This window comes from Quercus robur, chromosome 1 (genome assembly GCF_932294415.1).
Source record: "Quercus robur chromosome 1, dhQueRobu3.1, whole genome shotgun sequence".
NCBI lineage: Eukaryota > Viridiplantae > Streptophyta > Magnoliopsida > Fagales > Fagaceae > Quercus > Quercus robur.
In genome coordinates, this window is record NC_065534.1 from 6989015 (window position 1) to 7224013 (window position 234999).

The 234999-nt window shown below is 34.0% G+C and overlaps 5 protein-coding genes and 1 pseudogene across 15 annotated transcripts; 2 read left to right on the plus strand and 4 right to left on the minus strand.

Moving 5' to 3' along the window:
• Positions 1 to 11954: 11954 nt before the first annotated feature.
• LOC126718352 (FT-interacting protein 3-like) lies at positions 11955 to 15673 on the minus strand. 2 transcript variants are annotated; one of them, XM_050420506.1, is made up of 3 exons: positions 15474 to 15673; positions 15159 to 15221; positions 11955 to 14884 (listed from the first exon to the last, which is right to left on the minus strand). In XM_050420506.1, the coding sequence occupies exon 3, from the start codon at positions 14550 to 14552 to the stop codon at positions 12240 to 12242; it is 2313 nt and encodes a 770-aa protein (XP_050276463.1). In that variant the 5' UTR covers positions 14553 to 14884; positions 15159 to 15221; positions 15474 to 15673; the 3' UTR covers positions 11955 to 12239. The 2 variants fall into 2 exon arrangements, with proteins under 2 accessions (XP_050276463.1, XP_050276455.1); XM_050420498.1 differs by lacking the exon at positions 15159 to 15221.
• Positions 15674 to 24636: 8963 nt separating this feature from the next.
• Positions 24637 to 33125, minus strand: LOC126718367 (uncharacterized protein YMR315W). Its single transcript, XM_050420515.1, has 12 exons — positions 32747 to 33125; positions 31870 to 32010; positions 31003 to 31051; positions 30764 to 30781; positions 28538 to 28653; positions 28351 to 28464; positions 27501 to 27551; positions 26000 to 26088; positions 25816 to 25876; positions 25660 to 25737; positions 25368 to 25478; positions 24637 to 24988 (listed from the first exon to the last, which is right to left on the minus strand). The coding sequence occupies exons 1-12, from the start codon at positions 32888 to 32890 to the stop codon at positions 24860 to 24862; spliced, it is 1101 nt and encodes a 366-aa protein (XP_050276472.1). The 5' UTR covers positions 32891 to 33125; the 3' UTR covers positions 24637 to 24859.
• Positions 33126 to 41909: 8784 nt separating this feature from the next.
• Positions 41910 to 44744, minus strand: LOC126718377 (pentatricopeptide repeat-containing protein At3g62890-like). Its single transcript, XM_050420527.1, has one exon. The coding sequence runs from the start codon at positions 44384 to 44386 to the stop codon at positions 42512 to 42514; it is 1875 nt and encodes a 624-aa protein (XP_050276484.1). The 5' UTR covers positions 44387 to 44744; the 3' UTR covers positions 41910 to 42511.
• A 1459-nt stretch (positions 44745 to 46203) lies between these two features.
• On the minus strand, positions 46204 to 55573 carry LOC126718383 (DNA topoisomerase 6 subunit B). The gene is made up of 19 exons (XM_050420535.1): positions 55151 to 55573; positions 54989 to 55041; positions 54773 to 54870; positions 54567 to 54672; positions 54337 to 54474; positions 54156 to 54207; positions 53956 to 54020; positions 53238 to 53344; positions 52951 to 53053; positions 52706 to 52791; positions 52408 to 52604; positions 50572 to 50687; positions 50154 to 50239; positions 49813 to 49885; positions 48270 to 48361; positions 48006 to 48144; positions 47838 to 47932; positions 47393 to 47567; positions 46204 to 46705 (listed from the first exon to the last, which is right to left on the minus strand). Exons 1-19 carry the CDS (start codon positions 55248 to 55250, stop codon positions 46559 to 46561), a joined length of 2028 nt encoding a protein of 675 aa, XP_050276492.1. The 5' UTR covers positions 55251 to 55573; the 3' UTR covers positions 46204 to 46558.
• A 7592-nt stretch (positions 55574 to 63165) lies between these two features.
• Positions 63166 to 229811, plus strand: LOC126718393 (linoleate 13S-lipoxygenase 2-1, chloroplastic-like). 10 transcript variants are annotated; one of them, XM_050420557.1, is made up of 10 exons: positions 63244 to 63628; positions 142612 to 142883; positions 149379 to 149616; positions 152148 to 152474; positions 152562 to 152647; positions 153076 to 153186; positions 153303 to 153604; positions 154049 to 154315; positions 154802 to 155060; positions 193761 to 194387. In XM_050420557.1, exons 1-10 carry the CDS (start codon positions 63259 to 63261, stop codon positions 194259 to 194261), a joined length of 2733 nt encoding a protein of 910 aa, XP_050276514.1. In that variant the 5' UTR covers positions 63244 to 63258; the 3' UTR covers positions 194262 to 194387. The 10 variants fall into 10 exon arrangements, with proteins under 10 accessions (XP_050276522.1, XP_050276532.1, XP_050276514.1 ...); XM_050420565.1 differs by lacking the exons at positions 142612 to 142883; positions 149379 to 149616; positions 152148 to 152474; ... (4 more) ...; positions 154802 to 155060; positions 193761 to 194387 and adding exons at positions 64511 to 64779; positions 66552 to 66792; positions 67737 to 68063; ... (3 more) ...; positions 69733 to 69999; positions 70406 to 71455 and having other exon boundaries at positions 63166 to 63628; XM_050420575.1 differs by lacking the exons at positions 142612 to 142883; positions 149379 to 149616; positions 152148 to 152474; ... (4 more) ...; positions 154802 to 155060; positions 193761 to 194387 and adding exons at positions 64511 to 64779; positions 66555 to 66792; positions 67737 to 68063; ... (3 more) ...; positions 69733 to 69999; positions 70406 to 71455 and having other exon boundaries at positions 63166 to 63628.
• LOC126718557 (linoleate 13S-lipoxygenase 2-1, chloroplastic-like) lies at positions 113897 to 122865 on the plus strand (annotated as a pseudogene).
• Positions 229812 to 234999: the final 5188 nt, after the last annotated feature.

The window sequence follows — 234999 nt, forward strand, 5'->3', positions numbered from 1 at the left end:
AATTCCAAATTAGAATTCCCAATTTTGTGCCATGTGTCTAGATTTATTTGGGGACCACACTATAATTAATTTTCCACTTAAGTTTGTGCCATATGTCCACTTAAGTTTTTTAATCTTTGTGTCAAGTGAGTTAATGAGTGCAAAATACTAAGAATCTAATATTAATGAACTATAAAATTAAAATAAAAAAAAAACTAATCACATATACTCACTAAAAATTATTACATATTCTATCTTATTAAAAATTAGAAAAAAAAAATTATCATAAGTAATATTAAATTTGGGTAAGAATTATAATATGTGCATAATTACGTTTACTTTTAAAAAATATATATATAATTTGACTAATTACTTATATTTTTTATGATAAAAATTGTGTTTAATTTAAATGTATCCATACATATGCATGTTACATGCTATTTTTAAAAAATAATTTGACTAACTATTTATATTTTTATAAAAGTTGGGTTTAAGTTACACCTGGTGTAACTCTAAGCGATATTATACCACTTAATAACTTATTATTAGATGCGAATTTTGACAAATCTACCGTTCGATTACATTATATTCATATACTATCCATGCTTGCAAAATTTCACGGTGATCAAAGATTAATAGTCATATTATCAATCAATTGTTTAAATTCAAGTTTTTGTGTTTAAAATAATTCATAAAAGTTGAGTTTATGGACCACAAGGTAAATAACATCCAATTAGCATGAAAATTAACATGCATGTTAAGCACATATAGAACATATAATTCAACGGTGGGATTCTTAAAATATGAATTTTTTTTTGTTGAGTGTAACATTGTTTAGAGTTACACCAAGTGTAACTTGAACCTAACTCTTTTTATAATAAAAATTGTGTCTAAATTTATATGGGGACCACAATATAATTATCCACTTAAGTTTGTGTCATGTGTCCACCTAAGTTTTTTCATCTTTGTGCCAAATGAGTTAATGAGTGCAAAACACTGTTAATGGTTGTCTAATTCATAATGTAGGCCTAAAACAGAATTCTTATAGCAAGAATTAATATTATAGTAATTTTCTAGGAACAAAATGAGTTACCATGATTTTTGCGTGATCTGTATGGTTCAGACATCAAGTGGTAAAAGCTCAATGAAAGTAAACCAAGTATCTGTTATATATAGTCTTCATTTTACAGCAAGCGAGTCCCACACATCAATGGACCCAACCAATATGAAAGGGAGGCTACATTTAATAGATTTATCGTATAATTTTCCCACTAGTACTCCCATGCGCATAATGTGCATTGAATGGGTCTACATCTTGTACTTGTGAAATTATTTTCTCATCTTGAAGGAGTGAGTAATTACTCCTTGAATTTGATCCATTTGGGGTGTGACAGTATTCTAAAATTTTTCAAATTGATGTGGAACTGAATTAGTGGCCAAGAATCGAGTCCAAATGAGGACTAACACAAAGTCGCATGATCGGGCATGTATGCATATGTGTGTATATATTATATAACATTTTTTTTGTTGCATATTAGTTACAAACCAATTAAAACATAGTGTTTATTCAACCAAAAAAAAAAAAAATGGAGAAAGTCAATTATAACTCAATTTTTTATTATTATTGTATATCGAGTTGCGTATTTTACATTTGTTCTCTAAGTTCTCGCATTTGAGTTATTATTTATTGATAAATATTTAAGTATATAACATTTAGTAAAACTTTTCGATAAATTTTTATATGCATTACACAAGTTAGTATCTAATATTATAATATCCAAGGGTATTGAGGGGGGTGGGAGTTAATTGGGGTGGGGTATATTAAGTATATATTTCTAAACTAGTTTTTTAAAAAAAGTGATGAAGCTATTTATTATCTTTATGTTTAAAAGAAATTTTAAATCGTCAACTTAACTATTGTAAACTTTATAATATTTATTAATAAATATTTAAATATATAACATTTAGTAATTAATATTATAATATCCAAGGGTATTGAGGGGGGTGGGCCGGTGGGGGTGATTGGGGTGGGGTATATTAAGTATATATTTCTAAACTGGTTAAAAAGAAGAAGAAGAAGTGATGAATAGCTATTTATTTTCTTTATGTTTAAAAGAAATTTTAAATCATCAAGAGTTTTGTTTCTTAACTACTGTAAACTTTTTAATATTTTCAATCAAAATGTTCCAAGTTTAAATCTCCGCTCAAAAAAAGAAATGTTAAATCAATATATAAACATAATCTTCATAGACAAGCTTGCAAGAAGACGTAAGTCCAAATATATAAGTTAGTCTACCTATATCTATCCTAAAGAAAGAAATTTATGGTATAATCTATACTATATATAAGAGGATTCCCCTCTTTTAATTGGACTTTTATGTTGTCGAAAAACACACTCATTAATGAAGGGTAACTTCATTTAGAAATAGAGTCATAAATATCAAATAAAAAATTTCATCTTAAATTTAAAAGGAGAATTTCTAAAATTTAAGATTTTTTTTCCCTTCACGTTAAAAAAAAAAAAAAAAAAAATTACAGTTACTACTTATGTCTAAAGTTTATTATTTTTATTTGTTTGAAAAAAAAAATTCTAAATTATAATAGATGCAAAAAAAAAAAAAAAAAATAGAAGAGCCTCATGCGCATGCTCAAAGGCTAGTGTAAGGACGCAATTTGGTTTCCTAGCCCAAATGATGAATGAACTTAGGCCCAAAAAGCCCCCAATACAATGAATTTGTAGAGAGTGAGTTGGAAAACTGGACTTTAATGAATCAGACAACAAGTAAAGTGAATTCAGATGATAAGAAAGTGAAGATAGACTAGTTTAATCTAAAGAAAATCGTCCTCGACATAGTCCGAGGAGCTCAGTTCTTATATATTTCTCTCAAGTTTGATTAAAAATTCAATTCCTGATTGCTAGAGTGTTTTTCTCTTAATTTCCTGATCCCTCTCTTCAGGATCTTCTTTTTATTTTATACTATCTTCCTTCTTCATCCCTACCCTCCACGTGTAGACTAGGTTGTTAGTGTTGATCTTTATCCTATCAGCACATTCTTTAAGTCTTTGGGAAATAGTTGTAAGGCTGAAAGATACTGTTCAAGTATCACCTCTTCATTAATGTGGCCAAAGAGTTAGCTGCAGAGCATTTAATGTGGTGGTAGCAACTTTCCCTTGAGATATTTCATGATCTCCTTTTGTCGTGGTCCTTCTGGATACTTATCCTCATCAATGGAATCATCTGGAACGTAGCTCTTGGTGTCAGACCACACCTTCTGACCTCGGTTTTGCTCAGCTGAGGAAGTATTCCTCCTCGAACCGCCTTCTTAGTTGATCGTGATCAGACTTCACCTCTTTACTTACCAACACGAATTCTTAGGAAGGTGTTTACCCATCCTCAAACTACCTAATGTCCTCGGATTAAGCCCCTGGCCCAATATATTCATAGATATGTACTCCTAGACCTATCACCCTTACAGCTAGTTTATTGTATTAATATGTACTGTCCACATTATTCCAAGAAAAAGTGATTATTTTACTTAGCAAGACAAGTTGCCAGCCCCCAATTGAATAGAGATGGAACGTTGGCATGTTAATTAGCATGGAAACCAACAGATTCCTAAATCATAATTGATTTGTATATTTGGTTTTTTTGTCACAATATGTGTGACACTATACCAACCTAGATCTAGATGAATGCCATAAATGGATTTGATAATGGTTGATAGGCCAAAAATGTATTGACCCCTTTGGTAATTTAATCAATTAATTTAGTCAAGTGAAATTAATTAGATTCAATTACATGCAATAAACGTGGTAGCACAAACAAATCACCAATAAAACTAAATGTAGTGGAAAATAAATTTGACACGGGTAATTTGTTTAGGAATGGGGAAAACCATCGAAACAAAACCCCACTGGATGAATTTAAGGTTACCACTCCCGAGAATCAACTATTATCAAAACAAATGGTTACAAGTAAAAGGAATCCTAGTACCTAATACCAACCTATAGTTGAACCCAATACCAACCTATAGTTGAACCCTTATCCCAATACCCAATTGGACTTGTAATGTAGTGACAATCTCTCCTTTCAATGCATAGCTCCAAGTACGTGACTAACCAATCGATGCACAGATCCAAGTACGTTACTAACACACCAACTTGAGAAAAATGTTGGCTACAAAGTTCTTTAGTTTATTTAAACGATGAAGATGAAGAAGCTCCTTGGTTACAAAACCCTTGGCGCAAAGACGCAGCATCTTCTACAAGAATATGATGAACTAGAGCAATTGTCTTCAATCAGAATTTTCATGCACAATGACTTTGCATCAAGTTGCATAACCTTGCATCACCTTTGACGGCTCTTAAAATAATCTTTATATATGTTTAGGGTTATGAGAAAAGAAACCCTACACAAATACACTTGGATATGCGTGAAAACAGATCTGGAAATCTGAATTTTGTAATTCTCGATAAATACTGTTTTTGTCAAGCAGCTGTCAAGATTCCTTATCAAACCTCGATAGATATCTATCTGTCGAGATATTTGTCAAGCTTTAATGAATAGCACTTTTTCACTTGCTTCTTGGACAGACTTGCATGATTTTAATACTAAACTTGAACTCTTGTTCCTTGAAATACTAAAATCCATCCTAAATCTACCCAATTACAAGTAAAGTGTGTTTTGTCAAGGGATTAGCCAATTTACAATAACATATGTTCTAACAAGTTCTACATATATCCTAACAATGGTAATTGAGATATGAACTAAACAAGTTACATATATACCTGCATGAACATTATGATACACTAATTATTTTGCAAATGATGAGATAGCCATTGGTTGGGGAGGATAGGAAGGAAGAAGAGGCAGGTCAAAACAGTGATATAGAAATTGGAGTCAAGGATAGGTGTAAAACAATTCATTTTATTATTAAAATAATAATTATTTTTTGAGATAAGATGGGCAATTTATTAAACTTAAACAAAAACTAGTCTCATTGCACGCGTTTCGTACCTGTTCTGAGGTTCTTTTATTTCTTTTGTGAATTTAGCGTCATAATTTTTCATTCATCCTACTCATTTGTCTAAAAATTGATTCACTAATGCTAGGTTGTTGGGTCTTCTAATCATTGAAAAACTTAGGGGTGTGATAAGATTTATATGTGGGTGTGTTAAGTATTTTGTGCTACATCTTATCACATCCCGATTCAATCAAAGCTATTTTCAAATTCATTTATTTATTTATTTTTATGCTTGTTAATTTGAGAATATTTACATATCAAATTAAAAAAAAAAAAAAAAAAGATTTAATTGATAGGGAGCTATATAGAATTGTAAGCAATATCATGAGATTAATTACTTAGCTTCAATTTTTTTTTGAATGACATTAGCCTTATAATTTCATTGATAAACTAAAGTAAATATTTACTTATTATTATAAATAAAGAAAAAGGATGTTCTTGGTTCAAAACCAAGGCTAAGAGATAAGATATCCTTGGTTTTTGAACCAAGTTTTCTTTTGGTTACCTGTAATTTCCTTATTTACATCATTTTTATTAAAAGATATAGCTTTTAGTAATTTTTATGTTAAATATGAGACAAAAAAAAAAACTAAAAGTTAATTTATTTCAAAAAATGATAAAATTAAGATTATTTTTTTAAAAAAAAATCTAAGACATAAAAAAAAAATTAAAAAAAAAAAAAAAAAAAAAAAAAACAAACAAACAAACATTCTCCCAAATACTCTCTAAGAAACATGTTGATCATGTGATTTTATTTGCAATTTACTTTTTGACACATTTTTATATTTCCAATGAAAGTGGTATCAAAACTTTCCTAAAATGGTCTATTACCAAATACCCTAAAAACACCCGTTAACAAGACTCATCTATATATATACTATAAAACCGAAGCTTGTTGACCAGTAGTTGACCTCACAAGAGTTAGCCACCTCAGCTTTGCAACCTTTACAAATTTACACATCATTATTAATTTATTAAATTAGTTAATTTTATAATATTTTTAGACTTCAAAAAACCCGATTACTCTGAAAAGTGAAAACTTCAAGCGCTGCCTTGATTTCTTCTTCCATGTTATACTTGATACCCCACCCAAATCTTTGATTCAAAGACTCAAATTGGCTTGGACCCTTAACCCCTTGACCACTCTCGAACTCATCTATAATTTCTGAGGAGTACATGGCACTGGAAAGTTTGCTAAAGAAGGGTTTTACATGGCGGCGTTTTGACTATTCAACAGTGGCGACGCCACGTTGAGGCCATGGTGTTCCCAGGAACACCTTGACTCAAAAATAAATTTTTTTTATATATAATAATTTAAATTTTCTTATTTGTTTACCCTAAAAAAAAATAGGAACACCCTCAAGCGCAAAATCAGGAACACCCTCAAATAATAATAAAAAAATTATCTGTTCTACTTTCAAGCAAAAAAAAAAAGCCCAAAAAATATTTTTGAACTAAAATCTGAAAAAAAAAAAAAATGGTAACAGAGCAAGCCCACTGCCCAAAACCCAATATCAATCCTAAACAACAGATGAGAAACCAAACCCAATCTAAAGAAGAAAAAAAAAATCATAAGGCAAACCCAACAGATGGTAGCAAACCCACAGATTCTCAAAAAAAAAAAAAAAAAAAAAAAAAAAAAAAAAAAAAAAAACCCAAACCCAACCTAAAGACAGATGGTAGCAAAAACTGAAATCATAAACAAAGAAACCTAACCTAAAGAAAAAAACCTCATCAGTCATCAACAACCAACAGACAGTGCCTCCACCTCAAACTTGAGCAATAGAGCTCATCGCCATTGGTCATCGTCATTCGGATCGGAGATCAGTCATCGCCTCGGCCTCGCCAGTCGAATCGGAGATCGGAATAGCATAGATCAAATCGAAGATTCCTTCCTCGCCAGTCACCTCGACAGCGCCGCCCCTCAGCCTCAAGCCTCCTTGCTCCCTCAACCTCAAGGTATTTCATCTTTACTTTACACTTTTCTTCTCTCTGACTCTATCTTTTTTTCTAATGGGTTCTCTCTACTCTCTTACTTCTCTCTGTCTCTCTCTCTCTCTTTTATCTGAAGACTAAAAGTATGAAAGTGAAATGAGAGTCTCTCTCTCTTTAAAACTAAAGACTTAATCTGATTGGTGATTCTTTTTTTTCTTTTTTTTTTGTGAAATTACTTAGCTTTATTGAGCTGTAATTGCTTAGCTTTATTGTAACTTTATTAATATTTGTGATTGGCTAATTCTCTTTTTGGTCTTTTAGTGTATTGTCTATTGTGAATTTCTGATTGGCTCTTGTGATTGGGGTTTGTCTATTGAGTGGGGGGAGGAGTGAATGGGGCATGGGGCATGGGGCCGGGTGGGAAGCAAAGGCAGGCAGGTAGTGGGTTGGCAGTGGATAATGCATATGGGGTGTGTGCTAATAGTTAGTAAAGAAAAATAATGAAGCAACTAATAATTAATAATTTAATTAACCAATACATTATAAAAGATAAACAAATTAAATTATGTTAGGCTAAACAACAATTAATAATTTTATAATTAATGAAACAACAATATAACAAATTATAGTTTATAAAAGACAAACAAATTAATGAAATAACTAAACAACAATAATTAATCATTTTATTAATATTTCAAATGAACTTATAGTTTATTGGTTTTTTTTTTTTTTTTTTTTGCTAGAATTATGGATAAATATTTGATAAGAAAACCACATACCCAAGATTCATCTCCTATGCAAGATTCATCTTCATCTTCTAGGCGAATTCGTGTTGACTTTATTTGTGTGTTTTTTGATTGTTGTATATAAATTTTTTTTTTATTAGATTGTGTAATTTATGCTTGTTGAGGAACACCCTGGAAAAAATTCCTGAAGTCGCCACTACTATTCAAAGACCACCCTAAGACATTAGCGTGTAATATTGGGTCCCTTTTTGATTTTGGTTACATGAAAGACTTGCCTGAGATTTTGTATAGGCTTTTAGATGGTTCTGATCTGTGGAATAAGAGAAAAACTGTGAAAAAGAGTAGTAGTATTTTAAGTAGAGGAGTACAAGATGAGTGGAATCAGCGAAAAATTGGGAAAAGGAGTAGGAGTAGTTTAAGTGTGGAATGCGTTTAAGGCCTGGAAGTTTTAAGTTTTCAATTCTGGCAGATTATTATTTTATGAATTCTATGTTTTTTTTTTCCTTTGGTTTCTTAATTCTATCTAATTGGTTACTTTCTTTCTCTCAAAAGGCTGAATACTTTGTTATGTTGAGTTATTTGGAGTTCTATTTGAATGGTTTTCGCCTTTTTTGTAGGTAAACTTTGGATTTGGGAATTATTATTATTATTTTTTAATTTTTTGTTAATAAAGTATATTTACATTCGAAAGTTGTTGGCTTAGTAAGTGAAGGGTTCCAATGTTGATTAGCTTCTTATTTCTATTTTTTTAATGGTGCATATACTTTATAGGAATTTCTGTTCAGGTGAATTTCTTGTAAGATGTAGTTGAGATTTGAAATAGAAATTGGATGTGCAGTTGACCACAAGCACTTGCATGCCTTAAAATGAAATTCACCATCTGGTATGACTGTGCATATTCTATCTCAATTTCTTAGAGTACAAGTAATATCCTCTTTAGACTTATCAATCTTTGAAGCATATTTAGTTACATGATAAATTATTTCATCTTGGATCTTTCACATTTTAATTCCCTGGAACCATTATAGCCCATAAATGGGATGAGAGATTTGACTGCAGGGTTTGCCAACTTACATTGCTGGCATTAATTCACTTGCAGGAACCATATGCTTGAAGGAGATTTCGAATGTGTTAGAACATATTCATACTTTTCTAATGGTATAATAAGTTAGACAATGCTTTGGCTAATCATGCCAAGGAGTTAAAGGAACCATTAACTTGAATTGAAGAATATCCATATTTTCTCCTCCCTATTGTACACTTGGATTATTTTCAATAAAATTCTATAGCATTTGATTTTTTTTTTTTTTTTAAAAAAAAAACCATGTAGGCTTGGTCTATTTTATGATGAAAAAGTAACAAAAAGCTAAACTAATTGTAGAGAGGGGAAATTCCTGACCTATCACAAGCTGACACGTCACATTACCAAGTCCACAAAATACAGCAAATTACAAAACACCACGTATTGCTGCTAGGTTTTGCTATCATTATTCAGAAACCAACAGAAATTTGCCAAGTGTCATGCAAAAACCAATCACACATCAGCGCGTGTAAGCAATGACATGAGCAGTCCAGCACGTGTAAGCAATGACATAAGCGGACCAATTAGGCTGTGACATGTGTCACCAATCAGACTCCGCCACGTGTTGCTCACCCACCTCCAAACTCCTATAAATAGAAACCTTCCTAAGACATTTAAGGGGACCAAGATTCAGAAGTGAAAAAGTTTTGCAAGAATCAAGCCTCAAAGCCTTCAAGAACTTCAACCCCAAAATCGGAGAACATTCGAAGCAGAATCATCCAAACTATCTGCCTAGATCCTAAAGTTTGCGGGAATCAAGCTCAAAATGTCCGAAAACATCAACAAATCACAAATTAGTGAAGCTCTATGGATCCAAGCTTCTAAAGCCCCGAAGAACTTCCACCACAAACCTTCGAAGACAAAGAACACGAAGAACGTGAAGAACAAAGGATTTCTAACAAGCTCATAGCCAAAGATTCATTGTAATTCTGTTTCAGCAATCTTCGATCCATCCCTCAACCAAATTGAAGGATATTTTGTGTTCAAGTCAAAATCACATTGCCACAAATCCAATCAATAAGTCTTGCAAGGAGATCGAATCAGAGGATCACTCTTTTGTAATTTCAGAGAATTGTACCACACAATCATCTATACAAATTCGCATTTGTGAAACTATTTTACCTGTTTGATTTATTTCAAACTAGAAATTTAGTCGCTTACACTAATCTTTGTTTTTAATAATCTTTAATAACAAAAATTATATTCTCTTCTTTCAAATATACTCATTCGATATATATATATATATATATATATATAGTCAAAGAATATATCAAACTTTCTAAAAGTAAAAAAGTTTAATTTCCTATATTCTCTTTAAATTTCATTTATAAAACAAATAAAATCATCTATATATCAATGTCTATATTTATATTCTATGTATTACATAAAATGATTATTATTATTATTTTTTACTTTTATTGACTTTCAGTTAATAATTGTCTCATGCATCATATATATCTCACACAATGCGTGGACCTTATAGGAGAGAGAAGATGCACATATCTTATGAATGTAATAAGACAATTATTTTCTTTTCTATAAATTCTTAAATTTGACTTTTATTTATTGATTAAATATGTATCATACATTTTTTTTTTAACTTTCTCGTACATCACACTGGTTAGCGACTAGTGTTTTATTATAACTAGTCATTATCCCATGCGTTGCACTGGATAGTTAAATAAAAACAATTAAGTAACTGCTCTAAAGATTATATTTGTATATTCATAGCCTTCATATTTAGAAAGTCTTTCATTTAAATTTAGTTGGATCGAAATGCTACATCAATGTGACTCAACAGGAGCGTAGCAATAATAAATGTTATGCTTAAGATTTTAGATATTAAAAATTTTGAGATCTTTTTTTTTTTAATAAATTTGAATTTAGAATAGATGCACTCAACCTAAACCGCTTTTTCCTATTATGTAATTGCACAAAAATGGACCAAATGAACCAAATAGACCAAATTAGACAGAATAAAACTAAAATGGACCAGAATAGACCGAATAGGACCGAAGTGGACAAAATTAGGCCAAATAGGACCGAATAAGACCAAAGTAGACATAATAGACCAAAGTGGACCGAATAGGCCAAATAGGACCGAATAAGACCAAAGTAGACATAATAGACCAAAGTGGACCGAATAAAACTAAAGTTGACATAATGGACGGAATAGGACTGAAATGAACTGAAGAGAAGTAAATGGGACCGAATAGAACCAAAGTGGACAAAATAGAGCAAATGGAACAAAATGAACCGAATAGGACCGAATAAGACCAACGTAGATAGAATGGACCAAATATGATAAAAGTGGACTGAATAGAACCAAAGTGGATCGAATAGAACTGAATGAACTAAAGTGGACCGAATAAGACCGAATGGGCTGAATAGACCGAAATGCTAGGTTGATATGGCTCAACAAGAGCTTAGTAATAATAAACACTACAATTAAGATTTTAGATATTCTAGTTATTGCCCCGTGTTGTATGGATTTAAAAAAAAAAATTATAAATATTAGTCTTTAGATACCTAAAGTATTTATATATATATATATATATGTATTTCCTAAGAAATATAAAAAGTATTATCAAAGGGTTTGAATTTTATTGCATTTTTTTTCACCTTTGCTTCTCCTTCCTTTTTTTATTTTTTTTAACATATATGTTGTGTATAGGTCAAAGCTAGTTCCCAAATGACACTGGCAGCCTTGATTTCCAATCTACAAAGGATACTTGCAGTGAAGCTGGATGTGTGGCGTCTATTGCACCTTGCTGCAAATGATTTTTTTTTTTTTTTTTTGGTGGCTTAAAAGTGAGGAGGGAGGATTCAATTAGATAGACCAAACAAATCTCTGAGACACAGAGTTCTTGGTTTGCAAATAATAACCTTGGTGTTCCTATCTATAGTCTTGAACTCAAGTTTGTGAGATACTCTTGCCGCAGACCTAGCTCTTTAATTTAAGCCCATTTATATGCAATGTGTATTAAGTCTTTAAAATTTCAAAACCCTTATTAGGGATTTTAGCATATGATGTCAGTAAAAATCACCTTCATTTGTAAATATAACACCAATTCCATTTCTAAACAATGTTGGAAATTAGAATGTCATGGAAGCAGAAAGAACAATTTCATTCATGAGCCCTGGAGTTAAATCAGACCTTATTCTAGAGTCCCAAAAAACTGAGAACTATTGGGAAGCAACGTGCATATATTAGGTGATGATTATACATCAATTATATTCAAATTGAAACTTAGAAATCAAAATTCATTAATCCCAATGGACAATTAAATAACAAACTGAGGAAAATTACAAACTATCAGGACCATGTACCCACAGCCAACTAATATTAATGAAAGAAAGATTCATTCTTTGCTGCTCTACCTGCTGCAATATATATCTTCACAAATTTTATGAGAAACATTGATAGTGGGGAGACTAGAGCTTTGGAGGCTATTCGTACTCATATATGATATATCATAACATGCTGTCCGATCTTGCAGGTAACCTTCTGAAGAAGTTGAGTGGCACGGAAGGAAGTTTATGGCGGAACCTGGGATGCCTTAAGACATACAATCCTGTGAGTAGGGCAATAACTTGGAATGGAGTAACATAGAGAACAATGGCAGCAATGAAACAAAAGGTAACGAATAAAGTGGTCGCTCTTGGATCTCTCCAGCTGAGCAGAGATTGAAACCTTTCCCCTTGAGTAGCCATGTCACCTACCACTGTCTGAACCCTCCCTGCAATACTTCTCAATCGATCATATCTCATCCTAACTGTATCTGCTGGCTTGGAAGTAGGGAATGTATCAAACTCTTCATCGAGTTCATCAGGATGAACAGCATCAGCATGTGACAGCCGTGTGTCCATGTGAGGAGGGTGTCGAGCTCTCCATCGGTAGTTCCAAATTCCAATCAAAAAAAGGTACAGAAATATAGTTGGAAGTATGAGTTCAGGATAAAGGACTAATATAATAAAAAGGATGTGAATTAGAACGGTTGTAAGAGGGTTCTTCCAATGGCAGATTGAATCAAACCATTTTCCAACAGCAATCAACCCACTTAGAACTCCCATAATTCTGAAAAAGTTAGCTTTGCTCCTCCTCATACTCCACATATGTGAATCCACATCTAGCATATATTCCACCACCTCTTTCCTCAATGGTGGTTCAGCACGGTTCAGTCTCATGGAAACAATTTGCGTAGCCTGGTGCCTCAAGCTATCAAGCTGAATAACAGACAAGGGATGAATGTAGTGCATTTTTGGCAACAATGGGTGTGAATATATATGCAACATATTAATCAAAGATGAGCATGAGAATCTCACAGCCAATTGAATTTCACCCATCTTCTTCACCCCTGAAGGATGATGTAGGACCAGAAGTGGATATGAGTGTGTGTAAACCCTATCAGTTTCAAGGGTTGATAGCCGAATCCTCACCTTCCCAATTCTTGAATCCTTACCCCCTCCATGTATATGACCATTATCAAATACACCTATTGTAAGGACAGTACATGGGTCGAAAACCTCCCAAATGTATTGTTCATTCCACTTTGGCATGAAGCTATCCACAATTGTCCTTGTCCGGACCCATTTCTGCCCATATTTAGCTACACAGAAAGCATCTGTTGTTCCACGGCCATCTTTCGTCTTCATTGGCATCAACCCATGAGCACTTATAACCCCCAGCTCCAAAATCCCAATGCTGGACTTCCACAATTGCTTTGCTGTTGGCCTGAGATCACTACTATAGTGTGTAGATTCATCCAAAACATGGTACCCACCATCCAAGCATAGCCTCAAATGAATCCTACTTGCAAATTTAGTCTCCTTCTTCTGCTCCCCTTCTACAATCATATGCTTCTCAAGGTTAAACCACCTAGTGTTCACAGGCTTATGGTCTAACCTCCTCTGTATATTATGCAAAGGAATCACACACTTCCCCAAGATTTCATCTTTGTTTGATCCCACCCTATCTTCCACAGTCAGAATCAAGTGTTCCTCAAATGGTTCAGCAACAACAAAGAGTAAGTCCTCATTCCACATGGGATTGATACCCTTAATTTGTGATGTTCTAGTCCTCAATGCCTGATTTCCAAGAATAGCCTTCACAAAAACTTCAGGGTATCTAGTTTTATCACTAGGTACCAAGTCTTGAGCTTCAATCACATTGACCCTCACATACCAAAGCTTGGGGGAAAGATACACCTTTGATCGAATTAATGCAACACCTTCAGGGCCAACAGTGGCAGCATCTGAATGCCATGCATCAGGAAATGCCTCATCCGCTTGAGTTCCCATCCAAACAGCCAGCATCAGCTCTCCTTTAACCTTATCGCCCTTCCGATCCTCCAGTCTATACCACTGTGGCGCCAATGGGCTATCTGGTGGAACACGTTTCGGGATGTCATTGAGTTCAAACATAATCCTGCCCATGAAATCATCCAGCACAACATCATGATCCTTCAGCACCACTTCCAAAACCGAAGCTTGAATTCGTTCTTTTGAGAAAGCAAAAACATGATTCCATTCAGGGTTGGACTTCTTCTCAAAATGTTTAGTAACTCCCTTGTAATTTCCAAGTTTCACTTCGACATAGGGATCACAAGTACCAGTAATATCTTTACCAGGCAAATCCTTGGCTTTGACAACACGAACATAAAGGTACTGCATTTGCTCAACAAGGTCATACGTACAAGACAGCTTATCACTAGTGACTGCACCCGCGCCAATTTTGGGCGAGGTCTCCTTAAGAGCAAATTCTATAGGTTGCTGTGGCTTCTGCATTTTTTTTTCAATTTTACACTGATAAACCAGAGGGGATGCAGAAAATTGGGATTTTCAGACCAAAATCTTGAAGCAAAATAAGGAGTTACAGAACTTATATGACTATCAATGAAAACTCAAATTTTTCAATGACCCAAATTCCCAATTTTACACATAGGATGACTTCAAAAGATACCAAAGAGACAGAGGAAGTAGGCTACTGTAATTGTTATGAACCAAGAAAGGAAGGAATTGAAGGAAAAAAGAAGCTAATCAATTCCAGCACACAACAAAGTAATAGAGTAACACTTAGCGTATCTCCTTGAAAGATTTGAATTTGAAAGTGCAACAACCTGCAAAATCAAAGCAAGAAAGCATAAGTTACTATTACCACACATCCCTCTGTTTTATTCTGTGAGAGAGGGAAAGAAAGAAAGAAAAGCTTGAAACTTTATGATTTCTTGGTTAAATTTTTGGGTTTTCAATAAGTGAAATAAAGAAACAATCACAAAAGCTTAGTAGGCACATTAAGGTCGGCTAAAACACCATGTCAAAGTTTGCATTTTTCTATATATTCTTGCATTTTCTAGGAAACCAAACAAAGCGTTAAGAGAAAAGAAATCATACATTTGTTAGAATGAACTTTGAGAAAATGGGTGAGAAGTTGATATTTGACAACTAGCAGATCTACTGTAAAAAACCCCATGAAAAGACCAAGTAGAAGAAGTTAGCTCAGAGTACAAGTAAACTTGTATATTAGTCTCAACAACCACTACTTACTCTGAAAGAAACACAGTTTTTCAACAACAACTCAAACCAACTTCAAGAATACCTATTACAAGCATTGGTGAACTTGAACTGAACATGTCAAAGAAATGGAAGGTACTTCTAGTTCACACACACACTCACACTCAAAACTCCAGTTAAACACTGATGACTGACCTGACACAGTGGGAGAGAAAGAGCTTTCTTCAATGTGCAGCAATGAAAATCTATGGTTTTATTAGAACAATAAAAAATATGGAAGGTGAAGATAAGGAAGCTGAAGTGTTGGCTAATAGAAAGTAGGTAACTGTGTATGTGGGGACTGAGATCTGTGAAAGACTGAATCTCTATAATGAACACAGAAAGAGGGCCTGTGTACAAAGTTGATGGTACCAACTTTTTAACCTTTTTATTGTAGTTTTTTTTTTTTTTCGTAGGAAAACCTGGGCACACGTACGTGCGAGGATTATGGTCGGTTTTGGCACATGCTGGGATAGTTGGAGACTGGTCTTTCTTGGAGACGAAAATTTATTTTATCTTCTTGGTTTTCTCAAGTCATATTTTGAGCATAGATGGGGCTTTAAGGATTCACTAGTGCTGTTTCCCAATCAAGGAATAAGGATGCAAAGACCTAAAGATAAAGATCAAAGTATATTTGAATTAAATACTGGTTTAATTCTGGATAATCTATTAAGATTTTTATGATTTCAAACATTTCAGTTTTTGATTGCAAATAGGTGCACTCGTTTGTCTTTTGGCATGCTTTCAACTATATTATGAGATTTTAACTTCATACAGGGTACAACATTTTGGTTATTTAGAACCCCCCCCAAAAAAAAATTGGCTATTTGTCATGACTTTTAAATGAATAAATCTTGAATTTTTTAGAGAAAATTTTTGCTGCATATAAGAGTACGTGACAGAAAAATAAAAATGATTTGTTTAAAGTTTACTTAATCATGTACATTGCACATGGCTCTTGAACGCTTGTTCCTTTCATTTTGCTCTCATATACTCCTACATGCAGCAAAACCTTTTCCAATTTTTAAATACTAGATTTGAAGCACTTACAAAGTTACAACTGATCATGTGTTATCTGGTCTATTCAGGTAATCATGCCAAACAATTTACAAGCAGCACATGCACAAAATATAATATATTTCACAACTTTTGGCATGACTTGTTTCGTTTGGTACCTAATAAAAGTTGTGTTTTAGTGATCCATTTTCATGTGAGAAGAAGAAAGAGAAGTACACAGGTGAACTCAATAATTTGACTGAATAAGGGCTTTCATCAAATGTGATCCAGCTGCACTGTAGGACCTACTTCTCTTTGAAGTAGACAAGCAGTGACGGGCTCCACTATAACCATCAATCTAAAGAAGCCAAGTGCCATCAAAATGTACAGAAACGACTCCTTTCATCCTGGAAAATATTAGGGATACAAAAAATTTCACAATTATTGTCACAACTTGTCACATGACAAGCTGTGAATGATAGAGGTCAAATGATCGGTCCACACCTCCACCACTCATAAGTTGGCACATGACGAATTGTGATAAAAGTTGTGAAATTTTTTATGTCCCTAACATTTTTCCTTTGGTCATTGGTCCTTTATATCATTGCATCTCAGTGATTGCAGTTGGAGGGAAGAGCAGAAAGGGACCATTAATGGGGTTTGCCTGTGTAAATAAATACGCACTTTTTGCAGCGCGTGGAAGAAATATATATAAGTCTGCAAGGAATGTGTTAGTTTGAGATAATAAAACATAATAACATAAGATATATTTATATATACATATAATATACCCTATCAGATTTTAAATTAAGCAAAAAAATAGTCTGTTTATAGGTATGACTTTGCTCAAATTTATCCCTTTGACAACACCGAACCAAAAATGTCAAGTAAACAGTGAAGGAAACTAATGCCAATTGAGGTCACTTGGGAAGCGAATGGCAATGGAAGTGTTGTTAATTATTTTTTAAGCTATCTTCAGTTTTGATCATCAATTTATTAATAATGAAAAAGCATCGACAAAGATGAAGGTTTATCATCCAATTGGATGACTTAAGAAGGTCGATAAAGATTGAGAGAATGGTGAAAATGTCGACACAAGGAAGAAATATCGAGTTGCTTATTGTTTAGGAAAATTGAGTTGTTTAAAACAATATTGTTTAGGTTTTGCTTATTGTTCATTTAAACAAACCATCTTTTTTAAATTTTAATTAATTTATTATTTCTTTAAATGAAACAATGTCGTTACACCCATATTACAAAAAATTATACTTATGGAATGACCATTATGTTAAGGGTGTGCGATGTTACAACATAAAATTTATATTGATAATACAATATATAAACTTTCTTAAAATGATTTATTTATAAATATTCTCAAGGCACCTGTTAACTAGATCATTTTATAAATACATGCATACATGTATATGTGCACACAAATTTCCTTATTGATTAAAAGAAAATGATTTAGAGAGAGAGTAATGTCTATCAAATTACCATGTTAGAGTTATAGAATAGAGGCGAAGGTAACTAATGGTATTAAAAATTTAAAAATAAAAAGTCAAGGAGAATTTGACAAACATATAGAAATTACCTTTGGTTAGGTAAAGGATATAAGTGATGATTAATGGAGCAAATTTTTTGTAAGGTTTCTTTACCTTTGCTTGGATGTTCAAATGTTTAGAGCCTGTCCACTAATAATGGTTAACAGCAAGGTTGTCAAAATCGGGATCCTACATAGGATCGTGGGAGGTAGGTGGGATCGTGGATCGTAGGATCGGATCGTGGATCGTAAGATCCTACATTATTTGAGAAAAAAACAAAAAATACACATTGGTATGTTAAATAATCACATAAATTACCATACATTGATATAATTACCATACATTACTACATTCATTTGTAGCATTATTTAAAGATGCCAAAAATCTCAAAATGTGACACTCTATTGGAATATTTTTTATTTGAGTCTAACTGATACTCTCTCTATATTAGAGTGGAAAAACTTGATCTATTGGGATTTATTTTTCATTTGGGTCCAACTGAGCCTTCTATCAAGTTAAAGAAGATTACAAGAAACCAAGGTTGTTTGGGATTGTCAGAATCGTACGATCCTACCAATCCTGAACGATCGCAAAGATCCTTGAAAGATTTAGATCGTTTTGGGTAGGTGAAATCGTAAAATCGTAGGATCGTAAGATCTAGATCGGGATTTTGACAACCATGGTTAACAGTCAATGGCGTGAGTTCAATGCTATCGTGTGCCGTAGGAGAGAAGAAATGCAATTGGAGAGGTTTTTTTTTTTTTTTTTTTTTTTTTTTTTTTTGGTATTGTATGCCATCAACACTACTTAGTTAGCTAAAATTTACGGTAAGATCCATCATGAACGTGAGAGATTAAAAGGAGAGAACATCACGTTATATATTATACTCTGAAAGTATCTAATAATTACTTATCATAATAATATATATATTTTTGATAGTTTAATAGTTACAACTTACAACAAAAAGAGATTTGAATTTGGGATGTTTTTATATTAAAAAAAAATGTTAATTAGTTGAGTTATAAAACTCTTAGCAAGCTATATAACTTATAACTTGGGATGTTTTTAACAAACTATATAACTTACTTTTATCTAACTAATTTTTTAAGTCAAATAAACTAAGTAATTAAGCTATCATAATATCATATACTAACAATAAATCATTGCACACATCCTTAATGTGATGGTCACTCCACAAGTATAAATGCTTGTAGGGTGTAGGGGCAAGGACTAGGACTCAAATCTTCAAGAGAAAATTTTACACACATATATTCTTAAATTAGGTTAGAGTAAAACTTCTATCTTGCATAAAAAAATATTTAAAAAAAAAAAAAAAAAACCATCGATATAACTTCTTCGCATAAATGATATGTGCTTCGAGTTTTCCAGTCATACGTGTGGCACCCACATGGAAGGTAGGCAAAGTTTTGATTTATTATGTACCTAGATTCTAGACTATGTGGCACCCACATGGAAGGTAGGCAAAGTTTTGATTTATTATGTACCTAGATTCTAGACTATATTTATCTTCAAGAATATTTCTTTTGATTTTTCTCAACAAAAAAACAGAATATTTCTTTTGATCCTATCCAAAAATATATATATATATATATTTCTTTTGAGATAAGTTAGAGTTCATGTTTAATATAAATATAATTTTTTATTCTCACTACAATTTATCAAGTACAAGCTACTTTTTTTTTTTTTTTTTGGAAGTAAATATTGAACAAGACGTTAAACACCATTAAAAAATATCATTATTACTAAAAAAAAAATAAAATACATAAACTACCTTGAAAAATAAAATACTTTTTTCTTTAGATGAGGTATAGAGGCGATCGTGTTCTTTAGGTCTGCTTCTCTCCAGTCATGCATTCTATAAATTTACATAGCAAGAATATTATTACTAAAAACTTCTAAAGTAATAATTTTGAATGTCGGATTAAGAAAATATTATGTTAAATTACCAATTCTCCTAAAAGTTTAAATTTTTGGAATACAGTTAATTTAATCATTTAACCATATATTACTAACATGTTATTGAAAAAAACTTCTCCTCATGTTAATTAAGTTGAAATTAAACACCAAATTAGTTGATGACCAGGTAGGCTTAATCCGATTCATCGATATATCGTTGCATCTTCTTCTTTCTTCTTTTTCCAATTTTTTTTCTTTTTTAGCTTAATCCAATTCATTGATATATCGTTGCATCTTCTTCTTTCTTCTTTTTCCAATTTTTTTCTTTTTTAGCTTAGAATAAATTTATTTGTTGAAGCACATAAAATTATTTCTGGCCAAGGGCTTTTTTTTTTTTTTTTTTTTCGCCCCATTCTCTTTTATTGTAGGTAAGTACTTCTGGTAAGGTCCAGGTAAGTACTCCTGGTCCATACCCAAAAATCACTATCATATGGAAGGGGGTGTTTCATGGGGGCCAATATTGAAAACAACATGTAACGTCTTGTATACAAGTACCATCAATGGTTTTCATTCATTGATGGGAAAATAGCAACACTTAGGCCCAGATATAATTAGAAAGAATTGGTGTTAGGTATGGTTGGTTTGGAACCAAGTCATCCTCTTTTTCTCCTCCAATCAAAGCCCTACTATAGTACTATCATTTAGTCTTAAGAGTAACATGGTTTTATGCAATTCAGTGGCTTTAAAGAAACCTAAAATTTTGGCTATAAGTAGTTCTACTAAAAAAAACAAAGAGAGTTTCAAGTTTTGTAAGTTCTTTGATTGAATTGTGAATAGGAACTTAAATTTTTTTTCTCCCCATTTTCTGAGGGGCAATTTGCACTTCCCACTCATAATTATAGGTTAGTAGGAATTAATCTCTCCTAAACTTCAAAATTAAGTAACGGCATTCCTTAACTATTGAGTGATAATAAGTATGTAGTCACATTCTATTATGTACACCAAGAAGATTGCTGATGTGAACCTCCAAACCAATAAGATGATGTCATCTATGCAAATGTATAAATGGGCTTCCTAATCAATACAAGAAATAAAAAATAAAAAAATTTCAAGTAATGTCACATTTACATAAATAATAACATTTTATTAGTTGGGAGATCAAAGAGAACCATATTAACTATCTTTCTTATAGACCTAATAATTTCTCGTTTTTAAAAGAAAGTTGTTTTGATTGCATATTTTTAAAGAAAAAATAAATATAAAAAATTCGCCATACTTAGTACGAAATCCAGGATATTAAGTCTGTTTTGGTAGATCAATCATTTTGACCAAAGACAGTTGCAGCATAAATTGATTGTTTTTTCTTTTTGGGTGAATTGGGATGTGATTAAAAGTTTCCCATTTCAATCGCAACTTTCTAATATTGATGTAATAGTTGGGTTGAAAGCAATGTACCAGACATGGCACATGCATATTATCCATGCGAAGTGAATGAGTCTTAAATTACATCACTGAAAATTCTTACTGCACCGAATCATTTCGTACCTGTACCCACTAACCTTGTAATCACTGGAAGAAGTATGGTCCATTTGGTACTGGCTCGACGTTTTGTTGTTGGTTTGTTTTTTTTTTTTTTTTTTTTTTTTTTTTAAGAATATTAAGTAATACACACGAAGAGAAATGAGAAAATCTTAAAAAACTGACAGTGACGTATATCTAACATGCTTTATTTATTTTGGTGTGACTTTCTTCTATTCCTGAGGAAGCCACAAACCACTTAATTCTTCTAAAAAAGAAAAGAAAATTCCACTAAAACATTGTGAAAAGAAACCTTCACTGATCTGAAGAACAATTTTACCTGAATGAAAGAGATAGAATTGACGCAAGGTTATGTTGACCAAACCAAAACACTATAAAAAGAGCTATTCGTTCTTCTTATATAGTTAGTAGAAATTAGTTGAACAAAAATACAGTTTATAGAAAATAAACAAGATTGGTTAAAAAATTAGAGATCGTTTGGGATGGGTTGAAATTTTTAGCTTATTTGCAATTTGAGCTTATTTTTGCTATTATTCACAGGTCATGTTACACTTTTCGATACTATTCATAAGTCTCATTGTACTATTCAGCTTATTTTTCAATTTTTTTTCTACACTTTTAGCAAAAAAATTTCTTCAACTAAATAAGTTATTTCCAAACGGACTATTAGTGCTTAATGCTTACACTACATGTGTAGAATGACATGTATTATAGTAAATGATGATGTAATTCATCAGCACCAAAATATATATATATATATATATATATATTTATTGTGTAATGAATTTTGATGCCATTTTGACCTAGCTCTAGCACAAGTGCACAACAATTCCACAGAGAATGGTATATACTGTATTGGAGATTGTGTTTGTTCTTAATCCTAAGCTTTGCGTAGAAATGTATGTGATTCCACATCAATCAATGTGCAGAAAAGTAGTTTTGTATAACCACGTGACCCCCTACCCTGTTCTCGTTCTGTAATTTTGTATGGTAGTTCAACTGAAACTCACCAGTCTCAAAATTATTCACTAGAATCAAGGTCAAGGTTGTGACTTGTTACCTACGTAACACGACTTTAAAATTACCACTTGTTTACAGCCAAGTGATAGGTAAGATTAACACGAGGCAAACTTTAGCCTACCTTTTGTTTTGGCTAATTGATACTTTGATAGAATACCAATTTTCTCAAAATTTTAAATAGTTAAGAAATACTTAATTTATTTGTTAAATTATTATTATAGAATTTTAGTATTAGTTATGTCAATTTCTGCCCTTCTGATTATTCTTCAGATGTGTAATTCTTCGTCTCACATATATCAAGTAATTATTAAAAACAAATTCTTATGAATAATCTCAATAATGTTGATTAGATGCTTTGAATTTATTATTAGGTCACGTTAGGGTAATTTTTACTAATAAACTATATTAGAAAAATTTTGATACAATTTTTACGAAAAATATAAAAAACTGTTAAGAAAATTAATTGTTTTATCATTTTCTCATAAAATATTTCTAAACCAATATTTCTAGAGCATTCATTAACATTTTAATGATATATCTCCTAGGATTTACATAATATTTAATTGTTATGACGTTAGGAAACCGAATACTAATTCATGTTTTGTGATTTTTGTCACTGCGCGCAAACAAAATTCGAGCAACCGACAGCAAAGTTTGATTGAAATTGCTGCAACCTGCAATCAAGTTGCGAGTTGCAATAGCTCTACTAGTGTAATGATGTATGATGCATCACTTACCTTTCTATGAGGCATCATTCAACAATTTAATGCTTGTCATTAAAATGGCCTATACACTGCAATTGGTCCTGTCAGAAAAATTTGTGGGGGTCCCCAAGTTTAGCTAAGATTCACATGCTTTTACTACTACTTGTTGTTATCATTTTTATTTTAAAAGGCAAGTAAGAATGGTCAAATTTATAAAAATGGAGTGGAATTGGGAGCAAAGTATGCTCTTTACACACCTGAGGAATCTAAGTGGGCAGATGATTATATCTTAAAATGGAACTGTAACAAGGATTTTAACTGAAATTGAACTTAGAATTTCAAGGTGTCACACCACTGAAGGGAATTGAAAAAAGGAAACAAGACTAATAACGACTAAGGAGGCCAAAAATCCAAGCAGTGGAGTTGGTTGGAGGCACTCTGAAGGCGAAATCAATGAAAGAACTAACAATAGACACTGAGAAAATTGTAGAGTAGCAATAGTAAAGTGTGCATACACTTCTCAATGGTCCAATGGGATATATTTATTGGATTATTGGTGGGGGTGCTGGTGAACATTTTCCCAAGAAGTCGGCTGAGGGGATGTGATAATAGCTATCTAGGGCACCTTCCCAACATTGAATAGAGATGACTTATATCATGCTTCATTAAATGCAAAATAACGATAGGTGAGTCATAATAAATGTGAATAGGATAAGTGATGGACTGATGGTCTACTGTAGGTATCCCTTTTTAGTAAGAGGTTGTCGGCCACTGACCGCCAACTTGATTCCACCAAACTTATGCTATGTTTGGAATGAAGGGATATGGAGGAAGAAGAAAGTAGAAGGAAAGGCCATTGGAACATACAAAAATTTAGTACATTCTAGTCATTTCTATTTTTCTCTCCCCTCATCTCCCTCCATCTCATCTCCCTCCATCTTAACATAGGGTTAGTTCAAGATGGGTTGCCTCAAGACTGTAGTTCAACCTCTTTAGGACACTGTTTAGTTATAATTGACCATCCTATCAAGAGCTTGTGCGTAGTTTGAGGAACTTGAGGTAGAACCACCTTCCCATGTGACAGAAGCAGGCCTTTTTTGCTTTAAACAAGTCCGTCACTCCCACCTTGGTTGGTCATTAGTGTCAGTGCCTCTAGCCTGACTGCTTAAACTCAAAGCACTAAGGAGATCACGTTTTCTGACCAATGCAGATATGCCCAGTAAGTTGAATGTTTGTTGTACCCTTTTAGCCATATGTGATGGCGGTTTGTCAAAAGGCCTCAAGAGTTATGACAGTGACCACAGGAGACAACAAATTGAGTATTTGGCTAAACTAAACTGAGATTCTAAAATTCAATATTCAGTGCAGAACACAACTCAAAGCCCTTTTAATTTTATTCACTTGAAATTGCTCTTTTTTTCCCCTCATGTATCCAACTTCAAATGGTTGCAAATTCATAATTTGTTTTCTTTCTCCATTCCATCAAGCAAAAGCATACAATGATTCTAAACTGACCATAAGCGAACCACACAAACCTCAAACACAAACTAAAATGTCAAATTATAAGACGCCATAGACCACCCCCAACCATTATGATGAATATAGTTTCTTAAATTTGGCACAACTTTATTGATTAATCTCAAAGTTGCAAATGATCCAACTGCTCCTTAGATCCCTTTGAGTATTGCTGACTGTTTCATTTGAACTTAATTCTGTTTTTAAGTAAAAAATGTGAAAATCATAAAGCATCTCAATTCTCAGATATATATATATATATACCAAGCTGTTACAATCATGTTGCTAAAGAATAAATCCCATCAGTAAGCTAAAATTTTTTCACTTGAACTAGGGCCCCTTGCTTTGATCCAGATTCAAGCATTGCATCTAGAATAGCAACATCTCTGGCACCTTCCAGAAAAGATAGGCGAGGCTCAACTTCATAGTCACTCCCCTTCTGCAACATAATAAATATGATCAGTGGACCATTCCTTGAATCGCAACAGATTTTATTATTTTGTTTAGTAACACAGGTTTATCAAATAAGTTAAAGATCCAAGTAATTGAAGTAAAGGATTTAGAATGAAAGAATTAGAGAGAATTATGCAAAAGAAATCCATGAAAATATTGTCAAGCTAGAATAACACAGAGATCTGCTGCTATCACCACACTCCAAGAACAAAAGTTAAAAAATTAGAAGATGTTGTAGCAAATCAAATACCACTAAAATAGAGAAGAAAAACCCACTTAGTACACTAAAAGGCAAAATATCACCATGCATATAATAGAAAATTGAAACCATGTATAAATGCATGAAAATTAACATCTTCAACTACCTTACGCGTAGCCTGTGATACATCATGTATAAAAGTTTTTAATTCCGCATCCACTCCACTAAATGGGTAGAAGGAGCTTTTCCGCTGCCCATCAGCACTAAAAAATAATACCTGTGATGCATCATGAGATATCATAAGTACTGAATTTTATTACAAGTTAATCTAAAAGACAAATACAAGTCTCGATTAGAATTGAGTATTTTAAGTCTTTAAAATTAAATATCTAAAAAAAAAGGAAACTATAGACTTCAAAATTATACATATTCCTAAATAAAAGTTGATTCTCAAATACCAGGTAACCATGTTGTCCATCAATATGTCCACGCTCAATTTGCACTGTTCCCTTCAAGCCAACAACGCGCCAGAGTATCTAAACACAGCTAATACTATGATTAAAGAATCTTTGTAAGTTCAAAATACTACAGTAAATCTATCATTTATCACGTACCTGAGGGGATCTGGATGAAACAACCATCACAAAAACTCCAGAACATCCATTCTCCAGTTGACTAAGGCAAGGAAATTCCAAATACGCACCTTCAGTCTTTCGATTGTTAGGAATGAAAGTTTAAAAAAAGAAAGAGAAGAACTTCAAATTCTTTGAAAGTAAAGTCCATGCAATTGAAACTTACAAGAGAGAGGATAAGTTATCTGGTGGGGGTAAGTCTGGATCCACATGAGTTGTCATAGCTGAGACAGAGACTACCTCACATCCTACAAGCTGTTCACATGAAAACAGGAAAATCACATTTCCACTTACAATACGGTTTAAGTTGTACCAGAAATGACTAATTTCATTTAATAAGGAATTTTTTGAGTTAAACTACAATTTTTTTTTTATCACAAATGCTCATTTTGATTGTTTGAGGGCGTTTCCCACAAAATTAAAAAGAAGGCAGCTGCTTCAATCATAAGATAGTCTGTACAGTTTAAACCAAGTTAAGCACCATCATATTTTCATCCTTATCCTTTAAGAAAAAGGACTGAGGTGAAACTTTTTGAAAGCATCAACAACTTTTAGGATGTTCAAAGTACAGCATTTAAACAATCTGTGAAAGAAATACCAGCAGATGGCATAAGGAAGAAAACAAGGAGTCTGCTAATGCAAGATTATTAGATTAGTGACTGCAGTGTCAGAAAAATGAAAACATTTTCCCTTCTAGATAACAGATGGAAAATCACTGGAAAAAATTTTTGGCAAGCTGCATCAAAAACTATTCTTGAAGAATTTCTTGAACTTCCTTATTCAAGATATGTCAACAAATAGTTATCTAGGTTGTGTAAAACACAGGCCATTAACCCCTACAACAGTTCAAAAAAAAAGATGCTCACAAAAAGGATACAAGTACTTGAGATGAATCACGCATTCATTTCTGCTTTCAGAATCAAAATTGGGCAGTGTTACAGTGATCACTAAAGAGCATTTAGGCTGCTTCCACAGTTCTGAGTTCTGACATAAGATTCTTCATGTCTATTCTCACCCATACAACCCCCCCCCCCCCCCCCTTTTCCCCCAAACTTTTTGTCCACATGCAGGAAAATAATATCACTCCTAAAATTCTGTTTTCAGAACTACCTGGTTCATAATATATAAGTAGCCAAGTCAGCACTTAGCTTATTCTGGCTTCTAGACGCTGATTTGGTAAAAGTGCTACGATATAGTGGAAGTATCTTCAAAATTTTAATCATCCTCATCATTTTTTCTAAACAAAATCTAATTGAACTTTGAGAAGCCCTAGTCCATAGTCCAAAATTTCACATAACAAAGTATTTGTCAGAGATGAAAAGGAGGTTCAAAAGGGACTCTAAAGATGAAGAGTCACTGAAATTGAAATTAGTATGACTATAAATAACATGAAATTCCTTTTGTTTTATTCTTCTTTTCTTTTGATAAGTAATAACTTATTAGAGAAGAAAACAAAGGGTGGGGTCGGAAGGGGGAGGAGGGGGGGGGGGGGGTGGAGAAAGGGGTTGTGGCCCAAGCACACAGGTAGAGGATTTAGACATATGAAATTCAAATAATCAAATTCTTTGAATTGATATAGCATACTTCACAACAAACAGTGGACTTGGTAGCAAAGCAACCAAAGCCATAACTTATCTTCCATTTGTTATTAAAAGGTTTGAGATTACCATCCTCAATCCTGCAATGAAATGTACCCCCATATCGAGAATGAATCCCCCCTGGAATAAGAAATAAACTTGTTAAAATAAGACATATAAGAAATAGTTCAGGTATGATAATATGGGAAGAAATCTGACTATGTTAACAATCAAGTAAGGCATCCCTGAAAATCCAGAATTCATGAAATGAGCACATCCTTTACACTTTCAAGAAGGAATGAGAATGTGAACAATATAGTTGCTACAATAAACTTGTGAGAAGAATGAAATCTTCATTCTATCTGCCAAAATTATGATTAAATGATTTAATTCACCATTCCTAATAGCTTAATATTTTGGGATAATCGGTAATTTAACATGGTATCAAAGCGGGAGATCCTAAGTTCAATTCCTGGCTTTAATTTACCTACCATTTAAAATGTTAAAAAATTCATGTGTTGGGCTCCACTTATTAAAGGGGAGTTTAGGTCCACACATGAGAGGAAGTGTTAGAATTATGGTTAAATGTTTAAATTCACCATTTTTCAATAACTTAAGCTTTTGAGACAATTGGTAATTAACATTATTTGATGTTGCATCATATTGTAGTCACCTGAGAATGTTCTCAAACATAACATAATGCAGTCACATTGCAATATGGACTAGATGCCTGAGAATCTTTTGATCTCAGACTCTAAAGGGTTGTGAATCTTTCTTCTTCTTTTTTTTGTTTGATAATGATGAATTTCTTTCTTTGATGACTAGTATAGTTAGAAGTAGCTTGCACTAAAAGTGATCCAAAGCATATGTTTAATGGCATATGCTCTTGCGAACAAGAGAAATTAATGTATATTATTCAGCTTTATAGTAAAACACGTACAGTATAGTTGCGCCTCCAAGTGCTTGAGAAGTATGGGTTTGAGCTATTCATTGATCCTTCAACAATAACTTGAACGCTCATCATATCCCCAATCTCAGCAATTAGTTTCTTGCTCTGTGGAAACAACAATGAGTATCTGGCAAGCCAGAGTAATAGGAACTATTTCAAATATGGCAGAAACAAGCACCTCAACAAAAGCAGGCTCAAATCGGTAGTTTTCTGCCACAGCCCAAATGGGTTGGTCAGAAAGATTTGCACAAATAGCTTTGTAGCGTGCAAGTGCAGTTTCCAACTCACTTGCAGCTGCATTATTGAACCAATATTAAATTCTTCATAATCAAAATTTCATAATTACATTGTAGATTTCAAGCTACATTGAAACTGAAATAATTGTTTCCACATGGCATTAAAGGCAAAAAAAAAAAAAAAAAAAACATAAGACCGGATTTTTCAAGTTCATAATGAGAGAGCTTAATCAACACCAAATAAATATTTAAATACAATAATTAACAAAACCTACACATAAGAAATTAATATATAAACGTGGTTGGACTGGTGGGAGATGAAGCATCAGAAAATTAAAAACAAAGGGCCAGAATATTCTTGAGAGTTAAAGAGGATAATATAGTTATAAACAACTTTATTATATGATATCAATCCAAACGAGACTCTTGATTGACAAGGTTGAGATTGGATGGAAAATCAGATACAGAGATAGAATTGTTCCCTCCAGCTGAAAGCCGACTTGATTATGCAAAATGATAATTATTACAAGTAGTTGGCATCATCAAATTTGTCTTTACCTTACAAAGATGATTCCATTTTTATTACCATTCAACCTCCATTGCAACACCATGGCTGTATTGACACCATCAATAAAGATTCAAAATCTGCCTAAAATGATCAACAAGTTTTCTGCCAGTTACACAAATTAAATTTTGGGACAAATGAGGGCCGGATGTTTTGGAGAATAATTATTTTTCATATGTTGTTGAACATTCAGAGGGAAATGAACAACATTTGCTGGAAGATGATGTAACTTGGGCAAGGTTACAGAAGAAGGGGAAAAGCTCCTTTAAGAATGCAGAAGGGATCCACTTATAGCTTCATTTCGGTGTTCTTCTATTGAGAACTTTTCTGGAGTCTGGATTTGATTTCATAAAAAGTGAGACTTATTCTTTACATGTAATATTGTCTTGGGCAATATGGCACTGACACACCTTTACTCCAGCTCCTTTCCCTACATTTAAGCTTCTTCTTCCTTATTAAATATTTCATTTAGTGAGTATAAATGTTTTCAACTGGACAGGTTTAACTCTATAAAGAATATTTGGGTTACAGACAAACCATATGGGAGGCATTCTGTTGGCAACATAAATTTAATTGTTGAGATAAAACATTTATAAAGCTTTAGAAAATCCAAACAAGCCTTTTAAAATAAATTAAGAGGGGCTGGAATAAAAACAAGAGATTTATACATAATAATTTTCGGCTTTTAGAGGGAGGCAAAAATACCCTAAAAAAATGCTTAAATTTGATCTGAATATAGGTCAAAGTGCAGGCCCATGGTTGAAGAATTTCCAGCAATAAAGTAAGCTCATTGGGGACACTATTCTTAAAGTGAAGTGGGAAGTAAACTTTAGCACTTAAAAGGTAATAGATTTGGCCCCACCACAATTAGAGTTGTAATCTGATAAGGAAAAAGTTCCATAGCTTTTGTCAATGGGCCACACATTTTTTTTTTTTTTTGCAGAAGCAGCAAGAGTTTCTGGTGGTCTGCCTAAAAGTCTTGTTGGTTCCCAAAAAGCCCGAGAACAAAAAAAAGAATTTGAAGCGTACTCAATAGAAACCTGCAGCTATTATTACTTATCAAAAAAAAAAAAGAAACCTGCAGGTGGATTTAAAGGACATGATAAAGAATTGTGGTGGCAATTTGATAAAAGAGAGAAGCTTTTCTATTTCTGTTATTCAATGGTCTTTTCATTGTATTCCTGAAAGTTGCATTTATAAATCTTATGATCAATGTTTTACAGGAATTTATCAAAATCAATAGAGAATATATTTTCAATAATGTTTTGTATTATGCTTTCATTCTTTTATGTATTGCTTTCTTTTGGAATTAGAGGCTGCCACTAACAATCAAGATTTTTTTTTAATTGCAAATAGGGTCATGTATTTATATGACATTATGGCTGAAATTTGTTTCACTACACTCACTGATGAATATATTTGAAATTAATATCAGATATTGGCATGAGTTGATTTAGGTATGATTGGTCACATATAAACATATTTAATCAAAAGAAAATACTAGTATGAAATGACCACAATATCCATTTGTACATATCATTGATAAGTTACACAGAAATATATGATAATATGCTTGATTCAATTGAAAATGCATCATACTTACAAGCTGCCGCCGGTTTCTCTTCAGATACACCAAGTTAGCCAAGCAACACATACAGCATGTCCAAAAGGGAAACTTTAGTACGTTGTCCAGAAGAATATATTTTGTAAATCATAAGATATATGGATTCTGTTAAATGAAATACAAAGCACTGGCCTCAAAAGTTCCCCTTTTTTTCTTTTTCTTTTTGTTGTCTCAAGAGAATGGTCATCCCTTTGTGGCTATTTTGAAAGATAAATTACCTTGAAGGACATGCTTCCCGGCCTTCAGCAGCCTCAGTGATATATCAACCTGAGCAAATTGATTCACACGTAGGAGTCATGTAACTAATAATTATAAATGCTAGAGCCATTAACTTTCACATCTTGCACTATAAAGAAACTGAGCAGGGGCATTCTAAAGGGTGTGCTGAAATTTTCTCTAAAAAAGGAATTACATTTAAACACTTGCATGGACTCCAATATCCATATTTGACTTAGTGATTTTTTCCCAAGTCAACTAACTTTGCTTCTTACTTTTCTGCTAAGCCATATTTTATCTACTTGATATAATTCATTGAGGATCAGCTTGAGATTTATTTTAGCAATTCAGATGACAGAGGAGAATGATAATACAAGCAATAGTTAAGAATAAAACAAAGGAAAAGTTAACAAATGCTCTAAAGGCATTAGTTTAGCAAATATTTTTAGAAAATTTTATGGGAAAAGAAAAAAAGAATTAACTATTTTGACAGCTTTTTATATTTCCAATGAAAGTAGTGTCAAAATTTAAAATGGGTTTATTATCAATTACCCTAAGGGCACCCATTAACATGACCCTAAAACAAATTTATTATTTTTTGCATGTACCAAAAATGTTGTAACACTCATAAAAGCAATTCCTCAGTACTACTTTTCTTGCATGCACACATTAACAAAAATGTCAAGCTTGAATTTCTAAAACTTCCACTTGAAAGTAACAGTTGGCTTTGAAATCATCAGGCACTGAAAATAAATCCCAAAAGAAAAAAATAAAAATCAAAGAATCTACCATGAGCAAATATTTTTCTTGAAAAACTGATGGGCAAGCCGATTTGTGGATTTAAAAGAGAGTAATAAAGAGTAAGGTACCTGTGTATGTCCAGCCAAAACCACAGCAACCCCAGGTATTGAATCATCATGGATGATTTCATCAAGACCCTTAACCCCCCACTTACATAGCACTCCAGGAAAGTATTTACTAGCATTCTCAACTGCACGTCTCGCCGATTCCTGTGCAGTAACACAGAATACACCATTATTAACTATCATTTCCCCAGAGCCTTTCTACAGGGAAACTAATTCCAGGAAATAAAAAATGAAGAGGGAAAAAAATAGACATCCCAATAGTATATAGGATGTCGTAATAGGATCTACAATTCTGAAACACACACACACAAAACAAAGATAACCCATTGTTACCTTCCTTCTACCCAATACTTTTTTTTTCAAAGAAAAGATTTTCCAGCAGAAAAAACAAAAATTTCCCAGTGCTATAAGATTATTGGTATTATCAAAATCATTGTTATTTATGTAAGCACTGAAATCAGGTTCACAGAATTGAACCCATCTGGGAAAGTTCTGATCTTCAAGAAATAATAAATCCCAGATCATTAATTTGAAAATCAACTTACAGTTGAAACAGAACCTTTTTTTTTTTTTTCTTGATTTAAATAAAGAAACACAGAAACATGGCGAAATAAAAGCTTGCATTGTCTTATAATGTTCTTACAATGACAAGACAACATAATTCAAACATTAAAATTCCAAAAATAAGAGTAATAAACTTAATCCAAAGACTTTGATTAATTTAGTACTTTCCTTATATGGAGTAGATCTTTAAGTACCATAGAATTTAAAAAAAAAAAAAAAAAAAAAAAAAAAAAACCAAAACTTTTAGTAATAACTAAACTAAGACTAATTATTGCATTGCACAAAAAAGGAAAGATTGCAACTTTTATGTATGTACCTCAGTGCGGCTCCAAATGGCTTTAAGGTTGAAGAGGTGAGAGATCTCAGCTAGTCTTGGAATGTACTGATTCCTCACAAAAATCCCAGCTCCAAGAATGGCTAACTGGGGTTTCTCCTTTGCCATTCCTGCAGTTCCTGCCATTTGGGTTCTTCTTCAAATGTTCAATCTCCTTGCACTTCTTCTTCAAGTCTTAATGCAAGTGGGTTTTTTGTTTTTGCCTTAAAAAACAAAAAATGCTCTTTGAGAGAATGAAGATGTAGAATTTGAAAAAATAGGTATTGTCTGAATGTGTTTTACATGTAGATGGAGATTGAAATGGTCAGAGAGAGAGTGAGAGTTTGATGGAGCTTTGGGATTTTTTTAGAAAATAATCAGGTACTTTTTTGGGGTAAATAAATAAATGAATATTTTTCTTTATTTAATTTAATCAATTAAGGCGACAATGGCCTCCTCTACAGCTACAATTTTGTTTTCTGTTTGAATAAACAGTTATAAATGCTTTTATTAATAACAATAGATATACTTTCCAAAAAAAATTAATAATAATAACATTAGATGTAATTTCTTTGTCAGAAGTGGCTATTAAGTATTAATTATTTAAATAAATGTCCCTGGACCATCTCATCAATTAATAAACCAGTAAAATTGTTGTAATTTGTTTGAACGTTTAAAATGATACTGTTTCGTCTATAATATTAACACAACAAATTGTTAGTAATAAATTGTTATTAGTTTTAATTTAACAACTTAAATTTTTTTTTTTTTCACTCATATAAGATAATAATAACCTTCAACTTAAAATTTGTCATTAAAAGTGGTGTGAAAATATTATTTATATAACATTTCTAGGAGACCTATCCATCACATACCCCTTGCCCATAGGTTCCCTCCCAACCTTAATAGTCACAGAGTTAGGCACATTGTTCACTTTCAACTTCCAAGTCACAAGAGCAGGTAAATATTAATTACTAGATAATGTCTTGATAGGCTAACGTTTCACATATATATATATATATACAGTTAAATTAGTCTAGAGTAAATTTTCTATCTTATATATATATAAAAAAAATTAAGACTCATATATAATACTCATTTTGTCTAGGAAGCACCAACACAACTAGGAGGGTGCTGCACCGGAGTCCAACACGAGGTGCAGCCACCGACACGGCTACCCACACGTCGGTGCCTCATCTGAGTTTTTTTTTTGGCACCAAACCGTGTAGATTCAGCCAGAATCGAGTTGTATCGACCGAATTAGATCGTATCGACCAACGGTCGAAATTGACCGAAACGGCTAAAACAGGCCGAAATTGCCCTTGAATCATGCCAAAACAGCCGAAATCGACTTTGAATGAGGCCCAAACATCCTAAATATGTCCTTCCTCAATCTTATTTTGAATATTTGTTGCTTCTTTTGTGTTGTCTTTTTTTCTTTTTCTTTTTGTATTTTGTTTTGTGTTTCTTGCCTTTGAAAATATATTTGAAATGAAAAGGATAACATATAGAAAATATATAGAAAAGGATGTTGTTTGCATGCTTTCCCAGCAGTGAATTATATTTGTTATCATTTGTTATTTGCATGCTTTCCCAGAATAAAAATGTATTTTTTTCCTTTGAAATATATAGAAAATATAAATAAAAATATTTTTAATAATTTTTTAATCGCCGCACCTGCACCCTATTTTTTCAAAAATTGTTAAGTCTCGCACTTGCACCCGCACCCGAATCCGGAAACACCATGCTTCATAGCATTTTGTTATATAGTTGTATGACACCGGGCCTCCAGAGCCATTTGGCCCTTAGACCCAAGCTATACGGTATGTCCCGCAGTTCCTAACATCCATGTCAAAAACTGGGCTTAAGGCCCACTAGGGCCATGGGCGCAAATCCTGTAGTATCGTGTCTGGCCCAAAACCTGTTGGGTCGGTTGTTGAAATATGTACTTATCAATTCGTGGCCAGGAAGTTGCCTAACGCGTCCCATCTCCTACGCGTGTGAGTGCTCGGGAAGGCCATATCCCGGATGCTCAGCGACTCCTTGACAAATTTCGCCGCCGAACATCATCTCTCCCTTGAAGTAGGAACCAGTTCCAATGCCACTCACACCACACCACACTCCCAACTAAACATCCACTTAGCGATAACAATATTGGACCTCCATTCCCACTAGCCTTGAGTGTAATCATGATTTTCCCACTAATTTTGGACTATAATATGAGGCTAAGGAAAAGGAGGGGGTTGTTGAAAGTCTGAAAGGAGAGTCTCGAATCAAGATTAATAGCTACAAAGAGTGAGAGGAAAGCAATACAAAGGTTGTAAAAATATTGCTGGGTCTGTAGGTTAGAATCACCCAAAGTAGGAAATCCAAAGCCCACATTATAAGTATATTGTGAGCCCAAGAGCGAGACTAGTCTATTAAACTTGCTTGAGGTACGCACAATAGTATTTATGATGTTTCTCATACTATTGTTGAATGTTTTGAAACTTAATGTTTTAAATTTATATTTTATAATTTTTCTTTATCTTAGAAGTTTTTTTTTTTTTTTTTTTTTTTGAGAAAGAAGTAAGCGAGTTTTATTGAATAATTTCAGAATGGAGTATATCATCCAAATCACCGGGTAGCTCTTCTACCCAAACATCAATATCTGCAGTTAGAACTGCTCTTCTTGCTAAGGCATGGGCTATTTTATTACCCTCCCTACGAGTGTGCACAAAACAACTAGTAACCAGAGTAGAGCTTAGGCAGCGAATCTCTTCTATAATGTGACCGAACAGAGTGTGGCATGCTCCAAGTGAGTTTATGGCTTCAATAACCTTCTGACAATCTCCTTCAAAAACCATCCGTGACAGACACAACTCCTTAGCCAGTGTAACGGCTCGACTTGCCGCTTGCGCTTCAGCTTGCTCTACTGAATGGGGTAGTACGATCCTTTGGCTCAAAGCTGCTATAACGTCGCCATTACAGTCCCTCACGACCACTCCAAGTCCAGCACAGTTGCAATGCTCAAACAATGCCGCATCAAAGTTCGCTTTGTAGACACCCTCTGGTGGTGGGGACCAGCCTGCCCAAGGTGAGCGTGAAATTGGACGAAGGGCCTGAGTATGGACGTCTAAATACTCCATCACCATCTCCTTCGAACGTTTGTGGACCTCATGAAGTGGCCACGTTGGTTGATGCTCACGAAGCCTGTTTCGGCGCTGCCATAGACTCCATGCAGTTGTGGCGAAGACAGCCACGTTGAGGGCAGAATACTGCTCCAACACAGCTTCAAAGAGATCCAAGAAAGATCTAAACGCCCTCTGGTACAGTTGTGCGAAACAGAGACATGACTTCCAAACTACCTTTGCATGGTCACAAAGCCACAACACGTGAAGAATCGTCTCCTGGTGGTCATCACAGAGTGAACAAGTCTCGCCTACTGGGATTTGCCTCCGTACCAGGTTGTGCTTAGTGGGCAGTGAGTCCTTAGCCGCTCTCCAAATGAAGTGCTTGATTTTTTGGGGAGTATTGATCTTCCAAATTCGTTTCCACACATTCCCAGCCACCCCACCAGAGGAAGAAGGAGAAGAATGGAGCACCTCAGATGCAAGCATATGGTAGGCTGTCTTGACCGTGTAACTCCCATCTGGCGACAAAGGCCATACAAGGCAATCCACTTGCTGCAACTTACTCACGTAAATTCTCTTTATTGTCTCCACCTCCCAAGGATAAAAGGAGGTTTCCAACAACTCAATATTCCATTCCGTGGTATTAGGATAGAAAAGATCAGAGACATTTTCAACACTTACATCCCTCCTTGGTGTAACTATCTTGCCTCCTCCAGGTTTCGGAAGCCACTGATGCTCCCAAATATTAATAGACCGCCCATCTCCCACTCTCCAAACAGCACCTTTTAAGATTACCTCTCTAGCTTGTAAAATACTTTTCCACGCATATGACCCATTGGAAGATATAGGGACCTCTAATATGCTCCCCTCTGGAAAATATTTTGCACTTAGGACTTTGTATAATAAAGTGTCCCTTTTGTGGTATAACCGCCAAACTTGTTTTGCAAGCATTGCCTTGTTAAAATTTTGAATATCCCGAAAGCCCATACCACCAACCGCTTTGGATGAACATAAGGTACTCCATTTCACCCAATGAATCTTCTTTGTCTCTCCTTGCCCCCACCAAAACTTTCGGATCATTGCCTCAATGTCTTTACATAGGCTCACCGGAAGCTTAAAAACACTCATGGAGTAGGCCGGAATTGATTGGATAACAGCCTTGATCATAATCTCCCTACCAGCTTGTGAAAGCAACTTTTCTCTCCATCCTTGCATTTTGGACCAAATGCGTTCTTTAATTTGAGTAAAGCATGCCTTCTTATTCCTTCCTACAAATGAAGGTAATCCCAAATATTTATCATAATGCTGGATTGCTGGAAGGCCAAGAGACTCCTTGATTGCTTCTTGAGTAGCTTCACCTGTGTTTTTGCTAAAGAAAAGAGTTGTCTTTTCCTTATTCACTACTTGACCTGAGACCGCTTCATAGGTAGCTAGGAGTTCTTTTATCTTCTCACATTCCTCCAAGGTGGACCTACAGAATAAAAGGCAATCATCTGCAAAAAAGAGATGGGTTAGCTTTGGTCCCCTTCTACACAGTGAGAAGCCATGAATCTCTCCATTATTTGCTGCTTTTCTTAAAATTGAGTTTAGACCTTCAGCACAAAAGAGAAATAGATAAGGAGACAAAGGGTCCCCTTGTCTAATTCCTCGAGTTGGATAAATCATTCCTTGGGGTTCCCCATTCACCAAGATGGAATAAGACACCGTGGAAATGCACTCCATAATTAGCGATACCCAAGATCTATGAAAACCCATCTTCAACATAATTTTTTCCAAGAAAACCCACTCCACCCTGTCATACGCCTTGCTCATGTCGAGCTTTAGGGCCATGAAACCTGTTTTACCTGCACAACTTGTCTTCATATGATGCAATGATTCATAAGCAATCAAAATGTTATCAGTAATCAACCTCTCCGCAACAAAAGCACTCTGAGTCTCTAAGATGATCTTATTTAGCATAGGCTTTAACCTATTTGCTATAACCTTACTGACCATTTTGTAAATCACATTGCATAAGCTAATAGGCCTAAACTCAGACACTCTTTCTGGATTTTTAACTTTAGGAATCAAAGCAATAAAAGTGTGATTTATTGATTTTAAAATAGACCCAGAATTAAGGCAAGATAACACAGCTTGAGTAATATCCATTCCCACATCTGACCAATAAGTTTGAAAAAAGAGTGGAGGCATACCATCCGGTCCAGGGGCTTTTAGGGGAGCCATATCTCTTATGGCACTTTCTACTTCTTCTCCTGTGTATGGGGCTGTGAGCTTGGCATTCATCTCCGACGTTACCACCTCTTGGACATCCTCTAAAATGCTCTCTAAATTATGCGGATTTGTTGTTGTGAATAAACCCGCATAGAAATCAACAAGCATCTTTGAGACCACTCCTTCTTCCGTTTGCCAAACTCCACAATTGTCCCTAAGTCCCTTAATGAAATTTCTCCTTTTTCTTTGAGTAGCAGTTCCATGAAAGAACTTGGTGTTTCTATCTCCACTTCTAAGCCATTGAACTCTAGACCTTTGATGCCACATCTGTTCTTCCTTGTCATAAAGTCTATTTAGCTCTGCCTTTAGTGTTTCTACCTCCTGATAATTTCCATCAATAACTGATTTAGCTTCTGCCTTCCATAGAAGTTCCTTTGTATCCTTTATCTGTTTCTTCACATTTCCAAAATGTTGCCAACTCCACTTCTTCAAATTCTTCTTGCATTTTTTGAGCTTCACAGTTGCTATGTGCATAGGAGTGCCAACCGCATGAGTTGCCCATGTTCTAGCCACTGTGTTGCTGCACCCTGCTTTATCTTAGAAGTAGTATTAGACTATTGAGTGAGTTTCCTTTACTAATCTATATATATGAGATTGGAACTGCATAGTTATTACTTATTAGACATTTCTAAGGGCCTATACCATATTATAAATCTAATGTTTAAACTAATAAAATAACATCTAGATAAAATGTAGACTTTATTTCTAAACTGAACACTTTTTCAACCACTTCATTCTCACCACTAAATCCCAAGACCCCAAACTCAAACACTTTGTTCGTAATCTAAATTTAAAAATTAAAAAAAAAAAAAAATTTGTGTAGCAACATAAAGAGAATGTAATCAAACAAAGAAAAATGGACTTAATATTCTACCATTTATCAATATTTAATTGCCTCTAATAGAGCATTTTTATCTTTTTAAAAAAAATATATGAGAATGCTAAGATTCAAGAAAAGTATAAGCTAAAATTGGAAGAACTAATATTGTATTATTAATTTTACACATGAGCTTTATCTTTCTATAGAGAAATAGCTAGAGCACACTGATTAACTTATAATCATATATCAAAACTGTAATTAAAAACAAATTAAATAATTTGAAACTAATCCTAACTAACCGCAACAACTATAATTAACAACACTAACAACTAAGTAATCACAAAGATATAGGTGGATAAATACTAGATGTGAAAGAAATATGAGAAAGAATATAAAAATTATGTGAAGAACTATTTAATTATAGCTTTGATAGAGAAAACTAACAATATGATTGTAGTTTGTACACCATTTGGTGTTTGCACACTATTCTTGAATAGCTACAACTAAACTTGAGGTTGCAATTAAAAACTAAGATAATCTTTATAAACAACAAAGAAAACTCCAAAATAATCATCATTTTTTACTTTTATGGTCGAGGCTCATACCAATACCTTACAAAGTAATAGTAAAAAAAAATTTAGAAAAAAAAAACCAATAAATTATGAGGGCTAAAATAAAATAAAAAAGCACCTAACCTATGACATGAAGATGAAAGGCTATGGATAGGTGTATATAAAGTAGGAGAAGTGCAAAATGTGAAAATGGTAAATAGAAGAAACACAAAAGGTTTTGTGCTCTGTGAGAGAGAAGAAAGCCTTGAAATAATGAACCAAGAGTTTTTATCTTTTAAATTTTAATTAGTCCTTATCTCTAATTTCGCACTTAAGGAATGTCATAATACAATGAATCTAAGCAAATAAAGAGTTCTTATCTTTTGAATTTTAATTAATCCTTATCTCTTATGTGACACTTAAGTAAAGAATTTATGTGAAAAAATTCTTTGTCGAAAGCAATACATGACAGATCCTCATACTTTCTCACACACACACACACACACACATATATATACACATATGAGATGGTTTCAAGTTACACCAGACATAATTTCACAAGAGTTATACATTTTTCTAACCTTAGATTGCCTTTAGATCTAACGGTTAAAAAAATGTACATGCCTTATCATTAATATTCTAAAAAATATTGCATTAATAAGTTATCAAAAACCTTCCTTTTCTCTCTCACAAAAAAAAAAAAAAAAAAAAAAAAAAAAAAAAAACCTTCCTTTTATTTATCCCTTTTTCTTGAAAAATTAAATGCCTTCTCACTCTAATCACAAAGTACACACCTACTCTCTCTAAACTCATCTCCTTCTTCCATGGCTTCACGCCTTCACCCTTTCCACGACAGACACGTGATATCTCATATGTTCATCTACGAACAGTTGTTATAGGCTTTCTTAAAAATTAAGTAGTTTATTCAATTCTAAGAAATCAAATGTTGAGGCAGTACTTTGCAGTTTGCACGGTATGTTTAGGAGTTTTGCACTTTCGTCATTGGGATGACATAGAAATGCCGGTAAAAAAAAAAAAAAAAAAGTGCTAATAATATGGCTATTGCAATTTCTGAGTTTGTAAGCCATCAAATTGACAACTTTTCTCTTAAATGTTCTTAACTCCAAATCCTTTAAAACAAACACTTAATTTGATAAGAATTGTTGATATCCAAAAGTTGTGGTGGAACTATGGAAGTTTTCATTAAAATCTCATAGCATTTGTTAGTAGTACCAAACTACCAATCATGTTCCAATTCAAATATTGAGGTTTTAGTAATCATTTGGGATGGGCTGAAATTTTCAGCTCATTTGCAATTTTAGCTTATTTTTGCTAGTATTCATGAGTCCCACCATACTTTTTGATATTATTTATGGGTTTCATTGTATTATTTAACTTTTTTTTCATTTTTTTTTTTTTTTTTTTTTTTTTTACATTTTCAGCAAAAAATTTTTAGTTTCAACTAAATAAACTATTGCCAAACGAACACTTAATGTCATAAGTGGTGGCAGGTTAAGATTTCATATTTACGCCTGATTGAAATTTGCTAGATCCATAGTCATAGGGGCCCAAGCAAAAAAAAGGGAGAGAGAGAGAGAGAGAGAGAGAGAGAGAGAGGTTTATCCTTTAAATACAATCCAAACGGAGTGATTTGGCTCTTGCTTAATTTCTTTTCTTTATTATCAGAGATAAATTTATGAGATATCATGTGTCTTCTGGTGGAAAGGGTGAAGCCATGGAGAAGGAGATGAGATTAGAGAGAGAAGGCATTTAATTAATAAAATAAAAGGGAGGTTTTTGGTAATTCAATAATGCAATATTTAGAATATTAATGACAAGACATAGAATGTTATTCACCAATAGATCTAATGCTAATCTATGGTAAAAAAAAGGATGTAACTCTTATGAAATTATACCAGGTATAACTTGAACCCACCTCTATTTATCTATCTATCTATCTAACTATATATATATATATATATATATAGATTTATTGTAAGTAGATATGAGAAAGAAGCGATTTCATACTCTTCACATTCAAATCGAGTCATTCATGACTAACTAGTAACTACGTAGCCTCTTATGACTAGTGGTGAAGCTAGTTTGGAAATTTCCAAGCCTCAATCCAAATTGTGTTCAAAATAATTCTCAAAATTGTTGTAATTAATGTTAGAGCGATGCCAAACCAACATATCAGTTGGTTCAATGGTAAGGAGTTTGTGACCCTGCTTGTCAGGCTTGGGATTTGAATCACCTCCATAGCCGATTGTTGGTGGGCATCCACACCTGTGCGCCCTGCCCTGGGGGATTGCATAGCCTAGCTACCCCTTTTTTTTTTTACCAAAAAAAAAAAAACTGTTACACAAATTGATAAATCCTCACGTCTAAACTCGTTGAAAAAGATCTTCATATGGTACTGAAAATATTTATTCTTTTATCCCTTTTCATGAACTTAGAACCAAATAATCAGAATACAATTGAATTGAGGAACTTTGTACATAATCAAGCACACAATTGACCCCTGTGCAGATAGTATATAATCAAAGTGATCCATGCAGTTGCTCCACAAATCCCATGTATCTGCAAGAACCTAAAGCATTAGCTTCATATCAATTGACTTCTGTTATGCATCGTTTGACCGTTGTGCAGATGGTATATAATCTAAGGGATCCTTGCAGTTGCTCCACAAATCCCATCTATCTGCTGGCTCCTAAAGCAGTAGCTTCATAACAATTTATCTCTGCTATGCCTCATTTTGCTTCTAGCGAGTCCCTGTTGAATCTTTGGATGCAACAAATGGTTGTCTCATTCTCTATAGCTCTATCAAGCTCTCAGTAGCTTCTGTTTATACACTTCCCTTAATCAACACTTTAAAAGAAAGCACCACTGTATTGACAAGCTGGCAGAATGTATCACAAGGAAAGGATCCAAATTCTTGTTGATTTGGCTGTATAGAGGGAAAAGAATTGCAATTTGAGATCAGCTTCAATCCATCACAAAGCAATCTTCATGCCTACCAATAGTCTTTGCAAGAACAGATTCCATCTTTAAAATGGTGAAACCTAATCCTGTCCCTGACAATAATCTCTCTATCATAAACCTTGGATATGAACTTTGTTGCTTGGTGGCAATCTCCACAAACTCTTAAGTTCTTTACAATGCGAATTGGGGTTCCAGGTGCTGTGTTCATCAACCCAAAAGCAATAGCTAACTTCTCACTATGCTTTGACAGAGCTGTCTCTTTATCTTCCTCGTCAACAATATCAAGTAAAACTTCTCCAAATTCTGGAACATATCCTGCAATCTTCAATTTAACTGTCATCTCTTCCAGGAATGAATACAGCTGCTTAGTTTGAGGATGGGATCTATCTCCCACAAGGAATTGATGGAACACACCATTCAATTCAATGGAGCTGCATCCAGGGGTTTTCTTTCTGCCACTTACTTCAATCTTCTCTCTTACAATATTTGCTTCATTCCATCTCCCAGATGCAGAATAAATGTTAGACAATAGAATATGACAACCAATATGGTTGGAATGCAAATCTTTTAAAACTTTTCCTACTCGCTCTCCCCTTTTCATATCTTTATGAATTCTACAAGCACCAAGTAATGCCCCCCAAATGGCAGCATCTGGAGCCATTGGCATACTAGATATGACCTCTTCAGCTTCCTTCAAGAGTCCAGTGCGGCCTAGTAGATCTACCATACACCCATAGTGCTCTATCTCTGGCTCAATTCCATAAGAACTTGCCATTGATTCAAAATAACGCCTTCCCTCATGAACCATATTTCCATGGCTGCAAGCATTTAATAAGGCAATAAATGTGACCTTGTTAGGAGAAACTCTTTCGATCTTCATTTGCTCAAAAGTATCAATTGCTTCCTTGGATTTGCCATGCATTGCAAATCCACCAATCATGGCATTCCAAGGCCAAACCTTCCGCTTCAGACTGCGTTCATAGTGGAATATCTTTGATGCAAATTCTATCTCTCCACACTTTGAGTACATGTCAATTAGGCTAGCTAGAACTTGCTCATTCATCTTGATCTCACCCTTGTCAAGATAAACATGGATCCACCTTCCTTGATCCAATGCCACTAGATTTGCACAGGCTGCAAGAACACTTACCAGTGTAAACTCATTTGGTTTAGGACCCATTTGCAGCATCTTGTGGAAGAGATCCAAAGCCTCCATGAAACAACCCACCTGGACGTAACCAGCTATGATAGTACTCCATGATACAACATCACGTTCACACATTTCATCAAACAAATCCATAGCTCGAACCATATCACCTGTCCCCACATATCCACCAAGCATAATATTCCACGAATACAAATCCCGATTCACACTCCAATCAAACACCCTTCTAGCCTCCTCAACCAAACCCCAATTTGCATACATCCCAATCAATGCATTCGTAACAAACACATTGTTCTCCAACCCAACCTTTATTGCATGAACCCGAATTTGCTCACCCTCCAAAACTCCCAACCCGTTGCCGCAAGCTTTAAACACAAACACAAAAGTGTACTGGTTAGGCAAAAGCCCCGAACCCCAGATCATTGATCGAAATAAAATAAGAGAATTATGAGAAGAAGTGGGTGAGAGTGAATGGGCATTGATCATGGTATTGTAGAGGAAGCAATCAGGAAAGGGAATTTGATCAAACACTTGGTGGGCATAAGAGATAGAAGCAGAACTTGAGAGATTGAGCGTTTTGAGGAGTTTATTTGCTGGGATAGGGTGTAGGATAAGGCCAGTGGTGATCAGCTGGGCATGGGCTTGTTTGGTTTGTTGGATTGATTTGCATGAATCAAGAAGAGCGATGGGTGTGTGATTTGAATTTGACTGTCTTTTGAAAGTGGAGTAACAACGTCTCATTTTAACGGTCGAATTTTCAAAAACTGTGTGACTGGCTTTTCATTTTATTTTTTCTTGAAGATCAATTCTTTTGCCATGAAAATCACTACTTTGAAAGCCCGACAGAGTCACCGCCTCTCCATCTTCCTTCTTTACTCTGCTTTGGTATGTGATTGGAAGAGACCACAAAGCAACACAATGAGAGAGGAGAGGAACCCTTATTTTAACCGGAAATTAAAGAGAGAGAGAGAGAGAGCAAAATCTATGTTGTTCATCCGTGTTCATCTTTCTTCTTCGCCTCGTTTTTGCACCAATAAAAGAAGCAAACTCAGATTTTCTTTGCGTTTGTTGATGTGTTTGGTTGCTAAGAAAGTGAGAGAAAAGAAAATAAGCGTTTTTATTTTGTTCATGTTATTAGGATTTAAAAAAAAAAAAATTCTGATAAAAAAGGATTTTTTTTTTTTATATTTAAATGCTGACATGGATTTTTTAATGTTTTTATGTAAAAAATTTATTATTATTTTATGAGAAATGATATGTCTACAACATTTTTACAATTTTTTTTACAACAAATCCTAAGTAACAGATTGTTACTAGTTATTATTGTTATGGCAAAAAAATAATTTTAGTGTTAGATTCAAATGTGAACCTATAACAACTAACTACTTGTAATTTGTTGTGAAAATATTGTAGACGTAGCATCTCTCTTATTTTATTATCCATCATCTTTAATGGCTCTAGTCGGACATGTCAGGTGTCACATAAGTATTTTTTGTTAACAAATTAACAGTAAGGATCAAATCAACTACAAGATAAAAATAACAGTGACAAAATTGATCACTATCAAAATATAAGTATAAAATTAACTGTAACTCCAAAATATAAGAATCAAAATAATATTTTTCTCCTTTAACAAAATGTGTACGATAAATAAACAGAAGTTATGTGCATTATTTGAAAATTTGTGTTTTATGAATATATAAAATTGTGTATATTGATTGTACAGAATTATGTACATTATTTGAAAAAATTGTGTATATTAGATATATAATTGTGTACAAGTTTAAATATTTTGCACGTTAAATATATATATATATATAATTGTGTACAATCTTTAAAAAATTATATACTCTACATATACAAAATTGTGTACTTTCTTTGAAAAATTATGTAAGTTGAATAAACATAATTGTGTACATTGTTCAAAAAATTGTATATGATGAATATACAAAATCATTTACATTTTTTGAAAATTGTGTTAAATATACAAAATTTATATATTTTTGAAAAATTGTGTTCATTGAACATAAGAATTTGTGTACATATTTTGAAGGTTTGAATATTGAATGTACAAACTTTAGTCTCTTAGTAATTTGAAATGAAAAATATCCGCACATCAAAAAATTGTGTTAGTTGAACCTACAAAATTATGCTCCTTATATTCCTATCACAACATGCCCAAATGTGCAATTTCTTTTTTTGTCACTAAGGCTTATTGTTATTCTAAGTACAAGGCTACCAGCCCAGGGCAAAGAAGGCGGTTGCAATTTTCAGAAAGGCTTAACCTATGAGGCGATGACCTTGCCCCTTAGCACTCACAATTTAATGCAGGCTTCATTTTATTAAGGAATTTTGACCTGTTTGGATTGAGGGGAGAAAGAAGGGGAGTGGAGGGGAGGGGAGTAAAGTAGAATTGGCTAAAACTAGGTTAATTTTTGGCCAAATCTACTCTATTCTACTCCTCAATCCAAATGGACCATAATATTATCTGTCAGAAGCCAGCTCGGCTCCAAACTTACACTAGCTGGGGAAAAGCTTAGTACTAAAACATCTCAAAATTCATAAATCAAAATCTGCTTTTGCTTAACATGGAAAGAATACAAACATTTTCTGAATTTGTGATACTGAGTACATTCAGCTTTGAACATTCAATTTTTATTCGTTCTTTCCTTCATTTGCTTACTTGATACAAGGAAATCCAGTAATGATAGTAACTAATGAAAACAAATTTGAATTTTCTTTGCTATGCTTTCAGCCACAAAGCATTGGCCCCAAAATTTTGGGATCCACTGTGGATACTAAAGAAACTTTGGGGTTGGTCTCATGCTCTTCTTTGCTATTCTATTCTATCCAAAACCATACTAGTCTTAAATATTTTTTTTTTAACAAACTAAAAGAATATCTAAAAAATTACTATTGGAAGAGTCTGAAAACAAAGATGGGGCTACGTAAATCAATGAACTTAGGTTCAGTTTCCAGTGACTGTATATATATGGCTTCTTTGGGTTCTTCACTCACTCCACCGTGTGTAGCATACTCCAATGCCATCTCATAGTCCACCTGCAAATATAGGTGAAAAGGTCACCATATGTATTGGAAACAACACCCCTAACCCCCCCCCCCCCCCCTCTCTCTCTCTCTCTCTCTCTTCTTTTCCCCATTTTCTTCTAAGAAATCATTACTGGGTATCAATTACCTTCCCTATATGCCGAAGATCTTACCAAAAAATAGACGCTAAGGGAACTAGGAAGCATTCAAGAACCAGTTTGGCCAACAATTCATCATGGTCATGAAACCCAAGTATTCGAATTGAATATTTCAATGAGGTTGAAACTTGCTGGTCAAATTTGCAGCTTCCCAAAATATTAATTTATCTTAAAAGACACAATCACTTAATTGTAAGGAGCCAGATATATTCTGGAGTGGTCAAAAAATTTCATTGCACATCTCTTAGCATGTGGTTTGATCCATAAAATAAGAACGTTCTGTTTCCTCCCTAAGATTTGGCATGATGATGCACGTGCCAAGTGATCTATCTATATCAGTTTTAAGCAAAAGTAATCTGCACTTACACTGAAGGAACCCTTCATGTATCAGATGTAAAATTTTAAAGTTCAATTGGATTTCCTCTTAGGCAGTACCCAACACATTCACCCAGAAAACATTGGATAGGTGTCTAAAAAGCCATTTTTTATAGTTGAACATCTTCATAAGAAAATTCAGGCCCCATACAATTTGAGTGCTTACCTTTTCAACATGCTCAGCAAGCTTTTGCCTCAGTGTGTCTTTTGTAATCAACTTAGCAGATACTTTTTTTAATATTTCTGCATCCTCATTCTCATAACGTTTCTTCTTAGATGCATGTAACTGTGCCATTTCTTTCAAAACATCATACACAGCATTCGTAGCATCAGGAATATACCTGCCAAGAGATTATAATCTGATTTCAGTTCATGCAAGCAGGAAGAATAACGTCATTTATGCCTCTTCAGTCTTGTTCCCAATTCAACAATAAAAAAGTCCAAACTAACTGAAGGTATAACTCATTTTTTTTTCAGTCTTTGGAAAATGGACTGTTTGAAAAAGCTGTATCTAGAAAAGTGACATTTAGAAAAGCTGTACTCTGAAAAAAAACACGGTTTCAAAATGGTTAGTTTACTCATTCGTGGAGGAAAAAAAGTATTGGACTTACTTGCTTAAATTTCTTTTTCTCTCCTGCTGCTCACGTGCCTGTATCTTCTTCACTATTTTGGATTTTAGCTGGATGCAACATTGCTGGACAGCAGACTGGAGAAACAATGCTGTTAGTTTATTTAATGATTTTGTGATGGAGATAAAATCAAAATTCAAAACTCCCCACCTTAACAGCAGTAGCTATCTCACTTATATCATCTCCAATATACTCTTTCCCGGTACCTTTGAAGGGGATTTTTGTGCTTACTATGCTCACAAAAACACCAATCTTATCTTGTGTCTGGTTGATCTTGTAATTATTCCAGCTGAAAAAGATGTTTCGGGGAGATTCTGTTAAAAAATCCTGTAGCTTCCCCCCCCAACAACAAAGGAGAGAGAGAGAGAGAGAGAAGGAAACAAAGAAATTATTCAACTGCGGGCTACATCTTACTTGATTCTCTTAAGGGCGGTCCTGGTGACAACATCAGCACCTTGCTCAAAAAGAAGTGGAATCCGGTTTGCAAATCGGAAGATGTTCAAACCCTGCCAATTAAAACAGATGTTATATGCTTCAAAAATGTTGAGCGACTGAAAAATGATTAACAAGTAATGATTATGACCATTTGACTAACTTCTCACTGTACCCATTAATTGTAAAGCAATAGAGCATGCTCTCAAGAAATTAGCAAGAGTTAAAAAACACTCGCAATTTTCAGTTAGTCACATCCCTATGTTATACTCAATATGTGCACGTGTGTGTGAGTAAATGCTTCTACTTTTTACAGCTACTCCTGCCACTTATATTGTCCAACTGCTAACAGTGGATTATCTTAAAATAATAATACAGTTCATAAGAAGCTTGCCAGGACTTCCAAAAAAAAGAGAGAGAAAAAAAATTATGAAAGAAGAAGCTTGCCAGGAGAACAACATTCCACGTAATTTTCTTACTTGGATAAATAGATATTCTCAAATTGTTAATTCTCATATAGGGAAATAATAAAGAATGGGTGTGAACAAGAAACCCAACTGAATTAGTATAATAAGCACCTGCCCTACTTGCTAACTATTGCAATATCAGATTAAAATAAGAGCATAGATATCGTGGATTTGCTTGCTTTTTGGCAAAGGAAGTATGGCCAGGCCACAAGTAGTGAAATCTGAAAGGCTATTCCATTAGGACAGAATTGTCATCCAAACTAGTTTGCAGAAATATTCCTTCAATCCACTATGTAAGAGATCAAATGATCATCCACATATACTTTTAATCATATGACTCATTTAATAGTCACGTGACTTGTTTAAATCACTTAATGAATCATGTGATTAAAATATGAGTGGATGGTCATCAAATCGCCACATAATGGGTTAGAAGATATTTCTCCAAAATGATATGGAGGAAATCTTTTTCCATTCTGTTATGTCTAATGGAGAGAAAGGAATAATTGAACCTTTGAATGAGTAGACCTCTTAGTGATTTCCGTACTTTATTCGTGAGAACTTCGTATGATTTGATGAAAATATTAGTCACCATTGACTTTAGTAGAATTTGGTTATCTCCTAAATTTTAGATTGTAAAATTTTTAGGAGCTGCTCTAGTACACTCCATGTACTGGAGTAATCTTCTCATATCAATAAATTGATCTTTTATTTATTAAAAAAAAAGATGCACAAAGTAACATTGTAGAGTATTCTCACAGATGTTTCAGCTCAGATTACATTCCACACTAACAATTGAACCAACCTTCTTGTCAAAGAGAAGCCAAAACTTCTACATCTATACACAACAAGTCCTTCATTGAAAAAGAAAAACTTAAGGAATTATTATAGTCACAAGAAAGAGAACAGTGCCTCCATTTCCTCTTTATTTATAAATTAATTTTTATAATAAATTAGCCCTTTTTAAAGAATTATATCTTTATCTAACAGCCTCTTTGTGTAGCATTCACAATTTATTTATTTAAACAGTTCATAAGTCTAGAGTTTATCTCACGCACTTGCTTGACATCTTTTCCTCCCACACTGACACCAGCTTCCACAATGAATGGGTGGCCTTCAAAAACTTGAGCACTGCATGTAATGGTAAAAGAGAAATGTCACATTTACAAGGAACAAAAAAAAATCAATTAGCAGAAGAAAAATCTAACTCTAAAAGCATACAATCTAGTTCATATACAAAAAATAATATTACCATACTACATACGAGTCTAACCCTTTAAGTCTTTTACACTAATTAAAAAAAAAAAAAAAAAAAAAAAAAAAAAAAAAAAAACCCATACTACGTATGAGTCAGTTTCATAGAAGAAGCAGATTTAGCATACTGAGGTTCAAATACAACCTGCCTGAATAAGTTGCAACCATATCGGGATGCAGCTCCTTTATAATTCCAAGACGAAGATTGTATTCACCTGCAGGACTAAGACACTGAAAACAGGTTCTAAGCAATGTGCCAAACTAGAAAATAATAGCAAAGAATTATGAAGAAAGAGAGAGGCAAAAAGCAAATCAAGCTATTTGAAAAGAGATTAAATTCAATAAGGATGCAGTGTAAAAGGAAATGAGCATACAAAAAGATTATGCAAATATCAAAATTCAATAAGCAAATCAACCTGCTCTCTATTCTTGTACTTAAAAAAATCTCACATGGCATTATTTGATCGAAAGGTGTAAATATAGGTTTTTACACTGCACTCTTATTGAATTTAATCTCATTTGAAAAACAATAGAATACATAGGACCACAGATCAAGAACATACATCACCACTAGGGTCATCAAACTTAGCTTGACGAAATAGCTGATTGATGCGAACTATTTGTTGAGATGTTAAAGACTTGACTGACATTTTTGGGCTAAAATCTGGGCCCATTTCTCCTACAAAAAGTCAATAGAGCATCACTACACCATGAATCAACGTCAGAATCTAAGGAGGACAAAAATGACAGAGGCCAGAAATAGTACAAATTTATTTAGAATTTTATGGAATGAACTGTTCAGACTTTTTTTTTTTTTTTTGATGAGGAACTGTTCAGACTTGAGCAACATTTCAAGTGTTTATACCATCAAATATAGCAGTAGCTGCAGTATTAAAAGGCCAGAATCCCCATCTACTAATCATATGGGTCTCATTTTTTTGGGGGGGAGGGGGGTGAGGGAGGTTTAACTGAGAGCTGAATACTGGTTCAAAATAATGTAAAAAATGAACTAATGATACATATGACACAAAAGTTTAAAGTTGTGTGTACATAAAACAACTACGTGCTCAACTTATCAATAAATAACACCACTATGTACTTAAAATGATATTCACTTCCATCAACAATTTTAGGGAAATATCCCACACATTCTTCCTTCGTTTTTTTTTTTTTTTTTTTTTTTTTTTTTTCACCTTATTTTTGTGAAATCTAGTAGGAAAGTAATAGAGTTTGCAAAATACTCTTCCAAAATTAAACTAAGTGAAGTTTTGCTTGGTAATTTCCACATAACAGTTTGTGACAGCTGGCTATGTGGTTCCCTTTTATCTAGAAGCTTCCCTTCTCAAAGGTCTATAAGGTCATTTCTTTGAACTGTTTGGAACGAATAACAACTTAAACTTGGTAGGGAAACAAAGCAGCTTATCAGCTAGGTTTAGGATTTAAAGGCTAAATTATTGTTGCCTTGTACAAAAAGAAGCGCTATACTGAATTTTATCTCAGTTTAGATAACCCCCAAAACTGCAAAATGTCAGTAACTATCATAAAGTATTGAATGCAGCATGGAAAATTTAGAAAAGCGATTCACATTCTTGTCACCCTAAATGGATAGAAGGTCATCAACATATTTCCTTCCCCATAAAGAACCATAAAAACAATTCTTTGGGATAAAGATATTCCTGAGTTATATGCTTATCCAATTTTCATGTCGATATAAGAGCTGGCATTGATGCACTCAGAGTCTAATATTGAGCCACCATAATTATTATCAATCATGTTTAGCAGAGAGGGCTGATCTTTATGCTACCCCTAAATACTATCTCTTTTCTATCTGTTTTCCCAGCAAATCACCCCATCATTTATAATTTGTATAATCAGAGGCATCATCTGTTCATTTCACCATTCATGAAGTATAAGATGAGTTTTATTTCTTTCTCCTCCCCCCAATCCAACAAGTCCTCTTCCTCCCCCGAAATTGTGGATTTTTTTCTTCTTACATGCCAGGGTAGATAAACTCTCGATTGAGGTGTTATTATTCTATAACTTCTGCAATGTGGAGGAAACAGCATAGTATACAGTACAAGTATGGGTCAATGATTATTTTTTCCCTTCTAGCATGATATCATTGCATTAACTACAACTTCATGTTACCCTGCCACTGAGCTAACTTTCCATTTCACTAGTTAAAAATACAGAATATGCTCCTCTCCACATTTATCATCAAAGTGGGCCATGATTAAGCTCTTTTATAAATGCTTTTTAGCAACATAGTTACATAAGGGAATCTTTCATAACTTGATTGTGCATTATCTAATTCAAATCACTATCATAACATAAACAGCGAAATTATATACAAACTTGTTTAATGAATTCACTGATGATATTTAGTTTCAAATTCTTACCAATTAATCGTTCAGCATAGGATTTTCCTATATTCACAAATTCATGCTGCAGAAACTGCAAAAGGTTCTGTTTTGAAGTTTCTGTAATCAGACGTTTGATTAGTAGCAAATCAACAGATGAGGGATGGTGCTTTGTCTCAAGAGGAACTGGAGGCATCACATCCGTTCTCCTAGCAAATTTTATGGTGACATTCTTCCTACCAAAAAAAAAAGGTAAAGAACTAGAACAGAGAAATGAAGATTATGTAGGTTTGTGATGGTTCTACACACACACACACAGAGAAAGAGAGAGACATACTCAGGTGCATCGGAGATGAATTTAAAGAGGAATTGGGCATAAGGGGTGATAACTGCCATTTGTCGCATGTAATGCAAGATCTTGGACTGCACATGCCCGTAGAAAACTTTTTAGTTAGCGAAAACATTCATGGCTTTGTTCTCAATCATCTTTTTGAAACAAGATGAAAATGCATTGCAGAACTTAAGAGCGCTCAGCATTTCAGGAGCTGCAGTGATATAATATGACACAGGTCAATTACATACGCGGTAAGTTGTCCAATTTCCCTCAATGACTATTTGAATTTCAGCTCCACACCACTGATCTTTGTTTTCCCTTTTTTCATGTACATGAATGTGGGGCATATTCCTGAAAATTTAAATGAAGCATCTTCATGATTATGAACAAGAGTTAAATCTGCGAGCACATTTTTTTAATGTTTTAAACCTTATAATAATTTCCAGAAACCATACACACACATGCTTAAATACACGTGAAATTAATATATATTACTTGTTAAAGATTTCTGCCTTTTATGATATTCAAGTCATACCGATGAATATCTATATCCAGCCTGCAGAATGACATATAATCTTGGTCCCTCATTGATGATGATATCTCTATAGGAAGTCCTGTACTCATCTTAGACCAAATTAAAGCCTGCATAAGTGAATATGAATCAAGTTACTAAGTATTTTGTTTCTTAATTATCATATAGAGAAACACAGCAGCTGAATTATACAGTTTAGCTTTTCCTTCAGCAGCATTGTAAGCTAGAAGGCTTCCTTTGCATTGCATTCTGTATGGTTGCATTTGGATGTCCCATAAATATTGAACGACCCCTAATATCATTTTACCTATCACTTTGTGTAGAAATTTCATATTATTAACGTTAATGGGACATTAAAGAACTGCCAGCCACCAATATAAATGATAGTAGAAATAATAAAAGGTGGAATTTTTATGTTAGACTAGAACCTGCAGCATCATTTTGGGTGTGATGAGACCTTTTTTATTCAAGGTCTCGTTCAAGTTGATTGATTCAGAACTTTAAGTTCTATGAGAAATGGAGTACAGACATTTAATTTCCATGGTACAACTTAATGCACCCTAAGTTATTCACAAGTGCAAAAAGGAAAGTTGAGACAACTAATTAGAGAGAAAAGCAGGCAACTAGAACATTTAAAATACTTATAGCGTGTGTATTAACAATTCCAGCTAGAAAAGATGCAAAATCATGCATTGTGGACAAGAAGATGTCAAAATATTACCATCTTTGCACCAAGACCAAACTTTCCACGTGTCTGCTTCAAACCGTATTTTGTCCCCGACAAAACTGCATGAATAAAAACAGTTGCAACTAGCTTCCATAAGAATAAAGAAGTGTCATATGCTCATCTATTCTAATAAAATATTAAAATAGGCAAATCTGTATCAGATGTAAACTTGAGCTAGAATGTAGTAGTGAAACCTCGTCCAAACATATTTGGGATGTCATCATGTGGCATTCCTCTTCCATTATCCTACATTTAAAATCAATAAAAGACAACTTCAGAGACAAGCTTGTAATTGGTACATAGATCAGACCAATATAACCAGAAAGCCAGACAACGCAACGCAAGAAGAAGTTCAAGATGGAATGTGGGTCAAACCTTGCATGTCACCCTGTAAAACGAAGCCTCACCTCGACCCTTCATACCCTTTGAAGCCGTAGTCTCTTTAACTTTCTTCCCTAGGGCCGCATTCTTAGCTTGTATTTCTTGAGCTTTTGCTTCCTTCGCTAATCGTCTCTACACGCCAGAAAACAAAAAAGACAACATAACAAATTTCATAAAATTTTCAAAAATATAAAAAACAAATTCACATTAGAAGCATAACACACCTCTCGAGCCTTAGCTGTCTCGTGATCATCATATAATGCCTCATCAACACGTTCGCGATCAACAAGACCAATCATAGAATTAAACTTGCTTTTCCCTATCTCTTCGCTGCAACACAACATTACATAGATTCATCACCAACCCATTATTGAAACTAACACTTGTTATAATTTATTCATAAATAAACAAAAAAAAAGGGAGGGTTTACATTGTAACTTCTACAACTGGAAGCTCGGAAATGGACTCTGCAGAATCAAGTGAGTTCTCAACGAGTTCTCTAACTGTCGTGTAAAGGCATTTCCCAGGCTGAAATCCACAACCAAAAATGATTGCTTCAGATTACATGGTTTTCAATTAGGAATTTAATTGCAAAAATTATTATTCACTACTCACATCCAATTTGCCCAAATTTCTGAATACTTACATTATCAAATCCAGCAATATTCTTGTTCTCCGCAAAGAACTCAGCTGGAGATTCTGCAAACAAAAAACCATATAAATTATTAATAAAAATACATACAAAAATCGCTTATATATATATATATATATATGCAAGAGCGAGAGAGGGAGAGAGAGAGAGACTGACTCTGCTTGAGAACGCTATCCTTAGCCTTAGGTTTTCTGGGGGTTTTCGATTTGCCTTTCTTTGGCTCCGGCGAGCCTTCGCTGCTACTTCCGGTTTCCATTACAACTTTTCAGCTGTGAGAGAGAGAGAGAGAGAGAGCTAGGGTTTTCGAATTTCGATCTCAGAAATCACGAAATGTTTTTTTTTTTTTTTTTTTTTTTTTTGTAGATAAATAATTATATATAACGGCGGAGATTCGACGAAAACAAAGAATCGCCGATCGAAGTCGAATCTGTGATTTCAAGATTTTGAGGCGAAAGAAAGAAGATTGTAGCAACGGGAAGTTTCACTAGGGCGCTCTCGTCCGCATAGCCGTTGATGTTTGTTGTTGTTTGATTTTAGCTCCTTATCTGTATCGAACGGTAAGGATTGTTCAGATGTTGATGGGTCGATGTGATTTACGGTGTTTGATTCATGATAGATTGTTGTGATTTGTAGGTCACAGTCAAACATTCCGTTTCTAAACTAAAATCATTGGCCAATTTTCCCGCCAGTTTCTGACTTTCTGTGCCACTTTTTTTTTTTTTTTTCCTTAACTAATTTAAATTTGTGGAAAATAATTAGGAGGTGTATTGGGCCGGATTGGGTTTTGGGTTTTTTTCAATACAACCTAACCCACGAAGATAAGAAATCAAGGTTTTGAAAAAATGACAATCTCCTCTAAGATTTTGTGATAAATATAAGAAATATAATAATAATGACAACTATTTTCCCCTTGAGTTACCATATTTTTATGAACTAACTTACTTTTGGTAAAAAAAAAAAACTTTTCTCTCCTTAACTCATTGTAGTTTTGGAAAGTAAAAGAAACAAACTTACGTTCTTCACATAAGATTTAAACCTCTTCGGTTTAGCTCCGTTGATCGTAGTAGAGGACTTCTTTCTATCTTTCTTACTCATGGATCTCTTATTTCGCCTTGTTGCGGTATTTTTTACATATACTATTTTATTAGACCTACAAAGGTTTTGTATTATGGATGCGGCTATGGAGGAGCTATGGAGGAAGTTCTATCTTTGGAAAGAAGAAAAAGGGGTTTTGGCGGTGAGTTCTCAAGAGGTGGCTCTTTTTAAAGATCATGCTTAGTTTAGCATCTTGTTCAAACTCTAATCAACTAAGGATTTTAACAAGGAGGCCTTTAAATCTACCATCCAAAAACTTTGGCATAGTCTGCAGGGAGTTACTATTAAAGAAGTGGGAAGTAATCTTTTTCTAGCTATCTTTGTAAGAGAGGAAAATATGATTGAGGTTCTTGATAAAAGCTTGTAGTCCTTGATAGGAAGCTTATTCTTTTGAAAGGTTTCCATGAGGACCTTAGCTCGGGTAATGTGTCTTTCCAATATTCCCCTTTCTGGATTTGGGTTTTCAACATCCCTATTAAAAGTATGAGTAAGGCTGTTGGCACTCATATTGCAAAGGAGATTGGTGTTCCACTTTTGGGTGATGCTCCAAAGAGTGGCCCTGCTTGGGGTCCTTTTCTTCAAATTCAGGTCGATATTGACATTACAAAACCTCTTATTAGGGGAAAAATGATTCATATTGAAGATATGGAAGAAGGTTGGGTCTTTTTAAGCATGAGAGGTTGCCAACCTTCTGCTATTGGTGTGGTATACTTAGTCATCAATATTGTGAATGTTAGCGGATAAATAAAAGATGCCTCCACACGGATGAGGATGAGTTTCAATATGGTCCATGGATGCACGCTATAGCTCCAAAAATCAATCAGAAAAAAGGAAGTCCCAGCCAACCAAGGTCTAATGATGATGAAAAAGAGGCCAGTCTGGCCACTAAGGGGGAAGAGAATATTGATGGACCTTTTAAACTCCATCAACAGAAACTTCATATTCTGATGGCCGGTGAATCTATTGTGAAGATATGCAGACAACAGCTGGATGACTCAGGACATTGAGGGCATAAAATTTCAATTTTTTTTTATCTTGTTGAAGTTTCAAATTTTGAACGTGATAGAGTTGCATCTGAGTCCACATCTTCAAAAAACCATATATCCACGTTAGTTCAAGTTTCAATATCTCAAGAAAATCTATCAGTTAGTAGTTTGGTGGATTGCAATGACTCTGGGCGACAACTTGATAAGCCTAATCCTATTTCTAAGAAGTGTATTTTAAACAAGACTCTTCCAGTAGTTGATAAGTCAGATAAGTACCAATTTCTAAATACTAATCAACAACTGGTACGTGGGAAGGATAAGGTAGTGGATAACATAAATTTAAATGGGGGATATTCAAAGGGGAATATGGAGATGGAGATAATTCCCAACGATAGTGAGGATTTGCCAGGCCAAAAAAAAAAAAAATCATCTCTTTGATCATGGAAATGCATCTTACGGAGCTCTAGTAATCACGCTTCGCTTGATGACTCATCTTGTCTTCAACATTTGGCTAAACGTACGTCCTCAGAGCATTTTTCTCTAGAATCTCAAGTTCATAAGAAACATATTCTTAGTACTGATAGTCTGAGTGTATCTCAGTCTTTTGTTGGGGGTACTTTTCCACTCCCTCGTCCTCCTCCATGAAGATTTTAAGTCTTAACCGCCAAGGGCTTGGGATCCCAAAGGTGGTACAGGAATCTCATTGTTTGGCGAGTGAAAAAAGGTCCCAAAGCTTTGTCTTCTAAAACCCAGCTAGACATAACTAGCTTTGTTGGATTAAAGACTCTTCCCCGTATCATATTGATACTTTTGTAAATCAAGAGGTTGTGATTTGGTGCTTTACTGGTTTTTATGTGCATCATCTATCAAATTCAATACACAAGTGAAGAAGCATTTGAACCCACTTTGTACTGCAGCTTCAATGATGAGGATAACCTTGTAATTTGAAATTTTCTAAGCTCAGTTGTTTTTCTAGTCTTGGCTAGTGTCGCAAAAGAGAAAGAAGAGATCATTGTTTGATTGGAAGAATGCCGCTCTTTTCTCTTCCCCATTGTACAACATAATTTCTGTATAAATAATAAAGTCTACTATCATTTTTGCTCAAAAACAAAAAAAAAAAAAAAAAAAAAAAAAAAAAAAAAAAACAAAAAACAAAAAACAAAAAACAAAAACAAACTTACTTTTGGTTAAACAATAACATTACTAATTTTCCTAGATTTATCGTTGAAAATCCTTACTTTGACCATTGAGTTTTATTTTATTTTAAAGAAGAGTGTTGTAGCTTTTATTAAGATAATTTAGCCAAATCGGCTAAAAGTACAGTACTAAGGTATGGAAGAACATTCTCCATCCATACCAATAAACCACTAACATGTCTAATAATATTATGAGCAATATAATTACCTTGTCTCCTAACATAGGAAAATTTACCTGAACAAAGGTATTTGCTAGAAGTTTGTCTTCATCTACAAGATGACCATATGAAGCAAACGAGATCTCCTCACTTAACGTTAATTTGATGACTACTTCAAAATCAGCCTCAAGAAAGATAGAAGAAAGGCCGAGTTCTTGGGCAAAGAGTAAGCTCTCGCTGCTGCCAATTTACCAAAAATTATGAATGCTTAATTGGGTAACTCAATGGAAAAAAATATGTATTTCAGTGTATTTATTATGTTTATTACGAACCTAATGGTAGAGATTATCATTTTTGTAAAACTTTTGGTCACTATCATTTCCTCATATCTCAAGGTAGCTTGGTGTAATTTTTCCTTAAATTTTTAATTGAACATTACAATTTACCGCCTTGTAATTTTGTCATATTACAAATTAATTCACAAGCTTTAAATTGCTACATTTGACCCTCAAGGTTTGGACTAAAATGAAATCATTAGACTTTTGACAATAATAGTTACAACATTGGTACATAATACAGTTTTGAAGATAACATTGCAATGCTGAAGACAATAATGATTGTGATATTTATAGGTGATGACAGTGGTGATTGTGAGTTGTGAATTTTGTAGGCTTACAAGATAAATAAAGGGAGAGTCAAAGTGAAAACAAATAACAATAGCTAGTATTGCAATGCCTCTATGTTCTTGTCATAAGAAAATTTTATAAAACCCCCTTACATATTTTGCTTGTTGGCTGATGCAACTTCGCAAATAATCTGCCATTGCACAATTATTCATTGCAGTGAATACATATATAGTTTAGAGTTCATGCTAAGTTTCTTAAGGCTTCTTGACTACACAATATGTCAATTCTTTAAGCAAAGTCCTTTTTTTCATCAAATAGTTTCTAGGAGATAGATATGCACAATTTGCAAGCATTAAGCCATTAGCACTTAACAATCAGCAGGATAACAAGAGATTTGGCTAAGCCCCGACAGATTAACAGGATGAATTGGGTGAGTCATGAATATCAAAACATGGAAACTGTTTGAATATAGTGTATTCTTGTGCACTAGGACCCAAACCTTGCCCTCGAAACTCATGCATCCACGTATGCAACATTATTATTAATGGGTTCACAATTCACATATATATAGTTTTATAAAAAATTAGTCATTATTAATTAGTTAGTCCTTTGACAAAATTATATGCCTCAAGATTTTCTAAATAATTCCTTTACTAGTCATCTATGAAAAGTGTTAGTTTTTCAAACCTCATTCTCACAAGGGGTTGAATTTTGAATTTTAGAGTAAAGGATTATGCTTACCGTTATGAATTTCAGAACTGATAGTGAGAATCGTTTAATTTTCACCATGAAAGGAAGAATTCACGAATGAGAATGAATGCCACAAGGATTACTAGTCAGTTTCCACTTTTCTTAAATCTTAACCATGTATTCTCTATCTTCTTAGCCATACTAATGAAACAATACAATGATGATATTATACCGAATCAGTATAGCTATCCTTCTTCTGACACAGCAACGCAATTTATACGTACCCACGTGTTTGATGTTTAGACAATTTTTGTTTGCCGTGTAACGATCGCTATAGTCCTAAACGTTTTAGTCAATACTCAATAGACAACTGCCTATTGCTACTAAATGCTAATTAAGGCCACTTCGAAATCTCAATGCCCACTGATTGATCTATTGGGTCAACATGCTAGTTATATTATTGTTATAACATATAAATCAAGATCAATACTTTAATATTCTTGTCTCTATCAAAAACTTCCAAAGAGAGAAAAGAAAAGGAAAAAAGAAGAAGTTAATGATGCAAAATTTTGCATAATTTTTTTTTTCTTAATATCTATTAATGATGTTATGCACACGTATATTTTTCCAGTATATCATATACTCTTTTTAAATAAAAAATAAAAAAATTCTTCCCATATGTTGCATGAATTTTTTACTCTAATTTTCTTTTTGGTTAACATATATAGGAGAATATATACATCTTCTATTGATATTAAAACATTATCGCTCACCTTGATTCTTTGTTACTTGACTCGCCACACCCCTTGCCGGTGTCACACATCTTTAGATTTGGCCTCATCAACATTGCTCACCACTTTGGTGCAAAAACGAGCCAAACTTGGGCCAGACTCAAAGAGGATTCTCGATTTCCCTCTTTCGATTGACAACCAACTCACAACATAGTGAAATTGAGTGATTCAACAATGAAGATGAATAGGATTCTTTGTTGTTAATTTGACCTATTTCGGTTGGTGGCAAACTAGTGCTATTTGATCTATATAAAAAAAATTGTTATTTTAGTGTTTATGAGAGGTTTAATGGGCATTTTAATATGAATGGGGTACAATCTTTTTTTGAAAAATATATCCATTAAAAAAAATCAAATTTAACGGAATTTTGTAGCCACAAGAAATAACTTGTTAATTTTCAATATTTCAAAGAGATTATTTCTTGGTTTCAAAGTTTAGAGGGGAGTAACCTACAGTTAAGAGGGGAAAGTGCCATTAACCCCTAAATCTTCTAATGAAATTTGGACGATATTTGTAAGAATTCATGAATGGTTAGGATTGGTTGCATGTGGATGATAAGATATGAAAGCACGTGGAAACTAAGAGTTTTTTTTTTTCTTTTTTCTTTTTTGTCATTCTAAATGTACGTGGCCAATGTATATTGGTGCAATCCTTGTGATATAGACTTCAAGAAAATTACAAAATCTTTTAGTTGTTTGACATGTCTAAAAAGCTGCAAGTAGAAACAAAACAAAAACAAACTCCAATTTTGGACCATTCATGTCGATCGGGTTCATTACCCCTTGTCATTTCTAGTTGCATCGATATAATATACGTACATAATTCATCGACCACCTAGAATTGTTATTTTCTTTCAACTTCAGAGAGTGTGAATATAAAATAGGCATCCAACTTTCAAACAAAGTTTATTGTTTTTTTCCTCCCCAACTAAAATATATCGATCTTCACAGCTGCATGTGTTATTCAGAAGACAAACATGGCACATAGGACAGAGTCAGAACTTTGAGTTAGGGGAGGGTTTTACTGTTAGCTGTGTACGGCAGTTTCAATCTCTGATTCTGCTACATAATTGCTAAGATTTTTTTTTTTGGGTAAAAACAAAATTATTATTTTTTTTAGAATTTTTTAAAGGGCAAGGTTATTTATTTTGGATAAAATTAGTTAATTAAGCTTATTTTTTTATTTTAGCTTTACTGGTAATTTTTGTTTTTGAGGGTTTTTTTTTTTTTTGGCTTGTATATTTTGTTTTAGATTTTAGATCTATAAATTTTTTTATGGCCACTAAAATGAGGAAAATGTTAGAGCTACAAGTTTTTTATAACTTACTAATGTGATAAGTGTTTTTTGTTTTTGTTTTTGTTTTTGTTTTGTTTTTTGTTGTTGTTGTTGTTGATGGAAATGTGATAAGTGGTTACTGAAAAGTAAAAAAATAATGTGAGTGGTATGTCGCGCCTATATGTGAGCCAATAAGAATTTGCTACCAAAACGGTTTGTAAAAATGTTATAAAAAAGTTTGTGAGTATAGCATTGCTCTTGAAAGAATCAATGATAATGTTAAAAGAAAACAAAATATAATTTTATAAAATAAAATTGCTAAAATTAATACATAATAATAATAATAATAATAATAATAATATATTTTAAAAAAAATCTAGGGGAGACGATTGTCCCCTAGTCCAAGAGTGGTTCTGTCCCCGATAACACTAGTCCAATAGTGGTCCCGTCCCTGATAACACGTATTTATTTATTTTTGTTTGTGTGATGGGCATGCGACAAACACAATACGTTAAGACAAACGTATTATAGATTGATTCTTGCAATATAAATGTATATAAGCTGACTACCAATGTTTCCAAGTTGTTCACGTCTTCACAAAGCTTAGAGTTTATCAGTACGTAAGTGCTACTTAATTTGACATAATCTAGTGCAATACTGCAATCTCTACCGACCATATTTATTTTCAATACTTATTTGAAAAATGCACGGCATCGTGTGTAACTTTCCTGTACTCATATTACATGTCTTGTCAAGCCATATTTGGTATTTTGATTTAATTTTCTTTTCAGGTATGCACTAGGGCCTTGTAGAAAAGATTATATATATATATATATATATATAGTTATCCTTCAAAAAACGAAATTTAGACTAGTGATCTAGGAGTACAAATGTTTATATGACCTAAAAAAAGAAATGAAAAGAAAAGAAGAAATAGCTACAAATATGGACGACTAAAATTACAAAGTTGCATTAAAATCCATATCATGAACCTATTAAAGGCAATCAAAGCCTGATATAGTGTGGTCCTTGTGGATTGGGAACGGTTCTTGTAAACCTCCCCAAAATAGAAAGGACCATAAAACAATAGTACGTGGCGTTTTTTGTAGTGAAGGTAAATGCCAAAATAGTCCCATTTTACATAATTTATTTTTCTCCATATTCATTCTCTCTTGGATATGGAGAAACGTCTTTTGAATTTGTTTCCTACCCCAATCATCAAGATAATGCACTCTCGAGTTCCTACTAAATGAGAACAAATTCGGTTCTCATAGTCAAACTAGTTAACAATAGCGTGTTATCATCGCCATGAGATATTTCGACGTCCCATTTCTCCCTATATATATAAGTCCTTAGCCCTTCCCAATTCTTGTGCAACAATAGTGTACTTTACTTCACCACTACTCAAATAGAGAAATACTCACACACATAAAGTTCCTAAGCAAAAATGTTCATAACACAACTACACCAGTCACATTCCACTCAAAATCCATTCCTATTGCACTCGCATAAGGCATTCATTGATGGCAATAGCAATGGGAAAGGGAATGGGAATGCTTCACGTACAATCTCAATGCACCACTCATTTCACAAAAAGGCCAAATATGTTGGAGTTCGATCCATGGCTAGTAACATAAAAGTTGTAGCAAGCACTACTGATGATGAAGAGGCCAGTTTTGTGAAAGCCATTATTACTGTGAAACCTACTATTGGTGGGTTACTTTCAAACCTTGGGATAGACCGAGGGCTAGATGATATAAAAGACTTGCTTGGTGAAACACTTGTCTTGGAGCTTGTTAGTACAGAGCTTGATCCTAGTAAGTACTGATTCGTCGATAGAATAGAAAGAACTTGTCATTCTTCCCACATAGTTCTCTCTATTTCTTTCTTGTAAAAAAAACTCTCAATTCACAAACGTAGGTATCTTTTAACCCCAAAATAACTACTGAAATAAAAACTTGAGGCAATTTTTGGCTTAAACATAGAGTACACTTAGAGTTTGTTTGGGATCAAAAGAAAAGTTTAGCTTATTTGAGTTTTTAGTTTCTTTTTGGTATTATTTATGGATTCTATTGTACTATTCAGCTAGCTTTTAACTCTTTTTTTTTTCCTTATACTTTCAGCAAAAAATTTTCAATTTTGGTTAAATTAGTTGTTCCAAACAAACTCATAGTGCAACTTTTGTTGATGTTAAACCACTTAATATATATTTTTTTATAAACATTTTGAAACTCTTATTGTCATACCATGATTAAAGTTACACATTTTATTTATTCTATAAATGCACACCAAATTGTATATAAAATATAAATAGAATGTTATTTATTATATATAATAATATGTAAATTGATAGTTTATGTATAATTTTAAAATAAAACAACTTGAAAATTAAATTTTTTATATATAATATAAATATTGATCATTGATCAACAACTTGAAAATTAGGCATTAAATATTTTGCAAACGTGGGTTATGAATAGTATAAGAAGATAAGGTAATTAATCCAACAATGAATTTATAAAAAAAGCTTACTATAAAATTATTAGAGGATCATGTAATATTAGAAAGATGTTTTGTAACTTAAACCTAACACATACTCGTATTGTGATATTTATGTAACTCATCATTTGCATAATGATATAATATGAATTTAGTGACATTTTCGAAAACTATATGTAATATATTTAACTGTTTTGAAGATACGGGATTTGAGAAGGATACAATTAAAGGATATGCACACAGGACTAGCCAAGAGGAGGCAGAGGTGAAATATGAGTCTAATTTTGAAGTTCCGATAGATTTTGGGCCGATTGGGGCTGTTTTTGTAGAGAATGAGCACCACAAGGAGATGTATCTTCACGATATTATCCTCAATGGCTGCCCTAATGGTCCCATTCGTGTGAACTGTAATTCATGGGTTCATTCAAAATATGACAATCCTCAAAAAAGGGTCTTCTTTGCACACAAGGTCCACCTCTCTCTCTCTCTCTCTCTCTCTCTCTCTCTCTCTCTCTCTCTCTCTCTCTCTCTCTCTCTCTCTCTCTCTCTCTCTCTCTCTCTCTCTCTCTCTCTCTCTCTCTCATAAGCATATTTTATATGTACATATATACAAACATATAAATAGGATATAAACTCGAACCATGGATCATATTTACAAATTTATTCACAAATATATTATTATATTTGAATTTGGTTTGTTTAATAATTGAGTCTCTCTCTCTCTCTCTCTCTCATAAGCATATTTTATACATACATATATACAAACATATAAATTGGATATAAACTCAAACAAGACATCATATTTACAATTTTATTCACAAATACACTATTATATTTGAATTTGGTTTGTTTAATAATTGAGTTTAAATTTTAGCTTGACAATATTGGTTTGTTGATTAAATAAATGAGAATAAATAATTTTATTTATAGTATTTTTATTACATTGAATACGAATGGGTTATGAATAGCCCTTTATATATAATTTGTTTTCTAAATATAATATTTAATAATAATGGTAATTATTAATAGGTATTATTATAGTTGTATTAGTATATCAACCTATCTATTTTTATTATTTAATGAAATTTTGACATGACTATTCTGGTAAAGGTTTTAAATATATATAAAATAATTTTTTTGATATATATAATTGAATTTAAAATTTGTTAAAAAAGAACATATATATATTAGAATAATTAATGATAGTGTAACCCTATAATAAAGTTTATAGGTAACCCTATAACAAAGTTTGTGGATAATCAATTTTCCATATACTAGATTCTGAAAAAAAAAAAAAAAAATCATACACTATTTAAGTGCAAGTGGTCCTTTTATTTCACACATTTTTTATATGTAAAAAAGTGGTCCTTATATTTACACAATTGTATGTGTTTTATTTTATTTTATTTTTTTTATAAATGTGGTCCATTTCTTTTCTTTGTCATCATTAATATTGAATGGCCCGTTTCGAAATTTGTCTTCATGGTTGTACTATTTTCTGAATTCAGTTTTTAAAATTAACCAAGTCATAGAATAATAAAAAGCCAATTAAACAACCACAATTGTTATTTTTTTCCTTAAATTTTGCATTCCCTATCTTTCTTATTTGTGTAATAAAGAAAAACATCACATCCAAATGTGTGTGCTTTTTCCGGGGATATGCGAGTTATAAGCATAGAGGACAAAATCTAAGATTTCCCATATCTCTTATCCAGCTAATAAGTCTAATACTCACAAATTCATGCTCCGACTTTTCAGCGCATCATCTTCAAAAATATCCACGCACTTGAAAGTTGAAACATCATGATTGAATATCATGCATAGGATCAACCAAAGAAAGAAAGATGAATGCCAAGCATCGTTCTAATCATAACCATTGCATATTCTAGCGAGATGTGGTCCAGCAGAGAGTTTGATCTGAGGCTTTTTGAGGAAAAGTAAAATAAAATTCCATACATGTCATAGCCTCATAGGTCCGTTTGGGAGTTTAAAAGAGCATTTTTAAAACTTAAAATTTTGTTTTACAACCACAACTCTTCATAACTTTTTTTTATAAGTGTGCATTTTAAACTCAAATTAAACACAGTTTTTTAACAATTTATACAAACACACCCATAACGTAACAGCGATGGTAACCTAACATATATATATATATATATATATATTCATTGTGTTCTTATATTAAGACTTTCCTGTTGATTTTTCTTTTGGATTGTGGCTTGTATATGTTTGGTTGTGAAGCAGTCATACTTGCCATCACAAACTCCAAGAGGACTGAGGAAGCTAAGGGAAGAAGAGCTTTGGATTTTACAAGGAAGTGGCGAAGGAGAGCGCAGGAGTTTTGAGAGGGTGTATGATTATGATACGTACAATGATCTTGGAGATCCTGATACTAGTGTGGATCTTAAAAGACCAGTACTTGGTGGCAAAGAGCACCCTTATCCTAGACGTTGTAGGACTGGGCGCCCTCCGTGTGACACAGGTACCAAATTACTATATATACATTCAATTTTTACTTCTTTTGGAGGATTAATGGCCATTGAATAAGAGCTAGGGAAAACAGAAACCCTAGAAGCAAAATAATTATATACTATGGTAAATATGTTGGACAGAAGTGTTGAGATATGGCACTTAGACATTGTCAATGTCAACTCCAATCCATGAAAAAATGATTAAGATCATTATCTTCTATGTTTCTTTTCAATCAATGACTTCACAAAGTATGCATGTATGGTAGGTAACCTATCATGGATCATGTTCCTCTCTGCCTCTGGCAACATATTTCTAACAAGAGTCATAAAGACAAAAATAATGAAGGCCAGTCTTCTTTGTTGCCTTGGTGGCCCCCACGTTTGAAAAACATTATAAAATGAGATATAAGTAGGATTTTGGATATTATAATACCCTAGGGTTTTGGGAACATTATATAAAAATAGCAAGATAGAATGAAATAGAATATTGTTACCTTATAAATTTAACCATTTTCACTTTTCTAGGTCAAAATTTACCGAAGTAATTGACTATGAATGATAGACAATCACTTTTATATAAACTCAACACTTACAGTAATCTATTTTAACAAATTGTGCTAAAATTTATGTAATAGACACACTCTTTATTTTTTGAAAGTCTCTATGAGATGTTTATATGATTTTTCATTTTTTTTTTTTGGAGAAATAATTACAACATATTGCTAACCCCGCAACTCGAATCCTTTTCCCCCTAGACCCCCAATCACATTATACATGGGGAGGTACCAATTCAGCTACAAGACCTTTGGCATGATTTTTCATTTGTTTAGGGTTCAAGAAACAGAAATTAAATATAACAAAACAAAATAAATTAGCATAAAAATGTAAATTTAGCCCTTTCATTCATATACTTGATCCTAACCTATATTTGAACAATTGCTTTATATATACATAGATCCATTTTCCGAGAAAAGGGGGAGCAACATTTACATTCCTAGGGATGAAGCCTTCTCGGAAGCAAAGCAAGTAGCATTCTCAGCGAAGACTGTACGCTCAGCATTGCATATAGTAATACCAACCCTAGAGACTATAATCATCGACGGAGACCTCGGATTCCCTAACTTCACAGCTGTGGATTCACTTTTCAATGAAGGAGTTAAGTTGCCTAGTCTCAAAAATGAAAATAAAGGGTTTCTCAAAACCCTTTTACCTCGACTAGTCAAGGCTATAACTAATACAACAGACGATGTGTTGCGTTTTGAGGCCCCAGAAACAATGGACAGTGAGAAAACAAACTCATATATATGTGCTATCTTTGACATTGCTATTTATTTTTCTGTTACTCTATCTCTAATTATATCGTTTTTGTGCATGTAGGAGACAAATTCTTTTGGTTTAAGGACGAGGAATTTGCTAGGCAGACTCTTGCTGGTGTCAACCCACATAGCATAAAGTTGGTCACGGTATGATAAATTGACATTTACTTCCAAAGCATTGTGCATAAGCGTCCATAATCCTATGGTATGGTATGCACATATAAACATTTTTTTCACAATACAACCAAAACAAAAAATCAAAGTATCGTTTCTCAAAAAAAAAAAAATCAAAGTATCACGTTACATTGTTAAAATGATATTTTGTGATCAATAAATAATAAAAAATGGTATTAGTGATACGTCTATATGAAAGTGATGTTTATTTTAATAATAACTTGTTACCTTAACAAATTGCATGTGAAAAAGCTGTCTTTAACATTGCTCATAAAGAAAAAAAAATTAAAGTCAAATGCCCCTAAAGAATAATATATATAAAAACAAAAATATACATGAGTCTTTGGAAGATATAATCATGAGAGTGCACGCGTGCACACACATACACATATATATATATATATATAAAGTTTAAAATTACAATTGAAAGTAGGTAAAAAAATAATATTATAATGAAGTGTTTCATGCTAGAATGATGATCAAACATATGTAAAGCAACACATGAATATCATGCAGGAATGGCCATTGAAGAGTAAACTTGATCCTAAGATCTATGGACTGCAAGATTCAGCAATCACTACAGAATTAGTTGAACGAGAAATGAGAGGCTTAATGACCGTCAAGGAGGTAGCATATATAACTTATAAACACTATGACCGTTTATATATTGATTTCTTTCTCACATAAATTTGTATACATGCTAGGCCATAAGTCAGAAGAAGTTGTTCATTATAGATTACCATGATCTATTTTTACCATATGTGAGTAAAGTAAGACAAATTGAAGGCACAACTCTGTATGGGTCACGGACACTACTCTTCCTAACCCCAGATGAAACATTATGGCCCCTAGCCATTGAATTGACTCGGCCACCAATGGATGGGAAGCCACAATGGAAACAAGTTTTCACACCTTGTTGGGATTCTACAAGTGTATGGCTTTGGAGACTTGCCAAAGCTCATGTCCTTGCTCATGAGTCTAGTTATCACCAACTAGTTAGTCACTGGTATGTTCCACTTCGAAATTTTGTTTACCATTTGTCATAACTTTTTACTTTTTCATTATTTTTTATTATGATTTTATTTGAGATAGAATTCTACTTTAACCTAATATAAATATATATGTGTGCGAAGCTTATTCTTAGAAACTTGAACTCGGGCTCTGCCCCCCCCACCCCATGCACGAGCATTTACACTTGTGGGGTAACCATTGCACTAAAAAAGCGTGTTGCATGGTTCATTATTGTTAATATGGTCTATAATGATTGGAGCAACATTATTTTAACTTGAATTCACCGCAGAACCACTTTTATAATGCATCAACCACAAAAACCATTTCAATATCTAATCTTATCTTCAAATGGAGATAATCATTTACCCAAAATTTAATTAGGACTTTGGCATCATCAGTCTTCATATTATCATGCCATCTATACTGAAAGGACTAGAAATTATTTTGCAGGCTAAGAACTCATTGTGCTACAGAACCTTATATCATAGCCACAAATAGACAACTCAGTGAGATGCACCCAATCTATAGACTGTTGCACCCACATTTCCGGTACACTATGGATATTAATGCTCTTGCTCGAGAAATACTTATCAATGGAGGGGGGATATTCGAGAAGTCATTCACCCCTGGCAAGTACTCCATGGAGCTTAGCTCCTTCGCCTATGACCAAGAGTGGCAGTTCAACTTACAGGCACTACCAGCTGACTTAATTAGCAGGTACTTTGATAACTAACTTTTCATAAACAAGCAACAATTTAAGTGATGATTTCTTATGATGTTGTCCATCTAAGGTTTCTTGTACAATTCCTAAGTCCTAACACTACCAAATTGTGAACACAAAATAATTCTTCTATTTGATTGTCTAGGACTAGTATGGCTTAATCATTTTCAACTCATTTGACTAAATTAAACACAAATTTTAAAATTTCACATTTTTCTAAATATAACTGTACTTTATCATTTTTTTTTTATTTGGTAATATGTACATACTCCCTCCTCCTCTCACATTAGGAGCGGATCCTATGGTGGGACCCACATGTGGAGCCCAATTCTAATGTGAAAAGGGTGAGCATTGCTCCCTAATTATATAATTATTTTCTTTTTTTTCATTGCTTGAATTTAGGGGAATGGCTGTTGAGGATCCAACAGCTCCACATGGCCTGAAGCTCACAATTGAGGACTACCCTTATGCCAGTGATGGCCTCCTCCTTTGGGACTCCATGAAAGAGTGGGTGAGTGACTATGTCAATCACTATTACCCTAACCCAAATCTCATAGAATCCGATCAAGAGCTCCAAGCATGGTGGACAGAGATTAGAACTGTTGGCCATGGTGACAAAAAGGATGAACCATGGTGGCCAGTCCTCAAAACCCCAAAAGACCTCATAGAGATCATCACAACAATAGTTTGGGTGACATCAGGACACCATGCAGCAGTGAACTTTGGACAGTACACTTACACAGGCTATTTCCCTAACCGACCTACTATTGCTAGAACTAACATGCCCACTGAAGACCCTTCAAAAGAAACTTGGAAAACCTTCTTGAAAAAACCCGAAGGTGCACTTTTACAATGCTTCCCTTCACAAATGCAAGCCACAAAAATTATGGCTGTTATGGACATACTATCAAGTCATTCATCGGAGGAGGAGTATATAGGGGAGAAAATAGAGCCAACATGGGCTGAGAACCCGGTTATAAAGGCGGCTTTTGAACGGTTTAATGGGAGGTTGATGGAGCTTGAGGGGACTATTGATGAGAGGAATGCAAACAAGGATTTGAAGAACAGAAATGGAGCTGGGGTTGTGCCATATGAGCTCTTGAAGCCATTCTCACCACCTGGAGTGACTGGAAAGGGAGTTCCATATAGCATTTCTGTTTGAAGTTGAAATATTGTATTGTCATAGATTACCTCAAATTCCAACACATTTCACATTGAAAATTATAAGAATAACAGGGCCAAATAATTTTTTGTGTAACTACATTAATTTCACATATGTAGGTGACAAACTAGAGCTTTACATCATAGATGCATTGGTGCTATTAGAGAATTAAGGGTTTGCCCCAAGTGAGGGTCTTCTTTCAATACGAGAAGTCTAGTGAGTCATGACAAGTGTAGATGCGACAACTTATTAATACTGAATAATAAAGTGTTGTTGATGGTAAGCTTATATAGGAATAAAATTTTCAACTCAACAAATGTGAGATTTGTTGTGAAAAACAATGTACATGTACTGAATTATACAAAAACATATTTTTGGTTCCTATATTTTAAGGCTATTTCCATTTTGGTCCTTATGTTTTTAGAACTTTCAATTTGATCCTAGAGTTTTTGAAACTTTGGAATCACTATCATTTTTTCAAATCTCAAGGGAGTTTGGTGTAATTTTTCCTTAAATTTTTTTTTAATGGAACATTACAATTTACCGCCTGGTAATTTTGTCATACTACAATTTAACTCACAAGCTTTAAATTGCTACATTTGACCCTTAAGGTTTGGACTAAAATGAAATCATTAGACTTTCAATAATGGTGTTACAATACCGATAGGTAATACAGTGGTGAAGAGAACACTGGGGTGCTGAACAAAATGGTGATTGTGACATTTATAAGTGATGGCAGTAGTGATTGTGAGTTGTGACTTTTGTAACCTTACAAGATAAATAAAGGGAGTCAAAGTGAAAACAAATAACAACAGCTTGTATTGCGATGCCTCTATGTTCTTATGATCTTGTCATAATTTTTTTTAAAAAAAAATATATATATATTGTGGGGCCCAAAAGTCTATGGGCCCGGCTCGCTCGCTTGTAGGGAGTCCACAGGTCCCAAACTAAAGGAGGCCAGGGCCCAAGCCCAAAAATAGTGAGCCCGATGTGGTTCAAAGATGTGTCCGAGGACCGCTCAGTCCTCGGAGAATCCAGAACCCCATTGACGAAAATGGGATACAGGCAAACTTGAAAGATCAGAAAATATCTCAGGGAAATAGTCCTTAATACCCTTCATTGACATGACACCGCACCTAACAGAGCTGGATTTTTAGGCTTTATGGACCATCTCCCACAATTCAGGGATTAGACTGATGGGACAGGTATCTGTCCTGGAAAGATCGACCCTACACGTGGACGAAGGACAACGAACGTAGGCTAGAATAAAAGAGAATGTTATATGACCAAGAAAGGGGCTCCCATCTAGCTTCTGGAGAAAGACTTGATGAAAGAGAATGCCTGGATAATATACGCTGGACGCCACCTAAAAACCCACCGACGGGTAACCGGAGACAGCACCATCGCTCCTCGGACATGATCCGAGGAGCCAAATCCTCCTAGATACAAGATTGAAGGGCCTGAATATCCAGCCCAAAGCTCTTTCTCATATTGGTCTACCTATAGTCCGGCCCGAAATGTCGCCCTGTGATCCAACGCTGGCCTTTCAAGCCCACTCTCTACAAATATTATTGTGAGGGACTTTCCGTGTGCGAGCCCAACATCGTTGCCGGGCCGTTAAAGATTTCGTGTCCCTACAATTGGCGCCGTCTGTGGGAAAGGCTTGCGCGTTGGCACGGATGGCGCATGAGTCAGCTCTCCAGCAAGCAGAGGTTCACGAGTTTTTCCCATCTCCGGCGGCGTACAGTTGTTGCTCCGCCATAAGCCTCTGCTAGGGGCTACGCCTTGCACTGCCAACGGAATGGACAACTCTAGGGGCTTCCGGCCTCAGACCAACTCCTCCCTCCCTGGCCTAGGGGCTGACCTTCGAAAAATAAATCAGTATAGAGAAAAGACTACTTAAAAAGATATCTTACAAGTAATGGACAGAACCAAGGCCTTGCATGGTCCTCGGACCCAAGCCTATGGGGAAACCAAGTACAAAAAAGATATCTTACAAGTAATGGACAGAACTAAGGCCTTGCATGGTCCTCGGACCCAAGCCTATGGGGAAACCAAGTACAAAAAAGATATCTTACAAGTAATGGACAGAACCAAGGCTTTGCATGGTCCTCGAACCCAAGCCTATGGGGAAACCAAGTACAAAAAAGATATCTTACAAGTAATGGACAGAACCAAGGCCTTGCATGGTCCTCGGACCCAAGCCTATGGGGAAACCAAGTACAAAAAAGATATCTTACAAGTAATGGACAGAACCAAGGCCTTGCATGGTCCTCGGACCCAAGCCTATGGGGAAACCAAGTACAAAAAAGATATCTTACAAGTAATGGACAGAACCAAGGCCTTGCATGGTCCTCGGACCCAAGCCTATGGGGAAACCAAGTACAAAAAAGATATCTTACAAGTAATGGACATAACTAAGGCCTTGCATGGTCCTCGGACCCAAGCCTATGGGGAAACCAAGTACAAAAAAAAAAAGAGATATCTTACAAGTAATGGACAGAACCAAGGCCTTGCATGGTCCTCGGACCCAAGCCTATGGGGAAACCAAGTACAAAAAAGATATCTTACAAGTAATGGACAGAACCAAGGCCTTGCATGGTCCTCGGACCCAAGCCTATGGGGAAACCAAGTACAAAAAAGATATCTTACAAGTAATGGACAGAACCAAGGCCTTGCATGGTCCTCGGACCCAAGCCTATGGGGAAACCAAGTACAAAAAAGATATCTTACAAGTAATGGACAGAACTAAGGCCTTGCATGGTCCTCGGACCCAAGCCTATGGGGAAACCAAGTACAAAAAAAAAAAAAAGATATCTTACAAGTAATGGACAGAACCAAGGCCTTGCATGGTCCTCGGACCCAAGCCTATGGGGAAACCAAGTACAAAAAAGATATCTTACAAGTAATGGACAGAACCAAGGCCTTGCATGGTCCTCGGACCCAAGCCTATGGGGAAACCAAGTACAAAAAAGATATCTTACAAGTAATGGACAGAACCAAGGCCTTGCATGGTCCTCGGACCCAAGCCTATGGGGAAACCAAGTACAAAAAAGATATCTTACAAGTAATGGACAGAACCAAGGCCTTGCATGGTCCTCGGACCCAAGCCTATGGGGAAACCAAGTACAAAAAAGATATCTTACAAGTAATGGACAGAACTAAGGCCTTGCATGGTCCTCGGACCCAAGCCTTTGGGGAAACCAAGTACAAAAAAAAAAAAAAGATATCTTACAAGTAATGGACAGAACCAAGGCCTTGCATGGTCCTCGGACCCAAGCCTATGGGGAAACCAAGTACAAAGAAGACATCTTTAAAGTAATGGACAGAACCAAGGCCTTGCATGGTTCTCGGACCCAAGCCTATGGGGAAACCAAATGCGCAAATGAAAAAACCAGATACACAAAAGCACGATCGGAGTACCCTACTTCCAGTTCGATAGATCGGATGGATTGTGAGGAGGTCATCATTCTAGGGCGACATTTGCGCGTTTATCACAAGAGTAGTCAACTGCTACCCCGGTCAGTTTGTTAAGTTTGATTTATTACAAATTATCGACATAATGCCTGATAATGTTGATAGATGGGAGTTGATTAGATTATGCTTCAAAGTAGCTTTGTTACAAATATTCTCAAAGCAACACATACATAGAGCACATTCGTTCATAAAGTTGTATTGCCCAGTAGATCAACGCTTAAAACAGGTAAATCAATTTCCATTTTTATTACCACAAAGAAATAGTACAGCGTACAATGAAAAGCTGGAATCAGCCTACGTCAAAGCCTACTACATAAGCAAGAAAAAGAAAAATACAAGAAAGCTGGAGAAAGCCGAGGAAGTATGTCGGAGGAAAGGTTGGCCACAGCTCCGAGACCTTATTCTTCCCCCGCGCTCTTACATGCCCATAACTCAGGCAGCCAAAGAAACCCAACTTGAGCCTGGCACCGTTGAAGGAAAGGTGCAGGGAGTGGGAAGTTGAGGGGCTTTCTCTAAATATACGTCTGCCGCAAAGCAGAGGTGCCGATGGTGGAAAATCTTCCTTCTGCCGTACCAAAATTCTGGCGTGGGCAGAACCTGCTTCGGATTTTGACTAAAAGAGGGAGAGACGCTGTTCCCCCTCGGTGGAGATGGAGTACTCTCCTGAACTTGTGCTTCCTGTGCCCATACCTTACTGTTATAAGCCTCATGAGGACACGGCGCTTCTGCGGCGGGGAAAGTTTTTTCTTCCCAACCTTCGCTTTCAGCATGTTATGCCAAGAAGGGAGAACTCCGGATATGGGAAGCGTGATGTGAGAGAAAAATAAAAGGATGGGTGTATATATAAAGCAACCCTCTCTCCCTCCTCTTTATTTGAAAAGACAAGATGATGGCAGTCAACTCACGCGGCGTCCCAAGGAGCACTACAGACAAAGTAGTCTTGGCTCAACTTCCAACGTCAACTGCAGCCAAGAGACTCAAGGAGCCTCGTAAAGGCGCGCCTCGATCCTTGGGGCGTCAGAGAAGTACTGCGTGGCCAGAGGTTGCAGAAATATCTCTTAATCCGCGGATTCATTGAATTCACGGCCCAGGCCCGCTTTGCGTGAAGGCCCGGGGACACCCTGTCTGGCACCTCAGGAGATGCTCAATGAAAGGGAAAATCTAAACTCAAGGTCTTGGACAGAACCTAAGGCTTGCATGGTCCTCGGACTCAAGCTAAAAGGGAAAACCAAGTACTGATGCAGACATTTGTCTTGGACAGAACCTAAGGCTTGCACGATCCTCGGACTTAAGCTAAAAGGGAAAACCAAGTACTGATGCAGACATTTGTCTTGGACAGAACCTAGGGCTTGTATGGTCCTCAGACTCAAGCTATAAGGGAAAACCAAGTACTGATGCAGACATTGGCCTTGGACAGAACCTAAGGCTTGCATGGTCCTCGGACTCAAGCTAAAAGGGAAAACCAAGTACTGATGCAGACATTGGCCTGGGACAGAACCTAAGGCTTGCACGATCCTCGGACTCAAGCTAAAAGGGAAAACCAAGTACTGATGTAGACATTTGTCTTGGACAGAACCTAGGGCTTGTATGGTCCTCGGACTCAAGCTATAAGGGAAAACCAAGTACTGATGCAGACGTGGGTCTCGGACAGAACCTAAGGCTTGTATGGTCCTCGGACTCAAGCTAAAAGGGAAAACCAAGTACCGATAAAGACACAAGTATCGGACTCAAGCCTAAGAGAAAAATCAAGTACATAAGATAAAACGTATAAGTCCTGAACAAAACCCAGGTCTTGTCAGGTCCTCGGACTCAGGCTTCTTGGGAAATCAACTGCCCGAATGAAGAAATTTCTCGGCTTAAATACTGGAAAGGGTTAAGTCTCGCGTATCATGGAGATGGCAGAACAACCTAATGATCGTCAACCTGAAGAGGCCATTCATCCGGTGGGTAACACGTCCTCGGATAGCTACTTCTTACATCTTATCGAAGCATCTAATACCCATCACGACAAACTTTAAGATAAGTCTCATTCTTCACTGGTCGGATTGTTATGTTGAATAGTAATTTTTTTAAAGTTATCGTGGCATCTTTTTATCAACGATTACTTTGGCCTTAGTTATTATTGATTCGAATGCTATACTATTATGCCGAGCAGCGCTTTCACATTTGTTAAAATATATAAACAAGACATACGAAATAGAGTAACAATAACTTTTATTAATATGAAAAATTGTTACAACGTACAAGGAAGGGCTTAAACAAGCCTATACAAAAAATGAACTGCTAAAACAGTAACAATATCCGTAATACAAATAAGTAAACCATCAGGTGTCTTCTGAATTCGCCTTCAAAGTCTTTCTGAAATCTATGCCTCAGTACTGCTCATATCAGGAGAAGATCCTTATACAAAAATAATGAAGGAGAAGGAAGAAGAATTGGAAGACATGGAAGCACTTCAGCAAGCTCTTGTCACTAAAGAATGCAAGGGAAAAAGAAGATGGAGGACATGAGCGGGAAGGAGGAGAAGAAGAGAGAAGCAATGAAAAGAAAGTAAAAGGAGCAAAAGAGGAAGAAGGGGAGCCTTATTAGGTATGCTCATGAGAGAGCAGATGGAGATGACAAGGGAGGTTTTCGACTCAGTCACACCAGAAATGGGGTGTGACGAGTCCCTGCTTCGGATTTTGGCTAAAAGAATGGGGAGGCGAATCTTAAGCCTCCGCCATCCTTGCCCCGACCGAGCCATCTCGAGTTTTGTTGGGACATGGCGTTTCTGGGAAAGGAAGGATTTGTTCATGGTGGATTACTATGAGATAAGTATTATTGAATAGGGAGTAGCCGGATGGAGGAAGTGGATTCTGGGAAGAACGTGAGGGATTCGGATATGAAAAGGTCACCCTCTGTCTTCTCTCTTTATATAGGGGACGAAGGATAGGGTATGTGACACATTCAGATCCCCAGGGAAATTCAGAGTATAACGCGCCGCTTCATTCTCCCACACCATCAGTAACCGTTATATCTGGGAGGTCTCGTAAATGGGAAGATATTAAAGACACGTTGCAGATAACCACGCGGCATAACGGCAACGTACGCAAATCCAGGAAAAACGGCTCGTAGACCGGCGCATTCCTCGTGGAGATGAAGAGTCGCCAACGTTGATCGAGGGCCGAATTAAATGAGCCGCAGTTAAGGCTCGGAATTACCAAAACCCACCTCTCCAACCAAGACGTTGGACAGCAGGGTTTCGAGGGGCTATTGTGGGGCCCAAAAGTCTATGGGCCCGGCTCGCTCGCTTGTAGGGAGTCCACAGGTCCCAAACTAAAGGAGGCCAGGGCCCAAGCCCAAAAATAGTGAGCCCGATGTGGTTCAAAGATGTGTCCGAGGACCGCTCAGTCCTCGGAGAATCCAGAACCCCATTGACGAAAATGGGATACAGGCAAACTTGAAAGATCAGAAAATATCTCAGGGAAATAGTCCTTAATACCCTTCATTGACATGACACCGCACCTAACAGAGCTGGATTTTTAGGCTTTATGGACCATCTCCCACAATTCAGGGATTAGACTGATGGGACAGGTATCTGTCCTGGAAAGATCGACCCTACACGTGGACGAAGGACAACGAACGTAGGCTAGTATAAAAGAGAATGTTATATGACCAAGAAAGGGGCTCCCATCTAGCTTCTGGAGAAAGACTTGATGAAAGAGAATGCCTGGATAATATACGCCGGACGCCACCTAAAAACCCACCGACGGGTAACCGGAGACAGCACCATCGCTCCTCGGACATGATCCGAGGAGCCAAATCCTCCTAGATACAAGATTGAAGGGCCTGAATATCCAGCCCAAAGCTCTTTCTCATATTGGTCTACCTATAGTCCGGCCCGAAATGTCGCCCTGTGATCCAACGCTGGCCTTTCAAGCCCACTCTCTACAAATATTATTGTGAGGGACTTTCCGTGTGCGAGCCCAACATCGTTGTCGGGCCGTTAAAGATTTCGTGTCCCTACATATATATATATAAACCCCTTACATAAATTGCTTTTTGGCAGATGCAACTTCTCAAATAATTTGTAATTGCATAGTTATTATTATTATTATTTTTTTGAGATAGTTTAAACCTATAACATCCGCTTTTGATGATAGTTACTTATGATCAGATCAAGACACCAATCGGTTTTTAGTGTAGGCGAGGATTGAACCCCCGGCCAGATCTTTGAATCAACCATCAGAGACTTTACTAATAATAATACCCGGGCATATTTCTTCGCATCGGACTCGGTTTCTTTGACGGTGGATATAGATTGAAAATGGAGTCATCTTTTTACAAAGGGATTGGCTATTGAAGAAGGACCCAAATCAAACCCATTACCATCTGCTGAGTCAATACCCAAACATAAGTCAAGCCCATTTGCTATATCCATTGGATGCCTTGAATCATATGTCGTTAGGGACTAGAGGAGCTTGAAGGGTCTCCTGCATCTGAGTCCGTTTGTGAACCATTTTGAGATAGTAAAGGTGCGTGCAGCACTGTGTCGTCATCAACATTTTGAGAATTGCATTGGATGATATTGGAATTCTGAGGAGGACATATGCATTCCACATGTACTCCCATCCTTGCAATCACAGGAGCGTAGTTTTCGTTTGTACTTGCCCAATGAGAGATTTTACATGAAATCTCAACATGATTCCGATCACCCTGCATCGAGTCTCCGAAATTCCTCTGTAATTGGCTGTGATGTTCACCGAAAAACCACAGATGATCACACTTGAAAGAAAAACCCCCCGAAACCATGAGACGTCGCTTACCACTATCGGTAGAAATGTGGATATCACAAACACCATCGATTATATCATCACGAACAAAACCGTACTTATCATTATTTGCGTAACTGTCCTTCAACGGAATTAGATGAAAAGCAACACAAACAGCAATTGATGGAAACTCAGGACCAACCCAGAATGATATGGAACTTTCAATGCTTTGATGAGGATGGACAAACTTCCACTCTTTTTCAAATTGAGTCACCTACTACTACTCAAGTAACCAAAATATACAAAGCAAGGGAAGAGATTGAGGAAAATCATGGTACTAATCTGGTTTTAGTGCCTATCATGTATGAAGCAACAAATGCGGAATTGAAATGTGATCCACATGTCCCTGAAACTCATCCAACAAATCTATCACTCTCATGTGAGGATGATCAAAGCCTTGCAAACGTACATAAGTGGAAAAGGGTAGGCAAAAGGGTGACAAATCCATTGAAAATAAGTATGGCAGAAGGTGACCACAAAACTGATGTAGTGGGACAGAAGCAGCGCAAGAGGGTTTCCATTACAACTTTTCAGCTGTGTGAGAGAGAGAGAGAAAGCTAGGGTTTTCGAATTTCGATCTCAGAAATCACGAAATGAGTTTTTTTTTTTTTTTTTTTTTTTTTTTTTTTTTTGTAGATAAATAATTATATATAACGGTGGAGATTCGACGAAAACAAAGAATCGCCGATCGAAGTCGAATCTATGATTTCAAGATTTTGAGGCGAAAGAAAGAAGATTGTAGCAATGGGAAGTTTCTCTAGGGCGCTCTCGTCCACATAGCCGTTGATGTTTGTTGTTGTTTGATTTTAGCTCCTTATCTGTATCGAACGGTAAGGATTGTTCAGATGTTGATGGGTCGATGTGATTTACGGTGTTTGATTCATGATAGATTGTTGTGATTTGTAGGTCACTGTCAAACATTCCGTTTCTAAACTAAAATCATTGGCCAATTTTCCCGCTAGTTTCTGACTTTCTGTGCCACTTTTTTTTTTTTTTTTTCCTTAACTAATTTAAATTTGTGGAAAATAATTAGGAGGTGTATTGGGCCGGATTGGGTTTTGGGTTTTTTTCAATACAGCTTAACCCACGAAGATAAGAAATCAAGGTTTTGAAAAAATGACGATCTCCTCTAAGATTTTGTGATAAATATAAGAAATATAATAATAATGACAACTATTTTCCCCTTGAGTTACCATATTTTTATGAACTAACTTACTTTTGGTAAAAAAAAAAAAAAAAACTTTTCTCTCCTTGACTCGTTGTAGTTTTGGAAAATAAAAGAAACAAACTTACAGTCTTCACATAAGATTTAAACCTCTTCGGTTTAGTTTCGCTGATCGTAGTAGAGGACTTCTTTCTATCTTTCATACTCATGGATCCCTTATTTCGCCTTGTTGAAGTATTTTTTACATATATTATTTTATTAGACCTACAAAGGTTTTGTATTATGGATGCAGCTATGGAGGAAGTTCTATCTTTCGAAAGAAGAAAAAGGGGTTTTGGCGGTGAGTTCTCAAGAGGTGGCTCTTTTTAAAGATCATGCTTAGTTTAGCATCTTGTTCAAACTCTAATCAACTAAGGATTTTAACAAGGAGGCCTTTAAATCTACCATCCAAAAACTTTGGCATAGTCTACAGGGAGTTACTATTAAAGAAGTGGGAAGTAATCTTTTTCTAGCTATCTTTGTAAGAGAGGAAAATATGATTGAGGTTCTTGATAAAAGCCCGTAGTCCATGATAGGAAGCTTATTCTTTTGAAAGGTTTCCATGAGGACCTTAGCTCGGGTAATGTGTCTTTCCAATATTCCCCTTTATGGATTTGGGTTTTCAACATCCCTATTAAAAGTATGAGTAAGGCTGTTGGCACTCATATTGCGAAGGAGATTGGTGTTCCACTTTTGGGTGATGCTCCGAAGAGTGGCCTTGCTTGGGGTCCTTTTCTTCAAATTCAGGTCAATATTGACATTACAAAACCTCTTATGAGGGGAAAAATGATTCATATTGAAGATATGGAAGAAGGTTGGGTCTTTTTAAATATGAGAGGTTGCCAACCTTTTGCTATTGGTGTGTTATACTCAGTCATCAATATCATGAATGTCAGCGGATAAATAAAAGATGCCTCCACACGGATGAGGATGAGTTTCAATATGATCCATGGATGCACGCTATAGCTCCAAAAATCAATCAAAAAAAGGAAGTCCCAGCCAACCAAGGTCTAATGATGATGAAAAAGAGGCCAGTCTGGCCACTAAGGGGGAAGAGAATATTGATGGACCTTTTAAACTCCATCAACAGAAACTTCATATTCTGATGGCCGGTGAATCTATTGTGAAGATATGCAGACAACAGCTGGATGACTCAGGACATTCAGGGCATAAAATTTCAAAATTTTTTTGATCTTGTTGAAATTTCAAATTTTGAACGTGATAGAGTTGCATCTGAGTCCACATCTTCAAAAAACCATATATCCACGTTAGTTCAAGTTTCAATATCTCAAGAAAATCTATCAGTTAGTAGTTTGGTGGATTGCAATGACTCTGGGCGACAACTTGATAAGCCTAATCCTATTTCTAAGAAGTGTATTCTAAATAGGACTCTTCCAGTAGCTGATAAGTCAGATAAGTACCAATTTCTAAATACTAATCAACAACTGGTACATGGGAAGGATAAGGTAGTGGATAACATAAATTTAAATGGGGGATATTCGAAGGGGAATATGGAGATGGAGATAATTCCCAATGACAGTGAGGATTTGCCAGGCCAAAAAAAATCATCTCTTTGATCATGGAAATGCATCTTACGGAGCTCTAGTAATCACGCTTCGCTTGATGACTCATCTTGTCTTCAACATTTGGCTAAACGTACGTCTTCAAAGCATTTTTCTCTAGAATCTCAAGTTCATAAGAAACATATTCTTAGTACTGATAGTCTGAGTGTATCTCAGTATTTTGTTGGGGGTACTTTTCCACTCCCTCCTCCTCCTCCATGAAGATTTTAAGTCTTAACCGCCAAGGGCTTGGGATCCCAAAGGTGGTACAGGAATCTCATTGTTTGGAGAGTGAAAAAGGTCCCAAAGCTCTATCTTCTAAAACCCAGCTAGACATAACTGGCTTTGCTGGATTAAAGACTCTTCCCCATATCATATTGATACTTTTGTAAATCAAGAGGTTGTGATTTGGCGCTTTACTGGTTTTTATGTGCATCATCTATCAAATTTAATACACAAGTGAAGAAGAATTTGAACCCACTTTGTACTGCAGCTTCAGTGATGAGGATAACCTTGTAATTTGAAATTTTCTAAGCTCAGTTTTTTTTCTAAATAATGATAGAAATTGCTCTCTTGAGGTTGCTTGGATCCTTGAAGACATTAGTGATATATATATATATATATATTATTATTATTATTATTATTAGCATTCCTTTATGATGTAATTGTGCAGCTCTAGTCTTGGCTAGTGTCGCAAAAGAGAAAGAAGAGGTCATTGTTTGATTGGAAGAATGCTGCTCTTTTCTCTTCCCCACTGTACAACATAATTTCTGTATAAATAATAAAGTCTACTATCGTTTCTGCTCAAAAAAAAAAACAAAAAAAAACTTACTTTTGGTTAAACAATAACATTACTAATTTTCCTAGATTTATCGTTGAAAATCCTTACTTTGACCATTGAGTTTTATTTTATTTTAAAGAAGAGTGTTGTAGCTTTTATTAAGATAATTTAGCCAAATCGGCTAAAAGTATAGTACTAAGATATGTAAGAACATTCTCCATCCATACCAATAAACCACTAACATGTCTAATAATATTATGAGCAATATAATTACCTTGTCTCCTAATATAGGAAAATTTACTTGAACAAAGGTATTTGCTAGAAGTTTGTCTTCATCTACAAGATGACCATATGAAGCAAACGAGATCTCCTCACTTAACGTTAATTTGATGACTACTTCAAAATCAGCCTCAAGAAAGATAGAAGAAAGGCCGAGTTCTTGGGCAAAGAGTAAGCTCTCACTGCTACCAATTTACCAAAAATTATGAATGCTTAATTGGGTAACTCAATGGAAAAAAATATGTATTTCAGTGTATTTATTATGTTTATTACAAACCTAATGGTAGAGATTATCATTTTTGTAAAACTTTTGATCACTATCATTTCCTCATATCTCAAGGTAGCTTGGTGTAATTTTTCCTTAAATTTTTAGTTGAACATTACAATTTACCGCCTTGAAATTTTGTCATATTACAAATTAATTCACAAGCTTTAAATTGCTACATTTGACCCTCAAGGTTTGGACTAAAATGAAATCATTAGACTTTTGACAATAGTAGTTACAACATTGGTAGATAATACATTTTTGAAGATAACATTGCTGTGTTGAAGACAATAATGATTGTGATATTTATAGGTGATGACAGTGGTGATTGTGAGTTGTGACTTTTGTAGGCTTACAAGATAAATAAAGGGAGAGTCAAAGTGAAAACAAATAACAACAGCTTGTATTGTGATGCCTCTATGTTCTTGTCATAAGAAAATTTTATAAAACCCCCTTACATATTTTGCTTGTTGGCTGATGCAACTTCGCAAATAATCTGCCATTGCACAATTATTCATTGCAGTGAATACATATATAGTTTAGAGTTCATGCTAAGTTTCTTAAGGCTTCTTGACTACACAATATGTCAATTCTTTAAGCAAAGTCCTTTTTTTCATCAAACAGTTTCTAGGAGATAGATACGCACAATTTGCAGGCATTAAGCCATTAGCACTTAGCAATCAGCAGGATAACAAGAGATTTGGCTAAGCCCCGACAGATTAACAGGATGAATTGGGTGAGTCATGAATATCAAAACATGGAAACTGTTTGAATATAGTGTATTCTTGTGCACTAGGACCCAAACCTTGCCCTCGAAACTCATGCATCCATGTATGCAACATTATTATTAATGGGTTCACAATTCACATATATATATATATAGTTTTATAAAAAAATTAGTCATTATTAATTAGTTAGTCCTTTGACAAAATTATATGCCTCAAGATTTTCTAAATAATCCCTTTACTAGTCATCTATGAAAAGGGTTAGTTTTTAAAACCTCATTCTCACAAGGGGTTGAATTTTGAATTTTAGAGTAAAGGATTATGCTTCACGTTATGAATTTCAGAACTGATAGTGATAATCGTTTAATTTTCACCATGAAAGGAAGAATTCACAAATGAGAATGAATGCCACAAGGATTACTAGTCAGTTTCCACTCTTCTTAAATCTTAACCATGTATTCTCTATCTTCTTAGCCATACTAATGAAACAATACAATGATGATATTATACCGAATCAGTATAGCTATCCTTCTTCTGACACAACAACGCAATTTATACGTACCCATGTGTTTGATGTTTAGACAATTTTTGTTTGCCATGTAACAAACGCTATAGTCCTAAATGTTTCAGTCAATACTCAATAGACAATTGCCTATTGCCACTAAATGCTAATTGAGGCCACTCCGAAATCTCAATGCCCACTGATTGATCTATTGGGTCAACATGCTAGTTATATTATTGTTATAACATATAAATCAAGATCAATACTTTAATATTCTTGTCTCTATCAAAAACTTCCAAAGAGAGAAAAGAAAAGGAAAAAATAAGTTAATGATGCAAAATTTTGCATAATTCTTTTTTTTTTTCTTAATATCTATTAATGATGTTATGCACACGTATATTTTTCCAGTATATCATATACTCTTTTTAAATAAAAAATAAAAAATTCTTCCCATATGTTGCATGAATTTTTACTTTAATTTTCTTTTTGGTTAACATATATAGGAGAATATATACATCTTTTATTGATATTAAAACATCATCGCTCACCTTGATTCTTTGTTACCTGACTCGCGACACCCCTTGCCGGTGTCACACATCTTTAGATTTGGCCTCATCAACATTGCTCACCACTTTGGTGCAAAAAAGGAGCCAAATTTGGGCCAGACTCAAAGAGGATTCTCGATTTCCCTCTTTCGATTGACAACCAACTCACAACATAGTGAAATTGAGTGATTCAACAATGAAGATGAATAGGATTCTTTGTTGTTAATTTGACCTATTTCGGTTGACGGCAAACTAGTGCTATTTGATCTATATAAAAAAAAAAAAAATTGTTATTTTAGTGTTTATGAGAGGTTTAATGGGCATTTTAATATAAATGGGGTACAATCTTTTTTTGAAAAATATATCCATTAAAAAAATCAAATTTAACGGAATTTTGTAGCCACAAGAAATAACTTGTTAATTTTCAATATTTCAAAGAGATTATTTCTTGGTTTCAAAGTTTAGAGGGGAGTAACCTACAGTTAAGAGGGGAAAGTGCCATTAACCCCTAAATCTTCTAATGAAATTTGGACGATGTTTGTAAGAATTCATGAATGGTTAGGATTGGTTGCATGTGGACGATAAGATATGAGAGCATGTGGAAACTATGAGTTTTTTTCTTTTTTGTCGTTCTAAATGTACGTGGCCAATGTATATTGGTGCAATCCTTGTGATATAGACTTCAAGAAAATTACAAAATCTTTTAGTTGTTTGACATGTCTAAAAAGCTGCAAGTAGAAACAAAACAAAAACAAAACTCCAATATTGGACCATTCATGTCGATCGGGTTCATTACCCCTTGTCATTTCTAGTTGCATCGATATAATATACATACATAACTCATCGACCACCCAGAATTGTTATTTTCTTTCAACTTCAGAGAGTGTGAATATAAAATAGGCATCCAACTTTCGAACAAAGTTTATTGTTTTTTTCCTCCCCGACTAAAATATATCGATCTTCACAGCTGCATGTGTTATTCAGAAGACAAACACAGCACGCAGGACAGAGTCAAAACTTTGAGTTAGGGGAGGGTTTTACTGTTAGTTGTGTACGGTAGTTTCAATCTCTGATTCTGCTACATAGTTGCTGAGATTTTTTTTTTTTTTGGGTAAAAACAAAATTATTTTTTGTTATAGAATTTTTTAAAGAGCAGGGTTATTTATTTTGGATAAAATTAGCTAATTAAGCCTTTTATTTTTATTTTTATTTTTTATTTTTAGCTTTATTGGTAATTTTTGTTGTTGAGGTTTTTTTTTGGCTTGTATATTTTGTTTTAGATTTTAGATCTATAAATTTTTTTTATAGCCACTAAATTGAGGAAAATGTTAGAGCTACAAGTTTTTTATAACTTACTAACGTGATAAGTGTTTTTTGTTTTTGTTTTTGTTTTTATTTTGTTTTGTTTTATTTTTATTTGTTGTGAAAAACAATGTACATGTACTGAATTATACAAAAACATATTTTTGGTTCCTATATTTTAAGGCTATTTCCATTTTGGTCCTTATGTTTTTAGAACTTTCAATTTGATCCTAGAGTTTTTGAAACTTTGGAATCACTATCATTTTTTCAAATCTCAAGGGAGTTTGGTGTAATTTTTCCTTAAATTTTTTTTAATGGAACATTACAATTTACCGCCTGGTAATTTTGTCATACTACAATTTAACTCACAAGCTTTAAATTGCTACATTTGACCCTTAAGGTTTGGACTAAAATGAAATCATTAGACTTTCAATAATGGTGTTACAATACCGATTGGTAATACAATGGTGAAGAGAACAATGGGGTGTTGAACAAAATGGTGATTGTGACATTTATAGGTGATGGCAGTGGTGATTGTGAGTTGTGAGTTTTGTAACCTTACAAGATAAATAAAGGGAGTCAAAGTGAAAACAAATAACAACAGCTTGTATTGCGATGCCTCTATGTTCTTATGATCTTGTCATAATTTTTATTTTTATTTTTTTAATAAAAACCCCATACATAAAATGCTTTTTGGCAGATGCAACTTCCCAAATAATCTGTAATTGCACAGTTATTATTATTATTATTTTTTAGATAATTTAAACCTATGGCATCCGCTCCTGATGATAGTTATTTATGATCAGACCAAGATACCAATCGGTTTTTAGTGTAGATGGGGATTGAACCCCAGATCTCTGAATCAACCATCAGAGACTTTACTAGTTGAGTTAACTAGAACCCACTAATTGCACAATTAATCATTGCAGTGAATACATATACAATTTAGAGTTCATGCTAAGTTTCTTAAGGCTTCTTGACTACTATATGTCAATTCTTTCAGCAAAGTCCTTTTTTCCCCCAAAAACAATTTCTAGGAGATAGATACGCACAATTAGCAAGCATTAATTAAGCAATTACACTTATCACACAACAGGATAACAAGAGATTTGGCTAAGCCCCATCATATTAACACGATGAATTGGGTGAGTCATGATGAAGATCAAAACATGGAATCGGTTTGAGCCTAGTATTTCTATGCACTGAACCCAAAACTTTCCCTCAAAACTCATGCATCAACGTATGCAACATTATATAGTTTTATTAAAAAAAAAAAAAATAGTCATTAGTTAGTCCTTTGACAAAATTAAATGCCTCAAGATTTTCTTTATAATCCATTTACTAAGTCATCTATTAAAAGTGTTAGTTTTCCAAACCTCACTCTCACAAGGGATTGAAATTTAGAGTAAAAGATTATGCTTCACGTTATGAATTTCAGAACTGATAGTGACAATCGATTAATTTTCATCATGAAAGGAAGAATTCACGGATGAGAATGCATGTCACAAGAATTTATAGTCAGTTTCCACTCTATCTTCTTAGCCATACCAAACAATACAATTATATTAATACCCACGTGTTTGATGTTTACAAAATTTTTGTTTGTCGCAGAATCGCTAAAGTCCTAAACGTTTCAGTCAATACTCAATAGACAACTGTCTATTTCCACTACATGCTAATTGAGGCCACTCTGAAATCTCAATGCCCTCTGATTGATCTATTGGGTCAACATGTTAGTTATATTTTTATTATAACATATAAATTAAGATCAATACTCTAATATTCTTGTCTCTATCAAAAAAGCTTCAAAAGAGAGAAAACAAAAAGAAAACAAAAGTTATTGATGCAAAATTTTGCATACTTCTTTTTGTTTTCTTAATATCTATTAATGATGTTATGCACACGAATATTTTTCCAGACTATCAAATACTTTTTTAAAATAAAAAAATAAAAAATTCTACTTGTATGTTGCATGAGTTTTTTTCTTTATTATTATTATTATTATTGGTTAACATAGGAGAACATATACATCTTTTATTGATATTAAAACATCATTGCTCACCTTGTTTCTTTCTTACCTCACTCACCACACCCCTTGTTGGCGTCACACATCTTTAGATTTGGCCTCATTAACATTGCTCACCACTTCGGTGCAAAAACAAGCCAAATTTGGGCCAGACTCAAAGAGAATTCTCGATCTCCCTCCTTCAATTGGCAACCAACCCACAACATAGTGAAATTAAGCTATTCAACAATGAATATGGATAGCTAGGATTCTTCGTTGTTAATTTGACCTATTTCGGTTGGTGGCAAACTAGTGCTATTTGATCTAAATAGAAAAATTAGTATTTTAGTGTTTGTGAGAGGTTTAATGGGCATTTTAATATGAATAGTGTACAATGTTTTTTTTGAAAAGTATATCCATTAAAAAAAAATCAAATTTGACGGAATTTAGTAGCTAGCCACAAGAAATAACTTGTTAATTTTCAATATTTCAAAGAGATTAATTATTTCTCGGTTTCAAAGTTTAGAGGGGGGTAACCTACAATTAAGAGGGGAAAGTGCCATTAACCCTTGCATCTTAAAATGAAATTTGGACAATAATTGTAAGAATTCATGAATGGTTAGGATTGGTTGCATGCAGACAATAAGATACGACAGCACTTGGAAACTATGATTTTTTTTTTTTCTTTTTGTTGTTCTAAACGTACATGGTCGATGTTTATTGGTGCTATCCTTGTGATATAGACTTCAAGAAAATTACAAAATCTTTTAGTTGTTTGACATGTCTAAAAAGTTGCAAGTAGAAACAAAACAAAACAAAACTCCAATTTTGGACCATTCATGTTGATCGGCGGGTTCATTACCCCTTGTCATTTTTAGTTGCATCAATATAATATACGTACATAATTCATCGACCACCCAGAATTGATATTTTCTTTCCACTTCAGAGAGTGTGCATCTAAAATAGGCACCCAACTTCCGAACAAAGTTTATTGTTTTTTACCTCCTTGAATAAAATATATCGATCTTCACAGCTGCATGTGATATTCCATAAGACAAACACAACACGCAGGACAAAGTTAGAACTTTGAGTTAAAAGGGGCGGTTTTATAGTTGGTTGTGTGCGGTGGTTTTAATCTCTGATTTTGCTACTTAGCTGTTGAGATTTTTTTTTTTTTTTTTTTTTTTGTGTGGATAAGAACAAAATTATTTTTGTTTAGAATTTTTTAAAGGGCAAAGTTATTTATTTTGGATAAAATTAGTTAATTGAGCTTAATTTTGTTTTTAGCTTTACTAGTAATTTTTGTTGTTGAGCTTTTTTTTTTTTTTTTTTTTGGGCTTATATATTTTGTTTTAGATTTTAGATCTTTAAAATTTTTTATGGTCACTAAAATGAGGAAAATGCCAGAATTATAAGTTTTTTATAAATTACTGTTGTGATGAGAGGTTTTTTTTTTTTTTTTTTTTTTTTTTTTTTTTTTAATTTTTATGGAAAGGTGATAAGTGGTTACTAGTTAGTAAAAAAATGATGTGGGTGGTATACCCATATGCGAACCAATAAGAATTTGCTATCAAAATAGTTAGTAAAAATGTTATAAAAAAGTTTGTGAATATAACATTACTCTTAAAAGAATCAATAATATTGTTAAAGAGAAACAAAATATAATTTTATAAAACAAAATTGCTAAGATTAGTACACATATATAATAATATTTAAAAAATATATATAGGGGGGCCATTGCCTCTAGTCCAAGAGTGGTTCCATCAATGACAACACTTATTTATTATTATTTTTGTTTGTGTGATGGGCATGCGACAAACACCATACATTAAGACAAACGTATTTTATATTGATTCTTGCAATATAAATGTATATAAGTTGACTACCAATGTTTCCAAGTCGTTCACATCTTCACAAAGCTTAGAGTTTATTAGTATCACTACAAAACACACAGGTCTATAGTCACGTTTGCAAAAACGCGGCTATAGGCGGGCTACAGCCGCTTTTTTTAAAAATGCGACTCAAAGTGTCAGTCAATAGCTGCATGTTTAAAATGCGGCCATAGAATACGTCTACAATCGCGTTTATTGTGTTTATAGCTGCATTTATGGGTTAGGAGCTATTGCCGCGTTTTAAATGCGTGGCTATAGGACATTCCTATTTCATTTTTTTTTTTAATTTGAACTATGGCTGCGTTTAAAAAATGCGGCTTTAGCTTGCCTTGTTTAAAATGCGGCATAAGCAAAGATGAAGCTGCGTTTTAAAAACGCGGCTTTAGGCAAAGTATAAATAAAACCCTTAAAACCTAATCAGACCCTTTGTTCCCCTAAACGCCTCACTCTCCAATCGCAGATCCTGCTGAACACACAATCTCTCTTTCCCTCTATCACTCTCGCTCTCACTCTCAATCTCTCTTAGTTTGATCTTCAGCTTTCGATTCCTTTTAATCTCAGCGGTCCATTTATAGTTCTTCTCAACCCCTCCTCTCTTCACCACCACTTCCTCCTCCTTCTTCTTTCCATCCTTGATCTCCGCCGTCCACGTGTACTTCCTGTCGACGCCCTTGACCAGCCAATTGAACCGCGACTCCAGCTGGCTCACTTTGTCGCTGAGGCTTTGCAAGTAGAGAGACTTGGCTCCGTGCCTTTCCACCTTTTGGATTCTCCTGTACGACGAAAACGACAGCGTTTCGTCGATTCGAACAAGATTGGTCATCACGTCGAAGAACTCGAAGACAAAGAACTCGAACGGACTCGGGCTTAGAAAATCGAGATCGAGATCCTCCTCTAGAAACAAAGGCAGAGTGAGGGTTTTTGGCAAGAAAATCGAGGTTTCTTAGATGGAGAGCGAAGGAGGAGAGTAGTAGCATGGCTCGATGAGCTTGAATCACCAGAATCAGGTCATAGTTTCGCTAAGTTGAAAAATTGGCGTGAAAATGAAACTCAGTGAGTCAAATTGAGAAATGAATGAGTCAGAGTTTCACGAGTTTTTGCTTAGTTAGTGACTCATCGGTGATTGATGGTGATCTAAAGGTAATTTTGCATGTTGATTTTTGTTGCAATTTTCATTGGATCTGATGGTTTTAGTTTTTGCTTTAAGCTTTATTCGCAATGTGGTTCAAATTTTCATTGAGTTGTTTTGAATGTGCGTATTTTACTAGTTTTTGATGGATTTTTTGTTCCCAAAGAGGAAGTCAAAAGGCCTGATGTTAGGCCCATTTAGATTTTTGGTTTGGAAATTAAGTTAGGTTTTGTTTTGTTATGGTCAATAATGGCTTCGCTTGTTTTCGTTAGTTTCTTGTTATGTATGTGTCGTTTTTGTGAAAATTTGTGTTTGGTTTGCGATGTAGTAGAAGAACTCTATTATATATGAATGGAATCATGGATATTATTAATTATTTACTTTGTTTCTAATTCTAATTATTGAATTCTAGTATGTGAGTAAGAATAATTATTCTGTTTTCTATTGCATAGCATTGTTGGATGTTTGGGGATACAACTAAAAGTGTTCAATTGGGTGAAAAATATTAGCAATAATTCAGGGAGATTTGATTTAATGTAAAAATTGATCCAGAATTTGTGGTTTCTCTATGAGTTTCATTGGTTCAGTGTGGTAGAGTTACTAATTTGATCGATTATGAAGTTAGGGTTTTGGATTTTTTTTTCTTTTATTGGTGGATTTGAATTTTTATTTGTATTGATTTGATAGTAGTGGCGCAAGCAAAGCCAGCGAGTACGGTGGAGAATCAGCAAGTTGAGGATCCACCGTCTATGAAATTCACGTGGACAATTGATAATTTCACTAGTTTGAATACCAAGAAGCACTATTCAGAGGTTTTTGTCGTTGGCAGTTATAAATGGTATTTGAATTTGAATTTTGTTTTAATAAACTTATGTAAACATTGGTAGCATGCTTTTTAATTCAAGTGTTATGATCGGTATTGGACGTGTTATTGTTGTGTTTTTATTAGGAGGATACTTGTTTTTCTGAAAGGGAACAATGTGGATCATTTGTCAATGTATTTGGATGTTGCTGATTCGTCCACATTGCCTTATGGCTAGAGTAGATATGCTCAATTCAACTTGGCTATGGTTAATTAGGTTCACAGCAAGAAATCGATACGAAAGGGTGTGTTCTTTACTGTTGTTATTGTCCTTTCCTTCTATTTAGGCTTGTGTGTTTTGTCATTTTGTCATTTAAGGCAAAGGGTTTTTTGTCTAATGGAACTTGTGATTTCTCCTATCAGTGTCATGTTGCATTGTCAAATAATTATCAATCATTATGAATGTATTTAATGTACAATTTCTTGTTCTATAATTGTGTTAGTATGCCATGTTGTTGATATGAATAGTTCCCGCAATTTATTGTTGGAACATATAACAGTAAAAATTTTGTTGTTTTTCTTTTAGCTTAAGCTTTTAGGGAAACTAGCAAAAATATTAATATGGTATTAAAACTAACCATATTGGGTTCAAGACCCATGTTTTTGATAATCCGGAAATACATCCATGTGTGCAATCTATGAAATGAGCAGCTATATATGTGTGCGCTCACATGGATGGCTCATGCTACAGGAGTTGCAGATGGTTTATTTATTTATTTAGGGAGGGGGGGGGGTGGTGTTATAGGAACATATAAATAAATACATGATATTGCTCTCTATCAACTTAAGCTTTTAGCTAGTTAAGACATTTGTGTCCTTTTCAATGCAAGAGATAGTGATTGGGGTTTCACATCATTCATGCCTCTCAGTGATCTTTATGACCCTGCTGGAGGGTACCTTGTCAATGACACATGCATCATTGAAGCTGAGGTTGCTGTTCGCAAGGTTTTGGATTACTGGTCTTATGACTTGAACAAGGAGACTGGTTATGTTGGACTTAAGAACCAAGGAGCAACATGTTACATGAACTCTCTTCCTCAGACTCTCTACCATATTCCTTACTTTAGAAAGGTCAAAATGTGTTTCTCAAGTCAATGTGTTTCTTAAGTCAATGTTGGTAGCTTTAATTTCTCAAGTTGGTGATTTCTTATAATTCTGTGCTTTTGGAATTACTCAGTTAAATCCATGAAAGTTTGTTGGCTATTAGCATTTGTAAGTTGCAATGAAGTGAGAACTTATCATAATTGAATCTTAGGTATGTTGAAAGCAATCCGCAATATGTAGAATCTAGTGTTTACTTGCTTAAGTTCCGACAGCTTCAGGTACACAAGTGACTCTGATGTTAACCTTTTATTCAGTGAATGATGGGTGAAAATTAGGCTGTGTTTGGTTCATGTAAAATATTTTCTGGAAAATAAATATTTTTCAAAAATGCTGTTTTCGGGAAAGGAAAATATTTTCAAGTGTTTGGTTGCATTCCAAAATATGCTTTGAAAAATATTTTCTAGTGTTTGGTTGTTTTGCTGAAAATGCTCTAGAAAACCCATTTTTATCATGTTTCTCACATTTTCTTAAGATCCAAACAAATATTATTACATAGAATCAAAATATATAAACAACACAAGAAACAAAAATCAAAACAAAAACATCATTTTCACAAACTCAGTGAGAGGGGGAAGAAAGAGCGAGAGATTGAGGGAAAGAGAGAATCGGAGTGGATGGAGGCGGCGGTGGTCAGATCGGGTGGGTTTAGGGGTGGAGTGGAGTGGACTGGTGGTCGGTAGTGGCCAGATCAGCGATCGGTGGTGGCGGCCAGTGCGTTGGAGAGCCTGGTGGAGCACGGCCTGCTGTCGGTTGTCAAGATTGGAGCTCGTCGGTGCATGGCTGGCGATCGGAGAGGTGGATCAGTGATGAGGGAGGGGTTGGCTGAGATCTGGGTGGACCGGTGTTTGTGGGTCTTGGGTGTTTGGCCGGCGCGTGATCTGGGCAATGGGCCAGCGTGATCGGAGCTTGGCTGGGCTAGCCGGAGCTTGGCTGAGGTGAGGCGTGATCTGGGTTTTGTGGGTGTGCTTGTGCTCTCTCTCTCTCTCTCTCTCTCTCTCTCTCTCTCTGTGTTTGCGCGTCTGTGCGTCTGTGAGTCCCTTCTTTCTTTGCGCGTCTCCGGAACGGAAATGGTTTGAAGTGAAAATAACGACAGAAATCATTTTCCGCCCCATTGCTCTTATTTTACGGTCAACACTGAAAACATTTTCAGTTTGACCCAATTTTTCGGACCAACCAAACAACCTATTTTACGGAAAAGCATTTTTGAAATTAGTTTGAAGCCAAAACAAACACAGCCTTAGTAATTTTATCCTCTACTATTGAGTTAGCTTCTGTGAGTGTGGTTTGTTTTGAGTTTTGACTTCAAATAATCTAGAAATTTACTTGTTGACAGTCGCGACCTTTGTGCATGATCCGTTCTCATGTACTTTTTGTGCTCAAAAGTGCTTCTTCTCAGGTGAAGTGAGCATATTCATTTGAATAGTTGTCTCACACACACACACACGCATGTAGGTAGATAGATAGGCACATGGGTAGACAGCAGAGGGCTCAGACCTTAGTGATGTACTTGTTCATTCTGTCAAGTCCAGGGAACAATCCGATCTAGTGGGAACAGCAAAGCAGCTATTTTTGAAGGTGTAGAGGCATCTGTTATACATGTTTGTTTCAAAGCAGCAAAGAATGAGGTAGCCATTTTGTATTCGGTTTAAAATAAAGATGTTATATGATTACCACTATGGCAGTGACTGGAGTCAGGGCATAAAAAAAAAAATATAAATCCTTTAAAACTCTTATTTGGATCTATCTGATGTGAGAATGGGAAGTGTGCTGTAAATTTATTTTTTCTTGTGTAGAGGCAACTAAAGATGGTTAGTTTTTGTTGCTTCAACCAGCGCTGAAGAAAATTGAAAGCAGATCATCAAGGAAAGAATATGTTCAACTTCTTGTAGAATGCCACAAATTATATTGTGAATAGCGTCTTTCCTTGGTGAGTTGATGATTAATTTTTTTGAAAATAGATTTTAGGAAAAGCTACATTTTAAACCCTATAATTTAGGGGTGCAACAAATTAATTCCTGCAGTTTCAAAAATAATAAATTAAACACTAAAAAAATATAAATTTAAAACTTATAGTTTTAAAAGTAACATATTAAACCCTCAACCTATTTTAAACCCCAAACACAAGTTGTTCCACTTAAATCTTTGATTTGTGCACTGGAGAACCTTTTAGGTTTTATTTTTTACTTATGAAATTATAGGATTTACTTTGTTACTATTTAAAACCTTGTAGTTTAATTTGTTACTTTTGAAATCGTAGGGCTTAATTTGTTACACCTTCTAAACTTTAGGGTTTAAAATGTAATTATTTTCTAATTTGCATACTTCAGGGAGTAAGAGCTATGCGAGGTTACGTGAGGAGGAGGTAACTTATATTTTTGTAAATTTTTATTGCCTCTGTGTGGTCCATATTTTTTTACATTCATCCATAATGTACTCTAACTTGTTCTCTATGTGAAGGCAGATGGAGAAGAGGCCAAATGGGGAGGAGCCAACTAGGGATGAGGTTTATATATTAACCCACACACATAAAGATTTAATGAGGAAGCAGCAGCCAAAATTGTATGTTTTTTTAACTTTTCAAGTAACTTGCATTTTACCAATCTAAGTTTTGGCATGAGATTTCCTTTTTCTATCTCTGAGTGTTATTCTGCCTACTTGTGCTTCATTATGTTTGCCTTCTGGCAAGGGAAAAAAAAAAAAAAAACTATAGCCATGTTTTAAAAATGCGGCTATAGCCAAATTCAAAAAAAAAAAAAAAAAAAAAGGGCTATAGCTGCGTTTTTCAAATGCAGCAATAGCTATCCTCTATAGCCGCTTTTTATAAACGCAGCTAGAGTATGTCCTATAGCCACGTTTCTAAAAACGTAGCCATTGATCCTGTCCTATAGCCGTATTTGTAAAAACGTGGCCATTGGTCCTTGCCTATAGCCGCGTTTGTAAATATGTGGCTATAGACCCCTCAGGTTTATAGTTATGGGTTTTAGGCCACGGCTGAAAATGTGGTTAAAAAAAATGCGCTATAGGCCAAATCGTCCTATAGCCACGTTTTTAGGAGCTATAGCCACGTTTTTAGGAGCTATAACCACGTTTTAAAAACACGGTTATAGGACCTTTTTTTTGTAGTATATGTAAGTGCTACTTTGACATAATCTAGTGCAATACTGCAATCTCTACTGACCATATTTATTTTCAATACTTATTTGAAAAATGCACGGCATCATATATAACTTTCATGTACTCATATTACATGTCTTGTCAAGCCATATTCGGTATTTTGATTTAATTTTCTTTTTAGGTATGCACTAGGGCCTTGTAGAAATTAAAGATTATGTGTTATACCATTAGTTGATATTATACTATTTTTTTTCATACATTTTAACACCCTTAATTATTATTAGAAAAAACTGCAAATTAAGTAATAAAGTCTCTAAAAGGGATTAAAGATATATATATAGTTATCCTTCAAAAAACGAAATTTAGACAAGTGATCTAGGAGTACAAATGTGTATATGACCTAAAAAAAAGAAAAGAAAAGAAAAGAAGAAACAGCTACAAAATATGGACGACTGAAATTACAAGGTTGCATTAAAATCCATATCATGAACCCATTAAAGGCAATCAAAGCCTGATATAGTGTGTTCCTTGTGGATTGGGAACTGTTCTTGTAAACCTCCCCAAAATAGAAAGGACCATTAAACAATAGTGGCATTTTTAGGACTTCTAATAGTGTTTATAACTGGGACTATGGTACAATAGTGGCGTTCATAATCGCCACTATAGAAAACACCACTATAACCCGAAGGGACTTTTAGTGGCGTTTTTAGGACTTCTAGTTGCGTTTCATGAACGCCAATATAGACCCAATTTTTTATAGTGAAGGAAAATGCCAAAAAAGTTCCATTTTACATACTTTATTTGTCACCATATTCATTCTCTCTTGAATATGGAGAAACAGTCTTTCGAATTTGTTTCTTACCCCAATCAAGATAATGCACTCTGGAGTTCCTACTAAATGAGAACAATTTTGGTTCTCATAGTCAAACTAGTTAACAATAGCGGGTTATCATGGCCATGAGATATTTCAATGTCCCATTTCTCTCTCTCTCTCTCTCTCTCTCTCTCTCTCTCTCTCTCTCTATATATATATATATATATATATAAGTCCTTAGCCCTTCCCAATTCTTGTGCAACAATAGTGTACTTTCCTTCACCACTACTCAAATAGACAATTACTTACACACACACACAAAGTTCCTTAGTAAAAATGTTCATAACACAACTTCACGAGTCACATTCCACTCAAAATCCATTCCTATTGCACTCGCACAAGGCATTCATTGATGGCAATTTTTTTTTGTAATAAAAAGAAAAAATTCCCACATATAATAATCATATTCATATAGTCCAAATAAGATTCATCTTTAATTGGTCAAAAACATGAAATAGGACACTTAAAGTCAAAAGCTTGTATATCACATCATTCAAAACAGCTTGAAGTAGCTAGTCCCTACTTAATTGATCTGATTCTGCAATATAAATTCTAGCATTTTTTTTTTTTGAAGCAAAATTCTTGCATTTCTATCCCAACAAATATGTATGGTATATCATGGCAACCAAAGTAATGCTTAGAACCAAATGCTTCAACTACTCTTTACTTTTGAAATTGGAATTTGCTATTTTCGCTCAACATTCCAATCATGATTTGGTCTTCTAATTACATATATTTGTTGAGAAAAACATTTTACAATCACATAGTGATTAATGCAGTCAAAATGTATATGACAACTTTTCTCCAATCTGCATTTACGGAATCCACATAACATATTTCTACCATATCCTAACTTTCAAGTTCATCTTTTAAGTATTAAACCAAACAAATAAAACATTTTAGTTTTCACCAAAGTGACCAAATGTTCATCACAAATTAGAACTAACTGTACACAAACTTGACACTCTCACAAAGCTACTCCCCCAATACAGCTGGTCTTTCTTGCTTCAAATTATAGACAAACTCTCCATTCACAAACGTAGGTATTATTTAACCCCAAAAGAACTATTGAAATAAAAACTTGAGGCAATTTTCGACATAAACATATAGTACACTTAGAGTTTGTTTGGGATCAGATGAAAAGCTCAGCTTATTTGAATTTTAAACTTATTTTTGATACTATTAATGGGTTTCATTGTACTATTTAACTAGCTTTTAACATTTTTTTTTTTACACTTTCAGCAAAAAAAATTTAATTTCAGTTAAATAAGCTGTTCCAAATAGACTCTTAGTGCTACTTTTGTAGATGTTAAACCACTTAATATTTTTTTTATAAACATTTTGAAACTCTTATAGTCATACCATGATTAAAGTTACACATTTTATTTATTCTAGAAATGCATACAAAATTTTATATAAATAGAATGTTATTTATTATATATAATAATATGTAAATTGATATTTTGTGTATGATTTAAAATAAAACAACTTGAAAATTAAAAATTTTATATATAATATAAATATTGATCATTGATCAACAACTTGAAAATTAGACATTAAATATTTTGCAAGTGTGGCTTATGAAGAGTATAAAAAAGATAAGGTAATTAATCCAACAATGAATTTATAAAAAAAAAAAAAAAAAGCTTACTATAAAATTATTAAAGGATCATGTAATATTAGTGTAGGGACACGAAATCTTTAACGGCCCGACAACGATGTTGGGCTCGCACACGGAAAGTCCCTCACAATAATATTTGTAGAGAGTGGGCTTGAAAGGCCAGCGTTGGATCACAGGGCGACATTTCGGGCCGGACTATAGGTAGACCAATATGAGAAAGAGCTTTGGGCTGGATATTCAGGCCCTTCAATCTTGTATCTAGGAGGATTTGGCTCCTCGGATCATGTCCGAGGAGCGATGGTGCTGTCTCCGGTTACCCGTCGGTGGGTTTTTAGGTGGCGTCCGGCGTATATTATCCAGGCATTCTCTTTCATCAAGTCTTTCTCCAGAAGCTAGATGGGAGCCCCTTTCTTGGTCATATAACATTCTCTTTTATACTAGCCTACGTTCGTTGTCCTTCGTCCACGTGTAGGGTCGATCTTTCCAGGACAGATACCTGTCCCATCAGTCTAATCCCTGAATTGTGGGAGATGGTCCATAAAGCCTAAAAATCCAGCTCTGTTAGGTGCGGTGTCATGTCAATGAAGGGTATTAAGGACTATTTCCCTGAGATATTTTCTGATCTTTCAAGTTTGCCTGTATCCCATTTTCGTCAATGGGGTTCTGGATTCTCCGAGGACTGAGCGGTCCTCGGACACATCTTTGAACCACATCGGGCTCACTATTTTTGGGCTTGGGCCCTGGCCTCCTTTAGTTTGGGACCTGTGGACTCCCTACAAGCGAGCGAGCCGGGCCCATAGACTTTTGGGCCCCACAATTAGAAAGATGTGTTGTAACTTAAACCTAACACACACTTGTATTGTGATATTTATGTAACTCATTCTTTGCATAATTTAGTGATATTTCTGTAAACTATATGTAATATGTAATATATTTAACTGTTTTGAAGATACGGGATTAGAGAAGGATACAATTAAAGGATATGCACACAAGACTAGCCAAGAGGAGGCAAAGGTGAAATATGAGTCCAGTTTGGAAATTTTGATAGATTTCGGGCCAACTGGGGCTACTTTTGTAGAGAATGAGCACCACAAGGAGATGTATCTTCAGGATATTATCCTCAATGGCTTCCCTAATGGTCCCGTTTGTGTGAAATGTAATTCATGGGTTCATTCAAAATATGACAATCCTAAAAAAAGGGTCTTCTTTGCGAACAAGGTCCACCTCTCTCTCTCTCTCTCTCTCTCTCATAGGCATATTTTATATGTACATATATACAAACATATAAATAGGATATAAACTCGAACCAAACATCATATTTACAAATTTATTCACAAATATATTATTATATTTGAATTTGTATTTGACTCTCTCTCTCTCAAGCATATTTTATACGTACATATGTACAAACATATAAATAGGATATAAACTCAAACAAGGCCTCATATTTACAATTTTATTCACAAATACACTATTATATTTGAATTTGATTCGTTTAATAATTGAGTGTAAATTTTAGTTTGACATTGGTTTGTTGATTAAATAAATGAAAATAAATAATTTTATGTGCAGAATTTTTATTACATTGAATACGAATGGGTTATGATTAGCCCTTTATATATATATATATATATATATATATTAATATATATATATTATTTGTGTAGGGACACGATTCTCAAACGGCCCAACAATGACGTTGGGCTCGCGCGTGATGGATCCCGCACAATAAAATTTGTAGAGAGTGGGCTTGAAAGGCTAGCGTTGGGTCACGGGGCGTTAGTGTAGGCCGGACCTTAGATAAACCTAGACTAGAAAAGGCTTTAGTCTGGATATCCAAGCCCAATAACTTTATAAATTGAGGGATTGGACTCCTCGGATCATGTCCGAGGAGCACTAGTGTTTTTCTCCGGTGACCCGTCGATGGGTTTTCCATGGCGGAGCGTATATATTATCCGGGCATTCTCATTCCTGGGGTTTTTCCCCGGGAAGTGAGATGGGAGCCCTCTTCCGAATTAGTTTACCTTTCCTTTTATACTAGCCTACGTTGGTTGTCCCTCGTCCACGTGCAGGGTCAGTTTTTCCAGGACTGATATTTGTCCCGTCAATCCCATCCCAGCATTGTTGGGCATGGTTAATAAAGCCTAAGAATCCGGTTCTGGTAGGTGCAATGTCATATCAATGAGGGGTATTAAGGACAATTTCCCCGAGATATTTTCTGATCTTTTAAGTTTGCTTGTATGCCACTTTCATCAATGAGACTTTGGGTCTGCCGAGGACTAAGCTGTCCTCGGCCATATCTTCGGGCCCCTTTTGGGCTTAATATTTTTGGGCTTGGGCCCTGGCCTCCTTCAGTTTGGGGTCTGTGGACTCCCCATAAGCGAGCGGGCCGAACCCACAAACTATTGGGCCCCACATTAGCCCCTCAAAACCCTGCTGTCCAACGTCTTGGTTGGAAAGGTGGGTTTTGCTAATACCAAGCCTTTACTGCGGTTCATTTAATTCAGCCCTTGACCAACGTTGGCGACTCTTCACCTCCCCGAGGAATGCGCCGGTCTACAAGACGTTTCCCTCAATTTACGCGTGATGCGTTTATGCCGTTTGGTTATTCGAAGTACGCCTTTAATGTCTTCCTTTTACGAGACCTCCCAGATCTAACGGTTACTGACAGCGTGAGGAACGAAACGGATGTACATTTATCCGCAGATTTCCTTGGGGATTAGAACGTGTTACGTACCCTTGCCTTCCTCCCCTATATGAAGAGAGAAGACAAAAGGTGATTCTCTCGTATTCGAACCCCTCAGGCTCTTCCCCAAGTTCACTTCTTTCCTCTGGTTATATCCTATCCAATAATATGTCCACCATAACTGTCAGCCATGAATAAGCCCTTCCTTCCCCAGAAACGCCATGTCCTAACAAAACTTGAAATGGCTCGGTCGGGCCAAGGGTGGCGGAGACTCAAGATTTGCCTCCCCACTCTTTTAGCCAAAATCCGAAGCAGGGACTCGTCACATCTCACTTCCGGTGTGACTGAGTCGAAAACCTCCCTTATCATCTCCATCCGCTCTCTCATGAGCATACCTAATATGGCTCCAGTGTGCTGAGAGTTAGGATTGAGGCAGGGACTAAATGCCCTTGCTTCTTCTTCTCTTTGTTCACTGGCGCCATCCTTTGATTCCCCTTCTCTCTCTTTTACTCCTTTCTATTTTCTTCATCTCTTCCCTCTTCTTCTCCTCCTTCCTGCTCATGTCCTCCATCTTCTTTTCCCTCTGCTCTCCTCAACGACAAGAGCTTGCTGAAGTGCTTCCATGTGTTCCAATTCTTCTTCCTTCTCCTTCTCCTTTTCTATATAAGGCTCTTCTTCTGATATGAGCAGTACTGAGGCAGAGATTTTAGAGAGACTTTGAAGGTGAGTTTAAAGGATACCTGACGGTTTACTTATCTGTATTACGGATGTTATTACTGCTTCGGCAGTTCATTTTTTGTATAGGCTTGCTTAAGCCCTTCCTTGTACGTTGTAATTATTTTTTATATTAATAAAAGTTACTGTTATTCTATTTCGCATATTCTGTTTATATGTTTTAATAAATTTGCAAGCTCTGCTCGGCACAGTAGTATAGCATTTGAACCAATGACAACTAAGGCCAAAATACTCGCTAATAAAAAGACGCCATAATAACTTTAACAAAATTATTATTCGACATAACAATCCGATCAGTGAAGAACGAGACTTACCTTAAAATTAGTCGAGGTGGGGACTAAGTGTTCGATAAGGTGTAAGAAGTAGTTATCCGAGGACATGTCACCTTCCCAATGAACAATTTCCTTAGGCTAACGATCATCAGTTCGTTTCACCGTCTTCTTAACACACTGGCCTTAACTTTTTCCCGTATTTGAGCCGAGAAACTTCTCCATCCGAACAGTTGATTTCCCAAAAGGCCTGAGTCCGAGGACTTCGCAAAGCCTGGGTTTTATTTAAAACTTACGGTTTTTTTTTTTTTTTTTTTTTTTTTTTTTTTTTTTTTTATGTACTTGGCTTCCCCATAGACTTGAGTCCGAGGACCATGCAAGCCCTAGGTTCTGTCCAAAACTTTTATGTCCTTGGTTTCCCCATAGGCTTGAGTCCAAGGATCATACAAGTCCCAGGTTCTGTCCAAGGCTTTTATGTCCTTGGTTTCCCCATAGGCTTGAGTCCGAGGATCATACAAGTCCTATGTTCTGTCCAAGACTTATGTTTTTTTTTTTTTTTTCTTTTATGTACTTGGTTTTCCCATAGACTTGAGTCCGAGGACCATAAAAATCCTAGGTTCTGTCCAAAACTCTTCGAGTTCAGATTCTCCCTTTCATCAGGCATTTCATAAGGCGCTGAGCAGGGGTTGTCCTCGGCAACGGCTATTTCTCGGCGTGGGCCGCAATCCCTGGGCCCTCACGCAGAGCGGGCCTGGGCCGCGAATCCACTTAGCCCCTGAATTAAGAGATATTTCTGTAACCTCTGGCCACGCGGTACTCTCTGATGTCACAATGATCGAGGTGCGCCTTTACGAGGCTTCTTTAATCTTGTGGTTGCAGTTGATGTTGGAAGTTGAGCCAGAACTGTTTTGTCTGTAGCGTACCTTGGGATGCTGCGTGAGTTGACTGCCACCACCCTATCTTTTCAAATAAACAGGAGGGAGAGAAAGTTGCCTTATATATGCACAAATCCTTCAGTTTTCTCCCAAATCATAACTCCCACATCCGGAGCTCTCCTCCCTTAGCACAACATGTTTAAGGCAGGGGTTGGGAAGAAAGAACTCTCTCCGCCATAGAAGCACCGTGTCCTCATGAGATTCAGAGTAGTAAGGTATGGGCACAGGAAGCATAAGTTCAGGAGAACGCTCCATTTCGACCGAGGGGGAAGGGGATCTCTCCCCCTTTTAGTCAAAATCCGAAGCAGGTTCTGTTCATGCCAGAATTTTGGTATGTCAGAAGAAAGATTTTCCGCCATCAGCGCCTCTGCTTTGCTGCAAGCGACTATTTAGAGAAAGCCCCTCAACTTCCAACTCCCTGCACCTTTCCTTCAGCGGTGTCAGGCTCAAGTTGGGTCTCTTTTGCTGTTTGAGTTGTGGGCGCGTGAAAGCATTTAGGAAGAACAAGGTCTTGGAGCTGTAGCCAACCTCTCCTCTGATCTACTTCCTCAGCTTTATTTTATTCTCTTGTATCTTCCTTTCTTTTTGGTTATGTAGTGAGCTTTGACACAAACTGATTCCAGCTTTTCATTGTATGCTGTACTATTTCTTTGTCTTAGTGAAAATGGAAATTTCTTTACTTGTTTTGGATACTGTTCCTTTGACAACATTACTTAGTGAATGGGTGTGCCCTATGTGTGTGTTTCTTCAGGAATATTTAGAGCAAAGTAGCTTGAAACATAATCTAACTAACTCCAATTTATCAATACTACCAGGCATTATATCGATAATTCATAGTAAATCAAACTTAGGAAACTAACCGGGATAACAGTTGAATATTCTGTGATACGCGCGTGAACACCGTCCAAGGCTGAGAATCTCTAAATAATCCATCCGAGCAATCGACTGGGAGATAGGGAACTCCGATGATGCTTTTGTGTACTTGGTTTCCCCATAGGCTTGAGTCCGAGGACCATACAAGGCCTTGGTTCCGTCCAAAACTTGTAAGATCTCTTGTTTGTACTTGGTTTCCCCATAGGCTTGGGTTCGAGGACCATACAAGGCCTTGGTTCTGTCCAAAACTTGTAAGAGTTCTTGTTTGTACTTGGTTTCCCCATAGGCTTGGGTCCGAGGACCATACAAGGCCTTGGTTCTGTCCAAAACTTGTAAGATCTCTTGTTTGTACTTGGTTTCCCCATAGGCTTGGGTCCAAGGACCATACAAGGCCTTGGTTCTGTCCAAAACTTGTAAGATTTCTTGTTTGTACTTGGTTTCCCCATAGGCTTGGGTCCGAGGACCATACAAGGCCTTGGTTCTGTCCAAAACTTGTAAGAGTTCTTTTTTGTACTTGGTTTCCCCATAGGCTTGGGTCCGAGGACCATACAAGGCCTTGGTTCTGTCCAAAACTTGTAAGATTTCTTGTTTGTACTTGGTTTCCCCATAGGCTTGGGTCCGAGGACCATACAAGGCCTTGGTTCTGTCCAAAACTTGTAAGAGTTCTTTTTTGTACTTGGTTTCCCCATAGGCTTGGGTCCGAGGACCATACAAGGCCTTGGTTCTGTCCAAAACTTGTAAGATTTCTTGTTTGTACTTGGTTTCCTCATAGGCTTGGGTCCGAGGACCATACAAGGCCTTGGTTCTGTCCAAAACTTGTAAGAGTTCTTTTTTGTACTTGGTTTCCCCATAGGCTTGGGTCCGAGGACCATACAAGGCCTTGGTTCTGTCCAAAACTTGTAAGAGTTCTTTTTTGTACTTGGTTTCCCCATAGGCTTGGGTCCGAGGACCATACAAGGCCTTGGTTCTGTCCAAAACTTGTAAGATTTCTTGTTTGTACTTGGTTTCCCCATAGGCTTGGGTCCGAGGACCATACAAGGCCTTGGTTCTGTCCAAAACTTGTAAGAGTTCTTTTTTGTACTTGGTTTCCCCATAGGCTTGGGTCCGAGGACCATACAAGGCCTTGGTTCTGTCCAAAACTTGTAAGATTTCTTGTTTGTACTTGGTTTCCCCATAGGCTTGGGTCTGAGGACCATATAAGGCCTTGGTTCTGTCCAAAACTTGTAAGAGTTCTTTTTTGTACTTGGTTTCCCCATAGGCTTGGGTCCGAGGACCATACAAGGCCTTGGTTCTGTCCAAAACTTGTAAGAGTTCTTGTTTGTACTTGGTTTCCCCATAGGCTTGGGTCCGAGGACCATACAAGGCCTTGGTTCTGTCCAAAACTTGTAAGAGTTCTTTTTTGTACTTGGTTTCCCCATAGGCTTGGGTCCGAGGACCATACAAGGCCTTGGTTCTGTCCAAAACTTGTAAGAGTTCTTTTTTGTACTTGGTTTCCCCATAGGCTTGGGTCCGAGGACCATACAAGGCCTTGGTTCTGTCCAAAACTTGTAAGAGTTCTTTTTTGTACTTGGTTTCCCCATAGGCTTGGGTCCGAGGACCATACAAGGCCTTGGTTCTGTCCAAAACTTGTAAGATTTCTTGTTTGTACTTGGTTTCCTCATAGGCTTGGGTCCGAGGACCATACAAGGCCTTGGTTCTGTCCAAAACTTGTAAGAGTTCTTTTTTGTACTTGGTTTCCCCATAGGCTTGGGTCCGAGGACCATACAAGGCCTTGGTTCTGTCCAAAACTTGTAAGAGTTCTTTTTTGTACTTGGTTTCCCCATAGGCTTGGGTCCGAGGACCATACAAGGCCTTGGTTCTGTCCAAAACTTGTAAGATTTCTTGTTTGTACTTGGTTTTCCCATAGGCTTGGGTCCGAGGACCATACAAGGCCTTGGTTCGGTCCAAAACTTGTAAGATTTCTTTTTTGTACTTTTTTCTCTATACTTATTTATTTTTCGAAGGTCAGCCTCTAGGCCAGGGAGGGGAGAGTTGGCTCGAGGGCAGAAGCCCTTAGAGCTGCCCGCGCCGTTAGCAGTGCAAGGCGTAGCCCCTAGCAGAAGCTTATGGTGGAGCAACAACTGCACGTCGCCGGAGATGGGAAAGACTCGAGAATCTCTGCTTGCTAGAGAGCTGACTCATGCGCCATCCGTGCCAACGCGTAAGCCTTCCCACAGACGGCGCCAATTGTAGGGACACGATTCTCAAACGGCCCAACAATGACGTTGGGCTCGCGCGTGATGGATCCCGCACAATAAAATTTGTAGAGAGTGGGCTTGAAAGGCTAGCGTTGGGTCACGGGGCGTTAGTGTAGGCCGGACCTTAGATAAACCTAGACTAGAAAAGGCTTTCGTCCGGATATCCAAGCCCAATAACTTTATAAATTGAGGGATTGGACTCCTCGGATCATGTCCGAGGAGCACTAGTGTTTTTCTCCGGTGACCCGTCGATGGGTTTTCCATGGCGGAGCGTATATATTATCCGGGCATTCTCATTCCTGGGGTTTTTCCCCGGGAAGTGAGATGGGAGCCCTCTTCCGAATTAGTTTACCTTTCCTTTTATACTAGCCTACGTTGGTTGTCCCTCGTCCACGTGTAGGGTCAGTTTTTCCAGGACTGATATTTGTCCCGTCAATCCCATCCCAGCATTGTTGGGCATGGTTAATAAAGCCTAAGAATCTGGTTCTGGTAGGTGCAATGTCATATCAATGAGGGGTATTAAGGACAATTTCCCCGAGATATTTTCTGATCTTTTAAGTTTGCTTGTATGCCACTTTCATCAATGAGACTTTGGGTCTGCTGAGGACTAAGCTGTCCTCGGCCATATCTTCGGGCCCCTTTTGGGCTTAATATTTTTGGGCTTGGGCTCTGGCCTCCTTCAGTTTGGGGTCTGTGGACTCCCCATAAGCGAGCGGGCCGAACCCACAAACTATTGGGCCCCACAATTTGTTTTCTAAATATAATATTTAATAATAATAGTAATTATTAATAGGTGTTATTATAGTTGTATTAGTATATCGACCTATCTATTTTTATTATTTGAAGAAATTTTGACTTGACTATTCTAGTAAAGGTTTTAAATATATATAAAATAATTTTTTTGATATATATTATAGAATTAAAAATTTTAAAAAAAGAATATATATATATATATATATATATATTAGAATAATTAATGATAATGTAACCCTAAAACAATGTTTATAGGTAATCCTGTAACAGGTAACCCTATAACAAAGTTTGTGGACTATCAATTTTCCATATACTAGATTCTAAAAAAATAAAAATAAAAATTCATACACTATGTAAGTGCAAGTGGTCCTTTTATTTTTCATCAAAAGTGGTCCTTTTATTTTACAAATTTTTTATATGTAAAAAAGTGGTCCTTATATTTACACAAGTGTTTTTTTTTTTTTTTTTTTAAGTGGTCCATTTTGAAATTTGTCTTCATGGTTGTACTATTTTCCGAATTCTTTTTTTTTTTTTTTTTTTGAAAGCTGAATTCAGTTTTTAAAATTAAACAAGTCATAGAATAATAAAAAGCTAATTAAACAACCATAATTGTTATTTTTTTCCTAAAATTTTGCATTCTATATCTTTCTTAATTTTGTAACAAGGAAAAACATCACATCCAAATGCGTGTGTTTGAGTACAAAATTTAAGATTTCCCATATCTCTTATCCAGCTAATAGTCACATATTCATGATCCGACTTTTCAGCGTATCATCGTCAAAAATATCCACGCACTTGAAACACCATGATTGAATATCCATTTGCATAGTTCTAATTATAACCATTTGCATTATTCTAGCGAGATGTGGTCCAGCATAGAATTTGAACCGAGTCTTTTTGATGAAAAGTAAGATAAAATTTCATGCGCCTGTTTGATTTGGCATTTTGAGAGTTTAAAAGTGTATTTTTAAAACTCAAAACTCTATTTTACAATCACAACTCCTCGTAACTTTTTTACAAACATTCACTTTAAACTCAAATTAAACACAGTTAATTTTTTAAACAATTCATACAAACACACCCATAACATAACAGCAATGGTAACCTAACATATATATATATATATATATATTGTGTTCTTATATTAAGACTTTCCTATTGATTTTTCTTTTGGATTGTGGCTTGTATACATTTGGTTGTGAAGCAGTCATACTTGCCATCACAAACACCAAGAGGACTGAGGAAGCTAAGAGAAGAAGAGCTTGAGATTTTACAAGGTAATGGCCAAGGAGAGCGCAAGAGTTTTGAGAGGGTGTATGATTATGATACGTACAATGATCTTGGAAATCCTGATCTCTTTCACACAAGAAGTCTAGTGAGTCATGACATATTTCACAACAAATTTTACAAGTGTAGATGCGACAACTTATTAATACTAAATAATAAAGTGTTGTCGATGGTAAACTTATAAGAGGAATAAAATTTTCAACTGAACAAATGTGAGATTTGTTGTGAAAAACAATGTACATGTACTTATTTATACAAAAACATATTTTTGGTTCCTATATTTAATATTTTAAGGCTATTTCCATTTTGGTCCTTATGTTTTTAGAACTTTCAATTTGATCCTTGAGTTTTTGAAAAACTTTGGAATCACTATCATTTTTTCATATCTCAAGGGAGTTTGGTGTAATTTTTCCTTAAAATTTTTTTAATGGAACATTACAATTTACCGCCTTGTAATTTTGTCATACTACAATTTAATTCACAAGCTTTAAATTGCTACATTTGACCCTTAAGGTTTGGACTAAAATGAAATCATTAGACTTTCAACAATGGTGTTACAATACCGATAGGTAATACAGTGGTGAGGAGAACATTGGGGTGCTAAAGAAAATGGTGATTGTGATATTTATAGGCGATGGCAATGGTGATTGTGAGTTGTGACTTTTGTAACCTTACAAGATAAATAAAGGGAGTCAAAGTGAAAACAAATAATAATAGCTTGTATTGCGATGTCTCTATGTTCTTATATATGATCTTATCATAAATTTTTTTTTATAAAACTCCCTTACATAAATTGCTTGTTGGCAAATGCAACTTCCAAAATAATTTGTAATTGCACAATTAATCATTGCAGTGAATACATATATGGTTTAGAGTTCATGCTTAGTTTATTAAGGCTTCTTGACTACTATATGTATATGTCAATTCTTTCAGCAAGGTCCTTTTTTTTCCCCAAAACAATTTCTAGGAGATAGATACGCACAATTAGCAAGCATTAATTAAGCCATTAGCACTTAGCACACTGCAGGATAACAAGAGAGTTGGCTAAGCCCCACCAGATTAACAAGATGAATTGGGTGAGCCATCAATATCAAAACACGGAAACGGTTTGAGCCTAGTATTCCTATGCACCGACACCCAAACCTTGCCCTCGAAACTCATGCATCAACGCATGCAACATTATTATTAATGGGTTCACATATATTGTATTATAAAAAATTAGTCATTAGTTAGTCCTTTGACAAAATTATATGTGCGCCTCAAGATTTTCTATATAATCCCTTTTACTAAGTCATCTATAAAAAGTGTTAGTTTTTCAAACCTCACTCTCACAAGGGATTGAATTTTGATTTTTAGAGTAAAGGATTATGCTTCACGTTATGAATTTCAGAACTAATAGTGACAATCGTTTAATTTTCACCATGAAAGGAAGAATGCACGAATGAGAATGCATGCCACAAGGATTACTAGTACTAGTCAGTTTCCACTCTTCTTAAATCTTAACCATGTATTCTCTATCTTCTTAGCCATACTAACGAAACAATACAATAATATTAATATCCACGTGTTTGATGTTTACACAATTTTTGTTTGCTGCGGAATCGCTAAAGTCCTAAACGTTTCACTCAATAGACAGCTACCTATTGCCACTACATGCTAATGAGGCCACTCCGAAATCTCAATGCCCTTTGATTGATCTATTGGGTCAACATGAGAGTTATATTATTGTTATAACATATAAACTAATTAAGATCAATACTTTAATATTCTTGTCTCTATCAAATAACTTCCAAAGAGAGAAAAAGAAAGGAAAAAAAAAAGTTATTGATGCAAAATTTTGCATACTTTTTGTTTTTTTTTTTTTTTGTTGTCTTAATATCTATTAAAGATGTTATACACAAGTCAATTTTTCCAGTATATATATTATATACTCTTTAAAAAAATTCTTCTTGTATGTTGCATGATTTTTTATTTTTTATTTTGGTTAACATAGGAAAACATATCAACATATACATCTTTTATTGATATTAAAACATCATTGCTCACCTTGTTTCTTTGTTACCTCACTCGCCACACGCCCACACCCCTTGCCAGTGTCACACATCTTTAGATTTGGCTTTATCAACATTGCTCACCACTTTGGTGCAAAAACGAGCCAAATTTGGGCTAGACTCAAAGAGGATTCTCGATCTCCCTCCTTCGATCGGCAACCAACCCACAGCATAGTAAAATTGAGCGATTCAACAACGAATATTAATAGGATTCTTTATCGTTAATTTGACCTATTTCGGTTGGTAGCAAACTAGTGCTATTTGATCTATATAAAAAAGTTGTTATTTTAGTGTTTATGAGAGGTTTAATGGGCATTTTAACATGAATAGTGTACAATCTTTTTTTGAAAAATACATCCATTAAAAAAGAGTTAAATTTAACGGAATTTTCTAGCGACAAGAAATAACTTGTTAATTTTCAATATTTCAAAGAGATTAATTATTTCTCGGTTTTAAAGTTTAGAGGGGAGTACCCTACAATTAAGAGGGGAAAGTGCCATTAACCCCTTATAAATCTTATAATGAAATTTGGACGATATTTGTAAGAATTCATGAATGGTTAGGATTGGTTGCATGTGGACAATAAGGTATGACAGCACAGGGAAACTATTGATTTTTTTTTTTTTTTTTTTTTTTTTCCTTTTTTTTTCTTTTTCTTTTTCTTTTTCTTTTTCTTTTTGTCGTTCTAAACGTACGTGGTCGATGTTTATTGGTGCAATCCTTGTGATATAGACTTCAAGAAAATTACAAAATCTTCTAGTTGTTTGACATGTCTAAAAAGCTGCAAGTAGAAACAAAACAAAACAAAACTTCAATATTGGACCATTCATGTCGACCGGGTTGATTACCCCTTGCCATTTCTAGTTGCATAAATATAATATACATCTATAATTCATCGACCACCCAGAATTTTTAATTTCTTTCAACTTCAGAGAATGTGCGTCTAAAATAGGCATCCAACACGTCAATAGGCCCACTAAAATATATCGATCTTCACAGCTGCATGTGTTATTCCATAAGACAATCACAACACGTTTTTTCTTTTTGTGTGATGGGTATGGGACAAACACATGACGTTAAGACAACGTATTCTATATTGATTCTTGCAATATAAATGTATATAAGTTGGTTATGAGTTATGACTCTAATGCATGTTTATCTTTTTAGATATCGTGAAGTACTTCTAATAATTGAAGTTGGTTATTGGTTATGATGGATAAGTAGATTTGACTTATTTAAAGGTTCATATTGCTAACCAAATGAAAGATCACCTAATAAAGAATTTTTGCACTAATCGCGATTCACTTGTTTAGTGGGAATGTTATATTGGATTTGATCTTCACATTAGCATTCTAAAACTAAAGAAGAACAACATCGACGCTAGACATTGCATTGATGTTTCCTGAATAAGCTATATGGTGCATGAGTATGATATTCTCCGGATCGTTTGAATTGGATTAAGATTGTATAAGTGTGTAGTGCAAGCGTGTGTTGGAACTTTGATTATAATTTAACTAGTCATTTTGAGATATAATGCTCATATCTTAGGTGGTGACAATCTGGTATCAAAGTTTAGGTTTTAATCTTTAAGGAGTACTCTCAAGCTAGCTTTTTAATTTTGTAAGGCTGGTTCTAAATATGCCTATAGCATCCTGTTGCTTATATGCATAATTTTACTTTTTTTTTTAGCCAAATCTGAGTAATATCTATAAACTTATAAGTATGCTTTGCCAAGGTCTTTATTTTATTTTTATAGGTGCTTTGCCAAAGTCTTAGCTATTTTTTTTTCTCCAAGAAAAAAAAAAATTGTAGCTAAGACTTTGACTTGGATCGATTCTGTATTATCTCGAATCATTCTTTGACATCCTGCCTAAAAATCAATGCTCGATAGACTACCAATATATGTTTCCAAGTCATTCACGTCATCACAAAGCTTATATAGAGTTTATCAGTATGTAAGTGCTACTTTGACATAATCTAGTGCAGTACTGCAATCTCTGCCGACCAATTCGAATTTTCAATACTTATTTGAAAAATGCACGGCATCATACAACTTTCTTGTACTCATATTACATGTCTTGTCAATTAAACCATATTTGGTATTTTGATTTGATTTTCCTTTTATACGCACTAGGGTCATGTAGGAAAAATTATGTGGATGGTGTGCTATACCATTATGCTTTGATCTTTGTTTGGTGGCAAATTGGCAATGCGTCACGCTAAGATAATAGTTGATATTATACTGGTTTTTTTTTTTTTTTTTTTTTTTTTTTTTTTCATGCATTTTCACACCCTTAATTATTATTAGAGCTGCGAATTAAGTAATAAAGTCTCTAAAAGGGATTAAGGATATATATATATACACAAAGTTATCCTTCAAAAAATGAAATTTAGGCATGTAATCTAGGACTAAAAATGTGTATGACCCAAAGAAAAGAAAAGAAAGAAGAAACAGCTACAAAATGTGGACAACTGAAAGTTCAAAGTTGCATTAAAATCCAATCAAAGTCTGATTGTGTAGTCCTTATTGTGGATTGGGAACTCCCAAAAATAGAAAGGAGTAAAGGACCATAATATTCCCATTTTTTCATACTTTATGTCTCAAAACTCTCTTGAATATGGATAAACGCCTTTTGAATTTGCTTTCTACCCCAATCAAGATAATGCACTCTCAGAGTTCCTACTAAATGAGAACAAATTTGGTTCTCATAGGCAAACTAGTTAACAATAGCGTGTTATCATGGCCATGAGATTTTTCAACGTCCCATTTCTCTATATATATAAGTCCTTAGCCCTTCCCAATTCTTGTGCAACAATTGTGTACTTTCCTTCGCCATCATATAGACAAATACTCACACACACAAAGTTCCTTAGTAAAAATGTTCATAACACAACTTCACCAGTCACATTCCTCTCAAAATCCATTCCTATTGCACTTGCACAAGACATTCATTGAGGGCAATTGCAATGGGAAAGGGAATGGGAATGCTTCACGTATAATGTCAGTGCACCACTCATTTCATAAAAAGGCTAAATATGTTGGAGTTCACTCCATGGCTAGTAACATAAAAGCTGTAGCAAGCACTGCTGGAGAAGAGGCCAGTTTTGTGAAAGCCATTGTTATTGTGAAACTTACTATTGGTGGATTCCTTTCAAACCCTGGGATAGACCGAGGGCTAGATGATATAAAAGATTTGCTTGGTGAAACACTTGTCTTGGAACTTGTTAGTATAGAGCTCGATCCTAGTAAGTGCTGATTCAACGATAGTATAGAAAGAATTTGTCGTTATTCCTGCATAGTTCTCTCTCTCTTTCTTTTTGAAAAAATATTAGCTCATGAGATTGTTTATGAAACATCTATATTTAAAAGGTATTTGGAAGCCCATGGCTCCTTCAAATATAAGACAAGTGCTACATGAAAGATGAAACCATCTTATGAGATACTTTTTCTTTTGATGAAGACCATAACTTTAATTCAAATGATATTTCTTTTTTCAATAAGAATAAGTAGAAGGTAAGGTGATTGTGAGTTAACTCACAATTTTATTGAATGAGTCATGAGTGTGTCTTACTAATAAAAAAGTCCATCTTTTTGTCCAAAAAAAAAAAATTCCCACATATAACAATCATATTCAAATATATAGTCCAAATAAGCTTCATCTTTAATTGGTCAAAAACACGAAAAAGGACAGTAAAAGTCAAAAGCTTGTATAACACATCATTCAAAAAAGCTTGAAGTGGCTAGTCCCTACTTAATTGATCTGATTCCGCAATTATAAATTCTTACATTTCTACCCCACCAAATATATATGGTATACCATGGCAGCCAAAATAAGGTTTAGAACCGAATGCTTCAACTACTCTTTACTTTTGAAATTGGAATTTGCTAATTTAGCTCAATATTCCAATCATGATTTGGTCTTCTAATTACATATATTTGTTGAGAAGAACATTTTACAATCACATAGTGATTGATGCAGTCAAAATGTATATGGCAACTTTTCTCCATTCTGCATTTACAGAATCCACATAACATATTTCTACCATATCCTAACTTTCAAGTTCATCTTTTAAGTATCGAGCCAACAGATAAACATGTTTACGCACAACTTTGGAAAACCATATTAGTTTCACTAAATGTTCACCACATACTAAACTATGTACAAACTCCGACATTCTCACAAACCTAAACCCCCCAATACAGCCGGTCTTTCTTGCTCAAATAATAGACAAACTCTCAATTCACAAACGTAGGTATTATTTAACCTCAAAAGAACTATTAAAATAAAAACTTGAGGCAATTTTCGACATAAACACAGAGTATACTTAGAGTTTGTTTGAGATCAGATGAAAAGTTCAACTTATTTGATTTTTTAGCTTCTTTTTTATACTAGTTATGAGTCTCATTGCATTTTTTGGTATTATTTATAGGTTTCATTGTACTATTCAACTAGTTTTCAATTTCAACTAAAATATGTTGTTCTCAGACAGACTCTTAATGCAACTTTTGTTGACGTTAAACCACTTAATATATATTTTATTTTATAAACATTTTGAAACTCTTATAGTCAACCATGATTAAAGTTACACATTTTATTTATTCTAGACATGCACACCAAATTGTATATAAATAGAATGTTATTTATTATATATAATAATATGTAAATTGATATTTATGTATAATTTTAAAATAAAACAACTTGAAAATTAAAAAATTTATATATAATATAAGTATTGATCATTGATCAACAACTTGAAAATTAGACATTAAATATTTTGCAAACTTGGCTTATGAAGAGTATAAGAAGATAAGGTAATTAATCCAACAATGAATTTATAAAAAAGCTTACTATAAAATTATTAAAGGATCATGTAAAATTAGAAAGACATGTTGTAACTTAAACCAAACACACACTCATATTGTGATATTTATGTAACTCATTCTTTGCATAATGATATAATATGGATTTAGTGATATTTCCGTAAACTATGAGGGCGTTTGGATTCAACTTAATCCTACCTCTACGTTTTGCAACACGTTTTCAGTCCTTTTTTTTTTTTTTCTTTTTTTTTTCTTTTCCTGGGCATGAACAATGATTTTACTGTTCAGGAGACAATTTTTACTATTCACACACTGTTCTGTCAATGTTCACGCACTGTTCATCACTGTAGCAACACTATTCATACATTAAAAAATATTAAAAATGGGTCCCACGATACTATTTACACATTTAAGAATTATTTCGCTACAGTGTTTTCAGTTTCAACAACAATAAATTCAATCCAAACGGACCCTATATGTAATATATTTGACTGTTTTGAAGATACTGGATTAGAGAAGGATACAATTAAAGGATATGCACATAGGACTAGCCAAGAGGAGGCAGAGGTGAAATATGAGTCCAGTTTTGAAGTTCCGATAGATTTCGGGCCGATTGGGGCTATTTTTGTAGAGAATGAGCACCACAAGGAGATGTATCTTCAGGATATTATCCTCAATGGCTTCCCTAATGGTCCCGTTCGTGTGAAATGTAATTCATGGGTTCATTCAAAATATGACAATCCTCAAAAAAGGGTCTTCTTTGCAAACAAGGTCCACCTTTCTCTCTCTCTCTCTCATAAGCATATTTTATATGTACATATATACAAACATATAAATAGGATATAAACTCGAACTAAGCATCATATTTACAATTTTATTCACAAATATATTATTATATTTGAATTTGGTTCATTTAATAATTGAGTTTAAATTTTAGCTTGACATTGGTTTGTTGATTAAATAAATGTGAATAAATAATTTTATTTTTATTATTTTTATTACATTAAATACGAATGGGTTATAAATAGGCCTTTATATATATATTATTTTTTTCCTAATTTAATATTTAATAATAATGGTAATTATTAATAGGAATATTTATGGTTGTATTAGTATATCGACCTAACTATTTTTATTATTTAAGAAATTTTGACATGACTATTCTAGTAAAGGTTTTAAATATAAAATAATTATTTTGATATATATATAATAGAATTTAAAATTTGTTATATATATATATATATATACATATATTATATAAATTATAGATTATAAGTAACCCTACAGCAGGTAACCCTATAACAAAGTTAGTTTAAGGATTATCAATTTCCCATATACTAAATTCTTTTTTTTTTTTAAAAAATCCGTACACTATGTAAGTGCAAGTGGTCCTTTCATTTCACACAATTTTTTTTTTTAATAAAAGAGGTGGTCCTTTTATTTCACAGAATTTTGTTTTAAAAAAAAAAGTGGTCCATTTCTTTTCTTTGCCATCATTAATATTGAATGGTCCATTTCGAAATATGTCTTCATGATTGGACTATTTTCTGAATTCAGTTTTTAAAATTAACCAAGTCATAGAAAGATAAAAAGCCAATTAAACAACCACAATTGTTATTTTTTTTCCTTAAATTTTGCATTCCATATCTTTCTTAATTATTTTTGTAATAAAGACAAAACATCACAGCCAAATGTGTATGTCTTTTCCTGGGATATGTGAGTCATAAGGATAGAGTACAAAATTTAAGATTTCCCATATCTCTTTTCCAGCTAATAGTCACAAATTTATGATCCGACTTTTCACTGTATCATCTTCAAAATTATCCACGCACTTGAAACACCATGATTGAATATCATGCATAGGATCAACCAAAGAAAAAAAGATGAACGCCAAGCATAGTTCTAATTATAACCATTTGCATTATTCTAGCGAGATGTGGTCTAGCATAGACTTTGATCCAAGGCTTTTAGAGGAAAAGTAAAATAAAATTTCATGCATGTCAATGGTAACTAAACATATATGGGCGCATTTGTATAAATTATTGGAAAAATGTGTTCTAAGTTTAAAATATTTTCCTCGCTAATATTCATTGCCAAAATAGATTTTGTTGTAGTGAATGAGCGTTTGTAAAAAAAACAATGAAAAGTTGTGGTTGCAAAATAGAATTTAGAATTTTAAAAATGCTATTTTAATCTCCCAAAATACCTAACTAAACAAACCTTATATTGTGTTCTTATATTAAGACTTTCCTATTGATTTTTCTTTTGGATTGTGGCATCGTATATGTTTGGTTGTGGAGTAGTCATACTTGCCATCACAAACACCAAGAGGACTGAGGAATCTAAGAGAAGAAGAGCTTGGGATTTTACAAGGTAATGGTCAAGGAGAGCGCAAGAGTTTTGAGAGGGTGTATGATTATGATACGTATAATGATCTTGGAGATCCTGATACTAGTGTAGATCTTAAAAGACCAGTACTTGGTGGCAAAGAGCACCCTTATCCTAGACGTTGTAGGACTGGGCGCCCTCGGTGTGATACAGGTACCAAATTACTATATATACATTCAATTTTTACTCCTTTTGCAGGATTAATGGCCATTGAATGAGCTAGGGAAAACAAAACCCTAAAGCAAAATAATTATAATTTGGTAAATATGTTGGACAGAAGTGTTGGAAATATGACACTTGGATATTGTCAATGTCACCTCCAATCAATGAAAAAATGATTAAGATCATTATCTTATCTTCTATGTTTCTTTTCAATCAATGACTTCTCAAAGTATGCATCTGACATATAGTAGGTAACCTGTCATGTAATATGTTCCTCTCTGCCTCTGGCAACATATTTCTAAAAAGATTCATAAAAACAAAAATAATGAAGGCCAGCCTTCTTTGTTGCCTGGGTGGCGCCACGTTTGAAAAACATTATAAATTTATAATGGGTCCTCCTAAGGGTATACATTAATCATTTATTTTAGAAAATTTTTTTATGGAGAATTAAAAAAATTGTCAAAATAATTAATTACTTTTTCCTTTTTTCATAAAAAATTTCTTAAAATGGTTTACTAATATATACTTTAAGGCTACACATTAGTAAATCCCATTGATAATAATGAGATATAAGTAGGATTTTGGATTTTCTTATATCCAAGGGTTTTAGAACATTATAAATTTTAAAAAAAATGGAATGAAATAAAATATTGTCACCCTATAAATTTAACCATTTTCTAGTTAACTTATCGACGTAATTGACTGGGTAATAGGTAATTACTTTTATATAAAGTCAACACTCACAATAAACTATTTACTTTAACAAGTTGTGCTAAAATTTATGTAATAGACTAACTCTTTATTTTCTAAAAGTCTCTCAGGGTTTTTTCATTTTCTTTTTTAGGGTTCAAGAAACAAAAATTAAATATAATAAAACAAAATAAATTAGCATAAAAGTGTAAATTTAGCCCTTTCATTCATATATTTGATCCTAACCTATGAACAATTGTGTTATACATACATAGATCCATTGTTTGAGAAAAGGGGGAGCAATATTTACATTCCTAGAGATGAAGCCTTCTCAGAAGCAAAGCAAATAGCATTTTCAGCAAAGACTGTACGCTCAGCGTTGCATATAGTAATACCAACCCTAGAGGCTGCAATCATCGAAAAAAGACCTCGGATTCCCCAATTTCGCGGCTGTGGATTCACTTTTCAACGAAGGAGTTAAGTTGCCTAGTCTCAAAAACGATAACAAAGGGTTTCTCAAAACTCTTTTGCCCCGACTAGTCAAGGCTATAACTAATACAGCAGACAATGTGTTGCGCTTTGAGGCCCCAGAAACAATGGACAGTAAGAAAACAAACTCATATGCTATCTTTGGCATTGCAATTTATATTTCTGTTACTCTTTCTCTAATTAATTAAATGCTTTTTGAGCATGTAGGAGACAAATTCTTTTGGTTTAAGGATGAGGGATTTGCTAGGCAAACTCTTGCTGGTCTCAACCCACATAGCATAAAGTTGGTCACGGTATGATAAATTGACATTTACTTCCAAAGCATTGAACATAAGTGTCCATACTCCTATGGTATGGTGGGCACATATAAACTTTTTTTTTAACAATATATACAACCAAAACAAAAGATTGAAGTGTCCCACTACACTATTAAAATGATATTTTGTGATTAATACATAATAAAATGGTGTTAGTGATGCGTTCATATGAAATTGATGTTTACTCTAATGATAACTTGTTATCTTAACAAATTGGATGTGAGAAAAATTGTCTTAAACATTGCTTGTAAAGAAAAAAAAAAAAATCAAAGTCAATTGCCCCTAAATGAAAAAAAAAAAAAAAAAAAATATATATATATATATAATCATGAGAGCACATATATTTGCATAAAATTTTAAATTACAATTGAGATTAGGAAAAAAAAACAAACTATTATTATAATGAAGTATTTTTATGCTAGGATGATGATCATACATATGTAAAGCAATACATGAATATCATGCAGGAATGGCCATTGAAGAGTAAACTTGATCCTAAGATCTATGGACCGCAAGATTCAGCAGTCACTACAGAATTAGTTGAACGAGAAATGAGAGGCTTAATGACCGTCAAGGAGGTAGCATATATAACTGATACACACTATGACCATTTATATATTGATTTCTTTCTCACATAAATTTGCATACATGCTAGGCCATAAGTCAGAAGAAGTTGTTCATTATAGATTACCATGATCTATTTTTACCATATGTGAGTAAAGTAAGACAAATTGAAGGCACAACTCTGTATGGGTCACGGACACTGCTCTTCCTAACCCCAGATGGCACATTATGGCCCCTAGCCATTGAGTTGACTCGGCCACCAATGGATGGGAAGCCACAATGGAAACAAGTTTTCACACCTTGTTGGGATTCTACAAGTGTATGGCTTTGGAGACTTGCCAAAGCTCATGTCCTTGCTCATGAGTCTAGTTATCACCAACTAGTTAGTCACTGGTACGTTCCACTTCTAAATTTTGTTTACTATTTGTTATAGACACAATATTTTTTACTTTTTCATCATTGTTTTTATTATTATTATTTTATACAAGATAAAAATTCTACTTTAGTCTAATTTAAGTGTATACGTGTGTGAAACTCCCTTTTAGAGACTTGAACTTCGGCCTTTTTGCTCTCCCTCTCACACCCCACAAGTACTTATTCTTATGGAATGACTACCGCACCAAGAAAGCATGGTGGTTCATTATTGTTAATATGGTCTATCATGATTGGAGTAACATTACATTCACTTGAATTCACCATTGAATAATTTTTATAACGCATCAATCACAAAAGGCCATTTCAACATCTAATCTAATCTTCAAATAGAAAGAATCTTTTTCCCTAAATTTAGGACTTTGGCGTCTTCTTTCTTCATATTATCATACCATCTATACTGAAAGGACTAGAAATTCTTTTGCAGGCTAAGAACTCATTGTGCTACAGAACCATATATCATAGCCACGAATAGGCAACTCAGTGAGATGCACCCAATCTATAGATTGTTGCACCCACATTTCCGATACACTATGGATATCAATGCTCTTGCTCGAGAAATACTTATCAATGGAGGAGGGATCTTTGAGAAGTCATTCACCCCTGGAAAATACTCCATGGAGCTTAGCTCCTTGGTCTATGACCAAGAGTGGCAGTTCAACCTACAGGCACTACCAGCTGACTTAATTAGCAGGTACTTTGATAACTAACCTTTCATAAACAAGCAACAATTTAAGTCATGATTTCTTATGATGTTGTCCATCTAAGGTTTATTGTACAATTCCTAAGTCCTAACACTACCAATTTGTCAACACATAATAATTCTTCTCTTTGATTGTTTAGCACTAGTATGACTTAATCATTTTCAACTCATTTGACTAAATTAAACACAAATTTTAAAATTTCACTTTTTTCTAAATATAATTGTACTTTATCATTTTTTTTTTTTTTTGGTAATACATACATACTCCCTCCTCCTCTCACATTAGGAGCAGGTCCTATGGTGGGACCCATATATGGAGCCCACTTCTCATGTGCAAAGAGTAGGCATTGCTCCCGAATTAACTAATAATTTTCCTTTTTTCATTGCTTGAATGCAGGGGAATGGCTGTTGAAGATCCAACAGCTCCACATGGCCTAAAGCTCACAATTGAGGACTACCCTTATGCCAATGATGGCCTCCTCCTTTGGGACTCCATGAAAGAGTGGGTGAGTGACTATATCAATCACTATTACCCTAACCCAAGTCTTATAGAATCAGATCAAGAGCTCCAAGCATGGTGGACAGAGATTAGAATAGTAGGCCACGGTGACAAAAAGGATGAACCATGGTGGCCAGTCCTCAAAACCCCAAAAGACCTCATAGAGATCATCACAACAATAGTATGGGTGACATCAGGACACCATGCAGCCGTGAACTTTGGACAATATACTTACACGGGCTATTTCCCTAACAGACCTACTATTGCTAGAACTAACATGCCCACTGAAGACCCTTCAAAAGAGGCTTGGAAAACCTTCTTGAAAAAACCCGAAGGTGTACTTTTACAATGCTTCCCTTCACAAATGCAAGCAACAAGAATGATGGCTGTTATGTACATACTATCAAGCCATTCACCAGAGGAGGAGTATATAGGGGAGAAAATAGAGCTAACATGGGCTGAGAACCCAGTTATAAAGGCGGCTTTTGAACGGTTTAGTGGGAGGTTGATGGAGCTTGAGGGGACTATTGATGAGAGGAATGCAAACAAGGATTTGAAGAACAGAAATGGAGCTGGGGTTCTGCCATATGAGCTCTTGAAGCCATTCTCACTTCCTGGAGTGACCGGAAAGGGCGTTCCGTATAGCATTTCCGTTTGAAGTTGAAATATTGTATTGTCATAGATTACCTCAAATTCCAACACATTTCAAACTGAAAATTATAAGAATAAGAGGGCCAAATAATTTTTTGTGTAACTACAATAATTTCACATATGTTGGTGACAAACTAGAGCATTACATCATAGATACATTGTTACTGTTAGAGAATTAAAGGCTTTGCTCCTAATAAGGGGCTTCTTTCAGCACGATTTTTTTTTTTTCATGCAAGAAGTCCAGTGAGTCATAACATATTTCACAACAAATTTTACTAGTGTTGATATAACAACTTATTAATACTAGATAATAAAGTATTGTCGATGATAAGCTTATATAAGAATAAAATTTCCAACTCAACAAATGTGAGATTTGTTGTTAAAAACATTGTATATGTAATTAATTATACAAAAACATATTTTTGATTCCTATATTTTGGGATTCTTTATATTTTGATCCTAGAGTTTTTGTGCTTATTATTACTTTTGTCCTTACCGTCATCTAGTAACAAAAAAAACTTATATGATTGACAGATTGCATTGTTGACACAAATAAAGATGATATGACTAATAAAATGATAATAATAATAATCATAAAAAATGTGTTTTAAAACATATGCTCTTAGGGCATACCTTACTAAATCAATTTAGGAAAATTTTTATAGAAAAATGAAAAAATTACTAATTTTTTTGACAACATTTTAAATTTTCAATAAAATATTTTTAAAAATTTTTGATTAATGTATGCCCTACCAGACTCATAAAAATTTAATTAGCATTAAAAAAAAAAGTCAAATGTCAGCAAATAAATAAATAAACAAAATCCACATAAGATATAATTGCTCTTAGTGCCTATTTGATTCCATATATAATAGAACATACTATTTTTCAGAATCCTATATTTTTATCAACATTTTTTTAAACTATTTTTATTAACACTATTTTTCAAACAAAATAAAATTAAAATAAGGTACACCAAAACCTACACATAAGATCTGTTTGGGATCAGCTTATTTTACTGAAACTAAAAACTTTTTGCTAAAAGTACTGTAGATAAAAGTAAAAGTTAGCTGAAATAATACAGTATAACTCATAAATAGTACAAAAAAGTGCAGTAGATCCCATGAATAGTAACAAAAATAAGCCGAATAGTAAAATAAGTTGGCTTTTTAAGCTGAAGCCAAACACACACATAATCACATAAACTCTTAATTATTGTTCTAAAAAAAAAAAAAATCTTCTAGGTACACCGACACCAATTGACAGTTGATATGGTGTTCTAGCTCTACACTGTACACTTTACACATGCGGTTGTACCAACCGTGTTGGTGACTTGGTGTCTAGTTTAATCGTGCGAATCAAATCGTTACATTATTATTGTGTTCAAAATTCAAATTGGTGTTCAAGTGACACAGTTCTTAATTAATTTGACATGCCTTACTTTAATTTAAAAAGTATAAATTTTACTTTAAAATATTCGAATCATCACTCACGGAGTAATTCTTAAAGATAAAACTTAGATATGGTACCTTAGGTACTGTTCTTTAAGTTTTTTTTCTTAAGATTCAGTCATGTGACTATTTAACTAAAAAATACACTTTCATCTCATAAGGAAAAATCCACATGGTAGAATCTTAAAAATGATACCTAAGGAACAGCATCTAAGTACTGTACCTAAGTCTTAATCAATTCTTAAATATTTCCGGAGTATGGAGAATGATGCTCATTCTTCTCACATTTATGGTGGGGTACCTAAGAAAGAATACACTTTCATCTCATAAGGAAGAATCCACATGATCGAATCTTAAAAATGGTACCTAAGGAACAACACCTAAATACTGTACCTAAATCTTACCCAATTCTTAAATACTTCCAGAGTATGGAGAATGATGCTCATTCTTTTCACATTTATGGTGGGGTCTACTCATTAAATTCATGATGAGGTCCACCATAAATGTAAGAGGAGGTAGCATCATTTTAACAAATTTTTTTTTTGTGTATTAGGAGTACCTAAGAATTTCCCACCTCAAGAAGCCCACTATGAGAGGGATTAAGATCCAGATGCTAGTGCACTGTGCAATTAAGTGAAAATGAAAAATGAAATGTAAAAGTGAAATTGTAAAAAGTTGAGGTTTAAAAAAATTTTATTTAAGGGTTGAGATTAAAAGTGACTTTTGCAACTTTTAATCTTAGCCATTGATTACATATTGTATGGTGCAATAGCTTATCCCTATGAGAGACAGAGAAAGAGGTAGGGTTTGTTTGGAATCTACTTATTTTGCTAAAGTTGAAAACTTTTTGCTAAAAATACTGTAGATAAAGGTAAAAGTTAGCTGAAATAGTACAGTGAAATTTATGAATAGTATCATTAAATGCAGTAGACCAAATGAATAGTAGTAAAAATAAGCTGAATAGTAAAATAAGCTGGGAAAAAATAAGCTATCCAAACGGACATGTAGTATGTGAAAATTTCGTACCTTTTTTAGTAGAGATAGACTTTATAATCCTGTTAGACATATATTAATAATCTATTTTATAAAACTTTTTATGAAAAATTGAAAAAAATTATCAAAAAAGTTAATCACTTTTTCACTTTCCCATAAAAATTTTTCTTAAAATAGTTTACTAAATATGGAATGGACATACATTAGTAAAACCCTTATAAATTTTATAGTTTAGTTTGATGAGACAAGAGCAACAATTCCTTGACGTTTCAGAGACTGATTCCTCACGAGGTAACTTTATTATGGTGATATTCAATTGCTCATGACTTTCACGTAAATTCATTATTTGTTTTTACCACTTACAATTAGTCAATTAAAACAATTGTGGCAAAGGATGTATAAATGTGTGGGTCCTAAAATTATTCAATACAAATAGGGTCTTCCATTAATCAACTTATTGTTCCTCAAGAGTGCTTTTCTATTATTCCTATGACTAGCTACATATTCTTGGGCATTGCTAATCAGTTGATCAGCTGATTTGATTTCTATAACTTAGCAAAAAGAAACTTTAAGTCTCAACCATTAAATAAAAAAATAGTAAAAAAATTTTATGAGTGGGAGGGGGGGGGGGGGGGGCGGGGGGTTTAATTGCATAGTGCAATTGCACCGAATCTCAATCCCTTTTGTGAAATTATGAGTCTTCTTTTATGATTTTGATAAAAAAAATTCCCCTTTCGTGGATTCTCATTTTTTTTTTTTTATGATATATTTTACAACATAACTAATCATTTTTAATTTCTTCTATGTGCCAAACTAATTCAATTCAATATCCAATATATGTGTCAAAATTAATTAAATAAAAAAATGTCTTTCCAACTTTGTCAATGTCTATAGTTCAAAATGTTCTTGTAGAAAAAAAAAAGTTCACAATATGTAAAAGGAAAGCATAGGTAAAAAATGAATGATGAAGAAAATAAAGAAGCTTAGGAAAAAATAGTTCTTAATTGAAAAATGCTAAAAAAATTCTTTAGGAAATAATTTATTCTGCATTAAAATTTATGTATAAATAATTAAATTTAACATACTAATTAATTTATATGTTTTGAAAGGACTGTTATTATATTGTATATTTTTATATGTGTGTGTGAGAGTATGCATGCAGAGCAAATCAAATTCAACAAGGCTCTAGGCTTCAATGAAAGGTTCTCCAACCTTATCTTTCAATGCATCTCCACAGTCCAATTCTCTCTTTTACTGAATGGTGGAATTTGTCAAAACTTTAATCCTAGCTATGGCCTAAGGCAAGGAGATCCACTATCTCCATATCTTTTCATTCTTGGAAGCAAGATTCTTATGAGACTTAGTTGATCAGAAAAATATCTCAACAATTAAAGTGGCCAGCACAGCTCCCCCCATTTCGAAACTTTGTTATGCTGATGATGTAATTATTTTCTGCAAAGCAAAGCACTCTAAACTAGTTAGCCTAAAAAAATTTTGGAAGAGTATTGCACTTGGTCTAGCCAGCTTATAAGCATAGAAAAATCTAGTGTTTTCCCATCAACAGGAGTTAGTATTAAGTTTTTGTGCCAAGTAAAATCCTGCTGGGGTCTTAATTCCCTTCTTCAAAGTACCACTTATCTCGGAGTTTCCTTGTTTTTATCCAAGAACGGGTCCTATGATCTCAAGTTGGTGAAAGAAAGACTGGAGAGCAAGCTGAGTAGCTAGAAAGGTAGGAATTTGTCATGGGCAGGGAGAGCAACTCTAATTAAATTTGTGGTGCATTCTATTTCAACATACACAATGGCCGCCTTGTAATTCCCCAAGAATTTATACGATCAACTAGATTCAATGGTCTACAAGTTCTAGTGGGACCCTATAACGAAGTCAGGCCATTTTTGGACTCCTATTGCTTGGTCTACTTTATGTAGATCTCAGAAGGAAGGTGGTTTGGGTTTTATGAACTTTGGGATTTCAATCAAGCCATTCTTTCCAAACTAGTTTGGTGGATTTTGTCAAGTAAGAATTGTTTGTGTGTCAATATTCTAAAGGCAAAATATAAGGTAAGACACAATTAGTCAATTAAAACAATTGATCGTGATTGCACTGGATCTTAATCCCTTTTGTGAAATTACGAGTCTTCTTTTATGGTTTTGATAAAAAATGAAGAACGAAGAAAACAAAGAAGCTTAGGAAAAAATTGTTCTTAATTAAAAAATGCTAAAAAAATTCTTTAGGAAATAATTTATTCTTCATTAAAATTTATCTATAAAATAATTAAATTTAACATACTAATTAATTTATATGTTTTTTAGGACTGTTATTATATTGTATATTTTATATGTGTGTGAGAGTATGCATGTAGAGCAAATCGAATTCAACAACTTAGTAAATGAATTAAGAATTTGAGTATATTTTGAAATCAAGATAAAACAGAATGTGAATTGAATTATAGGAGACCAATATAATAATAAAATGGAAGCAGTCATACATCTAAGTTAAAACATGCTATTTCTCAAAAATAAAAATAAAAAATGGTTGAAACATGCTAAAACTCACCTATCATAAATTAATTAATTTGTTTAACGTAACTCAATATCAAACAAACTCTGACTTGTATTGTTAACTTATTAAGATAATCTCAACATAATTCTAACTCTGATAGAAGTGTTTTTTTTTTTTTTTTTAATTTTAAATATATTAACATTGATTAGTTTGATGTCTATCAAATATAAATATTTTGCGCAATATTTTCTATGCATTACACAAGTAAATTGCCAGTAGTATAATAGTAAAATGGAAATATTCGACAAATTTTGACTCTAATGCTGCCATGTGGCCCATGTCAGCTTTTGAAAACTTGTATTTTCCTATATATACGCATATATGTCTGAAAACTTTGTTAACAAGAAGGGACGGAACTAGAATTCGAAGTTGGGGGCAAAGTATAAACACAAAAAAAGTTTATGAAAATCAAAACTAACATCTACTCAAATTTTGTCAAATTTCATCCCATTTATTAACATTATAATCTCATATTTTCATAATTTGGATTGATACTGATTTAATCGGTGGTAATTTTTTGGAATTTTGTTCGAAAATTTTCATGAATTAGGACATCAACACTAGAGGCAATGTTGCATTATCAACTTCAAATTATTTGTAATTTTTTCTCTTTAAAAAAAATATATTATAGATAATTTTCCTATCATCAACCATTCAAATAAGAGTTTCACTATTTCCATATTATATAGCTCTATAGTTTCAAAATTTAGTCCAAAAAATAAACCAAACAAACATACCCCAAAAGCTACAACAGCATTAATGTTAATAAATTATTTTCTAAAAATAGTTAATAATTCATAAAATAAACCAACAAACAAGCGTTATCAATTAATAATATTTATTACTAACTATTGCATACATTTGATTCATAGTTCTCACAAGCTTCACTTTTTGATTGCCAGTTTCCAGTTTTTCTATTCTTTTTATTTTTATCTTTTATCTCATTTGTCATTATTTGACCATCTCTTTCAAGACTCAATCATTATTACAAAGGATGATTTCTTAAAAAGTACACAGTAAACTCACACACACAAAACACATTGCGCTAGTAGTCTATCGTAGTGGCAAAATATCTATTGCAGTGGCAAAATAGAGACAGAGGATAGACATCATACAATACTATATTTTTTTCAAAATGGGGGGGGGTGGTGGGTCATGGCCCCCCTCTGCCCTAACGTGGGTCTGTCTCAAGAAATGATAGCTTGAATCACTTAACCATTATAACACCAGACCCGATTATAATCATAAAAGGCAAACTAAGTACTGGTCCTATAGCAACAGTTCAAATGCAACGTTAAAACATGGCGTTACGGACCAGATGGATTTATAGCGGCGTTTTTAGGATCTACAACAACGTTTTGCAAGGGCCGCTATAATTCTCGTATTTTGTAGTGTTTAAATTCATCCTCTCTAATCAGCATGAATTTTTAGGTAATGTGATGTGATAATTTCACTTAGAATGCATACAGATTGTCAACTACTTCAGGAAATTGCAGTAACATTAGCCTTCTCGCTGCAACCCTGTGGGCCTCTTGTTTTTGAAAAAGAAAGATAATATTTGATTCGTGTACTGTTGTTCTGATGAGCTTGCATAATGAACATAGCAATTTTCTCCTTAATAATTGTGGACATGCATGTGATATGACTCAGCTCCGAAAGTCATCTTTTTGATCTGTACACCTTAGTGGAAGCACGTTTATTTACTTGCAGAATAATGGACACTGATACTTACCTAATTTTTTTTTTTAATGAAAAGACCGATAATTTTATTTAAATAAAGGTAAATTCAAGATATCGTGAGTTAAAGTTGACTCAATGAGTTCGAAATTTTTCTTTACCCAAATTGTATGAGAATCTAAATACCTAATATATTGAGTCAAAATAAATGCTGATCTATTACCTAAATTTAAATGAGGGGTAAATATTATTCCACGATGTTATGTTCCATACACATAATGTTTTTATATTTGCATTTCATGTCTTCATTTAACACATGCGATAATGATATGTGCCCCTGCCGAAAGTGCACATTAGTGGGTGTACTATAATTAATTTCTTTAAAAGAAAATTAATTTTCATTTAGAAGAAGTAAACTAAGTTAGTTAATAATTATGATTTTTTGTCTATATAGTTTTACTTTATATAGTTTTACTTTTTATCAGATGGCAAAGAAAATGAAGTCCTGTAAAGAAGTTGTACCAAATTGAGCATTAAAAGTTCAACATTGGTTCATATGAGTCGAGCTCAAGTTCATACATAACTAGTCTATGTGTTTAAATTTAGTTCATTTTATTATAAAATAAATTTGAGCATAAACAATTTGATTAATTTACTATTTCCTCATATATGTAGTATATACTACAACTAAAATTTTGACCTCTTCACAAATTTATTTTAATAATTAAAGATTAAATTATAGCTAAAATTATTGTTTTTGAGTTAATTAAATAGAATAATTATCATTGATAAATATATAAAAATATATATTCACCAACCTTGTATTATTAGAAATTATATATAATCTTTTACTAAAAACTGAACTTTTTATATTATCAATATTATTTGCTAAATAAACATTAAACAAATTTTTTCTCCAATTGAATCCGAATCATTAATAATCGATTTGGCTCATTTACAACGTTGAGAAGACATCATAGATGTGTATAGAACTCAATCATTTTCCTTTTTCTAATTTTTTTTCTCCTAGTTTATTTTCCTTTTAAAATTCTTTTCAATATTTTTCAACCGTTAAACCCTTCAAGCAGACGTTTTGTGCTTTTTGATTCCAATGGGAATTAAAATGCAAGTAATATAAAATTTTACTTTATAAAATGTGAATTTGACACTCTCAAAACAGATGATAATATTTCATTTTTGCATTGTCTCAAAACATGTGAATGAAAACATAAAGGTCCGCAGTGTGTCATTTCATGCATGTTTATTGGTGTAGAATTAAAGCAGACCTAGATCTACAGAAGTTGGTCCAATAATTAATCCTTACTAATTATTGGTGCAGATTCTGCAGAGTGCCTCCCATATGTTGGACCATTCCTGTTCGGCGCCTGACACCTTCATGATTAATTAGGATTTTCATTTTTCTTTTATTTTTTCTTTTCTGAATATATATGTCCACCAATCTCATGGGTCACTCGCTTGGGAATTGTTACTTTAAGAAAAAGTGTCTTAGTCCATTAGCATTGGAGTCATATCTAAGAAAAATTTAACATTTACAGTTTTAAAATCATCTACATCAAAGAATTGTAAAGGTAAGTATTGTAAATTTTTTACTTTAATTGCTACAGTGCAATTCTAAAAATAGAATTTCACTGTAGCAGTATTGTAAAAAAAAATTAATATTTTATCTCTGACTCTCTCTCCTCTATCTCTCATCTCTCTCATTTTTTCTGTTCTCTTCTCTCTCTTCCTTCTCTGTTTCTCCATCTGCTTTCTTGTCTCTGCTCTCCATCTAGGGATGGCAATGGGGCGGGGCGGGGCCGAAGGATGGGATCTTCGTCCCTGCCCCGCATGGTTTTGTCTTGCCCCATCCCTGCCCCGCCCCGTATGACGGGGAATACTTTCTCACCCCATCCCCGCCCCTTGGGGCCCCGCGAAGCCTCGCCTCGTCCCGTAAAACTCTACTTTTTGTTAATTTGCCCTACAACTAGTACAATTTTTTTAATGAAACTTATTTCATTAATAAAAATATATTTGAAATTACAAATTTATCCCATCAAATCAAATCAATTTTTAGAAAAAATTGAATAATATATCCAAGTGTTTAACAAGACAATCATAAAAATAAAATAAAAATCTCATATTATAACACATAACAAAATAAAGACAGAGAATCACATTGAGTAGAATAAAATATGTTAATATTAATATGTTTGTTTAAATAATAGGGTTTTAGGGTATAAAAAATTTACAATCATAACTTTTAGTAATGCAGGGCGGGGCAGGGCAGGGCGGGGACAGGGAGGGGCGGGTCTAAAAATTCTAAATCCATCCCTGCCAGTGCGGGGCGAAAATCTTGCCCCGTAGTGCGGGGCTAAAATCTTGCCCCATCCCCGCCCCACTGCCTTTGCGGGGCAGGGAAAACTCGCGCGGGACAAAGCAGGGAGGGGCGGGTTAAGCGGGGCGGGGAAAAATTGACATGACTCTATCTACTCTCTCATCTCTCTCATTTTTTTTGAATGGGTTTGCTCCGGTGATGATTTTTTTTTAATGGGTTTGCTCCGGTGGCTCCGATGATGATGTTTTTTGAATGGGTTTGCTTCAATGATGATTTTTTTTGAATGAGTTTGCTCCGGTGGCTCCGGTGATGATGTTTTTTGAATGGGTTTGAATGGGTTTGCTCCGGTAGCTCCGGTGATTATGTTTTTTGAATGAGTTTGAATGGGTTTGCTTCGGTGATGATTTTTTTGATCGATGGCCTGGGTTTCAAATCGGCGGCATGGGTTTCAGATCGGTGGCTTGAGTTTGCTAATCGGTGGCTTCTGTGTGTGGCTCTGTAGATGGTTTGTGTTTGTGTGTGTGGCTTTGTTGCTGGTTTGATGTTTGTGTTTGTGTGTGTGGGTGGTGATGAGTTTGGATAGGTTGATCGGTGTATCATGGGTGTGTGTGTGTTGTGTGTTGAACCGGTGCTAGAGGTTGGGAGAGAGAGGAATAAAAATGGTTGTTGGAAAGCCCAGGAAAACGAGACTGAAAAACGGTTGGTTGGAAAGAAATAATAAAGAAGGGTTAAAAAATAATATTTTAATAAAAATAGAGTTTTGGGATATGGAAGTATTGTAAAATGGTATGGTATAATGATAAAGTGGTGTTTTAGAATGGTAAAATAGAGTAGCATTGGAATTTTCCAATGCTAATGCTCTTAGGCTGTATTTGGCAATATTTAAAATATTTTTTAAATGTAAAATATTTTCAGCTGAAAAAGAAGAATATCCAAATCTGGATCGATAATAGTTATATTGCTTCTAAAAATTTCAAGTCTCACAACTGGAGCTGTCAGAAGGTACTTTATTTTTTTACGGAAATTCATAAAGTACTTTTTTTTTTGTGTGTGGATAAATTCGGAAAGTACTTGAAACCAATGTTATTAAATCCGTTCATTTCTAGCCAAAATGGCCGGAATATTTCGTACCGGGATGCAATCTGGAACGGTAATTCCAACTGTTCCACCTCGAGTCCAATTCCGGCCAGTTTCGAGTCATTCCGGCCATTCCGGTCAATTTCAGCCAAAATTTACATTTCGGCCGGTAGCATTTTTTAGCCCCCCCCCCCCCCCCTCCCCAAAAAAAAAAAAAAAACTTAAACTAACACAGCATGTTTCCACCTAGCACTGATTGCCTGAAGAAGTTCAAATCAGATCTGCTACAAGGCTACCAAATGATTTGAAAAAAACGAAAAACAAAGGAAGAAGAAGAGAACAGAAATTTAGAGCAGTTGTGGAGGAAGCTCAAATTTTAGCTACGTTTGAAACTTTCTTCTTCAATCTTGCACTTAAACTTTTGGTCTGGGTCTCTGAAACTTTCCAAGAAGTACTTCTATAAGTGTAAAAGTAACCGATGGGAATATGAAACAAAGAAGAAAGAGTGGAGGAGAAAGTGTAAGTCATTGCACGTGGGTGATGGAGTGGGATTAGGTGAAAAGGGGGCTTCCTAGAAGCTTCCTAGTTTATAAATATTAACATGTTTATTTATAAAAATACTCAAATTTGAATTTTAAAATAATCAATCTAATCACTTTATTATTATAGTAATATTTCTTTTAAAACACTATGTTACATTCATTAAATGATGCTATTACATTTATAAAATTTGGCTTAAGAATGGCAATGAGTAATAACATTTTTTATTAATTACTAATATATATATATATATATATATAAAGTGGTAATTTTGAAACGGTCTAAAACAGTACGCCAAAATAGGCTAATACCGAAATATTTTGTTCCAATAGACAAATTGAAACGGGCACTGAAACGATATTCATAACATTGCTTGAAACACAACAAGTTAAAATTTCGTCTTGATTTTTGCACCATTCTCGATCCTAGGTTGGCTTCCATTATATAATTTTACAATTATATTAATACTACACATTTTTACGCACATTCTGTCACAATTGTCTTATGTGATTTACTGTAATTGATTGTCTGTCATTATTACATGAACTAACTATTTTTTCTCCACTAACAATCTGTCACATAAGAAAATTGTGGAAAATGTATATAATAATGTGTAATACTAGATTGTTGATAATTTTATTGTCAAAATTGGGACCTCTCTCTCTCTCTCTCTCTCTATATATATATATATATAACCAATTTACTTGATTGGACTAGATATCACTCAAGTCTATCAATTTTGAAACAAAAAGTCGAGTATAGCACAAAAACAATCATTCATACCATTTTAGAGCATCCACAGTAGTGGAGCCAAATTTTTAGCTTTTTAACACCACAAAAAGTCACTTTATCTATTTTACCTTCTTACATCCAACAGCAGTGGTTTTATTTTAACTTTTAACACAATAAAATAATATTTCATTCAACCACCAAAACACAACCACATCCACCATCAAAGCCATAGAAATCACTACACAGAGACACGGAGAGAGAAAACGTAGCGTGAACGCAAAATGAAATGCAGAAGAAAGAATAAAAAATAAGAAAAATAGTGTGAACGCAAATTTTTTTTTTTTTTTTATAATTTTTACCTTTCAACTACCGTGTATAGCCAAAAATAGCTATGCATTATAGCTGTGGAGCTAAAAAAATATTGTTTTGGCTTTACTATTGCAGGGTACATTTTGAGTTTTAGTGGTGTCAAACATAGCTATATAGCTATTTAACACCACTATTGTTAGTGCTCTTATAATTAAACTTAATTGACCTGAGAATTTGGGTATACGAAGAAAAAAAAAACTATACAGAAGAAAACCCTAATCAATGACTTTATTTTTTTGACTTACACATCACACCGGTAGCACATAAGTACTAGCTTTTTTACTTTTGATAGGGGACCAGAGGTTCATTTGATCAATTAATCATCTAATTAGCTGTTTCACCAAATTGAAGATGCAGTGCAATCTCCATTGAAAATACACTGTAGTCTCCATTGAAAATACTATAAAAACGTAACAGTACAACAGCAGTAGCGACATTAATTCCCAAAAATTGTGTTAGGTCTACTCCAAATTACTAAATAATGTTCTTCCAACCTGTAGTTCACCAATAATAATGAAATTAGTACCATTGCACACCCTTGGTGTAATAGTCATTCTACAAGTACAAAATTTTTGTGGGGTAGAGGAAGTAAGGGCTGTGTTCAAGTTTACAAGAGGGAGATTCACACATTTATACACTTAGATTATTTTAGAGTAGAATTTCTATCTTGTATAAAAAAATAAAAAATGAAATTAGTGCATTCAAAAGCTAGCACTCAATTGTTCACCTCAGAGGATGTGTTACTCTTAATTTTGGCTTATTCAAAAGCATTCAATTGTCCCCGCACACCATAAAACTCTTTTTTTTTTTTTTTTTTTTTTTTTTTAAATATTTTTGGATGCATGGTGAAATCCATTTTCAAATTAACCTTATTTGAAACACCATAAATTTTTAAGATCTATTTTGCTGCTAACTTCTATTTATTTTATAATCAGAGTGATATTTTTAGATTATTTATAATGATGTCTTCTATGAACTCATGAAGTATATTGAGAGTGGTTGTGTGTGAACCAAGAATAACAAGCCCATTCACCAAACTGTGTTGAGCCCATGTCTACTGGGATGACCTCAACCCAACATGGCCCCACATGCCCTAGCAATTAGGGAAATGCTTGGGGTGCGCCCAAAATAAGAGATAATGCCTCAGGAGAGTTTGCTTACTAAGAATAAGAGTGCTCTAGGAAAGTTCGCCGGCCAAGCAATAAAACTTGGCGTCAGGTACAAGTTACAAGGGATTCACCTCAATGGCAAACTAGATGCACGGGAATAATGGCTTAGATTGAAGAAGCCATTCACGCTCCATAAGCGAAGGGACTCACCTATGTGTCAGAGATTCCCTCATCATGACCACCCCACTCAAAGAAGGGTATAAATAGGGAATGATGGGAATGAAAAAGGGGTTGGAACAAAAAATTGGGGGAGAGATACATGAGAGAAAAGTAAGAGAACTCTGATCAAGGGTGAAGGAAGTCCTGCACGAACTTCAGAAAGGGAGCTTAGCTGTTTGAAAACCTCCATGGCCGAGTTGAATATAAGGCAATCCAGTACTGAAGCATCATCGTAGAATCACTAGTGATACCATCCATTGTTCTTTGGACCTTCCATTGTGAGATAAGCCCAACCCAAGATACAAATAAATTGGGTGGTTAGGACCCAATCAAGAACATACCACCACAGGTTGTTAGTTCATTTGTTATCATCTCCTTCATGGTCTTTTTTTTTTTTTTTTTTTTTTTTTTTTTTTTTTTAACTATAACTTTCTTTTATGATGAATAGTTTGCCAGCATTTTTACCAAGCCCCTTGTTCCTTGTCTCTCCCTCATACTTCTCTCCTAACTTAAGCTAGTGTCAAATTTACCATTTTGAGTTTGAAGAAGATGTTATTTTATATCCTTTTAGGATCCAAGCTTATTGTAAAGTCCAACATATTCCTGCACTTATTGCTCAAGAAACCTAATCCTACTAGAATTATAATAGGGTTAGGCTAAGATTTTACGATGTCCAGTTTTATTGCATGAATAGCAATTCACAGGGATAGAACTAGGATTTGAAGTTGTTGGGGGGTGGGGGGGGGGGGGCAAAGTATAAACACAAAAAAGTTTATGAAAATCAAAACTAACGTCTACTCAAGCTTTGTCGAATTTCATCCCATTTATTAACATTATAATCTCATATTTTCACAATTTGGATTGATACTGATTTAATTGGTGGTAATTTTTTGGAATTTTGTTCGAAAATTTTCATGAATTGGGACATCAACACTAGAGGCAATGTTGCATTATCAGCTTCAAATTATTTGTAATTTTTTCTCTTTAAAAAATCAAATATTATAGATAATTTTCCCATCATCAACCATTCAAATAAGAGTTTTTATTATTTCCATATTATATAGCTCTATAGTTTCAAAATTTAGTCCAAAAAATAAACAAAACAAACATACCCCAAAAGCTACAAGAACATTAATGTTAATAAATTATTTTCTAAAAATAGTTAATAATTCATAAAATAAACCAACAAACAAGCGTTATCAATTAATAATATTTATTTCTAACTATTGCACATATTTGATTCATAGTTTCCTAGACACGGCAAACGAGTTAGAATTTTCTGACTCGACCCAAAAAATACCTGATTCGAACCCGATTTTTTTAACATGAAGCAAAAACAGGTTGACCCGTGACCCGACCTGACTTTTTTGCAAATCAATCCAACCCAACCCGGATAACCCATGACCCGACTTGTTAAAAAAATTTCACTAAAAACATATTTAAACTACATCGTCATGATACTAAGGGTCCGTTTGGATTGAACTTATTGTTGCTGAAACTGAAAACTGAAAACTGAAAACACTGTAGCAAAATTATTTTTAAATGTGTGAATAGTATCGTGGGACCCATTTTTAATATTTTTTAAGCTGTGAACAGTGCCAAATAGTGTATGAACAGTGTCAAATAGTGTATGAACAATACCCTTGTCCCCCTAAAGCAGAAACGGTGCAGGCAAAAAAAAAAAAAAAAAAAAAAAAAAAGATAAAACGCAAAACGCAGACTCCACTTTCAGCTGGATCCAAACGCCTCCTAAGTATGTAAAGCACAAAGCACCATAATCAAACTAATGCAATAGTCAACAAAGCATTAAAGCTTCACGAATCACAGCCAATAAAGCATTAAAGCTTCAGCTCTCCATTGCCTCCACAGCCATGACAAATTGACAAAAGAGAATGAGACACCTAGTCTCTTGACAAGACAACACAAGTTACAGTGTTACACAACACAACCATTAAAAAAAGGAAAAAAATCTAATGAGCTTGACTAGCTTAGCTGTAGTCCAAACTTCCAAAGCCAATTACGGAATTACCAAAGGCACAATTCAGTCACAGACTCACAAACATGAAAGAGTGAAAGTGTGAAACACTGAAGTCTGAAATGTGACAGCCACATCCACAAGGGCCAAAGCGTCAAAGCCTCCTCAGTGAGTTAGTTCCTCACTTCCTCTGCTCGTCTCTTGCGCTGCGCCCCTAGCCCTCTGCCCTTCATTTATAGGGGTGTGCATGGGTTAGATTGAGTCGGGTTGAGGAGATTTTTTGACCCAATCCATCAAGGTGGGTAAAAAAAAAATTCAACCTAATTCAATCCATCACATAAGTCCAACCCAACCCAACCCACATGGGTCGGATTGGGTCGGGTTGAACCCATGGATTTAACAATTTTTTATTATTATTATTATTAAATTGAGTAGAAAAAAAATATTAATATATTAAAAAAACCTAAAGATTAGTATGAATGTAACTCCTTAAAGGCAAACAACACTAATGGCTAAACAACAATAGTAATTTATTAGGATTTGTGTGAACTAATTGACTTTTATATAGGATAGGAAGAACTGGCTATTTAAAAAAATTTATTAATTATATAATATATTATATATATATATATATATATTAAATTAGTATTAGTAGGAGGAACTAAGGAAATGCTGCTTTACCGTTGGTTTTTTTTTAAATTATTAAATATTATTTATATATATATATATATATATATAAAAGTGCCCTACAATTGATTTTTTTTTAAATTATTAAATATAAAATATATTTTAAATATATATTAAATATGGGTGGGTCAGGTCGGGTTTGGCGGGTTTGTAATTTTATAATCCAAACCCAACCCGACCAGCCATAAAATTTTTTTTGTAACCCAACCCAACCCACCAAGCCTTAAAAACCGACTCAACTCGGCGGGCCGGGTTGGGTTGGATCGGGTTTGGCGGGTCGGTGGGTTTTTTGCACACCCCTATTCATTTCACACTTCCACCCTTTTTCAGTTTCAAGCTTGCGCCTCTCTACCTCTACACTTTCAGCTCCGCCTCTGCCCTCTACTCTTTTCTCTTTGTGACTGTCTGTGCCTCTACTCTTTTCTTCTTAGTTCTTTCAATCCTTAAGAGGAGCACGAATTGTGCTTTTGATGTGTTCACATCAGCACCGTAGTGTCTTTTGGCTTTGGTGAGGCCTGAGGAGCAAGGGAATCCCAATTCTTTAATATTAGTGTACAATGCATGTGCATGTTATACATGTTGGTAAATTACTAAATTAGATGTATACATTAGTTGGTTGTACTCCATTATAATTTGTGATTCTTTATTTGTCATTTTCATTTTCTCTTCCTATTTTAAATAAATCGAAAATTATACCAAGATTAGCTTCTAGAAAGCTAGAACAAGAGTTGTACCAAATTTGGATATCAAGCGTCTAGTGGTAATTGGTAACAGTATCACTAGTGAGAATTTAATCACAATTGAGGAACTCATAAACGATTGATAAATTGCATCTATTTCCCAAAAAAAAAAAAAAAAAAACTTGATTGAAAAATACGGGTCAATCGATCCAACCTAACCCGACCCGACCCGACCCAACCCACAACACAATTGACTCGCAAACCTGCCCTTACCCGCCCCGCCTTTTTGCCATGTCTATAGTTCCCATAGGCTTCACTTTTTGACTGTCAGTTTACAGTTTTTCTATTATTTTTATCTTGTTTGTTCTTTTTTTACCATCTTTTTTTTCAAATTCAAGAGTCAAGACTCAATCATTACTATAAAGGATGGTTTCTTAAAAAATACACAATAAACTCACACACACAAAACACATTGCACTATCAGTCTATCGCATAGAGAGGATAGACATCATAGACATCATACAGTGCTATATTTTTTTCAAAATGGTCGGGGGAGGGGGCCCATGGCCCACCTCTGCGTGGGTCCTTATCTGGGCAATTCAGTTTAATCTCTCTACATAGAGGTGTTTTTTTTTTTTGGTTATTATGATTTTTCCTTCCTCTTCTTTATTTTCAGACTTTTTACATTATCAAGGATTCAAGGGTATTTGGAATTTCTCCACGTGCAATACAAATCACATTTAAATAACATTTTTTACATGACATAATAAATAAATAAATAAATAAATTGAATCACATATAATTTTACTTTTATATATATCTGATTGCATACTAGTGCGGTAGTTATTTAGAAAATTTACGAGGATAATATGCTAACGAATCTTCCTTTGTCTCTTCCACCATTTGACATTATTATATTTTTGAAGCCACCACTTGGTATTTTTAAATTAAATCACGTTTTCACACATTTTGATCCTTATTTTTCTTTTTAATTTCATAAAAGGTCGTCAAATAATTTAAACACAAGTGACGTTGGGGCTAGGACCACATATTTGGTTGAAAGATCCAAATCCTTCTGGCCTATTCAAGCCAATCAACGGATGATGTTGTGGATTGGGAATGTGATTTATTTTTGGATGGAGATTGGGAATGGAATTTTAGTTCTTTTTTGGAAGAACCCAAAATTTAGAGGAATAAAAAGAAATAATAAAGACACAAAATTTTTTCCAATAATTTATGTGTCAAGTTGAGATTAGAACAATATTATTTTTAACAAATTAAAGGTCTTGTAATTCAATCAGTTCGCACATGTGATTCTCAAAAAAAAAAAAAAAAAAAAAAAAAAAGTTCTCACATTTTGGTGTTTTTAGTGTAGATATTTAGAATTCAATTCCTTCCATTTTTTCCATTGCAATTATTGAATTATATATATGAAAAAAATATTATATAATTCTACCACTATATTAATTTTATAAACATAGAAATGAATGAGAAAAATGAAAATTGAAAATAACCTCATTTTAATTGCTTATACCTAACTATACTATTGAAAATGTTTTTTTTTTAATTTTCTTCCTACCTCGGTCCGGATAATGTAGACCGAGTCTCTTGCAATCTCACTTTGACAATTCTAACCTTAAATATTTCACGTGGAAATGAAAAACAATAGCGCGTATGAATCTCGCGGATGTATTTCTTAACATGCTATATCTAATATGTCTATATAAATAAGTGCTTAGGTACCAAACTCTTACACAAATTAAAGTTTAACCATAGATTCTCTAACTACCAAAAATGCTGAAACCACAGCTTCACCTCCCAAATTCCACCAAAGTTCCCTTCCTGTTACACAAGCCATTCATCCATGGCAATTTGAATGCTTCACTTCCCATTTCAATGCACTCATTCTGTAGAAAAAACAAACATATTGTTCGAGTTGGGTTCAATCCTAACAACATAAAGGCTCAGGCTGTGGCAAGTTCTACAGAGAAGAGTGTTTCTGTGAAAGCCATTGTAACTGTGAAACCTACTGTTGGTGGGTTCCTCACAAACCTTGGGATAGACCGAGGGCTAGATGATATACAGGACTTACTTGGTAAAACCCTTCTCTTGGAGCTCGTTCAAGCAGAGCTTGATCCTAGTAAGTATTGGTCCAAGAAAATAAAATAAGCATATATATGGCAATATTTTAGCTATTATATATAGAACGTAAATTTGAAGGAAGAGTTTGTGGTTTTTCTTCTCCATTTTGATTTTTTTTTTTTTAAAAAAAAAAAAAAATCGACTCTTAGTTTTGGTTTGATTCTTTAATTTCCTCGTTATTTATTTACTTTTTCTTCTGTTTGCATTGAGTTTCTTCCTCTCCTTCTCCTTCTTCTTTGCAATGAATTTCTTTGTTTTCTTCCTCTACTTATTTTACAAATTCTACATATTATGTGTGAAGACTAGAGTTAAGTGGGTACCAATTCGATGCCCCCATTTTAAGAATATATGCTGCAAGCAGAAAGATATCTATAACTCTTGAGCTCTAAATATTTCCTTGGATCAAATTTAAAGGAGTCCTTTATTTATTTATTTATTTATTTATTTTATAGGGAAAAAGGGTCCTTATAAACTAAAAGGAAAAACTTTTTGCTGAAGTTCCGGGTATCATTTTTTAATTTTCTTCATTTTAATAACATATAAAAAAAATAAAGTTCAAGAGTTTGTACAGCACAAGAACAAAGATTCTCTATCTTACAATCAAAAAAAAAAAATCTCTATCTTACAGTGAATGTTCTATTTTACATTCCACAGTATGTTATAATTTTTTTTAATAATTAAAAATAATAATAAATATGTGATAAGTTTTATTTGATGGACCATAGATAGAGCACCCATGTTGAGGGTTTTTATTCACAACAAACAATTTATAAAGCCGCTAAAGGTTGAAGATTTTTGTTCAAAATATGATATTCACCACCAAATAGATAGATTATTCTTCCAATATCTTTACTCTCAGAAAATTCAATATGTGTGTGTGTGTAAGTTATTGGTGCTTGTTTATATATGTAGGAGAGAGATAGCGATTAGCGAGAGAGAGAAAGATAGAAATAATCAACTTATGAATTTTCAAGTGCATTATGAGTTTATGACTTTGCCATTAAAATGAAAAAAATAATAATAACAATAATCTAGCTGTCCTTAACAAATGGTCCCATATGGTCCCAATAAACTGAGATATAGAAAATGCAAAGATGAAAACGTCGGTCCCAAATAAAAAAGGAAAAAACGTACGAAATACAGAAATTAGGTTGGGTTTTAAGTGTCAATGATAGAGGACATAAAATAAATGTACAATTAATTTATGTACGTATTAGAGTATGCTTTCAAGGCTACATCTATTGAACTGTATGTTGATGTGACTATTTATGTAAACTATCTAAATTTTTTTATTCTTGAAGAGACGGGATTAGAGAAGGACACAATCAAGGGTTACGCACACAGGACGAAGGGCGAAGAGAACGGTGTGGTGAAATATGAGTCAAGCTTTGAAGTTCCAGTAGATTTTGGAGAGATTGGGGCTGTTTATGTGGAGAATGAGCACCACAATGAGATGTATCTTCAGGATATTATCCTTGATGGCTTCTCTAATGGCCCTGTTTATGTGAACTGTAATTCATGGGTGCATTCAAAGTATGACAATCCTCAGAAGAGGGTCTTCTTTTCAAACAAGGTCAGCCTCTTTTAAGCATTTACTGGTTTTAAAAATTCTCTAAAATAGATAATTAACATATGCTCTAAGAGTTTACATTAACCAGACTCTATATATACTCCATACTTTCAAACAAATATAAATGAATTGCTTACACAAGTACATATAGACATGATCAAATTACTATGCTTGTACATCACCTTCAAACAAACATAAATGCATTGCATACAGAAGTACATATAATTATAAAAACGTGCTTGCCCACTTGCAGAAAAAAAAAAAAAAAAAAAAAAGACCTTGCTTGTAGTTGTACATCAATGTAGTAGAATATTGATATTTTAAATTAAGGATTTGATTCATATAATTATCATTTATGAGTCAACAAATTATTAGGAATAAGAATCCAATGCTGGAATTCAGCAAAAAAAAAAAAAGAATCCAATGCTGGAGGTAAAAGACAAACACCTTTTTATTCCAATGGCAGTTAGACTTGAACTTTTGAGAAGGAAACTGGATATTCCATTAAAACTGGATATTCCATTTAGACTGGAACTTAACCCGTTATAAACTATGATCATTAATTCAACTAATAGATCATTGGTTAAATTGTAAGCTCAATTAAAAGCAAAAAAAAAAAAAAAAAAAAATTGTAAGCTCAATTAAAATACAATAAAAAATTAAGAATATGTTACAAAAATCTAAAATAAATTAACAATCAATAACCAGTTTTTGAAAAATTACAAAAAAAAATTATTTAAAATATTCACCAATAAAATAGATAAGCATTTAGTGGCATACTTAAAACAATACTAATTATTGAGCACTCTTTGTATAAGATAAACATAATGTGCTCAACAATTTTTTTTTTTTTAGGATCAAACCCTTAAATTACATTTTATAAATAGATAGAGTCAATATTCAAACAATTATCTCGATGATAAATTAAAAAAAAATATTAAGTTTAACTTATCAAAAAAATATATAATCAAAGGATAAAAGGTCAAAACAAGTAAAAGTAAAAATAATTCGGTTAAAGAAAAATATTATTAAAAGAAATGAAAAGAATTTAAGCTATTATGAAATTTTATAATTTCTTCATAATAACTTTATATAAATGAAGAGATACAATTGTGGAAATAATTGCAAATAAGGAATATATTATATTCATTGATTTCTTTCCTTAACATGGTATTTTTTTTTATTCAGAAAAAAAAAAAGAAAAAGAAAAGAAAAGAAAGAGAGTAACAAGAACAGCTTTAGTCAATCACCTACAGTGTGCATTTTGTTTGTTTCTCAAGGGGAAGCAAATGTACTCTTATTTTTGACATGAGAGATAAACAGAGGTCTCTTGGTTTCAAGAGAAAGGAAAAGAAGTAAAAGTGAAAGGAAAAGTAAGAGAGGAGAAAAGGAAAAGAAAACACTTTCTTTTATATGTTTGGAAATGGGGAGAAAATGAGAAAAGAAAGAAGTAATCCTTTGTTTGACTTGAAGAGGAAAAAGAAAAGAAAAAGAAAAATTATTATTTCTACTTTTATGCCCACATAAATTAGGAAGAGAAATATTGGGAGAGAGATATAAAATATAAGAACAAAAGTGAAAATTCAAGCCATAAAAAGTCAAAAATGTGGACTCCACTTTTTTATTTGGGTTTTTCTGCTTCCTTTTCCGCCCAAATTGGCCGGATTGCAGAATGTGGACCCGGAGAATTTGTTTTCTATACATTTCTTTTCTCCTCTATAATCCAGCACAATTCTCATTAAATTTTTGGTCATAATTTTCATCAAATAAGAAATGATACAAGCAAACCCAATAATACTCAGATCAAAACAATCTCTCAAAAAATCAAAATATAGGAAGATAATGTCTACAGTTCTTTTATGGTCACTTCATCACAAGCCTTTTTTTTTATTTTTTTTTATGAGATGCTTTCTGAATAGTTAGCCTATATGATTGTGTTATTGTCACTATATCACACTTTTTTTTCCCCTTTCTTTTGGACCATGCGGAAACAGTTGCATAATTATTTTGTTTTCCACAAAAGATAGTGTAAACTTTTCTATTTTTATTTTTTCCCTTTCTCCTAAACAGACCTTGGCTCATTAAGTACTTAAAGTAATGGATTGGCATGAGATTAAGATAATTTTGCGAGTAATAAAATAAAAAATAGAGTAACAATTTCCTACTTTCTCTATTTTTTTCCCCTCAATAACTCTAAATTATTCAGCTAGATAAATGAACAACATATGCAATTATTGTTTGTTGAATAGAACTCTTTTGCAGTTTAGGGGGCCAACTCTCTATTCTCTAATTGTCCTTTCTGGCTTGCATATATTTTTTTTTATAAAAAAAAATGATAGAATTTTAATTTATAATGTTAATTTTATAACAATTTTTTTTTATCAAGTTAATACACCAATTAATTTTTGGTGTAAAACAAGATTTGAATCCCAATTTTTTTATTCTATCATAAAAAACTTTACATCGATTAATTAATTTCTCTTGCTCGGAGCAACTGAATTCTCCATAAAAAGAAAAAAGAAAATGGAATTTCATCATAAGTTCACCCCAGGACAAGAAAATGTTTCTGTTGACGGCGACATATCGTTGGTATTCAAGTTCATTGGCTATATATGCTTGTCAATTTCTTACTCCTTTGTACGTAACAAAAGTCATTAAATGAATCCCATCCAAAAAAAAAAAGTCATTAAATGAACGGTGAATCCCATTTCATGAATAGTGTTCGCATCTTTTGAGATTTATATAGTACTACCAGTACTCTGTTAAAAACTTAAAGCGCCTCTTTTTTTTTTTTTCTTTTGGGGCAAAGTACCCTGTCAAAGCTGAGATCTTTTTGGATCATGTTCTTTTAATAATATTGTTTAAATATTATAAAAATATCTGTAAATTAGAAGGTGTTATAAAAATACATATTATATTGTTTAATTTAATTAACCAAAAAAATGATGGACGCAACCAAACATGCCTTTATTTGCTCATGTTTTGCTGCCTAAGTTAAACTCATACATGTGATTATTTGTGAAGTTGGTCCTCCTTTTAGGCATATATTAATAAAATCTTGGGATATGTTAATATGTGCCTTATGACATACATTAGTAAACTATTTTAGAAACTTTTTTATAAAAAAATAAAAAAAGTAATTACCTGTTTTGATAGTTTTTTCAATTCTTCATAAAAGCTTTTCTAAAATGAACGATTGATGTGTGCTCTTAAGACATTTATTAATATTTTCTTAAAAGCCAATTAAACTGCTATGCATGGTTTATTTTTGTCATAAGCCATAGATTCAAAACCTAGTTGTTTTAAGTTTCTCAAAAAAAAAAAAAAAAAAAAAAAAAAAAAAAAAAAAAAAACCTAGTTGTTTTAAAGGAGAAAAAGTAATATTAGGAATACCATTTTTCTAACCTTTTTTTTTTTTTTCACAACTATTTATATTACATGTCATAATTGAAGTAACACTATTTTTAATTGAGTTTAGTGTTGACATCATTTAAAAAAAAATCATATATCAATTATCATAAACTATGTTTAACAATTGTTAGAAGATATTACATTCTTAGGGAATAAAAATCAATTGGACCACAAGTTTTTTTCAAAATTATGAACCAGGCATTCAACCACAAGTCACAGAATTATGATTAGATTTTTCAATGCATCACCCATCAAAATCACTGAGGTTACTGGACCACTGGGATGGCAGGAAGAAATATGAAATCTTATCTCCATCCTATCAATTAGGATAGATAGAAAAATCAAATGCCAAGGACAATCCTGATGACAGGTGCCATAATTATAGTGATAACCAGGGGTCCACCATTTGTGTTTGATTTAGTGTATGTTTAGATTTTCTGCTGCGTCTCACCTTTTTTTTAGTGGGTCCTGTGTACTGTTTATGAGACTTACAAGTACTTTTTTTAACAAAAATAATTTTAAAACTGGGTCCCACGATACTATTCATGTATTTAAAAATTATTTTGCTATAATGTTTTCAATTTTCAGTAATAAGTGGTATCCAAACACATCCTTAGTGAGTGTTTGGATTCATGTTTGTGTTTTTTGCATATTGTTATTTTTTTTTTCTTTTTGTTTCTTTTTTCTAGTGCGTATGAACAGTAACCGCACTGTTCATGCACATGGATTCACTGTGCTGGAGACAAAGTACACTGTTCATGGGTTCTACAGCACTATTCACACATTTAAAAATTATTTTACTACAGTATTTTCAATTTTTAGCAAAATAAATTGTATCCAAACGGACCCTTAGTATCCGTTTGGATACAGCGTTTTCAGCTTTTTGGGATGTTCAGCGTGTGGGACCCACGGCTACAGTACCTGGAACTAAAATACGTAGCTGTTTTTTCCTCAATACACCTTTTCAATAATTCTTTAGTTCGTGTACTAGCATGCGTGTACTGTTCCTTTTCTTTTCATTATTTTTTTTTTAAAGAACTTGTTCTTTGTGTTCTTCCTAGCAAACCCAGCAAACCTAACAAAACAATGAAACCAAAACCGTTTTGGAAGTATCCGTTTTGGAAGAACACGACTATTCATGTTCTTAAAACCTAGCAAACCCATCAAAACAGAAGATCAAAACAGTGAAACCAAAACCAAGATAGAAGCCACCAATCTGAGATTAAACCTATCAAACTCATATGAAAAAAAAATCAAAACCGATCTACCCATCAAACCCATATGAAACCAAAACCAAATCAAACCTATCAAATTCGAATGAAACCAAAACCAAATCAAACCCATCAAATGGATAGACCCATCAAACGCAAATCAAACCCATCACCAATCTCAACCACCGAGTTCCTATATCAAACCCATCAAACCCACTGCCGATCAACCCATCAAACCCACCGCGGATCAACCCATCCACCACCACCGAGTTCCCAAATCAAGAAACTAAAACATTAGATCTTCATAAGACCAAAACCCTAGCCAAACCTCAATCAATAAAACCCACAAAACCAAACCAAACAAAACCCACTTTGCCATTGTAACCAGTAAACAAAAACAAAACGAAGTGAACCAAGAAAGGTGTTAGGGTGGGAGAGGAGTGAAATTGGAAGAGGGTGAAATGGGTTTATCGAAGGAAGAGTAAACCAAAGGGAACCCAATCTTCGCCGACGTTAGATTGGGTTGTCTTCCTTGTGGATTTCTCTTTTGAGCTCTTTACCTACTTCAGACTGGGTTGTCTTCCTCATGGATTTCTCTGGTCGGCGTGGACTTCTCTTCTCAAAGACAGGCATTAGGGTGGGAGAGGAGTGAATAAAAAAAAAAGCAAAAACGCGTAGCTTAAATACTTTCAACTAAGCTATAGTAGTTGGCCCCAAAAATAATCAGCTGGCGTTTAAAATTATTTGATACAGTGTTTTCAGTTTTCAGTAAAATCAGCGATATCCAAACGAACCCTTACTTATTGTATTGTGTTTATGACCAATCTTTTTTATGATTTATTTCATTAAAGCAAATCTTTTTAATCAGATTTAAAAAAAGAAAAAAGATTTAAAATGAAAAAGATGTAAAATACTGGCATAAAAATAAAAGGATAAAAAAAATTGATCCCTAGCTAATGTTTGGACTAATGTGAGACATTATCCAAAATTTCATAAATATCCAATTTAACCCTAAGTTCAATAATTCTAAACATCGTTTCAAAGTTATTTAGTTCCTTGAAACATTCTTCTACTTCTTCATTTTTGGTTGATGCCCATCTCCGTGGGACTGTATTGTTACAATTAACTTAACCATAAATTAGCTTTATGAAAATGAACATAAATAATACTAAGTGCAGTTTGTGTTTAGGGGACAAATTGGATATTTTTGAAAACTTTGAGTAGTACATACTTGACATTAGCCTAAACATTAAGGATAATTTTTGTATTTTACCCAAATAAAAGGAGTAAAATATCACTTATTTATGTTTTTATTATTATAATACATAATTCAATTGATACTCTCTTTTTAAATTAATTTAATCACAGCCATAAGATATCTAATTATTTAAATAAATTATTTTTAACCACTTCTGTTACATCATTAATGAAAGATAGTCATATGAGAATTAGTCAAATAAATTACTTTCCATTATATAAAACCATTGATGAAAGTTAGTCATATATTTGAGAATAAGCAGGTATGATCAGATATAGAGATATGGATGAGTGAGTGCATATATGTAAATCTCATGTTTCTGATTTCCCTAATAATTTTTAACAGAGGGTGGACAGAAGCAGTCTATTAAAACAATGGGATGATGCCATAATGGATAACTCATGAGGCTTGATTATGAATATATAAAACCTAAGGGATGTCAATATAATTCCATACAAATCATTTGAGTTTTTGATACCAAATATAATAAATATTTCATGCATATTTCATAATGTAACAAAGCAATTAATGTAAATGTTGTCTCTTTTTAACACTTCTTGTTGATATATATATTTTTTGGATTGTGACACTCACACATATATCATCAATGTGGAACAGTCATACTTGCCATCACAGACACCAAGTGGGCTATGCAGGTTAAGAGAAACAGAACTTGAGATTTTGCGAGGCAATGGCCAAGGAGAACGTAAGAGCTTTGAGAGAATATACGACTACGATGTGTACAATGATATCGGAAATCCTGATAGTAGTGTGGATCTTAAAAGACCTGTACTCGGTGGCAAAGAGCACCCCTATCCTAGACGTTGCAGGACTGGGCGGCCTAGGTCTAAAACAGGTGCCAAATTACTATGCATTTTTTTCTTCTTCTTTCATTTTTAAGGTGTGGTTTAAAAAGAGATGGTACCTTCTACACCCAGCTTAGAGCTCGCATACTTACAAAAGGCGCATTTCATAAGACAAAAATACAAGATAATTTTTTTTTTTTGAAACTAAAATACAAGATAATTTTTCCTTAAAAGAGAGAGAGCAATAATAACAGTAAGGATCTAGTTAAGGTGTGGTTTAAAAAGAGATGGTATTTTCTACACCCATCTTAGAGCTCGCATACTTAAAAGTGGTGCATTTCATAAAAACAAAAATATAAAACAATTTTTTTCTTAAAAGAAAGAGAATAATAATAATAGAATTCGGATAATCTTTGTGACAGTTTAGACCTGCATGACACTTATTTTGTCCTGGTTAAAGACATGACACTTGTTCCTTAAAAAATAAAAAAATAAAATGACATGACACTTATATCACGCGGGACATGTAAACCTATCATGCTAGATTTGTCTTGTAGCTCTCTAAGTTTGTACGTTATCTGACGTAGTGTCTAATAGTAAAACCAAAATATTGGATTTTTTCTTTTACAGTCTTGACTTTTCCACATTTAGTAATGTAATTACTTTTACATTGTTACATATATTAATTAAAGACAAACCCTTTTTTTGAGAATAAAATACAAACCAATTATTCGTATGATATATATCTAGTTTTATTGGACTAAAACAACCTAATATTAAAGCATTTTTTTTATATAGTAAATTATATTTGGTATTTTTCTACAATTTCTATATATTTATTTATTAATTAAATACATATTATTTAGCGATAAGTTTAATATATGGTAAATTGAGTTTAATTTTGATTTTGATTGCTTGATAGTAAGTGTATGTTTGTATTCAGCTTATTCACGTTGCGTTTTTCTCCTTCACGTTTTCTCCTTTTTTTTTTTTTTTTTTACCTGAAGTTGGTTTCACGTGGGGGACAAACCTGTCAGTGGGTCCCGTGCACAGTGCACGGGACCCACTAGCACTTGGACGGCCACATATTGATCTGAAATGGCACTGTTTGTGGGTCCCGTGTACTGTTCATGGGACCCACAAACATCTTTTTTTACCCAAATTTTAATTAAAAATGGGTCCCATGGTACTATTCACACATTTAAAAATTATTTTGCTACAGTGTTTTCAATTTTCAGTTTCAGCAAAAATAAGTTGTATCCAAAAGACCCTAACTGAAAAATATCTCTCTTTTTTTCTTTTTATATATATATATAAGGAAAAATATCTCATTTTGTTTTTACTGGATTGATTCTTTTCTAATCTTGTCATTTAGAAGAGAATTTCAATGTGTTTCTCTGATATTTCTTTTTCAGAAAGCACCATCACCTGAACATGGAATGGCCAATCAATCTATCCTGTTAGTTTTTAAGAGAACCAGATATTTACTTCTAGGTTAGCTATCGTATAGCTTGTCATCATTTGAATTTGTTGAATGACCTAACTTTAATGAGGAGACTTATGCTTCGTAGTCTAGCTGGGTTGCTTTCATATATATCATTGTCCGGAATGTAGGTAGAAAGATAAATATGAAGTAAAAAAAGAAATAAAAAAGGACATAATTTAAGGGTTTCCTCAAAAATTCTTTCCCTTTTATGATAAAATTATTGCCCTCCTTTTACAGTGGTGGAGTCCTTTTTTCTTCAATGACTGAATTCTAACTAAATAAAATTTTTAAATAATTCCTATATTATTGTAATTCATATTCTAATTAATTCTATATTCTATTTGATAAAAATTTCCATCTTAATCAATAATTCATTACAGTGTTGTGTGTGATTGCCTCATTGATTGTCGATGATATCAAGAGTATCTCTCAATGCATGTCATCTCTCATTCAATTATACTATCTTATAAATTGTAAGTGAATCTAATTTTTGTTAAAAAAATACTATTAATCCCACAAAAATTATATAATTGGTGCAATTACAAAAAGAATTATCCCAATTGACAATACAAGGTTATCACACTGCTTACAATAATTCTATCTAACAGGACATTTTTCTTTTTCAAATGGTAAAGAGGTCTAAAGTCTGTGAGAAAATTGTTGGTCAATGTGTATTCCAAGAACTAACAGACTTCCAATGGACCAGAAAAAGATTTTTCCTTGACTGAGCTTTGAAAGTTTGAAACTGAAGCTAAAAGAGATTCTTGAAATACAGATTTACCGAACAAAAAAAAAGGGGGAAAAAATCTAACATGGGAGGGTTGAACAGGGGTCAATGGCCCCTCAGGTTTTGAAAATCAGTGAGATGCATCTAGGGTTTTCCAATATGCTAGGGCTTTAGGAGAAGAAAGAATAAATAGAGCAAAATAAAATATCATGATCATGTAAATTTAACCCATCATTCATATGTTTTAAAAAATAGGCTTTTGTTAGGGTTTCAAGAAAATATAAAATAAAATATCGATCGGTACGAGTAAATGTAGCCCTCTATTTATTTTACACTTTGTATCCTAACAACAATTACTTTGTATGTAGATCCATTGTCGGAGGAACGGAGCAGCAGTGTATATGTTCCCAGAGATGAATGCTTCGCAGAAGTAAAACAACTAACATTCTCAGCAAAGGCGGTGTACTCAGTGATCCATGCATTGGTGCCATCTTTAGAGACTGCTATCATTGATGCTGACCTTGGATTCCCCTACTTCACGGCCATTGATTCACTTTTCAATGAAGGGATTAATTTGCCACCTCTTAAAAACCAAAAAACAGGATTTTTCAGTACCCTCTTGCCTAGGCTTATCAAGGCTATCAATGATGCTGAAGATGGTTTGTTGCGGTTTGAGACACCAGAAACAATGGAGAGTGAGAAAACATACACATAAAACTTATCTTTGAATAGTCTTTCCTCTCTATTACACTTTCTCTAAATAGTGGTTTCTACACATGCAGGAGACAAATTCTTTTGGTTTAGGGATGAGGAGTTCGCTAGGCAGACTCTTGCTGGTCTCAACCCATATAGCATAAAGTTGGTCACGGTATGATTTGTGGACATATACCATGATAGCATGGAGCATATTTAAGCATCAAAGAAATTGGATGGAATATAAGTGATAATTGGAACATATAATCATAGGCAACACATGTGGTTTAGCTTTAATTAGAGGTTAACAAACACATTGAGTAGCCAAAAACCTTGTGTCTTGGTATTTTGTTGGTTTCGAATCTCCTTCTTCTACCTGTTGTAACAATTAAAGTATAGTTGAAAAAAAAACTAACACAAATGCAAAACTAAGATCGAGTATTTCCTTGAAAGGAATTGTTGGGGATTTTTGGGAGATTCTAATTGAAAGGTTAATATAATATATAAGAACACTTTATCCAAAAACTTTAGTTAATTAGTTTGGCTTAATTATGTTATATTAACCATTTAATTAATTTGGACACAACTTGTATATTCCAACAGGAATGGCCATTGAAAAGTCAACTTGACCCAAAGATCTATGGCCCAGCAGAATCAGTCATCACAACAGAATTGATTGAACGAGAGATCAAAGGTTTCATGACAGTGAATGAGGTAACACAATATCATTTTTAGAATATTAATTATATGCATCATTAATATATATATATATATATATATAATTGGTTCTATCTCTGACACAAAATTTTTTATAAATTGAATTCATGTAGGCCATAAAAAATAAGAAGTTGTTTATTCTAGATTACCATGATCTATTATTGCCATATGTGAGCAAAGTAAGAGAAATTAAAGGCACAACTCTGTATGGATCACGGACGCTCTTCTTCCTAACCCCAAATGGCACATTAAGGCCACTGGCCATTGAGTTGACTCGGCCACCAATGGATGGGAAGCCACAATGGAAAGATGTCTACCTTCCTACTTGGGATGCTACTGGTGTCTGGCTTTGGAGGCTGGCCAAAGCTCATGTGCTTGCCCACGATTCTGGTTATCACCAACTTGTTAGTCACTGGTATGTTCCACTTGTAAATTTTGATTTTGCATTTGTTCATCTTTATGTGAAAGGAGCTGCATTAGTTAGTTAAAATAATTTCTAGCATCTATACCTCAAATCTATTCTTAACTGCCTTCAGAAAAGTTTGGGGGCCATGCACATTTCTCTCTCTGAAAGTGTGATGTGAGCCTTACCATTCTACCTATGAATTTAATCATGAAATATGAATTCTCTTCATTTCAAGTTTAGACTTTAGAGAAGATTCTATTCCAAATAACCTCATGGGACTTGACCCTAATTTTGGGGTGAGAAATTCAACAAGAAGTGTAGTTAAAAAAGAGAAATATGTACACCTACAAACAAGTCCATGCATGTATTAAAATTATATATATATATATATATATATTGAGTGGCCTTGAGAAATAATCTATTAAGAAGGGATTTTCTTCGTCTCTTTTGCAGGCTAAGGACTCATTGTGCTACAGAACCTTATATAATTGCAACAAATAGGCAACTTAGTGTGATGCACCCAATTTATAGACTGTTGCACCCTCATTTTCGGTACACTATGGAGATTAATGCCCTTGCTCGAGAAGCACTTATCAATGCCGGAGGGATCATTGAGAGCTCATTCTCACCTGGCAAATACTCCTTGGAGTTTAGCTCGGTTGCCTATGACAAACAATGGCAGTTCAATTTGCAGGCATTACCAGCTGACTTAATTAGCAGGTAAATTTGAAAACAAACATTTCTTAAACAAGTAATAATTCATTGAGTCAAACCTTATGTCATTGTCTATGACACCAAGTGAATTTACGCTTATTATACGTTTCCGACCACAACTTGTTAGTTATGAATTTTCAACATACTATTCAAAGTAGACTACATGTATTGATTGCTTTCAAAAATTTATTACAAAATGATTACAAACCGACATGACAATAATTATGATAGGTACTAATTCCACGTATATTAAATATTTGAATAACTATTTTGTGATACGTGCACATTTTTTTTAAAACTTTTATTTAGTAAAATTTGTAATATCCATAATAACATTTTAAAAATTTTCATTTTTGTGAGTTTCCCTTACAAGTTCTTGGCAATCAAAAGGAGCAATATTAGCAATTTTAATTGTATTACAATTGACACCCCATTTCATAGCTTACTCTCCATTAGAGGACTAACTGATATACTAACATTGTTACTTTACAGGGGAATGGCTGTTGAGGATCCAACTGCTCCACATGGTCTAAAGCTCTCAATTGAGGACTACCCTTTTGCCAATGATGGCCTTCTCCTTTGGGATGCTATCAAAGAGTGGGTTAGTGAATATGTCAACCACTACTACCCTAACCCTAGCCTTATAACATCTGATCAAGAGCTCCAAGCATGGTGGAATGAGATTCGAACTGAAGGTCATGCTGACAAGAAGGACGAACCATGGTGGCCAGTCCTCAAAACCCCGAAAGACCTCATCGAAATCATCACAACAATCGTGTGGGTGGTATCCGGTCACCATGCAGCCGTGAACTTTGGACAGTATGCTTATGGTGCATATTTCCCTAACCGACCTACCATTGCTAGAACCAATATGCCCACTGAAGAGCCTTCTAAAGAGTTTTGGGACAACTTCTTGAAAAAGCCTGAAGGTGCACTCTTACAATGCTTCCCTTCACAAATTCAAGCAACAAGAATTATGGCTATTTTGGATGTACTATCGAACCATTCACCTGATGAGGAGTATCTAGGTGAGAAAATAGAGCCAGCATGGTCTGAGGACCAGTTTATAAAGGGAGCCTTTGAAAAGTTTAGTGGGAGGTTGAAGGAGCTTGAGGGGACTATTGATGAGAGGAATGCAAATAGGGATTTGAAGAACAGAAGTGGAGCTGGGGTTGTGCCATATGAGCTCTTGAAGCCATTCTCACCACCTGGAGTGACTGGAAAAGGAGTTCCTTATAGCATTTCTATTTGAAGTTAGAAATGTGTATTTTGCGAATGTAGATTGTTGGTTGAGAACTTTTGTGTCAGATGGCAGATTTGGACAAAAAATAAGTTGGATTTCCTCATCTTCATTGGCATGAACTAGATTAATCTTCAATGGCACGAATTAGATTATTTCATTTTCAATATATAGCAATAATCAAATTACAAAAAGTTTTAAACAAAAACAACCACTAACACGTACATTGAACAAATACAGACATGATCATTGGTCACAAATTAAAAAATAGAAGGTTGAATAGAAAAAGAAATGAAAAGGAGAGAAACCTTTTTTAGATTTTGTTGCATTAAATTCATTTTGTTGAATGAATACATATATAAAGTGTGGGAGCCAAGATTTTAGTTTTAGAGGACAAGATTAAAAAAAATGAAAGCAAAGTTAATTTAAAATTGTTAACTAATTAAAATAAGTAACAATATATATATAAGCAATTAAACAAAATTTCATATAAATATGATGTCCATATAAAATGTAATGTGATGGAAGCTAAAACAAATAAAACAAAACACTTCTTAAGCAAGGATATATTCTAGAGGAGATTTGAAAAATATCACTTGCTAAAAATTTATTTAAGATTTGTTTGAGACTAAATATAGTAGATATAATTATATATCTCCAAATTATAATTTATGCAAAAAAAAGTTTGAGAGTTTGTTTAGAGTCCTTAAACTGATTGTTTAACCTAATATATTAGCCAAGTGATTACTTAGAGTATATTTCAGATCTAGGTTAAATACAAATAATCATATCATGCAAAGTTGTGGAAAAGTAAATAATAGCACGATATGGTTACCTAGGAAAACTAAAGAAACTAACTCGTTTCAAGGTAAAAACTTGGGGAGAATTTGACCTAATTATCCTCAAGGTAAACCAAATCCACTATAAGAGAATTGAAGTTTTTACAAAAGATTTAACCCCAAATCTAATGCTACCTTATGTAGTAATTTACTAACACGACCACATATAAGTTCCGAATTTACGGACTCCTTTTCTTCTTGGATTAACAGCAACACAAGCACATCCTTACTTGTGACTATGAGACTCTACTCAAAGGTTTCAGATCACTATCAGTAGTTGATCTTGAGTGCAACAACTAGTTTTACCAATCCTTAATTGTAGTTTAAGCTTCGATAGAATCTTGTATAGTTAGAAGGTACAGAACCTCTTAAATCTCACAAAGAGTAACACACATGTCTTTAAAAAGTCTCCAAAATGTAACTAGGGTTTTCTTTTTATATGTGGAGAAGTTTAAGTGAAACCCTAAACATTTTTGTTGTGATTGGACTGAAATAACCTTTTGCAGAAAACCCTATCTGCAATTTTCGATCAGTCCGGTCTATTTTCGATCGGTCAAGAAAGGCAAATCTTGATTTCTCTTTTTTGCAATCAACTAGACTTTGAAATCTTGAAACACACTTACTTAAGCACACTAACACTTAGACTAGACATGTTTTACTCTCGGTTTGCCAACACATTACAACTATGATTCTAAACATTTAATCTAAATCTTTAGAACCTAACAAAGTTATTTTCATCCTTAATGTTTTTATAAAGTTTTTTTTTTTTTTTTTTTTTGGTTCCTAAATTAAAAAAATATATATATATATATATTTTTCCTAAATCATTAAAAACGTTACTCTTATTTCTCGGAAATATAGTCTTAGTTGAAATAATTTTTGTGTTAAATAATTTTAACATTCAAAGTGTTTGGCAAAATACAGTGATTAAGTTTTTGAAGTTGTTACCTTTGTTTGGTAACCAAATGATGGAAAACGAAATAATAAAGGCGTAAATGCATTTTTAGTCCCTATATTTTGCATAGTTTCCATTTTGGTCCCTACATTTTCATTTAACCACTTTAAGTCCTTAAATTAATTAATGTGTTCCATTTTGGTCATTACCATTACTCACTTAACAAAAATTGCTAATGTGGCAAATGGAGTGTACTGTTGGCACATTAGATGCTGACGTGGCCAATAAAATAATATTAAAAAATGTCATGTCAGCATAAAATAATGATTAAAAAAAGACACCTAAGCATCCACATCAACTTTTGATTTTGAAAATTAATTTATCTATTTTAACAAAGTAAAAAATGAAAAAAACAAAATTAGAACCTAAAATACACATGAATTCATATCTAATCTCATCTTAAACATGAACAAGAAAGAACACAAAAACAAAATATTCAATCACATGAACACAAACCCAAAAAAATAAATTTACCGACAAAAACATAAATTTCCCATCTCAAATCTATAACTAGTTGCCTTATCTCGTTTCCCTAGATCTCTCCAGCAATGCTCTCGTTGGACCGATCCTGCTGAAGATGACCCCAACATGAATTCAGATCTAATTATATCTTAAACATGAACACAACCCAGAAATTTTAATCTTAAGAATACAAACTCAAAACACAACTGGAATACAAGATCACAAATACAATAACCTCCATAACATAAGAACACACACAAACCTGAAACCTCCAGTAGATCAAATCTATAAATCCAACAAGGAAACACATAGAACATGTAAACCCAAACACACATATCCACACACATCAAAGCCTATATATTTACAATTCAAAATTCAAAACACAAACACTTCAACAATACACACATTTACACACATTCATTAGCTTCTTGCAACCAAACCTAATCAACAAACCAAACCAAAAAAAATAAAAAAAGAGTCTCGGCCATACCCAAAACAAAAAAGACAAATGAAATTAAAATAAATAGAGAAATAGAAAAGAAAACAAAAGAGGAAGGGAGAGTGATAACGATGGCCACCATTGGTGGTGGTGCTGGTATGTGCCGCCCTATTGTTGATGGTTGGGTTCGTGGGTATCGGTCATTTCGAGTTGAGTGAAAGAGAGAGATTGAACCTGCACTTCGCCTCTATTCACAGATCTGTGTCTTTGGAGAAGAAAACCAACACTTTCCCACTCACAGCCACCACTCGGCGATGACTTCTCTTCGAATCGACTTGGTCTTTCGCCATCTCTCCACACCTTTTTCTCATTAACCCATCCTCTTAGACCGAAACCCCAAGCTAATGTTCTCAATGGTTCGAACCCTCAAGGCCAAAACCCAAACAAATCCACAGCAGTGACCCAATCTCACTTTATCTCCTCTGTCTATAGCTATGTTTTTTTACAAATGCAGCTATAGCTCTAGCCTATAGATGTGTTTTTAAAAACACGGCAATAGGTCTAACACGGCTATAGACCCCACTTTTAGCTACATTGGAAGAAACTATAGCCGTGTTTTAAAAATGCGGCTATAGTTTTTTTTTTTTTTTTAAATTTTTTTTTTCTTGCTATCACAACTTAGGATTTTTTTACATCCCAACATCACAAGTTCCATAAACAAGTTCCCAACAAAAAATCACAAGTTCCCAACACAAAATTGCCAAAAGATATATACAAGATTTTGTACATCACAAAAAATATACAAAATCTTGTATATATCTTTTTTGTGCTTGGTGCCTTACCCTCAAACAGCCACAGCTAGCAAGCAGCAACATCACTAACCTTGTGTTAACAAAAATATATATACAAACGTTTGTTCATGTCTATTCACAAAAAACTTTACAACATGCTTAGAATGTCCACTAGGTTGTGAGGCCTCATGAATTTCCTAAGTTTCATTTGTTTCCATTTTGACATACTTCTTAGCATCTTTCAGTGAAAAAAATGCTTTCTTGTCCACTTCATGGTAAAATTGCACAAATTATTCTTTGTCAAGTTAAATTTGCCAAATTTTTGCTTGCAATACATGATACTCTAAACATGAATTCAAAATTGAAATTCAGCAATGCTTTTATGCACATTTGTATGAAAAGGCATGATCATGGAGCAATTTGGCAGAATAATGTTATGAGGGAAAGAGACATAATTTGGCATTATTTTTGCCTAATTATGGAGTGATTTGTCTTTTCAAATGCCAAAATGAAAGGGAAAAGTAATACAGATTATATATGATAGGTGCGAGACTACGTACCTAGATAATTAGAAATAGGGAGAGCTCATTTGGATTAAAAAAATAATACAAAGAAAATATAAGCAAGGATCAATCTTTACCATATCAGTTATGTTGTTTTCATCAACTTAGTAACTTGAGAGGAAGACTAGCTGTAGTTCAACTATTCGTTAATAATTTAACAAGAGTAGTGTAGTAACATGCTTAGTCAATTTATCAGAGTTAAAACTTAGAGAGAAGAAAAAAATCTAGTCAAAACTTCCAATTCAATCGAGTTCAGCAATACATTATTGAGATTGATAATGAGAGCTATTGTTTTTTTCCTTCACATTACGTATTTTGCATGTGTCTAGTCATGGAGATGTGCATATGCCAAGAAATTGTGTTCTTCATGTTTCAGCTGGCAAATAAGAATGTGATACTCTAGAGTAGTCACTATATCATAGACCTTTGAAATGCGTCTTGAATCAACTTATATTACAACAATAAAATTGCATTATGAGATTTTATAACATATTCACTACAGAAAGTTTTATTTCCTACTGTATTGACTATTGAGGTTCATAGTTTATCCATCATAGGATGGTATGTATATATGTAGGCTACTGTTTTTAGAGAAATTTTTAGAGAAATTTTGTTTTACCTTAGGATTCACAGTTTCATTCCCATCATTCCCATCAAGCATTGCCACCCTAAAATATATTAAAGACATCGTATTAATATCACATAACAATGCATTTCAAAAAGTAGTGTTTCACTAAATATCATTTATTTGCTACCTGAGAAGGATTTGAATCACACATAAGTGGGCTAAGTTGGTAAACATGTCTCTCATCAACATCATCACTTCGGTCATTTGTGCTTGGTGCCTTGCTTCAGATGGAGCTAATTCCTCCCTATGCCTCGCCTCAGATTGAGCTAGTTCCTCCCTATGCTTCGCTAGTTCCTCCCTAGATTGAGCTAGTTGCTCCCTAAGCTCTTCATGACTCATCTCCAACTCTGACATCCTTTGGGTCGTTCTGCTTGACGACAATGGAGTCGAGGTAAACTGTGAAAGGTTTGTGGCCTTATGATACAAATTTGAATGTATATAATTAAAAGAAAAAAACAATAAAAAAAAAGACTTACAAAGATGCAAGCATGCATCAAATTAAGAAAGATAGTAAACACAACAAAGGAGAGGCGTGGGAATTGGGGTACCAAGACAAAATGATAGAAAATGAAGGTGAATCGCTTTTGAGAGGTGTCTGGATTTTCTTGCACAGTGACCAGAAGTTTTAGTGAACTTCGTGCTTTTGCCTGCAATTTCAAATCTTTGAGAACAACATCACCTATAAAAGATATGTAAGGAACATGTTAAATGGATACAAAATTCTTTTACTTCATAGAAAGAATTAATCATCATTGATCTTTTTTTAAGTAAAAAAATTATATTCAAATAAATAAATAATAATACAGATAGCACCTTGAATACACAATAGGTGTACGCTTCTAACCCTTAACTGTGTTTTGAGTCTCCTTTAAATATTACATACGTCAACCCAACCTGCATAGTCTTTTGAACTGAAATGTTTTTTTTAAAGTCATTGGGTTATGTATAAGTTTTTGCACCTTGGTGACAAGTTTGATTAAAGAAAATTATCAGATTGAGCTAGTTTCATTGTATAACAATGTGCATGAGAAGATTAACTTCGTTCATGTTCATTATTTAACTGCATTTGTGGCCCAATCATACAATGAGAAGATTAACTTCATTCATTCAAAATTATTAAAAACACAACATTCAAGGTTAACTTAGAGACAATCTATTGCCCTCAAAAGGTCCATTATTTAGTACTCTTAGGTCTTGTCTTTTTAATTGGGTCAAGAGAGCTTGTAATATAGTCACTCATGTCACTGCAAAGCTCTTCATTAATATTATTCAGTCCTTTTGTTTCAATAAACACAGCCTACCAATTGTCCTCATTAATAGTGTTCTTTCTTCTTGATTATATAACATTGACGTTTATAAAAAAAAAAAGGTCAATTATTTAAAGGCATATGTCGGCCTAATCATATGCACAGAAGATTAACTTCTTTCATACGTAATTATATATGTATAAATTGTGAATCTAACTTTGTCTGACTCAACAAACTTTGGATGTTGTGGTTGTTTTTTAATTGAATACACGCATAGAAGATTAACTTCTTTCATACATAATTATATATATAGAAATTGTGGATCTAATTAACTTTGTATGAATCACCAAACATTAGATGTTGTGGTTGTTTTTTAATTGAATACGATATTGTTAAAACATTTGAAATAGTGACAGTGTATACGGGCACTTAATAATGTCTGTTAAATATTAATCATCCTAAGGTTTCTATTTTGTTATCTTATCATCATTTTGTTTCCCTTTTTTTTTGGAAGGAAGCTGGCAGCAGGGCTTACTTAACCGGTTATAAAGAATTGGGGTCACTCCAGCTTGTATTGTGGATGCTAAAATCTTAGCATGTCTCAAATGATGGATCTCTAAATTCAAGAAGGTGAATAATGGATTAATTTAAAGAAGAATGTTAATTGTGATAATTTTATGTATATCTAGGATAAGTGTAGTGAAGATTGTGTTAAAAAAAGAAAAAAAAAAAAGAGAAGCCTTCTTGTGTTACTAAAAAGATGATATTATGCTCCTCAGATGATGGAATCTCTAATTCTACATGCCTTGATTTTTGTTTGAACTAATATTTGACTTAATTAATCATGTAATGCAAATATTGTGCAATGTTGTTTTTTGGTGCATACCAATAAAAAGGAGAAAGAAAATTGTTTTTAATCAACGAATAAAAGTGGCTAACTAGGATTTTTGCCATAACACACCAAAAGCTTTTTGTAAAGACACAGGCACATACAGATCTTAAGGGTGCAAAGTTATTGTATCAATTAGAATTTTCCACACATGATTAATGTTACACTTGGACATGTTTTGAAACTTAAAATATATTACAATTAGCTAGCCTATTATAAATAGAGTCTGTGTTTATATCAATTGTTGGATATTTGACAGCATGAAGTTCAAAATTGAAAGCCCAGTGGAAGAGCAACTATGCAAACTTTCACAATCACAAGTCAACTTTCTCATTATGTTTCAAAAAAAGAAAAAAAAATAGAAACCCTTAAAATCATTAATGTTCAATGTGCAAGGTATGGTAGTAAGAAGCAACCATGTGTAACCCAAAAGCAAGGTGTCCTGGGACACCTTACTTTTGGGTTACACATGGTTGCTTCTTACTAAGAGAACCAATAATGCAATAAAAAAGAGAAAAGGGGATTTATCAGAATTTTACCAACTAAAAATTGGGTAGATACAAAAGACATACAAAAGAATAGTGTGCATTATCATTTCTGTACTAATGCTACTATGTTTTGCTTCTGTTCAGATTTTCCCACAGATACTTGAGAAACATAGATGTTTTGATGCCATATTACTATGTGGGATGGCCAGAAAATGAAGATGCCATTATGTTTGGTGAATAAGAAAATTGAGTGTCTTAAATTCCCATATGCATGAGAAGACCTTCCCCTGCCTAATATTTCAATAAGCTACTCTTACAATTAAAATTTATATAAGAAATTAAAAAAAAAAAAAAAAAAACTAAACTAAACTAAACTAAACTAAACTTTTTTAAGTTTTAAGACTTTTAGCTCATTTTATGGTCACATCATGAATTACTTCAATAAGGATAGGATATCCTACTTTGTCTAATTGAATATGCTAAGTCCAGCAGATCTGATGCAACTTAGTCTTTGTTCATAAATTATATAGAAATAGATAGGAGCTTGATGTTAGTCAGGTTTGTGAAATGTTAGAAATAGATAAAATTTGCCAACAACCTTGTAACTCATGAAATGGCACTTTCTAATGTTTCCCCACCACTAACCCTTTTTTACTTCCAATTCATCCTAGAAAATTAAACTGCGGTTAATGGACATTTTCTTATAACCAAAAACAAACAAAAATCTATGCATTCAGTATGGGAGCTACAAGATTTTTGACAGCAACGTTACAGATTGAATGTGATAGGAAAAAATAATAGGGGTAGAGTTTGGACTTTACACTTAGTGCCATCCAACTCTTAGATATAGTGCTCGTTTGGATAGCACTTATGCTGCGTCTGCGTTTCCTCCGTTTTTCTTTTTTCTTTTTTTTTTGCCTTTTCAGCTGCAATGGTTGACCGGTTCTTCAGTGAAGGTGCACTATTTACGGGTCCCACAAACTCCACTTTTTATCAATTTTTTCATTAAAAATGGGTTCTACCACACTATTCACACATTTAAAAATTATTTTGCTACAGTGTTTTCAGTTTTCAGTTTTCAGTTTCAGCAAAATAAGTTCTATCCAAATAGACCCATAGTCACAGATGGACAACATGACAACCAAGAATTGTTGCTTTCCCATATAACTTATATATTAACAGATGAAGATAGAAAGCCAATGATACAAATTATGATTGCCCTAGTAATAACTGGGAAATCATGACTGCAAAAGCCAACAAAAAAGGACCATCACCACCCCCCTCTTCTCTCTTGCAGTAATATGACAACAAGACATGTTATCCAAAATGACATAAAAGAAACATTGAATTAGAATGAAAAATATAAAAGATAGAAGGCATGCTATCAACTTAACAATTGGACTAGCCAAGCGTCAGCACTGATGACATAGTGAGGATTATAGACCCTTTCTTCTTAACTTAATTAAAGTTTTTAAATTGGAAGTCAAAATATAAATTACTTGCTGAGCATGCCAAATTAGCTGTCAAGTCTATGTATAAGCATTAAGAAAATGTTACAAAACCTTTCTTTTAAGGAAACTATATGAAATTTGACAATAAAACCTTAGCAAGAGGACGAAACAAGCTAAAAAACATGCTTGCACGCATATACGTGCCAGATGTCATGGTACATGTGAACTTTTTTCTAGATGCACAGATTACTAAGTTAACCAAATAGAGAATATTTGTGGAAAAAACATATTGAACCCTTTTTATGTCATGAAATTATAGCTGCAAGAAGATTACCAAAAAAAAAAAAAAAAATGCAATGTTCTGCGGTAGGTGAACAAGTTAGACATGCATGAACAAATCAAAGAAGTAATTTTCATGACCCTATTCTCATGTAGAGAGCATCACAAAAAGACATAATTGATGAGAGTTGCACTTAAATGGCCAGTTGATCCTCAAACATGTTCCCATGGTTGAGATCACTAAAGCCTTGGATCTAAGAGCTGTTGTGGGGCCAAGGCATTGAATATTTTGGCAAAATAACAACTGACTTAAGAAGTAATAACCTCATCATCAATGGGACGAAAATGAAACACCAAAAGAACCTCAACCAAAGAAGATCACAAAAGAATCAATAAAACCAAAACCCCCCACGAGCATCAAAAAAAGATCCAAGAGCCATATGGTCTGAAAGTTCAAAAACGTGTACAAAACACCTTTGAACGTTTAGACCCCCAAATTACAACTTAACCAATACAAGCAATATGTCAAACAACTAGTGTGCGGAAACTTAACACATGCTATAATACGAAATTGGTTAAAGACTATCTAAGCCATAACAAAATAAAACCACAGCAGATAATAAAAAGGCAAAGATAGAGAGGAAGGAAGATGCAAACACAAAGACAACACGCGATGTGTTATCGAAGAGGAAACCGAAGTCCTTGGCGAAAAACCTCTTTGCCGCCCTCCAAGCGGTAAACAATCCACTAGAAAATACAGTTGGGATACAAGGACAGCAATAGACCCTCCAAGCCTAATCTACCCAGTGCACCTAAGCCCTCCAAGTTTCTTGCTCCAACGAGGTTGCGCCGAACTTTTTTCTTTTTTAGCTTCCCGGATTCTGCTACTAGACCGTAGCATCAACCAATGAAGATTGGTTCCTTCCTAACTGCTTCCCAGAAATCCAAACAACTGTCTCACAGTGATGATGATGGTGAGAACCAGGTTTGGTATATGCCTCTCAAGGATTTGACAATGGAGAGGAAGAGAGTAGAGGAATTTGAAGAGACTCTAAGATATAGATTGTGGGTGAAACAATCTTGTTTTTCTTTAGGGTTTCTCTCTCAAAATTCTCTCTGGAAGCTCTCTTTCAATCGTGGGTAAAAGGGGTATTTATACTGGAGTGGGAGAGGAATGTGAAACGTCAGGTTTTACAAAACAGGGGTGGCTCGCGGCTTGACCTCGCGCCTTGACTAAGTCGCGAGATCCAGTCGCGAGTTAACCGTATGGCCAGTTGTCCTGTTTTGTCCTGTAGTGCTCCAGCTAGCATGACTGTTCATCTTTCAGCATGCTTGGCACGTGTGCTGCTTCTGGCGGCTTGCAGCCGCGAGTCACCCGCGAGTCCCAGCCGCGAGTATCTGTTTTCTTGCACACTCCTGAGCAATCTTCACTCTATCTCACTCACTACCCTTACAACAAACCCACCTAAATACAGGGTTACTAAATGCTGAATTACAAGCAAATTTGGCACGGAATAAAGCCAATTAGATGGTTGAATAAATTCAACCTTACATGGTCAATGAGAAGAAGACATCTACTATATAGGAAATAATTAGCATTGCTCACCCTGGAACAGATCAATCAAACTAACGTTTAGGGGAAAAGAAAACCAATGAAAAGGGGGCATCAGCGGCCTAAATAAAAGTTACTAGAACATTAGTGTAATAATAGATAGATGATACATTTTATTCATAGCCATTGTTAGATTACCATAATAAGCCTATTGTATTCCCATATATACCATATTTTAACATACAATTCAATATAAAAAAGACGTAACCATAAAAGTCAAGGGTGATGTGAGTGCTTGCCTCCTATTTGTTCATACTGTAGTCAAAACACGGCAAAACAATGACTTTTAAGTAACAAGTTTTGAAATAAGAAGGCTGATTATAGAGAACTCATTAAAGGTTCAAGATGCAATCGTACACATCATTTGGAACATAACGAAACTTAAAACATTGACAAGACACAATCATAGATTTTGTGACTGAATGGTATTAAGAATTTTCGAATGTAGATCAGAAATAAAAACAAAGAAAGTCAGATTTCATTAAGCTCAACAACCCCCCCCCCCCCCCCCCCCCCCCCCCAAAAGAGAAAAAAAGAAAGAGAAAACGAACAAAAAGAGAGCATGCATGCATTCATTGCACAGATCAATACATCCTTTTGATCTAATTACATTTATTCTCATTTTAATAGACAATCTTTTATCACATATTGCATTTCACTCTAGTTTAATTACCATATATTCATTTATAAGAGAGGTCATTCACATTTCCACTCTCTCAACTTTACATGTGAATAAGCACAGATGCATGTTTGTTGGTTTTGTTAGATATGGGAATTTTCATACAAACAATACCGTCAAGCACATAAGGATTTACATAAGAACTAAATATAATCACTATTCACTACTTTTCAACATTGATAAATTTTTTATAATAACTACCACCACCTTGGAACCCAATTAATAAGAATTTAAGAATGGTTGGCCTTGCATTTTGATGCTTCATGCTAAAATACATATATGTAAATATTGGAATCAGATGAACCTGTAACTGAGGCAGTTCAATTAATCAAATGACCATGCAAAATTTGTATTCATGTGCAAAGCATATTATGTGTATATAACTTACTATTCAACACTACAACTATTATTTTGGTAGTTTCAGAAACATTTATAATCTTTGAAACATTAGAGAAGCCATGATTAAATGACAGGAATCACCACATAGTTTGCAACCCAAATCCCAGGAGTAGGCAGTAATTCAGGGCATGAAAAAGAGGATTGGCACAAACAAGCTTAGTTATAAATTGATTTCAGTACATAAGGGTGCATTCTTTTATCAAATCACTATGGTCCCCTCCACAATCTTCTCTATCCATTTTCACTAAAATTTGAAAAATGATGCACGAGACTGATCGATTAGGAACATGCTATGGCCATTGAAACAGAAAGCAACAAGCATAGCAAAGTAAAATCGGTCTCAATTAAAGAAGAGAGAACATACCAGTAATGTTCTTATCCCTTGGAACATCAACTAACAGCGCAGGACCTGTCAAAACAAACATAAATAATCATCAATGTCACATAAATTAATCAATTTATTGTAAGCAGGAGATGAGTTCCAATTTAAAGGGAAAATAGAACTAACAACAAGTACTGAGAGAAGGAAGATGTTATAAATAGTAGAATTTTTTCAGATGCCAAAAAAGAAAAATCTTTTAAAATTTCTTGAACTAGAATTTTGCAATGTACAAGGATCTTAATATGATTTCTTCAAGCTTCAAAGCAGGAAATTGCCTTGGTTAAGATGAATTATGCACTTCTCATGTCCCCAAATTTACTCTAGCCAACTATAATTATAAGCAAGGAGTATGAGATTCATCTAGCAAAATGGATCAGATAACCCATGCCAAAGTTTTTTCCAAACATCCCCACTCCACTAATAACCTTTGGATTAATGTTTATGCATCAAAAGATTTTGTGAAAATCTAAGGGATGTTAAACAACTAGAGCAAATTTCTCTATAGAGTAGACCCTGCAAATCCCATCCACCATGTCTACATTCCACATCACTCTTCATCTTTTTAATATTTTAGTTAAATTGAGGTGAGAATTTGCAGTTTTTCAAATTTAAACCATGGGTGACAATTACCAACAAATTTTGTTTTTTTGAAAATAATAAAATCAATTACCTGTCTTTCATCACAATGTAAATATAAAAAATAATAAAAATTGAAAAACAAAAACTTTGAAAACGTAATTATTAAAATAAATTACCTATCTTTCACGCTCTCAAGCTCGTTCCAAATACTCTTCCCAATCAAAATTCCTTCTAAATGTATTATCAACCCCAACAACCTACACCAGCAATCCTAAACAAAAATTAATCAAGCCAGTTAAGTTATTTCATTTCAAAGATGAAATTTGAAAATTTTCATAATTTTTAAAAACTTACCGTTGGGGAGATGGAGAGAGGTTCGAGTGAGATTGAGAGAAAGGTTGTTTTGTTTTCGCAAGAAAACAACAAAATATCAAAATCCCATGAAGCAAATCCCTCAAAAAGTCCATTTAAACCCAAAATCGAAACCCTATATTGAAAATCGAAATCCTAATCCTAAAATCGAAACCCTAAACCAAAAATAGGAACCCTAAAACAAGAATAAAAACAAACAATTTAAAAAACTTACTGTTAGTCGGCCTTGTGAGAGTGTCTTGAGTGAGATTGAGAGTTCATGAGAGAGAGGGAGAGACCTAAGGTAGCGCCGGTGATGGAGGACTGGGCTTTGTCAGCGTCGATTCTTCTCTATCGACAAATGCCTGCAAACCCATGTCAAAATCAGTGAATCAAACCCATTGTCTGTTATTGCATACAGAGATAGTGCAGAGTGTGTGTGAGAGAGAGAGAGAGAGAGAGAGAGAGAGAGAGAGAGAGAGAGAGAGAGAGAGAGAGAGAGAGAGAGAGAGAGAGTGTGTGTGTGTGTGTGTGTGTGTTACCAGTTCCAAATTCCAACCTTGAAAGGGTTAGACTTTTTGTAAGAACAAGACCCGAAGTTCTTGATTTTGGAAGAGAATCGATCGATGGGAAGGGAATGGAGAGGAGGGAAGAGCGGAGGGAGGAAGGGGATTTAGAGAGGGTGGAAGTGAGGGAAGGAAGGGAGTGTGTTGGATTGAGAGGTAGCTTGAGAGTTGAGAGTGGTCTGAGAGTTTTTTGTAATTAAGGGTTTTTTTCAATTGTGTTTTTGTTGAGGAATTTTTTTAAAATATATTTATACTAAATGTTTAAGCCGCGTTTAACCAAACACAGCTCTAGACATGTAGAAGCTGCGTTTGATTAAACGCAGCTCTATAAATGTTTAAACTGCGTTTCTTAAACACAGCTCTAGACATATTTAAGCTGCGTTTATTAAACAAAGCTCTAGCCATATTGAAAAAAAAAAAAAAAAAAAAACCCGGATGGGTTTGTAGCCGCGTTTTAAAAAATGTGGCTTAAGTCCTGCCCAACTAAACGCAGCCTCAACATCACAAAATGCGGCTTCAAAGCTGGTCTATAGCCGCGTTTTGTAAACGCGGCTATACATCTAGGGGTGGAGCCGCGTTTTTCATAAACGCGGTTCAAAGTTTCACCTGTAGCCGCGTTTTTTTGTAGTGTGTAGGGACTAAAAATGCATTTATGCCAATAATAAAAGTGTCTTGTATTTCATAATTGAACCTAATTGATTCAATTATATATTGACCAAACTTTATATTATCATCATCATTTTATTAGTATTAGTTCCCACTCTCTTAAAAATGGGTTGGCTTTCATCAGAGAAGAAAAAGGGTTGAAATTAAGTTTTATTTTGAAAAATAAGAGTTGAATTTCAAATCAATTCATTATGTGCATTAAGAGTTAGAAATTTAGAATAGTGCACGAGTTTTGAAGCTAAGGTTTGAAATTTCCGCTTAAAGAGGGTCCTTATTCTTAAAGCTATCTAACAAAACTATAGAACATGTGAGAACTTCTTAAGACAAACTCTACTTCACACGTAAGTGATTAAGCGATGAAATTATTAGGTCTATGAAATTTGTCATAAGTTCGAGTTTGGTTTTTCAAGAAAAAGGTTTCAAACTCTTTTTATATCTATTTATTGGATTTGGATGTGAGTATTGAAACTTTAACCATTGAATTACATATTCTTATTATATATGTTAGGACATATGTGAATCATGTTAGGAACATATGTCAATATAGAATTGGCTAATTCTTTGACAAAACATACTTTACTTATAATTGGGTAGATCTTGAATGTGTTTAATACTTCAAGGAACAAAGTTTTAAGTCCAAGTGTTAAAGTTATGCAAATCTATCCAAGAATCAAGTGAAGAAGTTCTTGATTTTAAAGCTTGACAGCTAGCATCTATCGAGGTTTAAAAGACAGCTTTTTCCCAATGCTCGACAGTTGCTCGATAGAGACCCTATCTATCGAGATTTATGAAAATCAGATTTTTAGTTCTAATTTTCATCCAATCCGTGTATACATGTTTGAGCTTTCTTTTCTCACAACCTTAATCATATATAAGGATTTTTTTAAGGGCCGTCACAGATGATGCAAGATAGTACAACTTGATGCAAAGGTTTTACACAAGCATATTGTGACTAGAGACATATGCCCTACTTCATCTTTCTCTTCAAGAAGCTGCTGCGTTTGTATGCTGTAGGGTTTTGTAATCAAGGAGTTTCGTGATCTTCATCGTGTAGATGAACTGAAGAACTTTGCAGCCAACATCCTTCTCAAGTTGGTATGTAAGCCGTGTACTGGGATTCGCGCATCGATTAGTTAGTCATGTACTGGGAGCTATGCATTAAAAAGAGAAATTGTCACTACAAAATAAGTCCAATTAGGTATTGGGGTACAGTTCAACTGTAGGTTGGTATAAGGTACTGAGATTCCTTTACTTGTAACCGCTTGTTGTGAAGTGGATTCTCCAGAGTGGTGACCTTAAAATCACCTGGTGGGGTTTTTGCCTTAGAGGTTTTCCCTATTTGTAAACAAATTATCATGTCAGTTTATTTTCTGTTACATATTAACTTAGTTGGTAATTTGTTTATGCTATTACGCGTATTGCATGTTAATTAACTTAATTAATTCACTTGGTTAATTAATTGGTTAATTCATCACAAGGTTCCATGGACCCCTGTTTGTCATGGATAGAGGACAGTCTCTTATTATACATCCTTTATTTGATGGCACTAACTATGCACATTGGAAAGTACACATGAGAGCTTTCTTGTAGTCATTAGATGAGAAAGTGTGGCAAGCTGTGGAGATAGGCTAGACCAAGCCTAAGGAAGTGTCGGCTGATTGGGATGATGCTAAGATCAAGGTAGCTAACTTCAATAGCAGGGCATTGAATGCGTTATTCAGTGCGGTCACAAATGAGGAGTTTAAGAAGATATCCTCTATTGAAACTACAAAGGAGGCATGAATCATCCTCCAGACAACCTATGAAGGAACTAAGGCTGTCAAAGATTCAAAATTTCAGAGGCTTACCGCGAGATTTGAAGAGATTAAGATGGAGGAGGATGAGAGTCATTTGATAAGTTCTATGCCAAGATTAAGGACATAGTGAACTTAGCCTTTAATTTTGGGGAAACCATTCTCGAACCCAAGATTGTTAGAAAGGTGCTCAGATCTCTACCCGAGAGGTTTCATGCCAAGATCACCACGATTGAGGAATCAAAGGATATTGACAAAATTCATTTGACAAGGCTGGTTGGCAATTTGCAGACCTATGAGTTGGGTTTGACAAGGATTGAGAAATTTAGTAAGGGCAAGAGCATTGCATTGAAGGCTAAGAGCAGTGACACTGATGAGTCTTCAAGCAATGAAGATTCTAAGATGAAATCCTATATCACTAGGCAATTCAAAAAGTTTATGAAGAATGCCAATTCGAAAGGATTTAACAAAGACTGCAAGTAGTCCAGTTCATCTTAGTTTAAGAACCAAGATAAAGGAAAGAAAGATGCTAGGGATGATGGTCAGTATACTGTTCCCTCAAGACCAAAGTGCTTTGGGTGTTAAGACTTTGGTCACATGAAACAAGAGTGCCCTACGTATCTCAAGACCATTGGGAAGAGTAAGACACTTATTGCTACTTTGAGCGGCACTGAGCCTGAGGATAATTCTGATAATGAGGATGATGGAATCCTAAATGCTTTCACTGCCACTGTAAATCCTACTGAGGGGATTGTTGAAGATGTGAATGATGAAGAGGACTTGGTGGATTCTAAGTTCGAGAAAATGGACGATTAAGATGATATCCATTCAGCCTATGAAAAGTTGTATAAAGTTTCTAAGAAGCATGAGAAACTATATAGGCTGGCCACCAAGAAGCTGAGTGATGTGAAACTTAATCGAAAAGAACTTTCTACAAAGTTTGATGAAGCCAATTATACTATTGGAGCACTGTGATTTGAGAATAATTTCTTGGCTGAGAAGGCCAAGAAACTTGAGGCAAAATTGTTCCAAGTCAGAGCTCAGTTGGAAAGGACCTCAAGTGCAAAACTTGACGAGATGTTCAGCTTTCAGAAATCTGCATCTGATCAAATTGGTTTAGGATATGATTTCTCTTCTCCTAGTATTCCTTCTACTAGTACTACTGTGTTTGTTTCTCTCACTAATAATGTTGAGAAAAATGATGTCAAAACTGTTTTAGCTAGTGAAAACATAGATAAGGGTAAATCTATCTTAGGAGCACCCCCTAAGTTTGATAAGAAAGAGACTAAAAACCCTAAGGCTAAGAAGAGCAACACTCAAAAGCCCAAACAGAATTAGCAGCATCTCTGTTATCACTGTGGAATAGCTGGACAGATTCGACCAAATTGCTATAAGTGGTTGGCCACTCAACAGAGCAACAGTATGATCTCATCGGGAAACCAGAATCAATTTCCATCTTCTTTTGTTCTTTTTGGCGATCTTCTCAAAGCCCTCATGTTCCTTTCGAACTTGAACGGTTTCAATTCTTCCCCTTCACCGCCGGATCAATGGTTTACAAAACGGAATAGTTCTTCTAAGGTGTGGAAGGAAAAAGGCTACAAGTGATTTAGTCACTTTTTCTCTCTCTCTCTCTCTCTCCCTTTTCTTGTTTTTGAGTATGCATTACTTGTGTGTTTTGCTTTCTTGTTTTTGAATCAGTCTAGTTTTATGCATTATTTTGTTTAATATGTTTTTGTTTGTTTATTTTAAGTTATGTTTCATAAAAATAAAAATTGAAAATTGAAAAATCAAAAAAATACAAAAATAGTATGTGTTTTGTGTACATTAGTATTTGTGTACTTTGGATGGCCATTGAAACAAAGTTTTCTAAATTTTGTATCTTTTGTAGCTTAGATGAGTATCTCTATGCACAACTAAGCAAGTGAACTTTATGGCTCGTGTTTGTGATGAGTAAGATTAAGTAATCTCTTGTGCTTCACACTTGTATCACTCTTTTTGACGGGAAGGATTAGAAAATCCTAAGAGAAAGGCATAAATAACTATCTTATCACTATTGCCCGCCAATTATGAAATGACATCTGTATGTTTCGACATATCAAAAGTGCAATATCAAAAGTTTAACATAATTGGGTATTTCTTTTCTCTATCTTATATACCCATGCATGATATGCTCAAAAAGAAAATATGCAAAGAAAAATAAAAGCAAAAAGAATCAAAATGCTTTATATATGATTGCAAGCGTGTCTTCTAGGAGATGTGAGAGTTATAGGATGTATCTCGAAGGTGATAGTCCCCATCAAGTAGTTATGATTGTGTGAAGGATGTACCTCGAAGGTGATAGATTCCCTCATCATGACCACCCCACTCAAAGAACGATATAAATATTGAATGATGGGAACGAAAAAGGGGTTGGAACAAAAAATTGGGGGAGAGATACATGAGAGAAAAGTAAGAGAACTCTATTCAGGGGTGAAGGAAGTCCTGCTCGGCTGTTTGAGAACCTCCATGGCCGAGTTGAATCTAAGGCAGTCCAGTACTAAAGTATCACCGTAGAATCACTAGTGATACCATCCGTTGTTCTTTGGACCTCCCATTGTGGGATAAGCCCAACCCAAGATACAAATAAATTGGGTGGTTTGGACCCAATCAGGAACATACCACCACAGATTGTTACTTCATTTGTTATCATCTCCTTCATGGTCTTTTTTTTAACTATAACTATCTTTTATGATGAATAGTTTGCCAACGTTTTTACCAAGCCCCTTGTTCCTTGTCTCTCCCTCATACTTCTCTCCAAACTTAAGCTAGTGTCAAATTTACCATTTTGAGTTTGAAGAAGATGTTATTTTATATCCTTTTAGGATCCAAGCTTATTGTAAAGTCCAACATATGCCTGCACTTATTGCTCAAGAAACCTAATCCTACTAGAATTATAATAGGGTTAGGCTAAGATTTTACTATGTCCAGTTCTATTGCATAAATAGCAATTCAGTTTAATCTCTCTTCATAGAGGTTTTTTTTTTTTTTTTAAATTATTTTTTATTTTTTATTTTTCCTTCCTCTTCTTCATTTTCAAACTTTTTACATTATCAAGGATCCAAGGGTATTTGGTATTTCTCCATGTGCAATGCAAATCACATTTAAATAACATTTTTCACATGACATTAAAAAAAAAAAAAAAAATTGAATCACATATAATTTTACTTTTATATATATCTGGTTGCATACTAGTGCCGTAGTTATTTAGAAAATTTACGAGGATAATATGCTAACGCATCTTCCTTTGTCTCTTCCACCATTTGACATCATTATTATTTTTGAAGCCACCACTTGGTATTTTTAAAATCACGTGTTCACACATTTTGACGCTTATTTTTCTTTTTAATTTCATAAAAGGTCGTTAAATAATTTAAACACAAGTGACGTAGGGGCTAGGACCACTTATTTGGTTGAATGATCCAAATCCTTCTGGCCTATTCAAGCCAATCAACGGCTGATGTTGTGGATTGGGAAAGTGATTTATTTTTGGATGGAGATTGGGAATGGGATTTTAGTTGATCAGTTCTATTTTCGAAAAACCCAAAATTTAGAGGAATAAAAAGAAATAATAAAGACACAAATTTTTTTCCAATAATTTATGTGTCAAGTTGAGATTAGAATAATATTATTTTTAGCAAATTAAGAGTCTTGTAATTCAACTCGTTTGCACATTTGATTCTCAAAAAAAAAAAAAAAAAATGGATCACATATTTTAGTATTTTTAATGTAGATATCTATAGTTCAAATCTGTCAACCTTTTCCATTATAATTATTGAATTATATATAAGAAAAAAATTTATATAGTTCAACCACTATATTAATTTTATTAACATTGAATGAATGAGAAAAAAAGAAAATTCAAAATAACCTCATTTTCATTGCTTATACCTAACTATTCTATTGAAAATGTCCTTTTATTAATTTTCTTCCTACCTCTGTCCAGATAATGTAGACCGAGTCTCTGGCAATCTCATTGAACAAGGACAGATATTGGTTTGACAATTCTAACCTTATTTTTTCACGTGGAAATAAAATAAATAAATAAGTGCTTAGGTACCAAACTCTTACACAAATTAAAGTTTAACCATAGATTCTCTAACTACCAAAAATGCTGAAACCACAGCTTCACCTCTCAAATTCCACCAAAGTTCCCTTCCTGTTACACAAGCCATTCATCCATGGCAATTTTAATGCTTCACTTCCCATTTCAATGCACTCTTTCTGCAGAAAAAACAAACATATTGTTCGAGTTGGGTTCAATCCTAACAACATAAAGGTTCAGGCTGTGGCAAGTTCTACAGAGAAGAGTGTCTCTGTGAAAGCCATTGTAACTGTGAAACCTACTGTTGGTGGGTTCCTCACAAACCTTGGAATAGACCGAGGGCTAGATGATGTACAGGACTTACTTGGTAAAACCCTTCTCTTGGAGCTCGTTCAAGCAGAGCTTGATCCTAGTAAGTATTGGTCCAAGAAATTAAAATAAGCATATACATATATATATGGCAATATTTTAATTATTATATATAGAACGTAAATTTGAAGGAAGAGTTTGTGGTTTTTCTTCTTCATTTTGATTTATAAAAATAAAAAAAATAAAAAAAATTGACTCTTAGTTTTGGTTTGATTCTATAATTTCCTCGTTATTTATTTACTTTTTGTTCTGTTTGCAGTGAATTTCTTCCTCTCCTTCTCTTTCTTCTTTGCAATGAATTTCTTTGTTTTCTTCCTCTACTTATTTTACAAATTCTACATATTATGTGTGAAGACTAGAGTTAAGTGGGTACCAATTCCATGCCCTCATTTTAAGAATATATACTGCAAGCAGAAAGATATCTATAACTTTTGAGCTCTAAATATTTCCGTGGATCAAACTAAAAGGAAAAACTTTTTGCTGAAGTTTCGGGTATCATTTTTTAATTTTCTTCATTTTAATAACATATAAAAAAAAAAATAAAGTTCAAGAGTTTGTACAGCACAAGAACAAAGATTCTCTATCTTACAAAAAAAAAAAAAAGATTCTCTATCTTACAGTGAATGTTCTATTTTATATTCCACAGTATGTTATGATTTTTTTGAATAATTAAAAATAATAATAAATATGTGATATGTTTTATTTAATGGACCATAGATAGAGCAGCCATGTTGAGGGTTTTTATTCACAAAAAACAATTTATAAATCCGCTCAAGGTTGAAGGAATTGAAATTTAATCTTTTCTCTGAACAACTTATACAAGAACTTAATAGATGCTTTCATGAAATGGCTAAAACAAATTTAATTTTTGTGAGATATATTTTTGAGTTGAGTCCTAACACAAGTATTTAGAAATGTAAAATATATTCCCACTAGCTTTGTTGATAGTTATTCCAAATCATGTTAATTAATCCCCCAAGGTTTTGTAAATGCTCCAAATTCCTCTATATTCTAGGACTAATTCTTGAAAAATATTTAGATATTTCCTCAAAAGTTCACATAATTTTGGCATGAACCCTCAAATCTTAAGTGCATAAATTTTTTATCCCTAATCTAGCCCCTTTTTAATGCTAAAATTCTGGATTTGCCTTTGCTAATTGATAGATGCATGTCCAACAATAAATACTTTTTTTGTTGTTGTTGAGAAAAGTCCAACCATGACTAATGGTAGAAACGTATTAAATAAATATTTTTGTCATACTATATTCACGTGATAGCCTTAAAATAATGATATATTCTATAGTGCCTTATATTTATAGTTCAGATCTACGTCACCCTTCCTTCACTATTTACTCATTTAAAAAAAAAAATTTATCCTACTTTGAATATTTTAATTTATGTTCCATTTACGGCAACATGTCACACAACTATTTATTTATTTATTTATTTATTTTTATAAATAAAATAACCAAAGTTTGAAATAGAAAAAATTATAAACGTAATATTTTATAATTGGTGGAGTATAAAATGAAAAATGTAGATTTTGCACGGTAGCAAGATTTTTCTTAAAAAAAAAAGGATTGAAAACTAAGTTTTAAGAGAATAGGGAATTGGCCAGCTCACGTCTTGGCTCAACATGCCAAGAATATTGACAATTATGTAACTTGGATAGAGGAAAATCTAGTTTTTATTGAGTTTGCTTTGGCTTAAGATGTACTGCTTTTATCTTCTTCTTAATAAAGTTATTGTCTTTTCATCAAAAAAAAAAAAAAAGAACTTATTCTCAAATTGTTTTATGGTCGCTCCCTAAAAGACTTGTTTGGCAACGAGGTTTTTTTATTTATTTTTATTTATTTTTTTTTATTTTAATTATTACAAGTTTGCCACAATGTCATTTACAAAACAGAAAATTGATACTAAAAACACCAAAAACATGTTCTCTAAAAGGTCAGTTGCTCAATATTTTTTGGACATGATTTTCAAGATAAAATTTCAAAAACAGTAACCAAATAAATACTTTTAATGGGTCTCTGAGAATTTTGTATTAAGTCCTGAAATCATATTTTAAAAACACCTACCAAACAATCGTTATGGACAGAAGAAGATTTTTGTTCAAAATATGATATTCACCACCAAATAAATAGATTATTCTTCCAATATCTTTACTCTCAGAAAAGTCAAAATGTGTGTGTATGTAAGTTATTGATGCTTGTTTATATATGTAGGAGAGAGAAAGCGATTAGTGAGAGAGAGAGAGAGAGAGAGAGAGAGAGAGAGAGAAATAATCAACTTGTGAATTTTCAAGAGCATTATGACTTTGCCATTAAAATGAAAAAAAGAAAAGAAAAAAAAAAAAATCTAGTTGTCCTTAACAAATGGTCCCATATGGTCCCAATAAACCGAGATATAGAAAATGCAAAGCTGAAAACGACTATATGATTACGGTCCCAAATAAAAAAGGAAAAAACATACGAAAGACAAAAATTGGGTTGGTTTATTTTTAAGAGAGTTTTCAACTTATAGCCATCGCTTTTGATGATAGTTCTTTACTATTAGATTAACATACTAATAAATTTTTGGTGTACAATTCATTTATGTATGTATTTAATATGCTTTTAAGGCTACATCCATTGATCTGTACGTTGATGTGACTATTTATGTAAACTGTGTAATACGTTTTATTCTTGAAGTGACGGGATTAGAGAAGGACACAATCAAGGGTTACGCACACAGGACGGAGGGCGAAGAAAACGGTGTGGTGAAGTATGAGTCAAGTTTTGAAGTTCCAGTAGATTTTGGAGAGATTGGGGCTGTTTATGTGGAGAATGAGCACCACAATGAGATGTATCTTCAGGATATTATCCTTGATGGCTTCTCTAATGGCCCTGTTTATGTGAACTGTAATTCATGGGTTCATTCAAAGTATGACAATCCTCAGAAAAGGGTCTTCTTTTCAAACAAGGTCAGCCTCTTTTAAGCATTTATTGGTTTTAAAAAGTTTCCTACAATAAATGAATTGCTTACACAAGTACATATAGACACGATCTTTATGCAGAAAAGAGTGGTTCTGGTGTCACTACTTTGTGCACAACTCGCCCACGTGGCGAGTTGTGATTGATGGAGGGATGATGGTGGGTCATCCCTTTACCAACCACAACTGGCCACGTGGGCGAGTTGTGCACAAAAGTAGTGACACCCGAATTTTCCTGCAGAAAAACATTACTATGCTTGTACATCACCTTCAAACAAATATAAATCCATTGCATACAGAAGTACATATAATTATATAAACGTGCTTGCCCACTTGCAGAAAAAAAGAAATACCTTGCTTGTAGTTGTACATCAATGTAGTAGAATATTGTTTTTCAGCAAATTTTACATTCTTTAGTAAAAAAAAAAAATCATTGATTTTAAATTAAGGATTTGATTCATATAATTATTATTTATGAGTCAACAAATTATTAGGAATAAGAATCCAATGCTGGAGGTAAAAGACAAACACCTTTTTATACTAATAGCTTTTTAGACTGGAACTTAACCCGTTATAAACTATGATCATTAATTCAACTAATAGATCATTGGTTAAATTGTAAGCTCAATTAAAATACAATAAAAAAATTAAGAATATGTTAAAAAAATCTTTAAAAAATCTAAAATAAATTAACAATCAATAACCAGTTTTTGAAAAATTTCAAAAAAATTATATAAAATATTCACCAATAAAATAGATAAGCATTTAGTGGCACACTTAAAACAATACTAATTATTGAGCACTCTTTGTATATAAGATAAACATAATGTCTCAACAATTTATTTATTTATTTTTTATTTTTTTACGGATCAAATCCTTAAATTACATTTTATAAATAGATAGAGTCAATATTCAAACAAATATCTCGATGATAAATTAGAAAAAAAAATTTAAGTTTAACTTATCAAAAAAATATATAATCAAAAGATAAAAGGTCAAAACAAGTAAAAGTAAAAATAATTCGGTTAAAGAAAAATATTATTAAAAGAAATGAAAAGAATTTAAGCCATTTTGATATTTTATAATTTCTTCATAATAACTTTATATAAATGAAGAGATACAATTATGGAAATAAATATTGCAAATAAGGAATACATTATATTCATTGATTTCTTTCCTTAACATAGTAAATTTTTTTTTTTTATTAAAAAAAAAAGACTTATTTATGACATGAGAGATAAACGGAGGTCTATTGGATTCAAGAACAGTAAATATTATGCCAAATTAGACTCCGCTTTCTTTGGTTGCAATTGAGAGAAGAGAAAGGAAAAGGAATAATAAGTGAAAGGAAAAGTAAGAGAGGAGAAAAGGAAAAGAAAACACTTCCTTTTATATGTTTGGAAATGGGGAGAAAAGGAGAAAAGAAAGAAGAAGTAATCTTTTGTTTGACTTGCAAAGAAAAAAGAAAAGAAAAAGAAAATTTATTATTTTTACTTTTATGCTCACATAAATTAGGGAAAGAAATATGGGGAGAGAGATATAAATGATAAGGACAAAAGTGGAAATTCCAGCCATAAAAAGTCAAAAAGATGGACTCCCCTTTTTTATTTGAGTTTTTCTGCTTCTTTTTCCGCCCAAATTGGCCGGATTGCAAAATGTGGACACAGAGGATTTGTTTTCTATACATTTCTTTTCTCCTCTATAATCCAGTACAAAAATTTTCATCAAATTAGAAATGGCACAAGCAAACCCAATAATACTTGATCAAAACAATCTCTCAAAAAAAATCGAAATATAGGAAGATAATGTCTACACTTCTTTTATGGTCGCTTCATCACAAGTTTTTTTTTGATGAGATGCTCTCTGAATAGTTAGCCTATATATATATATATATATATTTTTTTTTTTTTTTGAGAATCCAATAGTAAGCCTATATGATTTTGTTATTGTCACTTTATCGCACTTTTTTTTCTCTTTCTTTTGGAACATGCGGAAACAGTTGCATAATTATTTTGTTTTCCACAAAAGATAGTGTAAACTTTTCTATTTTTATTTTTCCCCCTTCTCCTAAACAGACCTTGGCTCATTAAGTACTTAGAGCAATGGATTGGCATGAGATTAAGATAATTTTGCAAGTAATAAAATAAAAAATAGAGTAACAATTTCTATTTTTTCTCCCTCAATAACTCTAAATTATTCAGCTAGATAAATGAACAACATATGCAATTATTGTTTATTGAATAGAACTCTTTTACAGTTTAGGAGGCCAACCCTGTTTTTTATTAAGTTAATATACTAATTAATTTTTGGTGTAAAACAAGATTTGAATCCCAATTTTTTTATTCTACAATGGAAAACTTTACATTGATTAGTTAATTCCTCTTGCTTGGAGCAACCGAATTCTCCATAAAAAGAAAAAAGAAAATGAAATTTCATCATAAGTTGATAACTCTTAACATTATTAGAAAGTCGTAACCTTAAAATTAACATATGGTCACTTAGGATCTTTTTGAATATAGTTTATTTTATTAAAATTGATAATTAATTATTGAAAGTATTATAAATAAAAATAAAAATTAATTAAAATAGTACAATAAAATTTATACATAATAACAAAAATAAATTAAATAATAAAATAATTTATAATTTTAAACTGCATCCAAACATATACTTAATTAGCATGAGAGTATACGATTTTGTAAACCCCAGGACAACAAAATGTTTCTGACAGCCACTTGACGGCGACATATCGCTGGTATTCAAGTTCATTCGCTATTCATGGCTTGTCAATTTCATACTCCCTTTATAGGTAACAAGGGTCATTAAATGTCTGTTAAAGCCTTCTTCTTCTCATCTTTTGAGATTCATGTAGTACTACCAGTACTCTGTTAAAGCCTTCTTCTTCTTCTTCTTCTTCTTCTTCTTTAATAGGAAAAAGTACTTTTTTTTTTTTTTTGCTGAATAGGAAAAAGTACTTTGTTAAATCATAAGGTCCAAGGATAGTGAAAATATGCATGGATGAAAAGATATTGAAAAAATATATGTTGTGTTGTTTAAATAATGAAAACTGTTTACACAATTAAATAGGTCTTTATTTGCTCATGTTTTGTTGCCTAAGTTAAACTCATACATGTGATTATTTGTGAAGTTGGCCCTCCTTTTAGGCATATATTAGTAAAATCTTGGGATATGTTAATGTGTGCTTTAGGGTATATATTAGTAAACTATTTTAGAAAAGTTTTTATAAAAAAATTAAAAAATAATTATTTATTTTGACAGAATTTTTAATAAATTTTTCTAAAATGAATAGTTAATGTGTGTCCTTAATATATTTATTAACATTTCCCATGGTTAAAAGCCAATTAAACTGCTATGCGTGGTTTATTTTTGTCATAAACCTTAGATTCAAAACCTAGTTGTTTTTAAGGAGAAAAAGTAATATTAGGAATACCACTCCATTTTTTTTCACAACTATTTATATTACATGTCATAATTGAAGTAACACTATTTTTAATTGAGTTTAGTGTTGACATCATTTTTTTTTATCATATATCAATTATAATAAACTATGTTTAAAAATTGTTAAAAGACATTCTCAGGGAATAAAAATCAATTGGACATTTGGACCACAAGTTTTTTTCAAAATTATGAACCAGGCATTCAGACACGAGTCACAGAATTATGATTAGATTTTTCAAGGCATCACCCATCAAAATCACTGAGGTTATTGGACCACTGGGATGGCAGGAAGAAATATGAAATCTCAACTCCATCCTATCAATTAGGATAGAAAAATCAAATGTCAAGGACAATCCTCATGACAGGTGCCATGATTATAGTGATACGCAGGGGTCCACCATTTATGTTTGATTTACTTATTGTAATGTATTTATGGCCAATCTTTTTTATGATTTATTTTCTTATTAATTTTTTTATGATTTATTTCATCAAAGCGAATCTTTTTAATCAGATTTAAAAAAAAAAAGATTAAAAAAAGAAATAACGGTAAAATACTGGCATAAAAATAAAAGGATAAAAAAATTGATCCCTAGCTAATGTTTGGACTAATGTGAGACATTATCCAAAATTTCATAAATATCCAATTTAACCCTGAGTTCAATAATTCTAAACATCGTTTCAAAGTTCTTTAGTTCCTTGAAACATTCTTCTACTTCCTTCTTCATTTTTGGTTGATGCCCATTCCCGTGGGATTGTACTGTTTCAATTAACTTAGCCATAAATTAGCTTTATGAAAAATGAAAATAAATTACTAAGTGCAGTTTGTGTTTAGGTGACAAATTGGATATTTTTGAAAATTTTGAGTAGTACGTACTTGACATTAGCCTAAACATTAATGATAATTTTTGTATTTTACCCAAATAAAAGGAGAAAAATATCACTTATTTATCTTTTTATTATTATTATTATACATAATTCAATTGATACTCTCTTTTTAAATTAATTTAATCACAGCCATAAGATATCTAATTATTTAAATAAATTACTTATAACCACTTCTGTAACATCATTAATGAAAGATAGTCATATGAGAATTAGTCAAATAAATTACTTTCCATTATATAAAGCCATTGATGAAAGTTAGTCATATATTTGAGAACAAGCAAGTATGATCAGATATAGAGATATGGATGAGTGAGTGCATATATGTAAATCTCATGTTACTGATTTCCCTAATAATTTTTAAAAGAGGGTGGACAGAAGCAGTCTATTAAAACAATGGGATGATGCCATAATGGATACCACATGAGGCTTGAATATGAATACATAAAACCTAAGGGATGCCAATATAATTCCATACAATTCATTTGAGTTTTTGATACCCAATATAATAAATATTTCAAGCATATTTCATAATGTAACAAAGCAATTAATGTAAATGTTGTCTCTTTTTAACACTTCCTTCTTGATATATATTTTTTGGATTGTGACACTCACACATATATCTTCAATGTGGAACAGTCATACTTGCCATCACAGACACCAAGTGGGCTGTGCAGGTTAAGAGAAACAGAACTTGAGATTTTGCGAGGCAATGGCCAAGGAGAACGTAAGAGCTTTGAGAGAATATACGACTACGATGTGTACAACGATATTGGAAATCCTGATAGTAGTGTGGATCTTAAAAGACCTGTACTCGGTGGCAAAGAGCGCCCCTACCCTAGACGTTGCAGGACTGGGCGCCCTAGGTGTAAAACAGGTGACAAATTACTATGCATTTTTTTTTCTTCTTTCATTTTTAAGGTGTGGTTTAAAAAGAGATGGTATTTTCTACACCCATCTTAGAGCTCGCATACTTAAAAGTGGTGCATTTCATAAGAACAAAAATATAAAATAATTTTTTCTTAAAAGAAAGATAATAATAATAATAATAATAATAATAGAATTCGGATAATCTTTGAGATTATGTGTGCGTTTGGATACAGTTTATTTTACTGAAAACTGAAAATAATAAAAAAATAACTTTTTTTGTTTTTGGTTTATTACTGTTTGACACTGTTTATTGTTCTAAATTTACTATTCATGACCAATAAACAGTGCATAAATGCAAACGTGGACGTGAATCCATACTGATTAAAGACATGACACTTATATCACACGGATGCTAGATTTGTCTTGTAGCTCTCTAGGTTTGTACGTTATTTGACTCAGTATCTAATAGTAAAACCAAAATATTGGATTTTTTCTTTTACAGTCTTGACTTTACCACATTTAGTAATGTAATTACATTTACATTTACATTGTTACATATATTAAAGGCAAACCATTATTATTTTTTTTGAGAATCAAATACAAATTAATTATTCGTATGATATATATCTAGTTTTATTGGACTAAAACAACCTAATAATTAAAGCATTTTTTATTAAATTATATTTGGTATTTATCTACAAATTCTGGGTATTTATTTATTAATTAAATATGTATTTGTGGGTGGTGGGGCCTGAAATTTGAAATCCCAGCCCATTTCACATTAAGGGCCCAAAGCCCAAGCCGAGGAGCCCTACTGCCGAGGACGATCTCACGCTCAACACCTCACAAAGCGCCTAAAGAAAAGGACAAACCCAGTACAAGAGCCGTACAAACGAGAAAGCTGCCAACACCATAATGTGGAGCCCAGCGCCTGACGAGTCCATACTCCATACCATGCTATCCAGCTTTTCCCCAACCACTCTGACGTATGGATTGATAGGACGAGTAAATACCCCAAACCAGGAAAAACTGACACATAGATGAAGGATGAGAGGTAAATACTAGTATAAAGGGGGGGGGGGATCCTGAAAAAAGGGGAGGAGGAATGGTGAGAGTGTAATGCTCCTCGGACTAATTCCGAGGAGTCAAACCTTTCAAACTACATTGATGCAAGGCTCAGCCATACAGTCCAAACCAATCTTTGTATGATCGCTCATGAAACCAGGACCAGACCGAAACCCAGCGCCCAAAGGCAGGCCCTTCCAAACCCACTCTCTACAAATCATATTGTTCGAGCCTTTTACACACGAGCCCAACGTCATCCTTGGGTCGTTAAAAATCGTGTTCCTACAATTGGCACCGTCTGTGGGAAGGCTTGCGCATTGGCCCAGGTGGCGGTGGAGTCAACTCTCTAGCAAGTAGAGGTTCGCGGGGTTTCCTCCATCTCCGGCGACATGCAGTTGTTGCTCCGACATAAACTTCTGCTAGGGGCTACGCCCTGCAGTGCCAATGGCGTGGGCAGCTCTAGGGGCTTCCGGCCTCAAGCCAACTCTCCCCGCCATGGTCTAGGGGCTGACCTTCGAAAAACAAATAAATACAGAGAAAAAACTACTCAAAAGAAAAATTACAAGTTTTGGACAGAACCAAGGCCTTGCATGGTCCTCGGACTCAAGCCTATGGGGAAACCAGGTACTCAAAAGAAAAATTACCAGTTTTGGACGGAACCAAGGCCTTGCATGGTCCTCGGACTCAAGCCTATGGGGAAACCAAGTACTCAAAAGAAAACTTACAAGTTTTGGACAGAACCAAGGCCTTGCATGGTCCTCGGACTCAAGCCTATGGGGAAACCAAGTACTCAAAAGAAAAATTACCAGTTTTGGACAGAACCAAGGCCTTGCATGGTCCTCGGACTCAAGCCTATGGGGAAACCAAGTACTCAAAAGAAAACTTACAAGTTTTGGACAGAATCAAGGCCTTGCATGGTCCTCGGACTCAAGCCTATGGGGAAACCAAGTACTCAAAAGAAAAATTACCAGTTTTGGACAGAACCAAGGTCTTGCATGGTCCTCGGACTCAAGCCTATGCGGAAACCAAGTACTCAAAAGAAAACTTACAAGTTTTGGACAGAACCAAGGCCTTGCATGGTCCTCGGACTCAAGCCTATGGGGAAACCAAGTACTCAAAAGAAAACTTACAAGTTTTGGACAGAACCAAGACCTTGCATGATCCTCGGACTCAAGCCTATGGGGAAACCAAGTACTCAAAAGAAAACTTACCAGTTTTGGACAGAACCAAGGCCTTGCATGGTCCTCGGACTCAAGCCTATGGGGAAACCAAGTACTCAAAAGAAAACTTACAAGTTTTGGACAGAACCAAGGCCTTGCATGGTCCTTGGACTCAAGCCTATGGGGAAACCAAGTACTCAAAAGAAAAATTACAAGTTTTGGACAGAACCAAGGCCTTGCATGGTCCTCGGACTCAAGCCTATGGGGAAACCAAGTACTCAAAAGAAAAATTACAAGTTTTGGATAGAACCCAGGCCTTGTATGGTCCTCGGACTCAAGCCTATTGGGAAACCGACTACCTAGAAGAGACAACATGGGTCTGGGCACGACTTGGACGTTACATGGACATTAGAATCTATCCGAGGAGAATTCCCCATTGATAGTTGGGCTAATCCCTAAACCACATGGATTCCCCGGTTTATCCTCGGATCCTCAATACCAAGAGGATTGATGCAATATATAGGGCAATATGTTGCCAAAAATAGAGTCGAAGTCCCTCACTGCTCGGCTACCCTTTCAGATGAATTATTTAGAGTTTATCGTTCTCGGACGGTCGCCTTGCCTGCATTACAAAGCACTCGGCCATTATCCTGGTTAGTTTTATGAGTTTTAATTTACTGGGAATTATCATTATTATGCCTGATAATATCGATAAACTAGAATTAGTAGGTTTCTGTTTCAAGGTTTCCTGCTCTAAGTATCATCAAAGGAAAGCACACATGTAGCATACCCATGCCCAAAATAATTGTTGCAGAAAGGAAAAGTATTTAAAAAGAAATAAATTCATCTTTTATTAAGACAAAGGAACAGTACAGCGTACATTAAAAGAGCTCAAATAAGCTCATACTGAAACTAACTACACAAAACAAAAAAGAAAAAATACAAGGGAATTAAGAAAAAGCCGAAGAGTAGGTGCAGGGGAGAGACGTGCTGCCGCTTTAAAACTTCGTCTAGGGGAGCCATTCCTCAATACTTTTACATGCCTATAACTCAGGCAGCAAAAGAACCCGACTTCGGGTCAGCACCGTTGAAGAAAAGGTGCCGGGAGTCCAACTTGAGGTTAGCCCTGCTGAAGAAAAGGTGCAGGGAACCGGAAGTTGATGAGCCTCCACGGAACCACGCCTGCGGTATCGCAGACGGCGCTGATGGCGGAAAACCTTTCTTCTGACACACCAAAAATCTGGTGTGATCAGAACCTGCTTCGGATTTTGACTGAAAGAGGGGGGGGGGGGGTACCGTTCCCACCATATCCAAGCGGGAGGACACCTTAAATCTGTGCCTCCCTTGCCCAGACCACATCACCTTAAGTCTTGGAAGGGTCCGGTGCCTCTGTGGCGGGTGAAGTTCCTCCACCTCCACCCAAGCCTCAGACATGTCGCACTAAGGGAAGACGACACTGGAGGTGGGAACTAGTTATGGATAAAGGGTTATGGATAAAGGGTTATGGATAAAGGGTTATGATTTTGAAGAGAGCAAAAGGGTTTATACGCCAGGAGAATAACCACCTATCCTACTTATATAATGGGTAAGGAGGTGTCATTTAATTTAATTTGAGCAGATTCCCAAGAAACGCTGCAGACAAGGCAGCTCTGGCACAATTTCCAACACTATCCGCCACCACAAGATTTAAAGGTCCTCGTGAAGGCGCGCCTCGAGTACTGAAACATCAAAGGACACTAAGCGGGTGAAGAAGGAAGTAACGCCTCTTAATTCGGCACATCTCCCATGCAAATGGAAGAACACAAACAACAATAAGGTACAGAACTTGAGCAAAGCCGCGAGGTGGGCCCAACATCACCAAAACCCTCCTCCTCAACTAAAAGTCGGGAAGCAGGATTTTGAGGGGCTATTGTGGGTGGTGGGGCCTGAAATTTGAAATCCCAGCCCATTTCACATTAAGGGCCTAAAGCCCAAGCCGAGGAGCCCTACTGCCGAGGACGATCTCACGCTCAACACCTCACAAAGCGCCTGAAGAAAATGACAAACCCAGTACAAGAGCCGTACAAACGAGAAAGCTGCCAACACAATAATGTGGAGCCTAGCGCCTGACGAGCCCATACTCCATACCATGCTATCCAGCTTTTCCCCAACCACTCTGACGTATAGATTGATAGGACGAGTAAATACCCCAAACTAGGAAAAACTGACACGTAGATGAAGGATGGGAGGTAAATACTAGTATAAAAGGGGGGGGGGGATCCTGAAAAAAGGGGAGGAGGAATGGTGAGAGTGTAATGCTCCTCGGACTAATTCCGAGGAGTCAAACCTTTCAAACTACATTGATGCAAGGCTCAGCCATACAGTTCAAACCCATCTTTGTATGATCGCTCATGAAACCGGGACCAGACCGAAACCCAGCGCCCAAAGGCAGGCCTTTCCAAACCCACTCTCTACAAATCATATTGTTCGGGCCCTTTACACACGAGCCCAACGTCATCCTTGGGTCGTTAAAAATCGTGTCTCTACAGTATTATTTATCAATAAGTTTAATATATGGTAAATTAAGTTTGATTTTGATTTTGATTTCTTGATAGTAACTGAAAAATATCTTTCTTTTTTTTTATAAGGAAAAATATCACATTTTGTTTTTACTGCATTGATCCTTTTCTAATCTTGTCATTCAGAAGAGAATTTCTATGTGTTTCTCTGATATTTCTTTTTCTGAAAGCCCTATCACACGAAAATGGAATGGCCAATCAATCTATCCTATCAGTCTTCAAGAGAACCAGATATTTACTTCTAGGTTAGCTATCGTATAGTTGGTCATCATTTGAATTTGATGAATGACCTGACTAGAATGAGGTGTAAAAAAACAAGGACCATAATTTAAGGGTTTCCACAAACATCTTCCCCTTTTATTATAAAATTATTGCCCTCCTTTTACAGTGGTGGAGTCCATTTTTCTTCAATGACTGAATTCTAACTAAAATAAAAGTTTTAAATAATTCCGATTTTATTGTAATTCATATTCTAATTAATTCAATATTTTATTTGATAAAAATTCCCATCTTAATAAAAAATTCATTACAGTACTGTGTGTGATTGCCTCATCGATTGTCAATGATGTCAAGAGTATCTCTCAATATATGTCATCTCTCGTTTGATTATATTATCTTATAAGTTGTAAGTGGATCTAATTTTTGTTAAAAAATACTATTAATCCGACAAAAATTATATAATCGGTGCAATTACAAAAAGAATTATCCCAATTGACAATACATGGTTATCACACTGCTTACAATAATTCTCTAACAGGACATTTTTCTTTTTTAAATGGTAAAGAGGTCTAAAGTTTGTGAGCTTTGAAACTTTGAAACTGAAGCTAAAAGAGATTCTTGAAATACAGATTTACCAAACAAAAAGAAAAGGGAAAAAAAAAAAAAAAAATCTAACATGGGAGGGTTGAACAGGGGTCAATGGCCCCTCAGGTTTTGAAAATCCGTGAGATACATCTAGGGTTTTCCAATATGCTAGGGCTTTAGGAGAAGAAAGAATAAATAGAGCAAAATAAAATATCATGATCATGTAAATTTAACCCATCATTCATATGTTTTAAAAAATAGGCTTTTGTTAATTAGGGTTTCCTATTTTGTTAGGGTTTCAAGAAAATATAAAATAAAATATCGATCGTTACTATGTAAATGTAGCCCTCTATTTATTTTACACTTTGTATCCTAAGAACAATTACTTTGTATGTAGATCCATTGTCGGAGGAAAGGAGCAGCAGTGTATATGTTCCCAGAGATGAATGCTTCGCAGAAGTAAAACAACTAACATTCTCAGCAAAGACGGTGTACTCAGTGATCCATGCAGTGGTGCCATCTTTAGAGACTGCTATCATTGATGCCGACCTTGGATTCCCCTACTTCACGGCCATTGATTCACTTTTCAATGAAGGGATTAATTTGCCACCACTTAAAAACCAAAAAAAAGGATTTTTTAGTAGCCTCTTGCCTAGGCTTATCAAGGCTATCAGTGATAGTGATGATTTTTTGCGGTTTGAGACACCAGAAACAATGGAGAGTGAGAAAACATACACATAAAACTTATCTTTGAATAGTCTTTCCTCTCTATTACACTTTCTCTAAATGGTGGTTTTTACACATGCAGGAGACAAATTCTTTTGGGTTAGGGATGAGGAGTTCGCTAGGCAGACTCTTGCTGGTCTCAACCCATATAGCATAAAGTTGGTCACGGTATGATTTGTGGACATATACCATGATAGCATGGAGCATAATTAAGCATCAAAGAAATTGGATGGAATATAAGTGATAATTGGAAAATATAATCATAGGCAACATATGTGGTTTAGCTTTAATTAGAGGTTAACAAACACATTGAGTAGCCAAAAGCCTTCTGTCTTAGTATTTTGTTGGTTTCAAATCTCCTTCTTCTACTTGTTGTAACAATTAAATTATAGAGGAAAAAAAAAAAAAAAAAACTAACACAAATTCAAAAACTAAGATTGAGTATTTCCTTGCAAGGAATTGTTGGGGATCTTAGGGAGATTATAATTGAAAGGTTAATATAATATATAAGAACTACACTTTATCCAAAAACTTTAGTTAATTAGTTTGACTTAATTATGTTATATTAACCATTTAATTAATTGGGACACAACTTGTATATTCCAATAGGAATGGCCATTGAAAAGTCAACTTGATCCAAAGATCTATGGTCCAGCAGAATCAGCCATCACTACAGAATTGATTGAACAAGAGATCAAGGGTTTCATGACAGTTAATGAGGTAACACAATATTATTTTTAGTATATTAATTACACACATCAAGAACATATATAATCGATTTTATCTCTCACACACAAATTATTATAAATTGAATTCATGTAGGCCATAAAAAAGAAGAAGTTGTTCATTCTAGATTACCATGATCTATTATTGCCATATGTGAGCAAAGTAAGAGAAATTAAAGGCACAACTCTGTATGGATCACGGACGCTCTTCTTCCTAACCCCAAATGGCACATTAAGGCCACTGGCCATTGAGTTGACTCGGCCACCAATGGATGGGAAGCCACAATGGAAAGATGTCTACCTTCCTACTTGGGATGCTACTGGTGTCTGGCTTTGGAGGCTAGCCAAAGCTCATGTGCTTGCACATGACTCTGGTTATCACCAACTTGTTAGTCATTGGTATGTTCCACTTGTAAATTTTGATTTTGCATTTGTTCATCTTTATGTGAAAGGAGCTGTATTAGTTAGTTAAAATAATTTCTAGCATCTAGACCTGAAATCTAATCTTAATTGCCTTCAGAAAAGTTTGGGGCCATGCACATTTCTCTTTCTGAAAGTGTGACGTGAGCCTTACCATTCTACCTATGAATTTAATCATGAAATATGAATTCCCTTTATTTCAAGTTTAGAGAAGATTCTATTCCAAACCACCTCATGGGACTTGACCCTAATTCTGGGGTGAGATTTTATTCAACAAGAAGTGTAGTTAAAAAAGAGAAATATGTACACCTACAAACAAGTCCATGCATGTATTGAAATTATATAACTATATATATATATATATATATATCTATTGAGTGGCCTTGAGAAATAATCTATTAAGAAGGGATTTTCTTCGTGTCTTTTGCAGGCTAAGGACTCATTGTGCTACAGAGCCTTATATAATTGCAACAAATAGGCAACTTAGTGCGATGCACCCAATTTATAGACTGTTGCACCCTCATTTTCGGTACACTATGGAGATTAATGCCCTTGCTCGAGTAGCACTTATCAATGCCGGAGGGATCATTGAGAGCTCATTCTCACCTGGCAAATACTCCATGGAGTTTAGCTCGGTCGCCTATGACAAACAATGGCAGTTCAATCTTCAGGCATTACCAGCTGACTTAATTAGCAGGTAAATTTAAAAACAAACATTTCTTAAACAAGTAATAATTCATTGAGTCAAACCTTATGTTATGTCATTGTCTATGACACCAGGTGAATTTACGCTTATTACACATTTCCTACCACAACTTGTCCCAAATGTTTGGAGTTAGGCTGTGTTTGAATTGGGTGAAAACTGTTTCCGGAAATCATTTTCCGTAAAACCGGAGTGTTTGGCTGTCACGGAAAATATCATTTTCCGGAAAATGACTTTCAGTTGACCACTATTTTCACCTTTGACCCGGAAATCATTTACTCCCCTCATTTTCACTTCAAATCACTTCCGGGTCTCGCAAAACGCAGAGAGAGGGAGAGAAAAAACAGAAAACACAACACGAGAGTGAGAGAAAGAACAAATGAGCGAGATCAAAAAACGGCGCCGGATCGAGATCGCGATCAACGGCGCGATCTAGCATTCGCGAGATCACGATCTCGCGATCGCGCCGTCGCGAGATCGCGACGTTGATCACGATCTCGCCTTCGCGAGATCGCGATCTCGGATCGCGATCGTTGATGATTTTTTTTTGGGTTGTGGCTTGTGTTTTCTGGATTTGTGTTTTCCTTCTTTTTTTCCAAACACCAGAAAATATTTTCCGGAAAATTTTTTGAAATGCAACCAAACACGTAGAAACATTTTCCTTTTCCGGAAATTAGCATTTCCGGAAAATATGTATTTTCCGGAAAACGTTTTACAGCAACCAAACACGGCCTTAGTTATGAATTTTCAACATACTATTCAAAGTAGACTACATGTATTGATTGCTTTTAAAAATTTATTACAAATGATTACAAACCGACATGACAATAATTATGATAGGTACTAATTCCACATATATTAAATATCTTAATAACTATTTTGTGATACATGCATATTTTTTTAAAAACTTTTATATAGTAAAATTTGTAATATCCATCGTAACATTTTAAACTTTTTCATTTTTGTGAATTTCCCTTTCAAGTTCTTGGCAATCAAAGGGAGCAATATTAGCAATTTTAATTGTATTACAATTGACACCCCATTTCATAGCTTACTCTCCTTTAGAGGACTAACTGATATCCTAACATTTTTACTATACAGGGGAATGGCTGTTGAGGATCCAACTGCTCCACATGGTCTAAAGCTCTCAATTGAGGACTACCCTTTTGCCAATGATGGCCTTCTCCTTTGGGATGCTATCAAAGAGTGGGTTAGTGACTATGTCAACCACTACTACCCTAACCGTAGCCTTATAACATCTGATCAAGAGCTTCAAGCATGGTGGAATGAGATTCGAACTGAAGGTCATGCTGACAAGAAGGACGAACCATGGTGGCCAGTCCTCAAAACCCCGGAAGACCTCATCGAAATCATCACAACAATCGTATGGGTGGCATCCGGTCACCATGCAGCCGTGAACTTTGGACAGTATGCTTATGGTGGATATTTCCCTAACCGACCTACCATTGCTAGAATCAATATGCCCACCGAAGAGCCTTCTAAAGAGTTTTGGGACAACTTCTTGAAAAAGCCTGAAGGTGCACTCTTACAATGCTTCCCTTCACAAATTCAAGCAACAAGAGTTATGGCTATTTTGGATGTACTATCAAACCATTCACCTGATGAGGAGTATCTAGGTGAGAAAATAGAGCCAGCATGGTCTGAGGACAAGTTTATAAAGGGAGCCTTTGAAAAGTTTAGTGGGAGGTTGAAGGAGCTTGAGGGGACTATTGATGAGAGGAATGCAAATAGGGATTTGAAGAACAGAAGTGGAGCTGGGGTTGTGCCATATGAGCTCTTGAAGCCATTCTCACCTCCTGGAGTGACTGGAAAAGGAGTTCCTTATAGCATTTCTATTTGAATTTAGAAATGTGTATTTTGCGAATGTAGATTGTTGGTTGAGAACTTTTGTGTCAGATGGCAGATTTGGACAAAAAATAAGTTGGATTTCCTCATCTTCAATGGCATGAACCGGATTAATCTTCAATGGCATGAACGAGATTATTTCATTTTCAATATATAGCAATAATCAAATCACAGAAGGTTTTTAACAAAAACAACCACCACCACCTACATTGAACAAATACAGACATGATCATTGGTCACAAATGAAAAAAAGAAAAGGTTGAATAGAAAAAGAAATGAAAAGGAGAGAAACCTTTTTTAGATTTTGTTGCATTAAATTCATTTTGTTGAATGAATACATACATAAAGTGTGGGAGCCAAGATTTTAGTTTTAGAGAAACAGATTAAAAAAAATGAAAGCAAAATTAATTTCAAATTGTTAATAACTAATTAAAATAAGTAACAAAATATATATATATATATATATATATATGAAAGCAATTAAACAAAATTTCATATAAATATCATGTCCATATAAAATGTAATGTGATGGATGCTAAAACAAATAAAACAAAACACTTCTTAAGCAAGGATATATTCAGGAGGAGATTTGAAAAATATCACTTGATAAAAAATTATTTAAGATTTGTTTGAGACTAAATATAGTATATATAATTTTATACCTCCAAATTATAATTTATGCAAAAAAAAAGGTATTTTCATCTTTAAAGTTTTTATAAAGTTATTTATTTTTTGTTCCTAAATTTTTTAAAAAAATTATTTTTTCCTAAATTATTAAAAATGTTACTCTTATTTCTCGGAAATATAGTCTTAGTTGTAATAATTTTAGCATTTAGAGTGTTTGGAAAAATATAGTGATTAGGGGGTGTTTGGTACATGTTTTCAAACAACAATTTTCAGTTTTAAACAATATTATACATATTTTCACATTTTTTTATCTGCACGTATTTTCACACATGTTTTCAAATAACAATTTTCCGTTTTTAAGTGCATGTACCAAACATTCCCTAAATTTTTGAAGTTGTTACCTTTGTTTGGTAACCAAATGATGGAAAACGAAATAATAAAAGCGTCTTGTTTTTCATAATTGAACCTAATTAATTCAATTATATATTGACCAAACTTTATATTATCATCATCATTTTATTAGTATTAGTTCCCACTCTCTCTTAAAAATGGGTTGGCTTTCATCAGAAAAAAAAAGAAGGGTTGGCATTAAGTTTTATTTTGAAAAATAAGAGTGGAATTTCATATCAATTCATTATGTGTATTAAGAGTTAGAAATTTAGAATAGTGTACGAGTTTTGATGCTAAGGTTTGAAATTTCAGCTTAAAAAGGGTCCTTACTCTTAAAGCTATATCTAACAAAATTGCAGAACATGTAAGAACTTCTTAAGACAAACTATACTTCACACGTAAGTGATTAAGCGAGGAAATTATTAGATCCATGAAATTTGTCATAAGTTCGAGTTTGGTTTTTCAAGAAAAAAGTTCCATACTCTTTTTCTATCTTTTTATTAGATTTGGATGTGAGTATAGAAAATTTAACTATTGAATTGTATATTCTTATTATATACTACATGCTTGCAAAATTTTAAGAAAATCAAAGATCAATAGCTATGTTATCTATGACATGTTTCAGGGATGGACCCAAGATTTTAAGTTAGTGGGGGCCAAAGTATAAGCAAAAAGAAAAAAAAAAAAAAATTCTAAATATGCATCCATATTGTTTGGTTTTGAGTTTGTAATGTTGGCAAACCATGACAAAACATGACAAAAACTAAATGTCATTGGTTTGGAATGGTCTACATTGAAGTCCAAGACAAAAAACTCAAGTTCGAGATGAAAAAAATGAGTTACAAGCTGTTTGGTTTGATTGGTACTCGATCAGTCGAAAATCACATATTAGCAAAAATTAGCAAATGTAAAAAGCCCATAACTTGACCGTTTGAAGCCCAAATCGCGAGCCGTTTTTTCCAGTATTTAAAGGACATTATAAGCTAACCCTAAGTGGGGGTTTTAGAGGTTTTTAGAGAGATTAGAGCTCATCTTGTGCCTCTTTTGTAGATCTAGGGTTTTGTATCCAAAAGCTCTCTAATGTCTTCTATCGGTGTTATTCCTTAAAGAATCTTAAGATCCGGTATTGTAGAAGTTGCTGCATACAAGATCAACGTTTAAGGATATCCAAAACCTTTGAGTGGAGTCTCAAAGTCACAAGTAGGTGAGCTTGTGTTGTTGCAAAAGCCAAGGAAAGAAGTAGTCCGTGGACTTGGAGCTATCATGGGGTCGTGATAGTAAGTTTTCTACTCGAGGTAGCAATAGGATGTTAGTGGTCTAAGTCGCTATTGTGTAAACTTCAATTCTTTCATAGTGGATTTGCTTTTTACCTTGAGGATAGTTAGGTTAAATTCTCCCTAGGTTTTTTACCGTTTTGGTTTTCCTGAGTTATCATATCATTGTGTTCTTTATATTTTCATTGCTTTGCATAATATGATTGTTTTGTTTTAACCTAGATCTGAATAATAAACCTAAGTATTCACTTGGTTAATTAATTAGGTTAAACAATCTAGTTTTACAGGGGTCGAAAAACGAACAAGTGGTATCAGAACGAGTAGCTCTTTTGTGTTAGATCTTTTGATCTAAGAGTTGATCTTTGATCCCTGTTATCATAGATAATTTTAAGTGTCTTACTGTTTTTGATTGTGATGATTTGAATAAAAAGGACACTGTTGTTTCTGTTGATCTTATTGATGCCTGTGAAACTTTTCATAAGGAATTATTGAATTCTATGAAAATTTCTAAGAAATTTAAGGAAGAGTTAAAAATGACTAATCTTGAAAAAGAGGAATTGGTTGTTAGATTAGATGAATCTAATAAAAAGAATGAATTTTTGAGAAATCAAATTTCCTCTCAAGATGAGAAGATGAAAAGCTTGGAACAAGAGTTAGTTGAATCTAAAGATAAAATTGAAAATTTGACTAGTACCAAGCTTGCTATTGATAACAAAAGTGTTTCTGTTTCTCTTAAGCCTAAAACTGAGAAAGTTTATATCCCTCATTTCAAGAGGAATAATAAAGAAAAGGCTTATTTTGCTAGGTTAGACAAAGGTAAAAGTTCTGATGTAGACGTTGATGTTTCTAAACCTATGTCTAAACCTACTGTTAGAGAGCATAATAAATCTGTTTTTGTGCCTGTCTATCACCTTTGTGGTGTTGTTGGTCATATTAGACCAAATTGTTCTTTGTTGAGGCAAAAACCAAAATCTGAGACTAGATTTGTGGTTAGGAATACTGATGTTCCTAAATTTGTTCCTGTTTGTCACTTTTGGGGTGTCTCCAGTCACATTCGTTCTAATAGTCATAAATTGAAATTTAAGCATTCTGTGTTTCAGTCTAGGATTTGTTATGATATTTCTCTTGCCATAAGTCCATATAAATTGTTTCATATTTTTTTGAAAAATTTGAGCTTGTTGGCTTGTGAAAGAAATTTGCAGGATTTTGGTCTTTTTTAAAAGATTGGTGTAATCCCTCAAATACACTTTGCTTCTCATGGATTTTCATCTACAAAGCCGAAGACTTGTGCTATATGGGTGAGAAAAGACTTGCTAAGGTGAGTATTGTTTACTTGTCCCTGATTTAATTTTTTCAATTGTTTATGGACATGTTTTGTTTTTGTTTTTGGTTGTTTTGTTTTTTAGGTTGTTTTTTTTATTTAAAAAAAAAATCCAAAAACATTGAAACATTTTCAAAAAGAAAAAAATATTTTATTTTGAGTCTTGTTTTATTTGTTTTAAGAGCATCAGCACTGGGACTTTCATATGCCATATCTAAAGAAATTTTGGCATTTCAAGCCTAAAAGAGTCAGCATCCGGAATTGTAAAATTGAAGAGTTGTAAAAATTTTAGAATGACACTGTAGCACTATTGTATAAATTTAAATAATATTTTATTCTCAACTATCTCTCTCAACTCTGGAATGCTTTCTATCTTTCTCAACTCTCTCTTCCTTCTCTCTCATCTGCTTTCTCCTCTCTTCAAACCCAAACACCATCCTCCTCCCAACATCAACATCACACATCACAGTAGTTTATTTTTTCTGGTGGGTTGCGATCTGGGTCGTGTTTTTTTTTTTTTTTTTTTTTTTTGCTGTGATCGGTGCTTAAAGGAAGAGGTGGGTATGGCTGGGTTTATGGGTTGCTTAGATTGGCGATGGGTTTGATGGAGATTGGCGTGCGTGGGTCACTAGGTTTGGTGGAGCTCGGAGCTCGGCGTGGGTCACTGGGTTTGGTGGAGATCGGTGTGCTTCCGTTGCCTTCTCTTCTCGGAAAAGTCGAAATCTTACCGTCGAATTTATTAGCTTCGCTGCTTTGTATCGCCAAAGGTTTGCCCCACCCGAAATCGTTATCATACATCGGAAATCTCGGCGAACTTCCCATTGTTATCATTGCACCGTCGAAATTCCCCAACGGAAAAAGCCTTGGCTCTCTCTCCCAGTCCTTGACTCCACGACGCACTGTTTCGTTATCGTGCGCCACTACGTTTTTGTGTAGGCTCACTGGGTTTGGTGGAGATCGGCGTGGGTCCGGTGTTGTTGGGTTTCTGGTTTTTTATTGTGATGCTGGTTTTTTTTTTTTTTTTTTTTTTTTTGTTATATGCATTTTTGTTCCGGTGGGATTTTGGTGGGCAGTGGTGGCGTGCTAGGCATGGTGGAGGCGCAGTGGTGGTGACTGGGCAGTGGAGGCACATTGATAGAGGTTGAGGGAAGGGGAGGAGAAAATTGGGAAAAAACAAAAAATGGAAAAATATATTTTATTGTGTAGGTATATTATTTTAATGAGTAGAATAGGAAAATAAAAGTTGGAATGTTGGATATATTGTAAAATGGTTTTGTATAATTAATAAAGTAGCTTTTTCAGATGGTAAATGGGATAGGATGGCATTTCAGGATGTGGATGCTTTAAGGATTACATGAGTTATGATATTTCTCTTTTGATTTATAACATGCTTGACATTGTGGAGAAACTTGAATAGTATGAGTTATATAAGTGCTAAGTTATTTTTGATTTTGTATGAGTATGTACTAGTTTTTACATGTACTCAAGGGTTAATTAAGAAATTGATATTTCTTGTTTGTGTACCTTCTATAACTTAGTTAAACACGGTCATGCATTGCATTTTTAATCATTTAGCATAATGTGTGCTTTTCGTTTTTGGTCATAAATTTTTTTTTAAACCAAAAAGATTTTTTGTGTTTTGCATTATTTTTCTTGGATTTGAAATCAATGTTGGTCATATTATCTTTACATAACATGTTTATGTACCTTGTTTAGCTTGGATGAGCTTATTTATTGCACTTTACTAGTTTGAACTTTGTAGTGCATGTTGTGTGGGAAGATATTTATAGTTTTTGATCACTTTGTCTTGATCTTAAAGTCACATGCCTTTGATTGTTGGACATGAACTTATTGAGAAAGGCATAATAACTATCTCACTACTGTTTACTAGCCAATCACTAACACCTTAGTGTATATCGTAAAATTTTGTGCTCGAGAAAGTGTAGCATATGCACAAAAATAACATAAGGTGTAGCCTTAGATTAAATGCTAAAATTGGTGTCTACATTATTGGAGTTTAAATAAATCAATAAAATAAAATTGGTGTGTACATTATCCTGACTATTATTAATAAGTTTTTGATCAAATAAAATTGGTGTGTACAATATGAGACAAATCAAGAAACTTACACGATTGCAAGCTTTTATTCTAGAAGATGTGAGAGTTATATGATATAACTCTTTAGGTGATAGTCTCTTTTAATCTTATGTGATGAATTTTGTAGAAATTGTGATTGATTACTATTTACTTATCACTTCATATGTATCTCAAGCTCTTGTTAGTTGCACACACTACACAAGTTACTCTTTACTAAACTTAGTACATGAAATTGTGTGTGAATTTGGTTTGACCATCCAAGATTATGTTTTCTATGGTGTTTGATGCAAAATATGTTTAAGGGTTGGCAAAAATTGTGTTTTTGATGATTAAAAACCTTGTTTTGAAGTTCTGAGTTCAAAACTCATGTTTTTGAAAAACATTTAAACTCATTCTCATGCATTTCATTTATAAAATTGCTTGGGTTGAGTTGTTTCTGCATAATCTTCTGCATTTTTTCAAAAAATTCAAATTTCCAGAATTTCGATCAATCAAATGTGATTTTCGATCGATTGAAAATCCCTTGATTTTTAATCATGACTTTCTGCTTGACTCGATTGGTATTTGATCAATGCTCGATCGATCGAAACTGAAACATATTCAGTTTTTAAGTATTTGACCAAACTTTTTTTTCATGCATCATTTATGTTTAAGATTCACATGCATTGCATTGTTTTCTATATCCATCTTATAGTTTTGTAGTCATATCTCTCATTGTTTTCACACATAATATGCATACACTTTGCTAAATTGGATACTCAACTTGATTTGAAAATTAATTGATTAATTTTTGAGTTATGTACTTTTTAGTATATGCTATTTTTATATGTGAACTGTAGAAAATATTTTTCCTTAAGAGATATGATGGATAATCAATGTGCAAATATTTTCTCTACTTGATTTGAGTTCAAACACCATCTATTTATGGGTCTAAAAACAAACAAGTGGTATCAATGTCAAGTTTGCATTTATTAAAAGAGAGAATATTTATGTTCATATGTATCCTCAACTTAGTTTTTAAGTTTGGTTTGTGTGTCTTTATTTTCCCTACGTCCTAAATTTTTTCCAAAATTGTTTTTCCCATTTTTATAGGGGAAGAAAAGTTTTTTTTTTTTTTTTTTTTTTTTTTTTTTTTTTTTTTTTTTTTACCTTTGTTGTTTATAGGGGAGTTGTTGGTCTTCATAGGGGGAGTTGTCTTTTTTTTTTTTATAGAGTTGAATTGTTTTGTGTTCTCTTAATTCTCTATTTTTTCTTATCTTTTGTTGCGTATGTTTTCTATTTACTCTTTGTTTGAGTTGTCTTTGTCAATACGTGACAAAAATGGGGAGAAATAGATGAAATGTGGGAATCCTGTTTGTTTTGTTTAGGGGGAGTTAAAATTTTTTTTGAAAGGGGGAGAATATGAAAACTTTTTGATGTATCTAACTTAGGGGGAGAGTTAGTTTACTTCTGTTTTTATTTTGTGTTTCATATTATTGTTTATATGTCTTTCTTTCCACATATGCGGTGATGTGTTCTTTTGAGTGTTTTCAGGAAAGACAGGTACATTTTGATCAAGACCTTCTACCTCTTCTTGCAACTTCTAGGTTTAGAGTTTTAGATTGGGATTTGTGATGTATTTGGGCATTTTATTGTATATGGGCATTATGTTGTATGTGTGTTTTGTCACGAAATGCTAAAGGGGAAGATTGTTAGGTTTTGAGTTTGTAATGTTGGCAAATCATGACAAAACATAACAAAAACCAAGTCTCATTGGTTTTCATTGGTTTAGAATGGTCTACATTGAAGTCCAAGACAAAAAACTCAAGTTCAGGATGAAAAAAATGAGTTACAAGCTGTTTGGTTCGATTGGTACTCGATCAGTCAAAAATCGCATATCAGCAAAAATCAGCAAATGTAAAAAGCCCATAACTTAACCGTTTGAAGCCCAAATCACGAACCGTTTTTTCCAATATTTAAAGGACATTATAAGCTAACCCTAGGCGGGGTTTTCAAAATTTTTTAGAGAGATTAGAGTCCATCTTGTGCCTCTTTTGTAGATCTAGGGTTTTGTACCCAAAAGCTCTCTAATGTTTTCTACCGATGTTATTCCTTGAAGAATCTCAAGATCCGGTGTTGGAGAAGTTGCTGCATACAAGATCAATGTTTAAGGAGATTCAAAACCTTTGAGTGGAGTTTCAAAGTCACAAGCAAGTGAGCTTGTGTTATTGCAAAGGCCAAGGAAAGAAGTAGTCTGTGGACTCGGAGCTATTATGAGGTCGTGATAGTAAGTTTTTTACTCGAAGTAGTAATAGGATGTTAGTGGTCTAAGTCGCTATTGTGTAAACTTCAATTCTTTCATAGTGGATTTGCTTTTTACATTGAGGATAGCTAGGTTAAATTCTTCCCAGGTTTTTTACTGTTTTGGTTTTCCTGGGTTATCATATCATCGTGTTCTTTATATTTCCGCTGCTTTGCATGATATGATTGTTTTGTTTTAACTTAGATTTGAATAATAAACCTAAGTATTCATTTGGTTAATTAATTAGGTAAAACAATGTAGTTTTACAGGGGTCTAAAAACGAACACATATAATATTAACAAATTATAAATACACAAATTCATTGTATTAAGATGCAATTATCTACCAACAAAGATAAAAAAAAAAATGTTGTATTTTAATACTAGGCTAGCTAGAATTTTTATTGCTTTTGAAGTTAGAGTATTTACAGTAGTGGTGCTAAAAAATTTAACTTTTAGCACCTCAAAAAATTACTGTTAGGACATATGTAATTAAATGTTAGGAACATATGTCAATATAGAATTAGCTAATTCTTTGACAAAACGTACTTTACTTGTAATTTGGTAGATCTAGGATGTGTGACAGTTTTTAGCCCCCTTAAACAATTGATTAAACCTAGGTAATTAGCCAAGTTGTTATTTAGTCCAATTAAACAAGTCTAGGTTATCACAATAATAAAGATCAAATCATGCAAAGCAGCGGAAAATAAATAACACAAGATATGATCACCCAAGAAACCAAACCGGTAAAAACCTGGGGAGGATTTGACCTAGCTATCCTCAAGGTAAACTTGAATCCCCTATCTTGAAAGAATCAAAGTTCATAAAAAAGGACTTACAAGCACCCCCGCTTGACATCCTAATGCTACCAACCAGTAGAACTTACTGACACGACCACGTGCAAGCTCCGAATCCACGGACTCCTTCTTTCTTGGATTCCCACCAGCTACAAGCACCCCCGCTTGTGTATTCTTTAAGTTTTAATGGCAGCAACTGAATTGATCATCAAGGTGTAGAAAATATCTCCTCCTTGAAAACCCTAAGTTTGTGTAAAGGAAAGCTCCTCTAGATCTCACAAGAGATTTACACAAACCGCAATATGAGCAACACTAAAACATGGCTAGGGTTTGCTTTTTATACTTAGGATAAATAAGAAACCCTAAAAACGTTTTAAAACAAATAGGGCTGAGTTGAAAAATTCTACAGAAAAACGATCTGCCCGAGCTTCGATCGGTCGAGCCTATGTTTCGATCGATCGAGCCAGGCCGAAAGCCATAGTGCTTCCTGCTTTAAACTCGATTCCAACTTTACATTGACATACAACTTTGAGCTAGTTTTAAACACTTCTAAACACATTGTTTTGATCATGGTTTGCCAACAATACAAATTAGAGTTCTAAATACATAAAATCCTAAACTTCAGAACCTAACAAACTCCCTCTTTGGCAATCCGTGACAAAACACAACTTAGAAGCTCAAAGTTTACAAAATGAAAAGCCTTTTACAAAATAAAGCTCATAAATCAAATTCAATCTTAACTACTATCCATCAATTGCAAGTGTAGACAGCAGCTCAATTGAATCAACCTGTATATTTCCTGAAACACTAAATAAAATGCATAACCGCATGTGTGGAAATAATACAAGTAAACAAAATAACTTCTTGATTTCAAACAATACACAAATAAAGACATATATCAATGAATAACTCATAAATATAAATCAATAAGCAGTTTGAAACAAGAAACAAATAAAGTACCAACAAAAACATAAAACTCCCCCTAACATGAATATCCCATCAAAAATAAGGTAAGAGCTAAAAATGTTAAGTACACAGTGAAGCACACAGTGAAGTACCTAGATACAATCTAAAACTCCACAAGCTCCAACTAAAAAACAAATAGTCTCCCCTTGAAAACAAAAACCTACAAGTACTCCCCCTTTTTGTAACGGAATGCCAAAGGGCAAATATGATATCCATCATCAAAAGGGAGGTGGTCTAAACTGCGCCAACTCCGCACGTAAGGCACGGATCTCATCAAGTACGTCCACCAAAATTTGTCCTTGAGCCGCCTGAACGGTCAAGACATGATCCAACGTGCGACGAATGTCTGAATCATCCGAAGCAGTCGGTGGAGGAACAACAGCATCAGCATCAGCAGTAGCACCTGAAGTCTCAGCAGCAGCTGTACCTGTAGAAGAGGGAGGAGGGGGAACACTACTAGATGATGCACCTTTAGGACGAGGAGGAGCAACTCTCAACTGAGCAGCCCTCTGACGAAGAAAGGTGGCACCTATGGGAGCTATCACATGAACAGGCTCACCTGACGGAAAACCATCTAGACCTAAGTAGAGCAGAATCCTATGAATGAAAATAGGATGAATCAGCGCATGTCCTACGGCAGAACTCCTATGAACCTCGTTCAAAGAATGAAGGAACAAGTGAGGAAAACTGATAGACGCTCCTAAAGCAAAGGCGTACAAAAACACACATCGCTCTAAAGGGATGGTGTGGAAGTGAGAGATAGGCTACAAGGAATGACACGCAATCCTAAAGAAGAGATAGGCAGTCTTGGTAAGCTCAGCGGACGTGATCCGAAGATCAGAACCCCACTGGATAGATGACCTAGTGATGTAAGACATGACAACGTCTAAAAAGGGTGACTCATCATAGGGATAGTCAGCATCCCGAACAACCGGCACCCCAAGAGCCTCAGCCACTACCCGAGGGGTAATGGTGAACTCTACACCTCGTATCCAACTCCTAACTAGGGTGTTGGAATCATAGATGTGGCAAGAGAGGTTCGAGTAGAACTCTTTAATCAAGGCGGTCGGAGGTAGATGATCTATCTCTACGAGAGGCAACCAACCCCGAGACTCAAAATTGGCCCTAATGGCCGGATCAAGCGCATCTAACACAACAACTCGCTCAGAGCAGATCTTACGCCTACAGTTCAAGGTGTCATAGGCTTCTCTACACTTATCATTCTTAAACAGCTCAACCCTAGGTGGAGCCTCAGAGGAAGTGGAAGTGGTCCTATGAGCTCTAGTTTTCCTAGGCATGGTGCTAAGATAAGGATCAAAACACAGAGCGAAAGAACAAAAACCACAAAACCCAAACCAAGGGCAGACTGCAAGTTAGCACAAAAACAAAATATAGAAACAAAATCTATATGATGCATGAACAAGTTTAAATGTCATGATGCATGTTCTAATGTAGTGAATTAAGTCAAAAAGGTGCAAATTACAAAATTGGCTTGCACATTAAGGTTTTTAACACAAAAACCCCCAAAATATAGAAACCACTTGATCAATTTAAAAAAATTGACGAATTGATCATTACACATGATATAATAACAAAAATAATGACCAAATACATCAATTGGAGAAGCCAATTTCATTAATTTAAACCAATTTGACAAAATCCCCAATTCGGATCAAATTCAAAACCCTAGAATTTCCAATTTTTCAAAAACCACAAAATTGATCAAATTAAACTATAGGGAACATCAATATAACATCATGGCACAAAAACCCATTGATCAATTACACAAGAATAGGCTTGAATCATCAAAAACCCCAAAAAGTTTGAAGATGCCGAAAATACCCATGATAATGCATGAAGAATGCATGAAATCAAAAAATAAACTTGAAAAAGAAGGGAAAAAGGGACATACCGACTTCTAAGGACAAAAACCTTGCAAAAAACTTGAAGGAAAACGACAAAAATTGACTGGTGGAGCCAAGAGCCAACGCGGAGAGAGAGAGAAGAGAAAAGAACTATTTGAAAAGTAAGTTTGAAAAAGTCCAATTCTGCCTTTTTGAAAAACTTGATTCACGAGTTTCGATCGGTCGAAAATCAACCTCGACCGGTCGAAATAGACAGAGACTCCCTCTCTCAAATTTTTAAAAATTTTAAAAATTTCGACCGGTCGAAAAACAGAATAGACCGATCGAATCAAGCAGAGGCTCACCATATTTTTGAGGAAAAACACAATTTTTGAAAAACAGGTTGATTTAACTCAAAGCATTGAAATTTAAGAACAAAAATGAATGAGTATGAGATGATATGATTTTCCAAACAAGAATTTTAAGCCCAAATTTCCCAAAAACAAAATTTGCATTCTCCACAAATTTTCAAGCAACAAATTTAGTTTGCACATAATTCAAAGTGATTGCAAAAACTTGGTTGGTTAGACCATAAACACACACAATAACATGTACAATGTTTAGCAAAAAGTAACTCGTGTAGTGTGTGCGACTAGCAAAGACTTGAGATACATGTGAGGTGATATGTGAATAACAATCAATCACAAAGTCTACAAAATTCATCACAAAGAATTTAAAAGAAACTATCACCTAAAGAGTTACATCATATAACTCCCACATCTCCTAGATCATAAGCTTGCAATCATGTAAGTTTCTTGTATTTATGCCTCATAATATACATTCCAATTTTAAGTTATGTGAGTTTGGCATCAAGCCTAATAGTACACACCAATTAGATTTTAAGAATTAAGCACTTTTACCGAGCCTTCACCTTATGTTCTTTTTGTGCATATGCTACACTTTCTTGAGAACAAAATCTTATGATATGCACTAAGGTGTTCATGATTGGCTAGTGAACAGTGGTGAGATGGTCATTTATGCCTTTCTCTAAAAGTTCAAGTCCAACATTTAAAAACATGTGACTTCAAGATTAAGACATAGTAATAAAACCCATACACATCTTTCCCACACAACATGCACTACAAATCTTCAACTAGTAGAGTGTAATAAATAAGCTCATCAAAGCTAAACAAGGTACAAAAGGCATGTTATGTGAAAATAAATTGACCAACCTTGTTCTCAAAAACTAAGAAGAATAGTGCAAAAACAAAATGTGCTTCCTTTTTCTTCCTTTTTTTTTTTATTTTTTTTTATTTAATAAAAAATAAAAAACACCTAGAATGAAATGCATGAATGTTATGCTATGCAAATCCTAGAGACAGAAAAAAACAAAAACCAAAGAACAATGGTCACAAAGGGTAGAGCAATGAAGCACAAGGACCCTGTTAGAAAGACTCAGTTAGGTCGAGTCTTTTGCATCCAAAACTTTTTAGATGTACCACGAGTATTGGAGTTTTTATTCACTTGAGAATGATTACCAACTCCAGGATTGGTAATTTGGACGTATGTGTCCAGTCTTTCCACAAAAGTGACAAACTCATGCAGGTTTATCATGTGTCTTGTGCTTAGATAGGGTAGGCTTCTTAGCCTTAGATTCTTTCAGATCAACCCTAATCTTCCTAGATGATGAACCTTCTAAGGGTTTAGCAACCTCACTCACAGAGGGTTTGACAGTCTCACTCACTATCTCACTCACTGAAGGTTCAGAAGAAGAAGATGAAGGAACAAACTTAGTGGAATGAGGAGCAGACACACCGATGCTATCAACATAACCTAAACCAGTTTTATCAGAAGACGACTTTTGAACACTCAGCATTTGATCAAATTTAGAACTAGCAGATCTAGCAACAGATAAATCAAGTTCCAAAGATTTAACTTTATCAAGCAAAAACATGTTTTCAGTTTTCACATTGTTCAAAAGATCATTAGCATCAAACAATTTAATAAGCAAATTTTTCTTTTCAAGCTCAAGAGATTCAATTTTCTTTAGGCCAAGTTCAACATTCATAGCATCCTTTGCAGCAACTTTGCAAAGTTTGTTATAGGCCTCTTGAAGATCTGCATCTTTAGACAGTTCCCCATCAAAAGGGTTCTCTTCAACAGATATGCTCTTATCAACTACAACAGTAGCAGTGAAAGCAATGAAATTTCCATCCTCATCACAATCAGACTCATGATCAGAAATTTCACCATCACTAAGGGATACAGCCATAGCCTTACCCATAGACTTCAAATAGGTTGGACATTCAGATTTCATGTGTCCATACCCTTGACATCCAAAACATTGAGAGCCCAAAGAATTATTGGAAGATTGACCTACTCTTTCTCTAGGTTTATCATTGTTATTAACCTTAGTGGGATCATGCTTCCTAAAATTTCTAGGTTCAGCAGTATTTGTGCCTCTAGCCTTTCTATTGTTATTCCTGAGAAAATTTCTAAAGTTCTTGGCAAGATAGACAATCTCTGTAGTAGAGAGCTCATCATCAAATCCACCACTATCAACATCATCAACTGACTTAAGAGCCATTGATTTGGATTTGGTAGTTTTGGGTAGATCCAACTCATAGGATTGAAGAGATCCTACAAGCTCATCAACAGGGATGGAGTCCACATCCTTGCTTTCAGTAATGCCAGTCACCTTGGGTCTAAAGTTCTCAGTCAAAGATCTAAGAATCTTCCTAACAATTTTAGGTTGATCATAGATTTCACCCAAATTAAAAGCAGAATTAACAATATCATTCAGTTTAGCATAGAATTCATCAAAAGATTCATCATCAGACATCCTAATGCTTTCAAATTTAGAAGTCAATTGCTGCAATTTATTTATTTTGACAGCCTTTGTGCCTTCATGCACAGTCTGGAGGATATTCCAAGCAGTATAAGCGATCTCAACATTCGAGATTCTTTTAAATTCCTCCATAGAAACAGCATTAAAAATCGCATTCATAACCTTACTATTAAACAAAGCTGCTTCTTTCTGAGAAGTTTCCCACTCAGTAACAGGAGTAGTGGGCTTCTCCCATCCGTATTCAACGGAGTTCCACACCCTCTCATCAATGGATTTCAGGAAAGTTTTCATCCTTACTTTCCAGTAAGCATATTATTCCCATCAAAGTGAGGAGGAATAACTAGAGAGTGTCCGTGTTCCATGACAACAGGGGTCAAAGATCAGCTCAGAGATCAAAAGATCAACAACAAAAGAGCTACCTGCTCTGATATCACTTGACAGTTTTTAGACCCCTTAAACAATTGATTAAACCTAGGTAGTTAGCCAAGTTGTTACTTAGTCCAATTAAACAAGTCTAGGTTATCACAATAATAAAGATCAAATCATGCAAAGCAGCGGAAAATAAATAACACAAGATATGATCACCCAAGAAACCAAACCGATAAAAACCTGGGGAGGATTTGACCTAGCTATCCTCAAGGTAAACTTGAATCCCCTATCTTGAAAGAATCGAAGTTCATACAAAAGGACTTACAAGCACCCCCGCTTGACATCCTAATGCTTCCAACCAGTAGAACTTATTGATACGACCACGTGCAAGTTTCGAATCCACGGACTCCTTCTTTCTTGGATTCCCACCAGCTACAAGCACCCCCGCTTGTGTATTCTTTAAGTTTTAATGGCAGCAACTGAATTGATCATCAAGGTGTAGAAAATATCTCCTCCTTAAAAACTCTAAGTTTGTGTAAAGGAAAGCTCTTCTAGATCTCACAAGAGATTTACACAAACCGCAATATGAGCAACACTAAAACGTGGCTAGGGTTTGCCTTTTATACTTAGGACAAATAAGAAACCCTAAAAACGTTTTAAAACAAATAGGGCTGAGTTGGAAAATTCTGCAGAAAAGCAATCTGCTCGAGCTTCGATCGGTCGAACCTAAGCTTCGATCGATCGAGCCAGGCCGAAAGCCACAGTGCTTCCTGCTTTAAACTCGATTCCAACTTTACATTGACATACAACTTTGAGCTAGCTTTAAACACTTCTAAACACATTGTTTTGATTATGATTTTCCAACAATACAAATTAGAGTTCTAAATACATAAAATCCTAAACTTTAGAACCTAACAATGTGTTTAATGTTTCAAGGAACAAGGTTTCAAGTTCAAGTGTTAAAACCATGCAAGTCTGTCTAAGAAATAAGTGAAGAAGTGCTGGATTTTTAATCTCGACAGCTAATATCTATCAAGGTTTAAAAGACTGTTGAAACCCGATACTCGACAGCTATCTCGATAGATAAGCTATCTATCGGGGTTTATGAAAATCAATTTTTCAGAGCCGATTTCACTTCAATCTGTGAATACGTGTTTGAGTTTTCTTTTCGCACAACCCTAAATATATATATGAATTTTTTTAAGGGCCGTCAAAGGTTGCGCAAGTATGAAGCAAAGTTATGTTAATGCAAATTGTGATTGATGACAGAGTTTGCTCAAGTTTATCTTTCTTTTGAAGAAGCTGCTGTGTTTGTACACTGTAGAGTTTTGTAATTAAGGAGTTTCGTGACCTTCATCGTGTTGATGAACTGAAGAGTTTTGCAGCCAACATCTTTCTCAAGTTGGTGAGTAAGCCGCGTACTGGGATTCGTGCATCGAATTGGTTAGTTATGTACTGGAAGCCGTGCATTACAAGGAGAGACTGTCACTACAAAATAAGTCCAATTGGGTATTGGGGTAAGGGTTCAACTATAGGTTGGTATAAGGTACTGAGATTCCTTTACTTGTAACCGTTTGTTGTGATAATAGTGAATTCTCGGGAGTGGTGACCTTAAAATCACCTGATAGGATTTTTGCCGTGTAGGTTTTTCCCATTCATAAACAAATCACCATGTCAATTTATTTTCTGCTACACTTTAACTTAGTTGGTGATTTGTTTGTGCTATCACGTTTATTGCTTGCAAATTGAATTAATTAATTAATTTGGCTAATTAATTGGTTAATTCATTACAGTGGGTCCATACATTATTGGCCTATCAATTACTTTATCCATTTTACCACTCCACTTTACAATACACTCTAGATCTAATGTTTTATTTTTTTTATCACTTCATTTAAAATAATATAAATAACTCATTAAAATAATAAAGGAAGAGAGATAATTTGAGTTTTTTAATTAAAGGAAGAGAGATAATCTTAATAAAATATTGTATTTATTTTTAACAACTTGCTATAGTCAATTGATATTTATACCAGTTTATTGTAGTTGCAAAAATTTTGCTTTAATTTCTCCAATAACACATGGTTCTTTGGTGGTAAAATAGTTTTTTTACTAAAATAAAATCACCATTATGAATACTTTTATTGTTTTCGTTAAGTTTTTGAGTTGAATAGTTTCTAGTTGGATTAAGCTGGTTAGGTTGATTGGAGAGGAGGAGGACAAAGGTTTTGGGAGGGAGAACCCAACTGTAAGGTTGAATTTATTCAACCATCTAATTGGCTTTATTCCGTGCTAAATTTGCTTGTAATTCAGCATTTAGTAACCCTGTATTTAGGTGGGTTTGTTGTAAGGGTAGTGAGTGAGATAGAGTGAAGTTTGCTCAAGAGTGTGCAAGAAAATAGAGTGTCGCGGCTGGGACTCGTGGGTGGACTCGCGGCTGCAAGCCGCCAGAAGCTGCATACGTGCCAAGCATGCTGGAAGATGAACAGTCATGCTAGCTGGAGCACTACAGGACAAAACAGGACAACTGGCCATACGGTTAACTCGCGACTGGATCTCGCGACTTGGTCAAGCCGCGAGCCACCCCTGTTTTGGAAAAACCTGACGTTTCACATTCCTCTCCACTCCAGTATAAATACCCCTTTAACCCACGATTGAAAGAGAGCTTCCAGAGAGAATTTTGAGAGAGAAACCCTAAAGAAAAACAAGATTGTTTCACACACAATCCCTACCTTAGAGTCTCATCAAATTCCCTCACTCTCTTCCTCTCCATTGTCAAAACCTTGAGAGGCATTATACCAAACCTGGTTCTCACCATTATCATCTCTGTGAGACAGTCGTTTGGAGTTCTGGGAAGCAGTTAGGAAGGAGCCAATCTTCATTGGTTGATGCTACGGTGTAGTAGCGGAATCCGGGAAGTTAGAAAAGAAAAAGGTTCGGCGCAACCTCGTTGGAGCAAGAAGCTTGGAGGGCTTAGGTGCACTGGGTAGATTAGGCTTGGAGGGTCTATTGCTGTCCTTGTATCCCAACTGTATTTTCTAGTGGATTGATTACCGCTTGGAGGGCGGCGGAGAGGTTTTTCGCCGAGGTCTTCGGTTTCCTCTTCGATAACACATCGGGTGTTATCTTTGTGTTTGCATCTTCCTTCCTCTCTATCTCTGCCTTTACATTATCTGCTGTGGTTTTATTTTGTTATGGCTTAGATAGTTGTTTAACCAATTTCATATTATAGCATATGTTAAGTTTCCGCACACTAGTTGTTTGACATATTGCTTGTGTTGGTTAAGTTGGTTTTTGGGGGTCTAAACGTTCAAAAGTGTTTTTGTACACGTTTTTGAACTTTCACCAACTACAAAAATAAAAAATATAATAAGTAAAAAAAAAAAAACAAAAAAAAAAAAATTTGGGTTAAAGGGGCCCGGCCCCCACCTGGGTCCACCCTTGACATGTTTTAATTTTGAAGGTTTTTTTTTTTTTTTTCAAATATGCATAAAAAATAAGTTTATTGATCGAATAATAAATAATATCTAATTTGAACAAAATTTAACATGCATGTTAAGAACATAAAGAACACGTAATTTAACAGTTAGATTTTAAAAATCCATATTTAATAAAAAGATATAAAAAGAGTTTAAAGGATTAAACTTGTTCATTTTTCTAACATTTAAAAGTTTGGATTTGGTGTCTAAATTGTGGGGTCTATTTGATTTTTTGTCCTTTAAAACTGGGGTTTGGTTTGGATTGTCGTTTGTGGCCACTTAACTTTGGTTTAGTTTTCAAGTGCACGTAATTGCTGCAATAATTGCAAGCGAGGTCGATATCAATGTCTTAAAAGTGTCAATGTAAAATAAGTCCCTTCTATAAACGTGGAACACAACCTTTGCACAGCAAAAATGGACTCATGCGGCACTAGTCTTCACGTCCACGTGACGCAGTCCTTTACTGAAGAATCTTTCAACAAAATTACAAACTTCGGTTTGTTGTCTGAAAATGGTTTAGGAGAAACCTATGCTTTCCAAATTACTGAGGTTATTTGCGATCATTTGGAGCTTATTGTGGTTGTGGGAGTTTACTGTATACGTGTATATTTTTTCGGACACACCATGAGTTGTGATTGTCAGAGTGTGACAGCTGAAAGCAATATCAGAATCTTTTTATTTTTATACAAGATAAAAATTCTGTTTTTGCGCCTCTTAGACTTCACAAGTACTTATACATGTAGAATAATCATCGTACCAAGAGAGTGTGTGATGATGAACAATATAAGAATCTAAAGCAACAAGCAGTACTCTAAAAGCTCACCTTAAATTTTTTTTTTTTTTTTTGGAGAAAGAAAAGCTCACCTTAATTAATTGCAATGAATTGTTATCCTAAAAAAAAAATATAATGAATAGTACTCTTATTATTGACTTCCTAATGTATTTAAATTTTGGTTCATAAATTTTATTAACCGTTTGTTTTTTGTCTTTAAACTTTAAAAACTTCTTTTTTTTATTCTTAAACTTTGTAAGCAATATTTTTTTTTTCAATAATTTAGAAACAACAATGAGGATAAAAATTTAAGAACATTTTTCAATGGTTTAAAAAAGTTTTTTTTTTATTTTTTATTTTTTATTTTTTATTTTTTTAAAGTTTAAGGACAAAAAAATATATTTCCAATAGTTTAGGGACATAAGACAAACATTTAAATAGTTTAGAGACGAAAAATGAACTTTTTAAAATTTAAAGATGGAAAACAAATTTTTGATAAAATCTAGGAACCAAAATAGTATTTACCAAATTTTAAATGTTATATGAGCTCACTAATGATATTTAAATGCATTTCATGTAGACCCTTTTACACAGAGATCTAACAATATTATTAACTAGTTTCAAAAAAAGAAAGTATAAGATGATATTATTAAACTAAGACGTTGGGATCCAAGACATTATTCCCGAATGTGACTCAAAAATAGTATCAGAGGTGGTGGAGGGATTTAGTGACCCACCTGTGTCGATTAGCATCATTATTGATGAGATCCGGGTTAAAATACAAGATTTTATGAGGTTTCAAGTCTCTCATGTAAAGCGTCAAGGCACCCTGCTCATCTCTTGGCTCATTATATATGCTAAGAATATTTTAGATTATATAACTTGGATAAAGGAAAATCTTATTATGATTGAATCTGCATTGATTCAAGATGTAATGTTTTTATCTTCATCTTAATAAAAAATGCATTTCTCATTAAAAAAAAAAAAATGACAATATTATTACATTAGAACCGGACCTGACCCATTAAAATGTTGGGTTGGGTTAACCAGTTTATTTTATTTTATTTTATTTATTTATTTATTAATTTTTATAGAGGAATATTTTTTCCTTATTTGATTTTGGATTTGTTTGTTTCACAATTTATTGATTCTCAATAATTCTCTATCTATTCTCAAGGGGAAAAAAAAGTATTGACATGTTTGTATCGTGTTGTAGACTAATTTTTTTATTTTTATAATTATTTGAACCGAATTGAATTCATTTTTTGGAAGGTAGTCATTTTGTAATAAGTAACATTTTTCCTTAAAAAAATGACTTTTGTTTTCTATTATTTCGTAAGAGGGAAATTAACACAAAATGGTTAAGGGAGGTTCATGTTTTACCATTGAGTCCAAATGGCTATTGGCTAAGTGTAAATGTACTTTTCCAGTTTTTCTTTCTTGGCCAAAATTGTTGGATTAAAATCATCAAAGATGCCCTGATAGAAAAGGCATGTATATATATTTATATATTGTTTATATAAATTTCGTAGTTCTCATAATTAAAGCATTTTAAGTGCTCTCAATTACCATCGTGCACCCTTGGCGAGATGGTTACTCCTTGTGAGAGTGCCTTTTTCGTGACACTCAGGCCCAAGGATCCCGGACCTAAATGAAAATGAAGGATTTGGTGAACCGGGCCTTGACTCACCGCAGCTAACGAGTTGTTTAAGAATCAAGTAGGATGCAGAGAATACTCCTGACAATATAAAGAAAAAATGACAAGTAAGGATATCGAAGAGTGCCAAAGATTAACAAGATAAATTCGAAAGGAAAGAAAACAGGATTAGCAAAGCGTTAAGAAGTTAATGCTGAGGGGATCCTGGGAAATGTGAAGCATGTTTCATTAATATATATTATCTGTTGGATTATAGAAAGCTCACTAGGACGTGATACAAGGTTCAATCAAGCTCAAAAATTACAGCCTTGAATGGCTATTTCAGCCTTCAAAACTTGCAAAGTTCGATTCTCGTTGAATCCGAGTATGTGCAATAGTGGCTTTTACAGGATACCGGGAAGCAATATTTGTTTTTCCCTTAGTATTTTTCCTTTACTCTAGATTTTTCTAACAGTTTCTCTAGAGAATTTCTTCTTTCTTGTGTTTCTCTCCTTTTTCCCCGCTGCTTTCTTCACAACCCATCCCCTCCTTTTATAATGGAGTTTTTTGGGCTTCTCGGGGAACCGTTGGTTCCCCTGTTTTGCTCTTTTGCAAACAGAGCATGTTCTGTTCCCATCATCTCGATAAGTCCCTTTTCCGTTTTTTCTCATTCTTTCCTTCTTTCAGCTCTGATTCTTTTGAAAGTTTCTGGTTGGCCATCCTCTTTGGGACGTGCTGAGGTATGCCCTTTTCGGCATCCCCATTTCTGGCGTCTTCCACTTTTCCCTTTTCTTTCCTATTTGGGCGGAATCCTGTTCTGCCATTTTTGAAAGTCGTTTGTTATCATTCTTCTTCCCGGTCCTGGTTCCTCGAAGCCTTTTCTGTCTATACCATGAGAGGTCGCTCGCGTTCTTTTTTGCTTTTGTTTCTTGTTTTCTTCTTCTGTCTTCTTTCCATCGAGCTGTCCCAGTCTTCCTTTTTCTTTGTGCCTGAAAGGATCCGCGCTTATTGATGGTTCCTGAGGATCCTTGCTTCTTATACTTTGCCGTGGTCCTCTTTTTTTTGGATGCTTTTTTTTTTTTTTTTTTTTTTTTTTTTTTTCTTCTGGGCTTCAGGATCCTCTGGGCCTTTCTTTTATTCCCTCATGGGTCTCCTGTATCTATTACTTTGGGCTTAGCTTGAATTTTTCCTTTTGGGCTTGACTTGTTGTTTTTGGGCTTATTTCACTATGACCCTTTTTTTAGACTTCAACACTCCTCAAGTACAAAGTTCTTATAGGCTGGGAGAATAAGAGTTGGGGTTCTTGTGCTCATAAATATTTAAATGTTGATCATCATGATTTTGGTATCTAGAATTTATTAATGTGGCAAAATCAAATCCACTCATTTCAAAATGAATATACAAGAGTTCAATAACTAGTAAAACTATCATAATAATTCTATAGGTTCCTAATCCAAAATTTTTCAATTGTGTGATAGTTCCACTAGTTAGCTTAGCTGGTAAAGTTTCTGATTGTTAGTTAGTGGAACTTTATGACCGTCAAATTAGCTCAATTGGTAAAACTTCTAATAGTTAAAGAAGAGATTTGGGATTCAATCATCGCCTACACAAAAAATCGACTAGTGTTTTAGTCTAATAATAAAGGGTTATCATCAAAAGTGGGCGTCATAAGTTAAAACTCTAAAAAAATGGGTAACCCGTTTTGGCATGGTCATGGTCATTGAGTAGCAACATATATAAAGACACTATTCCCTCATGATTCTGAAAATTAGCTTAATTACTAGCTAATTTTACTCTCTATCCCTCCCTCTCAAGTTCAAACAAGCCCTAACTTTATTATTATTTTTCTTGTATAACCGCTAACTTTATACTTTATTTTTTTGAATCATACTATTGTAATATCAAAATCATTGGAGGAATTCAGGATTCAAGCTAGTAATAATTACTTCCAAGAAAAAAGAAAGGTTAACGTATGAGGGAATCACATATACTATACATTGCGAAAGAAATGCCCAAAGTTGATCATGTCTTTCTGAGCCAGTCATTCTTTATATTAACGAAAAACTATAAGGGACCAAACTACACTAATATAGCTATATAGGGTCTACGGATATATGACTCGCTAGTATTCAAAACACTCATCATATTGAATTGACGTAAGGCATTTGGACCTTTCCTTTTTCTAATATTAACATTTCTTCCCCTTGCTTTTCACGTGACATAACTTTAACTTACATTAGAGCTAAATCTTGTCTCCTCTCTTTTTCTCTCTCACACGAGAATCGTGTAATTTCACAGAAATTATAGTTTTCCTAACAAATTTCACAATTATTTATTTATTGATAAGAATTTCACAATTATTTAGTTGATGGGTTATTATTAATTTTATATGGTCCCATTACTAGCGCTGTTTTATCATGACGACTCTTCAGATAGCTACCAAATTTATTGTGAAATATATTTTGCTAGTAGACGTATTGACAGAGAATTACTTACTTATTAGGCACCACAATTCTCAAGTATATTATCCAAGAGCTGAAAAAGAAACCTCAAACACTCTTCTCTAGCTTACACTCAAGTATTACCATTTTCCATCAAAACCCCCCCACCAAAATGTTGAAGCCTGGAATTCAGCAATCGCAGTACAGTTCCAAAACTTGCCTCTTCCTATTACACAAGTCATTCATCCATGGCAATAATGGCAGTGCTTCACTTCCAATCTGGTCAAAACCCTCATTCATAAAAAAACACATAAACATTCACACTGGCTTTATTCCTTGCAACATAAAAGCTGTAGCTAGTACTGCCACCGAGAAGTCCATTAAAGTTAAAGCCGTTGTGACTGTACAACCCACGGTTCGTGGATTTTTGTCAAACCTTGGGATACAACGAGGGCTGGATGATATAAAAGATTTACTTGGTAAAACACTCCTGCTGGAACTAGTTAGCGCTGAGCTTGATCCAGGTAAGTGTTCGTCTTGGGCTCTAAGCTATAAGCAACCAACCCTAATGGTTACATTGTTCTTGGTGTTGGGGTGTGTGTGTAGTTTCGAACATATTGGTTTTATTAAGTTTCGGTTCAAATATACATTCTCTTTTGCAATACAAATTAAAAAGTTTTTTTTTTTTTTTTTTTTTTTTTTTAAAATTTTTATACTTGTCTGAGGTACACAATGAAACTTTGCTTTGGTATGATAATGAATTTCGCACCAAAAATCCCATAAAAAAAATTATAAACTTCGAGCTATAAGCTGAATACAAATTTGTCTCTTTTTTTGGCCAAGTTACAGCAACCAATTTAGGCCTAGTTTACCATTTTATTTTTCCCTGTGGAAACCAGTTATAGAAAAGTTCCTTTGGAAGGCATAAATCTTTCCCATGTCTTTTTTTCTTATTTATTTATAAAGTAACCAATTTGTTTGATAAAAAAAATCAAATATATGACATATTATAATTGATAAAGCATGTTTTTAACAAGAATGATGAAGTATAAAGTAGAACCCTAAAAATGTGACATTATTTTTGTTTAATAGAATCTTTCAACTCAGTGTTTTCATATTTAATCATTGAGATCATAAAAAAGGTTAGGAAGGTTTTGCCATATGGAATTGCCAATATAAGCAATTCCATAAAAAAAAGGTTTTGCCATAATGAATTTCGCACCAAATATCCCATAAAAAAAATGATAAACTTCGAACTAAAAGCTGAATGCAAATTTGTCTTTTTTTTTTTTTTTTTTTTTTTTTAAAAATAAATATTTTTAGCCAAGTTACTTACAGCAACCAGTTTAGGCCTAGTTTACCATTTTATTTTTCCCTGTGAAAACCGGCTATAGAAAAGTTTCTTTGGAAGGCATAAATCTTTCCCATGTCTTTACTTATTTATAAGGTAACCATTTTTTTTAATAAAAAAAAAATTCATACATATGATATATTATAATTGATAAAGCATGTTTCTAACAAGAATGATAAAGTATAAAGTGGAACCCTAAAAATGTGACATTATTTTTCTTTCATAGGGTTATCAAAAAAAAAATATTTTTGTTTCATAGAAACTTTCAACTCAGTGTTTTCATATTTAAACATTGAGATCATAAAAAAGGTTAAGAAGGTTTTGTCATATGGAATTGCCAATATAAGCAATGTAATTCAACATTTTCCTCCCTTTCTTTTATCAGCTAATTATGTAGAAATTTACAGTCATTACTTATAACAATGAAAAGGTTGAAACATAAGATCTTTAATTGTCAGAACCACAAGCAACATGTAGACAGAATTAGAGAGCATCTAGTATTCTAGTCCACCTATAAGTGGTCCCAAGAAACTGAACTTTAAGGAAAGGCGCAACTGTACGTTATCAGACTATGGTCCCGACTCTAAGCCAAAAAAAAAAAAAAAAATTAAATTAATTAATCCAAATTATAAAAGCTATAACAGTTAAGGATGACCATAAGAAGGACAAGTTAGGATATGCTTTCTAGAATTACGTACCAATGGAAAATTTCTACAGTAATTTGTCATTGTACTCATATATGTATTCGATTTAGTTTGTGATCTGATCTGACCGTGACGATTTTAAATGAGATATTTTATGAGATTTATTCAATGGACGCTTGGACCGATATATTTTTGGCTTGTTTTTGGCTCATTTTGGAGCTGTTGTTTGGGGGTATATGTTTGTTACTTCAAAATTAGGGTGGCTGCATCATTGTACTATAGCCATCTTTGTACTTTTCTGCTTGACATAGTGAAAATTACTGCAACTTCAAAGACTTAAGCACGTTATCAAACCATGTAAAACTTTGAGTTGTGTATTTGTTTGTTTGTTTTTTTTTTTTTTTTCTTCTCTATTTTCGCATCTCAAGGTTGATAGATGTAAGTTTAGAATCTTAATTCTACACAATAATAAACACTATGGATGTTGGATTATATTTGTGAACATGTTTTTGAAGAGACGGGATTAGAGAAGGATACAATTGAAGGTTATGCTCACAAGGTGGGGCGTGGAGATAATGGGGTTAGGTATGAGACAATTTTTGAAGTTCCAATTGATTTTGGAGAGGTTGGTGCTGTCTTGGTTGAAAATGAGCACCACAGAGAGATGTTCCTTGAAGATATTGTCATTGATGGGTTGCCTTGTGGCCCCCTAAGTGTGACATGTCGCTCTTGGGTTCACTCAAAGTTCGACAGTCCAGTGAAGAGGGTATTTTTCACCAACAAGGTCAGTCACTTTCTCATTTAAGGCATATATGTTTGTGCGTGTGTTTGTTTTTTTCCTTAGAAAATATGAGTAATTTTAAAGCATGAATATTAGCACTCATGCATGTTCACATAGATGATACATAAAAATACACAGCTAGAAATGCACCTTCGCATATATAAACTCGATTAATGTGAAGCTTGTACCAGGTTAGACCAAGTCTTTGAACAGTTTTCAATTGCTTTGAAAAGTTGTTTTTGGTACGAGCTATTATTATATGGGTTTTACTAACATGTGCTCGTATAGTTTCTTAAGGCATATATTTTTATGAAAAAAATAAAAAAATAATTAATTTTTTCTAAAATGAATGATTAACTGGATCCATACTATATATCCTCACCGTAAAAAATGGTCCATTTTTCTTTTTTTAAGATTTCCTTTGGTATCTCAACTGGCAAGGATATATTGGCCGCTTAGATTCCTTTACAGATTGCCCTCAGATGGACCTTTAGCTGTCTCATGAAGTATACATCTCTGCTCAATTATCTTGTGGTCCTCGTGTACAGCAACATATTCACCTAAAACAATGAAATTTCATGTCATGGAGTACTGGTGATTAATGTCATCATAGATGCTCATAAAAAAAAAACAAAAAAAATGTCATCATAGATGTCGTCACAACTTGTACTATACTATCAAACAAAATCTCATATCAAAAAAAAAAAAAAAAAAAAAAAAAAAAAAAACAAAAACAAAAACAAAATCTCATTATCTAGGTTGGAAGACTGGCACTTTGTAGTTGGATTTAGGAGATGTGAAGGGCAAGTGTACATAAGGCATCACATGTTGGTCCTATTTTTTTATTTTTTTTTATTTTTATTATTATTTTTATGTATATTGTTAGAAATTTGAATACTCACATGTAAATGATGTGATTGATTGAGTACTTGACCAACATCTATTAGTAGCACTGATATGTAATTATAAGTAATTAAAGATTTATTTGAGATCCACTTATTTTACTAAAACTGAAATTTTTTTGCTAAAAGATTGACACTTTATAGGTTGAAAGACTGGAACTTTGTAATTGGATTTAGGAGATCTGAAGCGCAAGTGTACATAAGGCATCACATGTTGGTCCTATTTTTTATTTATTTATTATTTTTATGTATATTGTTAGAAATTAGAATACTCACCTGTAAATGATGTGATTGATTGAGTAGTTGACCAACGTGTGGTAGTAGTACTATATATAATTATAAGTAATTATTGGTCTATTTAGAATCCGCTTATTTTGTTGAAAATGAAAACTTTTTGCTGAAAGTATTTTAAATAAAGATAAAAGTTAAATGAAATAGTACAGTAGGACTTATGAATAGTAGCAAAAAGTACAATGAGACCCATAGATAGTAGCAAAAATAAGCTGAATAGTAAAATAAGCTGACAAAAATAATTTTTTCCAAACATACACTAAAGTATTATTTCTTTGGGTTCAAATATATTTATTAAAGCATTCTGATTAATTAATTTTTGTCCCAACTCCCAATATATATTGGCAAACCCTAAATAGACTCTATTGCGTTAATATTGATGATTGAAAATCATAGTTGCCTATAGGGTTAATTATCCAAATTTTCCAATTATATTGACTAAATGAAAATTCATGAATTATATTCACTTGAAATTTTGATTTGATCATCACCTTTAGTATTATCCACACAATTGGAAAAATCTGATATTGTATAATGCTCAAGTATTGACCCAAAAATATTTATAAAAAAAATTCAAGAATTCCAACAGGATATAGTCCAACTTGGAATTTGAGTCGTATTGGTGATTTCAATATTGATTTATATTGTGTTGCTATATATGGTAAGTCTAATCCATCATCATCACGGTTGGGATTTCTCTTTTTCTTTTATTTCTTTCTGATGGAGGTGGGCCCAAATTGGGTAGATAATTGTATCATTTTATTCATTCATGCATGCACGTGAAAGTGATAGTGACATATCTTTGACACAGTATATATCATGGGTTTCCCTTTTAGATTGTGACAATTCGTTGGTTTGTGTGGAGCAGCCATACTTGCCATCACAAACACCTAGTGCATTGAGGAGGCTAAGAGAAGAAGAACTAAGGAATTTGCGAGGTAATGGGGAAGGAGAGCGCAAACACTTTGAGAGGATATACGATTATGATGTGTACAATGATATTGGAGACCCTGATAAGAGCCTTGAACTTCAAAGACCAGTATTTGGTGGCGAAGAGTACCCCTATCCCAGGCGTTGCAGGACAGGGCGCCCTAGATGTGAAGCAGGTTCAACTTTCTTTGTTATGAATAAACAATAAATCAAATGAGGATCAAAGAAAAAAAAAATATTCACCAAATTTTTTTTATAATTAATTTTTTAAAAAGATATATTATGATTGATATATAATAAATGCTGAAATTAGTAGTGGTGGCTTCAAAAATTTTGTTTAAGGGATTCATTAAAAAATTTTAATAAAAAGAAAACTTGAATATATCGAGTTATCGACAAAAAATGTAATAATAACACTTGAAGTTTTACAATTTTAATCTACAAGTTTTCAAATTTTGAATGTTACATGATAGTTCATTATGAGTATCTATTGTCAATGCAGGTAGCTATGAGCCTATGACCATTTTATTTTGTTAAATTTGTTTAACATTTTTATCTTTATAAAGTTGTTATTATTTATTTGACTTTGTTTTTATAAAAAGATTTTAGACTAAATTACTAATCTCAACTCATTGGTTCCGTATTAATTATTGACGCACACAATCACACTTATTTATACATAAAATTATACACTATGTGTCTACTTAACTAATCAAATTCTTGAATAATCACTAATTTTTAAAAAAATTTCTTGAATTTTACTAACTTTATAGCAAAAGGTTAGTATAACATGATAACAATACACACGCATGTAAAAAAAAAAACCCTCTTTATTTCCTAATTATTAAATTATATAAAGTTATATTATATTTATATTATACACCTCACACATCACAATTTATATAAATAACATTATAACAAAATGTAATATACACAATCAATATTAGACATACTCACACACATATAATATAAACTTATAAAAAAAAATTGCACTTCTAATTCACAAACACTTTTTACTTTTAGAGTTGAAAAATACTTGTAATAAGAGTGTGCAAAATTTAAGTTAAGATGTGCAAAAATATATTTTTAAGAATAAATTAAAGTATTAAACTAACCAAAAAAAAATTATATATATATATATATATATTTTTTTTTTTTGAAGTGAGGGGTATATTTGAACCCCTGAATTGGCTGTAGTGCCGCCCCTTGAAATTAGTAGTGTGGTTGTGTAAAAATAATCTTTTACTAATCACAACTTAATCATCACCATAACATAACAACGTGAACGATTTAGAATCTTTCACATGATGCAACTTATTCCAACGATTGTTGATGCAAGAATTTCGCACAATCAATCTGGCTTGAGTATTTACAAAAAGGAGAGATGAGATCGAAGGAATCACTAGAGTGAGTCTCGGTGGGAGAGCTTCGGATCCCTAAGATTAATATCAATACCTGTTTGTAGTCTCACTTTCTCAATAGATGGGAATGGTAGTTATTTTCTTTAATTCTAGCCATTTCCATCATTATGGCCATGATGACCCGTGATGGGGGGCATACCTGCCACCACCACGGGCCTGATTTTAGACTCATCACCTAATTTTGGACAGGATTTTAGGCATATAATTGTTACCCAATATATGATGAGTTGGGATTTTTTCTGATACACATCTCTGACAATAATATATGACATGATACGGTGGCACATGCAAATCAGTTTCTTGTACCCAATCCTTATCTTTTTCAGATTCCCCAATAATTCATATAGAGGTTTTCTTTTTTTTTTTTCTTTTTTTTTTTTTGCTGAATATTCATATAGAGGTATTGTGATTTTATAAATAAGTTTTTTAATTACTTTTTTGTAATTCATGTAGAGGTATTGTGATTTAATGAATAAGTTTTTTAATTACATTTTTTGTTTGAGCGATGTAAAGGGTGGTACAAATTTTTACTACACCAACCTTACAAAATGATAGGTTAACTTTTAAAGATAATTAATTAAATAATTATTAAAAATTTTATTTATAAAATATAATTGTGATATCATCAAATTTATTTTCATGCATATTAATTTTTAAGTCTATTATAGTATAATTGGCACTACCTTTAGTTTTTGTTGTTATATCAATCATATATATATTTTTAAATTTTTTGTTTAATGTTTACATGACAATTTCTAAAGTTTGTATATTAAATCTATAGTATGTAGTAAAATTTATGATACTCCTAATCATTCCTCTCATTTCAAATCCACCTATTCAACTCAAGAGTATGTACTCAAATTTACTACTTACACAAAAAAGTAAGAGAATGAAATGAAATTGGGTTAAGACGTGTATCGGGGATGCTTGGTGAATATCAATATTACAGTGATGCATAATGTAAACGAAAGCATGCATATGGACTTAATTAATGCCTGCTTTCATTTGTTTTGATTGTAATTGGAAAAACACCACTAATGCAGATGAACTGTCAGAGAAAAAGAGTAGCAGGTTTTATGTCCCTCGAGATGAATGCTTCTCAGAGATAAAGCAACTAACTTTTTCAGCGAAGACATTGTACTCAGTGTTGAAAGTATTGGTCCCATCCTTGGGGAAAACGATAGATAAGGACCTTGGATTCCCATACTTCACAGCAATAGACTCGCTTTTCACTCAAGGAGTTGACTTGGTGTCTGAAGAAAACCAACAAGGGTTTCTCGAAGCCATCATGCCTAGACTTGTAAAATCCATCGCTGACAAAGGAGGAGCTGTGCTGCACTTTGAGATCCCAGATACAATGAGCAGTGAGAAAACTTCTCTCACTCTGAGTGGCTTGACGCATTTGATTGCCTAAGACAAAAATTAAATCAAAACATTTTATAGATTTAAATATGATTTTAAAAAAATTAAATATTAGTTAAACTTTATTATTTTGTCTTAGATACAAAATTACTAATTAACATAGACCATGTATAATTTTTTTATTTTATTTTTTGAAAAAGTCCATAAACACAAAGAATTTGACAAAATTTTTCACAATGGTTGATATGATAAATTGATAACAAAAAGTTAAAAATGATATTAATGGTAGACCTAGATGAGAACTTGTATAAATTTGTCAACTTAATTGTTATTAAAAATGTTGTGAAATTTTTGTGTATTACTTTTTTTTGATAAGTTCTACATTTACAACATTTTCTCAATAAATTTAAGGTGTTAAGTTGTTATTAGTTCTAATTTGAATATACTATTGAAATTACATTTTTGCCTACCAATAATAGTTAATAATTTGCAATTTATGATTTGTTGTAAAAGTATTGTGAAAAATATTGTAGGCGTAGCATTTTTCTCTCTTCTTTTTTTTTTGTTTTTCTTTTGATAAAAAATATTATTTTATTTATTTACTAATATTTTAGCTTAATTAATATTATTACAATGCAAAAAAAACCCTATTGGTTCAAATTTAGGGGCCTTTTTTTTACTTTGGCAATTACGCGACCATCTTATTTGCTTATACTATAGACTGTCTCTCTCTCTCTCAAAATATATGGTTTTTTGGATTTGTAGGGGACAAATTCTTTTGGTTTAGGGATGAGGAATTCGCTCGGCAAACTCTTGCTGGTCTCAACCCATATAGCATACAGTTGGTCACGGTATGATTTGTAATCACAACTTTTATTTTTACTGAAGTACAAATTATACTTTTTAACTTTGGGGTCATTTATTTTTTTCACCTAATATATTAGAATTTGGTTTTCATTGTGACCTTATATAGCACTTTGAATCTTGTCCTTCCATCTACACCTTTATAGCACTTGATCATTGATAGTAATATCTATGAGAATATCATATCATCTCAAAGACATTTGCTAAACACCTACAATTGCTAACTGAGTTGCATCCTTGTCCTTACCAAATTGACCGGATTATAAAGATTCAAAGAATCGTCCATCTATAGAAGTAATTGAGATATGTAATATATGTCCTTATTTTAATTATAAAATCATATAAGAATGATATAGTTTATCATGTAGTAGATATGGACATATTTTATTGGGAATGCCTTAGCAATATGATGTAGATGCAACCTGTAAGAGTAGAAAGAATATTTATATCTTTTGGCGACAAGAAAAGAGAATTTTCATAGTCCCTCAAGACTCAAGAGTGGAAAGGAGACCAACCTAAATTAAAGTTTCTAAAGTGGAGTCAATTCCTTTTTGCTGATGAGTTTATTGCAAATGCGAGGGGCTAAGTAGGCACACATGTTTTATTTATTTTTTTACATAGGGACTTGTATCATCATAAAGGATGAGCAAAGATTTTGTTTCTGCATATATAAGACAGAATGGTATTGAAATTTTTTGAAATATTTTAATTTGTATACTAAATATTTTTAGGAATATTTGATACTGTAACCTTGAATAGTTAACTACAACAACCAATTAATAAATGAGAAATGTTAACAAATATTCTAAGAACATTAATTTAGAAATTTTTAAAAAATATATTTTATAGGCAAATGATAAAATAATTTTTTTTTACCATTTTTTATATTTTTCACGTAAGTGTTGTCAAATTTCCTAATATAGTTTATTAATAATTGCGTTAAGGAGACCCGTTAATATGACCATTAATAAATTTGTATACTGAATTAATTAATTGAGTAAACACATGAAGAAGTCTCTCCATCATTTGATGTAAAATGCCTTTCCTTTGGTCATATTAATGTATATATAAGAGAGATTGATACACATGAACCTGAAGAGCACTGGAATAAATTTATGCTGGAGCAGGAATGGCCATTGAAGAGTGCACTTGACCCAGAGATCTATGGCCCACCAGAATCAGCCATCACCACGGAAATGATTGAGGAAGAAATTGGAGGTATAATGAGTGTCGACCAGGTTAGCAACAATATCATATAAATTTCATTCAAGAATAATTCCCATCATTCAATTTAATTTCTCTCATAGAAATTTGTATAATTTCAATGCAAGCAGGCCATAAAACAAAAGAAGTTGTTCATACTAGATTACCATGACTTACTATTACAATTCGTCAGCAAAGTAAGACAGATTGAAGGCACTACACTTTATGGTTCACGAGCATTGTTCTTCCTAAACAAAGATGGCACTTTGAGACCATTGGCTATTGAGCTGACTCGGCCACCTATGGATGGAAAGCCGCAGTGGAAGCAAGTTTTTAGACCTTCTTGGAATTCAACAGATGTCTGGCTTTGGAGGATTGCTAAAGCTCATGTCCTTGCTCATGATTCTGGCTATCACCAACTCGTCAGTCACTGGTATGTCCCACATTATAATGTGCTATGATTTTTATGTAATGATTTCGTGATCGATGTTGACTTAGCTTGCTAAATAATATCTGGAGATTGTAGTATATATCATTATCATACTCCAAAAACATATTTTAATTGCAATTTTTAGGTTCATTTTTGTTGAATTCATTTCACCAAAATTACAAGGGTTGCGTTTATTACACTTACATAGTTTTATACACATCCCATTTTTTTAATTGAAATTGTGACTTGAAGTTGTTTTGAACTATGTAACTTGTGTGTAACAAGTATTACCCAATAAAGAGGAGTAAAATTTCTATTTAAGCTAAATTCAAAGCCAATTTTATTATATCATCAGAAGTTTAATATTTTGAGTGGACTTTAATTTGAAGTATCTATATTTGAGAAGCGAAAATTTGTGCTGTCTTTATTTATTTATTTATTTTTACAGGTTAAGAACTCATTGTGTAACAGAACCTTATGTAATTGCGACAAATAGGCAACTTAGTGGGATGCATCCAATCTATGCATTATTGCACCCTCATTTTCGTTACACCATAGAGATAAACGCTCTTGCTAGAGAAGCACTTATCAATGCAGGTGGCATCATTGAATCCGCATTCACGCCAGGCAAATATTCCATGGAGATTTGCTCTGCCGCCTATGCACTCCAGTGGCGGTTTGATCAACAGTCACTCCCTGCTGACCTAATTACCAGGTAACATCATAACCTTCCATAAATTTAAAAACACAATATTTTTCATAAAGGTTGATATAGTTTATTGTGATTGATACTTAATAAAAATTGTGTAAGAAGTAGATTCATGTTAAAATAATATTACTCTAATCGCAAATGGTCATTTATAAACAATCATGAACAAATTTCATACCTCTATCATTAATCAATTATGTTCTCATAACTTTTTAAGATGAGGTATATTGTGATTGAGTCGGCTAATACTATATTTATTATACATCAATTACAACATTCTGCACCAACTATTGTGAAAATCTTTGTTTCACAAGACTTATCATTAATTATAACTTGTTGGTAATGGTACCAAATTTTAAATATTTCCTCCACTTTTCTTCCTTATTTTGTTGCAGTTTCTTGACAACTTAACGTGACATTTTATATATTATTAGATAAAAGAAATAAAATTTTAACCATAAAAGCAACTTTCTCCATTTCAAGTTGGATGGAGAGGATTATGTTCATGATGGTTTTTAGTCGTGTTTAAAACAAACTGATTCGTCTAGCAAAATTTTTAAGCTCACCTTTAATTGATTATTATGCTATTATTTGTATGTGCAGGGGAATGGCTGTTGAGGATCCAACTGCTCCTCATGGCCTAAAACTAGCAATTGAAGACTATCCCTTTGCTAATGACGGTCTCATCCTTTGGGATGCTATCAAAACATGGGTCACTGACTATGTCAACCACTACTATCCAGACCCTAGCCTTGTAGAGTCTGATCAAGAGCTCCAAGCATGGTGGACAGAGATTCGAACTTTAGGTCACGCTGACAAGAAAGATGAACCGTGGTGGCCAGTCCTCAAAACCCCAAAAGACCTAATCAACATCCTCACAACAATGGTATGGGTGACCTCTGGTCACCATGCAGCGGTGAACTTTGGACAATATGCTTATGGAGGTTACTTCCCAAACCGACCTACTATTGCTAGAACCAATATGCCCACAGAAGACCCTTCTGATAAAGAATGGGAAACCTTTTTGAAGAAACCTGAACGTGCATTATTACAATGCTTCCCTTCACAACTTCAAGCAACAAGAATAATGGCTGTTTTAGACATATTGTCTAATCATTCACCGGATGAGGAGTATCTTGGAGAGAAGATTGAGCCTTCTTGGGCTGAAGATCCAGTCATAAAAGCTGCCTTTGAAAAGTTTCATGAGAGTTTGAAGGAGCTTGAAAGGATTATTGATGAAAGAAATTCCAACAGTAGGTTTAAGAATAGAAACGGAGCTGGGATTGTGCCCTATGAACTTTTGAAGCCATTTTCTCAGCCTGGTGTGACTGGAAAAGGAGTACCATATAGCATCTCCATTTGAATTTGAAATGTGCTCTTTATAGTTTCAAACTTAGTGGTGCTTAATGGAAAAAACTGAACAATAAAATTTGGGATAACTTGTAATATTCAAATGCCTCAATCACAATGGTTCATTAACGTGAGTTTCTAGACAAGGTTTGAAGCTTATAATCAATCCTAATTTCAGCCCCCCAACTTTGTTACTTCGATTTACCAACATTTAAGGGAAATTATTTAACATGAATACCTAGCATTTGTAATTTTAAACTTGACAAACAGGTAGGGTCAGATAGGTTCATATTATTACTGGACGACACACACTTAATAAGATTCATCACCAACTTAGCAATATATAGGATGGTGATTTGTCTTAAAGCATTTTGCATGTGTTATTTGCATGTTGGTAGATTGTTGTGTTTCACATTCAAATTGTGAAGAAATAACTAGCAAGGTGGAAAGAGTTCAAGATGATGAGGAGTTGCATTTCTTGACTTTTCTTTATCAGGCGTTCAACATTTTCAACTTGTAGGTGATACGTTTTTATTGCTTTGTCTACCTTGTGTTTTGAAGTACAGTATATGTTGGTTTTTCTAAGGCTTTCTATGGTGTGTATAAATATCCAATAAGAGTAACTTTTATATATATATATATATATATATAGATAAAGAATATTTAATAAGAGTAATTTATATGGTAAAAAAATCACATATTTTGCCACTTCTCATGAAGTATATCTATAAGCAATTCAGTACTAAACAAGCTTATGTGTCTACATACATAAACTAAAGTGACATTATATATTTAAGGAACATATAGATAGAGGAAATGATCTTTTGCCTTTTGATGTAAGACTGTCCACGTACTGTTATTGGATTTTTACTTCAAAATTCGAGCACCATCATGACTAGTATTTCTTAAGGAAATTCTTGAATCAGTGGGCTGAGAGTTTAGGATATCTTTTCAATCCGTTCTTGAAATTTACATAGTTGACGCCAAACCTAAGAGTGTAACCAAAAATCCATTCGAAGTCATCCAACACTGTCCAAGCAAAGTATCCCTTAACATTAAGTTATCCCTAGACCAACAATGAAAGTCAAATTCATTTATGTTTGTACAAACAATGTGTATTTTACAGAGAAGAGGGAAATCTTGTTAAGCAATTATTATTATTATTTTTATTTATGAGAATGTCAAGCACTTACTTCATAGCACGATGAAGATACCAAAGATGGCGACAATGATAATCAATTCTATGGTTGTCCACAAAGGCTTCCTCAAGCGCCAAGGTGGCATTATTGAATTCGTCAACTCCTGCGACATAGTGAGGGATATTTAGCTTAAAATAATTTATAATGACATATAGCAATCATTCTATTTGAGCAATTTTCTAAGATTAGTATCATGACCTTATGGACTAATAATTGAGAAATTTTAAAGAAATTACGGTTCTCCATGATGTAAATTACTGGATTATGGTATTTTGTCTTTGTGTATAGAAAAGATCTCTAATACCTCTCGGGTAGATATAGAGCCAGTCTGGCCTGCAACATTGATCATTTTAAGTAATGGAGGTAGTTATGAGTTGTATAAGAGAAGTTACTCAATCCTTTTCACTCAAAGTTTAACTAACCAATTAAATGTTACAAACTACTTATACCACGTATGATCGAAGTACTAAGTATATATGGTGGGAATGGCTATTTTAGCTTTTGAGATTCAAATCAATTGGTCATGTAAACACCAAAAAAATTTATACATATTGATGGAGCCATAAATTTAGTAATTGGACATCACAAAAAGCTACTTTATCTATTTTACCATCTCATTTTACAAAACACCCAACATCAGTGATTTTATTTTAATTTTCAACACAATAAAAAATAATATATCTATCACCACAAACACAATAAAATAATATAATTTTTAATAATTATTATTTTTTTTTAACCTTCTTAGCGACAGTGCACAACCATCTTTGGCTGTGTATAGTAGCTCAACAACCAAATTTTTTGGCTTGTTACATTGTACTTGTGATGTAAACTTACAATGTAGACATGCACATGTTGTTCACAACTGCAAAAAATATACAATATTTACCATTTTTTACAAATATATATAACACTTACCATTTTTTTGTATCTACAGTATAAAGTTGTGTTTTACTAATGTATACCTTTAGTGTATATATTAGTAATATCATTTTAGGGAATTTTTTTTGAAAAATGACAAAGTAACGGACTTTCTTGATAATTTTTTCAATTTCTTATAAAAATTTTTCTAAAATAAATTATTAATATATATTATTGATACACATTAATCAGACCTTAAATTTATATGAAAAATACAACATAATGATATAAAGTTACTCTACGATACTAAGCATTTTACAAGTATTCAACCAACAAGGTACATTACATCAATCAAAGAGCGACTATTTTGATATTTGTGTCAATCATTTCAGCCTTTTCAAGTAAACAATTCCAATAAATCCACCTTAGCAAACCAGAGGTTAAAGGTATTTTCGTAAGGATTTTATTGCACACATTAAGCTATTTATTTTTAGAAATATTTTCTTGAGAATTGAAAAAGTATTGATAACTTTTTCAATTCTCGAAAAAATATTTTTAAAAATAGATAGATTAATGTGTGACATGCACACATTAACCGGACCCTTTTCATAAAAGGTCAAAAGTTTAGCTGTTATGCAAAACAGTACGAGCTATTTTCATAGAGCTTAAATTCGGTCTGAAGGGTTTTATGCCAGCCAACGAGGAGGCACCACGTCATCACCTTAACAAATTTCCAATTTATATATATTTATATAAAACCATCGCATATCAGTTTCAGAGGAAACAATATACCCAAACACCAAAACCAAACATCATCCGCCTTTTCTTAGAACTGAACTTCCACGCCTCACCTGGATTCAGTGCTGGAATCTGAAATTTGTTTGCAGGTCTTCCTAGCTACTCTTCTTACTTCATTACTGTGATGTTTCCTTGGTGTTAGTGGCAAGGACACCCACTTCAACTTTATTTACAGACATGTATACGCCGCTTTGACTTAGAATGGAAAATAACTTTAGTTATTATAGAAGCAGAAGTGGAACCCATATATTTCAATAATTTTACCAGGAAGATTTCTGGTAGATACTCTGTCTCACTTTTCTTCTTACCGCTATGCCGAAACACTTTCACGTTTCACCAATGCCCTTAAGGTCGCAACACCACGATCATGATGGCTCCAACGTATTTTCCAAGTTCCAACACTGAATCCAGCGGAGGCATGGAGGTTTGGTTTTAAGAAGAGGCAGACGATGTTTGGGTATATCTTTTCTTCTGAAACTGTTAAACGATGGTGTTTTTTTTTTTTTTTGAAATTGGGAATTTGTTAAGGTGATGACATGGCGTCTCCTCATTGTCTGGCATAAAACCCACCTTTTACGCCAACAATGGACCGAGTTTAGGTTCATTTTCTTATAGCTATAAGCCAGCAAAAGAAAATTATCTGGTACACACCTGGGACCAACGGGGATCCCATTTTGCTCGGCTAAAAAAAAAATGAAAATCATTGTCTAGTTATTATGAGTCATGTAAGCAAATCATTATAATAACAGAGAGAGTTGTAGAGTGTGTAATTTTGTACGTACTTAAAAGTTTCATTAGTGAATCAGTTAGGTAGCTTGCATTTCCGGCTTCAAGCTGAGGAGCATAGGCTGCATATCTTGAGGTATCATAGTTTAACCCAATAAAATCAAATGACCCATTTACAATCTTGGATTGCTCTTTCGAGAACTTGAGTAATCGATTTCCAACGAGAGATCGTATGCTATGTGGATAATCATCATTTATCAAGGGGTTCATGAACCTGCAATAATATATTCATCATAATTTATTTAAATCCTGAAATTTTGTACCTACTATTAGTCTAGGAAATATTTACATAGATGGCAATCATGAATTACATATTTGATTGTAGAGTTCTTAATTAAGTATAAAGCACAAGAGGTTATGAAGTTTCAACCTATAATGTCCGCTCCTGATAATAATTCTTTATCATCAAATTAAGATATCAATCAGTTTTTTATGTAGGTGGGAATTAAATCCTGGATCTCTTATATAATTATAAGAGATTTTATCAGTTGAGCTAACTGAAATTCATAAGCTATGAAGTTCAATCAAAAGCACATAGGTCAAGTAGTACTTACCATCAAAACATAAAATCAAGTGCTTGTAGCGCAACATTACGATGATGCCTTGTGAGAATGGCACCATCCAAAATGTCACAAGTGTTATCCCTATGGTGCCTTTCTGCCTTGCCTAGTACATATTCAGCATTTGGTTAATGCATTTATCCAAATATGTGAACTTGGGTTTTTTTTTTTTTTTGAGGATAAATTGTAATATATTTTTTTGTCTCTCTCAAATATGAGGGAAATTACATTTTTATTACTCAATTTTATAACATTCAAGTCAAAGTTGGTATGTGAGTTTTAATTAACTCAATTCGTAAAGTCTTTTATACTCAAATAAGAGATCAAAATTTCGATCCTCGCCTATGCCAAATATATCATTTCAAAATATATTTATGCTTTTACATAATTTACGAAAATCCTTAAACAATACAGTCTTAGATTAGCCTACAAAAGATCTTTGAACTATTAATTACGGTATAAGTTTAGAAAAATGAAGTTGATGTAACATGTTCTTCTGCGGTTGGTACCTTTCGTAGGATATGTTGTATGTGTCATCTTTGTTCCACTGGCAAATGAAAGAAACTCAACCTCAAAGGATTGGTTTAGTTATTTTTATAAATCCTTGATATTTTGAATTCAAATTATCTAATCAACACCCAGTGGTCATTCCTTAGATTTTTTTTTTTTTTTAGTTACCACTCGTTTGTGTGAGATAGAGGACTGCATAAAGCTGATCGATAAATCAAGTGATTTAAGAATTTTCTACACCCATGTTGACAAGTGACAACCAATATAATAATTTCTAGTTTTTGTTTTTTTTTTTTTGAGGAGTGATAGCTCCTACTTAGTTGGGATGAATGTTGGAGTGATCGAGAAGAGACAAGAGTTGGGCCAAAAGCTTATCAACCTAGAAACATTGTAATATCAGCTAAGCTCAACGTATTCACCACGAAAGGATTCCATTTGGTGCCAAGTGCTATCTGTAAAATATGGCCCATGTGATCCAAACCATAGCCAAGTATAGGCCAGACCACTAGGTCTTGTAAGTAATTGGACAACCATTAAGGCTGGGTGGCCTATTTTTGTGAAAGGATCCAGATGAGTGATTCACAAAGATTCTAAATTATGCTTTTGGGCCTCAAATTGGACTACGCCTGGTCCAATTAAA

Coding starts and splice junctions, on each gene's coding strand:
- LOC126718352 (XM_050420498.1), bottom strand. CDS start 14,552: ATGCAGAAGCCACAGCAACCTATAGAATTTGCTCTTAAGGAGACCTCG.
- LOC126718367 (XM_050420515.1), bottom strand. CDS start 32,890: ATGGCAGGAACTGCAGGAATGGCAAAGGAGAAACCCCAGTTAGCCATT. Junction 28,465..28,537: donor TTGAGCCTGCTTTTGTTGAG/GTGCTTGTTTCT, acceptor TTGTTTCCACAG/AGCAAGAAACTAATTGCTGA. Junction 27,552..28,350: donor CTTGGAGGCGCAACTATACT/GTACGTGTTTTA, acceptor TTCTTATTCCAG/GGGGGATTCATTCTCGATAT.
- LOC126718393 (XM_050420565.1), top strand. CDS start 63,259: ATGTTCATAACACAACTACACCAGTCACATTCCACTCAAAATCCATTC. Junction 63,629..64,510: donor TAGTACAGAGCTTGATCCTA/GTAAGTACTGAT, acceptor ACTGTTTTGAAG/ATACGGGATTTGAGAAGGAT. Junction 70,000..70,405: donor CCAGCTGACTTAATTAGCAG/GTACTTTGATAA, acceptor GCTTGAATTTAG/GGGAATGGCTGTTGAGGATC.
- LOC126718383 (XM_050420535.1), bottom strand. CDS start 55,250: ATGGAAACCGGAAGTAGCAGCGAAGGCTCGCCGGAGCCAAAGAAAGGC. Junction 54,475..54,566: donor AGACAGCTAAGGCTCGAGAG/GTGTGTTATGCT, acceptor TCTGGCGTGTAG/AGACGATTAGCGAAGGAAGC. Junction 50,240..50,571: donor TTGATGACCCTAGTGGTGAT/GTATGTTCTTGA, acceptor ACCTGTTTTCAG/TGTCTTAGTCCTGCAGGTGA.
- LOC126718377 (XM_050420527.1), bottom strand. CDS start 44,386: ATGAGACGTTGTTACTCCACTTTCAAAAGACAGTCAAATTCAAATCAC.